At 31.7% G+C, this 229,541-nt stretch overlaps 4 protein-coding genes and 1 pseudogene across 8 annotated transcripts; 2 read left to right on the forward strand and 3 right to left on the reverse strand.

Moving 5' to 3' along the window:
* Nucleotides 1-51,417: 51,417 nt before the first annotated feature.
* On the reverse strand, nt 51,418-57,339 carry LOC121130449 (receptor-type tyrosine-protein phosphatase alpha-like). The gene is made up of 2 exons (XM_071893790.1): nt 56,172-57,339; nt 51,418-52,469 (listed from the first exon to the last, which is right to left on the reverse strand). Exons 1-2 carry the CDS (start codon nt 57,127-57,129, stop codon nt 51,418-51,420), a joined length of 2,010 nt encoding a protein of 669 aa, XP_071749891.1. The 5' UTR covers nt 57,130-57,339.
* A 5,050-nt stretch (nt 57,340-62,389) lies between these two features.
* LOC121130450 (tyrosine-protein phosphatase non-receptor type 1 pseudogene) lies at nt 62,390-63,172 on the reverse strand (annotated as a pseudogene).
* Nucleotides 63,173-97,257: 34,085 nt separating this feature from the next.
* Nucleotides 97,258-208,245, forward strand: LOC121130565 (transient receptor potential channel pyrexia-like). Its single transcript, XM_040726311.2, is given in 10 exon segments — nt 97,258-97,537; nt 142,841-143,192; nt 169,961-170,023; nt 173,950-174,085; nt 174,161-174,863; nt 176,348-176,477; nt 203,861-204,411; nt 204,413-205,065; nt 205,125-205,372; nt 207,581-208,245. Coding segments are annotated over 9 exon segments (3,366 nt in total). The 5' UTR covers nt 97,258-97,537; nt 142,841-142,884; the 3' UTR covers nt 208,155-208,245.
* On the reverse strand, nt 208,194-210,451 carry LOC121130563 (luc7-like protein 3). Of its 5 annotated transcripts, none has more exons than XR_005868752.2 (4): nt 209,169-210,433; nt 208,873-208,920; nt 208,606-208,711; nt 208,194-208,535 (listed from the first exon to the last, which is right to left on the reverse strand). XR_005868752.2 is itself a non-coding variant. In XM_071893805.1 (4 exons), the coding sequence occupies exons 1-4, from the start codon at nt 210,275-210,277 to the stop codon at nt 208,936-208,938; spliced, it is 1,059 nt and encodes a 352-aa protein (XP_071749906.1). In that variant the 5' UTR covers nt 210,278-210,406; the 3' UTR covers nt 208,309-208,935. The 5 variants fall into 5 exon arrangements, 1 of the variants encoding a protein (XP_071749906.1); XR_011783946.1 differs by having other exon boundaries at nt 208,873-208,979; nt 209,169-210,416; XM_071893805.1 differs by having other exon boundaries at nt 208,309-208,979; nt 209,169-209,291; nt 209,355-209,424; nt 209,456-210,406.
* Nucleotides 210,452-220,536: 10,085 nt separating this feature from the next.
* Nucleotides 220,537-228,036, forward strand: LOC121130030 (uncharacterized). Its single transcript, XM_040725720.2, has 6 exons — nt 220,537-221,068; nt 221,745-221,990; nt 222,309-222,384; nt 226,185-226,337; nt 226,393-226,499; nt 226,556-228,036. Exons 1-6 carry the CDS (start codon nt 220,858-220,860, stop codon nt 227,902-227,904), a joined length of 2,142 nt encoding a protein of 713 aa, XP_040581654.1. The 5' UTR covers nt 220,537-220,857; the 3' UTR covers nt 227,905-228,036.
* Nucleotides 228,037-229,541: the final 1,505 nt, after the last annotated feature.

Raw genomic sequence — 229,541 nt, forward strand, 5'->3', positions numbered from 1 at the left:
TAAAAAAATATTACATTTTCTCATTTAAACAAAAAATAATAATTGAGAGTTGAATTATAAGATCATGTAATCATTTTGGAATCAACCGGAAAAGACTGTCAATAGATCTCCATTTGCGATTTCGAATAAAGGCTGCTATTGTCGCAAAAGATAATTTATTGATTAGTATTGTTATTTGTAGCTTTCATTTGATATCGATTTTTATAACAATCAGATTATTCGTTTTTTTAAATAGATAATATTAATTACATTTAATTATGCAATAGTATAGGAAATAATACCCATCACACTTTTTTTATCAAAATTTCAAAAATCCACAGCCATTCTTAAAAAATTAATTTTTTTTGGATATTAATTTCAAAAATCAACAATTTCTTCCAATAAATTACACAAAATAAAATTTTTATTAAAACAATTTCAAATATCCACAAATTTTCACAAGAAATTAAGTTGTTTGTAATAAAAAATTTTTGTATTATTTTTTAGAAAAAATACATAAAGTCAAAAGTACATAGTGATTGACAGAAGTTGCAATTTAGAAAAAAAAAATTACAAAATTTATAATTTTTTGTGAATTATATAAAATTTGATAATCCTTTTTGGGGAAAAAACGTCTAAATTCCACAGTTGCTCACAAAAAATTAGATTTTTTTTTTCGAAAAAGTTTTAAGTTCCATAACTTTTTATAAAAATGGATTTTTTTGGCCAAAATTTTTAAATATTTGATTTTTGGAGAAAGAAAATTAATTTTTTTTTCAAATGATTCGTGAGATTCTTTAAGCTTTTTTTTTTTTTAAAGAAAATCTAATTCTCAAAAATCAAAATCTACAGCTTTTAACAAAAAAATTTCAAGTATAAAATTTTCGAAAAAAAAAAATCATTTTTTGAAAAAAATGCAGTTATTAATTTTTGTTCGAAAAAAATTTAAAAAAATCCAAAGCGATTGACAGAAAATAAAATTTAAATTCTATTTATTTTTTTTATTAAAAAAAACCAAAATTCCTCAATTTGCAGGTGTTACAGCCCCTCCAGCCAATCCCCTGAGTTATGTGCTACTTATACAATATTCTATCAAAATGTTATGTACCCACTTCAGTGTCTCCAAAACCCCTAGGGGTACGCGTACCCCATTTGAAAACCGTTTGTCTATGACTTCTGAAAGTGACTGAAGGAGGTTTATGGGTTTTCCCCATTCCTCATGTGGTTCACACAAAGTCAAAAAGTTGACAGACCACTTCCTGGTTGTGCTCAAGAGGTCCGTCAATGCAAATCCTGGCATCTTAATGACTGCACAGGATCAGAGTAGGTCTATTAGTAGAAGGACAGTGACCAGGGCATCAACATGCAAAGTGGTAAGAAACTCTGCAAAATTTGTAAATTAAATCCAGGCATCATAAAGCTATTCATTGATGAGTCAAAATTCACCTTGGATGCTTCCTATAACCCCAATAATGTTCCTCTTATGATGAAGAACAATTTCCAAGATTCTGTTGTTTGGCTTGATTGCCAGCGACGGAAATTTCATACCGGCTCACATTTATGACAACAGTCTCAAGTGGATGTAAAAAAAAAAAGATATACTAATGGCCTACTTCCCCTTTATATCTCGTTTACAGTTGGTCATCAATGACAAGCGTGATAATATTGAATGATGAAATAGGTAATTGCTCAATTTAAACTTCATATTATCTCAATTTTGTTTTAAATTTCATCTACTATTATATAAACTTGAAAATATTGTCGTAAACTTTTGCCTATCCCTGTATATTCAAATTTGCTTTAACTTCTATATTACTAAATACATGTATCCAGGCAGTCAATAAAGTATAAAAAACAAATGACAGTTTCTTTTTGGCAAACGTGACTCCTTTAACATTGAAATTCAGACCACGAATTTCCACATTTACAAAATATAATTATATAGATACTTAAGTACCATCCTCATTTTTTTCTAAGATATGTAATCTTATGGTAATAAAAAATGCCTTTCCGCATTATTAACACCAATGTTAAATATATAATGGGTATTTTGCTTACATATCCCGGGTGTCAGATAAATACATATTTCCCCATTAATAGGCCATTCTCTCCTGGTGATCCTAAGTATGGTATTTTTTCCCCACAAGGTCATACAAGGACAATTGTAAGATATTCAATGACACAGTCCATGCCTTTGTTGATTGCCCGCCTTTAACCATTAATAAGCAAAACTTTTAAATAAAATTTAAAAGGTTTGATATTTGGAGAAGAAAAGTTTCAGAAAGGGATTGTGCTTTTTGGACTTTCACGTAGAAAAAAAGGAGTTAAATGGTCAACCAAAATAGTTGACTTTGTTCAACTAAACTCAAAAGTGAGTACGTCATATGAACCAATTGTTGTGGAAGAAGTTAAAGTGATAGTTATTAATAGAATGTTCAAGAATTTTACGAAAAACTTGTTATTGTTATTTTATTTTATATTTTAATGAATTGGTCTGCAATTATTGTTACAGTAGACGTGGTTCAACTCCGGGCTACTAATTTAAATTATAATGTGTGTTTTTTTTATGTATCTGTAAGTAATTACCCGGGACTTTATTATTATTAAGTGTAAATTATCTTTTGTGTATTTGTATATTGATATGAAGATAATCAAAATTTATAATTAATATATGGATCATTAATTCGTTAAATACATAGATTAATACAATAGGCTACCATACACGCTGTATGAGCTTAATTATTGAAGTTAAATAATTCAATAATTTTCGGAGAAAAAGGGTGAAAATAGCTATAACTCCAGATTGCTTTAGTCAGTTTTAATAAATCCATCATCTCTGAAAATAAGCCAAACAGTATTTTGTTTCGATATAACTTTGATCCAATACAATCACAGAAAACATATTAAAGGACTATCCAAGGTTGTGCCGATTCAGGTTCAGTGGGTCCATCCGTCCCGGTGTCGATTCTTTCATTTCAACGGTCTCGATGAAGCTTTATCGGTATTGGTGCCGATCTTGGGTCTCGGTTCTTTTTAATAAAGGCTCAGTTTGGTAACTAGGACTTAAAACCAGGGCTGCCAACAGGAAATTTAGGCCCAGGAAATTATATTAAATACTAACAGGTTCAGAGCTACCTAATACGCAGAGTATGTAGTGCCCCAAGTTCCACCAAGGCCTTAGAAAGCTAAGTTTGCCCGGGACAATTGTTTTCAAAGTGGGGTCACAAGGGGAGGGAGGCTATGAAGTGTGTCTAATTGTGAAGATGGAGAATTGAGGATTGCTTTCAGTCTACATATACATAATATACATGTTTTGTATAAAAGGGGCCTGAGCTAACAATGTATAAGTGTAGGGAATCTTGCCATAGTAAAGTTTGGGGAACCCTGGCTTAAGAAATATTATAGTTATAATATCATTATGCCCCTGAGAGGTTTAGTAGCGGACCTAGATCCATAATCTACCGTACCCCTTCCCTCTTTTATATACCGTTTGTTACCTAACACCACTTTTCCAGATCCATAAGAAGCACTTATCAATTTGGAAGCTGAGATACAACTGTATCTCCCTTGTCGACGTAAAAATAATCATTCTAAAACACTGTAGTTGCATAAAAAAAGTTCAAAAAATTGACTTATTGATCAAAGTTAATATATTTTTTATTATATATGTTATATATTCTATATAGGAACAGAAGCACATGAACCGAGACCGATAAGCAATATATTGGGTCTTGGTGTCTGCCTAGATTTGACTTTGTCAGTTCCGTCTCTAGTGGTTTAAGAATTGGAACCGCTAAACCGATAGAGGCACAAACTTTGGACTATCGACCTCTCCATACAGGCTTGAATGTAGATTTTTCAACAAATCCTTCCACCTTGTAATACTTTCAATTCACTATAATTTCCAGCTTCTTCATTTTTAAGAACAGAACACGACCCCTGATATTGTATATTAGTGTCGCAGTAAGCCATATGGGCCTTTTGTTCCCCACTTTTTTTAACAGGGAAAAGTTTTAAATAGGATTGCGTGATAATGACGTTATTATTATTATGATTTGTCCCAAATCTTGATTAAGTTAAATATGATTTCTTAAATATATATTTTTTACATTTATACATAAATCCTATACTTTTATTTTTCTAATATAGATCCCTGAGTAAGCAATTACCTATATCAACTCATAGTAGGTATGTCACAAAAAAAAATCAAATTCTCCTTTTATACCTATTTTATCTAATAAATTAGGCCAAAAATGACATTTGATACCCAAATTATGTCTATAACTTCAATATTAAGGAAGTTATGATCAATTATATTTTATAACTTCGACCAAAATCAATCTGTAATCTAATAGGTTATTTTAATAAAACAACACAACTTTCTTAAACATCAAGATAATTTAATAAAATTTCAGGAATTACAGAATACATTATTCTGGAAAAGTTGTTATTTTAAAATACCTACAATTGAAAAAATTTAATAATAATGATAATAATCTGACAATGTACATTCATATTGCGCAGAAATAAAGATTGAAGGTGCTAATCTCGCATAAAAAGTTTATGTAAATCGCATTTATAAATTTGTTAAAAACTTTATTGAACAACAGATTAGTAAATTTTTAAATGTCCGTCATACATTATATTTGATCCATTACACGTTAATTGTGATTAATACAAAATATTATTCTGCGAAAGAACCTTTTTTAGCATTTGAATTTATTAATATAATTTAATTTTAAATTGCATATATCAAAATGTTACATATTATTTTTGTCTGTAGCTTTGGCGGGCGGTGTACAGAGGGCAGGGAATTAATCAACGTAAAATTATGACCCACACTTATTAGTAATTTCTGGGTTCACAGGGAATATTTGCAAGCCATTAATCTTACCACAAAGGAGGTTCAACAGGCTATCCGAATTTCTAGATCAAGGAGGACACGCTGATCCCTTCAATGTAGCGCATGCAATCCAAAACATGTAAGGATATTACGGACCTGTTATTGCCAATTTTGGCGATTAAACACCAACAGTCTTAGGATGAAGTCATGTCAATACAAAAATAATGACGTTTACACTATTTAGCAGGACAGAGTGTTGTTCGTTATCGGAATTAATCAGGCAAATTACTCTACCAATTAAAGATCAAATTGCACTGCCTATTCAGTTTTTCAATACCAATTCAAATTAGTACCGTTTTAAATGTATCAATACCTTGCGACCACTATAATACCGGGGTACAATACTACACCCCCGATAATTACAAAAAATAACTTATTCTCCAAAAATTAAGAATGTTATTTACTTTTCAAGGTTCACAAATTTATCTTTCGATCTGAAAGTCTTTATAGATCTGTAAATATATTTATCTTTTTGTGTAGTTTTAATCATTCTGACGTCATAAAGTCATAAATTATTGCGTAGATATTTATGTATGCTTAGATATTACTACTCAAAGCATACATTATCATATCCAAGCAATTATCACATCATTCATTTTTATAAATAGACTCTAAAAAATAGCAATGACGTTATGTTTGCTCATTGTTAGATTTGTATCTTTTAAAGTTATAAGCAATGAAGCAGTGGATGTCATGGCCTGAAAGCTGAGTTTGTAGAGGACATAATGCAATATGCATTCCTTCAAAAAAGAAGGGTTATTTCAGGCTCAAAACGATCATATAATTAACAGCGTATCTCAGAAGTAATGTCATGGTATGAAAGGTCCCAGTCTTAACAATGAAAATCCGCTTTTGTAGTTCAAAATTGGGTTTTTATATTAATATTTTTTTAATTATTAATATTCGCTTTATGGAGTCCTCATAACACTTTTCAAGACATTACTTAGTGTTGAACGTTATTTTTCCCCCATCAAGACGCAATGTAATATTAAAACCCGATTTTTTTGTCCCGGAAATAATAAAAGTAGCGTTCCACATAGCACAATAACCAGTGATTAAAATCCCGTGTACATTTTATCTGGTCCTTGTTTTTGGAATTGGTAATCTGAAGAATGAATTTTCTTTTCCTAAGCAGTTGTCGTTATTATTTAATTCCTTGGAAGTGAATATCCTTTCTTAAATCGATTCATTTCTTCCTTTATATTGTAAAACCTGATCAAAGACCATTCATCTGAACTCATAAAAGACCGAGTTTAATACTTAGGATTGGTTGTGAATTTGAAATACCCAGGATTGTCATCACATTTTTTTGTTATATAATGGAATAATAAAAACAAAGGAAACACCCTTAATGAGAGGGGAAATGGGGATGACAATTTAACGGTATCGAAGTAATTCTTGCAAATATAATTGTTTATATCCTTTTTCTTTTATTCCTTGTCACAACTAATTGTAGCATTTGATCTAATGAAATTTTTGGACTGTTTGGGATTTTTGAAATTTTTACCCAAAAATTTTTTTGTTTGGTTTTAACCCCTTTCGATTATTCATATTTTCCTCCGAAAAAATTAATTTTTCTGAATAACTGTTGATTTTTGAAATCTTTTTGAGAAAAGTTCGAGTTTTTCAGATTTTTACCCAAAAATTTTTGTTTGTTGTTAAGACATGCTGATTTTTTATACATTTCTCCGAAAAAAATTAATTTTTTCTGAATAACTATGAATTTTTGAAATTTTTAAAATTAATTTTTGTCAACAGTTGAGGATGTTTGACGTTTTTTTAATAATAAAGTTCTATTAAGAAAATTTAATATTTCAAATTTATTTTTATACAATTTTTTCAAAAACAATTATTTTTGTAAAAAACTACGTATTTTTAAAGTTTTTTTAGAACAACTGAACATTTTAGAAATTTTGCACAAAAATTTTTATTTTTTCTGAGCACCTTATTTTTTTCAACAAAAAATTTAATTTCTTTTTGGTGGGTGTGAATTTTGGAATTTTTTTCCTTAAAAATTAATATGTTTGAACAGTTGAGGATATTTATTATTTTTTTAAATATTTAATTTATACTTTTTTTTTTTTCAGAAAATTCAATATTTTAAATTTAATTATTCAATTTTTTTATAAACTACTTATTTTCGAAAACTTTAAGAGAACAGTTGAAAATTTTTGAGATTTTTTCTTCAAAGTTTTTAGTTTTTGGGGCTTATGCCTCTTGATTTTTGAAATTTTCTTCAAAAAATTTAATTTTTTGATGAATATCTTCTAATTTTTGATACAGTTTCCAAAAAATTATTTTTTTAAGAATACTTATGATTTGTTTTTAAAAAATTTCAAAAAATTAATTTTTGTGATTTGTGAAGGATGTTTGAACTATTTTAAATATAAAATTATAAAAAAATATTGTTTTATCAGAAAATTTAATATCTGCAAACTTTTGAAAAAAAAAAATAATTGTTGGATTTTAATCATAAAAAAGTTCAAAAATCCAAGCTTCCATCACCCCCAATTATAATCCTGTGGACGCACCTGATAGCAAAATGGTATTTATTAACAATGATTGAAAATATTTAGGAATCGAAATCCGGAATTTTTATTAGAATCGCAATTCTGCCTCCCTGAACTGAATGTTTGGGAGATGAGTAACTTAGCTGCAATCACATTTAATCGCATAACTCCGAGCAGTCAACTCTTTGAGAAGCAACTCCTGTTAATATCAGATAAAGAGCTAGAAGAGAAAAAATTTATGTAGATAAAATATTATTTGGCAGTAGACTATGTTTTAGTTTTTAATAAATCATTTTTTAATTTTATTATTGGCCGACAGGCAATATTTTAGTATTTTTCTGCATATATTTTTTTTTTATTATACCAAAATACTGTAAATAAATACATTTGAAAAAGTTTTATATACATTTATAGTAATTGTATATTTGAATATGATCGCAATTAAATTTATGGGATCGCTGATTGTAAATGACCGTTGATCGTTATATCGCAGTGAATTTGTGATTGCAATTTTTGATCAGATTGCAATTTTTTTCGGATTGCTCACAAGCCTGTAAAAATCAACTTAAATCAGTTTGAATTGATGACTTCCTTTGTGTTTAATGAAGAAAGGTGAAAATGATTCAAAAGGAATTAAAAGATATAATTTCCGTAACAGAAGAGTTTTTACTCAAGGGTCTCTCAAATGAATATTTCCTAAAAAAAGACATTAATCTCTGCCATCCTCCTCCTTCCATGATTTCCCTAACTCCACTTCATATCTTACTCATGAATCCTCTAATCCTTTAATAGTTTATGAATAATCATAAACATACTCCAATCCATATTCAACTCATAAATATCTGAACATTGCTAAAGATTATATATTATATGATTCATCTTCATATCCTCTTCAGGAATTCCTTGATCCGTTCCTAGCTAAAAATAATGTATGCACCTAATACCTCTACAAATCTTTACCTCAAAGAGAGAATGAATAATATTATATCAGGGATGATATAAAATGGTAAAAATGGAAACTAATATTGGTGCGATTAATATACTACAAAATATAATTCATTACATGATAAACAGTTTAGAGATTTTAATATTTACGTCATTTAAATTTCACATCATTTTTTTTTTCTTCTCCTATTTCATCAATTTTGCACACGTAAATATCAATTAAAATGCAAAACGTACTTGTAGGAAGACAAAACAATGAGAAGTAATAATCATTTCAACAACTTAAGAGGTTTTAATGAGACATAATTTCTTATCCGTGTTGTAAAAATATTAAATATAAAAAATTATATGAATATATTCATTACTTTATACGAATTTTGGGAAATCAAATTAATACCCATCATTTATGATGAGGTTGCGGTACATTTTATAATTACAATATTACCTTTTGTAGCTATCGTTGTACCCCTTAGTCCTAATATTGGAAAAAAATAAGAATTAAAGAAGAAATTAAAATGAACGACTTTTACGTCAAACTTCTAATTTAAATCATTTAACGTCGATTAAAATGACTAAATACAGGAATAAATCCAAGATTACGTTGCTTCTAATATATATTACAAAATATATGAATAAATCGTAAATAATTCGCTATGAAGATCAATTAGGAATTGATTAAAATCTTATTAGATGTTTCTGGAGCATAATGAAAAGATTTTAGGGACTAATTAGAGATTCAAAGGTATAAAACAAATTCATTTTTTCCCCTCAATTTTCCTCAGAGATTCCACTCTTCCACATTCATAGGTCAAATGAAGGATTAGATGTTCTTAGATTAGATGTGAACATAACTTATCAGCTTCATTTTCTTTAGATTTGTTTGTGAAGATTGTAGACGATCCCAGACAATATCTTAATTATTTATCACTGTAGTTTGTTAACAGATTACTTAAGACTAATTGGCATACTGATTTATCAATCTCTGAGTTAGACTGGCCCAGCTTCTGGAGACGTTTGGAGACTGAGAGGACCAAAGGGTTGTGACTCTCATTTTGTTTTTTTCGATATCTCGCCTAATCAGTCGCACCTTGACAGCCTGTAGTGTCATATAGAAAGGGGCGTGTGTTTTTGTTTATCCATCTCATTACAAAGATTCGGGTTGCAACGATAACATTCCTGGAATGGAAACCCAGAAACGTACCCAGCTGTCTTTTAGAAAAAATTCCAGAGTGTTTCGGAATTCGTCTTTACTTTTGAAGAGATTATTAAAAATTAACTGGCTTACTATGATCTAGAAGGGAACATGCCCCGACAGGAAATGAACTCCATAAAAAGGATAATCTCTTCTAGTAAGGCTCTTGGGGTAAAGCTGTCAATAGTGCGGGTGGACCATGTAAAGTCTTTCCCCGAACGGATATCCTATACTTTCCTTAAAATACTTTTTAATCGTCCTTGTCAAAAATCCTGGCTTGTTTATTCTCTTTAATGAAAAGGCTAACGGATAGAACCAATGATAAAAAGTGTTTACTAACTGAAAAACCTCTTTTGGGACAAAAAATCATCCCCGTCGTATTTTTTGTTTCAAAAATTACTTTGAGAGATGGAATCATGATAAGCTATACTCGTACTATAAAATGTAATTTCTTAATAGATTTAAAGCTTTTGGGAATCTATATATATATATACATTTAATTACTCAGTAATTAATAAATATCAATTATAATTAGGTAGCTTATAAAATTGGATGGATAATTTGTATGGTTTGTAAATGTATTAAAAGCCTTTAGGGTCATTAAATACGGAATAAAAATGATTGCTATGGATGTTATTACTTCAAAAATAAAGAAGTATATTTTACGTAACATTTAAATAAAGGATATATCTACTGTGACCTTCAAGCACAAATAAGCCCATAAAAGTATTTGTAATCGTTGTAATTCCAACCCAATTTCCTATACATTTATATTGTATAATGTTTAAATGTAGATTATACTGTCCCGTAAATATTTTTCCCCCATGGACAAAACCTTTTCTACTGAGGACAGTCAAAAAACTAACTTTGGCAAAATTGAATAGCAGTTATACATGGCTCGGCCTGGAGTTATTAAGCGTCGAGGAACAGACAAATATTGCTTCCATAATATATTCTACTCTACATTTTTCTTAAGTACACTCACGCGATATCATTTGATGAGAAAATAAGTTATTTAGCTCATTGTTACACCTCATCCAAAGTCCGTTCATTCTTTAATATTTATGTAGATTTCATTGGTATGACTTTATTTGGAGTTCAACCACAAAGACCCTGTACCTCTTCTATTGTAGTATTATTTTTATCTATGCTCATTTTTGACTTATAGAGCATTATTGGATAAATTTCAAGAGGCATAAAAATCCCAAATTAAATTGATCTCTACTAGGCCTAAAATGAACTCAAGGATGTTAAACATTCTCAAAATTAGTTATTTGATTGTTTACTGCAGAAATGGTCCTTAAGCAAGCGATACAATTTTTTTAATCGGAAAACGGGACAGTCTAATTATATTATTCTACCAAATCATACAACTTTTTATTGACCCCATCTTTTATCATCATCATACAATTATGGTAAATATTATACAAAAATATAAAAATACCAATTTATATCCAAGACTATACCAAAGGAATTTTAATTGACTTTTTTGATTACTATTGGAAAAAAGGGGGATTTTTAACCCTCCCCCCCTCCCCTCTCATATTCATCCATGTGATTATGAAGATCAAACAAGAAATATGTGTACAGGAATTAATTATGTCAATTTGCAATGATTAAACGTAAAAAGGGTGTCCGCAGAATTATATATAGCGGGAGAGGGGAAGGGGGTTGGTTTTAGGAACTTTTAAAAAAAAGTTCCAAAAATTCATTGCCATTAATATAAAGTATAATTTTTTGAAAAGAATTTTAAATATTAATTTTTTTTTGGAATAGATTTAAAAAATCGACACGTGTTCAAAAAAAAGTAATTTTTTTAGATAAAAATTTCAAAAACTATATTACAATTATCAAATTTCTTTTACAAGCAATCTAAAACCCACAGCTATTCACAAAATATTAAATTTTTTGAGAAAAAAAATCCAAAAATCTATGCTTGTTCAAGAAAAAATAAATTTTTAGGAAAAAAAATTCCAAAACTAAATTTTAAATTTAATGGGAAAACATTTAAGAAATATACAGTTAATCACAAAACTTTAAATTTTTTTCCAAAAAAAAAAAAAAAACAGCTGTTTAAAAAATATATAAAAAACTAAATTTTATGAAGAAAAATTTCAAAAATCTACAACTTGTCACAAAAAAAGTTATGTATTTCTTTTGTTTCCAGTAATTTAATCAGCTTTTTTAATCTTCTCTGTTTCTTTATAATTGTTAAGCTGTGTACAGTTTCTAATAATGATTGAATAATATCTCTATATTAGGAAATAATCGGGTTACAAAGAACTGATTTTGAGCTGTTGACTGTATCACGATACCTTTCTCACACTAAAATATTCTTTGTACTTTATGTTAGCTGTCAATTTCTTCATTCCAGATTATACGATATGGCTATTCAGAGGGGTCGGGAAGGTGTAGAATGGATAGACTATAGATCCCCATCCCCCGCAAAAAAACAAAAATATAATATTAATAATAAGTAATTATTACTGGATTTGGGCAAATTATGCAGAAGAGTAAAAAATTTAATATTTGAAAATTTTCTTAAGAATTTAATTTTCTCTTGGTAGCTATAAATTATTGTATTTTTTTTTTCCCAAAAATGTAACATTTTAATATTTTTTTAAAATAAATTGATTCACCAACTATAAAATTTTTTCCAAAAAATGTTATTTTTGCAACTTTTTATGAATAGCTGTAGGTTTTTGAAATTTGTTTCCAAAAATTTAATTTTTCATATTTTTTCTAGGTAGATATAAATTTTAAAACTTTTTTCTATAAAATGGACTATTTTTTCAAAAAGTTTAATATATAAAATATAAATATGCTAATTTTTTTCAAAAACTAAACATATATTTATAATTTTTTCAATAGATTTAAAATACAGAAATTGAAATTTTGAATTTTTTTTCTAACAAATTTTTTTTTTTCTACAAAATTTTATTTTCGGTCAATATCTATGGATTGTCCAAAAGATTAATAATTGAATTTTTTGCCCAATAAATTTTTTTTTGAAATTTTAGCCCAATTTTTTTTTTTTGTGAATAGCTATGGATTTTTGAACATATTTACAAAAATTTATAAAATCAAAGGAGGATATTTTGGTTGGTATCATCCTTTGGATATCCCTGCTATTTCATAATTTATTCGTTTGGATAAATAATCAAATTAATAAGTGATATACTTAAAGAGGGGATGAATGTAAAGGAAAAAGTAAGTATAGTGTTTACCAATGCGTCTGCCTTTTTTTTCTTTTTGTTCATTATTTAATAAGTTGTGTTTGTTTGTTAACATCTCCCTCTAACAGAAGAATTATCCCGTCACTAATGTTATTTTAAATCTAAAAAGTTCTTTTCTTTTTTATAGTAATTCATTTTACATGCAGCTGATATTAACAAAGGCCTTCATTCAGGCGTACCATATGTCTTTCTCCCGCCCTAAATTTTTGGCTGTATCATATAGTACGTACAAATCTATAGTCAGCTATGTTTTTAATAAAATATTACTAATTAATATTATAATGCAGTATAGAAAATTAGGTAAGATGATGTCCTCAAAATTGGCATGGAGATATTTAAAACTTTTTTTCCTTGTGTGTTACCTCAAAATCACCTCACAATTCTTTCCTAACTGTGCGAACGAACGTCTCACTGAGTCCTAGAGTATGAGTTATTTTTATGTGGTCACTTCGGAAGTGGATTCCATGTTGGAGTTTAACATTACGAAAAAATAGCATTAGTTCCCAGCATTGCCTTGAGTAACAAAAATTTGGGGCGCTCTCTTGGGCAAACGTTAACACATTGGGAGATATTTTTTTTAATTTTTTTTTTCTACATAGTTTGTCCAAATATTGCACCAGTTGAAAATAATATAATCAATTGTTGTATTCCTTTTCCCCAATATTTGAAAAATGCTCGGAAGTCTCCTTGAATTCCCATTCGAGAGTGACAACATACAAACAGCTCGAACTCTGGGACTCCGTTAGGCGTTCTGTCGCACGGTTAGGAGAGAATTGAGGCCCTTAAAGGTGATTTTAAGGCAGCACACCAGGAAAAACTCTTAAATATCTCTAAGCCAATTTTGAGGACTCCCTCTCAAACTACTTTTGGTCTAAAAACTCGTCAGATCTGTATTGTGATTTTTTGGGGGGGGATGATCGAACGATAAACTAACCGAACCCCCTGCAACACTAAAGACAAACTTATCACTCAGATCAAGGAGAAATTCCAGGATTTGGCGAAAGCCTACTCACGCTTTCGGTCACCTATGGAGACTGTAATTGAGGAGATGAAATACCAGGATTTGGCAATGACCAGTGGCGACGGCTTGTTGGCACTCTTATCCTCGCATAGAGACTGCAACTGAAGTTGAAGGTGATTTTATTTAAATAAATAAATAATAATGAATCAAGCTTTGAGGATCTGGTCTAATTTTTTTTATATAATAACTGTTTGGAGAGAAAATTGAGCTGAAAAAAAAAATCCTATTCGCAGACCAGATTTCTTATGCTATTTTAGTTATAAATATAAATTTAAAAAAATCCATAGCCATTCAGAGAAAATGCCAATTTTCAATAATAAATTTATTTAATCCACAGCTGTTTCTACAAACAAAAATTTTTTTTTGAATACATTCAATTTTTTATTGAATATCTACAGTTTGAAAAAAATTAAATTTCAGATATAAATTTTTGATTTTGAGTGAAATTTCAAAAATCCATTTGTCAAATTTTCTATGAAAAAGGAAAAATTCCTTAATTTGAGTCTGGAGGGGCTTACAGACTCTGTGGACTAACCTAATAAGATAGTGGATATTGTAAATTAAGCCTTTCTATAACAAAAGTAAATTTATCAAATACATACTAAAGACTAAAATGTCTTTAAGACAAAACTTTGTTGATCTCAAGCGATTTCAATTTTTTTTTTTTTTTTTTTGAATAAGATTACTTATGTGAAATTTTATCCATTCAAAAGCTATATAAGCTTTTTGCTTTTTGGGGACAATATTCCTCCTGTGTCTATTTTAATTCGTTTATTTTTTCATTCAGTCCATTTTCATTGTACCTTTGATTAAACTCTATTCATGAATGCTATCTTCTCTAAAATTAAAAAATAATTGGAAAGTAAAAAACACCAATTCGATTACCTATGAGTAAACACTTAGAATCCGATATAATTAGTTTTTGCGGGGCCTTAATCCAATTGTCCTTAATAAACAAATTTTAATTTGTCAAAAAGTTCAACTGTTTATTTTTGTTTGTATTTCAATGAATGGACTTTTCTTTAGAACCTTATTTCAATGCCTATAATATATTTAAATAAATGTTCAAACACATCAAAATGAATGATTGAAGTACTTTTGATGAATAAATAAATAATCGAACGCTCCACTTTCCTCTAAAGTCAAAGCATCGATGCAAATATAATTATGTATATGAGTCTACTGTAATAGCAAAAAATCATTTAATTAAGAAAATCATATTCAGTTTTCCGAAAAAAGATACTTAATGACGCATTTTGATTTGAAAATCTGTAACACAGCGAAAAATATTATTTAGTTTTTTATGAAATTATTGAAAATCTTTTCAATATTTTATAGTAGCCCCCTTCGAAAAAAAGAAATTCCAAAAATTATTATAATTTAAAAAAAAAAAAATTTTTTTTGTAATTTTTTGAAAATAGCTGTAAATTTTCGTAATTTTTTTGAAAATTGCTGTAAATTTTCGTAATTTTTGTATAAACCTGTAAAAATTTTTGAATTTGTTTGGAAAAAATTAATATTTTATGAAAATTTGTGGATTTTTAAAAAAAAAAAAAAAATTCCAAAAATGTAAGATTTAAAAATATTTTTTCGAAACAAATTATTTTTTGATACTTTACTGTAAATTTTTTGAATATTTTTCGAATACATTAAATTTCTTATTGAATATCTACAGGTTTTTTTGAAAAAAAATTCAAAAAAATCAACTTTTGAGCATACCTAAGGATTTTTAAAATTTTTCCATAAAAAATCCAATTTATATATTTTTTTCAATAAAGAATAAATAAAATAAACAATCCATCCTCCCCCCCCCCACAAAAAAAAATATATATTGTACGGACACCCTGGATATACGTTAAAACTAAAAAACGTAATTTGACAAAAAAAAACTTTATATCGATGCAACTCAATAGTTTTAAAGGAATCACATTTTTTTTTTACTGTTTTACAGACTTACAAGTCAAAAAGCTTCCCTAAAAGACCTTTTTGAGAATTAAAAGTTATTCCCTTATGTAAATGAATAAAATAAAAAATAACGTTCCATACTAAAGTTTGAACTTTTGTAATTAGCATACACTCTAATATTGCAAATACAAATAGTATACTTTGATGTATGTAAACTTGATTTGTATAATTTAAAATATTTGACTGATTATTTAGATACGCAGTACATATGATTAATATTAAATATAATCTATAATTTGAGGTGGAAGGGATATATACAAAGAGATTGCATAAATGCAGAGTCTATATAATACTTTGAGAATGATGGGAAAGACTTGATAAAGTCATGTCTACCTACATAATATGCAAAGCTCAATGAATTCTATATTCAAAATAGTCAAGCCTTCAAAAAAAGGAAAAAATGAATTAGGTAGAAGACTTTTGTTTATAGAGATATCATCAGCTATATTATTCGGGAGCATTTTTGGGGATATCTTCATGTTGTATAGTGAATATTTCTACATTAATGAAGCTAACAGAGTGATGAAAGAGGGCCCAAAAAGATCCGTCGAAATTCCCGTGAAGCCTTTCGCTAAAAAGAACATACATATAGTTTTGAACACAGAGAAAACATTAACATTTGACATAGCATTTGACAACGAAAAAGGTTGAATAATACACATCCTTTTTTAATAATCTTTGGTTTTTGAAAATGACTCTGAAATGAAAGACGCGAAAAGAAGTTTTCCTAAAAGAAAACTTGTTAATGCTCGTAATGCTATGGATAATACTAATGATACCTACTTTCGAAAATATAAAATACATTTCATGATGCAACTTACAAATGTATACTGGGTGGCCCATCTAGCGATTGAATTTTAAACTACCACTTTTTTTTACGTCTGACAGCTGTAATAACATTCTCATTGTGTCTAATATTTTGTAAAAGGTCTCTGGTTTACGAAATGATTAAGTTTATGCTCGAAAAAAATTGGGAAATACCAAAGACTTACTTCCAAAATGGAGAGTCTTCAAACGAAATTGCAAGAAAATGACGTCGGTCGAAATAAAGCGCCTTCCAGGCAGTTTGTGGATAAATTTGTGAAGCGTGTGCGCAAAACTGGCTCGTTAATGGATAAAACAACGCGTTCCCGTGTTCGTCCAGTGCACCCAATCGAAAACATTGCTGCTTTTGTCCGAAAGCGAAAAAACGAGGAAGGAGCTGCTGTTACGGTCAATGGTGAGCGCTATCAGGCCATGTTGGAATATTTTGTGTTTCCCCAAATGAAAAAGGAAGACATCGACGTCATTTGGTTCCAACAAGATGGAGCTACGTTCCACACAGCCAACGTTACAGTGGATCTTTTGCGCACTGCCTTCGATAATCGCGTCATAAGCCGAAACGGCAACGTCGACTGGTCACCTTGTAGCTGCGATTTGATTCCCTTGGACTATTTTTTGTGGGGAACCGTCAAGGATTAATGTTACCCCAACCATCCAGAGACGATAGACGATTTGAAACACGAAATTGGAGTCGCCATTGCAGCTATTGAAGCTCACACAATCGAAAATGTATTGAAAAATTGGGTCGACAGAATGGGCTACTGTTAGGCCACCCACGGCGGTCATATGAATGAAGTGGTGTTCCATCATTAACCGGAATGTTCAGGCTTTCAAATAAAAAAATTATTGAAAAATATTCATCTGTCTTTTTTTTATAGCGATATCAAAAGAAAAAAGTTTCGTGGGCCACTCTTTATTACTCGTATTAATTCATATTTTTTACAATTCTACCAATAAGGGAGATAAATTAACTTTACGAATTTTAGTGTTGTTGAACATTTATGTTAGTACTAATTATTTTAGTACTTTAAATGCATACACCTTTCTGCAGATTGTTTATTTTTTTTTAATAATAATTTGAATATATTAAATATACTACAAATGACCCATAATACAACCAAAATATTAAAAAATAGCCAAACAATAATCACATAATTAGTACATGGGTAATCATAGAATAATATACATATACCTATAGGAACAAAGGTAAAAAAAGGGTGGAGTGATGATCCAGGGAGGTACTAAGTTAAAGTAACTAATGACTTGAGTATTGTTCCTTATTACATGGAAATTTCCAGAAAAACACATTTATAGTTTGTAATTAGACATTTCAGTGTTATCAGACTATGTCATTTAAAAGATATAGGCAGGGGATAGCCTGTACATTGAACGCGCACTTTTTTTTCCTTTTTTTTTTGCCAACCAAGGGCTATTTCTTTTCTCTTCGTCACAAAAACCAAAAAATGTATTTTGTCTAATATTATTTTATGTAAAATACTGGAAAAGGCTTAACCGCCATTGCCCGGGCCAACGAGGGAGTGGGAAATAAAATAGACAATGGTAAGTGTTATTTCTTCTTATAAATATTATTTGGTGTAACAAGCATTATAATATGGGGCCTGTATATTATATGAAATGTATTATTATAAATTTAAAAAAAAAATTGTATTATAAATTTAAAAAAAATTGTATTATAAATAATATACTAGCATATATGCATAAATAATTTGTCTACATGAGATATGCATCTTATATTTCTCGTAAATTTCAAAATCAAAATTTACAAGGTTTTTTGTTTTGCGCTAATTTCCCAAACGAGTAATTAATAGTATTTATTGGCATTCTAAAAAGGAGCACAAACCTACCAAGATTTTTTCCTGCTTGCAAAAACAAGAAAGTAAAATTGACCTTTGATAAAAAAGAGAGAAAAAAATTGGAAAATGATTCAGAAAATCAAAAATATTTCAGTAAAACAACATTTGTTTATGTTTCAAATGTATATGCAAACAAATTTTCAGAACCATTTCTACAAACTTTATTTTATCAACGAATCCAATATTCCCATTGGAAATCCATTTTTTTCCATCTAAAAAAAAACAAAAAAACTGCACTTTTCGTTAATTTTTTATTTTACTCATAATTTTTTTATTTTGAATAAATTTAAAAAACTTTGTTATTCGTAAAGTTGTTTTTTACCAAGGCAGTAACTTTATTTTTAATAATTCAATCCCCTATCTCGTCTCTTGAGTTCGAAATAAAAGCTTTTGTGTTTTGAGTATTGAATAAGTCCCCCTTATATAACCATACCCCAAAAAAAAGAAAAAACATCCTCCTGTCTTATCTTGATGAGGTTTAAAGGAGTCACCCATGCTCTAGATCCAACGGTGTGGCCACCCATAATGAACACACAAAAAAGTTTGCCCATCCATGTTATAAAGTAATTCATGATACTTTTTTGACCGCCATGCGGTCAAAAAAGTATATTTGTTAGGCAACTAAATTTGGGCGAAAATTAATTACTAGGTTGTAGTTTAGCTGCTTGATTTTAGGATTGCATTTCAGCTCTTCAAATATTTTTTCCGTGTATATTCCATTTTCTCTCATTCAGCCCCTCAGATGTTCAAAAATATACAAAAAACATGAACGACGGATATTTTCCCCATTAAAATTGGAGCCTGATATAGTTCCACAAATTCATTATTCCTCATTTTTAAAGTTCAATGCCTTAGATTAACCTTAATTAATTATGCATAAACGAGGTTATTCTGATATTATAATAAACATATGTATATATCTACGAGATAATAGTTCGTTTAATTATATCAAAAACACTATAATTATATTGTATAAGTTCGTTTCTACAATTTTCATATGCCTTTTAGAACAAAGCAGTCATTAATCAAATAATTATTTCGTCAAACTCTGGATCATTACTCAAATGTTAGGAGCTTAAGTGAATAATATGAGTAAATTGAAAATTTTGTTCCAAAATCCAACATCAGTCAATGGAAACTCTTTTTTTTTTTGTTTTGTTTTATTGTTGACAAATTCCTTAGGGTTACTCAAAGATGCATCCGCAATCAGTTTGATTTGAAGTGAGTAGACCAATAATAGGAGTGGGATGGGAAATTAAAATATGAATTCAATTTTAGCCATAGTTTTTGGGTGCAAAAACCTGTTTTTAGCACTCTTGAGAAAAAAAGAAAAAAAAACCTCCCTAGCTGCAAAATACTGTTTTTTTATAAATACTCTAACAATCAAATTCTACTGTTTTTTTCTTATATTGATATATCATCAAGTATGTATAGAGTCCATGATAAATTATATATATTACATGAATTAAAATGTAATTTGTAATAAAGTGTACACGCTCCCCGTGTGGCTTTGAGGGGTATGCCCTTTCCTTCTTTATAACGAATATAATAACTACAATTTTTTTTTTTTTTTTTTTTTGAAATAGCCTCATTCTAATAAATAAATTATATTTTGCCAAATCTTAAAATTGAAGCCTCTGAATTCCTTTACAGTTTGGGAATATCAAATAAAATAGTTATTTTCAAATGTCTATAGAGATCACAAAAATGGCTTTTGAGGACTGAGACTTTTCAACCATAAATTTGTCCTCGAAAGACAGCAGAAGATTGAATTGACAGATCATCATAAAAAAAATGGGATATCCTAGTACAATGGTTCTCAAATGTGGACCAATGGGAGTACTTGCTGTCACTCAGGGAAGTACTTGAAATTTTTAAAGAATATTTTACAAGTGGTATATAATTATGCTGCATCAAAGGGAAGTGTGCTGGAGGGGTTGTTGCCCCTCCCCCCCCCTTCCCAAATTATGAAACTTTTGTTTTTTACTAGAAAATTTAATGTTTCATTATTTTTATCAATTGAATTTTCTGTGAATAGCTTTCGACTTTCAAATTTTTCTCCAAAAAACTTATTATTTAAAACTTTTTTTTTCTAAAAATTTTATAATTATTAGTCTTTTACAAAATAATTTCATTTAATGTAAACAGCTGTAGATTTTGAATTTTTTTTTCCGAAAAAACTCAATTTTTGAGAAGGGTTTCGGAAAGATAAATAATCAACTCCATATCTTCTTCTGTGTGTATCAAAATTGAAGAAGTACGGCTGCTGGCTTCAAAGGCTTTGGAAATATTGTAATTAGACATGAAATTGGTTCGCTTTTCTACTCTTTTGGAATTTCGGTTACGGATAGTGTGAATAAGTCCTAAAGTGTTATGATTAAATGTTAATGGCTGTGTCTGTGAATGTTTATCCTTCAATCACGGCCAAACAAATTGATGGATTTTGCTGAAATTTTTTATTAGCTTCTTATGGTTTTACCTAATAGCCTGAGGACAGGGGTGCATTTTGAATATTATAAGGGTTCTTTGATGCCCAAGGAAGTGGTGGTAGGAGAATTTAACCTGTCTTAGAAATGAGCAGACCACAGTCGTAGGTGAGGGTATATTCTAGTATATTAGAAAGGGTTCTTGGTGCTTAGAAATGCTCCAGCGGTGCAGTTTAAACTGCCTTGAAGCCCAGTACTTCACCTGTACAACCGGATAGCCGGGTATTTTTTAATTCTCAGGGAAGAGGTGGTCGAGAAATTGAACTTACCTTTGACCCAACAATTCACCTGCACAAGCCAGGGGCTGAGGTGTATTATAGAATGTTAGAAGGGTTCCGTGGTTGTATAGAAACATGGTGGCGGTAGAGTTTAAACTGTAATTTGGTCCAGCTCTTCACCTGTACGACCTGAGAACCAGAGTGTATTTTGAGGATATTAGGAGGTTTAATGGATGTTCGGATATGCGGATGTGAGACTGCAAGTTTGTCGTCTGATCCAGAATAAAGTAATTACTTCCTCATCACATATAATGCCTATCTACTCATAAAACCAACATGAGAATCATTTTTAAAATTTTACTTTCTTTATTTTTTATTAATTAAAGGAGTTCTTAATCAATTTTAATTTATTAATGTCCCGGGAAAATCTACTTTAGTATGTTATGAAAATTACCTATACAAAATTTCATTTTTCTACGACGACATCTTTATGTAACACATCTTGTTCAAAGTTTGAAAGGAAAACAAAAGTTCTTAATTTGGCCAATTATGATTAAAATATAGCATTCATCATTATTTTACATTTAGTTATTATGATAGACATTATTCTCATTTTTATCAAAGATAAAAATTAAATATTTTTACAATAAGAATATCAAATTGTATCTTGTTGAAAAATCCAAAACTCATATTGTTTAGAATATATTAACAAAAGACTAATTTTTTACAGATGTTTTATATTCATACAATTACTTTCAGCATTTTAATTGGTAATTACATGTGCAAAATGGATGGAATTTAAATTATTTATTTATTATAAGTGTTAAACATGTAACTAAGTACGTTTTTATTTATACTCAGTTCACCATTAGTAGCCCTGTATAAAAATAATGTTCACTAACTTAGGGTTAATAAAGGAAATTGGAAATGTCTTTTTAAAGAATGTAAAAAAATGAAAATACCTATGAAATTTGCACAGTATTTATTCAAGAGGTTTTTGAAAGAAAAATATATAGAAACAAAAAAAGTCGAAAATGTTTTTTATAAATGATAAAAGATGGAGAAGATTTGATATTATATTTTAATAATATATAAAAAATTCAAGGGACATCGAGTTGAAAGAAAATAAGAACTTCATTTGTTTAAAAAAAAGTTCAAGATCCAAGATATTTGTCTTGTAACAAAAAACAATTCATTTTTTGAGTGTAGTTTTTAAAACATACTATCTGGACAAATGTAAGCTAATAATGAGATATTTAACCATCAATATTTGGGTCGATATACCAATTCACCAATAATAAAACTAGGAGATTCGATTTTCCAATCTTCATTATTATCATCTAGTCAATAGATTTGTACCTTCTTTGCAGGCAAAATATCTTAAATTCAGTGCAAAAACTGTACCCTCTGGCTTGGATTGTAGAATGAAGTCTACATTTCGAAGATTGACTCATAAACAACTTTATTAATCAAAGAGATGATACGTTTTAATAAAAATGTAATTGTAAACTATTACATGAGGCTATTGAAGTAAAATATTGTCACAATTTTTTTGTTAAAAGCTTATTACTCACCACTGCAGTTGTGCCATGAAAATTGCTCGAGAAGCAAAATTGACTGTAGGAAATTTTTCCTGTGTTTGGAACACATCAAATTTTATCAAAATATGTATTTCGAAAAAATGCAACACATTAAAACAATTTTTATTTTGCCATAGCTTAATATTTAGAATCAATATCAATCATTCAAAGTTCTTTTGTACAATGTAAAAAAAAAAGGCTGAAATTTTGGATTTTTGTTTTATTAACTAGTTTAAAAATACCTGTGTGCCAAATTTGCAAAGAAAAACGAAGATGGTGCTGTTGTTTTTGAGTGATTGATATGGCGTGGAATGCCCCTAAGCTTTTAATAGTAATATATTATTAATTAGATGACTGTTTTTCGGATTTAGTAATTTGAGTTGATTTGTTTTGTTTTTAGTTTATTAAATTAGTTTTGTAACTAATTTAAGTATCCAATTGTGAATTTCAAAAAAAGATATATTAAATAAAACAAAAAGATACCACAATAGAATTCCTGGCGTCCTCACAAACAAAATACCTTTTATTTTTGGAAGGTCTTTACTCCGCTTTATCAAATTAAACTTAAATTATATGAACTTGGCTCACACACTAAGAATCTTTCAACATTATAAAATACGTAACTATGAGTATTTATGTCCTATATCATGTACGTACACTTAGGTATTTTATAAGAAAATTGTTGGAGTTTAATAGTGACTTAGAATGTGGAAATCATATATATATATATATATATTTTGCAAAGATACAAATTGAATCTACCTATCTATGTAAAAATGCAAAATCCCATAAGACTTAAATACATAGTATTTGTGTTGCTATTAAGTTATATATTAATCCCGACTCTTTTATAAATGTGTTTGTAAAAAAAAAAATTGCAAAATGCATTTATAAAAAAAATAGCCACTTATGTATAATAAATCATAATCAAAAAATGTTATCTTTGCCTATTTTTTCCAGTGCAAATTTTCTCCTATTCACCCCCTACACTATCACCTGTGATCATATTTAATTGTGATAGATTCTTGTAGGCTGCTGACCTATGTTAAAGGCTACATGTTCCGAGTTCAAAGCAAGTCCCAGTCCGTATTACCTATGTCTGAGTTCGTATGTTCAATGACGGGATTTTTGTCTTGACATATTGGAGAGAAATATTTGGACCCATCCCGTAAGCTAGCCTGACTGGTAATTTTAGTAAGGAAGCATATTTACCTCCTTTAAATCTTTTTATATCATAAGTTTGAACTTTACCTTAAATTTTTACTGTTGTATCACAGGTAAAGATTAGACGAAAAAGAAAATAAAAATAATTTGAAGAGTGAGGAATCTGGGTATTACTTTTTTTCTTAAAATTATGCTCTAATATTTGAGATTCATTGATGGGCCTGGGCTCCAAGAAAAACTCTTTCCAATCCTGGAAATGACAATATAATTAATATTTTGACTTTGTTGAACCCGGAGGTCCTTTCATCATATATGACGTATTTTTATTCCATGAACAATTGACCAGGATACGTTTGACTCCGTAGAAATTTTGTACCGTATACCTGAGATCTAACTCCAGATTTGGTTTGTTACATCAATTATGCATTGAGACACCGGTGTATCAAAACTATTTCTCAATTCAGAACCCCGAACTGAATCATGAAATTTGTACTTCATGAGTCAGATGTTGGACCAGAAAGTTTGTTGCGTAAATCGCAGAAAAAGTGTTGGAGTGTTGAAAGGGTATAATCTTCGCAGTCAGTATGAAACAACATATTTAAAGTTTCCAGGAAAAGTAAGCTCTAAGAATTATGAGTACATGAAATGTAGCCTAGAAACTCAAAGAAACTTATTCACAAGACAATTTGCCGAAAATAAATCAGTCACTCTTACAAGTTACAAAATAGTGTTTCATTGTGTAACATAGTTTTCGTCTTTTTCCATAGAGTTTTCGTTCTGGCAGAATGATTATGGAGCCCATCCTCGACATTCATCAGTTGACTGTCTCCCAGTAAAACAAAGTTTAGTGATACTATGTCTATAGTTATGAGTACATCTTCTCATTGAAATTCAAGTACTGGAGAGAGAGAGAGATTACCCAACCAGACACGTAATACACACCAAAATATTTGGCTATGTTGCCGTCATCGGGATCACTACTGTTTCTCTTCTCTCATCACCACTATCTAGTTAACCTAAGAGAACACAGGCTAAAGGCACAAACATCAATACAATAAATGATCAGTAAAATTTATTTAAAAAGACTTTTGGATTTTGATTATCATTTATAAATAGCAAAGAAGGGTATGTAAATAATTCCCAAGGCTGACTTTTTTAGTTCAAAAGTCAAATTTATATGAACGACATTAACCACTAAGTAACCCATGCATATTATTGGGTTCCTACTGCATTGTGTTGCAATGACTCTAGTATTTGTATTACGTACATATTAGAATGGTCCTTAAATTATTAATTTCCTGGAAACTTTACGGCATCATAGATTGAAAATCCCCCGTTCCATAAAAAAAAATGTAGCATATTTTTTTTAAAATTACACTATCCGACAATATTCAAGTCTTGGAACACCCACCCCCTAAAAACACAGATTTAATATTGTTATTTAAGCCGTAGAACAAGATAATGCCCATTAAAACCTTCAGCTGCAAATGGTTTTCCCTAAAAAGCTTTATTTTTAAATCACGTTTGTTGTATATAATTTCGACTCCTGGTCATATTTTGAAATACAATAGTTGTATAGATGAAAATTTAGAATGAAACAGAGTTGTATTTGAAAGTAATTGTTGGACTCCAAAATATTCTTGCCTATGTGCTCATTTATTTCCTTCTCTTCCAATGCCAAAGATGTTTGCAGACAATCTAATGTAACGTCCTGGTAGCTAAGCTCATCTCCTCCAAAACATTCTACAAATTGTAAGATAAGCTAATGTAATATTCGATTTCTTTTTTCTTAACATGTCCAAAAAAGTTGAGCCTCACTGATGATAACATATTATTTCTTAGATCAAAAATGAATGCTATGTAGAGATTACATAAATACAGACAGAAAGGCTTTGCTTGATTTATATAGATTGTGAGAGGAAATTTCTTATCCTTAAAAGAAATAGAATAATAATAACGTCTTCAAGGGCAATGTGCACAACCTCAAAAAATTGATCAATATGCCTCTAACTATACTATATTCATTCTTTTTTCCCCAAAAAAATACATTTTCTAGCTTTGTTCCCCTTTATTTTTTGAAAAAAATATTTTAAAAGCCACTCTAATATATACTATTCAAATAAAGCAATATAACCACTGTTAAGTATTAACAGCCTACAAACTTACATATATGAATCTACGTTCATTTTATATACCCTCAATTAGATTTTTTTATTTATATATTGTATGAAACTCTATTTTGTATCATTGTAGAGAGTAAAGTTATAAGTAAAAAATATTATGAGCATTTTGACTCAGATTGCAAAAAAAAAAATATATATATATATATAAAAATGAACATCTCGTTTATATTCAAAGTTTATGGGGTACTTAAATAACAAAAAATAAAACTAAACTATGTGTTGAAGGCAATTATGCCTATCTTTATAAGGTATCATTGGAACGACTTCAGATGTATATATACAGGGTGGCCAGAAACAAACTTAAACAAATTCAAAGGAATGATTCTATATATATTTTTTAGGGGTGGGCCTGGTTTTTGGAATTTTATTGAAAAAAAATTGAAAAATTAAAATTTTGTTGAAAACTTTTCTAAAAATTCAACTTTATATATTAATTTTTTTCGTAACACTTTTCAAAAATCAAAAACTATTCATCAAAAATTAAATTTTTTTGAAAGATTTTAAAATCCAAAGCTGCTAACATAAAATTAAATATTTTAGAAAAAAAATTCAAAAATTTATAGCTGTTGAAATTAAATTAAAATTTTTGAGAAAAATTATAAAAATTTGTATTCAAATATTATATATTTTGGGGAAAAAAAATTCAAATATTATATTTTTTGTAAAAAAATTTAAAAAATCCACAGCTGTGAACAAAAAATTAAATTTCAAATATTTATATCTATATTTTCAAATAAAAAGCAAAAATTCATTAATTTGCAGGGGTGGGGGAGGAAGCTATAGTGCTCCAGCCCCCCTTGTGGACACAACTGTGATTTTGCATAGTGTTGCGAAAAAATTTACAAATGAATTATTATATATTAATTTTTTTTTGTAAAACGTTTCAAAAATCCACCTTTTTTCCCTTTAGACTGAATTTTACTTTGAGAACTTGAAGATTAAACATGGACTAAGTTAGTTTGGCCTTAGAAAACATATAACTGTATCATAACGGTCTTGGATTTCCAAATCTAAGCCTAACAAAACATAGTACCTACATAATATATATAAATTATTTTCAGGTCATTTATATCTATAATTGTTAAAAAAAATATTCCGAGGCGCTCTCATGAATTACAGATACTTATGGCAAAAAAAAGGAAAAATAAAAATGAAGTATAAATGGCTTCATTTACATAAACAATTATAGTAATATCTTAATCCGCTAGAGGGTCAACTCTTTTTCATAAATAATGATCTTTAATTATGCACATTCAAAAAGTGTTCACTAATCATTGTTTTAAAGTTGACCGGGTTTACTGTTTTGATTCTTTGAGTTCGAGTACTCGCAGTCGAATTGCGACTCTTTTTATTTCGATTCTGAAGTGACAGTTTCATAAAACATACTTGCAACACGAGTCAAAGTCGTTCCTCATCTCTGAATCATAACCTAACGTTAGTTCACTGACATAAAAAATACTTTGTCGAATGTTTAGAACGCTCATTGGTAGAATTTGAATTACCGTTTGTTTAGTTGTGAACACTTCCCAAAGAATTATTTAATAACAACTCCATAGTTTAAAAAGATTAGTTGACTTTGGGCCTTTACTTCTATTGTTTTTTGGAGGAAAGGTTGAGAAATACAATAAAATTGCCTTCTTTTGACAAGTCTCAAATCTGAATCTTTAAACTCCAATACCTGTTCAATAACCCTTAAGCTCAAGTGAAACATGATTCTTAAGGGAATCACTATATCTGATATTGTTTCTATTCGATTCAACTTATTTATTGCTCATGAAAACAGAGGAAAGATATTTCTGCAAAAAAACCACAACAAAAAAACGTACTTTTGAATATTGTTGTTGTTAATAAAAGCTTTTTTTAATTGAAAAAAAACAAAAACAAGTGTTAGTAGGATGTTGTAACAAATTTTTGATCCAAGAGTGTATCATTCTGAAAATATATTGGGATTGTAAACAAAACATGGACTTAAGAAGGAGCTTTGAATAAATTCTAACAATGTTATTTCTTCAAGTCATAATGAATTTTTTTCATAAAAAAAACTTGTTAACAAAGAGTTTGCGAAATTGAGTCACTCAATATGACCGTTATGGAGCAATAATCTCAGCCTCCATACCCCACCAGAAAGCCTTCGATGAGTTGATCAAAAACTTCTTGGACATGTTGTCCCACGTAGCCATAATGAAGGCCTTCAGCAAGTTCATACTTGAGTGAGGAGTTATTTTCGTCTCCCTCTGCAAGACACCCTTTTACAGCAACGTCTAGTTGATTTCAATCTGGCGAGGATGAAGGCCACATCACCAAATTATGTTTTTTTTTAAGTTCACACAACTTCTAGCATTTGGCTATCATGTGTGACGGTGCACCATCCTGTGTCCATTCATAATTTCTGTCCAAGTAGTTTGGCTTCAACCAGGGCAAGATGGTATACCAAATCATTGTCTACATAGTAGGCTTCCCGGGTGATTTTCTCTCAGAACTTGAAGAATAAAGGTGGCATATTTTTGCCATCGGCTTCTATAACCCCAAGGACCATTTTGGACTGGATACTAGATTCGGTATACCAACTGAATCTCTTCTTTTGCTTTTGTAAGAAAACAGTTGTACACTTTATCCAATATGAAAATATACTTCTGTCAAAAAAAATCACCTTCCACTCATTTTTTCTTTATTCATTTGAAGACCTTCTTGCACTTCTCAAACCTTCTGGCCTTTCCTGAATTCTATCAGAATGTGGGAGGGGTCCTTGTGTATGATAACAATCCCAAGTTGTCCTTCACGGCCCTTCTGATGGCCTCCTTGACCATAAAGAACTCCTTGGAGAGACGATTAATAGATTTCGCGGGATCTTTCTTTATCACCTTCTCCTGACTAGTCATTAAATCAAAATCCCTTTTTCAAATGGAGTCCTACAATTCCTACTTTCCTTGAGGGTATATTTTATTATTTTTTATATTGTAAATAATGATGGATCACTTCACAATGTCCATAATATTTTCCACACTAATTCCTGCGTCAATAAGATCAAAGATCCACTGTTCCGATAATTTGGAAATGATTAGAGAAGAAAATTAAAAGTTCAATCCTCTCCATTTTCTCATGTAAGGGATTCAAAAATTCCGTTCAAATTTCAAAGGGATCATTTATTCATATAGAAAAAATGGATTTTCAAAAGTACTTTAACCTTTTTTTCATTAAGTACTTATATGGATCCTATTTTGATTATCCATAAAAGGAATGACCAAAAACATTCTCTATTTTTGCACTTTACTCCAAGACAATGTTCAATGTTTCCATGAATAAAATGATAAAAGTATGCTTACATTTATTGTATCTATGCAAAAAATTTGATGATTTTTTATTTTTTCTCTATGTAACAATTTCTTTTAAGAAGAACTTGCTGAATCAGTGACTCTCCTTCTTCAAGGATTGAAAAAATAACAAACTCTTATGTGAGCGTAAATACACTCTAATGATTTTATTATTTGTTTCAAATCAAAGGATACGCAATACCTCCATCATTCCAAGTAATTAAATATACCTGAATTTTGAAATCTATATGAGACTATCAGTAAAATCAATTAATGAAGTATTCGCTTATTTATGTAAATTGCGGATTTGAATACTCTTCCATTTTTTTAAACCAATCATATGGGTTAAAGCAATCGAAAGACATCGAAGGGGACGCTATTAATTTTCCAAGTTTATTTTCGCTATTTTCAAAACCTTCAACGCGATTGAAAATGATAGCTACAGTCGTTTGATTGAGTTGATGTGCTTGTTTTTGTAAAAATGGACAAAATCGAGAATAGAGATCTCATTTTTTTTTTTTTTTTTTTTTTTTTTGCAAGTGTAACCTTTTAATAGATTCCAACCATAGGAGACATATCAAGGCTTGTTGTGCTGAAATTTAATGCGTGAAAGTCAATTTCAACTAGAAACAATTATTTTGCAGAGACAAACGCCGAGTACTTTTTGGACGGGCTACAGTGATGGGAACATTGCTGGGAGAACTATGTTGAAAAATAAAAATTCAGGCAAAATGTCTTGTAGCTTAGTTCTGTGGGAAACTTTTCCAACCACTCTCGAATATATAGAAACCATCGTTTTTTTTATACTTGTGTGTGTAAATAAGTAATTTTGAATCTACATATTTTTGAGAGAAATTGTTTTTTTGGCATTCTTGATAAGAAGTTAAAACTTATCTACATTTACAGAAAAGTAATATAAAATAAGCATACGTAACAAAAATGTTGGCCCCAGCTTACGATTTCTTCATATAAAAAAAAACAATCCTCAATGGAATTCTTGAAAGAAATAGTTTACTTTAAACAGACTTTTAAATTCATGTTTCTTCTATGCAAAGTATTTTATTATATAAAAATTGGTATCTGATAGAAGGTCGACCATAAGCGTACAAATTTCTTAAATCTGGATTTAACTGTATTTAATTGATGGAAATTTAAGTTTTTGGTAGGGGTTCAATTTGCTTTATTCGACTCCGAGATGATGAAGTATAAACCCCGTTGCTTGCAAATAATAATTGATTAACTCCGCGATCGTATATCAATTTTGCAAAAGAAAATTATGTTGGTTTTCTGAGTCTGAATATACAGCACAAAACATTGAGTATCAGCTCTAGAAGGTGAAAAAGAATTTAATTGAGCTTGTGGGATGAAAAAAAAGTCGTAATCTCTAGAGAGGTATGATTTGGATAAGATATTCGTCGAAACTTGTCGAAATGAGGGCAAAAGTGAACTCTAACACCTAAATAAGATTCTTCCAGGAAGCCATCTTACTCTAGATCAAAGGAAATTGTACAAATTTAGAGTGTATTACATAGCAGGACATTGCCCCATCTCACACCTCTAAGAAATGTCAAAATTTATCTTTTGACAATTTTGAAAAAACTCTGTACAAAGAAGATTGCCCCACCTAATTCTAAGTTGTCTAGATCAGGGATGTACGGGGCCCACGGACTGCACTTCACCCTACCCTCCATTTTCACTTCAAGTAGTATTTTGTAGCAAAACTGTCACAATATCTCCAAAACATCTAGACTGCACAGAATACTCCCACGGAAAGGATTTTTGAAAAATTTACCCTCCGGGGGGAAAGAAAAATTAAGAGACAATAGAAAGAAAATTTCTTTAAGATTTATTTAAAAAAAAAAAAATTGACGATATATTTTCATTTTTTCAAAAAATTCCCAAAAACCACAATATATATATTTATATATAATCCTGAATATATGTATAATATGCCCCTGAATAGGGCTTCCATCTTTGTCTTTTTTATGCAGTTTGGTTTTTTTAATATTTGAAATATATATGTATTTGATAGTTTTGTTTTATGAAGCCATTTTTCATCAAATTTAATATGATAGGTTTCGTGGCCCATTATATTGAAAGGTAAGCCATCCTTTTTTTTTGATCAAAATTGAGAGAAGGGCATGTCAAACACGAAACCAAGTATTGACGACGGATCCAAGGCCTTAAGCTATGAATAATTTATCTTTACTAGTACAGTATGCCAGGTCAATAAGTCCATGCCTTTTTGAATAAAACACAAGTATCTTGCCAAGAAATTTCAATTAATTTCCCAAGATAGTCTCCTGTGAGCTTTATATACTTCGTTTAACGTTTCTCCATGTTTTTTGCCATTCCAAATTAGTCCTCAAAATAGAACATTGTTTGACAAATAATTTCTTCATTGAAGTTATTTCTTTAAGTTTTGAAACAAGAAATAGCCACTTGGAGCTAAATCTGGTAAATAAGGTTGATGATGGTGCAAATCCTATCACAATTTATGAAATTTAATTATGCACTTTTTCTTGACCAAATACTGTCGTCTTCAACCCCTCATTGCATCGGTCCAATAACTTACCATAATATTCGCAATTGACTGGTTTTTTTTAATGTATTATTAACAGATTATAGTGCGTGTATTTCTAAAAATGGTTGGATTGACTTTTTTGACTTATAAATCCTTATAATAATTGATATTCTTCGGCTTTAATTCGCCCAGAGCAACGCAGTGCTTTGCCTGCGGCTTATCGTGGAGGGAAAAAACATTTTCTTGAACAAATAATGTTTTACTTTTCTTCAAATCCTTATTGAATCTGTTCAGTAAGTTGGCGTAATATTCCCCATTGATTTAAAGGTAATCAATGTGGATTTATAACATGTGCATCCTAAAAACAGTCACCTTGATTTATTGGCTGGCACCCCCTTTTTTTCTTCTTCAACGCCGATTCTCCCAGAGAAACCCACTGTTTTTGATTGCTTCCAAGAAATAGATGCGATCCGAGTTCTTTGATAATTATAACTATTTGAAGAGCCGAAAACGTGAATCACCATTTTTCAGGAAAAGGAGCATACAACTACTTTCAATAGAAAATAAACAAAGGTAACAGGGATAACTTATAGAACAGTCCATGTTGTGCTCAGGGTTATAAAAAAGCGCAGAAGATCATCCTTATTGCGGTTGAACAACGCCAAATACTCTTTTGAAGAGGATTTCCAAATTGCGTTTGTGATTGACTGTTCTTAAAAAACTAGAAACGGGAATATTTCAAAGCTTCACCCTGTACTGTATATGAATCAAGGCACATGTTTTGAAAAAGAAAAAAAACCCGCATAATATCTCTTGTAAAAAAATACCCCAAACAGAGATCTCATACATTCAAAAATATAAGAATTCATGGAGGTAAACCCAATCTAATCAAGATGGACAAATAAAAGGCCCATGCATATATACACGTAGACATTGCGTTCTTATGAATAAATCCACGCCTCCATAGACAAAATAAATACTTTTTTGGTGGGTTTAGCATTTCATTGGATTGATTATTGGAACTCCATGATCCCCATTACATTATTAACACCTGTAAGAGCTTCCAGCGGCGTATTAAAGTCGATAAAGCATACACTGAAGAGTAAAAATGGGTTCAACACAACTTGAGGACATTTTTACAAAGTTTAATTAATGTAGGTTCCCTAATTTTTGAAATAAAACGTGTAAAAATTTCAAATTCAAAATGTTGATTTTGCAATTACTCACCCCGTAGATATGATATCATAATTAAATCACCTTTGTTTACCCATTATATGATTTATAAAGAATGCCGGAGTCAGGAGAGAGGAAATGTAATTCTTGTGAGGTCCTACTCCTTAAATATCTAGGTATATATCTACATACATAGATACAATAAAGGCCCTCTTATAACCAAGGTGGAAAGGGATGTGAATAGTTAAATAATAACATTAAAATCCTTCCTTTTGTAACTTTTTTGAATTCTTAAATAGAGGAACATCAAATGTATATAGGGAAACTTGATACATTGCTACAAAATGATTACATACATTTTTACATTTATCTCTACGAGTATACGTCATATAAGTAACTGAGACTCTTTATATGTATGTGGGACATGTTTTTCATCGATGATATGTGGAATATTCAGGTAGGATTTGTTTATCATTCACTCAGTAACAAATGGTAGTCCTCACATCATTCAATAATATGTGCTTATTTGTATCGGTAGAGGATATGTTGATGTGTACACAGGGTCTTGCAAATAACTTTGGACCAACTTAAAGGCCACCAAGATCCATAATAAACGGTTCTGGAGAGTACTTTATTTATCAAAGAATGGCTATGTGGTAATTTTGAATATATTTTAGTCTATATGTCATACTACGGCTTTAAGGACAGGGTTGCATGACGGGACCCTCACTGCTAATGACGCCCAGGACAGCGGTGGGGGGTGTCATCTTGAACACCATGGGTATTTGAGAAGGACCTTTCAATATCCATTGTCATTCTGGCTATTTATCTTTTTGTCAACAGTGAATACATTCTCATCTGAGAAAAATCGCAAATGTCTTCCAGGGTTCTTCAAGGAAGACAGGATCTTCTTGGACCTAGCTTCTCTTGTGAGCTTCATTGAATATCTTAATAGGTGTATCGCCCTTAGGGCGTATCTTTTGTCCCCTAAGTTATCATTGATGGCCCTGCAGATGGTACTGCGGCGTACAGAGCAGGTTTTGGTAAGGATGGATATGGATTTGTGCAGCCACATTCCGGGGGTCCTTCTTTTGTAACGTTTGGGCCTGTCTTGGACCTGCTATCATACTCTGTGATTTTGTACCTCTTGATGATGGGTTAGACTGTGTTTTGTGGGTACACCAGGTGTCCTCCGCAATGCAGTTCGATCACAGTGGATCTTTTTGGTGTTCCATCCTCATTAAGGGAAATTTTGTGGGTTTGTTTCTCAGAAATATATATCCTACCGAACATCTCCAGATAAAAAATTACTTCTAAATTCTATTGTTGATCTTGATGGCCATAAAATTGGTCCAAATTTATCTGCAGGGATCCGTATAGACGATAAGAGTCTTCAATATAGAGATGAAAGTTATTGCTGTTCATTATTTCAATTTATTTTTGAGTGTCTTAACGGATAAAGGCACACCATCAACGGAAACAATCAATTCTTTGGTTCTATTCTCTAAAAACACCCAATTACTTGAGTTGTATAAACATTTCTGTGGACATATGTTCCTGTCTAAACACCCTTCGATGTAGTGATGATGTCCTTTCTCCTTAGCAGAAAAACACCTCATGCTTGACGGTGCAGATGATGTTTTTCGGTGTCCATTAGAGTGTTTGCTATTTTGTTAAGTTGACGAAATCCTAAATTCTAATGGATCACGGATGATTTTAGGTGTTGGTAAAGAACTATTAAGATATTTTTCAGGTGAAAAACTGTTACCTATTGCTAAAAATGATTGGAGATAATATAATTTTTTTTTTTTGTAAATAAATTACAAATTGAGCTCCTGAGTATATTGATGCAATTTATAAAAATCAGTTAGTTACTTACATTACTTATCTAGAGTCTATATAGCATTTTTATCAAGAGCTCAATTATAATTAGTTTAACTTCATTAAACATTTTGGCAATATTTATTTGTCTTGGTTTATTAATAATTTATTTTTTGAAAAAATTTTCTAAAAATTCATAGCTATTCACAAAAGATAAATTTCATTTATGAAATTTTTGGAAAAAATTTCAAATATTAAAATTTGTAGAAACAAAGTTCCAAAATCTATAGCTATTCACAGAAAAAAAAATAAATTGAAAAATTAAATATTTTGGAAAACAAATTCAGAAAATGAAATATCCTAGAAAAAAAATTTAAATAAATAAAATTCTTGGAAAATACATTTTATGGACAAAATCCACAGATATTCACAAAAAAATTAATTTTTACCTCCAATTTTATGTTATTTCTTTTCCTTCTTACCCAAAAAAATTATGGTAAAAAGCAAAAATTATTTAATTTTTTTAGAGGCGAAAGGCCCTCTAGCCCACCGCTTGCGGACACCCCTGTCGTGGAAGGTAGTTTATCAAAATATCATATTTAGGAAAAAGTAAAAATAAAAGTTCTAAACTATATTTCTGAGTTAATTTATAAAATTATTTATTCAATATAACAGCCGTTGTTAGCCAACACATCCGATAAACAACATTAAATAGAGTTGTATGGTGCATGGATGATTTTCCCGGTAGTTTTTTTTTTACGACTTTTAGATTTTTTTTTCTAGAGTGCATACAACATGCTGTTGTATCCCAAAAGTTGGTATAAAAATTGAGTCAATTATAGGATTAATATTCGAATTTGAAGAATGTGCTAAGATATCTTTGAATATTAGATATACTTTTTAATCCTTATTTCCTTGAGAAAAAAAAAAAAAACAACTTCTTTTGGGCCCGTTATGATCCCTTACGAATAAATGCTTATAAATTCACAAGTGTGAAAAATCATTTTTGCCTACTTAAGTAAAATTCGATACACACTTAAAGCTTGTTTGTGTGTTGACCAGCCACACACAAACAATTATAAAACTTAATTTGTATACTTCAACAATATGAATGGCTAAATATATACTCGTGCAAGAATTATTAACTATAATCATTCAATCAAATTGGATAGTCACGTGAATCCTTCATAGGTATACAAATATCCATAGAATTACAGCTAAATTATAATTAATTCCTTGACCTTAAGGACTATCCATGAGGATTTGTACATACAATATTGGGGGGTGATCAGTAATAAATTACAAATTAGTTATATTTAATTCGCATGTGTATAAAGGCGCATACAACGTTTTGAAGTAGTAAACATGCGATAAAAAGAAATAATCATATAGATTGGACCTTGTGATATTACAAATTAATTACATTTTTATTGATGAGCCGGCTCTTATAATTTATAAGCGACCTATGCCACTCCGTTAGTCCACTAAAACAAAAATTTAGTCTCTACCTTTTAGGGCAGCTGTTGATATTTCTGTTCTTGTTGTGAACACTGAATCTTGTGGTTAAGTTCATTTGATATGACGGAAATTTTGATTCTCCATTTTTTTTTTTTTTCAAAAGTAAATATTTTTATTCATTTCAGAAAGGACAATATGTCTAATATATGTGGTAGAAATCTATTTAGTGTGTGACCCATTCTCTGGGGCTAAATCAATCATATTTCGAATGCAGTCTGGTATTCTTTCAGAGAAATTGTAGGGGCGTCCGCGGGATTATACATATATATATATTTTTTGGAGGGGGGGGGGCAGCTTCGCTTTTAGATTTAAAAAAAAAAATCCAAAGATTAAATTTTTGGAAAAAATATCCAATATCTACAGCTATTCAAAAAAAAAATTGAAAAAAATATCCAATATCTACAGCTATTCAAAAAAAAATTGAAAAAAAAACATTTCTGAAAACAAACATTCAAATATTAAATTTTCTAGTAAACAGCAGAAATTCCTCATGCCCACCCCTGCGGACGCCTATGAATTGTGTTTTATTTTACACTGACTAATAATTGCAGAGGTGTGCAGTCCCTATGATTGGTTTTTAACAAATATAATGTTTTTGAATAGTGTTTGCCATTCAATAGTTGAATGCATTTTTTTGGCAATACTTTAAGACTTCATTTTAAAATAAAGTAATTAATACAAAAATGTTATTTATTCTTTACGCAGTGAGAAGCAACAACTCTTGCATAACAACGGGTCTGGACAGACTCACCGAAGATCCCAAAAAGTGCTGGAGAGGTTTGATGTGAATGAAGCACTTATTATGAATGAAAAAGACACATCCATGGGCATCCGCCGGATAAAATGCAAACAATGTGTTGTTTGTTAGAATTTTTTTGAAAAAAAACCAGAAATAAATGGCTATGCAAAAAATTAATTTGGCCAAACAAAATTGAAAAATCCATAGCTTTACAAAAAAAAAAAAGATTTTTGGGAAAAAATTCGAATATAAATTAAAAAAAAAAATATCAAAAATTTAATTTTTTCTTTAAAAACTTTTTGGAAACAAATTTTAAGTTCAATGTTGTTAACAAAAATTTAAATTCCGAAAAAAAAATTCAGGTATTACATTTTTTGAGAAAAAAAAAATCAAAATCTATTTATATTGACAAAAAATTTCAGAAGTTTAACTAAATAAATTTTTGTTAAGAAATTTAAAAAATCCAAAGCTATTAAAAAAATTAAAATAATTCAAAAATTAAATTTCTGCTCTACTGCATAATTTGCCATAGTGACGAAAAACATTTTCAGGATAAAGCAAATATTCCTTAATTAGGGGGGGGGGCTACAACCCCTCCTGCCCACCCCTGTGGGTGGGCAGAAAATCCTTCGGAAATGTTGGACATTATCTTGTCATTTGATCAAATTGAAAATATTTAAAGGATAATTAATATGTTATGTGCTTCGTGTTTTTTAGATTCTTAATTATTTAGGTACAACTGTATCAAACTTTTTGAATTCTTGTAATATTTATCAACTATTCAAGCGCGTATTTATTTTTTGAATTATATAGTCAACTTACAGTGAAAAAAAAAAAAAATCTTGTAATTGAAAATATGTAGAAAGGATCGTTAAGGAAATTAAAGCCTCCATTTTGTTCGCAGTTTTATCGAGAAAGTCAAGCAATACATTTTGCTCTGTTAAATGCCAAAACTCTGATGGCTTCAAAACTAGCTAAGTGGATAACAATGTGCAGGCCAGTTCTGAGGGTCATAATTATCTCTACCTCTGCTGTTTTTTCCCTAGAGATTTCCAACTCGCTAAGGAACTCTGTGGGATATGCTCTATATGTGATCATCAGTTTATCAGATTCACTGCCATAATATCCTACGTTTAAGAGGATTTGTATAAATTGAAGAGTTGTATTTCCATTCTTACATTATTTTATCCGTCTGTTTGTGGTTTCATTATTTCAATATTTTTTAATCTTTTATTGTCGATAGTTATTGTTGGTTAGGTCGTCTAATTATAAACTATAATGTTCATTCATGTTTTTAGTTATACAAATAACTTCACAATAAGGTATATTGCTTTAAACCTATGGGTACATTTATCATCAACAACATAAATAAAAGACTTTTAAAAAAAAATTAATCAATATAATTAGTTATATTTTTTTTATGTATAGTTAAACGTTGAATTAATGATATTTTCCTTGCAAAAGTGTACTTTCTGGTAAATGGATTATAGAAACTGGGTATTATTTAAAACATGTATAAATAATTTTAAAAAAACTAAGAATTTGTAGACTAAGTGATGCATATGATGATAGCAAAATTTGAATCACAATGCGTCAATATTGGCGAAAATATGTTAACCCCAATATAAAAAGTTAAATATCTGAGTTCAAGCTTTGTACTAATAACATGTTTTCGCGCTGAGTCAACGAATTGCAATATAAGATCTCCTAAGTTTAATTATAGTTACAGACAAAGATTGACGACTATCATTCCTTTTGTAAATTTATAACGTAGTTTACATAAAGACTTTTAAGAAATGGATATTAATACTTAATAAAAGACAAAAAATAAAGACCGATAAATGTTAGGAATGATTCTCATGTTGATTTTATGAGTATGAGTATACCCTTCTATATAGGCATTTTATAGGCACTCTTCTTTCAAGCGATGAGGAAGTAATTGCTTTATTCCGGGTCGGATGCCGAAATACAGTTTAAACTCTACCGCTGCCGTGGTTCTAGGCACAAAAAAACAACCTTCTAATATTCTATAGTGAACCCCAGTCCACTGGGGTGTGTAATTGAACTGCTCGAGTCATGTAAAAATTTTCAAGCACCAAGGAACCTTCTAATATCCCCAAATGTATCCGGCTCTAAGGTTAGGTTGTACAGGTGATATACTGGGCCTCAAGGCAGTTTAAACAGGACCACTGCCCCATTTCTAAGCACCAAAAATCCCTTCTAATATACTAGAATATACCCCCGCCCACGCCTTATTTATATGAGCTGTTTGTCCCTGGGGCAGGTTCAATTCTTCCAACACCGCTTCCCTGAACATACAAGAAAACTTCTAGTATCCAAAATAAAATCCAAGTCTTAGGTTGTACAGGTAAAGTACAAATAAATGTTGTTTAAGGCAGCCAGGGCGCTGAAGGCCAAAAAATGTCAAGAGAACCGTTTCTGGAGCTATAAAAAGCTGGAAAACTCACGTTTGACTCCCCAAACAATTGATATAACACTTATTAAATTTAGTATGGATGAATTAGTTATTAAATTCAATTTGTTCAAAATATTACATTTATGACTTTAACATAGGGAAAAAAAAGATATGTTATTAAGAAAAGAATTATCATAGGCCGAGGTTTGCGCTTTCCAGCTTTTTTGTCTAATTTAATATACATGTATTTTTTCATTTACAAAAAAGTGATACCTCCAACGACAATGAAGATAATATTGTGTATTTCATTATGAATGAAGAAGAAGTAGGGAATTCTTGGAATTTTTGGATTCATTACTTTCTATAAAATGTAATTTCTGTTTAAGTAAATATTAAGTGATAGAAACAGAAAATTAAGCCTAAATGTAATAATATTCTTATTTTCATATGTATCTATTACCTAAAATCATATAAAAAATATGCCACATTCAAAATAAATAATATGTTTGTTATTATGAATTACTCAACTGGGTCGTAAAAAACATTTACCTACGTAGTTAAATAAGTGGAATTACACAGGAGAAAATTTGACGTGTTTTTATCTTAAAAAAAAAGTTAGACGCATTTGAAAAATGCTTTGGAAGAGAGCACCTTACCTCTCATTACGTTTCATTTGATCAGTGGCAAGCTGACGTGAAGGAAATAAAATAAATCTCACTCTGTATATAGGAAGGACATTTAGGGTAGCAGGGCCTCCCGCAGGATTATATTTGGGAAGGCTTGGCTTTTTGTTTTTTTTTTAATCTAAAAATTAATATTTTTGTCAATTTGTCAAATTAAATTTTCGAAAAATTTCAAATATTACATTTTTTGGAAGAAAATAAAGGAAAATCAACACAAAAAATAAAATACAAAATTCAAAAAATTAATTTCAACTGTTTAATTTTTGTAAGAAAAATTTCAAGAATCCAAAACAATTGCCTGAAAATTAAATTTTTATAAAAATAATATGAAAATTAAATTTAAATTTCAAATATTGATTTTTTTATTCAAAAGGAAAGATTTCTTCGCTTTTTTGGGGGGGGTCCCCTGACTAGAATTACTCAGATGTCAAACTTCAATTATACTTCGATTCCAACAAGGACATACCCTTATAAGTCCAAGGAGCAAACACTCATTGTTGCTCTACGCCGTTCACGTGCACAGGGACTAGTTAGCACTTAATCTTAGATACTCTTTGTCTAATCTACCTATATATGAAATGCAAGTGTGTAATGTATTTATGAGTCCTGGAATTGCAGCCAAACCAATGGATGTATTTTCCTCAAATTTTTCGTATAGGTACTTAAGGCTCAAGATATGGTTCTGGTAACAAATTTTGGCCTTCAAGGCCATGGCAGCCTTTAATACTATTGTTAAAAATGAATTTGATGACTAACAAATCACTATTTTATTTCCATTAAAAAACGTTGTTTTTTAAAGGAAATTATACGATTCAGAGAGGGGAGGGAAGAGAGAATAAGACAAATGATTGTTGACACTAACATGAAAGATGAGCACTTGGTTTTTTTTAAAATTCTCAAAGCCTTATAATATCCTTTTTTTTAAAAGCAGATGAGTTATTAATTTTTTTAATCTTTTAATCATCTTATGGCAGTGCTTTAGGGGTTCTTTTATATAAACCTAATTCTTTATTATTTTTCACCTTAACCAATAAAAAAGGGGTGAAAATATTTTATGGGCCTTTAGACGTTTTTTTCTTAGATTACCTGGTAAAACAAATCCAGAATTACCCTGATGTCGATTCTCAATTCCACTCTTAGTCTAACAAGGACTTATATCCATAACTCTCCAATGGATCATAAGTGTTGATCTTCGTTTTTTACGTAAAAGTGATACTTTATTCATAGATATTCTATCTTCGACAATAAAAGAACAATTGTAAGAGCTGTGGATAATTAAAAAAAAAAACACTGCAAAGATTGCAACTACAAAAGGTAGGCCGCTCCTTCAATTTCATATTTTTACAACTCTATAAGACAATGTCTATATATGAGTGTATCTAAATGAGAGATGCCTATTTGAGTTGATAAGAGTGGATAAATTGGAAACAGAGGTAAAATAGCTTAGTGGACAATACTCCTTTAAAAAAAAAATTCTTTGGAATAAATGTGGGTGAGTTCGATACCTGGCCGCATAAGGAGAAGAAATTAGAGTCGAATCTGTCGAATATAGCCGTAATAGCCATTTATTCAATTTAAAATTGTCACAAAATAAGCAAATTGGTTAAAAAAAGTGAACAGATTAAGTCAACGGCAGACATTATTTTCAAGTTTTTGTTAGGCAAGAAACAAAATACTTTTCGGAAAAATCAAAATATGAAGATATTTGAGTGATTCGACTTTTAAATTGATATAAAATGAGACATTTTTCACAATCAAGTTGTTTATTTAATCTTTTGTTCAGGGGATTCACTGGCGGAGAAAAGGAAAAAGAGCCTTATTTTTTAATACAGTGCCCAGCAACCCTAAGCCTGAAAAATATTTTTATTCATAATAGTTATACAAAAAATTTTATAACATAAACAATGTTCATTCCTTATTTGCTTATAAGTGCTCAAAGAAAGGGATTTTTTTGAGTGTGTTTTTCTTTTGACAGAGCAGTAATTGTTCATAAAAAATCATTATGAGACATTAATTACTAATTTAGACCTTTAGATAACTCCAAAAGGTTGCCGACCTTTTTTTCTTCCTTTTTTTTTTAAAGTAAAAAATGAATAATAAATTTTTTTTTTAAATCCATCCGTCACTTGATATCAAATTCCTCCAAGCACCCCACTAGTTGTTATTAAATATTTTTTTTTAATTAAGTAAGAATTGGAGTCTGCTGTGGGATAATGGCAGGAAACTGTGTTCATGAAAGATACAGATTTATGAATGTGAATCCTTGTAGGACTAAGAGTGTATCTGAGGATCGAAATCGGAGTAATTCCAGCCTAATTATCAACAACAAAAAATAGCTAATAAGCTATTGTACAACCCAGCCTACTGGTTATGCAAGTGAAGTGCTGGGCCCCGAAGTAAGTTAAATTCCTCCGCCACCGCCTCCCAGAGCAGCATTAAGGACCCGGTCAAGGTGTATTTTAAAATAGAGAGACCTGGAAAATTCACAAAGGATTTGTATTCCCACAAGAGGGAAACATAAAAGTGATGAATGGGGTTATTGATGTGTAAGGAAAAGGTAGTGAGGATACTTATACTGCATTGAGGTCTAGGAGTTCACCATCACGATCCACTGGCTGGTTTTTATTATAGGTAGAACGCAAGGAGAAGGCGGGAGTGAGGCATATGGTACACCTGCTTTAAGACCCTTGTTAATATCAGCTGCATGTTTTATCATTTTGGAGAGGAGAAAATCAATTACTTCTATAAAGAGGAGAATCTTCATCCTTTCAACCAAGATGAATGCAAGGAAAAATATGATAATGATGTTTCAATTCACATGATACTATTTTTTAAATAAGTTTATAGCAAATTAGGTAATAATTCTTATTTTAAAGGGAGATGCTTATACACTTTGACTTATTAAATTATGAAGACAAAAGCAGAAAAAAGTACACGCTCAACCAGGTTTTTTTTTTTTCTAATGCCTATAACTTTTTTCTTTACAAATGCCCTTTCTTTAATTATAGAATCTATGAAGGAGTCCTTGATGCACAGGAAAGTGGTCACAAGGGATTTTTTAATCATTCAATTGTTTGATTGCCTGAATATTATATAAAATCGCACACAATAATATTTTTATGTAATGAAATTGTTTCACGATGATATAACCCTCTATAATTTTGTCTCATAGGTATAACGTACTCCATGATTTTACTACACAATCATGTCACCCCGCCATTTTGTGCACAACCTGTTTTCCACAAGCATTTTGTGTTTGCATTTTACATATCACTACTTTTATGTTCCCCTCATCTGGGAATACAAATCCTCTGTGATTATTCCAAGTCTCGAGAACTCCATAGCACTTTGTAGTTATTACAAGCTTAGGCTCATAGTCGTATTAAAATGAAGCACGAATTTTCGTGAAGAAAGGGTTTATCATTTGCATTATTATAAACATGTTTTTTCTACCAATTCGGTTCCTCTTCATTAACAAACTTAATATATTCTGACGCCTTTTTAATAGGGATTAAATATGCATTAAAAATTAATCAGATTCAAATGTGTACTTATAATTTTTTTTTTTTTTTTTTTTTTTTTTTTGTATGTGTTATACATGAGTTAGGTGTAATCACGGATGATGGATAACTATGGTACCGAAAGGTCCTTAAGATCAATGAAAGGATTCTATATGAGTCATACATTTTTAATATTTGTAATAGGGATGGAACGGCGATTCCAACAAAAATCCCAATGTCAATTCTTATGTTTTTTAAATAAAAGTTAAGAAAAACCATTTAGCTATCAGAATCGTTCACAGAATTATTATATTTGGGGAAGTGGGTTTGGTTTTTGGAATTTTTTTATAAAATGGAGTGTGAATTACATTTGTATTCTTCCAGGAATTATCATGAATGCATATCAACAAATTATCTTAATAAACTCATTGAATGTGTCACAAATTGCGCAATATATATCCAAAATTGATCGTTCCAATTCAATACATTTATATCTTTTATCTGAAAGTGGTCATACGAGGGACAAATTAAGTTTCTTATATCAAATAACGGGTCGAAAAGATACCTAAAAATGTTTGGTTATCTAAACTCATCCCACACATTTCAATAATAAGCCTATAATTGACCCAATTATGTCTACAAAATATGCGGTAGTATGTACAATACGTAAGTGTTCGCAAAAGCATATGACCAAACAAAGTTAAATATATTTTTCCCTATTTTTTATTTCATTTTTCAACATCGTCTCCTTGTTTCTCTTCAAGTAAATCGTTGTATTTCTCTGATTTCTCTGTAAAATAATTGTTTACGAATGTGATTGATCTCCCTGTATTTGATGAAAATCCTTGCAGTATACTGTTAAGACTGTATTTTTGTTTCGGTCGTATAACAGTGTATCCAAGTTGCATATACCGTAATTATTATGCAGCAAAACTTGGACTTATTGCAGCTAAACTATGCCAACAGAGCGAATCTCAATTTCTTCCATTTTCACGATAACACTCACATTGACTCACTCAAATGACATTTACATAAAAATGCGAGTTCAAAATGCCTGAAACTTTGGTTAGTCGTTGTGATAGATAGATGTGACTACCTATTTCAGCCATTTTGTAAAACAAATATTTAATAATACCAGGATTTTTCTCCATTTTTACGATAACCCTCATATCAAATCACTCAAATGGATGCACCATAACAATTGCGCATCCAAAATGGCTGAAATGTTGGGGAAAAAATTAAGGAATTTAAACTTGTTACTAGAAAATGTATCATTTGAATATCATATTATAATTGTATGTGCCCTGATAAAAATGCATAAGGTATATATTTTAAAAACGGAAATAGAGTTTACACCTAAAATAAAAGTTGTTTGGGATTCTGAGAAACGTACTTAAGTATATATTTTAGCTGATAATGCTAGATTCTTGGGCTTTGGCATGTAAGATTGTTTTTTTTGTTTTGTTTTTTTACAAATAAGTTTGATTTTTTTCATGAAACAAAATGGATTCCGTGTTTTTTGTTTTATGGGTTTGTGTATTCGACAATGCACGACGAAACGAATTATTTTACTTACGGAAAAATGGAGAAGCGTATATTAAAAACAAATAAAAAAAGGAATTAGGTAAATAAAGGAAGAAAAAGTTTAGCAAATTAGTGTTAGTATGTATCTTCATTATGGTTCAAGAAGGTAAATATTTCTAATGGCTCTAATTATATTGGCCAAAGGGAAGGAATAACTTCAAAACTTGTCAATGGACAAGTTTTACTAAATTTTGGAGTCATTAAAAGGAATAACTGAATAAACCGATATATAAGATATAAATACCTTTTAGTTTTTATCAAATAATATTATCATTCAGGGAGTTATATTACTTTACCATAAGATGGAGACACTCTCTGTTCCTTTGCGTTTGCCTATTGCCACAGCGAAGTTTTATCATGAAGAAACAATCTAGAAGAAATAAACATGGAAAAGTAAAAAAATAGATTTTTAATGGCCACCCTAATACCCCTATACCGGTAGTTGCATAAATACGCAGACTAATTTTTAAACGCTTATATCTCGAGGTTCCGTGACCGGAAATCAAAAATTCAGCACAAGTAACTCGTAAATCTTTTGGCTTTGTTTTTGTTTTCTTACTCGCATCAAACAAAGTCGTTTACGATGAATGACGAGGGCAAACGTCATATGGTTGCCACTCTCCTCCGCGCAGGTAAGTATGTCAAGGAGATAATCAGGAGACTGGACTATCCAGGACTACTATGTTCAAGGTCCAGAAGTTTGTCAAGGAGGGAAAATATCTGAAGGAGGGTGTTCGGACCGGCAGACCACGGAAAATCAATGCGGATAAGGTGAAGGAGGCCTTCACAAAAACATTTGGCCACCTCAATCACCTGATTTGAATCCCCTTGACTACAGTGTGTGGTGGCAAATTGAGAAGAAGGCCTGTGCTAACCGCCACCCGAATTTGGACTCATTGAAGGCCAGCGTCAATGAGCAATGGGTAACCATGGAAGACCACTACATCATCAATGTGTGCAAGGCCTTCCACGGGCGCTTGGAGGGTGTCATAACAGCTGATGGCGGTTATATTCAGTAATTATATTAAATTTTATACCAGAATAAATTCTTTATTATATAATTCTCAAAAAAAATACGTCATACGAATTGTATTACGCATTTAATTATTTGCCACAAATAGTCTGCATATTTATGCAACTGCCCGTATATGTCAGTAGAAGTAGCTTGAATTATCATAATATGAAAGCTGATTCTCCTTTGATTAATTACGTCACACAAACAAACACAATACAAATAATAATTAGATCCATGCAGTTGACCAGATTACTTATTTATACATAGGCTTGGTTAGGCGCATACTATCCATCAGCATGGAGCAAGAATGACAAAAAGAGGTAGTAAAGGCTGTGATTTGGAGTCATTATAGGATAAGACTGAGTCCCTCCGACTGGCTTGACTCAACGTCGGCAAATGGGGAGGAGGCTTTAAAAATAGAGTTCATCATAAACAAAGTTTTTGTCGGATAATATATTCGACAAAAGTCAGTGCTCAACACTTGGCGGTAAGGATATGAAAATTAGTTGAGAGATTGATAACAGAGCTTGACTCTTTAAAAAAAACGATGGATCCAGTGTTATCTAGGAAAAAAGGAGGGAAGATCTCTACTTTTATCTATACTAATCCCTTTTATATGGGTTTTTATTGTTTATATAATTTAAAAATATTCTGCTTGTGACCTTCCAAAAAATCATTTTGGTCCGTATTTTTCCTATTTTTTCGCTAGATGTCGTTTTTCCTATGAATTCATTCATTTACTTATACTGAAGACGGTAACACGTGGTTTTTTGTTTTTCTATATCTATATCATATCATATTCTAGTCTTTAAAAAGTTAATTATTTAGTTAATTATATTATTAAAATTATTACTATTATGCTTAAAGGAATAACTTTTGCTCAAATTATTCCAAAATTTGTCAATACCATCTTTGAAGATTACAATTCTATTCCTACGGAGATGAAACTAAAGGCACCGTTTGATCCTCTTTATTGTAGAGTGATTAATATGCAGTTCAAAAGTATAATTTATTTTATAATGCCCCAATTCCTTTGTATCTCTTAGATAAGGGAATAATTTCATTAAGTTAATAGTTATTTATTAATAATAGAATTATAATATATGCAGTATTCTACTTTCTACACTTGTGACACAAATCTATCTATTTTTATTCATACACGAATACATTCTAGTTTATAGCTAGAGTTTTTATTATAGAAATAATAGCCAAATAATCACCCTGGTGGATACTAAAAAAACACCCACCAAGACATTTTTCACTTGTTTATGGTTTTTCTGCTCGTTTCGCACATTGGATTAAACTTCCACCAAGCTTTTAATAGTGACGTCATAATGTATGAGTGGTTGCGTGTTTTGTTTACATTTTCCATCGTATAAAAAAAGAAACAATATACATTCTTGATTATACAATTTGTCAAGGTCTTCATTTGATTAAAAGACATTCAAAACCATTGAGGATCTTTCACGTTGTGGTGAAGCATATGAAGCGCTAAGTCTCAATTTCTCAAGAGGATCACTTTGTCATTGTCAAATACAGCAAAGAACGAAGAAGACTGTCGAATTTCACTCAAATCCATTAGGAAAATTAAATCGTAAGGCTTATTAGTCATTTACTTATTAGTTATTATGTGTTAACTCTTCAGCCTTGTAATCATCAATTATATCCTTCAATCCAAGAACAATCCATATATATTTATTGTAATTACTTATAAGTTATTTGTATTGACTCTCATTTGTTAAGATGGCTATAAATTATCATAAGGATTCTTCATCAAATAGAAGATACTAGATGAAGACTCCTTGGGGAATGTGTGGAGCTCAATCTAACAAAAGATCGTTTACTTCGTCACTCCTGGCATTAAAGAATAGGTCATTGTGATAAAGTGCAACATTATTACATATACTAGGGATCATGAATTTAAAAAAAATCATAATATGCATTGTTATATAATGATTTAATTAAACTTAAGTATCTTAAAACGAACGTTTTATTGAAATAAAACTGATTCATCCACAGTCAAATAGTTCCCATATTGACTCTTTGTGGATTTGACACAAGTAGAAGACATTAGCATTACAGTTGTGTTAAAGAAGAACTCTTTTACTTCGAAGAAAAATGTTGGCAATCCAATTTCCGAGGAATTGTCTGACTATGTTTTTAGACTTAGCTAAAGCACAGACACTCACATTTCGAAATTATATTGTTTAAAGTTAAATAATGAGCCACAAATAAAAATATATATATATATAATTTCCGTCTCGATATTTAAACTAATGAAATGAGCAGTTTTTCACACGTTACTTTCTATTTTTCTTTTCATGCTACTTTTATTAACAATATGAATATACTTTAGTCTAATGAATGTACGAGTGCGAATATATTTTTTTATAACTTCATATTCTTCCTTAGGATACTTCTCCACAATTATGCGGATGAGTGGATCCATCAGATATGGTTCTGTATCAAAAAAATTCTCATGAAACTTAATAAAATGCTTATCCATTTTTTTTTTTTTTTTTTTTTTCAAAATTCCAAAAAAGATTCCGATAGTTGAAGCAGTCCCCCTTTTGACAATGTTTTAAGCCATGGACCTCGAGGAACTTGGATACTGGAAGCATTACACCCCAGAGAGGAAATTGTTGATGTAACGAGATTTGCCCACATATCCAGCAACATAAATAAATCCTTCATCTTCACAGATTTTTAGGAAGATGTAAATCATTAGGGGGTTGTTCTATTGTATTTTCATCATTATTTATATCTTCCTCAAACTCACCTTTAAAGATTTGAGGATCAATTATATCATCAAAGTCTTAATAAAAATTCTATGTTGTCTTCTGAATCTGCTTCGCTCAAAATAGGGCCTAAAAGAAGATGCAGGATAAGTATATTTACATTAGTGCATTGGTGATACTACAACCTGTAATTTGTTGAAACATAGAAACAAAACATTGGTCTCCTTCAGATCTGACGGGAGCATTCTCAACAACCATTTTGTCTGAGCCACTTATTACGAGTATCCAAAATCGATCCATGGCCTCTACCGCATAAGTATGAGGGTGGGTTTGTCCAATATATCTTATTCTCGAAAAAAAGTTTTCAAGACAATCTTGATTTAAACGAGATGTCAATATATATGGAAGACCCATTTCATTATTTATGTATTGATACAATGATAGCAGAGATTTTGAAGAAATAATTATGCCCTTTTTGTAGGGCTTTAAAGCAGTTGACTTAGGCAACACCACTTCACCATTTTTATTTATCGTAATTTGCTTCATTGTTCCAATCACATTTACTATGCATTGGAGAATATACTTTTGTATATCCAAATTTACTCCATAAGAACAACCAATATATTTTATATATATTTTTCATTGGACAATAAATTCTTTGATATAGAATAGAGTATGAAGTGTCTTCTTTTGTCTTCATCTCATCAAAGCACAATACAGCTAAGTTTCCATTTGGAGTTTCGTTCTAGTTGATTTGTTGAGCGACACTTTTAATAGTATTAGATTGTATTCCAGGAGCTGTTTTTAAATTTCGGATCCACCGTTTGAGGGTTGTTACACTAAGAACTGGAAGTAGACCTCTGGATTAAATATAAAGCTAGGCTTTTGAGGAAAGAGACTTCAGTATCAGTCCTTTAACTATATTCACTTAACTCTCTTTTCCAAACCTCTTCCCGCTGATAATGAGTTTAATTGAGATTTAGTAAATCTCTTTTCCATTTCTTCTTCCATCACTTCCTTAAAATTAGATTTGTATTTTAATAATCTATTTTCCGATTGAAGGATTTTCACTTTTTCGTGTAAATCTGCATTCGGTTCCCTTAGTGACTCGAGTTCTAGAATGAGTGGATCTTTTCTGGTATTAGAAGCACAACTATTTTGTATAATCCGGAATACACAGGCTTGATTAAAACAAGTGTTTGAGTTGATTTTACATCGGTTAGGGATGATTTCTCAAATGTCTCCAATGTGCCTACTATCTTAATTATTTACAGTTTCATTGGAACTTGCTGAAATCCTTCTCCAGGTATAAGACCTCTGGAAGGAATAGAATCTTCTTTCAATTTTCTTTTTAAAAGTAGTACCAGCAATTCTCCTTTTAAATCCCTTTGAAGTTTAGAAAAAAATGTTGTTGTCTAAGGACAGTAGTTCCAGGTCATGTTAAAGCTTAGCAAGATATCCGCAAGGTGTTTGTCTATAATATGTTTCTTCGACTAAACACTTGGGTATGCTCCATAGATTCGAACATGTAGATGTGCAATTTACTTAAGATCATTATAAGTATTTCTAGTTTATTTGAAGTATGATAGGATGAAGATTGATTTTATTTATATTAATAATTAATTAGTATACTTATTTCTGTGTAAATGTTGTATGTATATATATGTAGCTTACCATTTGCCGCTCATAATTTGTTGAGTCCATTTAAAAATATATTTAATATTAATAACTCCTATGTTGTATCATAGGTGTTAATTAATTTTTTTGAAGTTCTTTGTATAACTTCTATTAAAAACTTTTGGAACTTTAAATCAAAGATTTTGTTCTGAAACACAGAGTTTTATTTTATTTTTATGAAACAAAAGAATGATCAAATTTATTCAATATCAAAATAAATATAAATAAATGACTCTTTTTAAATATTCCAGTGTTCTGGAAATATCAAAATTCTCATTTCTAATATAAACTTTCATACATCAATTCAACAGAGATACATACAGAGTCCAAACATTTAAAATTTAAATATAATATCACAATGATATACACTAAATATATAAATATCTTAATAGCTAAAATGGCATGTAATTTTTTTTAAAAATTTTTTATACTTAATATGAATTTAATTAAAAAGAAAATCTATTTTGATAATAGAGAAAAGTGTTTTTAAATAAACTTTTTCACAAATAATCAAAAATAGTACACAAACTTAAAAAAAAGGACCATAAAACGTCACAAAAAAAAACTCAGATTTTGAAATACAGAAAATACAATCTTGGTGGCTCATCCCTACTCATTCCTGAATGCTTTATTCTTCCTTTTATGTATCTTCATTAGCCTTGCTGGTGGACGGTTCACAGCTAAATGATTTTAATTCCTGTTCTTGTTTCCGATACTTTTTGTTATATTCATTGAAAGACCAGGGCCTTTTATTAATAACAGAAGAATCTGGCTCATTAGGTTCGGGAGTTGGTTTTTTCAAATCATCAAGAAAATCCAATGATATATGTTGATCTATTTTGGCACTAAGTAAAATAGAGAGATAACTAAATTTTAACTGTTCCCATGATTGTATTAAACCCATACGATATCTGCGTAAGTCTAGCAAAATATCTTTTAATATAACAGATGAGGCCCCTTCCTTAGCAATTAAGACTAAAGAAGTATCGATATGGCAAAAAGTACCTGATCTTCCAATACCAGTAGAACAATGTACTACAGGAGGTCCAACATCTTCTTCTAAACTACCTGATTCTCGAACTACCTCTAAAAATTTAAGAAAATTAATTGGACAGCAAGGAACGCCAAAATCTGGCCACTTTGTATATTGAAAATGAAGAATTATCCTTTTTTCATTAACAGTAAGATTGGTTATCTTTATTTTAGTGAGGATGTAGTTCCTGTTTATCTCAGATTGAACATTTTCAATTTTGATATCAACATCTTTACAAACGAATGAATCGTTGGGATTTAGAGGCCAATATTGTTCACATTTCTTAATGCTTCTCTCCATCAATTTATTCAGCATAACAATAGCCATACTGTTTTCATGCCACACCATAGACCAAAAGTGCCCAATGGTCATGTACAATGGTCCTTGAGAAAGGATATACCGTCGTTTGGCTCTATCATTCTCTACTAATGATGCGTTGATATAATCACTTCGTCCATTTTTGCTATGAAGCACCACCCGACTGTGATCGTAGGGGAGAACATTATCATAGCGGTTCAAGCAAAGATTCTCGAAGGCACAGGCCTTCAAAGTAGAACAGTTTTTACCCGTTTTAGAAACGAGGCAAATTTGATCGAAGGTCTCCTTCCAGGAATCGTTCTCAACTATCTTCCTTAATTCGTCTTCCATCCTTGAGCACTCTGAGAATAATTACTTTATCCAAATATCAACATTTCCCTCTCATCATCGTCAGATTATGAACAACTTGTTTATGTTCTTCTTCTCCATGAATCAAAATAGGTTCTGTGTATTTATGGAGGATTAATTTTGGAAATATATTCTATCATTCAAAATCACAAAATCTCTCAAACATAAGTGACACCTAACAATTAATGTTAACCCATCAAAATATGAATGATGCTTAAAAGAATACTACCTAAGTTTTTATACCATCCTTTTTTTTTTTTTTTTTCATATATAGAAAAGAAAGACGAGAAGGAAAGTAAAAGAGAAGAAAAGGTGAAGAGAAGACCGCAAGCATACCTGACAAACAACTTAACCAAACCGACTCTGTTTCTATGTTTAAAGCCCCACTATCCTATCATCCAGACGCCAAAATATGCTTGGATATCCTCGAGATTGGATTCTGGGATCAACAGAACTACAAAGTATGTAATTTAATTCTTTCAAAACACTGGACTCATATACTTCGACACCCGTTCCAAGGTCTCACGAGTTACTGAAAAAAGCTTCCAAAGTAGTTTGAAAAGTCCATGCAAAGTCTGAAACATGCCACTACTGGGGTGTATTGAGGTTATTTTTAGTTAGTATTATCTCTACGAAGAACACACATCAACTTTCAGACAGATTAGTTACTTTAATTATGTTTTGGCATTTGTTTGAATCGAGGACGTATTGATTGTTTTTCAAATAATAAATGAAAAAGAGTTTGGTGTGATGATTAAACATTACTTTATGAAAGACAAAACCCCTTAAAAGACTAAACAAATGCATCATAAACATTATGGGGAGTCTACATCATCAATTAGAACTGTTTATACTTGGTCGATGACATGAAAATTGATCATAAAATATTGAAGGTGCATGAGATTATTTGTGCTGTTGTCAGCTCGAGTGAATACTTTTTACATTAATTTTACGACCACAACTTCTGTGGTCTGAGGTGGTGCATTGTCGTGATGGAAAATGATTTTTTTGTGGCCGATCTTGGGAGTATTTCCTGCAGGTCGGTTTTCAATTGGTCCAACAATGACAAATATTATGTACTTGAAATAGTTTTACTCCTGATTGGATTGTGGATGAAGAACATTCCTTAAACGTAAAAAAAAAAATACGTAATGGAACAAACATCCTTGGGGATTCATATTTTTTAATAATTTAAAAAAAAATTAAACATTGAACATTTTTCCATAATAAAGCCTATGATATTCATCATCAATATGTATTATGAATAAGTTATAAGGGTCTAATGAAGAGTGTCGTTTTTCATCGTTTTACTGGTTAAAAAATGGAAATATATCAAGTGCAAAACAATTTATAGAATCAATATAAACTTTTTTTCATCAGAAAAACACTCTTACATATGTTTTATAAATCTTACTTTTAATTTTGGGATTATTTTAAAGATAAAATTGACGCTGAATGATAATAGTCACATATTAGTTTAATCCCAGATATTTTATTCAGATGACTGAGAGAAAAACTGAGATCAGTTTGGGATTCTGTGCTCAAAGATAAACTCTGTTTTTGGGTTGAATTGTGTTACTATCAAGGCCTATCAACAAATTAGTTTTATTAACCCTTTAAATGTGTCCCTAGTTCCACAAAAAATATCCAAAATTAATTGTCACAAGTGAGAAATGTATAACCTTCATTTTTAAGTGGCCATACCGTGGACAATTTAAGATTCTTATATCAAATAAAGGTTCTAAAGGATACATTAAAAATTTAATTGTTGAAAAAAGTTCTGACCTGACAAATATATATTAAATTTTTTTCAGAATTGTTTATTTTATTTTTGAACATAGTCTTTTTGTAACTTAACAAATTTCTCCCATGGACGATCCCATTTTTGTAACACGTCCGGATAAGACTTGCCGTATCTTTCTACAAAACATGATAACTCAACATGGTTCCTCAAAATCAGTTTTAAATGCCTCAAATTCCCTCTTATCTATGCAACGAACTTCTTACTGATTTCCAGAGTTCGAGCAATTATTATATTGTCGTTCTCTACACAGATTCCAAGGAGGACTTCATCCCTTTTCCAAATATTTTGGATAACAAATGCGTTAATTGATTCCAGTGTGGCTTCAAGTATGAGTTATTTTAAGAGAATGGTGGGGGAAACCCATCTCTTCTCATAAAAATAAATTGTGATTAAAAAGTATTTTAACATTTTTCGGAATTATTGTTAAACTCTAATTCAGCTTCATGAAGTTGAACACAGTTATGTGTTTATGGCAATTTATTGGATAGATGTGAAGCATTCTCTATCATTAAATTATCTTTAGTGGCCTCAATATTGACATTTAAGGGAGCTTGGAAAGTCATACAAACATTACAAATATAGTGCTTGTCTATTATCACTATCCTGTGTTGACATATAACTTCATGTATTTCGAAGCATTATGTCTGTATTTCCTCCCAAATCGAGTAGTCCAATTGGTTGAAGTCAGGACTTTGTGGAGTCCAATGTTATTTTAATCAAGAGTTCATACTTTTTGTATTCACTCTTGTAGAATATTTGCATTTTGAGAAGTATGCAAATACCCATGCACACTTATGAATCTCTTTAGTGATTTTGTAGAAAACATTTTCCGTCAAGATTTCCAAGTAATCGGCTCCTGTCAATTGGTATTATAAATCAAACCGTATTTAATTCTACAACACCGAACATAATTACTGATGCAAGAATTTTTGTCTTGTATATATGTCTATTTTAATGCAGGCTACCTTTGTCCTTATTATTTGGCAATATTATTACTGGATCCATATTGAATGTCTTTTCATCCGAAAAAAGGTTAAAAATTTGTTTTGCTTGATTATATTCAATATGTACCTGACTCGTTCGAAACGGAGTTTGTTCTGCCTTTTGAAACAGAAAAAACGTCTCCAAATATAGCAAACAAAACATGGGCAGCTTCGACAGATTGGTACACAGTGCCGTGACACATGGACATTTTCCGGGAATGTTCAAAGATGAACATACATGGATTTTATTTAATTGTATTTTTTGTGGTATCAGGATACATTTTTACAAGCCGTTCTAAGTGTTTAAAGTTTTTTAATCATTTGAATGGTTTACTTATTTTACTTGTCAGAGTATCTGAAAACTTTTGGAACTTTAAATCAAAGATTTTGTTCTGAAAACACAGAGTTTTATTTTATTTTTATGAAACAAAAGAATGATCAAATTTATTCAATATCAAAATAAATATGATAAACTTTCATACATCAATTCAACAGAGATACATACAGAGTCCAAACATTTAATATTTAAATAATTTTCCACAAAGATATACACTAAACATATATTTATCTTAATAGCTAAAATGGCATGTATTTTTTTTTTTAATTTTTTATACTTAATATGAATTTAATTGAAAAGAAAATCTATTTTGATAAGAGAGAAAAGAGTTTTTAAATAAACTTTTTCACAAATAATCAAAAATAGTACACAAACTTAAAAAAAAGGATCATAAAACGTCCCAAAAAAAAAAATCAGATTTTGAAATACAGAAAATACAATCTTGGGGGCTCATCCCTACTCATTCCTGAATGCTTTATTCTTTCTTTTATGTATCTTCATTAGCCTTACTGGTGGACGGTTCACAGTTAAATGATTTTAATTCCTGTTCTTCTTTTCCGAAACTTTTTGCCATCTTCATTGAAAAGCCAAGGCTTTCTATCAATAACAAAAGAATCTGGCTCATTGGGTTCGGGAGTTGGTTCTGTCAAATCATCAAGAAAATCCAATGATATATGTTGATCTATTTTGGCACTAAATAAAATAGAGAGATAGCTAAATTTTAACTGCTCCCATGTTTGAATTAAGCCCATACGATATCTGCGTAAATCTAGCAAAATATCTTTTAATATAACAGATGAGGCCCCTTCCTTAGCAATTAAGACTAAAGAAGTATCAATATGGGCAAAAGTGCCTGATCTTCCAATACCAGCAGAGCAATGTACTATAGGAGGTCCAACATTTTCTTCTAAACTACCTGATTCTCGAACTACCTCTAGAAATTTAAGAAAATTAATTGGACAGCAAGGAACACCAAAATCTGGCCACTTTGTATATTGAAAATGAAGAATTATCCTTTTTTCATTGACAGTAAGATTGGTTATCTTTATTTTAGTGAGGATGTAGTTCCTGTTTATCTCAGATTGAACATTTTCAATTTTGATATCAACATCTTTACAAACGAATGAATCGTTGGGATTTAGAGGCCAATATTGTTCACATTTCTTAATGCTTCTCTCCATCAATTTATTCAGCATAACAATAGCCATACTGTTTTCATGCCACACCATAGACCAAAAGTGTCCAATGGTCATGTACAATGGTCCTTGAGAAAGGATATACCGTCGTTTGGCTCTATCATTCTCTACTAATGATGCGTTGATATAATCACTTCGTCCATTTTTGCTACGAAGCACCACCCGACTGTGATCGTAGGGGAGAACATTATCATAGCGGTTCAAGCAAAGATTCTCGAAGGCACAGGCCTTCAAAGTAGAACATTTTTTACCCGTTTTAGAAACGAGGCAAATTTGATCGAAGGTCTCCTTCCAGGAATCGTTCTCAACTATCTTCCTTAATTCGTCTTCCATCCTTGAGCACTCTGAGAATAATTACGTTATCCAAATATCAACATTTCCCTCACACCATCGTCAGATTATGAACAACTTGTTTATTTTTTATTAAAGTTCTTCTTCTCTATGAATCAAAATAGGTTCTCTTTATTAATGGAAGATTAATTTTGGAAAAATAATATATCATTCAAAATCACAAAATCTCTCAAATATAAGTGACACCTAACAATTAATGTTAACCCATCAAAATATGAATGATGTTTAAAAGAATACTACCTAAGTTTTTATACCATTTTTTTTTTTTTTTTTCATTTATAGAAGAGAAAGACGAGAAGGAAAGTAAAAGAGAAGAAAAGGTGAAGAGAAGAGAAGGCCGCAAGCATACCTGACAAACAACTTAACCAAACCGACTCTATTTCTATGGTTAAAGCCCCGCCATCCTGTCATCCAGACACCAAAATGGGCTTAGATATCCTGGAGATTGGATTCCGGAACCAACAGAACTACAAAATATTTAATTCAATTCTTCCAAAACACTGGACTCATATACTTCGACACCCGTTCCAAGGTCTCAGTTGTCTCTACCTTACGAGTTACTGAAAGAAGCTTCCAAAGTAGTTTGAAAAGTCCGTGCAAAGTCTGAGACATGCCATAATATAGGCTATGATATTCCTAATCAATATCTATTATGAATAAGTTATAAGGGTCTAATGAAGAGTGTCGTTTTTCATCGTTTTACTGGTTAAAAAATGGAAATATATCAAGTGCAAAACAATTTATAGAATCAATAAAAACTTTTTTTAATCAGAAAAACACTCTTACGTATGTTTTATTAATCATACTTTTAATTTTGGGATAATTTTAAAGATAAAATTGACGCTGAATGATAATAGTCACATATTAGTTTAATCCCAGATATTTTATTCAGATGACTGAGAGAAAAACGGAGATCAGTCTGGATTCTGTGCTCAAAGATAAACTCTGTTTTTGGGTTGAATTGTGTTACTATCAAGGCCTATCAACAAATTAGTTTTATTAACCCTTTAAATGTGTCCCTAGTTCCACAAAAAATATCCAAAATTAATTGTCACAAGTGAGAAATGTATATCCTTCATTTTTAAGTGGCCATACGGTGGACAATTTAAGATTCTTATATCAAATAAAGGTTCTAAAGGATACATAAAAAATTTAAGTATCCAAAAAAGTTCTGACCTTACAAAAATATATATAATTTTTTTCATAATTATTAATTTTATTTTTGATCATAGTCTTTTTGTAACTTAACAAATTTCTCCCATGGACGATCCCATTTTTGTAACACGTCCGGATAAGACTCGCCGTATTTTTCTACAAAACATAATAGCTCAACATGTTGCCTCTAAATCAGTTTTAAAGGCCTCAAATTCCTTCTTATCTATGCGACGAACTTCTCACTGATTTCCAGAGTTATAGCAATTGTTATGTTGTCGTTCTCTACGCAGATTCCAAGGATTATACCTTTTCCAAGTATTTTTGACAACAAATTCGTTAATTGATTCTAGTGTGGCTTCAAGTGTGAGTAATTTTAAGAGGATTGTGGGGTGAATTAATAACTTAACTCCTTTGACAAACCCCATCTGTTCTCATAAAAATAAATTGTTATGGAAAAAATTTCAAAAAATCAAATTTTTATTAATAATTTTGGAAAGAAATAAATAAAAAATCAAATAATAAATTTTTTTGGAGAAAATTTTCAAAAGTACATAGTTATTCAAGGAAAATTAAAAAAAAATTACATTCTTTACAAGAAAATATTAAATTTTCTAGTATAAAGAAAGAATTCCTAAGTTTCGGTGGACTAACTTTTTTTTTTTTTTTTGATAACTTAGAAAAGTAATAAATGGTTTAATACCGGTAATAATTAAGAATCCAAATGGCAAATGAAACATTTTTTTCTCGATGCCAGTTCCAATTCCCGAAAAACAACCAATTTTTGATTCTAATTAATCGAACTATAACGAGTAGTGACAATAACTATGAGGTTATTGTTTTATTATTTCTGGGCATTGCTCAAAGTGTAACAATAGTTAGTTCTAATTCAATTAATCAACGATCCAAGTACGTAATTAGGAGAGAAAAAAATATATATCGTCAGGTAATTGACAGAGATGATGAATAAACATGGGAAACTGATAACAAAATACACTCTAAAATTTTGTGTGTGTTAGGTAAAACCATGTTTTAATTTAATTTATTCCCTTAATTAAATATAATAAAGTGGCCATCAAATATATTCTTTATGAATTATTAGATTCTACTATTTTAAATATTAGTTTATTTGAATTTTTTGTAAACACACTGTGGTTGTTATTATGACTGTACTTTGTTATTGCAAAATATATCATATTTTAAAGTGCAAAAATATATAAATGCACATATTATATCAGTAATGACAGGCTTTTCTTGAATTGAAGTGTATTGTATGCAAGTTTTGAGCTTTTTGTTATAAGGGAATTTATAAAAATAAGTTATCCTATAAACAGAGGTGGGCAGAAGTATCAGGCATAATATATGTGACAAAAGTTAGCAGGTGATTGTAAGGATTGGAAGATTAGTTAAGAAATTGCTAATAGAACTTAACTTTTGTAACCATTTGTACGTGATGTTTTTTTAAACGGAGTTAATGAACTTGAGTTAAACGTTATCCCAAATATTAATCAAATTGTATTTCATTATACAGAGTTGACATAGACTTAAAATTATGCTAATTAGTCTTAACAACATAAAGTTCAGACATTAACATATATAATTTGTGATTAAAATACTTGAAATATTATAATTTCATTTTGTATTAAATAATTCTACGAAATATTATTTACTGTTAACGAATTTTGCTACTGAACATTAACTTTGATGAGATTTGTTATATATGAGATAACAGATAAAATTGCGTTTGTAGCTACATTTATATATTTGCAAATTGTATTTCTTGATACATAGTTGAAATAGACTCAAAATAACATAATAATATTCGATTTGGGCTTCCACGAGATAATTTGTGATTATTATATTCGAAATCTTATAATTTCATTTTGAATTAAATAATTCTATGAAATTTTAATTACTTTTGGTACAAAAAAATTGCCGCATTAACTCGAATGAGATTGAGTGTGATATATGGATTAATAGCTGATATTACACCTGCAGCAATTTGAATAGCTTATATTGAAGAAAATAAACATATACAAAGCAAAATAACGATTTAAAAGTGAACAAATTAATTCAACCTTGATTAAAAATGGCAAAATTTGCAAAATAGTTCCAAGAAAAAACATTTTAGCAATAACTTCAAGTTGCATTTATTCTGAAACATGTATTGAGAGCATATCTATGCTGTTTCTAGCATACATATTTGAATATTTTCACAACACATCATCTTTATTTTTTATAATATCATAAAATTTCATAAAGGCATAATAACTTTTAAAAAATAAAATTATTGAAGAATATCACAAATATAATTGTATTCCTCCCAAGATAATAACTGGGGGATATGACATTTGTGGCCTGTCAATACCAAAGCATGTTTGAATGACTTTTCTCAAAAATAACTGTTGATTACATTTGTACTATTCTACGATTGATTGTCAATTTCCAAGAAAAAATTATTTTTATTAACCTTGTGGGGTGGGTTGTAAATTGTACTTAAGGGTGCCAACATTTTAAATTTGCATTGCATAATTAACATTTGTGTAAAAATTCATTCTTTTCCGCTCGTTTGTTTTATGACCAAGTAGCAAATACGTCATACAACTTTATGAAAATACAAAAAAATCTTCAGCCAGATTAATAAAGCGATTAATTTACTAGTATGAACCCTATAGCCTCCTCATCAATCTGTTGCTAATCTTATACAGGAGTGGGTACACTTAACATTCATTGAGAGAGAGAAAGAGGTTTCCTCGTCATCATTTCAACAAAGATACCTAGAGAGTCTAAACATTTAACATTTAATTAATGTTTCACAATGCCATACAGTAAACATATACTTTTCTTAACAGCTAAACTGACATGTAATTTTTTTGTAAAATCTATTTTTTTTTTTTTTTTTTTTTTTTTTTTTTTTTTTTTATAAAACTTTTTCTCAAATAAACAAAAATAGATTACATACTTAAAAAAAGGATCTTAATACGTCCAAAAAAGAAAAAAAAAAAATACAAATTAAGATTTTGCAACACAGAAAAGAAAATATCTTGGTGTCTCATCCATACTTATTTATGAATGCTTGATTCTTTCTTTTCTGTCTCTTCATTGTCCTTGCTGGTGGATGCTTTACAGGGAGCGGGGATCAAATTATCGCCTACTTTAAACCTTGATAACTTGAAGACGACATTATCAAATAAAAAACTGGTTACTAAATAGGAAAGCTATTCTTGTCAGCTGACGATACGTAGTTCAGTTAGCATCATGCCGTCATCATATGAGGAGATAAAGAGCTATAAGTGGAACAAGGAGCTTTCGAGGTCCGCTGTAGTCATGGTATTGGTTAATAATGGAGGTGAAATCTCCAATTCAACTATTGCTTCAACCTTAGGAGTTCAGCGTGTAAGAAGCTAGAGGACACCTGGGATGTTGATGCCACCATAAAGAGGGCGCCGATAGGAAGGTCAGGGACACCGACTTTGTCGACAAGGTTAAGAATATGGTTGAGGATGACCCTACCAGGTCCATGAAGGCCGGAGACAGGCCCTGGGTGTGGCAACAGGACTCAGCACCCTGCCATGTGTCCAAAATCTCCATGCAGAGGTTAACCGAGAACTGTTATGACGTCGTAACCAAGGGTTTGTGGTCTCCTAACTCTCCCGACCTTAATCCTTTGGACTATTTTGTCTGGGGCGATGTCGAGAGACATACCAACAGACATCCCCATAGTACCAAGGCCAGCCTGATGGACTCCATCAAGGAGGTATTCGGCAACATGGACAATGAGATGGTCAGAAGAGCCTGCGGCCGGTTCAGAGGCCGTATTGAGGGCGTTATTGATGCCAACGGTGATTATATCGAATGAATGGCTACTCTATACCTATATGCTCGTCATAGTTTTGATTTTCAATAAAAAAGTTGAAAAATGTATATTTTGTGTTGTTTTTTGTAGAAAAATATTTTGGCGACAATTTGATCCCCGCTCCCTGTACATCTAGGTGATTTTGTTTCCAGTTCTCTTTTTTGAGACTTCGCAGTCTTTTGGCTATCTTCCTTGACAGACCAATTCACATTAAACATAACAACATTTGGATAATTAGGGCTGGCAGCTGGTTTTAATAGTGAGGTGGCTAAATTTTAACTTTCCCCATATTTGTATTAAATCCATACGATATGACCGTAGGTCTAACAAAATGGCTTTTAATATAACAGACGAGGGCCCTTCTTTGGCAGTGAAGACTAAAGAAGTATCAATATGGGCAAAAGTGCCTGATCTTCCAATACCAGGGGAGCAATGTACTACAGGAGGTCCAACATCTTCTTCTAAACTACCTGTTTCTCGAACTACCTCTAGAAATTTAAGAAAATTAATTGGACGGTCAGGAACTCCAAAATCTGGCCACGCTCTATTTTGTTAATGTAGAACCATTATTTCTTCATTGACAGCAAGATTGGTTATCCGAAGATTCGTCAGAATGTAGTCGTTGTGTGAATCAGATTGAAAATTTTGAACTTTTGGGATGTGCCTTTCTCTCTCAATTTATTAAGCATAAGAATTGCTATACACTTTTCATGCCACACCATGGACCAAAAGTGATCAATGGTGTTCATAACTAAAGGTCCTTGAGAAAGGATATACCTTCATTTGGCCCTTTCATTCCGTCTCATGTTGCGTCGATGTAGCCACTTTGTCCATTTTTGGTATGAAAAACCACTCAGCTATATTCGTAGGGAGGAACATTATCATAGCGGTTCAAGCAGAGATTCTCTATGACCTTCATACTTGTAAAGTCTTTATTCATTTTGCGGTGATGCAAATTTGCTTATAAGTCTCCTTACAGGAGTTGGCATCGATTATTTCCCATATTTCTTCTTCCATCCTTGAGCAGTCAGAGATATTCTTTTACCCAAATATCAACCTCTCATCATTGTCAGATTCTTCTTTTTTAATTTTGTTTCAATTTTTATTCTCTCTGAATTTTTATATGAAAATATGTTTGGTATACTAAATTGAAGTTTAATTTTGGAAAAATATTCCATCATTCAAAATTTAAAATATGTAAAATATGATGGACACTTAATATTGTCTGTAAATTTATCAAAATATTAATGATGATTAAACTAATGGGATCTAAGCTTTTTATAGCCTGATATTTTCATATTTATCAGAAAGAAGAAGAGAAGGGGAAGAGAAGAGAAGGCCGCAAGCATACCTGACAACTAGCCAGACGAAACGGACTCCGTTTCTGCATTTAGAGCGCCGTTGTTCTGTCTTCAAGACCCCAAATTGTATTTTGATATCATTGAGGTTGGATTCCGGGAAAGCAGAACCACAAAGAGGGTCAGTAAATTCGGCCAAGCCACTGGACTCCTACCCACCGGCATCCTCACTGAGGGTTTGATGTGATAACTGACGTAGAGGAATCAGATCAACCTTAAGAGAACCTGTAGGAAGTGTTGATTTTCATTTGAAAAGTCCATGCAAAGTCTGAGAGGTGCAGCTATGGGTACGTATCGAATTATGTTTAGTTAATAGCCTCTCTTTGAAGAGTACAGATGCACTTTATGTCAGATGGGTCTATTTCTTTCTGTTTGAATCGAGGAAATAGAGTGACTTTCAAAAAATGGACACAAAATAATTTTGTGTGTTGATTAAACATTACTTTATAAAAGGCAAAACGGGGGATTTTCGGGGGTTTCTTATTTTATAAAAAGATAACGACTAGACTCCTTTCAGCACTAATATTTACGCTAATTTTGAACAGTCAACTAATGAGTTCAATATAAAAATGGATCACACTGGGATTTCTATAGGATGGAATTCATTGAGAAACTTGATTTGCATAACTTATGGTTAAAACAAAAGAATATATATATATATATGAATGATGGTTTGAGGGTTCCTTTGTTTTTGGAAATTAGATTGGAAGTACACAAATAAAAGCGTGGGTTATCATAGAAGCCGAAGAATCAAATTATTAATTTTGAAGAACAATGAAAAATATTTATTATGTGTTCAATTCTTGATATTATTAACTCAATTGACTTCCTATTTGAAATAATATATGTTGAATGATTCATTTTGAGGAAGAAATGACCAATGATTTATTATTTCAAGGTTGGTCGTCTGAAGATTTGCTGAAAATCGACAAGAATAAAAGCAGTGGCTTAGGGAGTTATAGTTAAGCGCTTATAGAGAACTAAATAAATATCTAGGGATGACGACTGGACATTTTTCAGGACTCGTTTCAGCAGTTTACACAAAATCTGCGATTTAAAATGAAAGTTTCCTTCTTAATCTACAAGCGAGGAAATATTAATTATTGATCGTTTTAATAAAGTGACATTAAATTCGGATTTAAGAAAGCTCGCCCACGGAAAATTCATATAGGGAAAGCCTATACTGGGATTACTCACATTGGGAAAATTCGTCTAGGATACAGCTCTTTTATTTAATGTAAATAAATATATCACTTATGTAATAAATATGTAATGTATTCGAACCAGAGACAAAATAAGTAATATTAATAAATATATGATTAAGGAAAAAGTAAACAAACAGAACAGTAATTTATTCGAATGGAAATAGTCATATTCACTCAATTATCATTGACTTTAGACATGATGGATTATTCATTTTGGAATAGACTCAGAGTGGGACAAACAAGCATAACATCAGATTAGGCAAGAACAGTGATTTCCTCTTTGTTATGAGCCAGGATGTACATATAATACCGAAGAGCTAGTTGGAAGTGGAGAGGCCAATCCAAGAGAGGATTAGAGAAGGCACTCAAAGGTCGAATTGTAGGAGAACACGAGGGAAATAAGAGATGTAAGGGAGGAAAAATGTACAGCTCAGTACATTTGGAGCAACCTAGAATTGAAATAGAGAGATGAGAACGAAGAATAGGAAGCAGGCTTCACTACGTGCTTACTCAAGGGACTTGAATCACCGGAGTTATATATCTAAAACAGGAAATCCATACCTCCAATGGATCACAAGACAAGTTATGAGATCTTAACAAGTAACTTATACACTCCTTCAAGGAATTTTCGAGTGTATTTTCATAGTATGATGCAATGACATTTGAACATGTAACTTCAGTGATATTTACTACAGCAATATTAATAATACAACTTGTATATTCATTCATCTTAATTCAGAATGAGTCCCACTTTATTAATGAATGTAGCTAATATAAATGGCCATTCCTTTGTTAATGTTTAATGCCATTAATTAATCTATTTGTTTTAATAAATGTAAATATATATTTAAAGACTACTGAAACGGCTCTGAAAATATTTTTTTTCGACACTTCATGTAATTATCTAATATGGTTAATTATGGTACGTATGGTTGGGGCATTTTCCAGCCCCTCCAAAATATCAGGCGCCTTATATTTCTCTGAACGCTAATTGTATTTTGGGTCCTAATTCTATGCCTACGAAACTTTTTAGAAATAATTCCCATAAATCCTGATATTGAAAAACGATTTTGTTAATATTTGGGTATAATGTCACCTGATATCCTCTCTCGACTGCTTTCAGATGATCTAATATAACATAATGAAAGCCAAGGTGCTTTCCTCAAAACATCCTTTAAATTGTCAGGGTTACCACGTTCATTTTCTTTTATTTTTGCATAGCATACAGTACATGTTTTATACATTACTGTTAATGACCCTAGTGTATTTCTCCTTCTCTATGAGCCACCGTAAATGCAAATTAGGTGTCCCATTGAAATTTGATCACCAACTAATTCAATAGTTAATGAAGGTCCAGTGATTCAAATTAATTCATAGTTCGATATATTAAAACATAAACAATTGGTATAAGTCGATAAAATGACCTCTAAAGCAGTTGGACGTCTCCAGGATCACTGTCTGCGCCGTCAGAAAGTCTGGAACTTTGGAAAAGAAGAAGGGCTCCGTCAAAAATGCCAAACTGGAACCAGAGGAGCTTAAGAAAACAGACCCGTCTAATCCCTTCCAGTCCATCAGTGCCCATGTAAGATATCTCGGATTTTCATACCAGACAGTACAAAGAGCAATAAAAACTGAACACCCTATTATATAAGCTAAAATAAAAATGGATAACCCTTTGGTCACCTTTGACCCATTATCTGTCCTTAAAACAGTGCTTCATTAATTTAAAATTTCACATAATTATTTTTGTAGGCCTTGGTTAATCAACTGGGATTTTCTGCACCCCAAATTTCAAAAAAATCCTCTGAATTTATCAACAATAGCTTTTAATACTGGAAACAGCATTAATATGCTCCTTGAAACAACTTCTAGAACAAATGTAACTTGCTGTTGTTGCAAAAAATGTGTTATTTTCTTGGAACTATTTGAAAAATTTGCAATTTTTAATAACGTTTTCATATATTTGATTTACATATTCACTTCTAAGTCATTCTTTTGCTTTTTTTATTTCCTTTTTTGAATTTGAGATATAAGGTTAGCTATAAATGAAATATCAGCTGTTATCTCATATATCACACTCAAACTCATCAAAGTTAATGCTTAATACCAAAATACGTTAAAAGTAATCAATATTTCGTGCTTAAAAGATGATCTTGCATCCAAAAAGTGGGGAAAATTGAATTTGACTTTAGCACAGCCCTATAAAGAGTGAACTTATTTTCATGTCTTTACACATGTTTTTTTTTCCCTTCAAATTGATACAATATATAAATAATTATCGAAAAAAAACATATTTTCTCAACATATTCTCGTTATTTGGAAATAAATTGCTTGCATATTTTAGACTATAATTACATATTTAGCACTGCATTTTAGCATTTTGTATATGTTACATAGAGCTGACATAAAAGGATAGCAAATATTGCTGTTCTGCAATATTATAATAATAATCAATTATACTTTATTTGAAGGCTTGTATGTTTTTTTGCATATTCAATGCAAAAAATCATAAAACAGCTCATTTTAAAAACAATACACGAACATAATCAAAAAAACTTTTTTTCTTTGGGTGGGGTTGTATTATTTAGCATATTTATTGATATGAGATACTATAAGTGTACATTGTTGGAAGGAGTTAATCAAATCAAGACATTGACTAAATGTTTGCAAAAATTTAATTATTTTTCATATTTAACGAAGGAAGAAAATTGACTGCTTATAAGAGGAAACAAAAAAAAATCCCTAGGATTATTGGGACTACTTTTCAAATCTTATTAAAAAGTTGCGGAAATATGAGCTTAATTTTGTACAAAATATGCAATCACACCAAATCCTAATATTTATTAGCGAATGAATTATTAGTAAAGTTCTATCAAATATGACATTTCATACCGGTTTATATATCCGTAAGAAATAGAAAAATGAAATGTTTACCCTCAAAAACTGAAGAATGTTTAAAAGAAGACCAGTTTAGCTGCCATGTTGTTTTTAGACAGCTATGAGAACAAAAAAATAAACAAAATTCCACACCGTATATACAATAATATAGACAAGAACTATTTCAATGTACATCCTCTATACTGCTCTGAACCAAACAAGGATAACTATAACCTACAATTCCTCAACCCATCCACAGGGTTATTTGCCGTCAATCATGAGCAACAGTACAAAATATGACTTTATGCATAGATGCTTTCTCCTCAAGGGTTGACAAATAACGATAATAGCCTGGGTTGATGGAAAAAAAACCTTCAAATTGCTAATTAGAAAACTTTGTTATCACATATCAAGGATTCCTTCTACGCAAGATGCTTGGATACCTTCACATTGATAAGATAAATAAAAGTTGATTAAAATGTCAACAGCCCACCTCCAACTATCAAAACTGTTTGAAGAGTACACTTAGAAAATAGATTTATATTTTACATTGACTCTAGAATTCACTAGTTCTAGATATAACGCTTATTTATGCTCATTTCAAGTTCCCTGGGCACCTGAGGACTCGTTGGAGACCCATAGGGAGAGAGGAAAAAAAGAGAGGTTCCAAAAATGTACAATCAAAGGAGCCCTCGGAGTAAGTTCTACCAAAATTAAAATCTAGTGACCCAGGCAATTCAGCAGGGATTTTGAAGCCCGGGATTCCTTTATAAAAAATGAACCTTTCATCATTGATGACCACCGATCCTGAATTCGGGAACTTATTCTTTTTTTTAATTTTATTTTACACTTATAAAAATATACCACCTCCTTTTTTCTCTCTCTTTTCCTTTCAGCTATGGCCTATATGGCCTTTTCTTAATAGATCAATTTAAAAATCAGTTTTATCTTTGAAATATCATTATAGCCTTATCTCAAATTGACAACGATATAGAGCGTTTTTGGTTAATATCTTTTTTTATATATAAATTAAAGTTCATACTTTCAGCTATCAAATAAAATACTTTTAAACTTTTTGAATATATTTGTCTTGAAGCTATGTGCCTCTGAATAAACATCACCAATTGTCAACTTTCAACAATGATAACTCGAGTTATAAGCATGATACATACATTTTAGAACTGATTTTATAATTTTTTAACATTAGGTATTGAAATATATTTAGATAATTACTCCCAATCTTCAATACCAAGCGCTTACAAAGGCTTTTATCCTTTTAAATAGCAAAAAATAAGAATGAACCTTTATGGCCTTTTTCTGAAGACTATGAGGCTAACAGAGAAAAATAGGGGCATAAGTATAGTAAATTAATCATATTTCTTGTGGCCTTTTTTGCTGTTGAAGAGTGTTATTATTTTCGAGAAAAAATACATCAATACCAAGGGTTTTCAAACTGGGAGAGCCCCCCCCATGGGAAACATGACAGTTTTTGAGGGGTCATATTTTATAAGCCTAGGTATACGTTGTTGTTTTTTTTTTAATTGTCTGATTATAATATAATTATAAAAATATATGGAAAAACAAAAATTATGATTAATAAAGTTACAAAAATATTGATTTGCCAGCACGTTCACTTGCTTATTATGTCTTATGTGACGTCAGTAAAAAGATTTTATATGAAGATAATATGTGAAAGTTGAAATCTAGATTTCGTATTCTAAAGAGACATGTTTATATTAATCTAACATATCTATATTTTTTAGTTAAAAAAATGTGTTGATATTCTCCATAGAATATATTTATCAATACCCATAACATAAATAAGCCTAATTTCTCATTGAAAAGGGGTTTTGATTCATATCATTTATGAGTTTATATATAATAACAAATGTATTTAATTTCTAGACTATTATTTAAAATACATCCGTTCCCTTCATGCCTGTCTAATGTCCATCAATATAAAGAATATAAGTAATAAGGAAGCTTACTTTAAAAGTGATACGATTAATAAAGTCCCTAATAAACGTAAGGTATTCGGAAATCGGGTGTATTTATATGTACAGGGTCTTCAAATCAAATCTCAAAAATCTTTGAAATGTCACATTTTTGGCAGATTTACTTGAAAATTATTTTGGATTGTGCATATGAATCTATAAAACGAGCTTAGGTGATGTATACTTCCCCAGCATCAATCACGTCCATTGTCGAGGATCGAAAGGAGGAGCAGGCGCTGACGAAGTAGTCATTTGGAATGTTGGGCATTGTCTCCTTAATAAGATGTTCTATTTTTTTTAGATTCAACGTAGTCCAAGGTGCGATACTTTTGAAAAAGTTACAAGATGTGACCGGCCTTGGTTTGTGTCTTGAGACTTTTCCATTAGAAAAATTGTTCAAAATTTGGTGAGAATTGGACAATATCTTACGTTGGTACATTTGGATTAAAAATAATCCAATATTTTTAATGTTTAAATGTAAAAACGTAGGATATGGTACATGTGTATTTTATTTCTAAACATACATATATTGTTTAACAAATTTCAATAATTATTATTTATTTAGATATAGTTTTAAATCACATAGACTGAGATACCATCTTTTACTATACAATTGATTTTGTCGCTGGTTCGGTATACGACCACGACAATTATCGACTACTTGTAGTATGTTCTGAAAGTTTTTTTCGTTTTTTGATGAGTCTACATTGTCATTACAAAGCTTTATTCCCCTCTCTGTGGCACTATTGAAAATCCACGATGGCTTTTAGATTAATATAACTACGTTTGAGAAACCTTTATACAAGCTCAAGCATGTCCCCAAAGACAGTAGTTCTCAAACTTTTTGGTCTCAAGGCACACCAAAAGACAAATAAAAACGTCCTAGAGCACCTATTTTACCATTTGGATTACTATAAGCTATTTCAAATAATGTACAGTTGTCAAAAATCGTACGGCACACTTAAACATGCAGAATATTGAATCTAAGTGCAATTATAAAGAGTTGTCAAATTTAAATACATCCATACGAGCTAAAAAATGAACGCCACTCATTTTAATTGAGCAGCAGTTTTTGTTTTGTTTTTTGCCTTGAGCCAGATGCTTGCAGGAAAATATGATTTCCCTTGGGATAGTTGGTCTTCAGACAGAGAAATGCCACTATCTCCATGTCCTCCAAGTGTACGTGCGCGTTGATCATGTCCCCCTTTGGAAACCAAAAAGTCAAGGAAGTGCGCTATTTTTTTCCAGTTGTGCCCACCACTTCCAGGCTTCTACTCCAGGCTCTTGTTATGGTTGTTCAGCTTTTGAATCTTTGTAATGAGACCCTTGGAGCTGGAGACTATGTAGGAGATCTTGTTATAACTCATTCCAGCGCCAAGAAGTGTTGACAAACAATTTCCTTTGGCCTCCATCTCAGTTGTCCTTGGTGTGATAAAGACATTTGTTTAGGAATAATTATTTGTTTTTATTGTTCTATGAGTTGATACTTTGGGGAAAAAGTCAGTAAATTATTTAGTAAGTCAATGAAACATTTCCAGAGTTGTATTCACGATTCGCAGAGACACGCTGTATCTGAGTAATTGCTTCTTATGACGAGTAAGATAACAATATTTATCAAGTTATCATAATAGTTAGTTAGAATAGGTAGTCTTAAAACTCCTTGATAAAAATCTATAAAATATAATTTGGCCCAAAATTTTAATAAGCTAAATTGTGATGAATTAAAAATTCACTAAGGGACAATACAAATACATAGAAGTAAAAAAAATATGAATGGGAGTTTACTAAGAAAAAAATGAAGGTAACTCGATGAGTTGAAAATCAACTCATCATTTGAGTTGAGTCCAACTCGAGTGTATAATTATCTGAGCTGATTCAACACTTGTTTTAAATTCTACATTGTAGGTATTCAAAGATATTCTCTAAAGGGATTTTATTCCGTGGATAATATTATGGTCGTAATTGAAAACGTTTGACCCCAGACATAGGTCAATGCTTTGGAGTGTTTAATGATAAAATTACTCTTTGATTTTTGTTATTATTTTTCATGAATAGTTGGGGTCATAGGGATTCAAAAAGCTTATCGTAGTACAAAGTGCAGCAAGATATCTTCCTTTGTTATAATCCGTGGTAATCAGATTGTAGAAGTTGTAAACAGGCGTGGTTTCAACTCATGTTATTTTAAAATTAAGATATATAATAGTTCAATGTAGTTAATTACATTGATATTTTTGGGGTTTCTTTGATACCAGTTCACTAATCGCGTTATAAAAAGGATGTTTGCTAACAGAGGGTTAATAATTCTGTAACATTTAATGGGAATCCAATGGAGAATGAAAAGGAGTACATAAAAAGGAAAAAAAAAGAATGTACAAGTTATTTGACGCGTTGCCAGAATCCATGTCTGAACAAAAACTCTGATTAACTGTTTTCCTGTTTATGGAAAACCAAAGAAAAACAGTTCCATTTGCAAGATGTTTGATAATCCAGGAACAAAATGGAGGCGAGTGACCTTATCCAAGGAAGCTCAAGTCATAAATATCCTACAAGAATATAAACTTGTATAAGATAAGTAACTAGTACAGGTAAAGCATTTTGCATTAATACATAAAAAATACGCATAAAACTTGTCAAAAGGGATCCATGACTTTGTTTGTTTTTTCATTCTGACCTTTTTATATATATATATTTTTATTTTTTTTTAACGTAGGCCTATATAGACGAGTATATGCATTGCACAAAACACAAATCATTTTGGGGAAAAGGGTTTTATTTAAGGAAGTGAATCCTACAAATCTCTATTTTATAAACATTTTTTGTTTTTTGTACATACTACGAATAGATTTCAGTACGGAATGCAATCCTTTTTTATCGACTCGGAAACATATGGTATTGGACTTGACATAGGTGGGGAAGCAATTGAACTTGGATTCCAGTCCATATAAACTCTTAATCTCAGTCATTTTATTTTGAGCTCAAATTTGTTTTTGAATAGCTCTATTTGTGTCTCGGTCTTTTTTAGGACTGCGGTTTTGTCCGGTCCAGTACTTTCCCTTTTTTTATTATTATTATCCTATTATGGCATAGAATAAATTATATCACTAAGTAAAAAATATAATATGATTGTAGCATATTGCATTTTAATCGAAATATGAATATTTTTTGCAAGGCATGCGCAATAATCTTATATATATATATATAAATTAAGTTTTTAATCTTCCTCCTCCTCCTGCTGCCGTATTTTCAGGTAGTAACATTTTTGTATAACACTCTACTATTAAAAACTAAAAGTGATCTTATGAAAGGTGGTTAAACAGATTCCAATCAACATTGATGATCAATAAAGCCAAATAGTGACTTTCCACAACTAATTCGAAACAGTGTATGAATACTTTGGTACTATTTTGAAGTAGCTATGGCCCATAAGCATTCTATTGAAACGTTGGATCGAACACTTCAAGATACTATGCAGGATACTCATTCTTTTGGAGGTAAAGTAATTTTATTGAAACATTGGATCGAACACTTCAAGATGTTATGCAGGATACTAATTCTTTTGGAGGTAAAGTAATTGTACTTGGTGATGACAAATACTTCCAGTTGTGCAAAGAGGCACAAGAGAAGTTGTAGTTGATGCATGTATTAGGCGATCTTCACTTTTGTCTAAATTTGTGACAAGGAAAAATAGGAGTAGATAGTTCAGTGACATTTGATTGAATAGGGTGTAATTTACATAACATGTCCGCGATTGCATTCATGGATTGGCCTGAATTATTCTCTTTTTTTCCCCCTAAGAAAGCAGGACTTTGGAAGATTTTAGGCGCTTTCGGGTACCGAGGCTTCCAGGAAATCAACGTCAGGTAGTTTTCACCATCCTGTTCGACACTTTTTCTGATTTTTTGGACGAATCGAGTTGTACACTTGTATCACTTTAACCAAAAATGTATTTTCTATTTCACCATTTAAATCGAACAAATACCCAAAATTTCACTCCTTTCTATCCCAGATTGAAAGAAGACGGGTGTATAATGTTGTACGGAAGTATCATGAGTATTGAAGTATTAGAATGCCATTCGTATTGGATTTACTCTCCATTAATGTGTATTTGTATGAAAATTGGTGTGTAGGGGGATTGGATGAAGCCAGAGAAGATGGCAAACTTTTAAATGAATTAATCTTTAGTTTTCTTCATAAACAAATACCACTGCTCAAGGTGCAAACGGTAAGAAATAGCCTCCCTGAAAAAAAGATTGGAATTAACAACTCTTCTTGATGTACATTGATGGGTGAAATCAAATTAAGAAGAAGATAACTTTTTTTTCTTCTTTTCGTATTCAAGGAGGAATTCTCTCTGACTCTTAGAGGTGCGGTAATCCTTTTTCCTATTTATTTTTTTCTAAGAAAACTATGTACGTGTAACAAGTAGGGATGTGTCAGACTGTATTTATTCGATCCAGTCCAGTCTTTGTACCAGTCATAACAGTCTTTGCTACGAATCTTTCAAACCCTTGGTCCTACGTACTTTAAGTACGAGAACTGATTCAAAAAAAGAAGAAATAAAGTTGAGTACAGGTGGGTTCAAGGAACTGTAGCCACAAAATATTAAAATTTACAAAAAAAAAAATAACTTTCTAAATTTTCTTCCAAAAACAATAATTTTCCTGGAATATCCATGAATTTTTACAAAAATGTAGTATTTACAATTTTATTTTTTAAATTCTTTATAAAAAAAATTAAATTCCTTGTAAATAGTAGTGAATTTTTGAATTTTTTTTTGGAAAAATATTTGAATATTTTTATTTAATATTTAAAACTTAATTGAAAAGTTTTTGTAAACATCTGCGACTTAATATATAATTTTTTAAATTTTTTCAAAAAAAAATTAATTTCCTCTAAATAACTATCAATTTTTAAAAATATAATATTTATAATTTAATTTTTCAATTTTTTTTTAAAAAAAGTAAATTTTTTTTTAAGACTGTTGATTTTTGATATATTTTTCCATTTTCTTTATAAAAAATAATTTTGAATTTTTTCGAAAAAATTCCAAAAACCAAGACCAACAAAATATAATAGAGTGAAAGGCCAAACTTTATAAGTCTAAGGATTGAAATGGAGGACTGAACCGTACCAAGACTGAACTCCACCAGACTGCAATTATTAATTCTAAGGACCGATACAAAACTATGAACGAGTATATTCATCCATAAGTAAAGAAATGATTGATGTGAAGTTAAGGTAGGAAAAGAAGGTGGTATTTGTAGTAGATATGCCTGACTGATGGACAAATAATAATTTTTAAGTGTAGGAAAGTATTCGGGGAGCAAGTTAAAATATATAAAAAAGAAAAGTTTCAAAATATGTACACTTTGTGTTGTGTTGTTTCGGGTCGAACTCGGGTTGAGCCGACTTTAAAAAAAAAGAAAAGAAAGAAATTGAATTCATATTTATTGATTGGACTTTATTGTCAAAACTAAAAGTCATAGAGTGCTTGAATTTTTGGGGTATGTTCTTCCTAGGCAATTTTATAATCAATCATTATTCATAATGAGACTCTTTTTATTGTGACGTAATGAAGCGGAGTGAAAGAACATAAATTAGGGGAACCCTAGTAGACCAAGATAGATGAGACTGTATGAGACTTATTATATCAAGGGCGTACGCAGGGTTATATTTAGGGGGAAGGCTTGGTTTTTGAAATTTTTGGGAAAAAACTCCAAAATTAAAATTTAATGAAAACAATTTCAAAAATTCAAAGCTATTCAAAAAAAATAAAATGAAATTTAAATATTAAATTTTTAGAAAAAAAATTCTTTATTTCGAAGTAATGCACCAAGAATTTAATTTTTTTTTTTATTAAATTTAAAAAATTACAAAAATTCAACTATACACCGAAAATTTCATTAAAAAAAATTACAATTGAAATACAATATTTTTTGAAAAAATTTTTTTGGAAAAATTAGTAAAGAAAATCTACACCTATATAAAAAATTTGTTTTTATTGAAAAAAATCTATTTGTACAAGTAAATTTTTTGGAAAAAAAAATTAAAATAATATAAGATTTGTAAAAAAAATTCAAATGATATCAGTTTTGGGAATAAAAACTACAAAAATGGACAGCTACACAAAAAAAATTATTTTTTTTTTCAAAAAAAAAAAAAAATGCAAAATGAAATTTCAAATGTTTTATTTTTAGCTTTGCTGCATTATTTTTATAAAAAGCAAAAATTCCTTAATTTAGAGGGGGACAGCCAAAAGATAGTAGCCATCATCTTTCCAGCCAATTCCTTGATTCAAACGAATGCAAAACAGAAAGAAATTGACACATCTGGCTGAAAGTTGGTGTGTGCTCTTCCAAGAAATACAACTAACGAAACATAACCTCGATAAATGTTAGTAGGGATATCTCTCGGACTTTACAAGGTCTCTTCGAACCACACGTGTATATGGCATTTCAACAATACCTATTTATTACTCTATCATTTCCGGTTTTTATTAAAACATTTAATATTATCTATTAAATATAATTAAGTAGTCAAATGTCCCAAATGTTATAAATTTTACAAATGAAAGAAAATTTAATTAACCCTGTGTGTTCTGGAATGAAACTTCACCGTCGAAGGGGATTTAATTACTGACACAAATAACAAGATTATAAGGAAAAACGACTTAAAACTTTTGAATATGAAAGGCCTTTCAAAAAAGCCATGTAAGAATGTATTTTATTCGAAATATTACAAAATTGGAGAGGAAGGAGACCCGACTTAAGGAGACATATATGAAATAGGGCATATAGGAAAAGAAGTTTACTGAAATTGATACTAAATTAATGATCGGGAAAAGATGTCTTCGAACAAAGCTATTATAGAGAAAATAAATGTACTCCTTTGGAGATGAATGTACACTAGAGAATAGTTGAAGGATATACAAGGCTGTTCAAGTAAATCCAGAAAACATTTAACTGTATACTGAACAATAAGAGAAGAAAGTGGAGGTTTGAAATATTATTTACAAGTTCTAATAATACAAACGAATAAAAGCCCTATATACCGATTACATATATATATGAATCAGAGTTATTACTCGACACGGCATGAAGTTATTAGGGAGTAGTTTTTATTGTCAGTAAGACGTAGTTTAAGGCATAACAACCCCAGAGATTTGTTTGAAGAAACAACTACTGTATAGTAGTAGTGCTCTTGACAACTCCGTTCTCAATAACACAAAAAGAATTTCAAATCATCCCTTTAGAGACTCGGATCAGAAGCTGTTTCCAGACCGATTGGCAACGGTCTCTCTCTTTACGAATTCCAAACACTCCTTGGAATAAGAAAGAAAATATAGTTTATGTAAAGACAAAGTGGAAACTTATTACGTATTTGTACAAATAAATGACAGTTAAACAGTTCAAAAATACCGGAATGGATTGAGGAAGAAATGCGAGCACTCTCCCACCTACTCTCACTCGTCACGAACTTTTTTAATTCTTTTTTTATCATCATTACTCGCTGTGTGTTCCCTTTTTTTTCCTTTTTGATAATTGGTCTGTTCGTATCTTTGGGGAAAGGAGGAAGGGGGAAGAAGGAAAAGGGGGAAAAATGAATTAATTGACCATTTTAATAACTTAAATTTTCTTCATTTTTATACCTGTTTAGAAGTGAATATATGGATGAGCTTCTGAAAATCCCTTTATTATATTTTAATTTCTATGTGCGTATTTTATTATTTCTATGTGAGTAAATAGGGCCAAAAAATCCAATATTTAGGTCTAAGGTGCCATTAGAATTAAATATTGGATTTTTTGCTTGTCCTTTGGTTACATGCAGTACCTGAGAATAAATCCCTTAACACCCCTGAAAACATCAATACATCAACTTTCTTCTCCAGAACAATTCTATGATTATACAATAGAGTTATTAGGCAGTTGTTATTATTGTCAAGTACCTTTAGAATTAAATATGGGATTTTTCGTTTTCCCTTAATCTGTTTGACGTAGCAATAATATACCTCCTTAAAATATAAATCCATCAAGTTTTTTCTCAAGTGGAATTCTATGAATATACAATAACTCTACTCATAGACTTCCCCTTGATTATATAATTAATACAATATGGCTGTATATACAAAGATGGGAATCAAGTTGTTGAGATATATGTACCTTCAAACTTATGCAGAAGGAGTGAGGCAGTGGGTATTGTCTTTCTAATTTACCAAAGGGACTTTTATCATATAGTCAATCTCTTTATTATTAAATACTATTAAAATTTTTAAATGGTACTGTTGTTGAAAAGGATGTTAAACATATATTTGACTCCTACATAAAAAAGAGTCAAAGGTTGAGCTGTTCAAGTAGAATTATGAATTAAATATTAATTGACTGTGGTATATATAATATGACCTGATAGTACGTAAAATAAAAGAAATCGACAAGGTACATGGTAATCCAGACAATTAAAAAATATTTAGGAGGAGAGTAGCTTAGCTGTCATGAAATCAGCTGCAATCATCCATGAGATGAAGGAAATAAACAAAAGCTCAAATCCATATATAGCAATAAAATATAGGCTGGAATTTCTCCAATGTCAATCATCAATTTACCCCGAAATCCTGCAAAGACTTTCTCCCGAGGAGAAAAGCATTCGAACCCGTTGGTAATTCTGACATTTGATCCTATTTTAACTCGTACATGTCAGTATTTTTGCATTTGTATGAATTTTATGAAGTAAAACCCATTCTAAAAATTTTACATCAGAATCAAAATTTGTAATCTTTCATAAAACGGTCCAGAGTTGATTCCAATCTAGGCCAACTCCACCATTTTTAAAAAAGTAAAAATAGCCAATTGCACCGATTATTAGCGTTCCAAGATTTAGAAAATTACAAATGAACAAAACATTATTTACGTTTAATTCAAAAAAATAAAGATCGATAAAGTGCCCTGTGAGTAATATGTATAAAAAAATCCTTCACTACTATTCCGTTTAAAATCCAAAAAAAACTAATTTAAGAAAAAAATAGTTTGAATATTTTATAAAGGTTATTTCATTATGTAAAACAAATTACAAAAAAGATTTAATCATATCTGCTAATGGTTGAAAGATAATAAAAGAAAAAGACAAAATTTTCGAAAAAAACCGTCAAAACTTTAAGTTCGTTGCGTCACCTCTAAAACTTTTTTTAATATTTCAAAATTTGTCATTCATCTATTTTTACCCAAATGCATATTTTATGCCTATGACATCTCAACATTTCCAAAAAAAAAAAGTGCAAATTGGACCAGTTTAATATATATACATATATTGTGTCATGATCGAGAGAATACTTAGGCCCGTTACTAAACCTCGTCCAAAGTCGCATATATTTTATATGATTCTAGAACAATTGGATGAAAACATTTTTGTGGCGGGTGAATTTGCCAAAGAACATTTTCCTGAAGGAGCATTTGGTCAAAAAATAATATGAAATATAAAGATATTTATGAGGGTATGTTTTAATTCAATTTAAAATGATAGTATGATTAATAGGTATTGCCCGTATGCGAAATATGTAATTTATTTTAGGTAAATTAATTCATGTTATTTTTTTATTAATTATATTCATAAATAGTCATTATATAATAATGATGATATTATGTGTCTTCGTCAATCCATGAGTATTTTCCAATATGTCAGATGATAATTAATTGATAACTGAAAAATGATTAGCACTTCTTCCATTAGAGCCCCTGTGGTGCTTGTTAATTAATAATTTATTTAAAAGACTACAAAGGTAAAGATTGAACTACATTTGACCCACATACTACCCTGTTGTGTTTATATTGGGATCATTAATTAATAATAAATATATTTTTATGCAAAATAACACTAATTAATTTACTTATATGACATAAAAGTAAAGCATGTGAACAGTACGTATTTATCATACTATAATTTTAAATTGAATTAAAATATACTCTCGTATATAGAAATATATTAAATCTCATTTATCGGCCAAATGTTCCAAATGGGCCTTCGGTGAAATATCATTCGGCAATATTGTTTTTACCCAATATTCCTCTCACTATTTAGTAATATATATAATAGTACCAGTTTTTTATGTGTTGACCTAAGCACCGTCGAGATCTCATTCATGTTTACATATCGTTTTTATACAAATCGATACACAAACTCTATTTTTTTAGGACGTGCACACTTGATTGAATAACTATTTCTAAAATCACGTGTATATATTCAAAAAGGACTCACGGATAGAAAACATACAAATATACGTACAAACGGATAAACAAACCTGATTTTTAGCCAGAGCAGAGCCCTGAAATGTTTTTCAGGGAAATACAGAATTATATAGAGTTGACAAGTTGGGGGAAAAGTTTGATCTAAATTTCAGCCTTTAAGAAGGAGGATAGCTTTAAGATAGCTAGAGATGTTACCAAAAACCTTCCTACCAAATGATCCTTTTATCACAGATGAATCATTCTATCCCTTGCAGGCCTTGACTTAGTTGTCGGACTCGAGCTTGGACCACTCCTTTTGATGGAAGCCTCTAGAGGCAGGACACATAGCACATACCCTCCTCTCCAGATGCACCTAGGTAGGGTAGTCCAAGTTGTTTGCGTCTGGAGAGGAGGGTGGCCACATGTTGAGCTACAAAAAGTCCAGAAAGTAGTCTCTCAGGATGCTTGGGTCATGAAAGGGGGATGACATGAGCTCCCTCGTGAGTGAAAACAAAGTTATCCCAAAACTTTGCTCTGGACCAAAGTAGCACTTTCTTATTCAGAAGTTTAATGGTAAGTATCTGGATTGAGCCGCTCCTTTCTCCAAAAAAAAAATGGGTGGGCAGACGGTGGCTGTACTGACAGAACGTCGGAGACCATGGTGACGGTGAATAAGTACCTGGCACAATAAAACGTGGTACAGCTGCAACAGAGATTCTTGGATATGAACATTGGGAACAGGGGACGTGGGATAAGTCCTTTTGTTACTCCATTTTACTCGTTCTCGTTTGTTTTGTTTTCAATTCTGTATAAACTTTACATAAGGAGTCTTGAGTTACAAAACCTATCTTTCACCGAGTTTGAAGACAATGGACGAGTAAATTTTTGATTTATTGAATTTTTAATTAAGTGCTCTACTAGATAAGATCAACCCGGCATTTCTTTCTCATTGTACTAGTTCTGCACTCTTGATTTACATTCCTTGGATGGATGCAGGAGCCCAAAGAAGAAATTACACCTTCTAAAAAGACAGTGTACCGGCCACAAGGCCAAATAAGTGCAGGATACCTTGACCACAAAATGTTCTCACTTTTACATCCCGTATTTTTGGCCTGCAAACAACACTGACTTGAACCCATGCGCTTTCTATATCTGTAGGAGGGTTTAGCATGAGACCTGTGCAAAGTATCATTCGTCTGTGGAGGCCCTGAAGAAGTCCATTACCCGTAAAATGGCAAAGCTGGATGTGCAGGAGGTCGCCCGAGCCTTCCAAAGCTTCCGGCAGCGACGTGTGGCTGAGATTATCAAGAGCGGCGGATCTCATTATAAATAATTGAAGGTCACATAATGTAGCTTGCAAATAATAAAAAAGTATATGGCTCTGCCCTCCATCTTGTTTCTTCGTTATAGGCCTATAAACATTTTCCCAATTTAGCTAGACCACTCTGTACATACAATCTATTCTACATATTTATTGCCTTTGCTCTCTTGATTATAAAAAAAACGAATGAAATCGTATTTTGTCAATAGTTTATGTGCTATTTAATTCAATTCTATGCATTTGTAAGATATATTATTATAGATTAGGTTGAAAATAGACAAAAGAATTGAATAGATTCATCTGCGTACTAAAGCAATTAAAATCTATTTTTGCAACCGTGTAGTAATATTACTGAACGTATACTCATACTGTGTTAGTCAGAGGTGTATTAAACATGTCCTGGAAATTGAGAGCAACTTATTCTAGTTCACAATCAGAACACATTTTTTTTTTTGTATTTTTTTTCAAAGTTTATTATAGTATTCTTGAGAGGGATTCACCTTATTATAAAGTAATTATTATTACGCGGGAGAGTAACAAAGGATTTTTTGGGATTAATAAGTACTGATGTAAATCTTGTATATTTTTTAGCTTACCCGTTTTTTTGGTATTGGTATTCTGAAGAACTATTTTTATTTACTTAGCTGAGTACTGAACATCATTTCCAAAATAGATTTAATTATATTCAAAACCTGATTGAACATTCCTGTTTTTCCATACATTTATTCCAGAGTAATAATTCTAAGTCCTTGTTGGACTCAAAGGTGAATTGAGGATCACATCGGAGTGATTCTTGACAATGTCCTTGTTTATTCACTTCTCCTCCCTTGTAACAGCAGCTTGTAGATGATCTAATGCAGGGATTCTCATTCTTTTTTTTTGTGATGTACAACTATTAAAATATTTATTTAATCCGAGTACTCCTTTACCAGCACAAAGCATTTTTAGTTTCAGGGGGCTTGGCTTTTGAAACTAAAAATAAAACCAAAAAATAACTATAAATAATTTTTTTTTTTTTAAATTCATGTTTATTCTATTTTTTCTTTTCTAGTAAAAAGAAAAAAGTTATTAATTTGGGCGGCCTACAGCCCCTCCAGCCCACTTTCTGCTACCCCCTATGAGTTATATAGCACTTGTTAAATATTGTTTCAAAATCTAAAGTACCTCCTGGAATGCATCCAAGTTCTGCACAGATTTAATGGAATGTCATGCATCTTTTCCAATTTCCAGGGTTACCATCTTGATTTTTCGCTTCCTTTTATTTAATATAGTGAAAAAACATAGAATTTTCATCTCACGGCGTTACCTCACAAACACAAAAAGTTACACCGTACTTTTTTGTCAACAGTCGATGTTACTATTTTTTATTTACTTTTTAGTCCATTTTTCCTTTTATTTTTAGCTGATAACATTTCCCAACAATGATTGAATAATTGTTCCATAGATAGAAAGAATTGACTGGCTACCAACTGATTTTATGCCTTGTTTTCTGTTATTTTTTGTTGGAAAAGTTGCGGGCAACACTAAAGGTAAGGGGTGTACAAGATACGCGTCTTTATTTCAATTCTCTCACGGCTGCTTGTACCTAATCTAATACAATGGGGTGCTGTCCTCCTCTCGAACATTCAGATTAAAACATAAATTTTATTGAATTTGAATATACCTGAAGGACATGTTTAAGCATGATTGGTGTGATTCACTCTTGTACGGTTCGGTATACCTGATTCATAGTAGTAGTACCGGATAGACTGATTTATTAAAGCAATTTTGCACTTAATTATAATTAAAACCGGTTCTTGTAGTAACACTACGTCAATAGATGTTTATGATGCAAAATATATATTTGATTTTGTAAAAATTATATTGACCAGTTTATTTTTATAGGTCAAGATTAATAGAAATACAAAGTTATACCATAATGCGTATACAATGCATGTTTTACTTCCGCCTTGCATTTAATAGTGACGTCATAGAGTATGAGGGGTTGTTATGTCAAAATCTGTCTTTCTTTTGAATTTGTGACGTCAGTGAAAGGTAGTTCTGATGAAAGGACTGACGGTATTGACTAATTACCAACAGTCAAAGCAATAAGCCTAATGATAACACAGCTGATATTACTTTATCAACTTACATACAATTTTTTCTTCTTTTTACAGAATTTAGCTTTATGATTCATTAAATAGTTAACTCATGGAGGTTGCGAGGTTAATTTTAGAACATTTTCATCAACATCATAAATTGTATCATAATTGAAAGAAACGTACTCTTGTGGACTCAAAGTTGAGATTTTTAAACATAAAATGGGCAATTTGCCTTAATGTATGATTAAAATCCATCAAATGTCTTTAAAAACAATAAAGAAAGACTTGTCTTCTGCATTGAATACAACTTGATGCCAATAATAAACACTTATATTTAAATATATATTCAAAGAAATATGTGCCTAAAATCCTAATTAAATGTCTAAATTTGTACAATGTATTTTTGATCGATTGGTTACAAAAAAAAGGGCCAATTAATTAGAGATAATTATCTCATTTTTTTTTATTGCAAAAGTTAATTTTTATTTTCAATTTGAAAATGAGACTGTTTGATAGTGTCTTAGCAAATTTTTATTACATATTGGAATCAGATATATTAGGTTGAGGAATACGTTTGTAGCGTCTTTATCAAAAATTCAGAATTGTTTTATGATGGCAGTTAATTTTTTTTTGCCAATTCAGGACTTGTTTACAAACCGTTTTCTTTTAAAAGATACTCTCTTCCTCGAATTCAGTAGGTCTTCTTCCACTTTGGCGCGAGTCGTTGGCGTAAAAATTGCCACTTTTAAATATGCAAACCATTTACTCACCTACGACACCTTCTCTGTATGTTCTACACTGCTTCAGCAGCTTTTTTGCCTCGATGAAAAGCAAAAAGAGCAAGTGTCGAAAGTGGAGATTTTTGCTTCCTGGATACTCCATTTTTAAGACCAAAAAGTAATTAATAAATTTTTTTTAAATGATGAGCACAAAATTGTAGAAATCAAGATTTATATCTTACATTTTTTCAATGAGCAATCTTCATTAAATTAAATTATTTTTTCAATGTCCACATGTTACATTGTTTTTTGTTTTTTTTGTATGGTTTGGATGGTAAAAAATATTGCATTCATCATAATTTATTTAAAATAATATATGCTAGCCAAGATACTTGTAAAATTAAATCTTAATCCAGCATTTACTTGGTGTTTAATTCGTCCATTTCAATACCGTAAAATTTAATTAATTGGAACTTCAACAATATTTATTCAGCAACATCTTTAATTAAAGCTTAAATAATGAGTAATAACCAAAAGTTTTAACTCTAATAACAAATCAAATACTTAAAGGACACTCCCCCCCTCCTTATGCAAATTTATACACTTTTATTATACGAATATATAGGTATAGTATGATGATATGAAAAAAAAACCATTAACAACTTGGTAAATTCCTGTTTACCTCAGTATATAATTATTTATAATAAATTATCATAATTTAAAAAACACGATATGAGAAGGAATATACTAGTGATGGGAAAAAATACCTATAAAATACCTATAAATACCTATGCCGATTCTGATGCAATTCGAGTAAAAATTCCCAAAGCGGATTCGTATTCATTAATATTTCAAATAATAGTTAAAAGATACCATTTTACCATCCATAGGATTATATTTGTTTTTTAGAGTTTTTTTGAAAAAAAATCCAATTTTTTTTTTTAATTTCCAATATATCATTTGATATTTTAAAAATTTCAAAAATCCACAACTGTTCAAAAAAATTTCAAAAACCCGTGGCTGCTTACAAAAAAAATTTGTTTGGGACAAAAATTGCAAAAACACACAACTCTTTACAAAAATTTAATTTTTTGTAGAAAAATTAACAAAAATTTTATTTTTTTTCAAAAATTTTAAGAAAAATTTACAAAAAATTCCTCTTTTTAAAAAAAATTTAATTTTTGAAAAAAAAATCAAAAACACCAAGTTGTTCTCAAAATAATTTCAAAAAGTTAAATTTGTAAAATAAAGTTTTGTGAAAAAAGGTACTCAAATATTAAATTTTTTTCCAAATAATTTCAAAAAAAAAAACAGTTACTCACAAAAAATAAAAAAATTTCGAGAAACATTTCCAAAATCCATAGGTGATGAAAAACAATTCAAGTATTAAATCATTTTTTTAATTTCAAAAAACTTTAAGACGCTCCTAAAAAATTGCAAATATTACAATTTATAATAAAAAGTAAAAATTCCTTAATTTGGGGGTAGGGCTTTTTCTTTTTTTTATATATATATAGCTTTGAAAAGTAATAAATAGTTAAATGCCAGTAACAAATAAGAATCAGAATCGCCAATTGAAAATTATTTTCCCAGTACCGATTTTAGAAAAAAAAAACAATTCTCCAATTCCGATTAATCCTCTCATCAATAGAATCTGTATACGTAACTCTACGAGAAGTCGGAACGATTCCAAACACTGTCTTATGCAAAATACGCCTAGTATGAAACTGCTTGATGCGAGGACCTCCTGCTTGGTCATTTTGTCATTCAAAATTTTGGGATAGATAATTTCCATCCATTTATTTGACTCATAAAGAATAAAAAAATCCTCGTGTAATGATAATGCATAATGAACGACCCAGGTATTTAAAAAAAATTTGGTTCATTGTTCTTCACAAAAAGAACATATTACATGTTATACGTAGTTAAATAGGTAGAACCACTTTATATTCCAACTTCCGTATTGCTACAATGCATCTATAAAAATATGTGGGGCAATGACAGATTAGAAAAATTGATGACCCTATTAAAAAAAAAGCATAATTTAAAGTCAAAAAATAAATAGTACGGGATATAGTTACAACACTTTTTCCTTTTTTTAACCAAAAACTCGGAGCAAGGTTGACATAAACACTTCAAATTTTTGACACCATGTAAGAAGAGTTGCAAATCTTAAGCATTTTTTAGGGTGTGTGTTTTTGTAGAGTTGCAAATCTTAAGCATTTTTTAGGGTGTGTTTTTGTAGAGTTGCAAATCTTAAGCATTTTTTAGGGTGTGTGTTTTTGTTTTTTGCCATTCAAAGTATTATTTTACTTTATTCTCCATTTCTCACAGAGAGGGTGCTGTCAAAATTCTTATACTATTTTTTTTAAAAAAGCTAGAGGGTCACCCTTGCGGATAATATGTATATTTTTAGTTTGATTATGCCCTAACTTTTACAGCAACTGAACAAGAGCTTATTCACAAACAAACCAATGCACGTTCAAAGCAATGACGCGGAGAAAAGAAGCAGAAACATTTACAGCTGAATCAGTGTACCTTTTTCGTGTTTGCAAGGTATCGCTAGTGCAATTTCAGCCCTATTTATTCAGTCTAGTCCAGTCTCCGGTCCGGAACTATCAGTCCTTCGGACAGTCAGTACTAGAACTGATTTAAAGAAAAATAAATAAAGTTGAAAGGCGTCTTAAAGGACGGAACTCTATAAGTTTTAGGCCTGAACTGGATCGGCCCGAGACTAAAATGGAGGGACTGCAGACTTTAGTCCATAAGAAGCATTGGCACGACACTATTTATAATTATGGGGAAGTAATTGCTAGTACACAAAAGTATTTATTTGTTCAAAGTATATATTTTAAACGTGATTCACTCTTAGCTTCTTTTGAAGACAAAGATGTTGTTGTCATTTTTGATTCATATCAAAATCAAAAAAAATAGAGTTAACCAAAAATACATTTTAAAAACAAATGTAATGTCACTTTTTAAAGGATAGAAATCTCAACAAAGCTCGTAACTAATCAATCATCCCATAGAAGAGTCAAGGTGTGCAGCTCAAGATTGAGTCATTGATATTACCAAGGGGCTAGGAGCTCAATGTGACGCTCAATGGAAGACTTCACAACTATTATTTTTAATCATATTTAGTTATTTCGATTTTAATGATGCAATACCTCGAACAGTCGTGGTAATTGTTTTTATTTTTGGATATTTACACTGGTCGATATTTTTAGTGTTACTAACTATTTTTGGGATTTGGTTGGGAATCCTAACCCGATTTGATATTAGTATCAAATTGTAAAATCGATTGAACTAATTTAGTTCTTGAAAGAAGTTTGGTTTGGATTCGTACCATAAAATACTCGAAAAGACCGAAAAAATGGATGCACGATTTGAAAATTAATACATATCATTCCATTTTCTTTGATTAAGTTGTTGATTCAAGATTGGGGGGTACGATGCTGAAATCTAGACACTCGGATATTGCCAAATTGGGAGGTCCTGTTAAGTTTTTGAGAGACAGCCATAAATAAGCTTAGGGGAATTGAAAATATCATAAGATTGTACAGAAATTTCATTTGCTTATCGTACATTTAAAGAGACAATATAGCATTACAGCTGACTTGCATATATTTGTATTACGTGTCAAGTGGCTACGGAAAAATATTTGGTGAAAGCTAAAAGTATTAATTGTTAAGATTTCTACGTCGCAACCAGTATGGATCAAAACTGGTCTTTAATAACCTTGAATACCTTTGAAATAATTGTAGACTTTTGAAAAAATTTCAAAAAAATTTATTTTTCAAAATAGTTGTTGATTTTTGATTTTTTTTTTTCAAAAGATTTAATATATGAATTTTTGGTTATTTTATAAGTCTACTTACTAAATTTTAGACTGATCTTTTGAACCATTTTGGATTCCATGAAGGAAACGAGAAAAAAAAACAGCCTTATAAATTTTGATAAGATGAAGCCCCTTGCCCTGAATAAGCAGACTTGAAGTGACGAGCTGACCTAAAGACCTTATGACCTTTCTCAGTCATTCTTCTTTATATACGCTTATATAATATATCAAGGGAGTACAAGGGGGGTAATGATGGATGTCAAAAGTGTTTTCAAATATTTCCGGATTATTTTATTAGTATGGGGTTGGGTCCTAATCCTTTCCTTCCATAAAACGTGGTTTTATTCGATGAAAAGTTTGCCAGATATGTTTAATTGCTTTCCGATTTCAAAAACTCTGCCGACGGAGCGCACTATATTTGAGATCGGACTTCGTTTGGTATTTTTAAAATATGTAGAGATATTTGAAACATTTTTTTTTGTACATCAAGATTAGTAACAGCTGAATAGTTAATAAATGTTATCTTAAAAAAATTATCATAATCAAATTTACAATCATTTTATTCGATTGCACCTATCTATTGATATCTTAGATCTGCTGTGGGCCAATGGGAACCCCTTTGACTCCTCAATGATTTTCTTTCTCATAGATTATCCTTCAAATCAAAGAATGACGTCATTATATACATTTACATAAGTGACTCCTTTAAAACAAAAGAAATCAAGGTTTTAAAATTAGCAAAATATTAACATACGTTGCAAATTGGTTTGTTTTTATTGACCTAATGATGAAATAGCAGTCTAATTATTTATGCATAGCTAAATACTCACATGATCTTTTTGATAAATTAGGGCGTATGGCTAATGATACAAATAGTTAGTACGTATGTAAAGCTAAAAATCTAAAATAAATTTTTTAATTCTATAAAAAAATGGCATAAATACAGCAAGTCAAATATCCAAAATGTGTGATTTCCAATTTAATCCAATCAAGGAAAAAGTTGATTATCGATAACAAAAGTAACATGGATTACGAGTAAATTTTGTATCAAAGAACCAATAATAATACTTGGTTAACAAATTTGCAGGGGCGTCCACAGGCTTATATTTTAGAGAGGGCTTAGTTTTTGAAGTTTGTATGAAATTAAAATTAAAATTTATTATGCTAAAAATTTGAAAAATTAAATTTTTAAGAAAATAAAATATCAAAAATTTAATATTTTGTTGAAAAGTTTTAAAAATTTTATTTCAAATATTTAATTTAAAAAAATTCAAATATTCTGTTTTTGAAAAAAAAAAAATCATAATCCACAGGTATTCAAAAAAATTATTTTTTTTTTGGAAAAAGTCTCAAATATCAAATTTTTATGAAAGAAATTTAAAATATTAAGCTTTTTGAAAAAAAAATCAAAAAAAAATCAAAAATCCAAAAATCCAAAGCTTTACAAAAAAAATCCAAATATTAAATATTAATAAAAAATTATAAAATTTACGACTTTTCCAAAAAATAATTAAATTTTTTTGAAAAAAAAATTAAAAAAACTACTCTGCTAAGGAAAAAAATAATTTTTTGGGAAAAAAAATTTCAATATCCAATTTTTTGGAAAAAAAAATTTTTAATATCTAATTTTTTGAAAAAATATCTAATAACCCACTGCTATTCTCAAAAATTGTTAATTTTTATACAAGTTTTGAAAATTAAACTTCTAAGGTTAATTTTTAGAAAAAATTATTCAAAATTTTAAATTTTGTAGGGAAATTTTGTGTCAAAAATTCTCAGATATTCCCATAAAATAAAATTTTATTAAAAAAATATGAAAAATTATCTTTCATTGTTTTTTTTTTGTTTTTTTTAAATATTACATTTTCTAGTAAAAAGCAAAAATTCATTCAAAAAAGGCCACCTCCTGCGGACGCCTACGGTTTGTGTAGTTTGAATTGAGATGATGTGTTCCTGATTGATGTTAGCTGAGAAACATGATTATAACGAATCAATCTCTGACCATTAAGAATCATTAGGCTTAAACTTAGAATAACTCGAATGGGCACAATTAGAGTATAAAAACTCTACCTAAAATCAAATGGAGTTATTTTATCAGAAGGGATCATTAGTATCAATAAAACTTCAAAAACAATACTTGACAAAAAAAAAACATATTCAACAACTTCTTTCTAACACTTGTCGATACACATGACAGGTTCCTACAATCACATACCGATATTATTTCGTTCAACGTGAATAAACAAATAATAATCCTTTTTTTCTTTTTTCTTTTTCTAGAACAGGATTATACACAGTTTAATATATATATATATATAATGTTTATGCTTAAAGAGAAAATTTCCTTTATTAAAGCAACTCTGTACCCCTTGATTTTGATGCCAAAGATGCACCAAACACTCGAAGACCAATTTTGTAAAATATTGAAAATTATATGTAATTATCATGTAAGCACTATTTCCATTGCTCAAGATCTAAAAATTGCACAAAATACCGTTTGGAGCTTTTTAAATAAAGCTCAATTCAAAGAGAAACTCGATGTATTGGTGACAGACGTGTTAATTTAAAAAAAAACCTCATGGACCAAATTTCCATCTTCAAATCCCAAATTATTCGTAAGGAAATCCATCCATTTCTGAAGCGGATGGTCACTGGTGATGAAAAGTGAATCACCAACGACAACATCAAGCAAAAACGGCCGTGGTCCAATCGTAATGAGCCACAGCAAACGGTGGCCAAGCTAGAATTATCGTCCATGAAGATTTTGCTGTGTGTTTTGTAGGATTGACAGGGAATCATCTACTATCAGCTGCTCCACGATATCCAAACTCTTAATTCGGACTTGTACTGTCTACAATTTGACTATCTGAAGAAAGCCATCATTGGCCAATAGGAGAGGAACTGTGTCCCAGCAGGACAACGCCAGAGTACACATATCGATATTGATTTGCAGTGAGCCTGGTTAGGAGGTTCTCATGCATCTAACCGATAGTATGTACCTTGCACTAAGTGATGGGAATGATTTTGTTATTGAAAAATTCGCCTCAAAAGAAGGTTGTGAAAGTCCACTCTCCCAGTTTTTGGCTTTAGGGACGAGGGTTTCGATGAAAGAAGCCTTCAACATGACAACAAGTTATAGAACAAAATAGTGCCTACGTTATTTAAATCGGATAATTATTACTATGCTGAATACCACATTGGAATTAAAGAAAAACTAATGGATTTATTTTTACAATTAGAATATGAAAACATTTACTAGCAAGATTAATATAGCATTTCCTCGATAAAGATTATAGGTGCATCAGATAATTAGGTAATCAAAATTCTTCCAATATATGGAATAAATAAAATTATTAAAGCACTAGATAGAGCTCAAACCTCCACCTAAAATCAAATTGAGTCAAGTATCTCAATTTGTTCCAAAGTTAAAGTCCATTATGTACTTTTTTACATTTTCTGTTACTTGAATCTTGACCTTTGATTTTGAGTTCGCAAAATTTAATAGCATGTTACTGTGATCATATCAAACCTTCGTACCAAGTTTGATTAAAATCAAACATATCTTTTGCGTTATATTCCGTGTGACTAACAAACATTTAAACTAGAATGGACACTCGGTAGAGCGCAAATCCTTCATCTAAAATCAAAATTTATTTTTTCAATAATTCTCATGTATTCTCTAGAGAGCGTGGCAAAATATTCATAACCTCGAATTTCATATTAAACAATTTAATTGTAGGTATTTAAAACTATCATCTTATATTATGCGCAATATTTTACTCTATAACTCTTGAAAGTTATATTTAATTATCTGGATGTTTAAAAAAGTTGTGTTGTTGTATTGAATCACAGATCTTAGATCACAGATATTGATGTTGGTGTATAACATAAACAGTAAGAAAAAGTGGAATTAAATTCTGATTATATATTGGTCATAACTTCCTTCATATTGATACTAGAGACATAATTTAGGTATCAAAAGATATTTTTTTACCATTATATCTTAGATAAAACAGATTTAAAAGGAAAATATTGAATGTGAAATGTTTTGTAGCATACCTACTTTTTAATTTTTCTTTAGATATTTATAGGGATTTCATTAAAAAATACAAGAAAAAGATACAAAAATAATTGAAGTCCTTTATGAATAGGGAATCCTTTGCTATCTAACTTGATAATGGACGACAAAAGTTTTTGATCCATTGCCAATTTTGTTAGTTAGCCCACAGATAAATATTTTATATAGAATTGACGTGTAAGGGTGGCTGGAAGGGCTGTAGCCCCCCCAAAAAAAGGATTATTGCTTTTTACTAGAAAATTTAATAAATGAATTTTTGTTTTGAAAAATTTTATATAACATTTTTTTTGCAAAATATTTTATATTTGAAATATAGTTTTTGAATCTTTTCCCCAAAAATTATTTTTTCTTGTTGTAGCTGTAAATTTTGAAAATTTTTTTCAAACAAAATAATTTTTTTATTAACAACTCTAGATTTTTGAAATTTTTTTTCCACAAAAAATTAATATTATTTTTTTTTTAATTTAATATTTGATATTAAATTTTTAAATATTTTTTCAATAAATGTAATTTTTTGTGAATAGCTGTAGAATCAAAAAAAAAATCGCAAAAAATGAATTTTTGTAAACAACTCTGGCTTTTTTAATTTTTTTTTTTTAATTTTAAAATTTGAAGTTAAAATTATGGAAATAATAATATATATAAGCCTGCACACGCTCCTGAGGTACAGAGACTGGCTAGGCCAATCCATAATTTTAATGTGTTTCTTCTTGAGCCACTCTTTTGTTGCATTGTAAAAATAGGAGGGGTGAGAAATGGCCCGTGACTCTTTTAAGCTTGAACTAGAAGTTTTATCTTCTCACGTCCAAGTTTGACACACTTTGGTCTTGGCATGATTTGCTTATGTATCATACTTTGGTCTTCTTTGTATCGCTTGCACTTAACTTCAAAGAAGAAACCTTAATGAAGATTTTAGGCACTCCATCCAACTTTTATATACATAGATATATGAACTGAAATATTGTGAACTTGGTTTGATATTATAGACATATCGCATAGTTTAATAATGAGCCATTTTATATATATATATAAATATATAATTATAGGGTAGATTTTATCTAGTGGTACATATCTATTTATGTTTTAAGAGTAAGTTTATACAAGAGGTTTTGTGAGGACATTCATTTAACAAAATCATCTTAAAAGAGAGATCAGCACATTTTTTATTCAATATATGAGCCCTGATATGAGTATCACACAACCTCTCCTCGGGGGAGGCCTAGATAGAGTAGTCCAAGGGCTTTGCTTCTGGAGAGAAGGGCGGCCACATGTTCATGTCCCAAAAGTCCGAAAAGTTGTCGCTTGGAAAGGCCTGTGTCTTAGTGGCGCGATGAGACGGAGCTCTGTCTTGAGTGAAAATAAAGTTGTCCCCGAACTTTTCTATGGCCTAGGGCAGCACTTTCTTATAGAGAAGTTCGATGTAAGCATCTGGATTGAGCTGCTTCTTCCTCTCCACAAAACTGGGAGGGCAGACTTCGCCTGTACTGGCAATTTGATTTTTTTTTTCGTAATACGTGTCTACCTGAAGCAGAGACATGATATTGGCTGGATGTTCAGTTGGATATAACGGCTGCTCAGCTTATTAACTGTGGCCTCAACGGGGAAAATGTTTACGTCAGAAAGGAACAAAATCTTGTCTAAATTTTTGGTTCCCTTGAGAAAATTTCGAATCTTCTTTGCTCTTTCCAACCATCTGAGCTTGCACTGTTCAGAGATAAGATCTTTTGTTGCCCTCCTCCATGATTCTTCACCAAATTAGTTCCAGATTGAAGATAATAAAAGGTGTACCTCTTCATAAGATCAACCAGGTATATCGTTATGTATTGCTTCCCAATTGGTTAATTAATGCATATCCCCAATGTGTATTTTGTATATAATTTATGTTGAGGGAGCATCTTTTTTTGACCGAATATTTGTGTCTAGAATTTATATAATATAAAAAAACTTTTCACGGACACCATTTTTTAATAAAGAAATTACTTGATAAATTCGGGGAGCCTTAAACAATGCAGACAGAGGAACTCCAGTTGAGTAAGTTTGTCATTCATGAGTACACGCACTGCATACTTGTCCCCACACAAGACTGAAAGAATAACGATGAGAGATTTGGAAAATGATAAAAAAACACTCTTCAGATTAGAACAACAAAAAGTATGTCACTTGTTTGTGAACATACTTTCTACAAATCTACGGCCCGACAGCACCATTTCAATTTACTTTAAACTAGGAACTTATGACGTTAATACTCATTACTACTGGCGGAATTTGTGTAAAAGAGTAAGTAAAGGGGAGAAGCGAGACATATGGTATTAAGACTGAAGTAGGACCCTTATTAATATCAACTGCCTGTTATATGATTGGGGGGGATGAATTACTGCTATAAAGAGGAGAACCTTTTACATTAAAAAAAGCATTCATAAGAGGGAAAATGTTGTAATTACATTTGAATTCATATTATTTTATTATGCATTTTTAAATCAACTTACACCATAGAAAGGAGATAATTCTTCTTTTAGAGGGAGATGTTAACACCCCCACGACCTATTGAATAATGAACAAAAAAGAAGAAAGAGCACACGCAACTACTGTTTTTCCTTTTCTAATCGCTACTATTTTCTTTATACAAATCCAGTCTTTACTTATTACATTTAAGCTTGACTTAAGATTAAGTCGACTTGGTGCAACCTCACCAAATTACAAGGGCATTCTGAGGGGATGGACTGGAGGGGCTGTAGCCCCCCCCCCCAAATTAAAGAAATTATTGTTTTTTTCCAAAAAGTTTTAATTAAAAAAACAAAAAAACGCAAAAACCAATCCCCTCACTAAATATAATCCTGTAGACGCCTCTGAATTATAACCCTGTAACATTTTGAGCTTGAAATAGTAGAGTAAAATCACATAGTCTTCGAATGAGCCTATTCAAAACAATACTCCCATGTCGATCTCCAATATTTCTCCAAGAGTAACAAGGACTTATAACTCCTCAACAAATCATACATGTTATTTTCCATCATTTATGTGCACAAAGCCTATAAAATAATCTTGCACGCGTTAATATCAACTCTACGTATCACACTTCATGATAAACAAAAATAAACTTACTAATTAAAACGAAAATCATGAAGGAGATGACAAATGCGACACACAAACACATAAAGTATTACCTGTAGTAATTAATTAACAACAGGTAAGCCTCTTTGTAGTACCAAACACATTTAAATGCATTTTATTTACAATTTAAGTCGATTTTTTACAAGCACCATTTGTCATTTAGAAATTCGGATATTGTATTAAATTATAAAAATGTTAAACCAAATATTTCAAAAATAACATGTCCGGAGCAAAACGAGGACGATTCCTCAACCTATTACCCGATAGTTACAAAATTCGCCTGAATAAATTAGCTTAAATTAACTTTTAAAAATTACTTTTTTTAAATTCAAATTTACTTACAAACATTTACTTAATGTTAACACTCAACCTCTTATATTAAAATTGAAATAACCGAGTCAAATGCTTTCTTTATTGTTCAAGATATGGTTAAATATGACCCGGATTTACCTGAATGACCTGTATTAAAAATAGTGAATATTAGGTGTCTTGTAAAATGACGAAAAAATGGTTGCGGTAATATCATTGAGTGGTAAAACCGTGAGGTACATTATCATTGTGCCACAAAATTGTTAGGGCTTATCATATTATTACAAAGCAATTTCATTGTAAAAAATATGACTGTGAATAACTTCATTGGATGACTATATTATTGTGTTTAATTTTAATGCCTTTATATAATATTCAAACGATTGAATCATATAAAAAAATCCACCATTATGGACCCTTCTAATATATCCTGCCCCTGAGGTTATACAAGTCAAATTATTGTCCCCAAGGCAGTTAAACTCCAGCGCGGGTGCTTTTCTGAGTATAACTTCTAATACCTCAGGGATTATTAAGGTGAGCCACTGGAATCACATCCGTTTTAAATCTTTAAAAAAAAACCTTTTTATTGATCTTTTGCACTTCAATCGAAGAATTTGAACTATTACAGAGGCTCAGCAATTTGCCTACATAGCTCATAGAGCGGGGTGTATTATAAAATATTAAAAGTGGCCCAGAACACTCATAGGAGCGAGTGCAGTGGAGTTTAATTGCCCAAATATAATATAATTGCAATGAAATTGTAGACAATAATATTGTCTTGCAATGAAACTGTATGCAATAATATTGTCTTGCAATGAAATTGTACACAATAATATTGTGTTGCAATGAAATTCATTTCCATGTACGCTTGACACATATAAATTAATGTTTCACTGAAATATCTGTAATTTTCTAAATAATTGGCCTTTTTTTTTTTCATTATTTCCCTTTTTGTCACCAAACGTTAGTTTTCTACTTTTAGAAATTTTTTTTTTTACATTTTAATAGGATGAAAATCCTAAATACTAACAAATTACAGTATTTTCATTTTTTATAACATTTTATTATTAATTACATATTAGTATAATTTTTACAATATTTGCACAAAAGAACCAGATATTTTTCTACGACATTATTCTCCATATCTTTTATTTATCTTGCAAGTACCAAAAATATAACGGTAAGTTTGTGTTTCCGTTTACAATGTCATTAAATGTTATTTTTCTTTTTTTTTTCGATTTGACAATTTTTTGACCAAAATAAAAAATGCACATCTCATCTAGAAATATTTTTTTTTCATACAGATATGTTGGTAATTTATTTTAAGTTTATATAACATTTTTTTTTTTTTAATTCATGATAACCCATTTTATATAGGCACTATATAAAATGCTTGCCTGCACCTAGGGGCCGGGGTATTAGGTTAATATTATAACCATTTGAATGACATTGCTCAATGGACAACGTGCTGGAGAGAAATTATTCTCTTGAACTTGGTGTGCGTGGGTTCACCCCGCGGTTGTTCCTAAAGAAGGAAATACACTTAAGGTATGTGGACTTCAAAGTAGATTCTTAGGTCATATTGGATAAAGGTAATACTATAATATTGACTTATTCTTAATCAGTGCAACTCCATCTCACCAATTAGATGAACACGAAAAAAGAAAAATTATATTGACCATTGTCAATGTAATATCCCGCGCCCATCTTTATCCAAGCCTTGCTAGTTATAATAGTTAAAAAAAGTCAACCAAAAATTCCCAAGTTTTAAAAGTTTTTTTCAATTTAGAAACAACCCCCTTCCTTAATAAAAAAAACCCCTTAGTATCTGCCCTGTGGAAGGTACATACCTACAATGAAATCAAAGCTACATATCCAAACATAAGTAAATACCTTCATATTATACTTATATACCTATATAGACTGCTTTGACGCACGGGCGAGCGAGATATTACATATGTTATATGTATACTACTTAATAATATAATAATAATTTCAAAGTGTTCAGAGTCGTCAGTTTGCATATGTACGAGAATTGAGATACATCATCAGGTGTAGGCTACGTCAGTCATATTTTCTTTCTCTATTTGTTTCATTACTTGATTTCCATAACTATACACATTTATTATTTATGCTGTATACATAGGTACTTTTTTTCATATTTATCAGTGATTCTTCTAATGTAAACATCATTCATACACAAGCTAAATAGATACATCACCTATAGAATTTATATATAGTGAGAACGGAGAAAAGGACATTGATTCATCAAAGAAGGTAAGTGATTGATACAAAACACTGTTTTTGGAGAGGGAAATATTTAGAACTTGAGGCTATACAAAATATTAAAAACTGGAGAGTCTATTGTATAATTGTAATTTAAATTATAAAATAATAGGTTGGAAAAAAAGTAATTCCGTATTTTTGATGCTTGACAAGAAGTCTTACAATCATTCAATTTAAGCCAAGTATACCCCGTCCTGAGAATCCCAATCATAATCATATAGGGAAAAAACTCGGACAACCAATTGTCAAAGGCCTCTATTGAGGCCAAATCCCCAACCACGTTTGTCTTAGACAGAAATCGGTAGCGGTCACTTGGTGCAAGATTTGTACAGTAGGATGGATGCATAAGAACTACTTATATTAGGTCCCAGGGCTTCTGCTTCGTCGTCAAAGATGTGTAGGGCCTAGCATTGTCTTGATGAAATATGATTCCTCTCCTCTTTAAGTTTATTTTTGTGTCCAACCTTCTGCAAATGCTTCAAAACGGTTTTATGATCGACGTTTAGCTTCTGGGCGATGCTACGACTGTTAAATTGACGGTCTGTATCGATATTTTTTCCATGATTTTATTGATATTTGATGCAACGAGCCTGCCAGTGCAATAAAGTATCATTCACCTCCACTTTCCCCACAACCTATTAACTTAATATAAATTACATTTAGACATTTGAACCTCTCGTTTTTAATATTTTATTAAGAGTTCTCCTTTGCAGAAGGATTATTTATTACGGGGGAATCAAAACTGATTTTTGCAATGTTTGATGCCCCTCTAAGTTTATTAGCAAATTCACAGACATTTGCATTATTGATTCCCGGGTACTTTGTGACAATAACTGCTAGTTTTATTGATTATTTTATTACAATAATCTTGTTATTTTATTTTACTAAATGTAGAGAATACTTCTTTTTTTCTTGATTTTTGTTCGATAATATTTTTATGTTGATGAACCACACATATTCTTAAATTCTAGTTGTTTATTGTTGTTTTTCATGTTTTATTCCGTTCGAGTTCTAATCATATCTCGGACTTTATGGATTTAGCAAAGTCTATTAGGTTTATAAATGAAGTTATTGAAGTCCTTGTTCATTTGAGAGAGGCCCTATTATCAATTCTACTTAACTATATCCAAAGTTCCGTTTTTCTAGTCTTTGAATTTGGTTGAGTATGCCTTGACAATCGATATTGATTTTTGTAAGTACTATTAGAACAGAACACTAAAATCTCATATTTGATGCATCAATAAAAATATAATGCACCTTGTATTTAATATTTTAAGAGATATAAGAAGTGCTAAATAATAATTTGCGGTTTTCCCTGTTTTATCAAAGATATTTATCCTTTTTGTTCAAAAACTTTAACTTTAAATTTTATACGATCTATTAAAATTACACATTTAATCTACATTTATGAAAAGTATTGTGGCAGTTCCTATTTATTCAGTCTTAGAACTAGTCATATCAGTCCTTAGGACATGTCTTTAAGACTTTCAGTACTTCGAACTGTCAATACCAGAACTGATTTAAAATATATATTTATTTAATTGAGTGACATCATCAAGGATTTTAACTTGAAAAGTTTTAGAACTGAACCGTACCAGACTAAGACTAAACTGGACGGTACTACAGTTTTTAGTCCTAAATAACGAATGACACAACACTGTTTACGACTAGTAGAATTTTGAGCATTGAAACTTTATAATGTGCCTCAGACTACTTATTAATCTTTTTCAACAAAAGAGCAATAGCTTACATCATTCATATATCAACAATCCATTTAATACTCAATCATTGTGTTATTCTCATCACAAGTACATATCTAAATTAATTACTTAACATACTTTATCTAATTTTTGGGGTTGCAATTTGTAGAAATTGCTTAAACAGAACGTTCTTTTTCCAAAAGGAAATGCAACATTTTGTATGAATAAAAAAAAGTTATTATTTTGTATCATAACGATAGTTCATATTAAAAGTAAAAATTTTGAAAATTGTATCAAAAATCTGATTTCCCCGATTGTTCATACACTGAATAAAACGAACTTTGGTATTTTAATAGAAGATGATTTGGTTTTGAATCACTTTTCCTTTCGATGGATACTTATTTATACAAATAAATGCAAAATCTAATATAACTTTTAATTGGTGTTATTTATTTGATTAAGTAATTAGTGTGTGATGGTAAAATTCCAATACCGATTCTGATACGATTCTAGTAAAAATTATGCATGCCGATTCTGAATTCTACAACATTTTAAGTAATAGTTAAAAATATAATTTTGCTATCTGGGTCGTTCACAAAATTATAATTGAGAGATAGGGCTTGGTTTTTGGATGATTTTTTTTCCAAAAATAAAATTGATCAGGCCTATTTTTTGAAATGAGCAAATGAACAAAACTTTGTGAACAGGTCCAAGCAAGGATTGATCATATGTCTCTCTATATTAAAAATCATCTTCGTCAGATTCAAACATTTCCCGAATACCAATCCCGATCACATCTAATTGAGCAATACATCGATGCTTGTTCCGCTTTCCAAACGCAATAATGTTAGCAAAGGCTTTATAGCTCTGAATTGTGTGCTTGAGTCTTCATAAGTCTTCCATCCTAAGATTTTCCGCTTTGCACAATTGAAGTAGTTTTAGCTTGAGCTTATCCAGTAATTGTACAGCCTCATCAAGTAATTCATGATCCTCGGTTAATGATTACAAAATGGGGGTGTTTAAGCGTATATTCATTTTGTGGGTTTCACCCATGTCATTATTGATGTTATTAAAAAGACTAGCTGTATATTCGTCATCTGGAGTAGAAAATAAGATAATATTTGATGAAGATGGAAAAAAATGATGGAATATTATAAATACTTACATTTAGCAGACTCGATCTGCAATACAGAGTAACACTCTAAATGATTCATTTCAAGAGCTATTTCACTCGCAGTCCCATGTACACTATTATTGACTGTTCCATTCTTATTGATGGCAGCTCCAACGCGAATTAAATATTTGAGCATTTCTAAATTACCATGATATGCGGCATGGTGAGATAAATTTGAATAACCATCCATGGTGATTTTACAATTGACATCTGGAAAAGCACGAATAATGGCTCGAAAGAGTGATGTATTATCCGAGAGAACGGAATATCTTAAAATATTTCGAAGAGATGAATTCCGATTAAATCCTTAAAAGTAAGATCGGAATTCTTCCGTTGGGAGACTCAACAAACGAGGATTCTTTATAGCCATGTGAAGCACATTCAACAATTAAGATGATGTCACGTTCATGATTCAATGAGGATACTACAATTGATAATGATGTCTAATGGTTTGGATTCAACAGTTTATATACTTTCATTAAACACTCATTTGTTTAATTAGCAAAGTAGTCGTTGTGTTCAAACTTTTTAAAGTTTAACTGAAACATTCTTGTGGACAATATATGTAACATTACATTTTATACTACTCATTTAATGTCAGATTCTGTAGGACTATTTTTCAAATTAGTAGATCTTCTATATATGTATATAATAATATCATATTCATTTAGCGGTACAAAAGAAAATCAAATTTATTATTGTCTATTGTAAAAGACAATGATTGTGGTCGAACTTTTAATAATTTTGTCAAAAATTACAACTTATTTTTTTTTTTCAACTATCGAAATACGTTTACGATTGGGAATTTTAGAGTTTTAAACAAAATTACATAAATTAAAATTTTTATTTTTCTATGGATATTACATATATACAATATAGATTCAATTTAAATCCTTGATTTATTTAAATCATTATGGTATTCGACATCAAATTCCTCAACAACTCCGAATTTATAGAAATTTAGTAAACATTTATCTTTTAACAGAAATTCCACATTGATTTTTTTCCTGATATCAGATGATTAGTTCTCGAGATATGGAGCTCTTTATTTTTACAGTTTTAAAACTGTAGTCTACCTTAAATTTCAATTGGTCATATTTTTTAACATACAACTTAACTTCAAAAATACATGGTTTGTTTTATCTCATTATGGGACCACATTATGAAGCTCAGCCTTAAATTTGATCTCACAGATCAAATTGATTGTAACACTACAATGAAATTAAATATTCCATGCAAAAAACCTATAATTTTATTAAATATACAATGTATACGGAAATTAGAATAATCCAGAAAAATGTGAATAGCAAACTTGTTTTTGAAATGACGACATTACAACTTCGTAATAAGTAAGTTGTAATTAAATTTTCCGTAAATATAAAAATTTCTATCAAAATGGCAATTTCTAGCCTTCATAGCTGCCCTCAGAAGCGACAAAAGACCTAGCCGGACAACTTCATGATCGTTTTGGTACCATTTAACCAGTCAAGCATTCATACTCTTTAAATTGTTATAAGCCTTCGCAAATACCTTTGCCTCAAGGATAGACCATAAAGAGTCTTAGGACCGTCGGTCCTAAGATTATTTATTGTATTGGATTTTTTCTACATATTTTAGTAAGGCGGTTCCTTAGGGCTCTCGGTCCTTGGAATTTTCCTAAAATTATTGATGGTTTATTAAGATAAATAAGATATATGAAATATGTATTAAGCTTAATGCACATATCTTGCAATAAAATATTATTTTATCATTATAGTACAATATAATACGAAAATATAAAATTCTTACTTATTATATAAATTATTTTATTTTATAATGGAATCATTCAAAAGAGAAAAAACACTCTCATGGGCGTCCCGAGGGATAGATTTTACCTTCTGTAAGTACCCACAAATCGGTCTGGACCGCGGTCCTAAGTATGGTCCGACACAACACTACATAAAGGTATATGCATATATATGTTGATTTAAAATTGAAGCTCATAGACTATATAAGCAATTAGTGTGTGAAAGATAAGAAAAAAGTAGGTAGAATTAGAGCAAGTGAAAGAATCATTAACTTTTGTTAAAAAATTAATTATTTCTCTAATTGGAATTTTTAATTCTTGGCCTTAAAAATATACATCATCATAAACATATTCAGTGATTCATTTCTTTCAATGCATATGCCAAAAATGTTAGGATTGCTAACTACTATTTTAATTTCCTCCTTGAAGTGTTGAAAGCTTCAAAGAACATACCCTTACTCACCATCTCCTATAAAAATAATAATAACGATTAAACTTTTCAGCCTCTAACGTTGAGAGCCAATACTAAGTTTTGAAGTGACTCCGTTTTATGGGGCGTTAATGAACTTTTTGCTTTTAGTAACTTAGTTTTTTATATATTACCTAAAGTTATATATAATTTTAATGCAGAGTCTATACCAGGGACGTCTGCAGGCTGGAGAAAATGTAGTAGCCCCCTCCCCTCAAAAAAAAATTAAGGAATTTTTCTGTTTTACTAGAAAATATAATATTTGGAAAAAATTTAATAAAAGAAATTACATTTGATTTTACAGATAAAATTGAACTTTTCAATTTTTTTTCCAAACAAATCTAATTCTTTGAGAACTATTGTGGATTTTTGAAAAAAAATTTCCACAAAAATTATTATTTAAAATTTTTTTTCAAAAAATTTTATATTTGAATTATTTTCAAAAAAACTTTATTTTTTTGTGAACAGCAGTGATTTTTTAAATTCAATTTTTTGAGAATCACTGTAGATTTTTTAACTTTACTTTCAACAAATTTAATATTGTTAAATTTTTTTTCAAAAATTTTAAAATCTGAAATTTATTTTGTGCAATTTTTTTCGAAAAAAGTTAAAAAGATGTGGATTTTTAAATTTTTTTTTCAAAAAATTTAATTTTTGGAAAATGAGTATGATAAAAAAAGATATTGAAAATCAACGTGGTCACAATGACAATTTGAAGAATGTTTGTGAGGAGATCAGTACAGCTGTAATAACGTTTTATTACTGCGAACAGCTGTTAGTTGAAATAAATAAACACAATTCCGTATCCCTTAAATATATACAATAATTATATCGATTACACCGAGTCTAACAAGGACTTACACTTATAACTCCGCATCAAAAACCTCAGTGTTACTCATCCTCTTCCACACAATGGTGATTACTTTACACTTATATGTTCTTTTTTCCAGAATAATAATACAAACTTTAAAAAATAAAAACATTGTTCAGTTTGCAAATACAAAAAGTCTCCACAAACTATCTACAGTCATTTTCTATCAACAAAATATTATTAATAATCCTTTGGGTGCGTCACAAATGAATGTAGTCAAAATTGATGATAATAAATCTTAATAATTAATTGAGCAATTTAGATATTGTATCTGAAAGGCGTCATATGAGGAGCAATATAACTTTCTACAATCAAATACTGATTCTTACCTATAGCTAAAATTGTTGAGTATCTTTACTCATTCTATATTGTATATAATGAGTGGTGGTCCATTAAAATCTGAACATTTGAATTTGAAACTTCAATTAAATATAATTTATGAGTTAATAATAGAATTTCATCAAAATTAATACTATGAATAGATGTGTGTCTGAGCTCTCTTAAGCATTAATGTAGCTGCCCTTTGCGGCAATGATGGCTTCCAGGTGGGGTCCAGTCCTCAATCAGAACGTCCCAGTGCTGTCTGATAGTGTTATGATGACCTTCCCCTCGACATGTACCCAAAATGTGTAGTCCAGGAGGTTGATATCAGGGCTGTAGAGGACCAAAAGTGCCCAAAAAAAAAGAGTTGAAAAGAACACCAAAGGGTCTTGCGACACAGGAGAGAGTTTTTTCATTGCTGGCGTCAAAAGTGGCCTCTCCAACACCACAACGCTCACCCACACACTTTTTTTTATACCTTTCTGGACAGCTTGGTGTGAAATCCCGAGATCTCTTGCATGTGCCTCATGGACTTTGAGGGGATTGGCTTGGGATGTTTTCCTTCACTCCTCCGTGTCCAGTTTGGCCTTTTTGACAGAGTCCTTCTATCCCTTCTACGGTTTGAACTTTCTGATGGGGTAGACAATGCTCCTGGAGACGCCAAACTACTGGTTGTGTACGTATAGAAATTCGTCGATAACGTTGAATAGTCATTTTCTCGACTTGTACGTAACGTAAGGACCTCAGGGTTCTTTTGTTTTGTACGTAATTGTATATGCTTTAATATAATGAAATATGAATTAATTTTAATTAAATTTCAAGTACAGAGTTTTATGGAGAAAAAAAATTCAAAAATCTATAATTACTCCAATCAAAATTAAATTTTTTGGGATAAAAAATTTCAAAAATCTACAGATATTCCCAAAAAATGTAATTTGTTGGAATAAATTTAAAAAATTAAACTTTTTTGAAAAAAATTATTTACAAAAAAAAAAAAAAAATTCAACTTATTTTTCAGAAATCTATAGCTGTTCACAAAAAAAAAAAAAAAAAAATTGAAAATATTTCAAAGATAAAATTTTTTGAAAAAAGTTTCAAGCATGAAATTTTTGAAAGAAAAATTTCAATTACAAAAAGTCTCCACAAACTATGTACAGTCATTTGGAAATTTTTGAAAGAAAAATTTCAAAAATCAATCAATATTCTAAGAAATTAAAGTTTTTGGTAAAAAATTTGAAAAATTACATTCACTTTCTTGAAAAAGAAAAAAATACTTTAGGGGGGCTACTGCGCCTCCAGCCCATCGCTCTTAACGCCCTAGTATTATGTATAGGATTGTTCCAGTTCAGTCCTCCATATCGTTTCTAAAACTTATTATGTTCCGTCCTTGACGACATTCCTCAAATTTTTAGTAGTAGGTATACGATCTTAAATTCCATAACCATGTACAAGTTGTGTGACCCTATTTTGAATTCCCAAAGCAAGATCTTATTAGTGAGCACAATAAATATTGGATTTTATAACTTGTACAAAATATAATTGTTATAATATGAACCTCGAGTGATTTTAGACTCCACAAAAAAATTAAAATCAATTTACTATGACTATTTATCAAAGAAGATTGGGATAGTATTTAATACATTTAGGATATAAAGAATCCATCACTCTAATTTACCCTTTGATTTGACTTGGACTAACGTTTGAAACTGCATTCTTTTATCAATGCAGTGGGATTTGAAATACATACTATTAAAAAGTTATTATGAACATAAGAAGCGAAAAGAATTTGGGTTCTATTTACAGAGTGATGAAAGATAATTGCAATGTATTTCTATTGCAAAAAAAAAAGTTTTTTTTTTTTTTTGTAAAGATATACACATATATGTATATGACCATTGTGTGGTTCCATAAATAAATATATTAATGGATGTAAAAACCGGTATATGTTACATACATACCAGTATATAATGTACAGAGTGCGGGAGGTAATCTCTCAGAAGCTTATTAATTTTAGAGTACATTAAATAAAAAAATGTTAATCCATGTATTATCACTCAATGTGACTACCTTTGGCATCAATTACAATATTGTAACAAGGTCTTCTATATGCATTTTTTTGTCCATCTGGTTCCATTGATTTATGACGCTGCCCTTCAACTCTTAATCATTACAGTAAGAGGTCTTAGAACCCTGAGTGTCCAGAACAAAGAATCCAGAGAATTTTGGTTGTTTTTGATAGATCCACCAATATGTCCGGATCATCGACAAGGCTCAAGTTCATTACTACAACGCACCCTCTACTCAAATATATTATCAACGTGTTCCATTATTGATAGTGAATTTCGTCGATAGGAATTATTGATCGTTGCTTCTGCAGCTATTCTCGTCAAAGACCAAGAAAAAGTCGCATCTTAATGAATAAATCACATCTTCTAAAGTATTTCCCCTCATATCTCAATAGAATCTCTTCATTGACAGAAGAACTTAGCTAAGACTTGGACTTGTGTCCAGACTAAAACCCAGCTAAATGAGTGCTGAACTACACTCTACACATTTCAATAACCTTCACAGAGCAGCAAGTCTTGAGAATTTTGTGGAAAAAGGCGGGAGGAACCTCCAATTTTTCGTAGAAGAACTGGCTTCCCACACAAGTCACATTAAAAATTCATACAAAAAATCTATCTCTACTTCCCAATATTATTTCAGATCCAGAGACTCTATGAAACTATGTAAAAGTGTAAAAGTTTTAATTTGAAATCGATTGCCCTCAAATTACCCACTGCGCACTCTAGTACAGAAGATTTAGAACAGCTTAGAAAGATGCAAAGTTATCAAAGCAAAACTTTTGGATCTTGGGAAATGTATACGATTTGAGTCTATACCTTTAGGATGTCCAGCTCAGAACTTTTTAGTAGACATCTGGAAGAACTTTTTTTTTTTTTTTACGCTTGAAGATATTATTTTCAGAAACTTGACCTGAGCAGTTGGATGTTTTGTTCTGGAAGTTTCCTTAAACTTTTCAGATGATATAGCAATTAGACTGTCGTTTAGTCTATAGTCTGGAAGGTACGCAAGTAGTGGGCTGGAGGGGCTTTGGCCCCCTCGAATATTTTTTTTGGCCGTCAAAACCATATAAAATTATTGTTTTTTACAAAAAATGTATAATTTTTCTAGGATATTTTATGAAAAAAGGTCAGTCCGTGGGTGGAATTTATCTTCTATTAAAAAGGAAGCCCAATATAAAATCAAATCCTGCTAACACTCCCCAGAGTAAAGATCTACTTACCCGAGAAACTTTGAGCGCCAACAAGGCCAGGTACCAATGGCATTTTTTCTTACTGTGGATTCATTTATCGTCCCATTGCAAAAAAAAAAAAAAAAAAATTCGGGAGAAAAAGAAGAGCTAATTTGTTAGCTGATTATATTTTGTTCTTCTTTCACTCCTCAAATATTGTTAGAATCAATAAAATAGATAAAATTCCCTCTCGCACTCTGTATTAGAATAAGTATGCCCAATTCTTTTTGTTTTTCTTTTTTTGTTCTACGTATCTTTCAAAGGGGGAGGTTCTATAGGTAGAAAAAAAGGTTAAAAATCTTTATTTTCTTATTTTGTTTTGTTTTTATGAGCGTAGAATGGTTTCAAAATAAGAGTTGAGAAAGAGGAGAAGCCTGAGAGTAAGAAATACATAATCATCTCTCATCTTCCTTTAAGATTTTTAATTACAAAGATAAATTATCATTATATTATGTTTTGTTTTTAATTCTTGAAATATCTACGAGGTCGGCTATAAATTTGTTGGAAGCAAATCGATGGGAGATTGTACATAGAAAAAACTCCCATTGATTCCATCCCAATAAAGGAGCTACTCAGAACCATCTACAACAGTGTGTCCCAGCAAATCTTTCATGAAACTTTACTTAATATTTATTTTATCTGTGTAATATCACGGATAGAGTAATGAAAACAAGTAATCCTTTCTCAACAAATTTCTTCAACAGACCAAGTACAAATGAGATGGAGGGAAATATAAATCTTTTGTCTGCGTTTATTGAGCCAGGAATGAGTTATGACGATACTTTCCCGCATCGTCCTCAACTCCAAAATTATTATTACCAAGATTTAAAAGTTGATGGACAACAACAAGAGTCCTGAGATGAAGCCTCAACCGCAAGGGCAAAAAAGCACAAAAGCTTTTGACAAGACAACTTGGTAAATTTCTGCCCCCGTGGCCTCCATCCACACCACACTGCAACCTTCTTGACTATGGGATCTAAGGAGCCATCGGGAAGAAAGCCTGTTCCTCCTCCCATGTGATGGCCCTAAAGGATCCTGTGGAAAAGGAGTGGGATGTCCCGTCGGAGAAATACGTGAATGAGACCGGCAAAGCCTTCAGACGTAGGATCGAAGCTATAGGGGAGGCTAATGGTGGGCAATTTGAGATGTAATTGCTTATATGAAGTAGAATAAATATGTAAAGTATCATTCTTATAATACTAGATATTTTGAGAAATATTATAAATTAAATCTCGGGAAAATTTGTATATGAAACGCAGGGACACACTTTAAGAATGTTAAAGTATCAAAAATGTTGCTCTTACTAGAAGGTATTACTCCATTACAGCGTGTAAATCACCAAAAATTACAATACATGGTGAGGCATTGTTGTATACGACTTAGTACGTCACAGACTGTGGCCGGTATTTAACTCTCTAGTAAATGTATTCCCTGATTTTCTATTTCTACTAATTTTATTCCTAGTATATTCATTCCATGCAAAATTAATTTTAATTAATCCCCATTTTGAAGAGGGAAATGATGGCATTAACATAGGGCTACCAAGGTACCAAAAAATAATAATATTCACGGATTCCATTCCTACTCACCATTATATACTTATAATGACGCCATTTCTATTCCACAAACACTATAACACCGGATCTCCCATAAACCCTAACCGTTTCCTGTCCATCAGTAGTCATCTCTAGAGCCAACTTCCCAGACCTCCCTGTACAGCGTTACATAAAAACTACAAACTAGTTTAAACACATAAACTGTCTAAATATGTCTCGTCAAAAGACGTATAGGGAGTCGAGTCATTTTTTTGATTACTTAAACTAAAATTAATTTATTGAGACTTGACTTGAATTGGACATATTTAAGCTCATATTTGACTTTACTTGAGACTTACTACAAATACCTTCTAATAAACGAACTTGACTTGCCCAAGAAAAGTACACCTGTGCCTTGAGGCTTACTAGCGTCTTGCACATGGGGACTTGGGCCCATGTTTGGTACATAGTGTTGTTTTTTAATTTGAAGAATTTTTCCTTTGGACCAATCTAGACCGAATTTTTAAATGAGACCGGTCCCAACCCGGTCTAGGATTTCGAGACCGAATCCCAACACTAGTATAAACCATTCATTTACAAAATTGTAGAAAAATATTATGACGATGATGATAGTATGGAAGTACCTAAGAAATGAATAGCAGATGGTGTGAATAACTGATATGGCTAACTACCAGATGATTATGGGCCATCTTCTTTTTTTATGAAAGGTTGCATGATACAATAAAAGTAACGACGTGCCCTTTTTGTTCACATCTAAAATTTAAGTGAATCTTTTTCCCAACTTTCTCTATGTAATTGCCAATGGAAGGGTTGTAAATAAACTTTACCTAAAAAGCAATCTCTGATTCCGTGTTTAATTGCAAACAAGAACTTCCTGTAAATCTATTTTGCTCGTAATATGAGATTTTCCTTACGACTCATATACATAAATGGGATTTTACATAATATCATCTACGTTTTAGGGGAATACATAAAATCTTTAAGCCCCATTTTTGGAGAGGACTCTCCTTATATTTCCATTAAGGCCGAATGATTTTAAAAATATATTTAATGAAGGGCTAATTAAAGATGAGGCGGCGGGGGGAGGTAAATCTCTTCACTTTGTATATAAAATATCCTTTAAAAATATGGTAAAGAATAATGTTCTAGACGGATTTGGACCGATACAAAAAATATATATTCCAAATAAGCTAATACTAACACATAGACAATAAATTATGAATTAAACTTGTTAAAACTTAACATATTTAACGGGATATGAGAAGTCAGCATTAAAAATATTTTTAAATGTAATCATTGATATTCAGTAATGGCGATCGATGATAAAAATATGGTCTTAATTGACGAATGAAAAGATTGTATTAGTTATTCAAACTTTGGAATCCTTCATCCTATATTTTATTCTTGGATGTTGAAAATCTTAGGTAAGAAGTAAACGCTGTCCGTTTTCTGTAAAGTGTGCTAAAATTTCGAGCTCCCTTTCCTTGACTTTTTACCTCCATCAATCAAGTTCAACGGAATTACATTAGGGATTTTACATTCTCTTTATCTGTTAGTCATACAGATTACAGCAAAAGTTACAAATCGTTTTTGATCAAACTTGGTACGAAAATTATATATGCTCACAGTAAGAGACGATTAATTTTTGAGAGGTCCAGATTACACAAAACGTTGCTCAAAAATACATAATAGACCCTGACTTTAGGAAAAATTGAGTCAGTCTTATTTTAGGCACTCTACATGGGGCCCATTCTAGTTCTATATGTATTAGAATCGGAATTTGATGGCATGCAGCAGAGTAAAATATTTTTTCAATTTTGCTGAAAATCCTTTCTACTTTGAAAGTTTATAGAGAATTGGAACTATTTCTTATGCCCCAGTCAAGTTATGACTTTCGAGCTATCTCCTATTTTTAAACTACAGAGTTGTGGTTCGGTCGTTACTTTTAGAACAGCGACTTATACCGAATTTTCAATACTGTTTTTGCAGAAGGATTGAGTTTTGTTTCTTTTCCTTCCGTGCACGACATGGAATTATTATTCAGTAATTATTGGGAATTATTTGAAAGACTTAGTTCTAATTCAACTAATCAGCATTGTAGAATCTTGATTAGTAAAAAAGAAGCAGAAAAATCCACAGCTATCTTTGTGTGTTAGTAACTCCGTGATGCACGGATTTTCTACCCTCATGTCCTTACTTATATTGTATCACACAACCTTTCCTCCAAAAAGAAACCAAAAATATGGCTAGAAATCATATGGTAGTTGGCCAAATAAGTCAATTATAAAAACTGTTATCCATCACTTATGTACTACCAGACTATCAATGTCGTTTTATTTCTTCATAATTTTGAAAATGAATTACATGGATGTATATTCCTAATATTAAAGTCCTATATGGTATTTTATTTGGAATTGCATTATAATATTGCTTAGTAATACATAATACATAGACTTACTGTGATTCCAAATTACTTGCGTCTGCTTAGAACTAACTCTTCTTACTCTCTTGATATGATTCTCAATTACTCCACTATCACCTGTGACTGTCACTTCCACTTCATGATCCCCAAAATAAGTATCCATTACCTCAATTGGTATTTTATTGGTTTTTAATTCACTATTCCTCGCTGGGCAAGGCATCTCCTTTCTATGAGGATAATCAAATCCACATTTCCCACAAAGTTTTACTCCCACCTCTCTCCAACGATCTTCTTCGACTGATACTCCTTCTTCGAAGCCCCTTCCTCTCAACGGATGGCATATTTGCATTCACTCCACCCAAGACTAAGTTGTTCAAACTCTTCAGATTTTTAGTGTAAGGGTGTCTTTCAAATTTAATTGAGGAGTTCTCTCTGAAAGCTTCTGCCGTATTTCATATTCCTTTTTTCCACATACTACTAACGCTGGTATCCAATCCTCTGTATTTCTGTATGATAGCCAAAATTTATTCATATAAATAATAAAATGCCCAATATATACACATATAAACTACGAGGGATCAAATAGTATTCATGCCCTTTTGGAAACGGAGCATACATATAGAATAACTTTTAACTTTGTTTATTTATCAAAAAAAATATATTATGATATTGCCTTGACGTTTCGAGTTAAGCGAGGGAATCCACAGCTGACAATAAGATACAGTGGGTATTTTTTTTTTGTTAGCGAGGTAACATCGTGACCTATCTTGATTTATGAACTCTCAAATCACGGCATTACTTCGTTAACACAAAAATACACTATGTATTTTGTTCTAAGCTGACGATTCCTTCATCTCCCTAAATACGTCATGGCTATTTCATAATTGATTCTTTTCGACAAATATACAAAGTATTTAGTTATTCTATACTTATGCTACGTTTCCAAAGGAACAGGAATACAATTTCTTGTTGATCCCCCGTTGTTTATATAATATATATAGTGGCCATTTTAATATTTTTATAAATAAACTTTGGCTATTTCTTCATAGAAATAATATAATAACTACTCTTGTAATAAAATATTATAATACTGTATCGAATAAAATACTATGTAGATTTAAATAATATGTAATTCATTTTAAAAATGATGAAGAAATAATACAACAGCTATGTATAGTGGATATGATTAAATAATTTACCGAACTACTAGATGATTTAGGGGTTTTTCTCTAGTTTGTTTTTTTTAGAAAAGGTTTTGTGATACTATAAATGTAATGCCATGAAATATGATTTATGTAATATTTTTAACTTAATAATACGTCATGGTTGGTGGATGTTCAAGAGTTTGAAACACAAGTGACTTCATTAAAAATTCATAAATAGACTCTCTCTAGACCGAATTATAAATAAATATACTTATTTTCTAAAGGATCAAATTAGACCGGTCTCTCAGACCGGTCTAAGATTTTCAAACTGAAGCCCAACACTATAATGTAAAGAACAAGGGAGTAATGGAATGTGAACAGGAATGACTTTTGTATACCTAACAATGTATATGGGTCCCTGCTTCAATCATAATGATGAAGAGTAGTTAACCATGTCTCTCTGTAATTCAATGAATAATGATTAATATTTACATATATAAGGTATGTGGGTAAATACACAGAGCAGAAGATCTCCTCATGACCTTCATTCTTTAATCCCTCTAAGGTCATTCTTGAAACCTGATATTATTATTTTTTTTTTTTATGTACTTTTATTTAAAACTAGCTTAACTCTTTGCCTTCGTGTATTTTTTATAGATTGATTTATTGAAACGTGCAGAACATTTATGCCCTAATCTTTAGTACGGTGTTTACCAAAATAGTAGACAAATACCCTTTGTGTGCAGTCATTTCCCTCTTTCCAATTAATACGTTCAGGATTTATTATTTCTGAAAAATAAACCAAATAGTAAGTTAGGGATTATTAATTTACATACTCGTATACTCCATTTCCATAATGACAGGAATACAATTTATTTATGATCTCTTGTCGTATATAATAGAATAAGAAAAAAATTCTGAGCGTTTTTTCACTTTATTTTGACAATAAAATGAACATCAAATTGTTTGGAATGGAGATCTATCCTTGAGCAAGGAGTATACAGCGCCAGTTGTCAAATCTCTGAAGTCACGCAAAATATGTTCATGAAGGAAGCTCCTAGATCCTTCACAAAGGAGTGTTGTCTTCCTCACTTGCCTGATGCTGCACCAATGTACTATGCCATATTTGAGTTTTTAAAGGGGAGTCTCAGTGGTATTCAATTCAGGAGCAAGGACCAGTTGAAGGCCGCTGCAGCTGACGACTGCTTGAACTAGAGTTTCATCGAGAACAGTTGTAATAAGTTTGGTTCAAGCTGGAACAGATTTAGGTCTCAACATTGGATGGATTGAGTGAAAATTGTCTCTCTTAGTCGGGATAAGGTATATTGAAAGTACAAAATTAAGTAACAATTCTTTTTTCAAATGAGTATCCTTTATTCAACCTAAAACTGAGTGTCTCGTCTGAAAGGAATAATCCTGTAATACTCCTACGTAAATATTAATAGATTGAAATGAAATGATTTCATCGATGTATGTATAGTTGGTAATTAAAATGATTGATGATGTAGAAAGCGTATTAAAACGTCGAAATTGTCACTTGTACATGTAAAGGTACATAAATCACAACTTTTACACAACTAACAGGAGTGGGCCGAAGTTTTGAAGTAAGTTTGCATAATAATAGTGTTTAATGTCATTTTATGACAAAATTTATTACATTTGAAATTTAAATTGAACAATTTCTGCTGTTTTATTCGATGAGATTACCCTCGGCGTTAATCACCAACTGTAAACGAGACATAGAGGCCTCCAGGGATATCATGGAGCTATGGGGATGTCCGTTTACCTTCCTTCTCATCTCTGACCACTACTAGAATTCACACAGGGTTCAGGTCAATGCTGTAAGAATGCCAGTTTTCGTAACTTGACTAGGCGCAGAACATTTTACCTTGAGGGTATGCGGCTTCCAGCCATAGCATCACAACATCGTTAAGAAAGTCCAAGTACTCTGAGGAGGTCAACTTGAAACCGTTTTCAAAGATGTTAGCTAGAATGGCATTCCCGTTACTGGTGATCCAGGCAAACACCATTATCTTGGACGGAAACTTGATATTCATCTCAGGAAGAGCATTCATTACCTCTGTCTTTTGCCAGCCAGTGGTCGTTTTTTGTGATCTAGGCAGCATCCAAGGAGAAGTTTGACTTATCAATGAATAGCTTTATGATACCTGTATTTGATTTACAAACTGGGCAGTTTTTTGTCTCATTGCAACCTAATGTCCTTCAATTCGTTGTAGGAATGTGACACCTTACCCTGATATAGGACCTCAAACCAAGATCGTTCTTGTTGGTCCTGACCACTGTCCTCTTCAAGCATGAGCAGCTATTCAGATACCAGAATTTGCTTTGATGTACCTCTCGATCCCAGCCTGGAAGTAGCCAGTTCACTTTTCGGCTTTGTGAGAACCACATGAGTAATGGAAAAAGCCCCTTACCCGCCTTCAGTCGCTTACAGACGTCATAGATGCTGCTCTTGCCATAAATTGAAAAACTTTTACTATTGTCTAAGCATCATTGCCGCCCTCAAACAATTCTGCAATAGCTTTACGTTTGTCCTTTTGCTGATTCATGGTGATACTGAACAGATTATGTATAAAACAAAAGTTGTTGTCTATGAACAGTACTTTCAGATGAAGTTAGAGTTTAGCAAGATATATGCAAAAAAAATAATAATAATAATTTAAGCGATCAGACCTAATACTTCTATCCACACCTGAATATACAATAAAACGTTTCTAGGACACTTTGCCGGAAAAAATCATAGATATATTTGAAGATCATTCCCATTTATATTACTCCAATTTGAAAAGATAAAATGTGCAAATTTTTAGTACCAAATTGCAATGACTAAGTGTGTATTAGTTAATAATTAATTCACATCAGATCTCTTTTTTTAAACCTTTACTCTCACAGGAGTAAGGTATGTACTAAATTAATATTAGATTAGTTCGACAATCAAAATAAACACATTTATGGAAATTAGCGTATGTATAAAAACATTATATTGAAAAATTAATTTCCTTTATAAGACTTAAAAACAATCAAACTATCACAAAGTAATAGATACAATGCTTCACATTTTCTCACATACATCAAATAATATATTTTTAAACTTAATGTACTTAACAAAAAAACAAAAAAAACAGCAAAACAACTCAAATAAATAAAAAAGAAATATACACCTTAATTCTTATTTTCTGTCTTATATCCCGCTTATTACGTTTATTGAGAACAAAAAAAAAATCCACCTTATGTGAAATCCGCGTTGTACGGGTACTTTTTTTTTTTCTCTAAAACCTGTAAACTGGGAGAAATTATTTTCCAAAGTCCACTTTTTACTCTTTTTCCTTATATTGTTTTTATAGTATGGTTAGAAACATAAAAACATTTTATTCATCATAAGTTATTTAAAATAATGCAGCCAAGAAACTTGTAAAGTTTAATATTGATCGGATACTTATTTGATTTTTAATCAGGTAGATTCAATATTGTAAAATTTAAATAATCGGAACTTCACAAATGAATATTCAGGAAACTTTTTAATTGCAAGTCTCTATAATAATTATAAGTTAAGCAAAAGTTTTATTTCTGGGGGTGAAATCAAATACTTACAGGACACTCCGCCTAGAAAAAATTATAATTGTCTATAATATGAATATATAGGCATAGTAGAAAAACCCATCAACAACGACAAAAATTCATGTTTACCTCAATGTGTATACGTAATTAATTATCATTATATTTTTAAAAAACCTTTATGAGGGTAATATACTGCACTAGGCCCCTGTATCCATAATTCCAAACCCCGCGGTATTTGAAACCGTATTATGCAGGGACTCCCTATCCTTATCTTATTGCCCAATAATCAGCCTAAAAATATTGTTGGGTTGGGCCTTATTTAGGACCGAGGAACGCAGTCAGGTCCGGTCCAATCCAGTTTATTCCTGTCACGTGAATTCCAGGCCCACTTGTCGGTCCTTAAAAAGGTATAATCGATCCCTCGTGACGTCAATGAAAGTGTTTTTCCATTTTTAATAATTATATTATATAATAGAAAGTATTATACAAAATTAATCGAAATACAAGGTTATACAATAACGCTTTTCCGGGGGATGTTAGACTACCGCCACGTTTTTTAACATTGACGTCATTGAGCATAACTGTTAACAAGAGTAGCTACACATCGCCTTCCTTTACTATTACTGTTAGAGTACCGCTGTTATACTCTATGATGTTAAAAACTGTCTGTCTTGCCTAGCAGTTGGTTCGGTACATCAAATTGAAAGTTCTAGCAAGTCTGATTACATGGTGGTCTAACACTCGTATTTCTATTAACCTGTGTTATGTTTGTATTATATTAAAATGAAAAAAATAATATTTTTGCAAGATATTATGTGCAATAATCTTAGTACATATTACATATATATTATTGGGCTTAATAAACCATTATGTTGTTATAAAAAATTCCAAGGACTCATAGTTGAGGAGCGGCCCCAATGACCGACAGTCGTATGAACCGATAGGATCGGTCCTAATACTAGACCGAATAAATATGGACCAAGGACGTCCACAAGGGTTGGGCTGATGGGGCTATGGTCCCCCAAATGAAGGAATTTTAGTTTTTTATAAGAAAATGTTTTTGTCGTACGGAAAATTATACAGCAGAGCAAAAATGAATATTTTTTTTTTTTTTTTTCAAAAATAAAGTCCCCCCTCTAAAAAAAAAGAATATATATAAATATATAATCCTGCGGACACCCCTGGGGACGACATAAGACTACCTAAGAGTGCATTCAAAAACCGAAGTGATATCGAATGAAAATATTAAATAGCTTCGGTTGTTTTGAAGATTTATTTGATGTCATTAAATGAATATATAAAATAGAATCATTTCTGCTCTGATAATTAACATTATATATGTATATACAGATAGATAGATGGATAGAGATAGTAGATAAATTATATACGAGATCTCTAGTGACAAACATGACGGATTCAAAATGGATCTAAATCCCTTGTTCATGTTAAAAAGAGAAAGAGGAACATACATAATTATGGATCGCAAGATTAATGTATGTGTGACCTTTCTATTTGTTTCTAAAAAGGAATGACTAAATTTTTGTATATTATTTGTCAAAATACTTTAATCAGGCTGTATGTCACTCAACCTTTCTCCTTAGACATTTAAGAAAAATAAAAGTACAAAATATGGTGATTTTCTATTATACCGTATTATTTCTATTTTATATTGAATAATTTTGATGGAGTTACATTACCTACTGTAAGTATAAGGAAATATTAGAGTATTAAATTTACTCCGTCTGACCTTTAAGACCATATACATGTATATTATGTATATGGTCTTTTCTTCTCTAGCAACGATGTTTTGGGACTAAAATGTTGTACAACTGTTTCTATAAAATTGTACAATAGAATGTAATTAAGGAGAATTAATCTTGAAATTGACCATCTTAAGTAGTAATAACAGCTTACAGGCAAAACATTAGTGAACGGCGCTCAATGTTTTAAGCAATGAGCGGAAGCACGCTCATCATATTAGAAGAGCGCTAAAATCGCTTGAGTTTTCGCTCATTTTGTATTACTTTTTCTGTTTCTACCTCTTATGAGATCCCATCAATCAAACATAGATATACTGCCAGCCCTTCCTGCTTGAAGATACCGGGGGAAAATAAACTTTTATCATTTGTAAACCAATTTTGCATAAATAAGCGGACTATTTATGGCAAATAATTAAATGTGTAATAAAATTCGTATAACGTATTTTTTTTGAGAATTATATAATAGAGAATTTATTTTGGTATAAAATTTAATATAATTACTGAATATAACCCCCATCAGCTCCTATGACACCCTTCAAGCGCCCGCAGAAGGCCTACCACACATTGATTGATTCCATGGATTGCCCATTGCTCATTGACGCTCGATGAGTCCAAATTCGGGAGGCGGGTAGCACAGACCTTCTTCTCAATTTGCCACCACACACTGTAGTCAAGGGGATTCAAATCAGGTGATTGAGGTGGTCAAATGTTTTTGTGAAGGCCTCCTTCACCTCATCCACATTGATTTTCCGTGGTCTGCCGGTCCGAACACCCTCCTTTAGATATTCTTCCTCCTTGACAAGCTTCTGGACCTTCAACACAGTAGTCCTGGATAGTCCAGTGTCCTTGATTATCTCATTGACAGCCCTACCGGCGTGGAGGAGACTGGAAACCATATGACGTTTGGCCTCGTCATTCATCATAAACGACTCTGTTTGATGCGAGTAAGAACAACAAAAACAAAGCCAAAAGATTTACCGAGTTACTTGTGCTGGAATTTTATATTTCCGGTCACGGAACCTCGAGATATAAGCATTTAAAAATTAGTCCTTTTATTTATGCAATTACCGGTATTTCATTAAAAAATAGAGTTATTTTTTTTAAACAAGAGATATTCAACAGTGATAGGATTAAGTCCATTTTTCCTAACTTTTTTGTTCAATGTATATACGTCTTTATTAAACGTCTCGATAGTCACTGTGTATAAAGGTTCTCTTAGAAAGTGGAAGCAGCCTTGCTAGTTGTCATTTTGAGAAGTGTTTTTTTTTATTTGCCAAAGCTATTGTGATTTATATTTAATTTGTGAAGACAGAACATCTAAGTAATAGGTGCTGACTAGTCCCTGTGCACATCAAAGACGGAGAGTAATAATGAGGCCTTGTTCCTCCGGAGTCTAACGTCCTTATTGGACCCAGAATATGATTGAAGATTGACATTCGAGTAATTTATGTCTATTTAATTGCTGTTTACGATGTGGGGTTTGTGTTCCATCACTACTGCTTACCGCTGATCTAATAAAAAGTCATGTCAGCAGCTAAGATTCTCTCCTCCTAAATAATTCTTAAAATAGTCTGGATTTATTTTATTTCTACATAAATGTAGGTCATATTTTATACAACTCAGCTAACGACCCTGTTTGTATATGTAGTTTTGAGGAAAAACATTATTGCAAAGCTTACAAAAAAATATGCAGCCGAAAGAGGAATATCAACATTTGTAGGATATGAAGTGGATATATAATTTACATCAGACACACTAAGTTTTTTTTTTTATTTTCATTGATTATGTCTATCGACAGATACTGCAGATGACATTGATATAAACTTTAGAGAATTCCTCCATAAAAAAAGTGATCTACATAATTATTATTAAATATTATACCCCTATGGATTCACTTACCTCGAAGCAGATGAATCAACATATTATATTTTCAAACATGTATTCTACAATTGTATATATTACATACCGGGTGGTCCATTGAAATCTGAGCACTTACTCATTTAATAACTAATGAAGGTTGAGTGATTGAAATTAATTCATATTTAGATGTATTAAAGCATACACAATTAGCTATATAACAAAATAAACTTCTACGCCGTCAGCAAGTATAAAACGTTAGAGGAAAAGCGACTGTCTACAAGCAATGGCACGCCATGATGGAGGACCTCAGCGACAGTGGATGTCAAGCCTTCCGCCACAATCTGGAGGCCATCATTGCCACTACGGGCGGTTGCATCAAAGAATAAAAGAGCTCGGACACACATCTATTTATTGTATTAATTTTGTTGAAAATATATTGTTAATTAATAAATTATAAGTATTCAAATTTTAATGGACCACTCGGTATATCCTTGGTAGTAACTAGTTAATGATTATTATTAATAATAATTTACTTTATTTCTTAACAAACAAATTGTATTATTCATATTATCATTAGTGAGGCACATAAGAAAATATACTTAACACAAATAACGTTGGGTAAATATATGTATATTTGAATGAGAGAATTGACAACAACTGTTGTCAAAAAAAATATGGGACATATGACTAAGCAGGGCTTTACATTAACACTTGTCCGACCGTTCAGAACAGACAAATTGTTCTGTCAGACAGGTTATATGCTCTCCGAATGGACAAATGGGCCCCCAATTCATGCAAAATTAGTTTGTTTTGATATGTGACACAGTTATATTACCGTATAGCCATTGGATTCTGCTTTATTTTTAATAAATTTTATTTACACAAAAATTGAGAAATGTAAATTATGCACCGCTAGTTAATTTTACCTTAAACTATTTTGCCTCAGGACATTTCGCCAAACAGTCATTTTTTCTTAAGGAAATTCGCCTTAAAATATACTTAAATAAGATTTATAAGTCGTTATTGTTATTCTTGGTTATAATTAACGTTACATTGGATTTTTTAATCAAAGTAAGTAATGTGTATATATATATAAAACACAAAATGAGGGGTAGTTTTCTGTAGGACCAAAGATTAAATCAAGCTCTGAAATTTCAATGCATGCACTAACACAATCTCACATTTCTAATGAATTCGAACCAGAAAGTAATAAAATATGAAAAAAAATAATAATAATCACGGGAACGATTCGAATAGAATAAATGGCAATAACATCTCCGTTAGTATTAGACATTATGGATTGTTGATACGAGAAAAGACACATGGATTGACAAACATGAAATAATATAAGGAAAACCCATAATTCCATTGTTATTCCAACAGAAAACAAACATTTAATGCATTTTATAGTAGTCATTATTGCATACTTTTATTTAGAAAATTCCATAGGTACATCAACAATAAACAATAACGACGTTTCAACTAATTTTGAGAATCTGTCCAGCACCGATTTTTTTTTGTTTTTGTTTCAGTCTTAAGTGATGTTTTCTAAACCAATTGGGACCGATTTTTCGGTCCATACCGCGATCTCAGACGTTGGACCGATTTTTTCTGGTCTCACTTTATGGACCCAATTTTTTGGTCTCATATATTATGGGAGATCAACTGTCATTAATTTTTTCAAAAATATCTCAAAAGTACCCCACAATAAGTTCTAGAACAAATACTGAACACATATCAGAGACAGTGGGATCAAAATTAATCCGAGCCTTCTCTGTTTAAACTTGTTATAAGGTAGTTGTACTTTTTTCAAGTACATAAAATGTTATATTAACAACAATTTATATGTGAAATCGGTCTAGACCGATTTTTTTTTAGACCAAAGTAGACCGAATTTTTCCTTTGGCCTGATCTATACATAATTTTTATATGAGACTGGTCCATACCAAGCTTTTTTGTTTGACTAATTCAGTCCAACAAAAAATATAACCGTATCAGACCGCTCAAGGATTTCTAGACCGAAATCCAACACTAGTTTCAACCTCATTTATTTATATATTAAGGCAAAATATCCTTGGAGCAAAATAGCTTCAGACAAAATTAGTGGGCAACAAAATTTACTACTTGTATATTGATATTAAAACAAGTTTGGAAAATCATACAGTGTGCGAGGACAAAATCTGCCGATTCGAAGAAAAATCAACTACAAGCTTATTTTTCAATAATATTTATTGATAATTCAAAAAGGAATTTCTTAATTATGATATAGAGGAGTAATCTATTCTATGTAGATGCCGTCTGCGTCCAAAATCTGCTCGATGCGGCTGCAAAACCGCGAACAGGAATTTTTAAAATCTGCGCCTGTTCTACCTTACTGAACTTCTCCTAGATGTAAGTGATGAGAGACTCCTTGGTGTTATAGGAGGAACGGTTGGTCATGTTCTCGACGTAGGACCACACAAAGTAGTCCAACGGATTCAAATCTGGCGATGAGGGAGGCTAACAGGAGAACGGTACGAACGCAAAAGCGTTGCGGTTACGCCAATCTTGTGTCCGGTTGGCTTTGTGGGCCGGAGCCAAGTCCTGCTGCCACATCCACAGCCTGTCGCCAGCAACAGACTTTGCCCACGGCTACATCACGTCCTGTAGGACCTTCAGGTAGACCTCAGTATCCACCTGAGGTCTTTTTTGAAGATGTAGGGCGGCATGACATGGCCCTCACTGGAGACGACTCCATAGACCATGACAGCGGCTGGAAACTTTGTTTTCATGACCCTATGGACGTCTCTGGTGTTCACAGTAAGCCAGCAGGGGTTCTGGGATTTGTGGATTTGGTTCTGAACAAAATTGTTGTCAGAAGTTGGGCTGTCTGACGCCTGTATGACTTGCACTTTAAGGCATGCTTCACACAGGCACTCACCGTCCACTCAGGCACGCCCAGGTCCTTCGCCATGGCTCTCATGGACCGCTGGGGGTCCTCATCGATGACATCCTGGACCTTCTTGATGAAGTTGACGCCCCGGGCGTTCCTGGTGCTCTTCTTCTTCTTGTTCTTCCTCTCAACAATGTACATTGGGTTCGACGATTCCGCCAGCTGCTTCCTAAGACTGCTCACAGTTCTAAGTGGCATTTTCAGAATGCCAGCGATGTCAGAATTACTTGCTTTCATATAATCACTAAGCAAAATCTGAATTGCGGCGCACCTTCGATCTCTCTCATTGAACATATCGGCTTTTCTTAGCCCCTTAGAGTGATGCTATCGCTACAACTGGTGAATAATAATTAAAGCCTATGACGCATTAAACATTTTGACACCAATAGGAGACTGATCAGCTAAATTGGTTCTTGAGTAATGTTGTCTTTACTAATCGGCAGATTTTGTCTTCACGCCCTGTATATTTTGTTTCAGTCTCTTAGTACGAAAATACTATAACATTAAGTTGACAATATAAAATCAGTTAACTAAGATTTTTATATATTATTACTCCATTTGATGCACAATTTACATAAAACTTTTCAGACTGTATGACCAGTTAAAATAATTGATATATAGACCTGCTAAATGAAGAATTTATGTAAGAATGATTTGTCAGAGGGCGAAGTGTAGATTAGTCTCTAAAATGAGAGTAAAAATTGACACCCTTCCTGAATTATCAGTCTTCTAAAAACCTCCTATATTATAAACAAACTCTACATGACAACATTATCACAAATATTTAATTAAATTACCTACATCAGTTTACCTAATAGATAATATATAGACAGACATGGATTTACTGGAGTGCTCTGTTATCGTGTGACTACATATCAGTGGTTGCTGTGGGATTTTATGCTATAATTTTATTTGCCGTTTGTAATACTCTAAGATTTTCAAGCTTCCCTTCCCCTGTTTAACTCTAGGCGTCCTAACTTTTGAGTTCAAGTCAAGTCTCAAGTGTATGTGATGTTTGCATCCAATTTTCCCTATTGTTAAGACAAAATTAGGGCATTTTGAATGAATTTGTCTCTAGCTGTTTCTAAGTTAATTTTAATGCAAGTCAAATAATTAATTAAATCTTTAAGACAAAATATAAATTATTAATGTAAAACAATTATTAATATTAATTACAACTATTGACACCTACGAATTTATAGGCAAGAAATCATCCGTAAAATGAATATTTAAAAAACTCTACCCATTATAAATTTGATTTAAAAAAATATCTGATTCCATCCAAAACTCAAAAATCTGTAGATTTTGTAGAAATATACAGAGGGTGGACTCAAAACTTGAGTAGCATGACTAAATTACGAAATTTGTTGATTTTGGTAGATATGGAATGACCTGGAAATAAAAAGTTCTGAGGTCGTTTATTCGCTTTATTTTGACAATAAACCTAGCATAGCTAAGAACAAAACTTATGTAAATGGTTCTAAAACAGCTTTCTAGCTAATCTTCAGTTCTCGCTTGCTCCGTGCTTTTACCTTGGCTGTAGTGATACAGAAAAATGTACTGAATTTCTCCCTTTTTTAATTCCATTTTGGAACCCTGTAACACACAACTGCCTTCACGAAGCACACAACTTTAAATTTACTTTAATAAATATTATTTAAGGTTGTTTTATATAAAATGTATTAATCATGAGATAGAGCTCACTAATTAATTTTAGCAAAATCCCCTCAGAACTTTTTACTTAACCTAATATTGAATATAAACAGTTTTGTGGAGAGATAAAAAACAGTAGTTATGGGCACGATGAGTCATCATATTCTGTGAACATAATATTATGATTACTAATACATGCAAAACACTCTGCAAGCTTGTAACCTTATATTTTACATACATTCATATTCAAGCATATACAGTGTAGACCTACAAAACTACACAAGGATATCCATTGCTTCAATGAGTTTTTGACATTTTGATAAGCATATATTATATGAAAATTTATGTACAATACACAAATGTATAAATATTATGTCGAATGATTTTTTTTTTTGGGGGGATATCAATGAAATTTAATCAAATATTGTAATCTACAAAAGTTTCTTATTTTACATTGTCAAATTTTATACATATTTGAAAAAAATATATATAATATAATCTCCATATTGCAAAAAAAAATATTAATAATGAATATATTCATCTGAGTACGTTCAGTCACAGCCTATCTTGGGTACAATTACTCATTGATACATAGTTATGCATAATATATGTATATATGTCCTACCGGTACATATAGAATATGGTCATCTGACAATTTGAAGAATTTTTGGAATGAAAGCATTTCAGCTGTGACGGCATTTCATTAGATAAGCTCCAAGCATTTTCGAAAGGAAGGAAATTAACACAAATCTCACTCCATATCTAATTTGGACACATAAGCTGGAGTTACTCCAATTACGATCATCAATCCTACTTCGAGTCATCAGTGTAGTCCATTCAAATCTGAACTAATTCAATAATTAATGAAGGCTGAGTGATTGAAATTAATCCCTATTTCGATGTATTAAAGCATACACAATTAGTTACAAAACAAAACAAACCAAACCTCCCTAGCTGAATAAGTTGAGAAAATGACACTTGAACGTGATTAACGAATGTCTATTGCAGACCTTAAAGCAGTTGGACGTCTCCAGGAGCACCTTCCACGCCATTGTTAACGTTTGGAGAGGAAGAAGGTATCTGCCTTAAAGGTGGAACTGGACCTGGAGGAGTTACAGAAAAAGGTCGAAGCAGTTCATGAAAGCTCATGCAAGAAATCTTAGGTTTACACACTAGTCTGTCCATAGACCTATCAAAAAATTCGGTGGAAAGAGCCTCGTGAGGCTGGGGAGACCACTTTTAATACAAGTAAATAAAGAAACCCATCTCTTCTATTGCAAGACTATTTTGAGGGTTTTTTTTATACTTTTGACACCCCCACATCCCTCATGCCCACCCCTTTGACTAAACCATTTGTATACATGTTGAGGAGTAGGCCTGAGTGTCTATCATTCAAATACTGAGGTCCTCAGAGCCTCTGTCAGCCAGAACTGGGACGCCATTACAGAGGACTGGATCAAGCCTTCCGCCACAAAATTGTGGCTTTTTTAAATTACTATTTATTGAATTTTATTTTTAAGACATGGGTTAGCATCAACGATAATTGTTTCCATCAAGAAGCAGTTTAAAATTGAAGCACAAATTGTTTTTGATGGATTATTATAGAAATGACAAATATAATTAATGTATCACTTAGCACAATAACTCACAAACTGATGAACGTATTGTCATAAATTTTTGACAGCTGTTTTTTCAAGGTTGGCTCTAACTGAAAATGAAGTTAATTACAAAAACGCCATCTATTTGTTGAAGCCCGGGCCTTTTCAACCCATTTGTTATTGAATACGTACTCAACTATCTACTAATAAATATTTGTATCCAAAGACCTAATTTGTTTAAATTTTTATTTATGAGCATCAAGATGTTTTAAATGCTTGTATTTCCGCACATCCATATTTATTGATTTTCAACCCAAGAGGCGAAACTAGTAAGTATCAAATAAGGTGGGAATATGATAAAAGGTTTATATAAATTCAATCATTTTTACTGCATATTGCTTCAAAGCCTGTATGAATTAGGTTAGTTTAAATTATCAAAAAGTTCATTTCGATATTGTTCAATATAAATAAAGGTAAAATGACTTTCCTGAATAAATTCTGAGATCTTTCAACAATGACATGCGAAATTTGATTTATAAACTCTCTCGAGATTTCACAATGTCACAAAAAGTGATTTGATGTATGTATTTTTATAAGAACATACAATACAATTATATTGAATCGTTCCTAAGACAAGACCTTCAGAATTATATCTGCAAAGGCTTCTTCATCAAGTAAATCTCTCGTACGTGTTATTTGTTATAAATATATATTTTTATTTTTTTGTCATTCCCTATCTGTCCTCTATCCCAGGGATTCTCAATCTTTGTTTAGTAATGTATTAAAATTTTTTTAAATATTTTTTGAAATTTTTGAAAAATTCATAGTTATTCTCAAAAAATTTAGTTATTCTCAAAAAATGAAATTATTTGATAAAAAAATTCACAGCTATTTACAATAAATTTCAAAAGTTCATAGCTATTTACAATCAATTTCAAAAATTTATATCTATTCTAAAAAAAAAAAAAAAATCAGAATCTACATGTGTTCAAAAGAATAAATTTTAGGAAAAGAATTCAAAATCTGCATTTGTTCACAAAAATATTTTTTTTTAGAAAAAAAAATCCCAAAAATCAAATTTTTTTAAAAAAAGAAAAATTAGAAATAAAAAAAATTAGAAAAAAATTCAATATTTTTTGTTCAAAATCCATAGTCATTTTCAAAAAATTAAATTTTTTGATACAAAATTCATAGCTATTTACAATAAATTTCAAAAATTCATATCTATTCTAAAAAAAAAATAAGTTTTTAAGAAAAAGAAATCAAAATCCATATTTGTTCAAAAACATAAACTTTTTAGGAAAAAAATTCAAAATCTGTATTTGTTTACCAAAATATTTTTTTCAATTATAAAATTTTTAGAAAAAATAATCCAAAAATTTAATTTTTTAGAAAAAAATTTAAAAATCCATAGCTGTCTACAGAAAATTTAATTTAATTTCAAATATCAAATAAAATAAAAAATCAAACCTTAAACTTTCTAGAAAAAAAACCAAAAATTTCTTAATTTGTGGGGATACAGGCCCTCAGTCCTGTCTCTTGCGGACGCCCCTGAGTTATGTACCACTTCTAAAGTACTATTTTAAAATCTTAATACCCCTTGGAGTGCCTAAAAGTACCCCTTGGAGTGCCTAAAAGTACCCCAAAGGGTACGCATACCCCAATTTGAGAACCTCTGCCTTTCCAAACTAGTATTTTAAAATATTAAACCTCAAGTCATCCAGATTGATTTAAAGTCAAGTCCAGGATTTTACCTCGCACACTGTAGTCCTCCTATGTTACATTTAAACAAATAGAAGCTCCAATGTCATCGTGTGAAGTTCCAACTTTTGGATCTCACCATTTAAAGTATGTCACTCACTATTCACTTATCGACTTTTATCTAATTAAAAAAAAGGCTTCTTATCATTCACTCAAAATGTCAAAAGACCTCCATTTTTGATATTTTTTTATCAGTAGTGTGTCAAAAGATATACATACATTTACGTCAGGTGTAACAATGCCCTTAAGTTCCCTTGTATAAAGGCCTTCTTCCAAAAGTAAGCATACAGTATTTATGTGAGATGCAGGAGAGTGGAAATATGTATTTATGAAATTCACGGATAATAAGTGTTTATTTAGGTACGTATGTATCAGTTTTTCGAAAAGTGTTGTACCTTTTTGATTCTCCTACAAATAACCATGTGACACAGATCAAAATGAGGTTGTACTGGGTGGTCCACATAAATTAAGAAAATCTTCATCTTTTTTTGTCTTATTTTCTTAATGTTCTTTTAATTGGTTAGATGGAGTTGCACTGATTCAGTATCAGTAAACATTATAGTATTACATTTACTCAATCTGACCTAAGAATCTTCTTATTCTGAAGTATGCTTACTTTTCTTGGAAGGACCGGGCGTGAACCCCCACACATTGAGTTTAAGCGAATAATTTTCTCCAGAGTGCGATGTCCCTTCGCTACTCAATATACATATTGTTCTCTATGACGTCACCCCAATTACGTAAAAAAATATAGTGTATTTAATTTTCGGCAATGAATTCTTCGTCTTATAAGTGTTTTGAACGCGGATTGGTTTAATTAGCTCTCGTTAAACTGCTTTGAACAATTCCCAAGGATTATAATTAAATTATTAGTACGTAGTCGGATATGTAAGTATTTTCTGTTTCTTCTTGAATGAAAGATTACAAGAAATAGTCATAATAGGTAACGGCGTGTTAGTTGAAGAGTCTTGTCGTTTAAGGCGTATAAATTATGTAATTGTCCGTCATCCATTATAATTAGGACACTGTTTATTGTAAGGTCGTTTAAAGACATTGTACTACCTCATTAACAAAAGAATTTACACTCTCTTTTGTTGTTTGCTGTGGATGTTTCTGCTTTTTTTTCCTCATAATAATGGTTTGAACGTGGAATGTATGGTTCATTTTTGTTAAGCTATGTACAATTCTCAGGAATTATTATAATTGTATTTAATTGTTATTAAGAAGAATTGGCTTAATACCAATTCTTTTTTGGGTCATTATTTATGTTTCTTTTTAAAGGAAAGGTTGTGAATTTCATCAAAGGTTCAATGAAGAGAGTCCGTATTAGATCCCTAATTTATTTTTGAGTTCATAACTAACATAGTTGTAACTTAATTACATACCTAGAAAGATAAATAAAAAACTGCAAAAAGAACGATTAATACCCAGTAATTAAACTATCTACAAAGAAAGTGAATCAACATTTTTTCATTCTTACCGAAAAGATAATCATTAATTAATAACGATATTAATTATTATTTTATAGCTAATTATTAATAGAGGATCAGGTAGGAAATCCATATTAAGGTCTTATTTTCAATCATGACTATCTAAAAATATTGGAGCTTCCCTCTTTCCTACAAGACCCATGAATAGGGATATGAAAACTCAAAACTTACAGACGCATCACTAAATGACCAAAAAATATCATTTGAATAGAATCAATAACCAACAACTCAAAGCCAATTTGTGATATGTTTAAGTGCTAGGTATTTAGTGATAATTTTTATTGAATAGGTCTCCTTCAAAAGAAATAACAACCTCAATAATCCGGCAAAGAGATTGACAGCTCTTGATGTTGAAGGCTGTATCCATATCGTACCACGCTGTCATGATGACAGCTTGGAGGGAATTCAAATTTGGATTAGAGGTGAAGCAAACGTTCTTTTCCGAGGCAACTCAACTGCAAAGTCTAGGAGGTTGATACTTTTACAGATCATAATTGAAAAGTGAGGGAAACCCCGGATTATTTGTGTGTTACTTGACTAACACACAAATATACAGTGTATTTTGTGTTTACCTGTCGATGTTTCTAGTTTCTTTTTCTCCTAACCAGTGCTCTGAACGTTGATTGCTTGAATTTAAACGAGCTATTATTAAGCTATTAACAATTCTCAACGACTATTAATAATATCTCTATAGTTGAGAAGAATTGGCTAACTAAAAACACATTTTTAGGCCTTTTTCCCTTATTTCTTTTTAAAGGAGAGGTTGCACAATTCAATAGAGGTGATGACGTGTCATTATTTGACCTTTGTTCATTGACGTCATAAATTGCATACAACACAAAATGTCGAGTGTATTTTGTTGTCAGCCGTTGACATTTATTCTTTTTTTTCTACCTAATCAGTGTTATGAACGTTGATTGGTTGAGCTTAACTCTTGCAAAGCTGTGAAAAATTTCAATCAATTATTGCATAATCATTCCAAATAACAACTGATTTTAGGTCTACTTTTCTGTTTCTTTTGGGGGGAGGTTGGGAGACAGAAAAAAAGTAACAGCAATATGTCTAGCGTCTTTTTTAGGTTGTCGTTTTTTGTGTAGAGCCTTTTTTTAGGAAGTCAAATAATTTATATAGGCTTATTAATCGCGAAAAAGTTTCCTGGAGATTATTCAAGCTCTTTAAAGCGTTAGGAATATACGAGTAAGTAGGACATATATGACAGTATTGGGATCCGGTCTCCCCAAATTAAGAAGTATTTGATTTTTGCAAGAAAGTTGAATATTTGAAATTTAATTTTTTGAAATTGTTTATCAAAAAATTTAATTTTTTTGAATAACTGTGGATTTTTGAAATATTTTTCAAAAAGACTTAATATTTGAAATAATTTTTGCATATTTAATATATTATATTTTGAGTTTTTGAAATAATTTTTGAAAAAATTTAATTTATGAAACTTAACTTTTGAACTTTTTTTCTAAAAAATTTTAATTATTGGGTTTTTAAAAACCCAAGCCCCTCCCCTAAATCTATATATATATTTAATCCTGCGGACGCCCTAGACTACCCCCCTGATTTTAATCCTTATGATACAGTTAAGGTAACAACGTACCATAGATTGCGACCGAAAAAATTGTTTTTTCGATTTGAAAAACAGTTGAATTTCGATTCGCGTTCTGAGATTGCAGTCTAGTCGAAAACATACGTACGAATCGGCAAAGAAAAAATCAATGAAGACCGAACAGAAAACCCAAATTCGGTCTTGAACCAAGTCTCAACACTATTATATACCCATTATAATGGGCTAAGCATAAAGCCTCTTTATATACGTACGTAGAGGTACATGATTCTCTAAGCCTTCCTCAATGACTTCATCCTTTTCGGAAATAGGAAGAAAAGAATTTACATATATGTACATTCTACTTATACAAATCCATTCATGTGTATACTGACATGATCAGTTCTTTTTACATATATTTTGGGCAAAGAGGCTTGTGTGTATATATATATATATTTATATACAAGTAATGAAAGGTAATAACTAAGTTTAACAGCATCGTCAATAAGACACCATTTGTTTCTAATAATAAAACACATTCAAAGAAAATAAACAAACAAACGATTAGGATCATCGGTGAAAGAGTGGGATGATACTAGTAACGTAACTTGAGATAAAAGTCAAAGGAGATTGCATGTGCATGCATTGTAAATACCGTAATAAGTATTCAGAGGTGTCTGCAGGATTACATTTGGGGGTGGGGGAGTCCTGAAAATATAAATTATTAAATTTAAAAATAAAAAAAACACAGAAAATTAAATGGAAAAAAAAAGTTGAAGAACTAATTATTTTGAAAAAAATGTTCAAAAATTAAATTTCAAATATTATTATTTTTCTTTTTCATTTAAAAAATCCAAAGCTATTCATATGCATTAAATTTTTTGAAAAATTAATTTTTTTTTTTTGGAAACTTAATTAAATTTATAATTTTTGAAAAATATTAACTATAATATTATATTTTCTAGTAATAAGTAAACATTCCTTAATTTGGGGGTCTACAGACCCTCGAGCCCTCATCTTGCGGACGCCCTATTGTTCAAATGTGAAAAAATACATTACAATTGGTAAAAATCTTTGACTTCATCAAGATCCTGAACCTCTTTCTTGTGACGAACGTTATGGTTTTATATTTTAAGTTGTGGAATAAGTAATTTTCTATTTTCCACCATTTATTAACTAAGTATTTCTTGTTAAATATTGGTCACATCGGATCATATGAGGAATTGTTTTAAAGGTGTGAGGGTATAATAAGAAATCTATATGGACAGTATTGCGCTTGATCGGTTTAGTCATGACTGAGCATACGTCGATTATGGAAGTCTCAAAGGAAGAAATTCGACATATTTTACATTCTAACTACCTGAAAGGTAAACAAATAGGAAGTTTTTATGCATCCAACCTACAGTCCGGATCTGCATCCAAGTGACTGACACCTGTTCTTGTCTATGGCTAACGTGTTTGGGCTACAAATTTGGTCTATATAGAAGTCATTGAATATTGGTTGACCCAGTGTTTTGCTAATAGGGACAAGGGCTTCTACAACAAGAGCGTTAAGGGAAACTCCTTTTTCCCCAAACTATTAAAACAAAGTTATATTTTTAAGAAGGTAAAGCGTTTTTATTAATGAGATAAAAAGCTTTACTTCATAAGATTTTTTTTAAAGAAAACTTTCCGGACAAAAAGAGGGTCAGGTAGAGGTTCCAGACAAAATTCATTCAAATGTAAGGATTTATTTTTACATGTGATAACTTTTGAGATTCCTAAGGCCGTGACAGCTCATTTTCTGGTTACCTTAAAGGATATTGTAAATATCTACCAAGAATGAAAATCCATTGTAGAATGGACATGTTAAATAAAACCAAAATCAACATGGTAACCCTGACAATTTGAAGAATGTTTTGGAGGAGAGAAAGAATAATGATCACGTCCTTTCATTAAATCAGCTACAATCAGCTGTGATAAAAGAGGAAGGAGAGAAATAAATAAATAAGGTCATTTGCTAGAATGACTTCGATGTCGATCCCCAAATTCTACTCTGTGTCCAACAAGTACTTTCAATTACAACTCCGTAACAAATCCTCAAGGTTACGCTTCTTCTTTTATGAGTTCCCACGAATGTCGTATCAGGTTTTGAATATGATTGAATCTACTCAGTAAAAGATGTTCACTACTGAGGAATTAAAAAGATATGACAACTGCGAAGGAAAAGAAAATTCATTATTCAGATTACCAATTCCAAATTAACGGGGAAGTTAAAAAATTGTATCGTACTTTATAAACCGTTCAGAGGTGAGAAAGAGTATTTTATACAAAACTTTAAGAGATGGTCAGGTTTTAGTAGATGTGGATAATGTATTATTGAATGGATCATGTAAACTGATTATTTAGTATTGGTGACTGACATCTATTCAATGTTTCTGCCTTCAGCCTTAATCACCACATCGATACAGATTCGGAACTGGAAGCATGCCTTTTCCAAAAGTGCCGATGGTAGCTCAACAAATACTCGGTGGACTTTGGGTTTGTGGGAGGTAATGATGGTGTTGTTCTCTACGTATGACCACACGATCTAGACTAATGAATTCAGATGGAGGGAGGGGTGCACAGATAGGGGCTACAATGTTGTAGCACTCCTCCTGAACACAAACCTTGGTTATCTTTGGACTTGTGTCCCGGTGAAGAGTCCTGACAGCGACCAATTGATTGCACCAGGGGATCACTACACTCTTCAGCACGTCCAGGTACACTTTGGTGTTGACTCTCAAGCCGAATCCGAAGATGTGAGGTGTCCTGATGTGGCCCTTACTTGAACCACAATAACCGTGGCCATCACACTGAGAGGTGCCCTCAAGTGGTGAACCGTCCGGATTTGATTTGGGGGCTGCTGGCAATGGTCCTGTTGTCATAACTTGGATCGGTGGAGAGTATGAGTTGTACAGGGGCTTATCTCTGGACTCGCTCCTTGAATATTATATCCCCTTCAGAAATGATAGAAGGATCTTATAGCTTTTGGGAGTCGTACACAACTGGTCAACTAGTAGATGGTCTGCTACAAAAAAAAAAAGAGAAATGGTTTTATCAAACGGAACATAAATTATGGCGTTTTTTCTATGACGACAATTTGAACGTTCCACCCTGTACTTTATATATATTTTAATGATATTTTGAATATACACAGCTTTGAATAATATAAAAATTTGCGTAATGTTTACATGTATAATAAGGTATGGTCAAGATTTTTAAATGACAAGAAATTAGATGTAACTAATTATTGGACACTCGAATAATTAACTCTGTATTTATTTCTGCTCAAATAATCTTGATCATTTCAGATAAGCTAAACACTACTTTACGAGTGATTTTATTTCTCCATCTCGACAAATCAGTAAAAATGAAAATAAATGGAAATTTATTTTACTAGTCATCTGACCTCTGGTATAAGCCGAAAAAACTTGGCCAGCATTCACTCAAATGACATCTGGAGAAGGTCAAAGTTTGTTCCAATATTAGAGCACGACCCTGTATATACAAAATCCAGAAAGACATTTATCATAAAAGAATGGAAAACAAAACGTTTAGAAATGTGCATTTCTTCGAGGGAAGATGAATCTTCAAATAAGAAGCAAAGGTGCTTCCAACTCCTACGGTGAACAAAGTTTCTTTCTTCCACGAATAAAAATTGTAATCCTTCCTTTATTGCTATTTTTTCCTTCCATAGTCGCACCTTCTAGAATCAATTAATTTTCTTTAATTCTTTAATGAAGAAGAGAAACAACCTTCAAAAATAGTCAATGTTAAATTATATATTATACCCTTAGCGAGTGTATCATAAAGCAAAGGCATACAATCAAATTTAAAAAACTTGTTTTGACTAGGGTCAAAGGTAGCGTTACCTGCTGGTGGAGCAATATTTACATGCACCGAGTCAACCATTACAATCTGAACACTTTGAATTTTAAAATTCAAAAATATATAATTTCCACAAAATTAACACTGTAAATCGTTGTGTGTTTGAGCTCCCTTAAGCATTAATCCAGCCGTCCTTAGCGGTAATTATGGCTTCCAGGCGGTGGAGGAAGGCCTGGCACCATTTGACAGATGGCCAGATGACAGTCCTCTGTCAAGGCGCCACAGTTCTGGCTGACAGTGGCTTTGATGGCATTGATGTTCGAATGACAGACACTGCAGGGCTTCCCATTGACATGCACTCAAAAAGGGCAGTCGAGGGAGTTGGGATGAGGGGGTTAGGGGGGCCGAAAGTGTCAAAAAAGGAGTTCAAAAAACACAAAAGAGTCTTACCTATAAGGAGATGGCTTTCTTTCAATGAATTGGCCTCTCCACACTCACAAGGTTCTTTCCATGCCCTTTTTTGATAGCTCTTTGGACCGTCTGGCGTAAAAACTGAGACCTCTTGCATGGGCCCACATGGACTTGAGTATCTTGGCCTTGGCAGTTTTCTTTAACTCATCCGGGCCCAGTTTGTCCTTTTTGACAGAATTCTTCTTCTTCTCCAACCTTATGGACTTTCTGACGGTGTAGACAGTAGTCTTGGAGACGCCAACAGCTTGGAGACTGCCGTTGGGGTTTTTCCAGCGTGCGCGAATGCAAATTTGTCGATCACGTTCAAGTGACATTTTCTCAACTTGTACGTAAGCAAGAGAGTTCAGATTTGTTTCGTTTTGTACCTAATTGCCTATGCTTCAATACATCAGAATATGAATAACCCTCCTTAATTATTGAATTGGTGAGTGTTCATATTTCAATGTAACACCCGGTAGGTGACGTCTCCCATTGTCCATACACTGAATTTTAATACTCGGAGATTTTTTTCATTTTTTTGCTTCCTTTTACATATGTAACTTTTCATTGATAGATTTTAGACGAACCATCTTTTGATACCAAAAGATGCAATATTTAATTGTTGAACTATTTTAGTTTGTAACTGTGCATGATTAGTTCTACCTCCAGCTTCAACCACACAATAATGGCCGTTCCTATTTGGAGGACATCTGAAGGATTTTGTATTTTTTTATAGCGTTTTGCGGTCTTTAGTTGATGAGAAGACTTCTACAAGCATAGATCCCAGGGGGTATGGCAAGATACTGGGGTTTTAAATTGTTCCAAATTTAAAATACCCATCCAGTATACTTGAAAAAGGAAGTAGACTCATGTTCCAAGACATTATCACTGATCCTTCACCTATTAATTCGATTGGAAGTAGTGTTTTTATTTCCTTCTTTTGTATAATTATACAACGAATTCTTTATTTGTAGTCTGTAATTAGTTGAGTCTCGAACATTTTCCCTTGTATTTTTTAATTGAAAATTTAATTAAAATAATTACAAAAAAATATAATTATAAGTACAAATAAATGCTCAAGTCATGAAACACAGCCTTCAATGGTTGAAGTATAAAGAGTTGGGCCCCTGACTTGGGAATCTCTCACCTTACTTGAAACGACTCATCCAATGCCTTCTCTTCGGCTCATAAAACAAAATACTTCATTATCTACATGAGAATAAGTAAATAACTATTTTGTACATGACTATAGAATTTATGTTCAAAAGCATAGTCATTAAAAAACCCCAATCACTCAAACTACAATTATGCCATTAAAAAGTTGTTACAAAACATATGGAGATGAATAGCTTTGGCGCCAATGTAGTGTTGTCACGATACTAAAGGGTGGCAGGGATATATAAATATTGTTTTGTCTTGATATTACAAGGAATTTATTTTAAAAAATATATGAGGACTACCTGGAATTGGTTCCAGGGTAACTCAAATAGGGCGCAAATTAGATTTTTGAGCCCTTTATGTAAGTATGAACAGGGCATCCGCAGAGGGTGGGATATAGGGGTTTTCCCCTCCCACAATTAAGGATTTTTTTATTATTACTAGAAAATTTAAATTTACTTTTCTAAAAATTTAATATTTGTAATTTAATTTAATTTTCAATTTTTTTCCCCATATAATTAAAATTGTTTTCAACAAAATTAATTTTTCTCTGAATGTCTATGGATTTTGAATTATTCTCCCAAAAATTTTATATATGATTTTTTTTTTTTCAAATAATTTTATATTTCAAATTTAATTTTTTGAGAATAGTCATGGATTTTTGAAAATTATTATGAATATCTAATCATCTTTTTAAAATAATTCTAAAAAATTAAATTTTCTCAGAATGACTGGATTCTTTTCTCTCTCTCTCTCTCTCTCTTTATTGTTCTAGGGAAGTTACATACGCAAAAAATATATAAATAAACATTATAAATAAATTATAAATTAAAAAGAAATTATTACTATAAACATAGTAAATAGATAATGTACACTATTACATGCATTTTCTCTAAAACATTGATAAAATTTGTCCATAGGTATAAAACAATCACTAAAATAATCCTAAGAATTCAGATTAAGATATTAACAATTTAAAAAAATAAGAGAAACAACAGCTAAACTTTCCATGGCAATGGAAAAAAAAGACAACTATTCAAATTTTGAGGCGCAGAACTTCTTAAACTGTCTATGGATGCGGATCAGGTGACGAAGAAACTTCTGATTGTTATTCGAACTTGAAGAGTAGTAGAAAATAAGATCCTTCACATATTTCCAATATATAACATCCAGATCAGGGATTTTGACGGTGAATGCTGAATACTTTGCAGACGTCCCAATAAAAATAGCTCTCAGTTCTTCCTTTCTGACTGGGTTCCCTTCAATTAACCTCCCAACTATTTAATTTTACATCTCAGAGAGCAAACTCCAAAACGTGTCTTTGTTGGAGCATTAGCGACATTTGATGTGTCCCTGAATAATACCAGAGGAGTTACGAACTTATAGCGTAGTCCAGATATGTTAAGGGAAATAAATTCTTTCATAATTCAAAGAGAAGAGCATTCAGCAAAAGCATTTATTGCTGTATTAAACAATTTCCCACAATCTTTGCAAGGAGCATTGAAAAATAGACATCCTGGGGGTATTTCAAATTGTGAAGTAAAACTTTTTCTATAATTAATTTTCGGAATTGAGGTCTTAATTCACTTTTTTCATGATATCGGTAGGTTTAAAACTTTTAACAACTTGTTGCATATTTCTTCTGCATCTTCCTTAAATTTGATTCGAAAGACATTCTCAAATGCCATGGAATGGACATTATATGAAATTCTGCGGCTTTCATGAGTGGATAAAAAAAAATTACTACAATTGAACATTGAGTTGTTACCTAAATCGTGAATCGAAACAATACCATTTGATAAACCCAACCATTCCAATTTTCTTGGTTCTACAATGTTTTTAAAATAAAACTTCCTGTTAGAATTTTGTCTCACCACGTTAATGGTCGGCTTTCCATAAAATCCTTTGAATTGCTGCTAAAGATGTATAAAATTTCTCCTGATGATTATTTATGAAATCCGTTCCAAGCATAAACCATGAGTAACACAGAGTTGATGAGATAGTGGATCGCCACTCAACGTTCGGATGTGGATTAAGATCAATTAAAACTTTTTGATATGTATAGAGAATAGCTGTATTAGGAATTATTAAGAAGTTAACCAGATCGATTCTTTTCTGAAGGTAAATTTTTCCCTAAAAGGAGATTGCTGAATTAACATATTTATCCAGAAACTTCCAGTTCAAAAAAGAGGTACTGTTTCAGTCCCATCCGATCCCAAGAATTTGAATTGCTCCCCTAACAACAAATCTGCAATTTGAGAATCTTTATCAGGATTCAATTTGCATATAGGAAGAATCATGGTTATTTATTGTTGATTTTTAAACCGGATCTCCTGACTTTTTTTTTTTTTTTTTTTGAAGTAGCCCCATTGCAAGCTCCATCCGTTTAGTTAATTGTCTTTCAGAATTAGTCTCTAACATTAACGTGACGTCATCATTTTTTCCAAAAAAAAAATAATTTTCAATGAATAGGTAATATTTTTTATTAATAATAATTGTTTTCTTTATTTTTATACCCTTGATTAAATTTGAGTTGGGGTTTATCCAAGTGTAGAAAAATAACAAAATAATTAAAATTCGTCAATACTCGATATTTTACCAAAAAAACAAAACACTCTACCTTGTTCAAATTTGTGTTATTTCATTATATGCGAAATGGAAAAACAACAGAAAGCCACTTACTTATCTTACATCATCCTAGTTTATTTATTCATTCATTATAAACGATTATAATCGATTTTGAGCCATTCATTTTCCCGAAATTGTACCTATAATTTTTTTTAAAAGTGATGTTAGGAAACACACTTCTTCTCAAGTGGTTTGTTAGGGGATGAATATTAAATAACAACATTGTTTTTTTGGTTGTGGAAGAGCAAAAATTAGTTGTTTGAGTGAGGATATAGTAACTTATTTTAAATGAATTATTTGTTTCTAAAATTTTTATCTACGTATCAGCTATTTGATTCATCAGTTTTAGAATTCTGGATTTGAAAAGTTTGACTTTTTTTTGTCTCAAAAACTTTATGTATGCAACTACAAATTAGGGCTGTGGATCATTAAAGAAAATAAAAAATGATCCTTTCTTACCAAAAAGGCATCTCCATGATTATATATTTATATTTTGGGGGAATTTGGGGAAGTTGCCTTTGATTTAATTTTTTTCCAAAAATTTCAAAATTAAAAATTTTTGTAAACAAATTTGAACTTTTTTTTCAAATTAAATTTAATATATCAAATTTTAGTTGAAATTTTTTGAAAAATCTATAGCTATTTACATAAAATTAATTTTTTGAAAAAAATTTCATTTTTGAAAATTATTAAATTTTTTGGGAAAAAATAATCCAAAATCCACAAATATTAACCAAAAAACAATGAATGTTTTGTAAAAAATATTCAAATTCTAAATTAAAACGAGAAAAAAAATCATAAATTAGATTTTAAATATTAAATTTTTGTGAAAAAAAATTCCAAAATTAAATTTTAAATATTAAATTTTTGGGAAAAAATATCAAAAATCCACAGTTATACACAAAAAATTTCATTTTTTGAAAATTAATTTGAAATATTAAATTTTCTAGTAAAAAGCAAAAAGTTCACAATTAGGGAGGGCTACAGCCCCTCCAACCTACTCTTTGGGATGCCCTTGCTTACTTATTTACTTTTTTGAAAAAAAAATCAATTCTTAAATTTTTTGAAAAAAAAATTCCAAAATCCACAAATATTAATAAGAAAATGAATCTTTTGTAAAAAAGATTCAAGTTCTAAATTAAATCGAAAAAAAATCATAAATTAAATTTTAAATATTGAATTTTTGTGAAAAAAAATTCCAAAATTAAATTTTAGAATATTAAATTTTTGGGCAAAAATATCAAAAATCCACAGTTATACACAAAAAATTTCATTTTTTGGAAATTAATTTGAAATATTAAATTTTCTAGTAAAAAGCAAACAGTACACAATTAGGGAGGGCTACAGCCCCTCCAGGCTACTCCTTGGGATGCCCCAGCTTACTTATGATCGTTTTCCATTTTTTGAAATTAATTTGAAATATTAAATTTTTTAGTAAAAAAGCAAACAGTACACAATTAGGGAGGAGTACAACCCCTCCAGGCTACTCCTTGGGATGCCCCAGCTTACTTATGATTGTTTTCCAGTGACGCATATGTAGAAAAGTGTAAAGTTAGTTTATGAAGTGTAATAAGAGGAAACCCATTTATTTTTATTAAAAACATGGACAAAACAGTCAATTTTTTGCTTCAAGCATTCAATTCAATTCAAGCTTTGAATAAATAAAATTCTCAAAATAATTTGCATTAAAAATTATTGAAATATTGAGAAGTAAAAAGTAGTTCCTCGCAAATATCTACATATATTAATGTAGCAAAGGGTGCAAATGAATCTATGTTTGGATGTTGCAAAAAAAGGCATTTTGATCTAAGAAATAAAACATAGTAATAACTGAATTAATTGTATTATCTTCCATAATGTAACATAAAATAAAAATTTATTCACATTTGTATAAAATATTAATTGTATTTAGACTCATTGTCCCTACAATTCCAATATTACTTATCTATCTTATGAATCATTTTACCTTGTATTATATAAATATTATGCATGTAATAAGATCAAATAAATATTAATTTTATTTCGCATAAGAACATGTTGCATGTCTACTGCAATGTCCAACCCCAAATAAGGCCGTCAGAAAGTCTAGGAACATGATGAACGCTAAACAATTAATTACATTTAGGTGATTATAATCCTAGAGATTTTTTTTATTGGAACTTTTTTATTACTCATTATAATTAGATAACATTATTTATCAATTTCAGCACCTTTGGTCTTAATGACACCCTCAACGCAAACACATTGCACACGTTGACAAGGTAGTATTTCAACATTGATCGCCACTCTTTCTCAACCAATTGCTTTAGGGACTCAATACTACTGTGACGTTGTTTACAGGTCTTGCTTTCAATTTGCCACTATATGCTGTAATTAAGGGAACTCAGGTAAAGGCTTTGTGGTGTCCAGAAGTCATTTGGCCATTCAATACAACCTTGTCATTCTACTGATTCTTGTTTTGCACTTTTAATTTACATTACCCGGATGGATCAAGTAGCCCAATGAAGAAATTATACCTTCCAACGAGACAGTACAACCCCCGGCCCCACAAGGCTAGAAAACTGTAGGATATCATCCCCACAAAATGTCCTCCCATTTGGAGCCCAGATTTCAAAACATTAGCTAGGAAGGAGGATTTTTTTCAAAAATGCTAAACTGGACTCGGAGGAGGTAAAGAAAACATCCCAGGAGAATCCCTTCATGTATAAGCGGGCCCCAAGAGATCTCTGGATTTCACACCAGCCTGTCCGGAGAGCTATAAAAAACGGGGTGAATAGAGTCTTGAAAGTGTGAAGAGGCCACTTTTGATATCAGCAATGAAAGAATCCCATCTTTTTCCGTTACAAGACTCTTTGGAATGAGTCTTTTGAATGTTTTTTTGACACTTTTGGGCCCCTACATCAGCGCTGCCAACCCTCTGACTACCCCTTTTGGGTGCATGTCGAGGGGAATGCCTGCGGTGTCTGTCATCCAAACACCGTAGCCCTCAATGCTACTGTCAGTCAACAGTGGGACACAATTACAGAGAGGACTACATTCACAACGGATACCGAGCCTTCCACCACCTCCTGCAATCCTCATTGCCGCTAATGTTGGGTACATTAATTATTATAAAAAAGCTTAGACACACATCTATTTATAGAATAAATGTTGTTGAAAAACTAATGTTAATTAATCATTTATATTTTGTTGAAGTTTAAAATTCAAAGTGTTCATATTTTATTGGACCACTTCGTAGATTGTTGGTTAAATTAAATTTTGCATCAATTATAATGATAAAAACTATTATCAACTGTTATATTTTTCTCGATACTCATTAGACATACAACTTTCCCCATACGGAACTCTTAAAAATGAATCGTAAACAGCTCTGACACTTGCTTCAAGCTCACCCCTCATAAAAAAATTAACTCAAGTATAACAACTTTATTTATGTATGAGATTCTTTACAATTGAGGAATGAGGACGAAAATGAGTAATGAGGGAAAATATGTAGGAGTGCCCCCTCCCATCATCTTTAGAAACTTTCCCTGTACACACATATATATGTACTCATTAAATGGGTCAAGAAATGTGCAAGAAGGCAAACTCCAGGCCATAAATATTTACAAGAAGAAGAAAGTAAATTTTTTATCTAAATATATGTGTATGTGTGTGTGTGTACCTAAAAGAGCTTTTAAATTACCAAAAGTCATTTTTCACATAAATAAATTAAATAGACTTTTTTTTTTTTTAAGTGCAGTATGCAAAATCTACAACGATTGTAATTATTATGCATCATAAGACTACATATAATTAAGTATGTGTGATCTTTCCAAGTTGTTTGAGTCATAAATAAATATATTAAAGGAAAGGAACACAAAAATGTGTTTATTTTTTTAATTATCTCAAACGTTGAACGATTTAAATGTGTCCATATTCACGGTACCCCTATACTTTAGGGAAGTAGGATTTACATTTTAGTGTTTGAATTGTATTTAGAATTACCATTTTATATGAAAATTTCGGATTTTGGATTTTTTAAGAAGAAATTTAAGATTTATTTCAATTTGAGGCTCTCTTCAGACTGTTGTTTAAGGCCCCTAGAGGCCAGGCATGTGCTTGATTGGGTCTAAAGCAAAGATAAATGTGCGGTGCACAGTTATTTTCTTCTTTTTTTTCAATTGCACACTTATTTTCTTTCTTTTTTCAATTTGAATTAAATTTCGATATGTCATGTTTTAATATGATATTTTCTGGACCTCTTAATAAGTTTTCTAATATATCATTATGATTATTCTTTCAGGAGGAAGCATCGTCTAAATTTATCTGGATCGTATCCGTATGGGGATGGCAGTAGACGATGAGGATGAAGAGTTACATGAAAAGTTGTTTATATCCCCCCAAAACAACAAGCCTACTCAGGTCAAATATCATTACGAGAGCAATGGAGGATCTCGAATCAATTTTGACTTGGAGGCGCTCAAACAACATCGTAATAATAACAATGCTATTAACATGAGTGGAAATGGAAGCGGAAGTGGAGGTGGAATGAGTTCTTCAAGTCGGAAGCATAGCATCAGTTCGGAAGAGTCCTTGAGTGACTATGAAGAATTGGGATTTGGACAAAGGAGAGGATCTATAGGACTCTGTTCCAGGTCAGCAGTAATACAATTTCATGTATAAGGTGTCTTTAAATAGTAAACTTAGGATTTTGGAGAGAGATTTTTTTTTTACCAAAATGAGTGAAAAAAAGTGTGCGAAAATTTGAAAAATGAGCCCTCAAAATATCATAACTGAGCATAATTTGTATTTAAAAATAAAAAAACAGTTTTTTAAAAATAATTTCAAATAATAAGTGTTATTTCATATAAGTTGTAATTTATCCATAAATTTTGCTGTATTTTATCGACAAATCAAGATTTGAGAAAGATTTTCTTCAGTTAATGTTGTTAGCCCTCGATCAGTATTGGTAGTTTTAAATATATTAAAAGATGACCACGTTAGTAGTTGTGACCCTGTCGAATGAAGGCATCTCATCCCCACTGATATCACGTCTAACCTTTTGCATATATGGATGATCAAGATTTGACTATTTGGTGCAAAAATATTTATTTTTTGTTGCACGATTCAATAGGGATTCTTCAAGAATAAATTTGTCCTCAAATTTCCAATTTCTCTATTAAGATCATGTCGGAATCATATCCAATCATAACCCTGATTGCATTTATAGATCGTTTTACCTTCAAAAAGAGAGCCTAATGAAGAAGGGTTTTTGCAAGAGGACTTTCCCTCGATTAAGATGATGTCGGAATCATATCCAATCATAACCCTGATTGCATTTATAGATCGTTTTACCTTCAAAAAGAGAGCCTAATGAAGAAGGGTTTTTGCAAGAGGACTTTACCTCGAAAAATATCATTAAAGAATTATCAAAAGCTTTTGTATAATCTAACTATAATCCCAATATCCTCAGTTTATTTCAAACCAGTTTAGAAACATGAGCAATTCTCCAACAAAACAGTGTAAAATAAGTAATTTGTCTCAAAATATTAAAAGTGAGCCATTTTTGCGCTATTCAGCGATCGTTCACAAATCCTAAGTCTAATCATTAGTGTATTACGAGAACTGTCGGAGTATGGGGTTGGTCAGAGAGGAAGGGAGGGTTTTGTAATTTAAATTTAAATACTATGTAAAAAGAAAGTCCATATTTTCCAGTAGATGGCTTTGCTAATGTGCAATATATATTTAGTAACAGTAAGAGTCCTTAATTTTATGCTCAAACTCCCAATTGAGTCATTTGCAGAGACACAAACAAACTTTGCTTTATTGATAAAGATTTAATTTATAACTCATCAGTCCAACTCTCATTCACCAATAGAAAAGAAAAAATGAACAAAAATTGTTCACAGCTGAATAAAAGCTATCTTAACCATACAATACTATAAGCCACCGGACCCAAAGGAATGAGCGGACAGACAATAAACTACGACAACAACAAAAATATAAGGGAAAGAAATAAGGTCTAAATCTACAAGCTATTGCACCGACTATATAGAGTTATTATCCTCTCATGATTCATGACTTAAAATGGTTATTTTTTATAAAATATTTGTTAATACTTTTTGATATTATCTTTATTAAAGAATTGAGTTAAAAATTTAATTTTTAAATGAATTAATAAATAGGTAAAAAAGAACCGAATTTACTTAAGTGAATATTAGACTATAAACCTGAATAATATTTTTAGAAAATAATAACCTTAAAAATTAAATATAAGTAAATTTGGGCAATAAACAAGAAATCCGTTGCACAATTACATGCATACTCACTCCAACTTTTTTTTTGTTTCGGTTAAACGGGAGCTTTCGTTATTTCTTATCTTAGAATCTTCAAATAAAGTAGGAATTGTATTAAGTACCAAACGCCACTTTCTTTCGTAAGACTTCTGCAGTAACATTTATTCTTTGAAATGGGCCTAAAGCGAATAATTAAAGTACAAATAATTAAAATATGGAGCCCAGTGACATCCTTATAAAACAATCCATTAATTTCATTTTTACATATCTGACATAGTAAAAAATATTTGGTTATATTACTTGGTAAACTCTTTTGTGGGAGCCCAATTCGAACGTTTGATGGCATTGATCCACAACTTCCTTCGATTGATATCTTCTGGAAAATTAAACATTTTCTTGGGCGATAAGCCAGGAGGCTTTTTACTCCAAGTTGATCAATTATTACAATACACTGCACTCGACGTTATCATATTGAAAAATATATTGCAATTAATAAGTATTGCCTAGTTATCATAAATAATTAAATTAAGCTCACAAAGTAGTATATAAATTATCTCAAAGAGATTTAAAATAGACCTGATGGCAGTTGACAATTTTAAGCCAATTAGCAGAGAGAAGGAAAAAACATGCCCTTATTCTACTAATTGTCCACTCTTTTCCCTTTGTGCCCTTGACTAAAAACACGTAACCTATGTCTCAAGCGCACCCGCTACAAATGTGATAGAAGAATTAAAAATAAGTTCATAAGTTTATTTGTCAAGAATTCTTCATATTTTTATGGGAAAAAAATAATTCATTAGATTTAAATAGTCAAACATTTACTTATATTAAAAATATACGACCTGTGAAACATCATAAATCACAATTTCTACGAAATTATTTAATTATAATGTCACACCTATCTCAGGTCTATTTTTTAAATATACTTTCAACAATTTAAATGTAATGAGTGTGTTTTTGTTTTTTCCATAAAAATATGAAAAATAGAGTTATGAATTTATGTCATGTCATTGATGTAATTTATCAGTTAAGCCTTCATTTACAAGTTTCTATTATTATGTGTAGTGATGAAACGATTTAAATAAATTATCGCTCCTAATTCTTTAAAAATACTTTTTCACGAAAATCTGTAAGATTTTTTTTGGAAAGGAACAAATGTTTCACTCAATTTAGTGAAATTATATCAACTCATTGACTTCTCAAATTTTATATCATATATTCTATTGATAAATATATAAACATTTAATAACTAACGAATAATATAGGAGTTACAAAAAATTAAACAATATTTAAAAATGTTACAAAAACAAAACTTGAACAAATGAATTAAAATTTCACAAAATAGAGCAATTATGGGAAATTAATAACAATTATAACGTATAACATTAAAATTTATAGGAAATTACAGATAAAATCATATATAAATCAGTCCTAATTTCCAATTTGTTTAATTCCCAATCCTTCCAAAAGAAAGGATTTTTATCCAAATATGTCAAACAAGTCCAATTGGGAATAATATTTCAGATGTACTTCTTGGATGAAAGTAATGGGTATCATTTTGCGCGGAACATATATGGCATCAAATCCACTAAGTCGGGAAACAGTTAAAAAAGTGGAACATTAATTACCTTTAAAAAAAAATAAATGAAAAATGTGAAAGAACCTAATTTTGTAAAAAAAAGTTCTAAAAATGGTCTAACCCCACGTAAAAACTTATACGAAGAATTGTTCAATAATACTTCATTATACTATATTTTAAGATTTCATAAAGGTAGTAGACAAATAATTCAGTTTGAACTAGGAATATAATTATAGACTGTAAACTAAGAATCAATATGATAAAATTTGATTTTTTCATATCTTTTAAATAAGAAACTTAATTTAAATTATATTATTGATAATGAACGTGTTTATTTTTTAGTTATTGATAATTTAATGTTATTGTATAGTGTTAGGTATATAAATATATGTACTGTAAAAGCTCTTATGATTGTATAATCCTACCTGTAAATTTATTCCAACAATTGTAATCGATAAAATCATCACAAAATCAAATAATAATTAATGTAATATAGTATTAAGACTTATTAATAGGTAACAAATAATTAAGTTTGAAGAAGGGCCATGATTATAGACTGTAAACTAAGGATACAAATACTTTAATTAGGCTTTGAATTAACTCTTATTCGAGTTCATTGACGTCCAAGAAGAAAAACGCCAGTACAAGTTTGCACACTACGACTCCCGTTCAAAGTTTTCCTGAAATTGATTCTACTCTCATGATTCATGGTATATATAAGAAAAAAAATTGTAATGCCTTACATAATTAGATATGATCTCCTCCGGCCTCAGTCAATAGATGGACTCCGAGAGAACTCACCCCAAATACTCCATAAGAGGCAAATTTTCAAGTTCGGGCACAAAATGATACCTTCCATCCTCTTTTGCGATCCTTCAAAGTGACAATTAACTGAATAACTCGAAAAAGTCGAGATTCTTCTCTTCTTTCGCCTCTTTATATATATTCTTCGTCACACTTTGCGTCTCTATGATTGAAGGTATTTCTCATTTATTGAAAGGTTGGATAATTGAGGTTCCACTGTCTCTTTCTTCAATTTCGAAATAGAAGGAGAAAGTATGACGTGCGGGCAGACTTGTACAGGGTATCCAAACACAAAATGATTTTTTTGTTAACTTGAAAAAATAGCGCCATCTATATGTAAAGTCTGGGAGATTTCAGTCCATATAATATTTTTTTTTTTTTTTTTTTTTTAATCCATTAGTTAAAAAATTGAAAAATTATTTTCTTTTGAAAATTTTAAAGCTTAAATATTTTAGAAAAAGAAATTCAAAATATTAAATATTTGATATTTTTATTTCAAAAATTCACAACTATTGACAAAAATTATAAATATTAAATATTTTTGAAAAAAATTAAAAAATCGATAACTGTTCTCAAAAATTAAATTTTTTTGGGACAAAATTTCAAAAATTCACAGCTGTTCAGAAAAAGTTAAATTTTTTTTTTCAAAATGAAATTTAAAATATTAATTTTTTTAAGAAAAACTTCAAAAACTTCTTAATTATTCATAATTTTTTTTCTTTTTTTTTGAAAAACAACTAGAAAAATTAGATTAAATTTAAATATTAAATTTTTTGATTTAATAATTTCAAATATTCAATTTTCTATTAAAAAATAAAAATTAATTAATTTGGGCTGAAGGGGCCAATAGCCTTTCCAGCCTACCCCCTGCGGACGCATTTGGATAGTTATGTAAAACAAATGTTTACTTATTTTGTTTCCTTGCCGAAACGAAACAAAAAAAAAATTCCAAAATCAGTTTAAAATTACCCATTCTTCCAAACTATGCAATTATTTCTTGCATCATAACCAAAAATTGGGCCTCCAACCATCCCTACACGGTACACATACACTCATTTCAGAACAAAAATGTCTAAAACAAGACCCGTAGTCCGAAAATGGAGCTTCTAAGGGTTGTATTTGGACCCGAGGGGAAAAAATATAATTAATAATATGAATCTCCAGATGACAGATAGGTATGCAAGGTAGATCTTCCCTAGAGTACTCATTTATTTTTTGAGAATCTATTTCACTCCGATACGGTTATTCTGTTATAATATTGTTTTATTCTATTGGGAAATCCTCGCGAACTATAAGTAAAATTTGTAACGCCTTCGAAGGCTCAATCATAATTATTATAATGAATAGAAGTAAAAGATTATAATTAGTTCAAGAATACAAATGCACGTAATTTTTTAGACTCATATTTTCGAAAAACTAAATCATCATTGCTTCCTTTTGTGTTGACAGCCTATAATTATATGGACGTTAATAGCATATCGTGTTTCAATGTTTGAAGTTTGATACCCCACATTCAAATTGTATTTAGAACCTATCCTAAATTTATAAAAATCACTTAATTTCTTCTATTTATAGTATACAAAAAATCATTTGTTAATTTCCTTTTCATAACTTTAAATTTGCAAAATGATTTGAACGTGAATTACTCCTTGAATAATAATGCTAGATAACAAAAATTGATACTATTAGATTTGCAAGAATTTAAAACTAATGCAGTTTGCTCAAATCAAGTAACGAAAACCGAATTTATTCCGGAAAGCCAAAAAGCTTAAGATATTTGAAGAATCGCCAATAACAAATTACTTAATCGACTAATCATCCACAATTATAAAATTAAATATGTTGTCGATTAAAAATAACATTTTTCTGTACTAACATCTCTGAATGAAAAGTTCCTACAACTTCTGCAAAACCTTACAGAGCCCTCTGGATTGCATCATCTAGTGACATGTAAAGTCCAATGCATAAATCGTCACAACAATATCGATGACCTCAAAACCTGTATGTCCATGAGAAAGAAATATATCATCAACTTGTGCAAGGCGTTCATGGGCCGCCTGGGGCGTGTCATTGAAGCCAATGCCACTAACATTTATTAAGTTCAATTACAATAGGTATTTGCAGTAAACTTGAAAAACTTCATCAAGATCTCTATCATGGTCATAATTTGTTAACTCACAAAAGGGCACTTTTTTTAGTTTTTTGTACCCTTGAAAGATGATTTTTTTTTTCGCTGCAAAACTTAATGCAAATTTCCACAAAGGATTTGTATATTGTGTGGCATCATCCAATATATGCACATCAAATCAAGATGGCAGATCAATTTACTGAAGAACAAATTGCAGAATTTAAAGATTTATTTTCATTATACTTTGGGGCGGAATCCTCTTGAAGCAGAACTTCAAGATATGTTTAATGAAGTGTTCCATCAACTTACCAGAATTCTTGACGATGATGGCTTGTAAGATGAAGGATAGATATATTAAAGAGGAAATTCGAGAAGCTCTCCGAGTTTTCGATCAGAATTTAAGGCATCTTATGACGAATATTGATGAAAAGCTCAGTAGCAAAGATGTAGAAAAAAAGTTATCTGCAAGACTGATGGTTAGGACAATTACTTAGAACTTGTAACGATGATGACTTCAAAGTGATTTGCCAATTTGTTCGCTATTTGGCTTTATTTGAAATCTCCATTTGTTCTAGTATTTTGTGATTAATCATATTAGATGACTTCTTTTTTTACTCCAGCCAAACAAAATGAGAAAAGTCTAAATTCATTCAAAAAAAAATTAATTCACTATTTGAATTATTTGACTATACAAGACAATACATACGTCCTTAAATTTACGAATTGCATAACTGTACCTATTGTGTCCTTGATAGGTACTACACCATTGGGTCTAAGTGGGTGAAACTTTGCATGGTATTCTCTTTTGAAAGAGGCCAAGCTAAGACGAGGGTGCCAATTTTAGGTGGAGTCATATAAGGGGGCTTATTTTATGCCTAAAAAACAAAACATGTTTTTTTGGAGCTGAAGGAGACTAAATAGGGGTTTGATTTATAAATCAAAAGTGACTGGCGTCACAAATAACAACTAGTTGCATAAACTTGTTTTCTAAATTTATGCAAATCAAAACATTATTGGCAAAAATTAAATTGTTGAAAAATGTAGTTTCTTTTTTTTTTTTAGGTACAAAGAAATAGATTTCCAATGAAATATTGGATTTTTAGATAATAAAGTTTGTAGAAATGTGTCTGGAAATTCGTTTGCATATGAATTTGACACAAAAACATTGAATTTAATTAATTTACTTGTCATTTTCTGAATATTTTTTTCATTTCTTTTTCTTTGTTTCATCAAACGTCTATTTTTTAATTTTTAAGAAAAATGCCACAAATTGATGGATTTGGGACAAAAAATAAAATATCTTGAAATACTTTATAGTAGTATTTTAGTTTCCTGATCATTTGATTAAATACTTTTAGCAATATTAACAAATGTGAATCAGTTATCGAAAGTTATTTTTTCAATTATTATTGATATCAATATTATCCATAACTTTTTTGTTTTTGCAAGTACGAAAAAAATCTTGGCAGGCATTTGCATTTTCGTTACAATGCAAATAAATATTATCTACTACTTTTTTTTTCTTTTTTAATTAGTGAAAGATAGTTTTTTGCAATTTTCTTTGCGAATTTCGATTTGGCAATTTTTCCACCATAAAAGATGTACTTCTCATCATGAAAAAAATATTTCATGCATATATCTTGGTATGTTACTTGAAGTCTATAACAAAATTTTATATTTTTTTAGATTCATAGTAAAATAATTCATATGAAATTCAGGTTCTCTATTATAAATTATCAGTATAAATACCATAGCGCTTGCCCGGACCGAAGGGATCTAAATATTAAAAAGAAATAGGCTCGACCATTACCAATGTGATTTTACCGCTCCCACTTTGTCCCAACAACGACCGGTATACCTATGCTAATTATTTTATAAATTATACTTTACATAAATATCAGTGAATAAGGGATCTTCTTATTTTTGGTAGTGATGGGCCTATTCAAAAAAAATATCCCGATATCGAATACGATACGATTCTAGTCAAAATTACCAATGCACCTTCCCATTCTTTAATATTTTAAGTAATGGTTGAAAGTATTGGTTTTTAAAAAAATTGAAAGATTAAACTTCAATTATAAAATTATTTTTTTTGAAAAAATTTCCTTTATATAATTTTATATTTAAAAATATTCCAAAAATTTACAAATATTAATAAAAAAAATTGTAAGAGCCATTATTACTCTCAAAGTATTTAATTTTTAGCAAAAGTTTCTTTTTTTTGGAAAAAAATTTCAAAATAATCTGCAGCGGTTCTCAAAAAAAAAAATCAAAAAGTAAATTTCTAATATAAAATTTTTTGCAAAAAAAAAAATTAAAAGATTAAATTTTTTTCACCAAAGTTTAAAAAACACATAGTTATTTACAGAAAGTTAAATTTTTTGAGAAAAATTTGAGAAATTGAATTAAATTTTAAATATTGAATTTTCTTTTAAAAAGCAAAAATTTCTTAATTTTGAAATGCTATTTTTTTTAATAACCTTGACAGTAATAAATAAATAAATACCTTAATAAATAAGAATCGGAATTACAAATTAAATATTATTTTCCCCAATTCCAAAAAAAAAAAAATTAATTCTCCAATTCCGATTAATTTTATAATTTTTGGGGTCATTCAAATATTTTTTTGTTTATGGATATGTACGGTCAATATGTACAAAATAATATTATATTTATTAGTAGTTAACATAACTTTTTAAAAAAGGGACTTTTCATTGAAAAAATTATAATGAATAAAACAAACAGAACAAAGCCATCGAGTAGGAACATATTTTTAAATCAAATATACACACGTAAAAAAAGTTTCTTATTAGTTGTGTCATTTTCCATTCAAGCATTTACTCAAACGATAAATACAAAATGTTCTTTAATATTTTAACAAGCTAACAAAAAAATATTTCTCAAGAATAAAATAATTTACCAACATACTTAGCTTATGTATTAATTCGATGAAAAAGAAGAAAAACACTCGTGACTATGGACCCGTTTCTCAATTATTTGTTTTAAATTCGTTAACAAATATTAATAATATATACAGGGTGTCCACGATAAATTGGAACTACTTTAAACTTCATCCAGATCCATAATATGGATATTCGTGGTTAAATCATACTAATATAAAAGGTTGCGTGAACAATACACTATAACTTCCAACAAAATTGTTTTGACAACAAACAATAGTCATCATAGAACAAGCAAGGAGACACGCCATCCTCGAATTGGCTCGCACGGGCCACAAGCCCTCTGCTATCTACAAGCTTCTTAACTACCCCAAGACCACGGTGTACCGGGTCTTCAATGCCTGGGAGGTTGAGGGGAAGGTCTGCTGCAAGGCCCACAACATGAGAAGTGACCGAATCCGCACTCCCCACTTCCTTGAAGGCTTCTGGAAGTCCATCAAGGCTTCGCCAGGAACTTCCTGGTCCAGGCTGGCCAAGAACCGTGGAGTGACCAAGCAGCTGGTCTCCAAGGCTGTGAATGAGACCTCGGGTGCAGGTCATACCGCATGGCCAAACAACACATCCTCACGGGTTCCATAAAGGCCACTTGGGTCACCAACGGTAAGCGTCTCCTCAATTACCTGAAGAGCCATGGAGGAAGAATCATCTTCTTGTCCGACGAGAAGAACTGGACTGTCGACAGAAGCTAAAACGTCCAGAATGACAGGTGGCTTGCCAAGGAGAGAGAAGAGGTCCCTGCGGTCTTCACCACAAAGTTCCCGGCCTCCGTGATGACCCTGGGTGTCATCTGCAGCACCGGTGAGGTGATGCCTCCTTTCTTCTTTAATCCCAAGGAAAAGTTTAACGCGATAAGGTAATGCGAAGTCATGGAGGAGTTTGTCATCCCCTGGATGAAGGATACGGCCGTTGGGAGGGAGTTCATATTCCAATAAGACTCAGGGCCACACACATCGCCATGAGGACCACTAACCTCTTCAACTCCCACGACATCACTTTCTGGGATCGCAACATTTAGCCCTCCAACTCACCCGACCTCAATCCGTGTGATTACTACTGGTAGGGAAGTTGGAGAGGGAAGTCTGCAAGGTCAGCCACAAGAGCATGGCGGCCCTGAAGGGCTCCATTACGAGGGAGTGGAATGCTGTCGATTCCGCGGAAGTCATCAGGGCATGCAAATCCTTTAGGTGCAGGATGGAGAAGATGGTGGCTGCTGAGGGAGGACATGTTGAATAAATTTATTGTTTAATATCATGTCTAACTTTTTCATATTAACAAATACAAGCAGGTTGAATTTTAAGATAGTTCCAATTTATCGTGGACACCCTGTACATACAGGGTGGGGATTTTGAATCCGGACTATTTAAGGATAATGGCCATATTGAGAATAAGTTGTGATGTATTTACAGGTTCCAACTTGTATAAGCAAATTGTACAAGTTCCAATTTATTTGTCATTAAATGCATTATTCAAATACAGCATTTGTCAATCTAATTATTAACTATTAATTAATACTATAATTTCATTTTGATATATTAGAATTACATGGTTATTATGTATTTATGACAGGCTTGAACATTGAACAGAAAAACGAACGGTGTTCACTCTTTCCGTTCATTTTTTGAATGAATGAACGACGTGCGAGAAAAAATATATGAACGCCGTTCATATTCTTATTGTCAATAAAAGGTGGCTTTTAGACTATTTTTTTCCAAAGATTACTACATCTTTTTATCTTGATTATGAGTAAAATCATATTTATTATCTTTGATGTTGGCTAAAATATAGTTTATTTTGTCATTTTTTTTTTTTCAATCCGTTGCTTTGTTTAATTGTATTTGCACTGGAAAATAAGTCCTCTCAAGATAGCCTTCAAAATTACAAACAAAGTGTAATGGATCAAGTAAAAGGTTTAATGGACGTTAATGCAATTATTTATATAGTGTTTTGTAAAGTTTTGACTTAATTTTTTAATGAGAATTACAAAAATTAAGACTCGACATTAGCACCTTCACCTTTATTACTGCACAATATGAAAGTACTTTGTCTTAATTTTTAACATCTCTTTTTTTTTCAATATCTATCATTAATTCTCTGGAGAGCGTGGGAAGATATTCATATACTACAATTTCATGTTATACAATTCAATTAAAATTTTTAAAGAATCTGAGACTGTCTGAAATATTAAGAATTTATCTACATTAAATATAAATAACATGAATTTGATTTTCGCCATTTAAGTAATGAAAATCCAGCATTTCTATGGGATCCCCAAAACACTTCTATTCTTCAGTGCACGCCTCCTGCAAATTTTTCCTTGTGAGTTCCAACCCAAGGAAATTAATTTACTGAAGCTCCAAAACATTATAAAATCAAACCGTCATATATTTGGGAAGTTTCCTCCCAATAATTATTTAATAAACTTAGAGAGATTCATATGTTTTGTTTAAGGCCAGGTAGGAAAAACAGCTTGATGAATGGGCTTTTCAAGCCGTGGATGATTTATTATTGCAATATTAAATTCAAATCATTTGTCTTAAACTATAATTCGCAGTTGTGAGTCTTTGAGTACATAATTCTAGTCGATTTTATAGCTTTATTTTCGTACTAATTAGATGTTGTTGCCCATTTGTGGGCTTTAGGCAAAGGCAGTTGAAAAATCAAAAAAAAAAGTTGAATGGACGTTTGAGGATTCTCCCTACTCTTGTTTCTTGTATTTAAATTTTATTTATAATGTATTGTAATCAACCATGCAATCGAACAGGGCCTATCTGAATCAATTTGGCGCCCTCTGCAAAATATCTAGGTTTATTTAATATTATACTGCTACACAAAGCTGAATATATTCATTGCATTAGAAATTAATTATATTCAGAGAAAATATAAATACCTCTAATAATATAATAAACAATTAAAATATGTAACGTCCATAGCCAATCCAAAATATAGAATTGAAACATGTACAAAAAGAAAACTGTAGACATACAAACTAAAAAATTTACACCTTCATGAATATTTGTATAGTTTATACAAGGGGTAGGCAATCTTTGAGACATGGTTGCCGACTTCAACATTTCTAATTAATGAGTGTGCCCCTATCACCAATAATGGTCAAAGATATAGACAAACTCAGGAATATGTTATAATTTGCCCATGTCAGTGAATATCCCTCGGCGGGCCATAGGTTGCCGACCCTGGTGTATACCGTTGATATGTACTTATTATTTTTATACAAAGAAATGCAGTTATTATCTAATAGGAGCGGTGCATTCAGGTTGGGTTGTTGACGAAAATATAGACAAGTGGTTCAGGATTCATTTTATCCTCTCACACGGCAATCCCCTAGACCCCCCTCCACCCCACCAGTCTTTGTTTTTGTTTAATGTATCTAACAATAAATAATAATAAGATAAAAATAGAACCCGCCTGTTTGAAGAGGTTAACACTATAGACAAACTAAGACCATTGTAAGTATACCAGAGATGAACTCATAGCTGGTACATATTAATGGACAACGGCATTCGTATTCAGAGGACATCTTAAGAATTTTGTACTTTGTCTTATAAGATTTTTGTTAGTGAAATTGGATGAGCAGACTTTCATAAACATAGATCTGAGAGGATTGGCAGGATATTAGGGTATGAACTTGCTCCGGATTGAAAATTATCCCCCTATACAACAAAAAATAGAATCCTCTTCGAGGCCGTCTAGCCTGAGTTCTAAAAGTCTGACAAATTTTGTACTTGGCGCCATTCGAAAGAACTGACAAAAAGCTACAATTAAATTTTTGATTTGTTTTTGTGCGATCAAAAATGTCCGAGCACATCGACTCCACGCATAAGATTTACTCCAACAAGAAGATCTTTGCAGTGGACGCTATTCTGAACAGAAGAAATGATCTCATATTGGCTGAAACAGGAGCTCAGGTCCAAAGAACCTTCAGGACAAAACATTCATCTCAGGTCATGGTCCTAGGAGTCGTGGTGTCCCACGGTAACAAGATGCCTCCCTACTTCTTCAAGGCCGACAAGAAAGTTAACGCGGTCGTCTACTACAAGGTCCTCAGGTACCATGTCTTTTCATGGTTGAAGAGTACGTTCCCCATGAAGAACTATGTGTTTACCCAAGGCGGTGCAACAGCACATATGTTCAAGAAGGTGCAGCATTTCTGGAGGGAGAGGATGGCTGCCTTCTGGGTAAAACGGCTTTGAAAGTTTCCTAATTTTAGAGTCCTCACCCTGTAGTAAGTAAAAACGTTATGTTAATCGGGGAACTTCTACTTTGTTGAAGGTTTTTTTGGGGGGGTATAATTAGAATAACACCTCGTGATGTTATTATTTTTTTATTTTTTTTAACAAGAACAAAAAGATCTCCTTTTATGCGTAAGATTTTTATTTACAAAAGAGTATATAGTTTTAAAATATCTACTATGGGCAGATATATTGAGTTAATTGCAATCTGAGTGAGTAGAAATCCCATGTTAATAAGGTCAAAATCATAATAGCTCTTGTATTTAAATAGGAAGTAATTAAATAAAAAATTATATAGGGAAACTATGGATTTTTATAGAACGATTCATAGGAGCTCTGTAAGGATCTTGGAACATTAAAGAGACTCTATTAAGAAAATAAGTGACAAGCATATTAATATTGGATATATATATTTTTTTCTTTATTCACTGTTCTTTTAAATGAACAAAGCAATTACGTAAATAAATAAATATACATATATAAACTTTATAGTCATTGCTTCAAAACTTTCAAAAATTTCCATCAAAAATGCCAGATGAAAAATAAAAACACAGAATAGCCTATTTCATCATGCCAGCAGTGTTGGGATTTTAAAGGAAAGGGTGTTATATCTAAGACAAGGGCTTCTACAAGATGTACATTATGAAGTTGAGTTCACGTTGGCAAGAAGTTATACAATAGAACGTGGAATACGGGGGTCTTAAATCCGATGATTGTACAATTCATATAAAGTATTGAAATAAAGTGAAAAATAGGAAATTATTTTTTCTTTAACTTATTATATATACCGAGTGTAAAAACGTACCGAACCGATGCACAACCCCGTACTGTAGTAGCCCATGGTATTAACATTCTTTACTTTAAATGTCGGATTTGACGAGTAGACCATCAATAACAAGAATTCTGTTTAAGTCAAATAAGTATAAAGTATTTCTATACTAAGATAAAAAAGTTGAAAAATACGTATTTTAATTATAAATAAATACATTATGACTCTATCCCCTCAGGTCAGAAAGATAGGTTCGTGTGAAAATCCCCCCTGATTCAACTTCTTCAAATATTACATATTAAAAAATATATGCATATAATATAGCCTGAGTCCACCTCACTCATCAAGTATGAATTAACCTATGCACAAGTACATTAGACAGGTTCATAAATTGGTTTGTTGTTTTTTTTCAAAATGTAACGGAGAAGATAACACTATCCATAAATATTGCTATTGGTGAAAAAGGAAAAAAAATATACGTTTGTGGTGTATAAAATATGTCCTGGAAAGTGGAAGTGGCTTTTCTTATTGGACAATCTGAAGAATCTTTTTATATTTGTCAAAGTTGTTGTCATAATTATTTAATTCTTGAAGACAGAACATCTAAGTATAAAGTAATAACTAGTGGTTGTGTTTGTGGCTCTCAATGAGAGCTTGTTCCTCTGGAGATATAATTATAATTTCGTGTTGTTCTCGGAGTAGAATTGAGGATCCATATCGGAGTAATCCCTACCTATATCATTGGTAGATCCGGAGTGGGGTTTGTGTTTATTTCCATCCTCTCAGAACTGCGTGCAGCTGATTTAACAAAATGTCATAGAAGCTTAATTTTGCTAGAATGAGTATTGCACGCACCCAGAAAGTCTCACATTTTGTTTAGAGCTGTGTGTCAATGTGATAAAAATAATAAAAGCAAGATTAAACTGGTTGAGTTTGCATCTTACTCCTACCAGTTGGGTCCATTGAAATCTGAACACTTACTAATTCAAAAGTTAATGCAGATTGAGTGATTGAAATTTATTCATATTTCCATACATTAAAGTATAAGCAATTAGTTTCAAAACAATACAAACGTGAGCTGTCTGGCTTACATACAAGTCGAGTAAATGAATCTTGAACGTGATCAACGAATTTCCATTCGCACACTCCAAGCAGTTGGGCGTCTCCAGAACCATTGTCTACACCGTCAGCAAGTACAAAACGTTGTAGAGGAAGAATGGATCTGTCAAAAAGGCCAAACTGGATCCAGAGTAGTTGAAGAAAATAGCTCAGGTCAATACCCTTATGTCCATGAGGGCACATGCAAGAGATCTTTGTGTTTCACGCCAGACTGTCGAAAGAGATATAAAAAAAAGTGGGTGGAAAGAGCCTTTTGAGGGAGAGAGGCCACTCGTGATGAAAGAAACACATATCTTCGGTTACGAGAATCTTTTGAATGAGTCTTTTGAAGTATTTTTTCACAATTTTAGCCCTTCTGCAGCCCTGATGCTAACACCCTCGACTACACCTTTTGGTTGAATATGAAGGGGAAGGTCTGTAGTGTTCGTCCTCTAACCACCAAGACCTCCAAAGTCACTATCAGCTAGCAACGGGATTCCATGACAGAGGACTACATCTGCAGTGGAGTCTGGTCTTCCGCCGCTCCCTGGAAGCCATCATTTCCACTAAGGGTAGCTACATTAATGATAAAGAGAGCTCAGACACACATCAATGTATAGTATTAATTTTGTTGAAATTCTTTTGTGGATATTAAATTATATGTTGTTCAAGTTTAAAATTCAAAGTGTTCAGATTTGTATGGACCACTCTGTAAGTGCATTAGATAATAATCATCTTGTAGAAACTTATTAGTCATTATTAACTCAGGATAACTAGAATACTAGAATTGATAACGCGAATACAATAGTATAGCTATAGTTGACAAGTCAATTAGCAGCTAGATTTTGTTATTACCTTCCCTTTTCAGGGGTATTGTCTAAAATTGTGAGCAATTTCTATTCTCTCACATTTCCAATAAAATATTTAAGAACCATTTCCTTGGATGCATATTCCGTATATAATATATTTTTGAGCAAAAGATATGAACGATATATTATGCACCCATCTTTCCACAAACCCTTTCACACCAACTTAATTATCTCAACTGGACACACTAATTACAATGATTATTTACTGTATATGGATTGCAAACATGATGCAAATAATTTATTGAATCTACGTCCATAAATTGGTTTATTTTTACGCATTAATCAGGTTTAGTCGAATATTTTGAGAGAGACACCCTGAAGTGAAGAGTGAAGTTAAACAAGTTCCTTTAATGTCTCAATTTATTTTTATAAGAGAGCCTCATTTTTTATGTTAACTCATTAGAATTAAATTGGTACTGCTATATATGTAGGGATGGGGAAAACGTAGAGAAAAATAACAGTTTTTAATCTTTTTGTCTCAGTGTTCATGAAAATTGATAAACAGATTACAACATACATGTATTTTTCTAATTGTCTGACTTTCCCCATTCGAGACTAGGACTTGAAATTCCCGTTATACTTGAGGCTGGATCTTGAATTTTAAGTCAAACTCGGGACTCGGTCAGGAAGTTCAAGTTACAATCTGACTAGTCCTGAAATTTTTGCGACTCATTGCCCTCCCGTCCACGCAGCAATGTTTTCAAAATGGTTATTTATTTATTTTATTCGGATTCAGAAAGTTTCACATCCACTCAAAAAAGAAATCTGCTTAATTCAAGCCTCTTAAGAATCTAGATGGATCTAATGGGAATTTTTATCATTACTCATTAGAGAAGGATTTCGTGTGCACTTTTTAGGTGGCTCACTTTGTAGAAATTGTTGATCTGAAGAATGAATTTTCTTTTACTTAGCAGTTGTCATTACTATCTAATTCCTGGGTAGTGAACTTCCCTTCCTACTACACTCAATTATATTCTAAACTGATTGGACATTCGTGGGTGCACATAAAATACATAGAGTAACCTTAAGGATTTGTTGCAGAATTATTATTGCCAGTCATTGTTAGACTCAGAGTAGAATTGGGGATCATTTGTAGTGATTCTTCCCAATGCCCTTGTTTATTTTCCCTACTCCCCCTTCCTCGTCACAGCTGATTGTAGATGATCCAATGAAACATTATCATAGCTAAGCTACTCTCCCTAAAACCATTCTTCAAATTTTTCAGTTTTCAATTTTTTTTTTTTTTTTTTTTTTTTTTTTTTTAATATCCCCAAAACCCAAAATGTTCATGATTATTAATAAGTATCAGTGCCAATAAAAATATGTTGGTTAACAATTAAATATAGTAAAAGATTGACGTGTTGATAATAAAAACGTCTAATTTACGCTTATGAATGCGATTCAAATCAGCTTAGCTAATTATTATATTAAACTGAAAAACATTAATTGCAGGGTGGGAAATTTAAATGACAGTTTTTCAAAATTTATTATTAATAATTAATGAGTAAAAAGAAAGGTTGTGCCCGGTTCAAGTTCAGCGGTTCTATCAGTTCTGGTTCTTTCATTTCTATGGTTTCAGCTTTATCGGTCTCAGTTCCGTCTCGTTTCTTTTTTATATAGAATCATTTTGGTAACAAGCACTTAAAACAAAGACGTCGCTAGAAAATTGGGCCCAGAAAATGATATTAGGTACAAATAGTGCTGTAGCTACCTTTTTCGTAGAGTGTCCCAAGTTCCAACAAGTCTCCGAAAACTAAGTCTGCCTTAAGGCAATGGATTTCAAGGTGTGGGCCATGAGGGGAGGCTAGGGAGGGGGGTTCTGGAAGATGGAGAATGGAGAATTAGTTTCAGTCTACACATACATAGTACATATATTTCGTATAAAGGGGGCCTCAGCTAAAAATGTATTACTGTAGGGTCCTTATCTTAGTAAAGTTTGGGATTTGGGAAACCCTGGCTTAAGAAATATTATAGTACCTTGACAAGCTTAGTAGCGGATCTGGATCCATAATCTACCTCACCCATTCCCTCTTTTATTTACAACGTCTAGTACGTAAAACCCCTTTTTCAGATCCATACATGCCCCATGGCGACGTACAAAAAATAACAGGAAAACGTTGTAATTCCACAAAAAAAAAAAAACAATTAGAAAATTAATTAATTGATTAAGTTAATTCATTTTTGATATAATATATAATGTGTTTTCTTTACATATTCTAAATAGGAACAAAAGCACAAGAACCGAGACCGATAGGCAATATACTGCGGTTTCGGTTCGACTTTGTCGGTTCCGGTTCTAGCAAATCAAGAACCAGAACCGTTTAAACCACTGGACTCTCATAAGGGTACAGCCTAGGTAATAAGTTTTAGAGAGAGTAACGAGTAATCAAGCAGGTAACGAGTATATCCCGTAATTACTCGAGTGTTGTTTTTTAGAAACTAGAAAATACTCAAGTAGGAATATTAATCTCATGGAAAATTATTAATATATAAATAAGCTATAAACCTTCAATATGGCGTCAAATTTGATAGTAATATACAATCTGGGATGTTAATGAGTGCAAATTATAATTATAATCAATGATCAGGTAACAAAAAACTGCTTTAAAATTAAGCATAAAAGCATTTAATTCATTTATCTTCAACTTATTATATATATATATAATTTTCAGTGGGAAGTACGCATCATCAATTAATATGTAGGACATTTCATGGAGGATTAATCCGTATATAATTCTAATTAATAGAATGTATGTTAAGTTTAAGATCTTATTAACATATACTAATGGATATTTAGCATTGTTAGAAAGAAATGTGGTTCAAAATGAAGCTGGATTATTACTAGGATATTTTAGCTCGCCCGATTTTTTGGAATTGGTAATCTGAATTTTCTTTTCCTCGGCTGTTGTCATTATTATTACATTCATGGGGAGTGAACATCCTTTTCAACTACATACAACACTTCATTTATACATCCGAATCCGGATAGTTTTTAATGTTTATTAAGAAATTTAATTAAATAAGCTACTTAGATTGCGTGAAAATATATTAAAATTATATTCCGTCAAAAAATTTAATCGTTTATATCCATCAATTAATCATACTTTGAATATGAAGCTATTATTGAAGAGTTCAATTTTTTTCTACGGAATATTATTGTGATCTGTATTCAATGCAACCTAACCAGCTCATTTTATGAAAATTCCTTAATAAATATTATTAATTTGATTGACAACAATCAATCAAAATCTACCTTTTTTTAAAGGCATTTTTTTTTTCATTAAATTGAAATGTTTCTGTTTTATAACTTTATCCATAAAAATAAAAAAGATATTCGCTTCTATGTAAGGTCTTTGATGTTACTCAATTTTTATTGATTATATACATTTTTTTATTAATTGTAATCAAGATAAAGTCATAAATAGTTTATTCTTCTAATACTGAATGTTTATATTAATTTGTTATTTACTTTGATTTTCATCTATATAGTTCTTTCATGTCGAAATTTGGCATTGAATCGTAGCTATACCCTACAAAATTGATTTTTTTAAAAGGCCTTAAAGACCAAGCCTGCAGAAATGGAAAGTTTTAATGGTTATTTCCGTGTTCTGCGGCTTTAACAACAATAATAAATGTGTGTTTTACCCTGCGAGCAAAAATGTTATTATATGACGTAATCTGTCAAAAACAGTATTAAATCAAACACGGGTTGCCTCGAAATGGGAAGTTTTAAAATAACTACATAACCAAATGATTAAGTAAACAAAAATTGTAGACCTTTGGCTCAAAGAAGATTGTCACTGCTGTTGCTCACAATGAAACCAAGGGTCATGAAACTTGGTTTTAAAGTGTGGGGGATATTAGCTCTCTCAGTAGTCAACCATCTATCGTTTTGGATTTTGTGGGATCTGTCGACAGTCCATTATTTCTCATCAGAATAAAAGATAATTCGGTTACCATGGACTTCAAATCGTTCCGCAATTTTCGTCTATAGTCTGCCGGGGTACCCTCCATTTTGTTTGTAAGGATATGAGTGTGTAGTGGCGTTATGATTTCATCCTCAGGCTTGTGTTTATGGGACTGGAGATTGTTGTAGGGCTTACTTGGCGCTTTTTGGGAAGAGTATTAAACAGAGTCTCAGGAAATACCTTCAAGGAATGTTTCGGGCCTACGATGAATATAATAGTGTGATTATTATCACTCCGGGACTGTATATAATCAACTTTTTATCTGAAAAACAGAAGTTTCCCTTCTCCAGATTTTACTCTATTGAGAAAAACATGTACTAATAGCTACAAAGGGATTTTTTTTTTTTGGGGGGGTGCAAGGTTCAATAAAGTTAACGATGTGGAATATAATAGGAAATAAGAATAGAAAAATAGATGGATATTAATGATTATTTATCATTATTAATATTGGTACAATCATATAAACCTGTCATAAGGGGGTTATGAATCGAATAAAAGAGTATTGAGGTAGTTCGTTCATAAATAATACATATAACATAGGTATTGTAAGGATCTGAAGGAAGTAGTTGTGCTTTATCCCAGGTAGAGATAGGACGGGTCATGAATACGGATCCGGGTTCAAAATACCCGAGTATGGTAAAATTAAACTTGTATTATCCGAAAAGATCCGGGATCATAGTTGCAGGGGCGTCCGCAGGAATATATTTTGGGGGTGCTTGGTCTTTGATTTTTTTTTGGAACAAAATCCAAACTCAAAATTTAAAAAAAAAAAATTCAAATGTCCACAGTTGTTTACAAAAAAAAATTACAAAATTAAATTTTTTCGAAAATAATTTCAAAAATTCACAGCTATCCACAAAAAATGATTTTTTTACTTAAAAAAATGGAGAAATACATAGCTATTTAGAAAAAATTAAATTTTTTGCAAAAGAATTTCAAATATTATATTTTTTTCGAAAAGAAATCAAAAATCCAAAGCTGTCAAAATAAAATGCAATTTTTTTTGGAAAATAAATTTCAAAAATAAAATTATAAATTTTAAATGTTGGGGGGGAAAAAGGATTCTGCGGATCTTAAAAACCTTAAATTATTCCATGATAAAGATAAAACATGTCATAACTAAGGATTTAAAGTACTCGGTCCTAATTTTTCAAAAAAAAGGATTTTATTGAATTTATTAGCATTGTAAAGGAAATCACTCATCATACGCAATATAAAAAATCTGGATAACATGTTTGGCTAATATTGGAAAAAAATTGATTAAATGTTCCGGAAATTGAAAAAGCTCAATTGTAATGTTCAGCTTTAAAAGTTTATCTCAGAAATTCATAGTTTTGTGGCATTTCGTCTTAAAAATTGACAGCAAAGAGAAAAAAATATGAAAGATTATTTAAAAAATGACATATATTTCAGTTAAACATCCATGTTTATGCATCAAATAGATGTGTGTCTGAGCTCTCTTAATAATTAATGAAGGGCCCTTAGATGTCATTGATGGCTTTCAAACGGCAGCATAAGATTGGTTGATGTATATTGGAGGCCTTCACCTCGAAGAACACACAAAAATTGTAGTCGAGTGAGTTGGAATCAGGGCTGATGGGGACCAATAGTGAAACAAAAAGAGTTCAAAAGAACTCAAAAGGCTAATTCAAAATAGTCTTACAACGGAAGAGATGGGTTTCCTTCATTGCTAATGTCAAAAGTATCCTCTCCACCAACACAAGGATCTTTTCTCCCACTTTTTTTAATAGCTCTCTAGATAATCTCATGTGAAACACAGAGATCTTTTACATGGTCCCTCATGGACTTGAGGGTATTCCCCTGGGGTTTTTTCCTTAACACTTCCGGGTTTGGCTTTTTTGAAAGAGTCCTTCTTCCTCTCCAACATTTCGGACTTGATGACAATTTAGATTTTTGGTACTGGAGATGCCCAAATGCTTGTAGTGCACGAATGGAAATTCGTTGATCACGTTCAAGTATCATTTTCTCTACTTGTACGTAAACTAGAGAGGTAATGTTTGTTTTGTTTTGTAACTAATTGTGTATGCTCCGCTAAGTATATTTTTGGTTTCGGATCTGGATTCCAAAGTTCGGCTACTCGAAATTTACTCAAGTATTTATGTTTTTAGGTCCGAGCCTACCCGTAGCCGTCCTATCTCTAAATTCTGAGGAAGGACAAGTTAAAAGCACTCTAATAATTCTTCATGATAATAACTTTTGATTAAAATCAATTACCCGTAGGGTTCATTCTACAACATATATTACATGTTATATACATACTTGAGTACCCAATATACGATTAAGGAGTCGAATAATAATTATTACTTAAAAAGACTTCATGTATTGTTGAATGATGGGGCTATTTTGAGAGGATCCAACAGAGAGAGGGTAGGAAAATAATAAGGATTCAAAAAACAATTTTATATATATTTATTTCTGTCAAAATCATTATGAGGCGGCTTCATTATTAGGGATGTGCCGAGTATTTTGGAGTTTATAAAAAAAAATCGAGGAATGAACGAGCCATACTCGTTATTCGCTCGAATACTCATTACTCTCATGGGTACTTACAAACTTACAATTTAACTAAATTGATATAAAATTATGGGGTGAGTGGACAAAAAAATCATTGATTTAGGGGGGCTACTGCCCATCTACCCTACTACCAAACACTTTTTGCACATTAACAGATTCGTTAGTCAAAAAATCATATTTTATGTAGGATTATTGAAAACTGTCATTTAAAAAGATTCACATTCTTGACCGGCTCGGATAAAGCAGATTTCTTGCTCTTGTAGGCGCGAAAACTTTTTAAATCCGAATCAAAGAAATACTTTTTGATTTTCTCAAAAAAGAAAAGAGGAGAGAAATATACTTTTTTGATTAGTTACGAGTAAATACTCGGATTTTAAAAGCAGGAACAGAGTTTTTGGTGTCTATTTTTGCTTACTTCATAAAAATCGAGTACGAATTGACGAGTTTTGCTCGTGATATTTTTTTAGTGATGGGCATCCACAGGATTATATAGTTCTATTTGGGGGCTTGGGTTAGAACTTTTTACAAAAAAAAAAAAATCAAAAAATTAAAATTTTGTGTGAAAAGAAATTTAAAAATTCAATTTCAAATAATAAATTTTGCGGAGAAAAATTGAAAAATCTATAGGTATTTACAGAAAGAAAAAAATTGGGGAAAAAAATTAACTGATGTAAAAATGTTTTTTATGAATATAAAAGTGTTTTTATTATTGATTTGATATTATCTTCTGAACATCAGAGATATCAGAAATATACAAATGGACAAAAAAAGAGGTAAGAGACATAGATAAAAAAGACATTATTACAGAAAGAAAAGTGGAAAATGAGGTTTTATTTCGGTAAAAAACAGGTTCCTAATTACCTTGGAGGCAAAACAAAATATATTTTACGAACATTATTGGGTATTTATACGTCTACTTGCTAAATTTTACATTGATCTCTTTGACCATTTTGGATGATATGAGTGATCAAATAAAAAAAAACCTTAATAAAATATATAAGATATGTAATAGCAACAGAGTACCCAGCATTGCTCGTGCTAGAGAGAGGGAAGTCACATTGAAAATGGTCAAATTAACTGAAAAAATAAAAAAAATATTCAGAAAAACTTCTATATACTAACAATTATAATATGAATGTTTCGTTGTGGGCGAAAAAAATCCTGATAATTCTAATTTTCTTGGATTTTTGACACTATATCAATCCGGCTAAGTAAAGTAAACCAACAAAGTTTCATCATTATACCTCCGAAAAAAAAGACTATCATTTTTGGCTCTTCCAACCTTAGATACAACTCTTATTATGAATTTATAATAATGAATATTGTGTTATAAACTTCTTTTTTTTTGTACTAATTTTGCAAAAAAAAAAAAAAAAGGTGTCAATTGCATTTCTTGGAATTTTAAAGAAGAGCACAAACCTACCAATATTTTTTCGTACTAACAAGCAAAAAGTTATGAAAAAGTTCTCGGAAAAGATAACCCTCGATAACTGGTTAATTTTTGCAAATATTTCTTTTAAAAAAATTTAGAATTGACATTTGATGAAAAAAAGTGGAAAAAAAATGAAAAATTATTCAAAGAATGACAGAAATTTGAGTCAAAACATCCATTTTTAAGAGTCACACTTATATGCAAACATATTTCTCGAGAAATTTTTACAAACTTTATTTTATTTACGAATCAAATATTTCATTGGAGGTTCATTTTTTTTTTTTTGCACCTAAAAAAAAAGTACAATTTTTACAGACTTTTTTTTTTAAATAACTTTTTTGATTTTCAATAAATTTAGAAAATACCGTTTTTTTATATATATTTTTTTTTTTTTTAAACATCAGTCATTATATGATTTATAAATCAACACCTTATCTAGTCTCCTTCATCTCCAAAAAGCATTTTTGTGTTTTGGATATAGAAGAAAAAATCTGTAACCCGCCTGACCAGGTCCAAAGGAGGGCCCCATGCAAAGTTTCAGCATCATAGGTCCAACTGTGTGAGCAGGACACACACACATTTTCTTCAGATTTATGATCATAATAAATGCTTTAAAAAACTATATTTAGAAATAGGCTTTTCAAGAATAAACACAAAATGAAGGATTGGGGGGTAAAGTAGAGATTTGGGTTGTAATCATTATAAGTATTATATGTTTTGAATGTACGTATTATGAATTAATAATATCCACTCCAGTATTATGTCATTTTATCCAAAAATAATATTCCAAGTATTCAAAGGATTAATAAAACGATATAGATGAGTGTATATACATAAAGTAAGTCCTTCAAGGGGTTTACCTGTACCTATGTCGAAGGAACAAGATTATCCATACTTCATACAATAAGCTAGCAGTGGTCTATGGAGAAAGAAAGTACTCACATTGATGAAACATACATGACTATGAGTATATGAAAATTCAGGGGTTGAAGCTTTTTTTATTCATAAAGTCAATTGATGAAGTTTTAGTCAGGTAATTTGAAAATGTATTTATTTTGTATAGTAAAATATATGTACTTTGAGCTCCCAAAATACTCTTTCCTTGATCTCCTTTTCAAAGATGGACAGGAACTCCGAGTCCTTCTTTAAATTGTACCCTTAACTCTCTGCTTTCCTAAAGAGGTCTTCTCCATCATTTTTCATCTTGATCACCTTAAAAACATGCCTCCTTGAACACTTCGGAGTGTCCGTAATGTTGTAGATACAAATTACAATGGAAAGAACAAGATATTTTTCTCAAATTATCTACTTTTCTCGTCCCTAATCGATGAAATTTTTTTTTTTTTAATCTACCCATGATAAGGGATTTGCAGTATAAATAGTTAAAGGTTGGCTGAGGAAATTAATTTCGTATATGTCTCTTTATTTCAATCCTTTACAAAAAAAAAACTGTTACAAATATCCGATTTATGCAAAGTATGCTCCGTTCTGTTTGATAACTTGTTACCAAAGAGAATCCAACTTCATTATGCCCTTTTCATAGAACCCTTGTCCTATCAGCAAAAATTGACATCTCACAGGCATCCATTGAGGACAAATTTGTACCACAAGCGTGTTGTCCATAGACAGGTAGTCACTTGATAGCAAGATTGGACCGTAGGGTGGACGAATAAGAAGTTCCTATCCGAGCTCCCAGAACTTTTGACGCATCATCAAGATGTGCTCAGCCTGGCATTGTCTCCTGTTAACCAATCCTTGCAGCTTCTGTTCGATCGCCAGTTTCAAACGGTCGAGTTGTTCAACGTTGAGGTCATAATTGAGAGGGAAGCAATTCCTCGAGCAACACGAACCGAAAAAGTATACCTTGAAAATTTTCTTTGTCGCTTATGACGTGCTTTTACCTTCATGAGGTAAGAATGATAAATATGGCAAATTTCTTTTCCATACTCGCGCACGATAATTCACGAATTCACTAACCAAGCGCAATACTGTCCCGAAATCGTTTGTAGTATACAGTCACACCTTTACAAGACTTTATCGTATTATCCGATTTTGCAATTAATGAACAAGACAGACTTAGTATTAAAAAAAGGGCGGGAAATACAAATTACTTTTACACGAACCTAATATAAAGGTTGGTTCACTGATGGCCAAGAGAAGTTTGCGCCTGTTCTCTTTTTGTTTTGTTCGATTTTTTCCTGGCCGATTTTTGTGTATATTTAACGTAATCTATCTACTTTTATTAAGTAAATTGAAGGTAGGGGTTCCACAAGATAATGTTTTGGGAAGGAGTGTTTGGTTTTTGGAATTTTTTTTTTAAAAAAAAAATCCAAAATCCAACAGCTATTTGCTAAATATCAAATTTTTGGAAAAAATTCACAGCTGTTCTAAAATAAAATTTCAAAAAGTGATTGTTGCTAAAAAAAATGATTTTTTCAAAAAAGATTTTCAAACATTCATATTTATTCACAAAAAATTTCATTTTTTGTTAATAAAATTTCAAAAATTAAATTCCAATATAAATTGAGGGTTTTTTTCAATTCATAAAGCCATTTCATGAAGTTTAATCAAGATTTATTTGAAATTTATGCATTATTTATAGTAAAATATGGCGTCTCCTTCAATTACAATTAAATTAATAACGTTATTAAAAATACTTTATAGAGTGCATACAAAAAAAAGATTTATAATATAATTGAAATAAACATAATCTAATATTTTTGACTCTCTAATTACAGACCCAAGGCATCAAATCCTCCAATGTCTTATGGATATAACAACAAAAACAACATTAATAATAGGTGAGTAATGAAATAATACACAGGCCTATAATTTGTTTGTAGGTACAAGCTACCTAAAGAAATTCAAAAGGCCTTAGTCATTTATTTTTTATATTTAATATGTATGTAAATGTAAATTTAATTCCATAATTGATATGTATGTGCGTACACTTAGAAGATTATATAATATATATATATTTTTTTTTTTTGGGGGTTTGTTTTTTGGAATTACTTTTTTTTCCGTAAAAAAATTTCAAAAATCCATAGTTGTTCACAAAAAATTTAATTTTTTGGAAAAAAAATTCCAAAAATCAATAGTAACTCAAAGAAAATTTAATTTATTTGAAAAAAAGTAACTAAAATTCATATCTATTCACAATAAATTTAATTTTTTGAAAAAAATATGAAAAAATAAATTTCTTGTAAACAATTTTGAGAATTAAAATATTAAATTTTTTGATTTTTTTTTTCAAAAATCCACAGTAATTTAAAAAAATTGATTTTTTTGGAAAATTATCAAAAATTCACAGTTATTCAAAAATATTACATTTTTCGGAAAAAAAATTCAAAAATGAAATTTCATATATAAAACTTTTTGAAAAAAAATTCTAAAATCTACATTTAATCACAAAAAATTTCAGAAATCCATACTTATTTCAGAAAAATGCATTCTTGTAAATCAATCTAAAAAATTAAAATTTTAAATATTAAATTTTTTACTCTGCGCCTGATTTGCTAAATGAATAAATTTTGAAACCTCATTTTAGGCAAAAAAAATGTCATCCTGACTAAAAAAAAATTAGTAAAAAAAAATAATTCTTAAATTCGCCCCTTAAGCTAACCCCTTGCAGACATCCTTATGTGAGTACATATTAGTTTTGAGACTTGTAACAGCTTTAAATTTTTTTTTAAATAGCTGTTGATTTTTAAATTATTTTTACGAAAAATTTAATCTTGAATTTTTCTTTAGAAAAAAGTGGATTTTTCATATACAGGGATTCCACGATAAATTGGAACTATCTTAAAATTCAACCTGCTTGATAAAAATGGAATTTGGAGTGTATTTGTTAATATGAAAAAGTTAGACATGATATTCAACAATAAATTTATTCAGCATGTCCTCCCTCAGCAGCCACCATCTTCTCCATCCTGCCCCTAAAGGATTTGCATGCCCTGATGACTTCCACGGAATCGACAGCATTCCACTCCCTCGTAATGAAGCCCTTTAGGGCCGCGATGCTCTTGTGGCTGACCTTGCACACCTCCCTCTCCAACTTCCCTACCAGTAGTAATCACACGGATTGAGGTCGGGTGAGTTGGAGGGCTAGGTGTTGCGATCCCAGGAAGTGATGTCGTGGGAGTTGAAGAGGTTAGTGGTCCTCATGGCGATGTGTGTGGGCGCTGAGTCTTGTTCGAATATGAACTCCCTCCCAACGGCCGTATCCTTCATCCAGGGGATGACAAACTCCTCCATGACTTCGCAGTACCTTATCGCGTTAACCCTTTCCTTGGGATTGAAGAAGAAAGGAGGCATCAACTCACCGGTGCTGCAGATGACACCCAGGGTCATCACAGAGGCCGGGAACTTTGTGGTGAAGACTGCAGGGACCTCTTCTCTCTCCTTGGCAAGCCACCTGTCATTCTGGACGTTGTAGTTTCTGTCGACAGTCCAGTTCTTCTCGTCGGAGAAGAAGATGATTCTTCCTCCATGGCTCTTCAGGTCATTGAGGAGACGCTTATCGTTGGTGAGCCTGGGGGCCTTCATGGATGCTGTGAGGATGTGTTGTTTGGTCATTCGGTATGACCTGTACCCGAAGTTCTCATTCACAGCCTTGGAGACCAGCTGCTTGCTCACTCCACAGTTCTTGGCTAACCTGGACAAGGAAGTCCCTGGCAAAGCCTTGATGGACTTCCGGAGGCCTTCAAGGAAGCGGGGAGTGCGGATTCGGTCACTTATCATATTGTGGGCCTTGCGGCAGACCTTCTCCTCAACCTCCCAGTCATTGAAGACCCGGTACACCGTGGTCTTGGGGTAGTTAAGAAGCTTGTAGATAGCAGAGGACTTGTGTCCTGCACGAGCCAATTCGAGGATGGCGTCTCTCCTTGCTTGTTCCATGATGACTATTCTTTGTTGTCAAAACAATTGTGGTGAAAGTTATAGTGTATTGTTCAGCAACCTTTTATATTAGTATGATTTAACCCCGAATATCCATATTATGGATCTGGATGAAGTTTAAAGTAGTTCCAATTTATCGTGGACACCCTGTATTTTGTGAATAGCTATGGATTAAAAAATATATATTTTATCAAACGAAAAATTAGCCTGCGGACGCCCCTGCTGAATCAATGGGAGCCGTGAACTTGCTTCTTTGCGACTAGATGGTACAACTGGAAGCCTGTTTCTTACTTATTGTGCTAGCTGTTCTAAATTTTGGCTAGCAAGGGAGGAGAATAGGGGCATTTCAAAACAAAAGACCGTTCGACTTAGACTGGGACTATACATAATGCTTACTACTCCATCTACAGCTGGTGGCCAAAGGAGTAAATATTTAGTATGAATGCAAAATACAAAAGAGGTATTGCAGCTTGTTCCCTCTGAAATGCTATGAGTCAATTAAAAATTATCAAACCAAAAAGAATTATGAAATACTTCAGACTTTAATTATCTATCGTAATTTGCATTTATAATTAACATTTTCTTCTTTAAAAAAAACAAAAAACAAGTTAACTCTTTATTTATTTTTATTTTTTTCCTTGGAACCCCTTAAAATATTAATTGTAACAGAAAACCTTGGGATATTTTTGCTAATAATTTTTAAAACCTAATTAAACAGCACTATAACGTATTTTGCTTGGACTTGGTAAATAAAAAGTTACCTCGGATCAAAAGGAGTACTTAAAATTTTAATTCCTAAAAACCAAAATCAGGTGTTTTTACACTTTTAATTTTGTCCAAACTTCAATGAAAAAATTTAAAGTAGAACTTTATAACAACAAAATACTTGACCATAAAATTGCACAACCTTGCACTCATTCCCAAGTAATGTTTTGGCTTTGGAATTTGACTCCTAAAAATTTAAATTTGACCAAATGATCTTGAATTGGCGAATTTTAGGAGATTGAGGACAGATCTGCAACTATTTCAATAAAAAAATCCTTTTCTCTCCAAATTTGTATTAATTATATTTCACATTCATTTCCTTTATAGTTATGATTAGTTTTCTGTCACTCCTTATTAAGGTCTAAAGACTAAAGTCCAGTTTAGACTTGGTCTGATCCAGTTCAGTCCTGCACGTCTGTTCTAAAATCTTATAAAGTTAGGACCTTGATAAGATCACTCAACAAAAATGTATTCTTTTTTTTATCAGTACTGGCAGTCCTAAAACCCGGTTCCAAGGACTGATAGCAGTTGCAACAACAGGGGCAGGCTGGAGGGGCTGTAGTCCCCTTCAGATATTAAGGTATTTTTGAAAAAAAATTGCTTGAACATTTGTGTAAAAAATATTTTTAAGGATATATTTTTTAAAAAAATGATCATTCGGACAAATTATGTAGCAGTGCAAAGAATTTAATTTTTAAATTTCTTATTCACAAAATTTTTTGTGAATAGCTATGGATTTTTGAACTTTTTTCCCGAAAAAATTAATTTTTGAACTTTTTTTTTTTTGAAAATTTAATTTTCTGTAAATAGAGATGGATTTTTGAAAAAAAAAATCAAATAAATTTATTTATTATGAATAGGATTTTTGAAATTTTTTTTTTGGATTTTATTACAAAAAAAAAACCAAAATCAAGACCATTTTCTCCCCCAAAAAAAAAATAAATATATATATAATCTTATACACGCCCCTAGATAAGATTGGTTCTAAGACTGAATTGGACTAGACCATGTAAATAAGGACCTTACTTGTCACAGTATTAATTCATTTTAATACTTTTATTTTCAGAACTGAAACAAGCACTTACAAAATGCCTTGGGATGATAAGGAAATCGAGAATCGTTTGCAGAGAAATGTTTTCAATGAATCAAGTAAAGAGATTCAAGATGCAATCGAGGCGGAAAATCTAGAAGCTCTCATGAAAGTAAGTTAACAGCAGTCTCCTTTACTCATCGTTCAAAATGAGATGTTTGTATATTTTTTTATATACTTTTTTCAGATAATAAGTAAGAAGCCTGAAAACTTTCGACATCATCTCCTTCTTTGGGCCTCATGGAAAGGAAAAATCAATTTAGTCAAATTTCTTTTGGATCAAAAAGCCAATCCAAATACCAAAGACCTGGATGGCCGTACCTGCCTTCATCTAGCTGCATGTAGTGGTGACCTCGAAACTCTTAGAACTCTTCTATCCTCACCAGAAATCAATGTGAATTCATTTGATAAGCAGCATCAAGCCACACCTCTATTTTGTGCTGCTCTTTCTTCGAACACGGAGGCCATACGCAGCTTAATTGCATCGGGATGTGACATTAACGCAGGACTTCATGATCATGGCTCCACAGCTCTTCATTGTGCCGTAAAAGCCAACGCTGTTGAGAATGTCAGGCTTCTCCTCGAAAGCGGAGCTGTTCCTAATAACGTTCTACTTTTTAGCGAAACTCCTCTCCATACAGCTGCTTCCATGGGTTATGGAGAAGTTGTCAAACTTCTCATCGAGAATGGAGCGTGTTTAGAGGTCCTTATGGGAACCATGAAAATGACAGCCCTTCATTTAGCAGCTCAGGAAGGGAATTCAGAGTGTGTTCGATATTTGATCGAGGGTGGTGCTAGTGTTGACATTCGTAATGGTCGAGGACAGTCCGCCCTACATTTAGCAGCCTTATCCCAGTCCCCTGAAACAGTTGAAATACTACTTAAATCAGGTATTTTAAATCTTTCTTGAGAGTCTTTACGTGTGTCAAGGTGAATTTTCACATAGCGTGATGGTACCGATGCAAAATAGTCATTGAAGAACTTCTTAAATAATTTTATTTAAGCTTATGGTTCTTATATTTAAAAGCAGGAGTTTTGAGATCATAAATGTGCTTCTTTAATTAAAGAAATCTAATCCTGTACCCCTTGAATTTTATCTAATGAATTAAAACGAAAAATTCTCAGTTGTATAAACTTGTATAGACATCAGGATATAATATAAATAAAAGAACATCAAAAACATTTTTAATATGAAAAATATATTAACAAGACTTTGAGATCCACTTGGTAACATTATAATAAAAAAGTAAATATTTATATATATATATGTACCTTGGCTTTGAAAGTACATTCGGACGAATGACTATAAACAATAACACTAGTAATTCATAAAAAATAATAAAAATATTATAAACGTAGGAAAAAATATATAATTTCCTTCAAAAACATACTCCTTATATGAACGTATAAACGTATAAACATATTCCTTATATTGATCATAAACTAGCTTTTATCACAATTAGGTAGAAGATATAAATTTGGAAATTAATGCTACGCCCTTTTATTTAAAAAGAGACTTTGAAGTACATCCAGGCGGAAGAGGGTTAAAAAATCAGGATTCATAATAAAAATTTCTGAAATACAAAAGTTTATAACTGCGGTAATTTCCTCAATTGTGGTAACAAATACTCCTGGGCTTAAAAAAAGTATTGGTAGGATTTGATTAGGGTGATTCCTTTGTAAATTCAGTCCATAATTTTGTATTGTAGTCATTGTTCAAATGCGAAAATTCGCCGTTAGTACTATAAGATTAATTATAAATTATATTAGAAGGAAAATTTTGCTAATAAATGTATTTTGTCTAAGACTTGTATAAGCAGATAATACAATTTAGAACCAAAAAATGAGATGATTTAGAGGATTTGTGTTAAAGACAATGCAATAATTGAATATTTTATGGATGGCCAAAATACAAACGTTGTAATTTTTGGGCCTACATTTTTTTCGCTGGTAATTTTGTCTAGAGAAAATTTTGACACTGGAAATATTAGCTACTTTTTTATATTTTTTGATAATGTTTTCGAACTTTACTGTTGTTTCTGGATCAGGTTAATACTTTTATATCTAGGAAAAGAAGAAGAAAAAGAAAATAATTAATTAATTAATTTGACAAATTGTCTTTTGCAAAATATACATTCGGTAAATTGTCATTCGGAGAAATGTCATACTGTACATTGTTCTTTGGAAAACAAAAAACCGCCCAATAGTTCTCTCACGGCCACGCCCACCCCGCTACAACTTCTACAGCCTGATACCACGCATGATAAAATCGATTAATTAAAATATTTTATTAATTTATATACTAATATTTATACGAGGATATTAATTATTCACATTTCATTAATCTATATTTAATTTTCCAAATATCCTATAGGAGCAAATCCTAATTGCGGAGATTTCGACCGACGAACTCCACTTCATAGTGCAATTGTAAAGGGATCAAGATCATATGACTGTGTTCGATTACTTTTGGATACTGGAGCGGATGTGAATCACAAAGATAGGTAGGTGATCTAATGCAAAATTTTCTTTACGATTACTCTTGTTGTTCGTTATGACGGTACCATGGTGGTACCGGAGACATTAAAGACGGTACAATATGAAATTAGTATTTAAACTGACCGTTGAAGTTAAACTATGTTATAAATAATATTTGTATCATGTAACAAAATTCGTTTCATTTTCGAGGTAGCGTTTCACCCAAGTTCACAAGCTACGTTTAAAAATGATGCTCACTAAAGAAGGCCTAAGTACTTTTAAAACACGTTAACATTTGCCATGAATCTTAATTTTGACCTAATTAAAGTATAAATTAGGGTTATTAAAATTATAGAAGATTGATTTATGAGTCATTATATGTCATTTAGCAAAGGTAGTTTTCGATTCGATACGAACGCCTCCTTAAAATTTAGGAAAGGACTGGATGGGGTGTCAATATTTTAGGACCAATACTTTTCGTCTTATAATATATACACTTTAAAAACCGGCTTCCATCAAGCTATGGAAGGCTGTAACTTAAAATAGTAAAAATCATCCCTCTTTTCCGTATTCATAATCCAAGGCATTACCATGCTAAGACCAAAATATTCTATGAATTTTGTTGTTAGCTATTGATTCCCTCGTATCACTTGATACGTCAATGCTTTTCATAATTTGTTATTTTTTGATCAATAAATAAGTAATTTCGTATTTCCCATCCCGTTTTTGAACTAAGTATTTCTTATTAATTATTAAAACATATCGGATGATACGATATAGCGTTGTAAAGGTCGTTCAGTCGCCAAATTATTTTGCTTCGAGTGTAGAAGTCTGAAAAGAAGAAATTCGCCGTATTTTAAAAATCTTATGGATCGAATTTCCATCTACGAATCACTGCTTTATCGAAACAAAATCCATTCATTTCTGAAGCAGACTATGACTGGCGATTAAAAAGGAATTAGGTATGTCAGAGTCACTCGTGGTTAAGCCAGGATTTACTGCCAGGAAGGTGATGCTGTGTGTTTGTTGGATTGCCAGTGAATAACTATGACCCGTTCCCCTATAGCTAAACTCTGAATTCTGCCCTCTACTGTGTACAGCTTGACCGCTTGAAGCTGCTGATGGAACAGATACAGCTAGCATTGGTGAATAGGAGAGGTATCGTGTTTTATGAAGGCAAAACCAAGCCGTACACATCTTCGATAACGCGTCAGAAGCTCCGGGAGCTGAATGGGAAGTCCTTATGTATCCAGACTACAGTCCAGACCTGGCACAAAGGGGCTACACCATGTTCCTGTCACGGACCAATGTGCATTGAAGTAAAAATTTGTCCTCAATAATAGAGGCCTATGAAAATTGGATGTGCGAGTCTTTCACCGATAGGGAGAAGGGATTTTACGAGAATGGCATTATGAAGTGGGATATTTGAAAAAAAAAATTAATTTAATATTTGATATGTCTCTTTGAAATTTTTAAATGTTTTTTTTTTTTTTCAATTATCCTATCCAGTTAAGAATGTTGTGTATCTATTGATAATCTTTATTATTAATTACCTATCCGGCTCCGCCAACAAAGCCCCGCAGACGGAAGCATTATAATTGTCTTTGCTAATCTAAATAGTTTTAACTAAGTCCGATTTTTTTCCTTTGAACCGGTGTAGACAGATTTTCACTTTTTCTATTTCGAGCCCATTATAACAGGTAAAGCTTCATACAGGGACCTACTCACAGTCTACACTATGTAGTAATATATTAACTTTTGTGCAACCTGTACTCTTAGGGTGCCCCCTCACCCCAGAATATTTAGAGATAAAGGATATTTTTCTTATTTTCTTGAAAATTTAATATTGTAAATTATTTTTTGTGAGCAACATTGGATTTTTAAAATTTTTTCCCAAAATTTTTTCAGAAAAGCTATGGATTTTTGATTTTTTTTTTTGAAAAAATTTAATATTTGAACTTTTTTGTGAATAACTGCCGAAATGTATTTTGAATTTTTTTTCAAACAATTTATTATTTGAAATTTATTTCAAAAGAAATAATTTTTTTGAAGGAAACCGTAATTTTTTCAAAAAATTCAAAATAACAAGCCCCCTCTCAAAAAAAAAATATATACATCTTATATTTCGAGCCCATTATAACATGTAAAGCTTCATGGAGTGTCTTTCTCAAAGGCAATGTACTATGTACTAGTACGTTGATTTTTATGCAACGTGTAATAATAGGCTGCGCCCACCACTCGGAATTTTTGGAGTTTAAGGAATTTTGGCTTTTTACAAATTTAATACTTGATTTTTTTTCCCCAAAAAATTATTATTTGTAAACAACTATGGATCTTTGAAATTATTTTCCAGAAAAATTAAATTTTTTACGAAATGCTATGGGTTTTTAAATGTTTTTTCAAAAAAATTATTACTTTTGAATTACTGTCGATATTTGATTTTTTCCCCCAAAAAATTTTATATTTGAAATTTTTTTCCAAAAATTTAATTTTTTGCGAGTAGCTATGGATTTTTGAAATTTTTGGCAAAATTAAATATTTTTGAGGATAACATTTTTTTTTTTTAAACTCAAATAGTAAGACAGAAAAAAAAAATATTGTATATTTCGAGGCCATTATAACACGTACAGCTTTCATGGAAAGTATTTCTCGCAGGCAACACTATGTAGTAGTACGTTGATTTTTGTGCAACGTGTACTATTAGGCTGCCCCGACCACTTAAAATTTTTAGAGTTTAAGGAATTATTTATTTTTAATAGAAAATTTAATATTTATTTTTTTTGGAAAAAAGAATTCCAAAAAAATAAATTTTTTAAGAAAAGGTATGAGTTTTTGAAATTTTTTTGGAAACAAATTAATATTTGAAATTTTTTGTGAATAAGTGCAGACATTTGAAATTTTTTTCCAAAAAATTTAATATTTTTGTACAGGATTTTTGAGGATAGCTATGAATTTTTTAATGTGCCACCATTTAGAGTAATCAAAAAAATTGAGATCTGGGCTTTTTGGTGGCCAAAAGCTCTTGCCCCTTTATTTGAGGCCGTTGGTATTTTTTAATGTTTTTTCAGGTGGGCATCTGTGAGGAGAGTTCCCTCACGTGCTCGTAGGGAGGTCAATCCCAGATTTTGATGATCCTGGACACTGTACAGTATGACCAAAAATTGATGGTGGTTTTTAAAAAAAAAATCATGAAATAACCTAAACAAGTGACTTTATTTACTTCTTAATATGACGAACTTTAAGCTTAATACATTTTTTATGCGTTTTGGCATCCCTTAATACAGATTGTTCAAAGTATCCGGATAAATATTTTCCAGAGTTTTGTCAGTTTTTTTTTAATTAATCCTCTGAAGTTGCTAGTGCATTTTCATTGAGTTCCCTCTGGACCAAGGCTCCCAAACTTTCAATGGGAGACAAATCAGGACTTTTGGTAGAAATCCAAGTTGTCTGAACAACACTTTTGTGCCTTCTTGGAGTGGTGAGCAGGGGCGCCATCCTGCTGGGAAATGGCTCTTGATGTGTCAGACAACATATTCTTCTTCAAAGGAGGTCCAGTTTCTTTAGTACGAGACAAAGCTGACATCAGAGACTTGCTGAGGATCTCCGTTACGTAATACTCGGCCGTCACAGGTTGGTTTCGTGGAATCAGGTGAAGATCTGACACTGCCAAGTGCCTGATAACGGCCCAAACATGAATTTTCGTAGGAAATTTCACAGTTGGAGTGGATTTTACATCTTTTGCCCAACCCCGATCTGTTTGTAGATTTGGGACATAAAATAGCTCAAATGGACTTTCATTACTGAAGAGGATACATTTTCAGACATTTGCAGTCCAGTGTTTCCGCTCACGGCAGAATTGAAGCTGGGCCTTCCCTTGGTTTTCTGAAAGTTTGTGGTGCAGACGAGGTTTGTATGGCAAAGTATTCAAAGAGTGCCTCAGGTAGTTGTGGACAGATGACTTTGGGTATTGGATAGCCCTTTGTAGTTAATTTTGTTACAAGTTTCCTTGTGGATTTGCGTCTTTTTGGTCAAAGATTTTGAAATCACCAGTTTGGGAAAGATTTTTTTTTCCTTCCTCACTTCAGTTTGCAAGGGTTGACCATCCTTCCTTTTCTTACACTCTCAATGGTCCTGAGAGGAATCTGTAAAAGCAAATCTCTCTTGATCCATCCCTTTGTCAACAGCCTTAGCCCTGGTCTCTAAAGTGTCCTAAAATTCAATATTGCCTAATGATTCTATCAGGCAAAATTTTATCAAAAATTTTTTTTTTATAAAACGGATATTTTTTACCACACCACCATCAATTTTTAAACATACTTGATATTTGTTTTTTTTTTTTAATTTAACATCAAAGATTTTTTTTTTTTTTTTTTTTACTAGAAAATTTTATATTTGATTTTTTTTTTTTAATTTAACATTTGAAAAGTAATTTAATTTTTGAAATATTGGGCAAAAAAATTAATTTTCTGTTAATAGCTTCACAAAAAAATTTTATAATTGAAATTAATTTTTTTAAATTAAATTGTTAGTGAACAACTGTGTATTTTTGAAAGTTATTTCCAAAAAATTAAAATTTTGAAAATAGTTATTGATTTTTGAAATTTTTTCCAAAAATTTAATTTTTTCTGAATAGCTGTTGATTTTTTAATGTACTTTCCAAAAAAAAATAATATTTGAAATTATCTTATATGAACAGCAGTGAATTTTTGAAAAAAAAATTCGAAAATTTTATATTTTCCGTGGATTTTTTAAAACTTTTTTCCAAAAAAAATTAATATACGGTTTTTTTTTCTGATAATATTTAAAATTTAATTTTTGGAATTTTTTTTTTTCAATTAAAATTTAAATGAAACATAGAATTCTGGCGGGATTCTTTACAAAACAAATAAAATTAATCCTCCACCCCAAGATTGGGCATCATCTAAGGGGTTTTTACAAAATCGAAAAATTAGTGACATTTCTCGAAACATAAGATTGATTCCATTGATTCTGTAATTGATTCAAATAAATTTGGAACAATAATTGTGGTAGACTTTCATAAGGCGTTTGATTCCATAAAACACAAAACCATTCTTAAAACTATTAAAAAGTTTCTCACACAACGGTTCTTTAATCCGTTTAAAGCTTTGCTTCATAATGAATCATCCACTATTAATATAGAGGTGCACTCCAGTGAACCAATCACTCTGAAGAGATCTCCAGACAAGGATGCCCTGGGTCACCATTACTTTTTATTACGGGAATCGAAGAATTTTGTAGGTCCCTACAAGGAAAACATGGAGGCTTTGGAATTTCCTTCAACGCCAATAACCATTTATTGGACGCGTATGCTCTTGATAACCCCCTATTTGTTGAAACAAACCCAGATAGACAACTAATCAGGGGAATTGAAGTTCTTTTGAATGCGTTTGAGAAATACTCAGACAGATCTGGCCTAAAAGTTAATAAAGATAAGACTGTTTTCCTCCCGATTGGTTCGTGGTGTCCAAATATGTCAATTAAAATTAAAGGCTGCCCCATTTCTGACAAAATTATAGTTCTGGCCATTAAATGGCAGGGAGACGGTGAAACACAAGCTAACTGGACGTCACTAAATTCTAGGGTCTACAAAAAAGTAAAAGAACGGTGAAGGTTTAATATTCTCCGACGGATTAATTTTTACAATATCCACATTGTTCCCTTAGTGTTATACAAAGCTCATTCGTTACCCATCTTGGCTGAAAAAGCAAAGAAAAGGAAGAAAATGTGCGGCTAAAACCCCTTTTCAATCATAAATATCTCTCCAATCTTATAAGGCCGAGATAACTCTTAAACCAGACATTGAATGGAGAGCAATTGTATCAAATATCTACACATATTTTATGATGGGAACTATTCTATCTAATGAAGCTATTGGAAAAATATCCACATCATGGGGCATTCTGTTCATCGTATCCTTTGGTCCGGAACACCTATATATGAGTCCAATAAAACGATTGCCATCATTCACCAGAACACATTTAAAAAATATGTCTTCCAAAATACAGAGGGACTCCGTTTCCCGGAGGATCTAGCCATACGCGATTATATAACTACAGTTCATGATCTTGATAAACAACCCTCCTCAGTTTTCCTTTGAGAAGATACGCAAAATACCACATTCCTCCGTCTCCCTGGCATTTGAAAATGTGTTATGAGCAACAGTTAGAAAGTAGGGCTAAAAAGCTATGCAACTATTATATGAATCATTTAAACTTACCTAAGCCCTGGCACAAGTAAATTCAAGGTTCACTGCTCCACATAAACGATGACAAGGGGTCACAGCACAACTTCAAATATCCGCAAATCTTATTTTTACGACACTCCATACAATGACTGTGTGAGAACTTTGAATTCTAACATTCATGCCTTTGTTGATTACCTTCATGTTCGGATTTTAAAGGAAGCCATATCATTGAATGTCAACGGAGAAAACATCGAATCGAATTTAACAAAAGCGTTAATATTGTTTATAGTATCAAATAGTAGGACTTTCACTGATAATATTAAGGCATTGGATTTGGCTTTGTCTAATGCTAAAGCCCTTATTGCAAACAAGTGAGGCACCTATCAACTATTGGAAGCTGCAGAATCACGAACCATTTTTATATCTGCTGCAGTGCAATACTCAGCCTTCTCTTTAAGAATTCCAAATGTGTCGGCTTATGGATGGCAGTATGGAGCAGATTTGGAATAATACCACTCGAAAATATCAGCAAGATATTACAACACATTGAAAAGAATTATTAGATCTTACAAAACTTTTGGGAAGTCATTGTTTTCAATGTGAATTTTAGACTCTTGACTCGGTTTTAAGTTGTGTTTTTATTCTAATGTTTTATTAATTATTTTACTCGTCATATTATATTTTGATTTTATATTTCTACATCTGATCCTATTTTATTAATTGTTCGAAGTTTTTATTGATGTATATCAGCATGTACTGAAAGGTTCACTGGGAAGGGAATCATTTTAAAAAAAAATGTTTATTTATGTTATATAAAACTCAATTCCTCTACCTACATATTTTATATTATAAATGTTTTTGAGCCTTTATAAAAAAAAAAAAAATATATATATATACAACGACACCCTTTATTTTAAATAATCCTTTCAAAATTGCTCCATTTTGATAACTTAGATGTTCATTCTTCAATATGTTATCCCTCTACTTTTGCTCATTTAAGGCAAAAAAAAATCCCTCAAAAATCTAGCCATGTGTAAGTCCTACTAATAAGAAACGTGGCTCTAAGATTCAATATTTTTATAAATTTGAGATATGTACGTATTCAAGTTATTCGACGACTACTATATTTGCATTGAGAGTCTAGTGAGATACTCGTTTCTTTGGCACAAATCACTCACCAAATCAATGGGTTCATTGTAGTTATCATTGAGGAAGTATCGAGTAAAAAAATACGGAATACAAATTATGCATTCATTGACGTAATCCCTTTTATATTGAACTTATTGATTGCTATTGAATCTGGTACTTTGTACGTACATACATATTTAGCTACAAATATTAATGAGGTTATTTGCACAATAAATAATAATAAAAATAGGTTTGCAAATATTAAAACGCAATTAAAAATAAAATACATTAATGAAGTTAATGGATCGGAATCCTCGAGATCATGCTTAATTTAAATTTTGAATGCATTTTGCATGAACAACTTTATGATGATACAAATTTATACAATACAATAATATAAGTATTTACATATTTTCATATGGTAATGAGGGAGGTAAATATCCTGAATGTCAAGCCCGTGATTAAGGTAGCTTATAACATCCTTGACTTTATGGTGGATTTTCTTGTCTAATTATTCCTGTAAGTATATAATACGTGTAAGTAAATCGTACCAGTTTTGATAGTAAGAATTAAATCAACTTCATCAAGATCAACTTGTACATAATATCAGGCATAGAAGTACCGGAAAGGGCGTCAGGGACCTCTCATGACGCTCCTGGCGTCGGTCTTATTTTCAAAAGGGAAAAAGGAAGGGAGAAGGGAAGAAAGAAAAAAGGAGAAAGGGAGAGAGTAATTTAAACACACTCACGCATGAATACCCGGCCATTAAAAACTTGTAGTTTTAATCACCCGGTATATGTATTGTCGGGTTTAAAACAGGCTATGACGTCCCTAATGTCAGAACTCTGGTACGTCTATGGTATCAAGAATACTTCTCATTATAATTATACTTTATGAAATTCTCGCAATTCCCCTTCTGCGGCTACTGTAGGCTCCAGTCTGGGCCTGCAGATCTTACAACCGTAGTAATTGGACATATCTGTCCACTCCTTTTCAACAAAGGCATTCAGAGAATCAAGATGACCGTGTTGGACAATCCAGGCCTTCTCCAGTACGAAGCCCCATATTCCATAGTGTAGTGACAAGCGGTTACAAGATGAGTTGGACAACAGAAATATGTGAGTGTTTCCTTTCACCAAGCTTGAGTTGTTATGGTCTTATGGCCAGGTGCTGAGTCTTGTTCCCAACAGGCATCCCCCTTGAGGTAGTTGCTATCCAAATAGGGCTTCACAATTGATTTCATCACCTCCTGGTACTCATTGGTTTCAATTTCAAAGGCCAGAGTGGTTCAAAAGTCTTCAATGACAATCTTGTTGTATCTTTCACTTCCTGTCAACTTGGAGACTCTCCAGGATTAACTATAATCCTCCCCTCCTGATCTTACTGACAAGCTCAACAAAGCAGTTCAAAATTCCGCAATCTCCTTTAAAGATTGATGGCATGGAAAAATCTGCAGTGCGTGGTATTTTTGCCTCCATTTCGTTGACGTATCACGAATACAGTTTATATGTATAACAAAAGTGGTTGAGGCCCGGATTGCTCCTGGATCCCATTCTGCCTGGTCATCAATAAATGCCGCATGAGCAAAACAGCTCAGATTGGCTAATCCACCCTACTCTAGAAAATATATTCAAAAAATAAACATAACGAACAGACAAACAATCCTACTTCAAGAACACTGTTATCGCGTGGATCACACCGGGACCCATATTTATTCCAAGAGAAATCTAGGACGGTGTATGCCATCAAAATTTTCTAAGTTTGTCTCCACTCCAATGGCACAGATTTCTTAAACGTTTAGACGTGACCAGCTTCCCAATATGAACACCTTGGACTTCTACGTAAAGGGAAGTTAAAGTGTAAGGGATGAGCAAAATCACCACTCCCCAAATTCAGAATAATTTCCTCTTCACTTGAATTTTTTTTTTTGGTGAGGATAAAAAAATTTTAGACGAAAATAGCGGTTGATTTTTTTTTCATTCCGGTAAAGTTATGCAGTAGAGCAAACAATTTAATATTTGAATTTTTTTACAAAAAAATTCATGTTTGTGAATAGCTGTGATTTTTGTTTTTTTTAAAAGTTTAATTGTGAATTTTTTTTCCAAAAGGTTTCATTTTTGAATTTTTTTGCAAAAAGGTTAAATTTTTGAGAAAAAAATTCCAAAAAAGTTTAATTTTTCAATTTTTTTCCAAAAAATTAAAATTTTCAAACTTTTTTCAAAATATTTAATTATCTGCAAATTGCTATTGAGTTTTAATTTTTTTTCCTAAAACATTCATATTTGAAATTTAAATTTTCAAAATTATTGTAAAAAATTTAATTTTATGTAAATACCTATTGATTTTTGAATTTTTTGTGAGCAATTGTTGAATTTTTTTTGAAAAAATTATATTTTTCAAAACTTTTTTCCAAAAAATTCAATTTTCTGCAAATAGCTATTGATTTTTGAAACTTTTTGTGAACAACTATGGTTTTTGAAATTTTTCTCCTCAAAATTTAATTCCGAAAACAAGACCCCCCGCAAAAAAATACGATGCTGCGGAAACCCTTGATAGAATATACAAAAGTCAACTGATTTTATAGTTTATTATTCACATCCTTTATCCACCCTCCCCAAAACCGGAAAGGTGAAGATTTCTTTTCTTTGAATAGGCTTAAATTCTTTGTTAATTGTCATCTTGTATCATTCTTGTTATAAGGACCACACATGTTCCTCTACTATTTAATGATAGCATAATTTAATTGTTTATTCATGAAATAATGTGTTTTATCGAGTCACCTGTCGAGCACAAAGTACAAATAACATATTAAGGACATAAATTTCTTATTTTAGCGAACGAATAACCTCAAATAGAAGTTCATATATAATTAAAGTGGAATGAAGCAGCTCACTATATTTACTCCTAAATTAAATTTCATTTAAAAATAGGACATGAACAATTTAAAATAAATATATAAAGTGTAGTACATAGAAATCAGTTATTTTTAATGGTTTTCTTCTTCTTTTTTTTTTCCTGTACTCATGAAATTTGGAGATTAAGAAATAAAAACAAGGATTTCCTTGGAAGTTATACTTGTAAGTCCTTGTTGGAGTAGAATTAAAGATCCACATAGATGTAGAGAGTCCACGGAAAGTTTTGAAAAATATTTATTAAAGTACTAATGATATAGTTCCATAAACGTGTGACATATCTTTCATTCGATTTGGTCACCCTTAGCCTTGACCACAGTTAGAAGTATCTCTGGAAAAGGACTTGCATGCCACCATGTCCACGGGGATGGAGTCTCACGCAGCCACCAGTTTGGGCATCAGGTCGTCCAAATTCTTGCTAGGGTCACACAGGCTCTGCTCTCAAGAATAGACCACATGGAGTAATCTATTAAGTTTAGGTCGGGGCTGGAGAGGGCCAGACTGTCTTGTCCCAGAAGCCACTCAAATTGCACTCACATTACCGCTAAGTCTCTCTTGATGTGTGGGAAGGGGCACCATCCTGTAGGAAGGCTTATGTCTAATTATGGATGTGCTATTGGGCCAAGGGAATAAGACCTTCCTCCATGATGTACTCCTTGATGTTGATCTTCATCCCCGCCGGCACATACACCAAGGGGGACTTCCCTGTCTCAGTCACAGCCGCCCAAACCATCACAGACTGTGGCTTCTGCCCTCTGTTGACTCCATGGTCACCCAGCTCACCTTTTTTGGCAGAATCCGATCATTTTGGGGTTTAAAAGCATGTTCCACAGTTTAATTCTTCTCATCACTGAACACAATGTTGGGAGCCGTACCAGTCCTCTACTTCTGAAGGATCACATTGCTTCTCTCACGTCTTTTAGCCTTGACCTTGCTTAACAGGTGCTGGGATACATCCCAAGGTCATCTCTGATAAGATATCTTATTGTTATTGCACCCATTTTGAAATCCTTGGCTATCTTAGTGAGGTTCCTCCTGGGATTTATTGCAATCATTGCCTTGACGACTCCGGGGGGTCCTTTTTGACCTTTTTCTGTCTGCTAGGGGTACTTTAAGACTAGATTAAGCATCAATAGTTATCTTGATGAGCATGTGGTAGACTTCCAGGCTCTTCAGGTTCCTCAAGATGACTGGTGGAGAGATACCCTTCAGATACTTCTTAGTAATAGGATCTCTCTCTCATGGCTTCCATTGTGCTTAACAAAACAATTATTTTATTCAAAAGGGTTTGCTTGGATCTAGTTTTGACCCAACTAGAGTTTAAACATAATATATCGCAACCCTGCATATAATTATATTATATAAAGTTAATTTAACAGGACTTTCCCTATACCCTGTATATAATTGCTAGATACGGAATGGGGGTTGTGTCCTCTTCCTTCATCTCATAGCTGCCCGCATCTAATTTAATGAAACGCAATGATACCTAAACTGCTCTCCACCCAAATTTTCAGGATTACCACGTTCATTTTCAATATTTCTTTTTTAACATACCGCCATTTAGTGTTATTTGAATATATGATAATCTTATAAAACGTCAATTGAGGGGCAGGGTCACATATTATACATTTGCTGGCACATCATTCATTCTCTTTCTATATCAAAATTGGAGACAACGACAGCGGATAGTTGAAATTCAAATATGGCAATCTTTTAATAATAAATAATTAACTACTCAATGCAAAAAATATATAATTGAATATTTGGAGAATTAGTACTTTGGAGGATCGTCAAAGTAAATGGAAGCTCTTGTGGATGATGTGGATGAGGTGATGAGTTTGTCTATTATGAAGTATTCTGCGGAGAGATTCAAAGTCGACTGAGGGATGAGCCCGGAAGAGATCACATATGGTTAAGTCTACCATCTACCACTACGTCTTTTTCTCGTCTCTGCCATGAGAACTTACAGTATAATTACATAGAGTACATTAACTCATGAAACAGAAAATCACTATAAAAATACATAAATAAAAATATTCAGTACAACCCCAAATTATTATCTAATCCTACATGGAAATTTATTTAAAAAAATTGATCAATCCCTCTCCTCCTACGTCATTAATATATATTGTTCTTTTGGGAAGCATCGCTTTGTTGAACTTTTCAAAGTTATGTCCTTATTATTCAAAGGTTACAATGTTTGAATTTCAACAATACGGAGTCGTTGTCTAGAATATGGAGATCAGAAGAGGATATATGAGAAATAATACAATGTACCCAGGTGATGCACTCCAAAGTGACACTCGAATTTTAAGGGCTACCATGTTAATTTAGGTTTGGTTTTTTTATTTAGCAAAACTCACATGTCATATTTTATACAATTCTACTCATCTATTTTTATAACTAATTACATAATAAACAAGTGAATTTCTATCTTCCTCTTAAAAAGCCAACAAGGTTAAATGACTCGTAATTAATAATCATTTCCTTCTTTCGTGATATTCCGACCAAATGTTCTCATTTGAGGAACTTTTTTTTTTTAATTTACGACTATGCATAAAGCCAAAAAACCTTTAGTTCTTCATTGGCAAATATATACAAATGTTGTATCGGTCCTTAATATGGGGATTGGGGATTAAAATAGATCCCATCAAGAAAACATTTAAATCAATGGAATGAAAACTCTCAAGGGCGTCTGCAGTTTTTTTATGTTTTATTTGGTTTTGCAAAAAAAAAGTATATCTTTTTAAATAGAAAAATTAATTGTTCGGAACTACATTTAAAATGTAAAATTTTTTGAAGAAAAATTTAAAATATTAAATTTTTTGGAAAATTAAAAAAAAATTTTTTCAAATTTTAAAAATTCAGCGCTCTTAAAAAAAAAAAAGAAGGTTTACAGTAATTTTTTTTAGTAGAAAATGTAATTGTTTGGAACAACATTTAAAATGTAAAATTTTTTGAAGAAAAATTAAAAGTATTAAATTTTTTAGAACAAATTTTAAAAATTCACAGCTCTTCACTAAAAAATATTTTTTTTGGGAAAAAGGTTCACAGTAATTCACAGAAAAATTTAAAAAAAATATATTGTTTCGGAGAAAATGTGAATTTTTTTTTTTTTTTAAATTGGAAAATGTAATTGTTTGGAACAACATTTAAAATGTAAAATTTTTTTGAAGAAAAATTAAAAATATCAAATTTTTTGGAACAAATTTTAAAAATTCACAGCTCTTCACAAAAAAATATTTTTTTTGGAAAAAAGGTTCACAGTAATTCACAGAAAAATTTAAAAAAAATATATTGTTGCGGAGAAAATGTGAATTTTTTTTAAAAGTCGAAAATTTAATTGTTTGGAACTAAATTTTAAATGTAAAATTATTTGAAGAAAACTTATAAATATAAATTTTTGGAACTAAATTTTAAAAATTAACAGCTCTTCAAAAAAAAAATAATTTTTTGGAAAAAAAATCCAATTATTAAATTTTTTGTAAAATAAATTCAAAAATACACAGCTTATTCACAAAAAATTAAAATATTAAATTTTGTGGAAAAAATTATCAAAAATTCACAAGGCTACAGGGAAATTTAAATTTTTTGGAAAACAGTTACAATTATTACATTTTTTTTTAAAATTCAAAAATCTACTGTTATTTGCAAAAAAACAACAACAACTTAAAAATCAACAGCTATGCACAAAAAATTACTTTTTTAGAAAAAAATTTAAATTATTAAACTCCTTGGAAAAATTAATTCAAAAATCCCCAGCTTTTTACGAAAAATTAAATTGTTAAGGAAAAAATTTGGCAAATATATAGATACAAAACTGTTCCTGCAAAATCTAGGAACCATAAATAATAGAACTTAAATCTCACTCTCTATCAAAAACCTATCCCTCTATTGTCTAATTTTATTATTTATGAAAGACCATATGTATCAAAAATATGTTATTAAATTGTGGTATAATCTTATTTCCATAGTCAAGAAAAAATTAAGTCCAACAATGGAAACAATAAGTTTATCGTCCCTAATTCATCAAAGTTAAAAAAAAACTATAAATCTCTTAATTTTTAGATATTTTTAGCCCATATTGCTTTGATTACATTCAAATATCAGTGTTTATCATTTACATCAAGTAGTATTTAATGCAAATGTTAAGTCTTTTGGCATCATAAATGCCATTTGATGGAGTTTAATCAAGATTTATTGAAATCCCTGTCTTTGATGTAGTAAAAATATCAACTTATGGTCCCCAAAATGGCGTCTCTTTCAATTACAGGGTGGTGCATTGAAATATAAACATTTACTAATTCAGCAATTAATTAAAGTTGAGTAATTGAAATTAATTCATATTCCGATAAATATAAGCATAAACAAATAGTTCCAAACAAAAGAAACATGACTTCTCTAGCTTACATACAAGTCGAGGAAAGGACACTTGAACGTGATCAGTGAATTTCCATTCGCACACTCTAAGCAGTTAGGCGTCTTTAGGACCACCGTCTACACTCTCAGCAAGTCCGAAACGTTGAAGAGGGAGAAGTGCTCAGTCAACAAGGCCAAACTAGGACCCGGAGGAGTAAAAAAGCAGCTCAGGTCAATCTGAATGCAAAAGATTTCGTAGTTTTACACCAAACTGTCCAGAGAGCTATCAAAACAGTGGATGTGATGTTGGAGAAGCCATCAAGAGCAATGAAAAAAACCGTCTCCTCCGTTACAAGACTCTTGTGAACTCTTTTGGTCTCTCTAGAGCCCTATTGCCCACCCCATCTACTAAACCTTTTGAGTGTACGTCAAGAGGAAGGCCTAATGTGTCTGTTATCCAAGCACCGAGTCTTTCAAAGCCACTGTCAGCTAACACTAGGACATCATGACAGGGGGGCTACATCTGCAGCGGGCCCAAGGCCTTCCGCCGCCGCCTGGAAACCATCATTGCCTCTGAGGTTGGCTACATTAATGATTTAGAGAGCTCAGACATACATATATTTAAAATATTAATTGTGTTGAAATGCTATTGTTATTAAATATATTATAACTTGTTGACGTTAACAGTTCAAAATGTTCAGATTTTAATGGACCACTCGATATGTAACTGCGTTACTTCCCTGCCCTACAACTAAACACTGTATTTGGTTCTTAACAGTAGACATTCCATCTTCTTTTCTCTGATCAATGTTCTGAACGTTGATTGGTTGAATTTGAATTAGTGAAGCTGGGAATAATTGTCAACAATGATTGAATAACAACTCCGATCTGGTATGAATTGGCCAACTACCAACTGATTTTAGAACTCCTGTATCTTTTCGGTGAAGTTACTCTTCGTCTTATATGAATATTTACAAATGTTCAATCCAGTTTTTAAATATTCACAGGGTTATGCGCCATCAGGGAAAAAATTGCGATTCGATCAGAAATTCACTACGATATAGCAATATAACGATCTGGGCCGTTTTCGATCAGCGATCCAATCAATTTAATTGCAATCATATTCAAATATACAACTTCTTTAAACTTATATATGTATACTTATATTTAACTGAAATAAACGATTTATAAACCTTTTTCAAATGTATTTATTCACAATATTTTATTATAATAAAAAATATATATTTATTTAGAAAATAACTAAAATATAGTCTACCAGCGAATAATGAAATATCCACATAAATCATTTCTCTTCTAGCTCTTTATTTAATATTAACAGGAGCTGTTTCTCAATGCTGTCGTCTCTCAGCCACTGTTTAGTCCTACTCTGATTCTGTTTGGCCTTGGAGAACAAACTATCCCTACTGGGACTACTTGGAAGCACGACATTGTATCTTCGAAATATACTTTTGACCCTTCAGAAGGCCAAGGTAATTTCCCGGCCTTTATAGTCATAAAGCCAGGTATATTTCCACTTCTTGCTTGGTCGTATCCATCTTTTTGTGACTTTTGTGTAGAAATTACTCTCTTTCTGCACATCTTGAGACAACTGGCTGAACTGTTGACCTTAAATTAAGATGGTTTTCTCAAGAAGGAACTGTTTATCTTTTTCTTGAGTCTCCTCAGTAAGAAAAGCTAATTTGACTTGAGGGAGATAAGCTGATATGTAATTTTGTACAAATTGATCAGTTTGCAACTTTTTTGCTATATCTGTTGGTATATAGCGATATAAAGATCCGGGCGAATTGCAATACTGCGATCAGTGATATAATATCGCAACCGATTAGGATCTTTACTGAACATATCAGGGGCGTCTGCAAGAATACATTTTGGGGATGGCTTTGTTTTTTGAATTTAAAACCCAAAAAAATACAAAAATTAAATTTTAAATATTAGATTTTTGGAAAATAAATTTCAAATATTTTTTTTTTTTTTTGGAATAATATTTAAAAATCCCCTGTTATTATCAAGAAATTAATTCCTTAGGAAATCAATTTCAAAAACCCATAGCTATTCACAAAAAAATTTAATTTTTTGGAAAACTATTTCAAAAATTAAATTTCAAAGAGTAATTTTTTGTTAGAAAAAAATTCAAAAATCCATAGCTATCCAAAAACAAAATAAGCTCTTTGAAAATTATTTTAAAAATTAAATTTCAAATGGTATTTTTAAGTGATGGATATTTTAAATCCATCACTATAAAATTTCAAATTTTGGAAAAAAAAAATCTCCAGCTGTTAACAATTATTATTATTTTTTTTTTTTTTGGTAAAAAATTTGATGTCAAATATAAAAATCTTTTGAAATAAAAATTTCGAATATAAAATTTTTTGAAAAAAGAAATTAGCCCTATTTTTCTGTAAGCTTTTTTCATACAAACCAAGAAAAAAACCTAGAAAAAAGCTAGCTCCAGCCCTTCCATCCCAACCCTTGTATACGCCCCAGAAGATGTACATTATGAATTTGGACTTGAAAGACAATACCTAGATCAGATATAGTAATAACTGTAATACTTTAATATTTATTTCTATTCAATAAGTGCAACTCTTATCTGACCAATTAAAGGAACAATATATATATATATATAGTATATGCTGCAATCTCATATAACATATTGAAGATCTCTGGCCTACCTACTCCTTTTAACAGTAAAAGAAATAAATAAATAGATAACAACACACAAACTCAATAAAATGCATGGATTTAAAATATATTGTGGAAGGCAAAAAAAAAAAAGAAGATTTCTTTGAAATTACAATAAAATTCATTGTAAAAATAAAAATTGTTTAGTGGTCAGTTCTGATAATAAAATAAAAAGATTTAAATAGCATTGATATTTGAGGCACTTTATACAGACGGCAAAACCCAAAAAACTACAAAAATATATGTTTTCCTAAAGCATGTCGTTACTTTACTTTCGCCACGCAACCTATCCTCTGAAAAGGAAAAAAAAAAAAAAAAAAAAAAAAAAAAGGCCCGAAATCATCTGGTAGTCAGTCGGCCAAGTCTATCATAGCATCTCTTATTTATTGATGATTTACTCCCAGACCCCCATTGTCATTCTTAAAAAGATTTAATTAGATGTATATTTCATAATATTAAAATTTTTCATAGTATTATAATATTACTTAGTATTATTTTATTAAAAGTATATCTATGTATTTTTATTTATACATGGAAATAATAAGATGCCCAAGACGTTGTGGAAACTTGAGACGTATATACTTATATTATATTGATTTGAGAGGTTATGTTTGAAGAAATTAGGACTGTCTGTAATTGTATAGGTAGCCATATATCTCAAACAGCTCTTTGTTTTTTTGATTTTTTTTAATCGGACAAGAAATGTCATTAGAGTGAAGTTCAAGGCATAGGGCATCAACTTTTGTCCTACGTGCGGGTCACACTCCAACAGAGGTGGACAGGCAGACTGGAATTGCTTGTAAAATCATCTACAACATTATGAAGAGGCTCGAAAACAAAGAGGCTATAAATAGGATGAGAGCCCCGGAAAAAACTTCACGTGATGCTTCCTTCTAAAGAACCCGTATAATTATGGTACACTAAGTATTGGGAAGTCGTAACTTTAAGTAGACTTAGCGAGTAGTCCATACAAATCCAAACATTTTGAACTTTAACCTTCAACAAGATATAATTTATTCATTAACAATAAAATTACAGCACAATTAATACTATAAATAGATGTGTGTTTGGGCTCTCTAAATCCTTAGCGGCAATGATGCCTTCGAGGCAGCGGAAGGACTGGCACTCACTGCGGATGTAGTCCTCTATCATGGAGTCCCAGTGCTGACTGAGAATGGGTTTGAGGGCCTAAGGGTTTGGATGAATGACACTGCTGGCCCAAATGGACCCAAAAGTGTAGTGGAGGGGATTGGTATCAGGGCTGTAGGGTGCCAAATGTGTTAAAAGAACTCAAAAGAAACATTCAAAATAGTCTTGAAACGGAGAAGATGGGTTTTTTTCATTGTTGGTCTCAAAAGAGGCCTCTCCACCTTCTCACAAGGCTCTTACCAACCACTTTTTGATAGCATTATGGATAGTCTGTTGTGGGACTCCGAGATCTCTTGTATTGGCCCTTCACGGACTTGAGAGAATTGGCCTGAGCTGTTTTTTAAACTCCTTAAGTTCCAGTTTAGCTTTTTGACAGAGCCAAACTGGAACCCGAGGAGTGGCTGGAGTGCTCGAAAATTCGTCGATCACGTTCATGTATCATTCTCTCGACTGGTATGTAAGCTAGAGAGCTGAGGTTTGTTTTGTGATGTAACTAATTGTTCATGCTTAATCGAAATATGAATTAATTTCAATCACTCAATTTTCATTATTTACTCAATTTTGTAAGTGTTCAGATATCAATGGACCACCCGGTACTTAGATTTTTGCCCACTCACTCATCTATTCCCTAGCATTGATTTAATAATCTACAACAAGGACTAAAAATGCGAAGAAATAACAAATGACTGAAATATGATTATTATTTTATAAAACTATTTTTTTGTAGAAGAATCAAATGTATCCCTGAGTATATAATTAAGTATTTAATGTCCCCCTGTTCCGTAACCGGTTTTTTTATCATTTTTATACGAAAATATATACAGAATTAAGTGATATTGACTTGATACTACTCAAATCATTTGCCTTGGGTCTTTAGTCCTTCGAAAATATATGTGTAACATTATTTAAGAAAAAAAACATAATATATATAAAGTATGGATTATTAGATATACAACAATCATCTATTGTACCTCTCTCATCCTTTAATACATAAAGAACCAAAAAAAAGAACCGAAATTAGTTAGTAATTAGTCATTTCTTCCTTCTCAACTGGAAGATTGTTTTATTCATCTTTGCATTGTACTGTTTCTGGTTTTCCACTTTTAATTTACATTCCCTGAAAGTATTGTGTAGCCCAAGGAAGAAATTACACCTTCCATCAGGACAGTGTACCAGCCCATGAGCCTAAAAAAGTGCAGGATGTATTGGCCAATGTCCTCACTTTTGGAGGGCGGATCTAGGAAAAACACCGTACCTGAACCCATGTGATTCCCCTTAAGAATTCCCGTACAATAGCATAGCTGGATCTGCGCAAGGTCGCCCGGGCCTTTCAAAGCTTCCGGCGCCGTATGTTTATCAATAGAGACGGATTTGATTATGAATGATTGAATTTCATTAAATGTAGCTTTCAAATAATACAAAAAATGTGCTCTTACCCCATCCAGTTCGTTCGTTATAAGCCTTTAAAGATTTTCATAATTTCTATGGACCACCTTTACTAATGATTGATCAAAAATTGAACCAGAGAATAGGATATTTTTTCTGAAATCGGAATCAGCATCGCGGAAATAAGGGTGAATCTCCAATTTACTATTCTGATTCATACGATATTATATTTAATACTTATAATTAATTAACTATTAATTACTTTTCTAAGTTATTTTAAAAAAACACACACACACACATGTTAAATATTTCTGTCAAGATACAGGAAAACACAACGAAAAGGTATTAGGTACTTTAGTCTTGTAATAATAATAAACATCGTTATAAAATAATTTATTATTTTATAGAAATGCTTGACCACTCTGATAAAAAAAAATTGAACACAAACTGAGTGTAAACAAATATGTTCTAAAAAGACATGTTATTTTAGTACAATAACTTTTGTTTTTTGTTTCAGTTAGCTAATCATAAATGGAAGATATACATACTAACTATAGTATGTATATTGTATATACAGGGTCTTTTAGGTAAATCCGGACCAAGGGCAACACCCACTCCAAAAAAAAATCTGGTTTGACTTAATATCAAGATCAATAACGAGAGTAACTGATGAAATTTTACTATATAAGAATAGAAATAATATTTTATTCGATTCAGCCGCCATCAGCCTCCCCCAAGGACTCAATCCTGTACCTGAAGTTGGCAAATATGTTTCAGACAATTGGAGGACTAGGCTTCTAGGCCTCACGTACGATGCTGGTCCTCAAGATCTTCTCGGAGGGATGGAACTTGGTACATGCCTTGTCCTCTAATTACCCCAAAAAGTAGACGTTCGAGGGGTTCATGTTAGGACACTGGGGGATCAGGTCTCGGCGTCCAAAAAAGCTAGGGCATTGGCTTGGAGCCAATCTTGAACCATTTTGGCGCCTTACGCGGTTACAGAGTCCTGTTGAAGCACGTATGGGCGCCCCTACCTTATTTACATAATAAATTTGGAGGATCCGTGGGGCTGACCCTCCCTGCAAACTCTGATCATGGTTTTGAGTAGTTTTGTGTCAGTCCTTATTATTCAGTACAGCCTTTAGACCGCTCTTATCAGTCCTTGGACTGCTCCTTAAAAATGTCGGTCCATCGAACTCTCATAACTAGAACTGATTTAAAGAAAGAATTAATAAACATGAGGGACGTCATGAAGGACCAAACTTAATCAGTTTTAGCACTGATATGCAGCACTGAACTCGATATGAAAGAGACTAAATTGGACAAGACTGCAGTCTCCACTCCTAAATGATGATTGAACCCAGCCTAGTTTTGAGGATACTATTGCGCCATAAGAGCTTCCCTTGGTATCAATCATTTCTAAGAACTCCATTAATATCATCTGTTATCGCAATCCTATAATACTTATCTACAATACGTAGACAATGACGCTTATACATTAAAATAAGAACCTCATCATTCATAAATGATTGGAATATTTATACTTTTTTCAAAAAAATAAAAAGATAGAACAATGTACTTTGTTATAGGCTCTGACATAACATGGAATAATATTCTATCGTCAAGTCTTGTGGGATGATAGTTATTATCTATGGTTAGAATAACCAAGATTGTGCCCTTATCTTTCTAATGGTTCTATCGGTTCAAGCGGCTCTGGTTCTTGAACCGCTAGAACCGGAAAAGAACAAAGTCGAACCGAGACTGTAATATAATGTTTATCGGTCTCAGTTCTGCTAATTTTCTTCCTATATAGAACATAAAAAGAAAATACAAAATATATTAGCTTATATCAATAAGTCAATTTTCTGACTTCTTTTTGCGCAATTGCAGCGTTTTCCAATGATTTTTTTTGTGTTTCGTGCCAGTGTAATACAGATGTAACTGAGCTCCAAATAAGCTAAGGGCTTCTTATGGATCTATAAAAGTGGTTGTAGGCACCAGACACTGTAAATAAAAGAGGGAAGGGGAGGGGTAGATTTTGTATCCAGCTCTGCTACCAACCTTATGGGGCCCCTGTAATATGATAACTTTAATATTTCTTGTAAAATATTTATTTAACCCAAGTACCCCCTTACCAGCACACAGCATTTTTAGCTTCAGTGACTGGGGCGTCCGCAGAATTATATTATTATTAGTTGTTGTTTTTTTGCTTGGTTTTTGGATTTTTTTTTTTGGAAAAAAAATTCAAAAATCCACAGCTATTCACAAAAAAAAAATGTCCCAAATCCATTGCTATTTACAAAAAAAAATGTCAAAAATTCATATCTATTCTCAAAAAATTCAAAATCCACACCTGTTCACAAAAAATTTAATTGGTCTCCAAAAATTTTTAATTATTAATTTTTTTGGGGAAAAATTTAAAAATCCATAGCTATTAACAAAAAATAAGTTAAATTTTTTGAAAAAAAAAATCATATATTACATTTTCTATAAATAAATTTAAATGCCTTAATTTGGTGGTACTACAACCCCTCCAGCCCACCACCTGCAGACGCCTCTGAGGTATGCACCATTTGTAAAATATTCTTTCAAAATCTCAAGTCCCCTTGGAGTTCCTCCCAGTACCCCAAGGAGTACGCGTACCCCCATTTGAGAACCACTGAAGCTGGAGAGCTCAGATTTGTTTTGTTTAGTAACTAATTGTTTATGATTAAATATATCGAAAAATGAATTAATTTCAGTCACTCAACCTTTATTACTAATGGAATTAGTAAGTGTTCAGATTTAAATGGATCAACTAGTACATAGATCAATAAGACTGCATATAATGTAAATTGTTGGTTCTTGGCAGCATGAATGAAAGATCCCATCAGGGCCATCATCATTTCCCACTCTCTTAGTAAGAATGAGGATACATTAATATCAATGTAACCCACAGAATATAAATATATGTATATCTAAGTATGGTGGAACATCTATTTGCGGATATTCATTTATACCCCATAAAAAAACTTGTTCTGTTAAACAGTAGTAGTAAAATATTTTCGTGGAAAGGGAAAACGAGACACTGGTTTGTAAAAGAAGACAAAGTATACTGAACTAAATATATTGATATATATATCACATTTTTCTGCTTAAAGCATATACATATGTAAATTGTATTCCTAACTAACTTAAAGCCGCCTTAAATATCTATGCATCTTTGTATCAATTACATTTGATGGAGCAATAGATCGTTCTTTGTTTTTTTTAAGCATAAATGGTGTGTCCAAAAAGTTAGCTTACTTTCCCATATATTTTTATCATAGTACACTACCCACAACACATATTTACTGTTTTTAGCTATATAATATGTTTAGTTTGTTCATGAGAGACATAACGGTTAGAAGTAGGTTGCCTGTTTGGTGGGGTTTTTTTTGCTATTGAAAAACATGGATCAAAGAATTTGCATCAAATTTTGTGTAAAAAATGAAACTAAGTGCTTACGGTAAAACTATCCTGAGTTTAAAAAAAAATGCTTACAAGTGGTATAAACTCTTCTGAGATGGTTGGGAAGATACCATTGACGAGCTTTGCTCTAACCGCCCAAGCACGTCAACTACAGATGAAAACGTTAAAGCAGTGAAGAAAATTGTTTTTGAAAACCGTCGAATAACTATCAGAGAAGTGCCTTATTTTTTAACACACCTCGTATACAATGTGCAGTCGTTGTTTAAGAACGAAATTTGAGCAGCTGTAACAGGTGCACATGTGCAGGTAGGATGTTGTTTTGGCGGCTAATCAGAAGTGTTTGACGCCATTTAAAAAAAAACGCCATCGATCAACGAAATATTTATTCCACAAACGTGGAAAAGGCCTTAATTTGACACTTAATTTATGCTTACATAAATTGGAAATTTATTCGTCAATTGTCTTCAAACTCGGTGAAAAATAGGTTTTGTAACTCAAGATTCCTTATGTAAAGTTTACACACAACTAAAAACAAAACAAACGAGAACGAGTAGAATGGAGTAACAAAGGCTGAAATTATAATACGTCTCCCACACGGCCTGTTCCCCCATGTTAATATCTAAGAATCTCTGTTGCAGCTGTTTATTGTGTCAGGTACATATTTACCGTCACCAGGGTCTTGGACGTTGTGTCAGCACAGGAAAAGTGCCCACCCATTTTTTTGTGGAGAGAAAGAGAGCGGCTCAATGTAGATGCTTACATCGAACTTCTGGATAAGAAATTGCTACCTTGGGCCAGAGAAAAGTTCGGGGAACTTTTTTTTCTCTATCAAGACGGAGGGAGCTCCATGTAATTCCACTGCAAAGACCCAGGCCTTCCTCAGAGACAACACTCCAGACTTTTGGCACCTACATATATCATGGCCTTCCTCTCTAAACGCAAACCCTTACGAACTATTCTATCTAGGCACGTCTGGAGGAGAGGATGTGTGCTACTCCACACAGGAGTGCCCAGTCTCTAGAGGCTTCCATCCAGAAGGAGTGTACCGAGCTCGAGATTGACTACATAATCAAGACCTGCAAGGTATTTAGGCCCAGTATTCATGCAATTATTAAAAATGAGGGCTCATATATGGAATAAAAGTTGTTCCGAGGACTATTTTCAGAGGATTTTGTTAAATAATAAATATCCACTCGTTTAAATAATACTCTTGAAAAATTGACAATAATATAATGTGTACCACTAGATAATATCAATCATGTATATGCTATATATTTATACCATATATGTGTACACGCACAATAAGTGGGGTAACCCGCCTTAACTCTTCAAATACATCTTTGCTCCACAATCCAATCAACATTTTATTTTCGGATCCTTTATAATTCCTTTTAATATTAAGATCAGACTACATGTCTATTGTTAAAATTAGAAATATTTAATTGTTAATATTTTGATCTATTGAATACGATAAATAGTCAAGTATATACGCAATTGCAACGTAATTAATTTTAAATTAAAGACGTTGCAATTAAGATCTCTGGAGTCATACGGGGAAGAATAACTCCCTATAAATATTTCTGACCAGTACACGGTGTACATAAAAATAGTCTAAATCCTCAAGCAGTGGCTTGCCAGAAGTGAGAAGGAAGAGGATTAATGTTGTGTCGGATATTATTGATTCTGTCCAGTTTTAGGACCGTCACTCCTTGGAACTGTTCCTTAACTGTCGATCCTTTGAATTTTTCGTAAAAATATAGATGGTTTATTAAGGAAAATAAGATATATGAAATATTTATTATGATTATTACACATATCTTACAAAAAAAAAATTTTTTCCCATAACCATACAATATGATACGAACATATTATATTGTTACATATTAATATTACTTATTCTATCAGAATCATTATAAATAAAAAAAAAAGGAAAAAAAACCTCGTAGGTGTCACGAGGGATCCATTTTACCTTCTTCAAGGACCGAAAAATGGGGCTGGACCGTAGTCTTAAATAAGGACCGACAGAGCACGAAAGAGGATGTTCTCAGACGCAAAACAGATTGTAGGGGTCATGGAAAAATTGACGTATTAGCTGGCCCAAGTCGATGTGGGATCCCTACAGCCTGAAGTTAACCATTGTGACCTTCCATTCTGGCTGCACTTAAATTCAAGGCCCTGCACCATCCTCAGCCGAACATTCCATTCTGGAGGCCTCTGTAAATGACCCCTGGGAGGACATGAGTAAAGAGACTATTTTCAACGGGTGTGCAGCCTATGAATAGCCGTTTGAAGGCTATTGTTGCCGCCGAGGGGGACTGCATTGACAAAATAAAGTTATTCCTCTACATATTTGTGATAGAAGTATATGTTATTGAAAAGTGTCTCAATTTCCATGCAACATCCGGTAATTGAAACCGAAATGATTCATATATGTAGTAAAAAAAATGGTACAAATTAAATAATTATATTGACAATATCCAATGTTTTCTATTCATTTCATGTGTTTTTACAATTAAGACATACATCCAATAGGGCATGAGCGTTGTTTATTTATTTTTAAAGCAACAGAGAGTGGCGCCGTAGTGTGACCAAATAATACAACTCCCTGAATCATAATAATATGATTCATTTTTGATCTAATGACGTTCCCTTAAAAAGTAATACTAGCAAAGAGTTAACCGACGTTCCAGGGCCAAGAAGGGAGAGGGAAATGGTTAAAGTTATTTCTTCTTAGTTTTTAGACTCCTTCGGTGTGGACAAACAATATATTATAGACCCTGTATATTAAACGAAATATGTTATTATGATTTTTTTTTAAATGTTTATTAACTACCAATAACATACAAACATATATATATATGAAAAAATTTGTCTAGATGAGAAGTCCATTATTTATTTTTTTCAAAAAATTGATCGATCGAAATTTGCAAAGAAAATTGCAAAAAAAAAACCTTTTTGCGTTAATTTTGCACAAAGTAATTAATAATATTTATTGCCATTGTAAAAAGAAACACAAACGTACCAAGAATTTTTTCGTAATTCTAAAACAAACAAAAATTATGGAGGATAATATCGACGAAAAAATAGCCCTCGATAGTTGGTTCATTTTTGCAAATGTTCCAAAAATTATGTGATAAAATGTTATAGAAAAAGAAAATATCAATATGATTGGATAAAAATATCAAAATTTATGTCCAAATGTATCGTTTTGTTGCATTTCTTCTTAAAAAGGGAAAATTGACGTTTGATAAAAAAAAAATTATTTAAACATCAATTTGTATATGTCAAATTTGTCTAAAAACGAATTTTCAGACAAATTTATACAAACTTTAATCTATCTATGAATGCAATATTTATTGGAAATCCATTTTTTGCACCTGAAAAAAAAATCGAAACTGCTATTTTTACCAATTTTTTTTTTTTTTACCAATAACTTTTTTGATTTTTAAATATAGATGGGAAGTTGTTTTTTTTTTTTGAAAATTTGCCAAAAGTAAATTCGTCAAGAAAATCGAAAAAAACTTTTTTTGCACTAATTTTGCAAAATAATAGTTAATAGCATTTATTGAAATTGTAAAAGAAACACAAAACCATTAATATTTTTTTCGTTCTTGCAAAAAAAAAAAAATTATCGAGAATAAGATTCTGGAAAAAATAAACCACCATAACTGGTTCAGTTTTGAAATTATTGCAAAACTTATTTTAAAAAATGTTCCAAAATTGGAAATACTATACTGTTGTGATTTTAGTTTTATTTTCTAAAAGCATCGTTTTGTGCCAATTAAACGTCAAAAATTGTTAATTGACGTTTGATGAAAAAAAAAAGAGACAAAAAATTGATAAAAAAGAAAAATCATTCAGAAAATGACATACATTTTAGTTAACCTCAATTTGTATGTATCATATTTATATGCAAACGAATCTCCAGACAAATTTCTAATTTTAGCCTTCTAGGTTCAACGGTGTGGGCATGCATAAAGGACACACACAAAATCTGTTTTATATAAAAGATTTATTATTTAATGAGTTATACACTACATAAAATCGTTAGTGTATCATGCTTTTGAAAAATCATAGTTGCTAAATTGTATGTTAATTATGTTTATTTTGTTCTTAGGTTTGGATACGCTCCTCTTCATATTGCTGCGCTAAATGAATATTCCTACTGTGCAAATATGCTCCTTGCTTTCGGAGCAGACATTACTGCTCGTACCAAAGGAGGTACATCCGCTCTATCCATGATCGTACGCAAAACACCGAATGTTCTCCCGAAATTCGAGGACATGCTGGATCACGCCATTACTCTCGCTGAGCATGACATAAATGACGTTGACTGCGAACTTAAACTGGACTTTAGAGTTCTTATACCAAATCGTACCCGAGGAGAATCAAATATGTTCATCAACTTCATCGAAACAGGACATAATCATCTTCTCAAACATCCCCTCTGTGAGAGTTTCCTCCATTTGAAATGGCTCAAAGTTCGAAAATTCTTCTTAGTGTCTCTCATCTTTCATTTACTGTTTACCATACTGCACACCACTTTTGTACTCCAAGTATACTACTCTGGACAGTGCATCGTCAGAGATAACTGCAAATACGGCAACGAAACGGATTTTCCAAAAAATAGAAAGAACTCCATACTGGGAGTCCGTCAATGGGGATTGCTTTGATCCCTTCGAGGAGCAGTGCAAAATTACCAGCCTCACTCTCTTTGTATGGATTTCCCTTCTCTTCTCAACGTCAATCCTTATGGGTAAAGAGTGCTTTCAGCTGGCTCACTCCCAGAAGATGTATTTTTATAATTGGGAGAATTGGGTTCAATTAGGCATTATTTTAGATGTCATTCTTATAAGCTTCCATAAGGATCCCTTTGACAGTTTGGAACACTACATTCCTTTGATTGGTATATGGCAACATCACGCGGCGGCAATTGGTGTATTTTTAGTTTGGGGAGAACTAATGCTAATGATTGGGAGGCTCCCCACTTTTGGTATATACGTTCAGATGTTTACTACTGTGGCAAAGAACTTTGCCAAATTTCTGGCTGCTTACTTTTGTCTCTTAGTGGCATTTGCTCTCAGTTTCTGTGTTCTTTTTCCAAATTATCAAAGCTTTAATGTAAAAGGCAGAGGGATCTTATCCGCTGTTATCAAAACACTGGTTATGATGGCTGGAGAAATTGAATATGAAAACTTCATTTACGAAAATGGACAAAACCTATACGTTTTCACTGGCCATCTTATGGTACTAATATTTGTACTACTAGTCAGCATCATTCTGATGAATCTCCTTGTTGGTTTAGCCGTGAGTGATATTCAGGTAACTAGTAAATCCCTCCTATTTATTCCAAAAATATCAAGCACATATTTTTATCCTAGGGACTGCAAAAATCTGCCGGACTTGATCGTTTAGTCCGTCAAACTGAGCTTATTTCACATATAGAGAGTATGTTGTTCTCACGCCTACTTCACTGTTTACCAATTCGATTCCTTGGAGTACTACACCAAAAAGCATTAGTTGTTCCGCATGGATATAGCTACATTTATAATATACGTCCAAACGATCTCCGAGAGGACAGACTGCCAAAGGACATTACGGAAGCCATACATTGGCTCGTCTCCACAAGGTTAGTAAGGTTTTAATCCTCTAGCAAGGAGTAAAGAATATCAAAATCTGTCTAGTACCATTGAACCGATCCAACACCAATAAGCTATTATTACACAAACGAGTAATGTATTGAATACATTCATTTTGGATTTTAACCCGCAGATTATCTGCAATTTAAAAATATTGGCATTCACAAATTTGGATATTCGCCTCTTGCGGCGTTACCTCACTGACATACAACTTTACTAAGCATTTCCTTCCAAACTGTCGATTGTTCTCTTACTTTTTCCCTCATCATCAGTGTTCTGAACATTGATTAGTTGAATTTGAATTAGATCTTGTTAAGCTTTGAAGAATTAAATAATAATTATAATTCCATAGTTTGAAAGAATTAGCTAATTGAGATCTAGTGTTTTTTTATCTCTAAGGTTTTAATACTATCTGAAGGAGCATATGCTCCAATCATGCAACCTGTTGTGTTGAACAAAATCATCTATAAAGATAAATTCCTGTTGGTCAACTAATATGAACTTTGTAAATAAAATATTTGTCGTAGTTGTATTTTTATATCAACATCCCAACATGTTTTGAAAAACTTTTTCATTTTGAAATTCCCAAACTGTTTTTGAAGCAAACTATGAATCAATTACAATTTGAATTAAACTTGCCTACTACATAAAAATATTGTACAAACGGCAACTTAATTTGATATCTTTATTTTTAAAAGGTAAATTCATCAGTTTAAACAATTAGGTCAATAGTCTTTTGAACATTGACTTTAAAAAACCCTTCTACAAATATCTACTTAAATTTTGAGTTGTAAATATGCTATAAGTCATTTCACTTTTGGTCAAAGAATTCTTTTGGGGGGATTTCAAAATGGAAGTTTTTCTCAAATACCATGTGATGTTGATATAAAACTACAAAAATATTATAGATGTATAACAGTAAAATGTTTATATTAGTTTAGTATGAGAATTAATCATCAATCATCATAAAAAAGACTCAATAGCCACGGTAGTCCGTGGCTAGTGCAGGGTAGTCTGTATCTAGGTTGTTTGGCTACGTAATACTATAACCTAAATACCGTATTTGCACTGCAATGTTGGGTTCAAATCATAAGTATTAGCTTGTGTCAACATCTCAGACGTTCAACAGACATTGGAAACAAATATACTGGGATGCTTAAAAAAATTAACTAGCCCTATTGGATAGTTCCTAATTTTAAAGTCTTTGAGCCCTGATGATAAATGATATTTTTCACCAAAAAAGATGTGTGATAGGAGTGTGTCCTTTCCAGATAGTATTAAATCTCAGGGGCGTTGCTAGCTTTCATCATTTTGGGGGTTTAGCCTCCAAAATTAACACAACCGTTATATAATTACTTATATATATAGCAGGGGCGTCCTTAGTATAATACATACATATATTTTTTTTTAATTTTGCTGCAGAGCATAATTTGATTGAATGACCTTTTTACTTATAAAAGAATTCCTTCAAAATATACATTTTTATATAATATATTTTCTTCCACATTAAATTTTTTTATATTTCAAATACATAACGTTTTCAAAAATTCTTAGAGCCCCTCCAGTCCCCCCGAATAGGTTAGTTTTATATATTAGTAGAGGGTACCCCCCCGCGCAGCATAGAGGGGAATAGAAACAGAGAATGAAGGTAGAAGAAGATGGAGGGCCGTATAGAGAAACATAAGTGGAAAGAATGTTTATTTCGGTGAAAAACAGACCCTTTATTAACTTAGAGACCCCAAAAAAATGTCAAAGGCACATACTTAGATATTTCAACGTCTGCTTGCTAAATTTCAGACTTATTTGTTTGACCATCTTGGATTCCATGAGTGTTAATATCAAAAACAGACTTTAAAATATATGTAAGATATAATTAAATGATTTGCGGTGAATGAGGTTTTGTATATAACGCCATATATATTTTTAAAAAAGATGCTCATTTCCTTTCAAGAAAAGGTCATAAATGATTTATTTTCTTATGAACAAATACTTAAATTAAAAAAAATTCTGGGAGGGAATCGAGATATTCTGAATTTTTGTTCTGGAGATAAAAGGGTTACGATCAGTTTTAAGAGGAAGGGTTCAACATGTAACAAAGGTAACGACGTAATGAGTTTTACTCCATTTTTAAATATTCCATACATCACTGATACAAATATCAAAGCCCATAGTTAACTTTACTCATTTTATTATCACAGACATAGATCACGAAAGAGACGTCCCTTTAGCCGATATGCCGCTCGAAGAAGAATGAATTCCGTATATAGAGAAAAATCTATGCACTACTATGGAGACACAACCAAAGTCATTGAAGAAAAGTTGGACATTGTGTCCGATATCAAAATTCAAATCCGAACACTCATGAATAACAACGAAGAAGTCAAATCCAATCAGGAGGAGTTGAATGCGATCATGATCTCCCTGACACAGCAGGTGTCCTTCATGGCAGAGAGATTGAACATGATCATTGGGAACACCGACCCACACTTCATCGTCAATAACAACAGCAGTACATTGAATAGTAATTTGACGAAGGAAGGGGAGAGAAAGAGTTCCATCGAGGGTGTAATGAAGCACTTAACGGACTTTGCAGTGACACTATCTGGAACAGATGAGCCGCCATCTTCGTCAACCACCTCCAAAACCACTGATGACAAACGAAAAGGGATTATTAATAAAGAACAGAAATTAAAGAGAACGAATATCATGAAGAGAAGAGAATCTCAGGCCTTGCTAGAAGGGATACGAAAGCATAGAACGAATAACTCATAAATAATATCCATTCAATTAATTGTAATAAAATGAAACACATTTTTAATTGTAAACGCATATTTATTATTCAAATAGAAAGATTTTTTTTTGATTGATTTTTTTCTTGAATACTTTGACACCAGCAAAAAAGGATTGGTTAATAATAAATCATAAATAGTATATTTGAAGGTATATTTTAAGTTATTTCACGAGTTGTTTTTCTTTCTGATTATTTTAATAAAATTCATTCATAGACTAAGGAGGAAGAGTGGAGTGACTTACTTGTGTAGGCCCTTTTTTGCTTTGTTGCTTGTTATTGCTTTTTAGTACGAAACGTTTCTTTGTTTAAAAAAATAAAAGATGAGACTCACATCATCATTAGACTTTTTTTTTTTTTTAACGCTTCAAAAGGGACAAGAATCAGAAAACAAAGAGATAATATAATACATAGATTGAATTTTTAATCAAATACCTTTTATTTATGAATGGCTAATGAATCTTTTAAGATCCGTCAACGCAGGATGAGGGTACAAATTTTGATTAAACTTTTGGTAAGACGATGTATGTACGATGATGTACTGAAAGAATATATTGTGTTATAAACAGTGTCACTTACTTGATTGAATGTTTATCGGCGTTCACTTGATTGAAAGCGCAAAGAAAGAATAACGATAGAAACAAAGTATAAAAATAAAAACAACAAACTAGGGGGATAGTTTCATTAATAATACAGTAATACCTAATAATTAATGGATGTCAGTCTTGACTGGAAAAGGTGATCCTCGGCCTGCGGGGAAGGATATTAAGAACTCATTAGAACCATTTTTAATGCCGTAGATCTAGCGTCTTTACAAATAGAAAATGACAGAAGTTGCATACTCAATAATATATATATATATAAGTAGATTTATATCTATGAGAATTAGGGGGTTGAGGAAGGACATAGGAATATGAATATATATATAATATAATGAAATTAAATGAGGAGAAATAAAATTCAATCTTTCTTGGAGGGACATTTGGAATCATCCTCACCGTTTTCAGACGATTTTTTTTTAGAGGGTGATGCCTTGCTACGGCTTCTAGATCTATGGTGCTTCTCACGTCGACGCGACTCTCTGGACCGGCTTCTTTTTCCACGAGAGCGACTTCGACGACCTTTACTTTCTCTACCACTCCCTCCTGCTGTTGATCCTCCTCCTCCACCACGAGGAGAATGACTTTTCCTTCCGCGAGAGCGACTTCTTTTACGGGAGCGACTACGTCTCCGCGAGCGGCTTCTTCGTCGTCTCTCACGTTTTGAGGATGATCGCTCCCTTGACTTTTTTAGGAGAGGGACTTCGCTTTCGTCTTTTGCTTCGATCTTCATCCCTTTTTTTACGGCGCTCTTCCAAGTCCTTATCCCGCTCTTCTCTCCACTTTTTCCTTTCCTCCGTGATTTTATCTGTAGCTGCACGAAGTCGCGCATATCCAACATGTTGTTTCCCAAGCAAATGATCGTCAATGCGCTGCTGAGCATCCCCTACAATGAGGAATGCCCCACAGACATCACAGACCTCCATGGCCTTTTGCTGGAGCATCATGTTGTCCCCTGTATTGATGGAGTTGCGGAGGTTGTCTCTTTCCTGGCGGAACTGATCACAGAGCTTGAGTAGACCCTGTGCCTCCTCCACTTGCCCCAGACACCCCTGTGACTCCGCCTCTTCCACCAACTGATTGATCTTCTCACTCAGCATCTCAATCTGTCCCCGGATCTCGCTGTGCTGCGGGGAAAGCGAGTCCACCTGGAGCATCTGGTGTTGAGTGAGGGAGAGTCGCTCCTTGGCTTTCTTGATGCGTGAAGAGAGTTCGTTCAACATCCGCGCACAGAAGCGCAAAAAGTCGTCGATGTACTGCGTCTTCTTGTAGTGGTCCGGAGACTCTCCCGCAAAGGTCTTCTTCAATTCTTCATCATGGAGCTTGGGACAAGGCCCCAGGTCCGCCTTTGTATTCGTGAATAGGTCATGAGGACAAAATTGGACCAGATAATAGCGGCATACTTCGGAGTCAAACCATTGGATCTCACGCACAGACTCTTTGGGACCCACGTTGCGGTTTCGACCCATGAGCTCATCCAACATAGATGCAATTTGAGATGTTGCCATTTTTTTGCTAATGACACTGCTACGTGAATCCGCCTTCCCCTCCGTTCCAGTCCACTTGTGTCAAGACTTTCCTCCACAACGACAACCACAAAATGGCGTCTCCTCTTCTTCTTTTTATTGTTCTTCCCCTCTTTTAGCTACAACTCTTCTCTTCTCTCTTTCTCTAGCCCTCCTAGCTCAACTATTTCTTCCTACTAGCTAAGTACATGATATAGATTAAACTTAAGAGCGCTAGTGTCGCCTAAGATCACATCAACTGTTGTATCCGGTATAGAACAGTAGAGTACAGCATACACTATGCTTCTCTTGTATGTATGATAATTGATATGGGCTGAAAAGTCCTGGGCTACACACATAGGTGGCGTTGTGTGTAAGAATCACTCTATTTCCAGTTATTAATTGACTTTGAGTTATTGTGCCAAGTGGGAGGCAACTAGGTTACTACTTCCAAAACAATGGATCAAAAACAATTTCGTGTTTTAATTTTACACTGCTTCTTGATGGGGAAAAATACCGTTAAGACTAAGAAATGGCTTGCAAAGTGTTATGGGGACTCTGCCCCATCAGAAACAACAATTAAACGTTGGTTTGCTGACTTTAAATGTGGTCGTAGAGACACGAATGATGCAGAACGTAGTGGACGTCCAAATGATGCGGTAACGACAGAAAACATTAAAAAAATCCACAACATCGTTTTGAATGATCGGGAAGTGAAGTTGCGTGAGTTAAGCAACATGGTTAAGATATCAAAAGAACGTGTGGCCTTTATATTGCAAGAGCATTTGTCTATGAGAAAGCTCTGTTCAAAGTGGGTGCCGCGTTTTCTCACTGTCGAACAAAAACAAAAACGTGCTGATGATTCTGAGAAGGCTTTGGCCCTGTTTCAACGGAACAAACTGGAATTCTTGAGTCGTTATGTGACAATGGAGGAAACATGGATCCATCCTGTCACTCCCGAATCAAACCCATCATCATCTGATGAACCTTCTCCAAAGCGTCCCAAAGTAACACAATCAGCTAAAAAGGTAATGGCATCAGTATTTTGGGATGCACATGGTATGATATTCATAGACTACCTTGAGAAGGGAAATGCCATCAATAGTGAATATTATATAGCGTTGTTAGATCGGTTGAAGGACGAAATCATAGAAAAACGGCCCCATTTGAAGGAGAAGAAAGTCCTGTTTCACCAGGATAATACACCTTTTTATAACTCAACCAAAATAACGGCAAAAGTACAGGAATTGAACTTCGAATTGCTTTCGCATCCACCTCACTCTCCAGATCTGGCTCCTAGCAACTACTGGCTCTTTGCTGACCTGAAAAAAAAGCTAGCTGGTAAGAAATTTAGCTCCAATGAAGAGGTTATCGCTGAAACTGAGAACTATTTTGCGGCAAAAGATAAAGCGTTTTATAAAAGTGGCATTGAAAAGTTAGAGCGGCGCTGGAGTGACTGTGTTGTTCTTGATGGAGACTATATTGATGAATAAAACTGATTTTGAACGAGAAAAAAAAATATTTTCTTTGTAAGGCCAGGGACTTTTCAGGCCATGTGTTACTTTTTCTTATATTAATATATTCCTTGAAAATCAAGGAATATAAAAAACTATAGATTATTATTAAATAAAAAGCCTCAAAATATTCAGTTCTTTATATATTCTATAGGTACGTAACAAAAAATCGAAAATAATCTTATCAAGGACTTTAAATAGGTTCCTACGATGTCTATTGTGTATAGAATTTTGTTGACACCAAAAGGACTTTTATTTGTTGGATAAACAAAGATGTGTATGCACTTTTTCTAAGCCGAAAATTGAATTTTCTTCTCGTTCCTCCTTAAAAAATGACGTCACTTGTTCTTCTGAAGTTGTTTTTTTATATATAATATGTATGGATGACACATCTATAACCAGCTCCCTCTGTTAACGTTTATTTTACTATTTATATTCCAACGCAACCTTTCATTAAATTGAAGAGGTTATAGTTCAAATTATTAATTAAGAAATAGAATATTATTTTATGTATTATAAATATATATTATACAGTAATTTTAATTTTAAATTATCGTTAAAAAAAATATGCAACTTTCAATTGGATGTATATTACAGATGACGCCATAATATTTCTTCTATATTTCATATTCTGTTTATCAGTCATTGAACACAATTTTGCAAGTATGTAATAATGTCCATGTCAGTCGATCGATTTTTTTTTTGTTTTAATTTTGCTATTTGATGAACAAAGTTCTAAAGCTTACTGGAACATACCTGTATTTTACCGTAGATGTCTGGAATTTGACGAAAATTAACTTTTTTTAAAGTGGATTTTAAACTTTATTAAAAGTATTTAAACTCGAATTTTTTTTTAAACACAGAGTTGTAGCTGACAAAAAAAGTATTCGTAGCAATAGATAAATTTGTTATTCACTCTTAGCCAAGTAGATTTGTGATTTAGAAGCAAATTTTTCCAAATCAAATAATTTATATGTGTGTTAAACGATTTTTTTAAGATTTTGAACAAGGATTTTATTATAGACAAAATTATAAAGTTTACCAAATCATAACCGTATTTTACTGGAGATGTCTGAAAGTTGACCAAAATTAACTTTTTTTTTAAAAAGTCGATTTTAAATATATTAGAATTTTTGAAACCAAAAAAAAAATATACAGAGTTGTAGTTCAGTTCATAAAGAATAGTTAGTTGAAAAAAGAGGAAAACAAGGTTAATAGAAATACAAGGCTATACTTTAAGTTATTGTCCATAACGTGTGTACGACGGATATTTGACTTCCACCACGCTTTTTAATAGTGACATCATAGATTATGATAGGTTACGTGTTTTGTCAAAAGCTGTCCGTCTTGCCCAGTAGTCGGTAGATACATTAAATTTAAAATTCTACCAAGCCCGATTGCATGATGGTCTAACCCTGTATTTCTATTAATCTTGGTCCTTAGGACTGTTGAATGCTAAAAAAGATAGGACTAATGAATAAAATGACTGAAAGGGGGGAGACTGATTAGAAAATCAGCATCAGGACCGATCCAACACTAATTATATTCTTTGATAAATACCATAAAACCAGTTGACCTTATCCTGGGATCTAATAAAGAGTGATGAACCACGCCTTTTTAGGTAGGTAGGTTACAAACCTGGAGGGTGCCACCATCAAATTGTCAAACTGTTTTTTTTTTCAAAAGAAATTAAATATATACATTTCTTCTATCGTAAATTACTCTGCCAAATTTAATTATTTTTCTTCGGGTTTTTTTCCAGCTAACTATTTTTCATGAACCGAGCAACAATCCTGCGTAAAATATGTTTTTTTTCAACAGCTCTAATTCATTCAAAATCGACTTTTTAAAATTTGTTCTTTTTTAAAGTTAATTTTCGTCAACTTTCAGATACATCCGGTAAAATACGGATATGATCCAGTATACTTTAGGATTTTCTCTATCAACTAGCAAATTTTCATAAAATTGTTTCAGGTGACACAGACATTATTGCATCTGCAAAATGTTTTTTCGTAATCAAAAATTTAGTAGGCTAGAAAACATATTTTTATAAAAACGCTACGAATACATTGCTTTAATTAGCTACACATTTGTATTAAAAAAAAAGTCTAAATAGCTTTACTAGGTATGCGCCTATGAAATGAGCCTTTTGGCTATTGGTCCTTAGTTGTCACCAGTTAGATATTATAAGCCTGTCCAAAAATCTAAATGCCGATTTCGGCATGTGTAACAATATTTAATTCATTGTTTGTATAGTTTCGTTTAAAATCATACTTTTTTCGCTCGTAAAAATGTCTAGTTTTGTGCCTACAAACTACAATGTGCGGACATCATTGATTTTCTGTTACTATTTGAAGAAAAACGCTTCTCAAGCCCATCAAATGCTTTTGGAACCTTACAATGGACATATTCTAAGCAGAACATAGTGTTTCAGGTGGTTTGAAAAATTCCAAAATGGTGATTTTGACGTGAGAAATGAAGAGTGCGGCCGTCCACTGAAAAAGTGAAGATGATAGCCAAACGCAAGTTCAGCTCACAGAACAATAGGGTGTTGAACGTCGGACCGTTTAAAAGCAATGTGAAAAATTTTAAAGATCGGTAGATGGGTGCCACATGAACTGAATGAAAGGCAGCAAGAAAACTTAATTAAAGGAAAATAGATTACAAGTTGTTTTGAATATAAAAAAATAGTTCAGAACATACATTTTCAAATAAATATAGTATATCGAAAGAAATCAAAAATATATTAAGAATAAGTCGATATTATGCACTAAATATGAAATGCTCATTTGAAAAACATAAACTAACAATAAGATAATAATATGTCATTTATCTTGAATATAAAAAAAAATAATTCAATGTAATTATCATGCAAACATATCCGATTATGCTGCCTTGAATAAGCCTCTTTTACCTGTGATTTTGACTCTTCCCTCTAGACAGGATTTATATTTCAATCATTCTAGGGAAGTCAAATTTTCTAAAGCATCTCCACTTTCATATAGCATGGAATAGTTAGTAATACAGACCATTAATAGTTATTTAACTAATAATAGGAATGATTTTGAAGTATTTACGTGCCTAACAAGAATCTTAATAACAAAATAGCATTTGCAAGTTCAAAATAAAACCGAATGAATAAAATAATGGTAATATAATTTTGATACATTTAAAATATTGTCTTAAATCAAACAACTTATAATTATCTTGTATGGTACACACTTCGTAATTTATTTATTTTTATAAAGATTCCAGAATTTCGAGAGTAAAATTCCAATATGCTAACAAGTAATTTAGCTTTTTGGAAATTGCAAAGACATTCAAATATGTCAATAAAATCTGCAGAAGTTAAGAAGTCACTTATATTTTTAACACGCAATTACATAATAGTTCCCAATTACTATTTCTAAGTTATAGCAGAATAGAATATGGTTTGCAGACAAAACTATCAAGAAAAGAGATGCACATTATCTTTAAAGTCTAGAATAATCCTGATCACAAAAGGGGCTCACAAGTAATAAATAAATTACTAATCAGGGGTAAGGCTTAAAGTGTCCAGGTAATATAATTATCCATATAGACCATACATTTCTGCATCAAGAACACTATCAATGGAATATTTTTATTAGAGTAGAAGACGAAGCAGAGTTGACTTAAGGAGAAAAGGACTCGAGAACTTCAATTAAGGAGTAGTGGATGGAGAATGAGAACTATCCATGTTCCTCGCTGGATCTTTATCGATTATTCTGTCGTTTTATGGAACTCCATAGTTCTAATATAGAGAAGTATACGATGATCTAGTAAAAGATCTGAATGAATTGATGTATTCTTGAGCATAGAGGGGATTCACGAGGTCAGAAGTCACTATCATTTCATAGACCTTGATGTGAAGCGCATTTGCATAATGCAGGATTCTTCCATTACATAAGATGATATCCATCGATTGAGGCACAAAGACTAAGAGAGGATCATAAGACGTATTGGATATCCAAATGAAAAAAATAGGAATTCCTAAGAAACGGAAAGGATAAGTGGATGCTGATGAATATATCCGAATCTTTCGAACGAAAGATTCATTCAAATCACTATGAATCAAATGTATTTCCACGCAGTTTGCAACTTTTTTATCCTCCTTCGGCTTCTACTAGTATTTATCTATAATGAATTAACACTTTGAATTATTAGTAGTGAGTAACACTGAACTTGGGTCCGTTGTGACGTCATCAAAAAAAGTTGTCAGCTAACGTCAACCAGACTGAGTTGTAAGATTCTTATCGACACAACTTATATATATATTTATAGAACTAACTTGGTGTCAACTAGATTATGTCAAACATAAAATTCAAAAGAACAAGTGACGTTCTTTTTTTGAAGGGGTATGAGATGAAAATTCAATTTTCGGCTTAGAATAAGTACAAACACATCTTTGCTTATCCAACAAATATAAGTCATTTTTGGTATCAACTAAACTCTAAACTTAACAGACATCGTAGGAACCTATTTAAAGTCCTTAATAAGGTTATTTTTGATTTTTTTGTAATCTACTTATCCAAAGAGAAGGTGAGTTTTCAATTATACATTTAGGATTTATTCATTGCTATTACTTATTATGATAATAATTAATAAATGTATAATTTAAGATACGATGGTCAATTATTGGCGGAGGTGGAAACTTGGAATCGAATTGGACTTGAGTACATATTTTGAAGACGATCTCACAATCAAAGATTCGAAACTTGACTTGGACTCCATAGTTAGTATATTACATACTCAGGAAAAGCGTTAACACTATGGACCCCAATTATTGTAATGGAATTGAAATAAGCTTGAATGACATCAGAGAACTCGATCAAAATATTCAAGGATTGGACATAACTTGAGATTCGACGTGGACTGACTGTATAAGGACGTTTCCCCTACTCAGATTAATGCTGTGTTGTAAGCTGCGGGAGTGGAACCGACACTTCTAAACCTTTGGAAAGCTATGGATTAAAGATATCTATAGAAAGGATTAGACACCTACTAGAATTCGAGTGTGGACTCGTTATATTTTTGAATATGGACTTTGAAGACGACCTATCGGATAACAAAATCCTCCTTTTCTACATGCCTATTAAAAAGAATCAAACTAAAATGATATAGTTCCATCAATTTTTATATCTGAAACACACTCCTTAATCTTGCGAAAGGTGAAATACGAATTGGGCATATTCTGAAGTAAGACTCAGTAAATAATTTAAATGATTAAATGAACAAATAGACGCATTTCACTCCTCCAATCAACTCAATAGTGTTTTATACATCCAATTAAGGTTTTTTTTAGAGCAAGAGCTTTTTATCCTTATCAGAATCATAAGAAGCTTCCAGTATCAAAGTTTGTTAATATTGTGAGTTCAAATAAACTTAAGATTTTTTATGCAATTCATATTGTCCTAGGTTATTTGAAAGTTATTCTTGGATAGGAACAGTATAATGTGGTACTAAAAGAGATTATTACAAAAATTGATTTTTTTATAGTGTCTCGTATACCAATAAGTTAAAATTTGCGAATTTTGTTCTCTTCACTATCGATAAGGACAGAGCAAGACTAATATATACAATGAACCAAAGTTATTATTGAATTAATACTTTTGAAACGTCTAATTTCATAGCTAAAGGCTATGGTATCTCTGTTAATGTGAAAGAAAATAAGAAACGCAAGAGACATAGTGATCTTGGAGCCAATAGAAGAGTGAATAAACTGTCAAATGTATCTTAAATTCATTGTATGTCTCTAAATCTAAAAATGATTGTACTTAATATAATAATTGTATCTAAAATATTTTATCTATAATATTTTTTTTTTTAAACTGGAGTGTTGGATGTATTATTATTGGTTTTCATTGGTTTATATAGTGCTATTAAATTGTTTTCTACATTATATATGTTGTTTTATTGAAGTCCTATACTTGTTTTAAGAACATAATCTCCATGTAAATCACAATATTTTGTTCCTTGGCTTGTCTCCTCCTAATCATGCCAGATATCAAAGATTAATTTATTGAAGGTTCCACTCAGAAAAAATGAGGTTTTGTGATTTCAATCTCCGTGCTTCATTATATCCCAGCCTTATCTCAATTCGATAAAAACTTTGCAATTGTTAAACGTCCGGCACATCTTGTAAGGTGCATGTATCGCGACGAAACCTCACAGGATTGGAAACGATAGTTAGGACTGAGAACATTATGTAATGTGAAAAATTCAAGCTCAAATAGGCAAAATTTAATTATATCACAAGAAAATGAAGCAAGTGAGTCATTTGAAGGGTTTGGCATAAGTTCTTTTTTGTTTTTAGTGCGGCTTACAATGTAAAAAATCTCAATTTATTTATTACTTCAAATGACATACATACAACTACCCGATAGAGAAATAAATATATTAGTGAATTTTGCTGCATGAGTATTTTCGAGTTAAAAAAAAACCTCAAGGAATTACAAAATTTACTCCTTACTCACCCTAAACCTTTATGGTCGCTAAAAAACTCGTCAGTCAAAAAAATCATGTTTTTTTAAAGAATTATTGAAACGTGTCATAAAAAAAATGTTTTCGTAATTTATATTACACAGATTAATCTATAAATTAGTTTAACCTATTTGAATTGTCGTCATAACCGTAATTCAATAGTTTATATATTCAATAAATCAATATTTTACTACTGTCTGGTTATAAATTGTAACAAATATATTTTTAGTGGCACTGATGCTTATTATTTTAAAGATATATATATATTTCAAATAAACTGATCCCAACACATATAAAACAGAGTTATAAAATTAAAACATATCAAAATTTATTATAATTAACGTGATATCATAAATTGTTATTAAAGGTATACTAAATATTATCATTGATATCCAGACATCAAGATCAAGGGAAGAAATAAGGTATTAATATACAAATTATAAGATCCTAGTATTTATTAAAAATCCTCGAGGCCAGACGTTCTCAAGACTTTACCTATCGTTCGGTTAAAAGTACTGGACCAAAATATAGTTCACTCTACCACCCCGTCTTTCTAGGGGCTAAGGAACTTTTATAATATTCCACAGTAAATCCCAGCCCATTGTTTGTGTTGGTGAAATACTGGTCCCTGAGGGAAGTTAAATTCTTCCACCGGCGCTTCCTTGAGCATCAAAGAACCCTTCTAATATCCAAAATGCACCTCAACCTTCAGGTTATACAGGTAAAGTGCTGAAAAATACTATTTAAAGGCCGCCATGGCATGAAAGGCTAAAAAATTGTTGCTGGAACCGTTTCTGGGGCTCAGGAAAATCCATCTATGAACCAATGGTATGGCCATTTGGCAATAAATACTTTTTTCTTTTAAATATCCCTTCCTTCGGAATTATAATAATCATTGATTATTCCATCTTCCCACTCAACAATCATTTTATATGATTTTTAAACTCCCTGCTCTAAAAATGAATATTTGAAGGAGATAATAAAGACTATCTTCCAACTCTTTTTTTTTTTTTTTTCATCTTGCTCCCTTACGAACTATTGTAATCACTGATTACTTCATAATCCCACTCACCAATCATACATTATTTTTTATTTCCTCATCCCTATATATTAAGGAGATTTGTATTTGTTAGGTATGAATACAAATTCCTAAATGAGTCATACTCAATAGCCAATAGGTTCATAGAGAAAGCTAATAAATATATTTATTTCTCTAGCTAGCTATATATGATTTTTACGTCACGTTAGTATTGTTGATATCGGCCATTTTGAGGAGGGCTCCAACAACCAAATTTTTATAAGAAAGAAAAACATTCTTTTATTAATATTAAGGAAGAAAATGAACCATTGCATGTCAAAATGGGACCAAAAAATAAAAGAACCAACACTTTACTGTCTCATCCATCCCTCTAATGTCTAGTTTTATTAACTATGTAACTCTAAAATCTAATAAAAATCTGTTACTTAATGCAGGTGCCTTAGCACCTTGTCATTTGATGTAGTTTTATCAAGGTTTATTGGAAATTTGTGCATTTTATGTATAAAAATATGAACTAAAGATTGCGACTCCTTTAATTTTGAATTCAGTGAAAATGCTCTATGATTATATAGGTTTAATACTAATTATAATAAAAGCAAATTGTACAAGTTGACACTAAAAATGAGATGAATCATTTTCAAGGAAGGATGTACAGTACATTTTTGGATGAGGATCATGCAATAATTAAATATACCATGGATAATTTATTTATAAGGGTGTTATTATTGAGCATTTGGATACAATTCTGCAACACAGCATAAAATTCAAATGCCAGAGTAATTTAATATATAAAATGAAATGATAGAGCCTCAATGTACAGTTGAACATCCATACTATTATTAAAATACGAAGAAATTGCAACGTGTAGCGTTTGCTTATACTAGTCTAAAGCTTCAAACCAAGAAGCGAAAAGAGGGCAATAACAGGTGAAAAAAATTTTGGTCCGATTTTATTTTTTTTGTCCGCCAGAGCCAGTATTTTGTAATTATTTCTAGAAATAATTACAAGATACTGAATTCCAAAACCTTGCTGAATTCTACCCTCAAGAAAATAACTCCAGCTACTAGGTATAAACTAGAATATATTCTTGTATTAATAAAGAATAAGTAGAGTGGAGTCACAAATGTAGAAAGTTAAATATAATCTACTCTACTACGAAGGTTTTCCTAGGAAAAGCGACATCTTGCGAAAAATTATGAAAAAAAATTGACGACATAATTTTCTCAGCCTTAACGGTCACGTTTCATTACTTGATTTAAGGCTTTAGCCATTACAACTTGCAACTTTTGATGTGACTATCTGGCTAGCTTATATAGTGAACAGTTGTTAAAACTGCAAAGAGAGAAAAGGAAGAAGAAGAAGAGAGAAAGGAGCTGAAGTATATATATAAAAAAAAGGGAAGCGAGATTCATTATTATTAGAAGAGAGGAACTCGTCTAATAGTAAAAGATATTGGAATTAGAAAACGGTAAAGGGATCTCTCCTAGTGGCGTGTAGAGTGTCAGAGAGCATCATTATCCTTCACGAAAATGTCGTCACGCAACGGTAGTTCAATGTCAGGGGCGAACAATACGCCCCTTGGGCCGAGGACGGGAGCTGCTCCTTCGTTGGGGGCAAGCGGAACTGGAGTTCCAGCGGGGATCGTTGCAACTGGAGTCTCCTCCCCAACAAGCGGGTCCTCTCTTCTGAATCCCTCCTACTTAGTCGGGAGTGGCGGAAGTAGCTCCAACGTCTGCAAAGGTGAGTGGATGGGCTTATCCTTTGACCACACGTCATCCTTTCTCTTTCTATCTCCTCATTGGAGACGCTCAAAACGGAGAGCTCCACTTTTAATCTCGCAACCTCTTAATTCATAAGCAAGTCCTTTTTTAAGACTGATATCCAGGGCTGAACTAGACGGAACTGATGTCTTCAGTCCTAATGAAGGAACGAAACAGCACTAAACATAACGAGATAGATCCCACTCTACTCAGAAGAGTGTTTAAAATCAAATGGGATCATTCTGACAAGAGCTGAGACTCCTGTCAGTTTTTGTCTCAAGTACGTAAGTGTCTGTGAAGCGAAGGATTTAAAAACATAGAGTATGACGGCCTTCAAACACTTTGGGCGATGGATTTTCATGGAGTAGGATCAAGAAAAAAGGTTGCTCATTCTTGTTGTCAACTTACACTTTTGATTCATAGGTTTTTTTTTTCAATACATGAATGTATTTTTAAATACTGCTGAAATTAACTTCGCTAAAATGAGTAAACCTGTACTATAGTACATTTACTTAAAATTCGCAAGGTTTTGACTGAATGTCCCGTCTCCAATTTCCAGATAGAAAGATAAAGTAGGACGTGAGGCAAACTTAATAATCATACCCGAGTTGTATATTAATATTGAGCCATACGTGGACTAACACTGTTCTTTTCAGCTGTTGTTCCCCTAGGAAGTATGATTGGAGGAGAGCCGGAATTGTGTCCCAATGAGCGCAAACGCTTGGCCACAGAAGCAGTGGAAGCAGCCCGTGCAGCCGCAGCGGCTGCCGCCGCGAAAGTAGAACGTAAAAGGAGGAAAAAGAGCCGTTGGGCGGGAGAGACGTCCGAAAAGACATTCATTCCTGGAATGCCAACCATGATCCCCAATGGTCTCTCCAAGGATCAAGAAGAGGGGTATCTCTGTAAGTATTTCTTTAAACGTCTTCTACCACATTAATGAATTAATTAATTAATATCGGCCCTCCCATTTTTACTCTTACAAAAATGTCACTTTTTTAAAGACGGGGCAAAGAGGTAAGATGCTTCCCGTCACTACTGACACTCTTCACCCTCCTTCATTTTAAACTTTTCATAAGTTTACAATATTCAATATATTTTATTTTTTTTTAGTCTATATAATCAATGATCTATATATTATTAATTTTTATGTATATCTTATTTATAAAATGTATCTAATTTTGGGGCTTTTATGCCCTTTTTTAACCCCGTTTTAATTTTAGTGCAACTTAAAATCGAGGATACAAGTAGAAGACTCCGTAGTGGATATTTGGGCATACCACCTAATCCAGAAGACAGGTTTGACTCAATCACTCACTCACTCAAAAATCATTTCAATGTGTTGTTGTTTCAACGTTAGATTTAAACGAGATATGGTTGTAACGGATATATGTATTTTTTTAAAACTTAAAAGCTCTTCATTCTTACTTTAAATGCTGTTGTTGCGGAATTCAGACAACATACATATGTATTATTTTGTTGAGAGGGAGTTCTATTACTTTTTTTTGCAAAGAAGTTTGAAGAATTTGATATCATTTGGTGGTTCTATGGTTATGATTTTATTTTTACTTTTTTTTAATATACATATATGTTCTGTACAAGTTGCGATGCCTGTACGAGTTGTAATTTCTATAAGCAAACGGTACACATTGTTCGTCATAAAATCCATTACTTAGTTCAAACATTGGTAAATCTATCAACTATCATATTACTTTGATCAATTAAATTTACAGGTTTTTTATTAGTGGAGTCTTGTTCCTACACTAATTTAGGACTGAAACAACACTTTTTAGTATGTATTTATGAATATTATAACTGTGTGCATTTGAACTTAATAATGTGCCTCAGAATACTTTTATTTGACTAATTTGTATCCTAATAGTCAAAAATTATAGCATTAATATATCGATCATTAGTGTTGGTGGGTCTTTATTTATTCAATCCAGTCTTAGGACCGGCCCTTAGGACGTAGGTCATTGGGACAAATCCTAGGAATTTTTCACAAAAATATCCATGGTTTATTAAGCCAAATAAGATACATTCAATATTTATTAAGATTATAACACATATATCATTATAATATGAACATATTATAGTGTTACTTAGTCATATAATCTATTATATTATTAAACAGAATAATTAAAAAAATGAAAAATACCCTCATTGGCATCACGAGGGAACAATTTAGCTTCTTTAAGGACTTAAAAGTAGGATTGGACTAAACCTCAGTCATAAATAAAGACCCACTCAACACTATCGAGCATCCATTGAATATTCAATGATTATATTGTCCTTGGCCCAGAGAACCAAAGAAGTACTGTAAATCCTTCATTTAAAATTACTCTACCTTTTTTTTCGTTGCAACTTGTTCAATTTGCTTCTACAATTTACAACTTTTACAAAACCGGTAACTTGTACATAACATATTTTAAATTATACATAATTTTAGTGAGGGAGGGGTTTTGAAGGTTTTGTCAAATAAATTTGTGTTGGATTCGAGTTGTAACCTTAGCGCTGCAAATAACGGCCTATCAGTTATCCTTTATACCTTGATCATTATAACAGGTCAAAAAAATATTTTAATACACATTTTAGTGATGAGCAATGAATATATGAAATAATTATTTGCAGGCGCTGAATTATATCTAAAAAATTAAATGAAATTGGCCGTGATCATCTTTACTTGAGCTCGTACTCAAATCCAACATTACAATTTATACTTTGAAGGAAACAGCTAAATTATAATGAATTTACAGCTTTAATTATATATTATCCCATAAACACAATGAAATACTAAGTTTTTTTATGCGAGGCTGTACACATATTTTTCAACATAATAAAATAAAAGCCGTTTCTCAAATTACCTCTCAGAAAGATTGGAATTAAGAGCAATTTGACTATCATATCATGAGTAATCGCGTATGAATTGAATATCTGTTGAGGACAGTAAACTACATTGTCTTGTGTTTTTTTTTTCATTTCTAATAAATTAATTACAGCAATACCCTCTACAATCATAGTAATTGCTTTTGCAGATGCAAAAAGCATTTATCTGTCAATACTAGAAATTGACAATTTTTTTCCACAAATTATTTCCGAATCAATAATCATGATTTGAATAAGTATTGCTACATTACTGATATAAAATTTCAGTTATAGTATTTTAATATGCTTTTGAGTATTTGAGAGATTTTTATTAATAGATTCAAATGAACAAATTTACTTCAAAGTACTTTACGTATAAAAGAAGAATTAACATCTGAATTGAATACTAATTTATGGACATGATAAACACTGATATTTGAATGAACTCTAAGTAATTTGTAATTGAAAGTTAGTGCCCTATTTCTTTTGGAGGGGGAGGGAGCTTGAGCTTCTCTAAAACTTTTTGAAGTCCCCCCAAATTTTTTATCATATCTTTTATATATTTATGTGTCAGTTTTATCACACATAGAATCCAAAATGGTTGAGCAGATCCGTCTGAAATTTAGCCAGTAGAACGTACAAATTAACAAAGTATGTTTTTAAGATATTTTTGGGGCCTCTCAGGTCATTAAGAGTCTGTTTTTGATCGAAATAAAGCCTCATTTTCCTTCTCTCTATACCTTCCCTCTTATCTTCTCTTTCTGTATCTTTTTATATCCCTGCCTCTGTCTCTTTTCTTCATTCATTGTTTCTATGATGAAAGCTACCAACCCAACGCTCCTACTAAAAATCCTTATAAGATAGTATAACGATCTAATAACATATTTTCAATAAGAAATAGTAGTGTAGCGTGAGTCCTTATTTCTTTGGTCTGGTCTTTAAGACTGTCAATACTACTGGAACAACTGATTAGAAAACAAGAGATATAATTGATTGACGTAATAAAACGACCAAATTTTATAATTTTTATGATTAATATGCATGACTGAACTATATTACGTTTAGTGTCAGCATTAATGGATGAAATTTTTATAGACATTAAGGTGTAATTCCTTTTATTTGTTGGCTCAATTTTGCCATGATCCAATAGTATGCTTTTTTCCTTCATATTAATCAAAAAATGGTTTTCATTCTTATTAAAACTTGGTTGTTGGAGCCCTTATTAAAATTGTGACGTAACATGAAAATACTCTATAAGGGTCTGGCAATACTTTGTATGCACGATTGTAAATGATGGATTTTATATGAAAAAATCTACTATAATTGCGAGGGTATTGCTGTATGTATAACAAACTCAGGTTAATTTCAGTTATTTAAAAAGATATTTGATTTTTCCGATTTCTCTCATTTTATTGTTTAAAAAAAAAATTATTATTCTTTATTGAAGACATTACCAATATATATATATAATATATATATATATGTACTCAATTATTTTAATACATACTGCATGATTTAGTACAAATTATCAAGAGACTTCTTTAAAAAATATATACAATTTATAAGAACGATTAACATTTTCGATCATGAAATGGTTGTGCAGAGGCGTATTGTGATTTTTTATTAAATTATAATTAACTTACAACTACTCCTAAGGAGGATATCAAATTATAATTATCTTAAGAATAACTTTTTGTTTGCACATCAAATAACAAACTATATATTTTCACAGAATTAATTATTTTTTATTACATATTTAGGAAATGAGAATGCTTTTCCTTAATTAAATGGGGGTTTTCTTTCATCTTAATTATAATCATAATTACAGGATTTTTTTCCTTAGGTGTTCTGCATTCTTCTCTTACTCATTTTGAATGCAATTCATTATTATCAATCAATCTTATAATTATCTTTCTTTTTAGTAATTAGCTATTTTAATCACAGGCCTTAGGTTTTGCTTTCTCCGTTCTTGAGGGATTTTAGCAAAGGATTAACCATTTTTATATTATATTTATGTTCGTTTAATTCGTATCTTTGTTCTTTCATTTTTTTTTTCCCATATCACAAAACCTCTGCTCACGTAAAAGCAGTCTTGTTTTTTTTTTTAAGTACTCATAGTATTTTTTTCAATTAAAAAAACAACAGAAATTGGCATAAATTTTTTTATTTTATATATCTTATTCCTCTCCATATATTTATTTGACTAAGCATTTCTTCATTTTTATTCGCAATAGATCTCCGTCTCCAGAGCCCATCTATTCTACTGATGGTAAAAGACTGAATACTAGGGAATATCGAAAGAGAAGAGAATTGGAAAACACGCGTCATGAAGCCATTACCCGTATGTTGGAAATTAATTTGGAGTATAAACCTCCGCCAGATTATAAGTAAGTTATTTTTAACTTTGTCTATATATTTATTAGCTTTGTTTTGTTTTCTTAGACCACCTCAGGTCAAAGTGAATGATAAAGTAATGATACCCCAAGAAGAACATCCGGATATTAACTTTGTTGGTCTTTTAATTGGTCCAAGAGGGAATACGTTGAAATGTAAGGTCTTTTTTATCATCTTGTCTGATGAGTTTGAGTAAATATTGTGTTTTTAGCCATGGAAAAAGAAACTGGAGCTAAAATCATCATTCGAGGGAAAGGCTCCGTGAAAGAGGGTAAAATTGGAAGAAAGAACGGACAACCTTTACCTGGAGAAGATGAACCTCTTCACGCATATGTTACTGCAACAGATCCAGAGGCGGTTAAAAGAGCTGTAGTCAAAATTAAAGAAATAATTCGACAAGGCGTGGATGTTCCAGAGGGGCAAAATGATTTGAGAAAAAATCAGTTGAGAGAGTTGGCTCTCTTGAATGGCACATTGAGAGAGGGAGATGGTCTACGCTGTACAAATTGTGGTGCAGCGGATCACAAGTCCTGGCAGTGTCAAGATAAACTAAATGTCACAAATAACGTAGTTTGTACGTCTTGTGGTGGCGTGGGTCATATATCCAAGGATTGCACGCAAAAGCGGCCTGGTATGGGCGGATTTGAAAATGCAAGTCAAAATAAAATGGATGATGAGTACATGTCCTTAATGGCCGAGCTTGGAGAAGCTCCTCCACCAGGAACTGGAGATAAAACGTATAAGGAAGGAAGAATTACTTGGGGTCCTGCTAAAACCTATCAAACAAGACCCCCTAGACCCGTTGGAACTGCTGGCCCAAGGCCACCGGTACCTTCAGCTGTCACTCCCACGGTTGGAGAGTATGGCACAACAACAGCTAATCCAAATTATGGATATGGAGGACAACCCGGTCTAGCAGGAACAACTCCTCCTCAAGGAGCCGCCGATGCTTGGAATGGGAAACCTCCTAGTTTAATGAATCAGAGTGTACCACCTCCCTGGCAACAGCAAGCGGCGGCGGCTGGAGGTACTCCTCGATGGATAGCTCCTGGAGCTACTTCACCCCCGACTGTTCCAAACGGTAGTCCAAGAAATCCCCCTCCTCCAAATTGGGCGGCCTATGACAGTTCGCGACAGTTGCCACCTCCACCCAATTTCTTGACTGCCCCTCCTCCCCCACCCCCACCCCCTAGTACAACAACTGTAGCCTCAACTTCTTCTTCTGGCCTTCCGCCACCACAAGGACAACCGGTAGGAGGCCCATCAGCACCTCCTGGTACATGGAATATGCCTCCTTGGGGCAGTCCTCCCCCACCTCCACCTCCCGGTGCTCCTCCATCAGCTGTTGGGGTTCCTCCACCACCGGGGCAAGGCCCTGTCCCACCACCCCCTCCTGGAACCACTCCTAGGCCAAGTAATCCGAGCCAGCCTCCATATTGGCCTCCTCCACCTGGGGGTTGGCAAGGTGTTCCACCACCACCTCCTGGACAGAGTTCTACAACTAGTAATATTATGTCCAATCTTATTGCTGCTCCACCCCCTCCTCCACCTCCGAGTTAAGGAAAAGGATTATGTTTCTTTAAGTCTTCATCTTCGATCACCATAATTCATAAATCATATTTCTATGTAACTTGTATATTGTAGTAGTGTTAAAATATTCAAATTCCCTTGAATAAATTTCAAAATCCAATACTTTTCAGATGTACATGACATCCTGTTTTTATTTCATTTCAAATAAATATACGTCGCTATTAAAATTGGTATTTTTGGATCCATTTTATCAACAAGTTATACTGATTAATCCTGAGGCAGAGTGTACTTATAGCGCCAAAAGATAACACTCTTGGCTATCCCAAATTCAGGCTTGTGAACGGAACTCATAATACGCCGTTCAATGAACGGAACAGATTTTTTTTATTACGTCGAACCCCAAAAACGATATTTTAGCGTTTCCTTCTAATAGTACTAAAAAAATCAATAAATCAAAGTTTGTATTTGTTCTTACTTTTTTAAAGGGCAGATAAAGTAAAAAGGAACGCTTGGAAGTCCCATTTTGGTGCAGTGGCGGAGGGAGGGTGCTCGGCTTTTATCAAACTTTTAAGCTTATCGAACTCTACCTACACATATAAACTTGAATGTAAGCAAATGGGTCAGTAAAAATCCCACAGGACCCCTTGATGAAATATCAAGAGTAATGCACTAAGATCATTAGGTATCTTTGAATATTTACGTAGTATTCCTGATTTTTGGTTCTCTTTTATATACATTGTCACAGCAAAAATCGACTTCATCTAGAGCTAAACAAGTGAATGAATCTCGAAATAGACACCATGGCCTCGAGTCTGGGCCTGCGTACATCTTGACGACGTGGCACTCGAACATGGCCACCGGGGGAAAGTCTTTATCGCGTCGACGCTGTATGGGCGACGGCACAGGTCCTACTTTCGACATAGGCTTGTGAAAAGAACGCAAAATTGAACGTGCGTTCATGAATATTTATTAACGATGAAATGAGATTTTAGCGGTCCATTCCAATAGGTTGTAGTAAAGTTATAGCGGAAGTGGCGTAGTTGTCCACAATTCATGTAAATGTGAATTAACCACTTTAAAAGATAAATAATTAGTATTTAATTCCCTTTTACGTATTTCTCGTCATCCATTTTTCAAGGTCTATATAATTATGTAGACATTGAATTTTTCTTCCACTCACATAAATAATTTTTTTTTAGATGAAACATTATAATTCTAGCATTTTCCAAAAGATAACAACCATTTAATTCATTATATTGTAGCAAATATTTCATATTTTGATTTAAAAATGTATTTATATTTTAAAGTGAAATATCATTGAGGCAAAATGGTTTAAGGCTAATGAACAGGGGTGTCCACATTTTTAGCTATGGTTTATCTAAAAAATAAAATGATTATTAGAATTTTTTTTTTTTTTAATTTTATATTTGAAATGTAATTTTTGAAATTTTTTTCTCAATTTTTTTTTTTTTTTTTTTTAAATTAGCTAGGGTATTAAGAATTTTTTTTTCCAAAAAATTTAATTTGTGACATTTATGAAAAATAGCTTTGGATTTTTGAGATTTTTTTCGAAAAATTTTAACTTCAATGTTCAATGAATCCAATGTTCTTAATAAATAATACATTTTGAAGACAAAAAATTGCAACTTGTACATTAAGTATATTTC

Source organism: Lepeophtheirus salmonis, chromosome Z, assembly GCF_016086655.4.
Source record: "Lepeophtheirus salmonis chromosome Z, UVic_Lsal_1.4, whole genome shotgun sequence".
In the NCBI taxonomy this organism is placed as follows: Eukaryota; Metazoa; Arthropoda; class Copepoda; order Siphonostomatoida; family Caligidae; genus Lepeophtheirus; species Lepeophtheirus salmonis.

Excerpts from the sequence above, each read along its gene's own strand:
- LOC121130030 (XM_040725720.2), top strand. The coding sequence starts at position 220,858 with ATGTCGTCACGCAACGGTAGTTCAATGTCAGGGGCGAACAATACGCCC. Across the intron at positions 221,991-222,308 it reads TCAAGAAGAGGGGTATCTCT|TGCAACTTAAAATCGAGGAT; the intron begins GTAAGTATTTCT and ends TTTTAATTTTAG. Across the intron at positions 226,338-226,392 it reads AAACCTCCGCCAGATTATAA|ACCACCTCAGGTCAAAGTGA; the intron begins GTAAGTTATTTT and ends TTGTTTTCTTAG.
- LOC121130563 (XM_071893805.1), bottom strand. The coding sequence starts at position 210,277 with ATGGCAACATCTCAAATTGCATCTATGTTGGATGAGCTCATGGGTCGA. Across the intron at positions 209,425-209,455 it reads GAAGTCCCTCTCCTAAAAAA|AGACGACGAAGAAGCCGCTC; the intron begins GTCAAGGGAGCG and ends TCAAAACGTGAG. Across the intron at positions 208,980-209,168 it reads AAAAAAATCGTCTGAAAACG|ACGCTAGATCTACGGCATTA; the intron begins GTGAGGATGATT and ends CTATTTGTAAAG.
- LOC121130449 (XM_071893790.1), bottom strand. The coding sequence starts at position 57,129 with ATGGAAGACGAATTAAGGAAGATAGTTGAGAACGATTCCTGGAAGGAG. Across the intron at positions 52,470-56,171 it reads TTGGCTTTTCAATGAAGATG|AGTGCTCAAGGATGGAAGAC; the intron begins GCAAAAAGTTTC and ends AATTATTCTCAG.